General features: G+C 37.8%; 1 protein-coding gene across 1 annotated transcript; it reads right to left on the bottom strand.

The window, feature by feature from the left end:
* Window positions 1-150,001: 150,001 nt before the first annotated feature.
* Antxr2 (ANTXR cell adhesion molecule 2) lies at window positions 150,002-272,846 on the bottom strand. Its single transcript, XM_051198071.1, has 17 exons — window positions 272,286-272,846; window positions 271,542-271,613; window positions 269,483-269,554; window positions 253,582-253,663; window positions 252,887-252,994; window positions 252,678-252,746; window positions 251,766-251,846; window positions 237,864-237,924; window positions 235,536-235,634; window positions 232,984-233,053; window positions 221,697-221,775; window positions 216,836-216,931; window positions 206,164-206,205; window positions 205,443-205,538; window positions 201,750-201,914; window positions 201,442-201,522; window positions 150,002-151,896 (listed from the first exon to the last, which is right to left on the bottom strand). Exons 1-17 carry the CDS (start codon window positions 272,435-272,437, stop codon window positions 151,858-151,860), a joined length of 1,464 nt encoding a protein of 487 aa, XP_051054028.1. The 5' UTR covers window positions 272,438-272,846; the 3' UTR covers window positions 150,002-151,857.
* Between the last annotated feature and the right edge of the window lie 15,512 nt (window positions 272,847-288,358).

The raw sequence follows: 288,358 nt of genomic DNA, 5'->3' as shown, positions 1-288,358 counted from the left end.
AGGGATCTGACTGAACTTTCATCTCTTTCTGTGTCCCCTCTACCCAAAACTCTTCACTTAAGATGGTAAAAAGGTGAATTTATGTCATAATTAAGGAAGTTGAGCACAGACAGCTAAAACATTTTCCTTCTGTGCATTATGTTCCTAGATTCCGTTCTTGTGGGTCTATTTTATAACTTTTGCTCTACCGGAGATTTTGAGAATGTGTCTCATGCTGGCTTCTTTGCTCTCTTTATCTGTCATACTTGAAATACCTCCTCCCCAAAGAAATGTCTCTTCAGTTGCTCTGCACTGAAATACAAACTTCATACAATCATGCACCTATTTAACATACAGTTGGAAAAGTATTTAGCACACAGAAAATAAGAAAATGAAATGATTTTTGCATTCCTGTATCATTTTTGAAATGCCGCTTCACGTATTTGTTCCCTCACCCACTCCTTCTCTCCCCTGACTTTCACTCCTCAGATTGGGGCAAAGAATGGTGGGTAGAAGTAGAAGTGTAGATATGCAATATTGTTTCTGAGAATAAATAAAATACATTCCACAATTCTCTCCCACTTCTACTCACCCTGATGAAATTCTGCACTTTCCAGAGGGCAGTGCAATTTGTTGTGGATGGATTACAAGGTGGCCCTGGTCTTCACAGAGAACAGAGAATGCCATGGAGCAGAAACCATCCTGAAAGAGAACAAGCTAAAGCCACACTTGCCCATGAGCTCTTTGAACTTGCAAATACCACCTAGGAGTACCCGCTATGGCAGCAAAATCAAACACTGCTTGATTGTCAGTTTGAATGAATTTTAGCTGTGACCTACAAGGTTTGACCTCTTTGCTTTGTATTTCAGAATTTCAAGTTGTCCCAGTGAACACAGGGAAACCTTAGGGTTCCACATGAGTGTGGAATGTGCAGTGGCAGATCTGGAAGGTTTCTGAGCCCACTGGCTTAGAGAAGCAGAAACAGAAGCGAGACACTGAGTTTTCAATGTGTCCTGTACTCAGAAATGTGAACAGAGGAAATCACAAAGTGAAAAGAGACACAGCTGAGCCCAGCATATTATTAGAATCAAAGAGAAAAACAGAAGCCAGTATCCATTGCTTATGTGCAGATTTCTTGATACAGTGTAAACTGACCTTATATACATCTTTTTCTTGGGTAGGTTTGTATATTAGAATCTTTACACGTGATGGAGGGTTGCATCTATGGAGAAGTGCCTCTCTGAGGGGCCACTATTAGGCCCATCTGCTAAGGAACTGAAGGGAATAGCATCTGCCCTCCTGGCCTCGCCAGTCCTCTGCATTAATAGAACATAAGAGCTTATGCAATGGCCCTGGATCTGTGGCAGCTGTTTGTTCAATGTTTCATGCTTTTAGTCACATCTGCTCCAAATGAGTGTTAATATTGCAGTGGCATCCACTAAGGATGGGCTCTGTCAGCTTTGCTGAGCATCAGTCTGACCCCTTCAACAATAGGAAAGGCACTTTGTCCCCAAATACATTCACATCTTCCTAACCTGGGGGCTATATAGCCCTATCCTCTTTATCTTCAGCTTTCTTCTCTTGTGTGACCCCTCCCCTAAGAACCCAAGTCAGTGAATCTCAAGGAGAAAATTTTCATTTATTTCTAGCACTCTGTCCACCAGTGTCAGATAACAGTCTATTCATCCCTCGGCCCCTGCATGACATTGAAGCGTATCAACAGTGACAAAAGTATATTGAATAATTATCTTGAAATTAATACATTATCCCAAACTTAAATAAATGTCACCTGATCAATATATCTTGGAATGGAAAGGGAAGAGAATGTGAAGGGCATCGCTTCATTATTCATTAATTTTAGAGTAATGGAGGCAGATGAAATGGTTATCTCAGAGCACTGCTATTATACTCACTGGCATTTTAAATAACTCCCAATCTTTAGCAGTATATATTCCCCTGCTGGAACAGCTTATAGGTGTTAACACTTTGAATCCCAGGCTCTTTAAAGTGGGATGACAATATCCAAAAGCTATTACTCTCATTTCTGTCTTTTAAAAACGTCTTCCCATGTTCTTTGGTAACTGGTTGCTGTGGCATATACATGTCTTCATTCCTAATGAAATAGCCCATTAATGTTGCAGTTTTGTGGATTCTAACTGTTCCATTAATATTATTCCCAAAGATAAAATAAATAACTCAATTATATTTCAGTTCTCTAGTATGCAAATGAGATGTATAGGATAATACCTCCCAGAACTTATATAAACCTACATGAAGAATATTTCAGAGGAGAGAGAGTATATATTATGAGAAAGCCAGTAGTAAATAACTATAGTAGCTGAATTATTACCAGAACACTTTGTTTTATGAGAATATTCAATTAAAAGTGTAAGTTCCCTACTTCATTTTTGTCTTATTTTAAATTCATATTTAGTATATTTCCACATGTTTCTTTTATGTCAGATGCAACATGGCATCCTATTTTAATGAGTAACATTCTTTCTTTACATAAATTTATTTTTGATTTTTAAATAGTTTTCTTTTATTGAAAATATATTTTCCATATAATATGCCCTGATATGGTTCCCCTTCCTCTACTCTTTCCAGTTCCTCCAAGCTTCCCCTCTCATCCAGATCCAACCCCTTTCTGTCTCATTAGAAAGCCATCACGCTTCTGAGGGATAATAATAAAATTAAATATATTAAGATAAAACAAAAGCAAACACATTGGAATAGGACAAACCAAGCAAACATAAGGAAATGAACCCAAGCAAGGGCACAAGAATATAGACACACAGATTCACTTTTTCATATACTCAGGGATCCCACAAAAAAAAAAGGGGAAACTGTAATATATATGAAAAGGACACACGGGCACACACACACACACACACACACACACACACACACGGGGGGGGAGAGACAAACAGAGAGAGAGAGAGAGAGAAAGAGAGAGAGAGAGAGAGAGAGAGAGAGAGAGAGAGAGAGAGAGAGAGAGAGAGAGGGAGAGAGATTTAAAGTAAGAAAAGATAAAACTAAAAAGGAAGAAAAAAATCTCTGACCAGCCATTATGAGACAAGGAACTATCACAAATGCCACTGAGTTTGTTTTCTGTTTTCTGTTGGAAATCTACTATAGAACTTGAAGACTATCCTTAAGAACACTAAAATTTCATTTGCAAGTGTATGTCAATTGGAGATAGTTTCTGAGTTAGGGATGGAAGAATGTGTTCACTATCTGGTATAGACCTATGAAGGCCATATGCAAGCTGTCTCAGTCTCTATTAGCACATATGTGTGTCAGTCCTGTAGTGTTTAGAAGATCTCAGTTGTTTTTGTTTTGTTTTGTTTTGTTGTAATTGTGTGTGTGTGTGTGTGTGTGTGTGTGTGTGTGTGTGTGTGTTTTGGTTTCTCCTGTCCTTTCTTGTTCTTACATACTTTCTGTTATGTCTGAGGTGAGGGAGTTGACAGGGACATCCCATTTAAAGCTGCATGTTCCAAGAGTGCTCACTCTCTGCATATTGACTGGCTGAGAGTCTCTGTTTTTTCCCCTCCCATCCACTATAGGAGGAAGGTTTTTGGATGGTGGCTGAGCAAGGCACTTAGCTATGAGTATAGCAGAAAAAATTAGAAGCCATTTTATTTCTACATGCTATACAGAAATTAGACAAAAATTGCAAAAACTCTGAGAAATATAGGTGTCCCTACATTTTTCCCCTGTGACAAGGTTTCTCTGTGGCTTTGGAGCCTGTCCTGGAACTAACTCTGTAGACCAAGCTGGCCTCGAACTCAGAGAGATCCACCTGCCTCTTCTTCCCAAGTGCCGGGATTAAAGATGTGCACCACCAACTCCCAGCTGGGGTCCCTACTTTTGATTAAATAAGAATTTCATAGAACTCAACCCTGCTAAAATGAAATCCACTGGGGGAGACAGAGAGGGAGGGCATTTCTACTAACTAGTGAATTATTAACAGGTGAAAAAAATCCATAGGAAGCAAACAAACAGGGCAAAACACTGAAAACCACGTGGTAGAGCCTGGGCAGGGTTACACATTTCTCCTTAGCAGCGCTGCCCCACACACTTTGTGCAAGTCTAAAGAGAAACACTTTGTTAATTCAGTAGTTTTGTGTTTTCTGCCTCATGAAGTCTTTGACTTATGCCAGCTCTCTGGTAGACACAACAAGGGAACATTGCCAACAAATTGCCTCAGATCTGTGGCATACCTTCGTAGTTTACAGGCTTGGGTACTTCACACAGAGATGGGCCACCTGTGCTGGGACTCAGGGCAGTCTGTGACCTCAATACCAAGAAAGTAACACAGTTTAAAACCTTAGCTGTCCTATGACCTAAGTGAAGGGAATTCAGGACATTCTTTATAGCAGTTAATAGCATCCATATAAAGGGTTTTTAAGTATAAAAGATCATTCATACATTAGCAAGAGAATAAATGACAACCTGTAATTTAATTTATTGATAATTTGATTGTCCTCAATGATTTTATGTTTTTTAATTATTATGTTTATGTACACACACACACGCATATGCACATATGTTACCACATATATTTGGAGGTGAGAGGATAAATGTTGCAATTCCATTCTCTTCTACTATGGGAAACAGAAATCAAACTCAGACTGTCAGGCTTTCCCAGCAAGCACCATTACCTACTGAGCTATATTGCCTGCCCTGAAAAAATTTTCTTATTGGCCTACTAATCATTATGTTTCAATGCCTAGAAATTTTCCAGGAAAGAAAATCAGGGTGAGAAACAATGGAATTTGGGAACTAGAAAATGATTTGGGTAGCTTAACCAATAGAAATAAAGCAAGGTAATCCATAGACCATAAAAAGGCAGAACCCTGAGTAGTACATGTTGGAGAAAATTTGCAGAACTTTGTAGCTTGTAGAAGTTACCTAATAAAGGATGCTGATGCGTTTAATAACTGGAGAAGAAATGTGAAATCAGATTTTTTTTCTACAAACTGTGCAACTATAGGTGAACTATGAACTTGGATGTGAAAAAGAGTACTTAATGATTAGAAAATAGTGCATGTCATTTGGAGATTAGATCAGTGAAGAATTCATTACATTTAACAGTAATAAATCATAACTTACAAGGTCAAAGACAAACAACCACACAGAAAAGAATAATGTAAACAACAATAAATACATCAATAGGGAGAAATAATGTGTGCTTATTAAACATAAAAATGACACTCAATATCACTAATAGTGAAAAATTTACAAAAGCAAAGTCATATTGAAATGCCATTTCATAATTAGAGATTAACAAAAGTTGAGTAACTTTACAGTCCTAATATTGAAGAAAAAGTGTACCAATGGAAACACTGAGGTGACAAATAACATAAGCAATTTGGGAAATTATTATTCTATAAAACTGAGCTTATACAGATTCTAGAGTCTTACACCTCAACTTTTGAGAATATACAGTAAAGAAACTCATCTACCTACAAGCAATGAATTTCAAGAGTGTGTAGGGTGTTCATGATAATACTGTTGGTAGAATAGTGGCTAGAAGCAAAACATGGTGGACTAGACAGATATATAGCTGTGTGCTCATAATGAAATAGTAGAGAAGGAAATCAAATGGGCCAAAGACTCTCACAATATGCCTGAGTATTCTAACAATAGTGAATTAAAAAAAAAGCAAACACCAGAAGACAACCTGTACAGTTTTATTTCATTTTCATTGACTTCAATTGAAGACTCTAGTAATAGGCAGCTATGTAAGTACTTGCTATGGCTTCAGAAAACTAACTAGAACTGGAGCCTAATTTACTTAGAAAACTATTTAATCTAAAACTTAGTTTTCTCATTTCTAGATGGGAATAATAATAATAACTCAAAATTAATTTAAGGACTAAATGAAATATATCCAAAGTACTTCATCAACTAATGGGCCCTTGGTATTATGATAAAGCAAGAAACAGTTTTCTCCAGCAGTAATCTAACCCTAGTTATACCAACCTGTATAATGGTTGCATTTGAACTGTCATTACAGTAAGTAGTATTGTATGTGTAATTTTTATAAACAGAACAATATATAAAGGAACTTGAAAACATATTCATAGTTAAATTTCCATGACTTTATAAAGGATGTCTGCTTCTAGAAAGTCTTATAATTTCCTTTCCTATTATCCCACACCTTTTCCCCATGTCCAGTGAAGTTTCCATTTGTCTGTAGTCCACTCTTACCATAAGGACATATATTACATAAACTGGGTCTTCCATTAAAATTATTACATTTAACTAGTTCTAGTATCCTAAAGAGAAGTAAATGAGCCCTTTAGTTGATACTCATAAAATTATTCCACATTATAATACAAGATCTAATTTATATGTTTTGCACACGTTTGATTCCTATCAACCATATCTTTGTAGACATTAGAGGAAAGAAATTAATTTGCATGTATATGTCAGAGAAACATTTTCTACAGCCCTTTTGCTGTGTGATCACTTAGAAGTGCTTTCTCTGCTTCAAATAGACATTTCCTTCAAATAGGGTGAGGACTACACTTACCTGTGTTTATGAGAATAAGCATTTAGAATCTAGTTAGGGTTTATGCTGCTTTAGGTAAGTCAGGGTTGGAGGTTTTTCTTCAAGTTGTGTGACTTCTCTAGCGCTGGTAGTTGGTCAGGTTTTCAATACCAGACATTCTTTCCCTCTTGTTGAATAGGTCTTAAGTTCAACTAGAAAAGTTGCTAGTGACCACCAACGTATTCATGCCAGTACCGCACTCTTAGAGTTGCTTGTCATGGTAGTCATTGTGGCTCATAGGGATCATAGCTGGGTAGTACTTTTGGTGGCTTCTCTGCTTTGGAAACTTGCATGGCACCTATCAAAGCTAGTTTTCAGAAAGGAGTCCTTCAAATCAATTCCAGGGTCCTCTAGGACTGAGTCTGAAATGCAGGGTAATAGCAATAGCCAATAGCATTCAATGTGATGAAAGTCTCTTGGAGAATTCTGGCAAGCAACGCTAAAGAGAATTTCTTGTGCATTGGGTTTTTGTTAGATGGTTTTGATTCTTGGGGGAGCATTTTCAGCTCAGATGAAAAAAAAATCACTTAAACTCTATACATGTATTTATATACAGAATTATAGAAACTGTAGAGAGACATTAATTGTAAAATTCCTTATGACCTTTTCAGACATCCTTACTGTTGTTTTACCCTCCACACTTCTGTATTTATCTCCCATGAGCCCTCCATATTAGAGTCCCTCCAATTTTTATCATTTCCCTCTTCAGATCAGTTCTACCCTATTATTTCCCTCCAAGTTGTTTCCTCACATCCTCACCCCCAACAAAGGTTCCTTTTTTATTACTTTCCTGGTTTCTACAGTATTCCAGGCTATGACCTCACTTCTGAAGATGAGAGGCTAGGAGCTTCAGATGAGAAAGCACAGTGTGATAGTTGTGTTTCTCGGTCTGGGTTACTTCACACAATATGAACTTTTCCATTTCCATTCATTTACCTACAGATTTCATTTTTATTTTCAGGTAAATAGGAGACTATTACAGAAAGTCATAATCAATCAAAATGCACAGTTGTTGAGATCACTCACAGAAGGATAGATCATCAATACAACTCTTTCACCTAAGGCTGACTTAGCAGTCCTTACATATGATGGAGTAAAAAGACTATAAGAGCCAAAAGAACAGAGAATTTGCTATGAGATTATATCTTGAAGAATGTCAGAAGCTACACTAATAAAGTCTCACCAACATGGCTGGCTAAACCTGAGCTGAATAAGGGCAAGACAATTGATATGCTCATATTGACGAGAGCCCAGGAGCCAGGTCCTACACAAAGAACTACAGCCAACTAAGGAATACTGGGTCCTGGGAAATATTCTTTCCCAGGGAAGAGAACACGAATTGGTTATCGTATGCCAAATGGTCATCCCTCAAAACTATATATATATATATATATATATATATATATATATATATATATATAATACAGACTAAGCTGCTTATGTTTTTGTACTTGGTGTGTGTGTGGGGGGGAATATCAATTAATGAAAATAGGTCATGAATTTGAAAGAGAGAAAGAAGGGCTTGAAGGGAGAAAAGGGACAGGGGAAATAATATAATTATAAAAAGAATCAAGAGAATAATAGCAAAACATTTCTTTATTTTGGCTGTGGATGCATAGGTGTGTGTGGGGGGGTTGAATCATGAAACTTTGCAATCACTTAACTTATCTTCAGCTCTTACACTAAGAAATTAGAATCAATTCTGCATTATAATAAAAGGACTGAATGGTATTGGACACCATTTTACTTTAGGTGATGTCATTGAGATGTATATGGTAGCACTCAAATACACAGCAGTTCTCAGTCCTAGGAGATGAGGAGGTGATTACACTTGGGCACAACCTGACTCTGACACATGAATGTTCCCAGCAAACCTTTGCAGCCTTTAGAAATCTTCAGTAATGGATATTCAGAGCTGTAATGGAAAAACCATCGTTTGTCAATGCTTCTTATAGTAGAAACAAATTATTTTTGAATTGTACCTCAAATAAGAAGAGATAGATCATTAAATGACACTCAATTAGGCCTGAAGACTGAGAATTACTTACATACATTGTGTCCTGTGAACAGATTTGAGAATAATGAATTATCCATAGTTTAAACTTTCTGCTGCTGATTTTAAACATTTTTTTCAATTTTGGTGAAGAATCAATTGATTAGAATGATGGTAAGTGTAGATTGTGTCTTGCACTGCTTGTATCTAATGAATGAGCATTGATAACTGCATAGCGACATCATATGCTTATCTTTTGTGAGTGCCTTTTAACTATCTTCATCAAATACTATATATACTCTTAAAAATCATTAGTTTTTGAAAGAACACATTGGTTTGTTTTCACTCATTTAATGAAATTTAATTCATTTCCATGATTTCACTGTTAAAAGATGCTACAAACATTGGGTATAAAGTTTCATTAGTATTATTTTGTGTGTTTACTTTTATCACACTTATGCATGTGTTTCCATGTATATGCATACCACTGATAGAGAAAGAGTGTGTGTGGTGGTCACAATCCTGATGGCTTACTGCTATGCCTATGGTGCAGAGCATTTCACAAACCTCATTGTAGTAGTAGATGGGAATTAGTACAGAGTTATTCAACTGGTCAATGTGCAGGGAATAAGAGACTATGAGTTGCTCAACTCTAAATAAGACATGCATATCACACCTCACTGCAGAAGGTTCAGGGGATCACCATGTCAGAGAGGACTGAAGACTAAGAGCTAGAAGTGGTAGATAATATCAAGCAAACAGGTTTACACACAAAATAGGTTAAATCACAAGTTGAGACAGCATGAACAACCATGAAATATTGGCAAATTGAATCCAAGAAAACATCAGAGAATTCATCCACCATGACAAAGTAGGCTTCATCCCAGGGATGCAGGGATGGTTCAACATACAAAAATCCATCAATGTGATACACCACATAAGCAAACTGAAAAAAGAAAAACCACATGATCATCTCCCTAGATACTGAAAACTCCTTTGACAAAATCCAACACCCTTTCATGAAAAAGGTCTTGGAGAGATCAGGGATAACAGGAACATACCTAAACATAATTAAAGCAATAAACAATAAACCAACAGCCAACATGGAACTGAATGGAAAGAAGCTTAAGGCGATTCCTGTAAAATCAGAAACAAGACAAGGCTTCCCATTCTCTCCATATCTCTTCAATATTGTACTTGAAGATCTAGCTAAAGCAGTAAGACAACAAAAGGAGATCAAGGGGATACAAATTGGAAAGGAAGAAGTCAAACTGTCACTATTTGAAGATGATATGATAGTTTACATAAGTGACCCAAAAAGCTCTACCAGGGAACTCCTACAGCTGATAAACACCTTCAGCAAATTAACAGGATACAAGATTAATTAAAAAAATCAATAGTCCACCTATATACAGATGATAAAGGGGCTTAGAAAGAAACCACCCTTTCCCCACCTCAGGCAGGGTTACATTGTGTAGCCATGCATGTCTAGGAACTCACTATGAAGCTCAGATGGTCTCAAACTCAGAGATCTGCCTGTCTCTGCCCTAAGTTACCAAGTGTTGGTATGAAAGGTATGTGCTAGCTTTATAACTTGGCTTTATGTTTTTCTCACTCTGGCAGTTTATGGAGTTAAGTTATAATTCCATTATTTTCTCTTGGCAAATTAAGATATTGAGACTCGGGACTTGCCAGGGAGCAATTCTTCCTCACCCTGTACTAGATGAGACTTCCTGGACCCAAATGTACATCCAGTGTTCCAGTAGAACAGGAGTCACCCCCTATTTTAGGTGATGCCAAAGTCATGCCCCTCCATCAGTCCTCCTCTAGCATCCAAATGAGAAAGTGAAGGAGAACTCCAGTGTCAAGTCTAGGCACCTATGTCATCTCCAGCAACCTGACTCTTTAGATGGGGAGTACGTGGGTTCATCATGTTCTTAAGAGAGTGAAAATGAAAGTGTTCTTACTAACTGGGCCTTTGATGGCATGAATGTGGCAAGGGGACACTGCCTTCATTTTGACATTTTGGTTTGTACAAAATACTTTCTGAATGGTTTATATCTAGTAAACTCAGCTGCTCTTTTTTTGGGGGGTCTATTGGAAAGTGTGAGAATTTTTTTTCATGTCTGGCCCCATTGGCTTTTGAGTATTTCTGGCCTCTTCAGTTTAAAGCCCAAATGTTTTTGTAACACATCTGAACTTGCCTCCTTTTCCCTGTTCTAATGCAGTTTCCTCTACTCCACTCTCCCAGCTGTCAGTGTCTCTGTGCTCATTTTGGATATGCTGCTTAGTATTTCTAGTACTATCTGCAAGAATAAAGAAAGCAGTGTTTATCTTTCTAAATGAGAAAGCCTCCATATTTGTGTTTCACATTGCATTTTCTAAAAAAATTAGAGCCATAAATAAAGCTTGTGTAACAATACTTAACAGTTTTATTTACTAATATATCCTGTGACCTAGTCTTGAAAATTCCTCTAGGAAATTTTATTTTTTTATCCCTCTGGGTAGCTTTCTGTGACTCAAAGTCATAATGGTTTTGGAACAAATTAGCTTCAGTTTGCAATTCATAATAGTTAGAAGCATAAGTTTAGCACCACAAAATGTGAATTTGGTTCCTGGGTTTTCTGCTGGCTAGCTGTGACCTTAGACAAATGATTTAACCTCCCAAAGCCAATTTTCTCAATGTAAAATTGGGGGAACAATAGATGCCATCCCACAGTTCTGCTATAATAATTAAGCAAAAAACATGTGGCAAAATGATCGGGCATATTAAATGTTTCATATGATATGTGCATTATGCTACAAATTTGTTTTCACTTGCATTGAAAATATCCAGGAGTTATAGTTCTTAGCATTTTTGTTTTAATAGATTTCTACTTCATGCCAGTTATCTTCAATCCAATATATGTGGGTGTCTGTACAGACTAGAGCATTAAGGGTCACTTTCACAGCTTGTAAAAAGATGGAACAGAGAAGGTGAAGGTAAATTATTTTTTCCCAGTAGACTATGCCATTAGAAGTTTTGAGTGAAAGAATCATGTGATTCAAGTTAATATCTTTTATAATTATAAAGATCTCCATGGATAAGATATTGAGGACAAACTGTGAAGCATTATGAATAGAAAATGAAATCAAAATGACATGGGGTAATGAAGCCCCTGGTTTAACCTATGGTGATAGCAGCTGTGATGGTGTTTCTGAGTAAAATTTCATAGTCAAAGAAATTGGACACAGTGAGTAAAGTTACAAGATTTTTTCCCAGAATCTACATTCTTTCTTCCAAGACAAACATGAGAAATTAAGTGCATCCTCTGATTCAACCCCTGTTGTATGTAAGCCCCAGAACCCCAGAAATAGAGAGACAAAAGACTGAATGCCAGTTGTGCTTATATTGTTTCTTATGGAATGAGCAGAAAGCTTATGTGCTGAAGGACAACCCAGTTGATGGTTCCCATCATTGAGTGGTCATTGATTCCTGAGCTCTCTGGCTTCCTGAGTGGATTGGTTCATTCACTGAGTCATAAGTCAGATGTGAGAACTCTGAAGACACAAGCCATTTGGAGTGCTCTTCTAAAAGATGTATTTGATTCCTGGATTCATCTTCTGCTGTCTCAGTTTCTGGCTGTCATGAAGTGAGTAGCCTCCTTCGCCATGCTCACTTGATACTATAAAGCACTGCCTTGTCACAGGCTTGTAGAATGGAGTGGTCTTACCATGGACTGAAGTTTCTGCAACAAGGAGACAAGATCAATATTTACACACTTTAAATGTTTCAAGTATTTATTTGTTACAATGGTGAAAAGTTGATGAATACATTATTTTTTCAGTAATTGCATCTTGCTAGTATTGGCTCAGATTTTATTTTAATAATGAAACAGAGAAACAAATACTATACTAATCAGTTTAAAAGCATAGCAGAGGAAATATATTTACAAGTAACATTTTTAAATAAAATAATGTATTTAATTAAAAAAATTTGTATAAGTGGCAACTTTAAGAAATCCAAAATCTGAGAAGTTGTGTTGTGTTTAATTTAAAAGGGACTCTGGGGTTAATCAAAAATTTCATTCATATACTGGGGATGCTTAAAGAAAACTTAGGAGTGGATACAGAAATGAAAGAGAAGGCCAACTGAGATTTCCAAATTTGTGCATGCTCACCATGAGCAACATCCTCAGTGGGGTTTAAAGTAAATTTAAAGATTATTTGACACGATTTGAACTGTTTGCAAGGAAAACTGATTGACATGAGGGAAGACATAAATGTATTAGTCAAATTTTAGGAAAAATAGTTTTGCTTAAATGAGAGATATTTTTAAATGAATGTCATGATTGAATAATCACAGTCAAAAATGCTCTTTCATTTGCCACAATTTATTGAAAGTTTCACTGTGACAATTATTATAACCAAGAATGCAAATGAACTATTTTTAAAAGATCTGGCATTTAGATTCCTCTATCATAAGACTTTCTCAAATATGGGAAGCATATGTTTTTCACATTGACTATATCCTCAAATTTTTTTGGAATTATTCCAAAAATATAATCAAAGATGAGAAGTTGTTTTAAATGATAATAAGAGGGGATGGAGAGATGTCACAGCAATTAAGAGGGTTTATTAGCCTTTCAGAGAACCAAGGTCACTCCCTAGCACCTCCATCATGCAGTCATCTGTACCTCTAGCTCTGGGGGACCTTATGGACTGTGGCCTACTTGTATACATACATACAGATACACTCAAAGGAAAAAGTTAAGAGGCTATTTAAATAATAAAAACAAAGAATTACAGTAAAGAAAATTATATCTGCTTTAAAATGCTATCTTATTTCATATGTTTTTCACTCTTATTTTTGAGTAGTTTTGCAACATACAGTGTATAAGCTTAGTAGATCATATACATAATTCATAAAGTAGTATATAGGATTATGTCCTCAAAATATTGATAAAGTGCATCAAAAATGCAAATGATATTACAACAAAGGTAAAAGAATCACATATGAGGAGAGTTTGGGCATAGTCTAAATATTTTTGCTTTTCATACTTGTCATAAGACATGTAAAATACAAAATGGAGGCAATTTATTTAACTATATTGGTCTTCTTAAGTGGCTGGCAACTTAAAATACTTTTCTACTAGTTAGCATCTAATTGCCACAACTTATTTTCTGATAGAACTAAGATAGAACACTAGCAGAGGAAGGGTTTGGTGATCTTTAAAAATTCCTGTGTTTTCATGTAATTCAGATATATTTAAGATTTAAAATATTTTAAGACAGAGGCTTTCAAAATCTTGCTTAGTTTCAAAGCCATAGCAATACCTAACCCCTATTATATGTATAATCCTACTTATCTATCATGGTAATATGAGGGAGTGACTCCTTTTGGAATAGATATTTTAAACAGATCTATTCAAATATCAATGCAATTATAGAACTCATATCATAAGTTCAAAGCATGTGTTATCTTTTGAAACATATTTTAGGAATGGTGGGTAAATGTGAGTCTCAAGCATGTTTACTTATCTAAGACATTGTATAGCAATTAGCTCAAATTTGAAAGAACAAGAGAAGGCAATTATAGCTGTCTGGTCATTTGGAACACTCATCCATAACTGTCAGCTAATAGAAGAGGTTAGAAACTTTCCTTCCTCAGACCTTCTTATAATTAATATAGTCATGAATATTATACATCACAGACAGAAATCAATAAATCACTGACAAGAAAGGCACTGCTTTAGATCCATATGCAATGTGCTTCTTCCTGATGGTTCAAAAACAGCTGTGTTGCTGTCCTGTGATGGTGTCAGTTCTGCAAACAAGCAAAAGAACCAGCTCAGTGTATCTGCAGGCCCACAGTCAAAATTTAGATGTTTTAAGATGGCAGAATCATTTTTGTTAATTTATTTTGCAATTATGTAGCAGGTTTGTGTGCATGTGTGTGCACATCTACACAACCAGAGGTCAGAGGACAACTTTTGGAGTCCATTCTTCCCTTCTTTCATGTGGACTCATCGTATCCAACACAGGTCTTCAAGTAAGGCTAAAGCACTTGTACTGGCAGAGACATCTTTCAGCCTCCAAATCAGCCTTTTTAAGCAATGTCTGCAGCCTTCACAAAAGAGAACATGAGATATGAGGCACCATCATTTACAGAACTGTGCATCCCCCATGTACCATCTCGTCCTCGCCAGTTGCCTGAGTGTGGAACATCTGTGTTTATTTTGCATGAGGAAGTCGTTCCTAGGCTTTGCCAAAATGAGCTTTGATGTGGGACTCTGGGTTTGTGGATTTTCCGTAGGGTGGTGATAAAACTCAAGTGGCAGGACGTTGTTTTTTTGTATATAATGCATATTGCATGAAGTCATCCATTTTTAATGACAAGTGTGCTATATTTTTAATCTTTATAGCTTTAATGTTTGCAAGAGGTTTTAATAATTGGTGCTGGGATGGCAGTATCTTCCCAGAAATGTTCAGCACAACTGCTGTGGTTCTTTGCCCACAGTTTGCACAGGTTGTAAATTATGAAACTTGATTAGATACACTTGGCAGTACCTCTCATCTTCCGAGGATGCCAATCTGAAGCATCATGGGTACAAAATATTTCTATTCACACTTTTAATATTCACCTAAATAGCCTACATGAAACACCCAGAGGAAAGATGATGCGTTCTTGGGGAAATAAAATTGTTCTTACAAAGAATTTAAGTTTCTCATCCTATTGTTAGATACCGAATTTTCCCTGTGGCAGCTAAGAGGATTCTCTTCAAAGGATCATGTTTTAATATTGCTACAGAGGGTTCCAGAGTTTTAAGCATTACTGATACAAATTCTGTAAAGTTTATTTTTTTTTAAAAAAAATGATGTTGTAATCTGAGTATTCCATTTTAGGGGCTTTGACTTTCAACGTCAGTTTGTTCTTTCTGAAATTATACTTGTGAAAATATACTTGTAGTCTATTAAATGACTATCTTTTCATTCAACTATCAACCTACAAACTCTAAAAGACAGGGCCAAACAGACTAGAAGCACTTACTGCATCTTTTTGGAGACAAGGAAAAGATGTATTTTAGGTGTTATGACATGTTTATAATCTTACCTGTGTGATGTAGGAGAATTCAAAGTTGAGGTCAGGCTTCCTAACTTTGTAAGACCCTGTTTCAACAATAACATTTTAGTATCTGGGGATTCTGAAAAAGCAAAACAGTGATTGCCCATCATGTACCCTGGATTTCATTCTAAGAAGAAGAAAGGCTATTATAGGAACTCTTGCCCTAGGCAAAGAGCAGCAAACATCTACCCCTTCATCATAAGGTCAATAACAAACCTAAGTAACATTACACCAAAGGTCAACTTGGGAGAACCAAAGAGTTTATTGGGATTAATTGCAGAATGTGGACAATGAAATACTTACAGCAGTATGGATGTTCCCTAAGCAACCTCACCAGTGGGAAATCTCACTCCAGTATGAATCACAGCTTCCCTATAGCTGCCACGTGGAGTCCCTATCTCTCAGCTTCATTTAACTTCCCACCATCTGCTAAATTATCACCTCAAGACCTACAGACCATGAGGCAACTTCCAGTTAGTTATATTAATGGTAAGGAGGTACAGGAAGGGATACCCAGAATGTCAGGTAAGGTGCCAATTATCCTCCCAATTCCCTCTTTCTATAAAGGAACATCAACAGTTAACAAGTTCTACCTTTGAGACTGATTGCAAAAGTCACAGCTATTCTGATGAATATTCTGACATGAGCATAGCCTTCTATGACACACACAAACTCACATGCACACATGCATGCACACACACATACAACATGTATATACACATGCACGCAACATGTATATACAACATGTATATACAACATGTATTTACAACATGTACACATGCACACAGCATGTATATACACACACTCACCATACACACATACTCAACACACACACAGGCACATACACAGCATATACATATTCATGTATTCCCACACAAATATTAATGGGCTTGAACTGAGAACAAGGTCTGACATTTCAATAGAGACATGGGAGGCAGTATCTAAATAATTTGGAGAGGAAAATTAATTTAAACTGCATTTTTGCATTCATTTACACAGTTGGAAGAAAGGGAAGTTATTCAAGCACATAATTCTTTAAACAGCTTGTGTGCATCACTTCTTACTCAGCTACTGGGATACTTTCTATATGACCATAATGTAGCCATGTTGGTTGAATATAGAATAAAAGGAGTCTTCTGCTTCCTCCTTCATCCTTAATGGAACTAGGATCTCAAAGTGATATCAAGTTTTCCCTAACTGTGTTTCCTGAAAAAGCAACAACAAAATGCTGCTAATATTTTATAGAGAAAAGAAGCCTATTGAATTTTGGAAAATATAAATTTTCAAGAAGCAATAGGATATTACTCCCAGAAATATAGACTAAGCTTTTTGTCAATATAATTACATAATGAAAATATGTATTTCATTTTATATCAGGATATTTATATTATATTTATGAACTTAGATTTTATAAGATATCTGTGTGAAAGGTGAATTCCTCTTCCTAATGTCTTTGTAGGTATTTTTGCCCAAACAATACAATCTTGAACTTTGAGAAGATTTAAAGACCATTTCTGTAACCATTTTCTTCCTTTTCCTTCTATACACAAAGGAACAAATTAGTAAAATAATTTCATAGCCCTCTACTGAAGTTAAGTAACCCTAATCTAGAAATGGGTCTGTTTCTACCTGTAAGAACAGCTGTTTTCAACCCGGGGGTCACGACCCTTTTAACAGATATTGCATAACAGATATTGTGCATAACATAACACATTAGAATTCATAAGTGTAGCAAAATCATAGTTGTGAAGTAACAACACAATAATGTTATGATTGGGGTCAGCACAGCATGAGGAACTGTACTAAAGGGTTGCAGTGTTAGGAAGATTGATAACCACTGCTCTAGATCTTCTCTGTTATTCTCATTTTAAATGGGAGATCTCAAGGATACAATTTTTTATGTGTTTGTGAGAGGAATCCATTCTCTCACACACAAAAATTTGGAAAAGTGTCGGTAATGATTTGGGAATGGAGGAAGAATTGTAAAGAGAAGTCAAGATAAGCCTTCAAAAGTTCATTCCTAGGACACATTTTAAGAAATGCACACTTCCTGTTAACCATCTGTGATTCAACAATATGGACTGAGACACCAGAAAAAAAAACACTAGGGACATCATCAAGGTTTAAATTGTGAGTGAGTTGCGTTGTCTGGTTATTTCCCCTGTCATTTCAAACTCACAGACCATTGAACAGGCACAAATACAAATGTCAGAAACAAAACGTGAGAATGGGTGAAATGGGGGATGACTTCACTCAGATGGACCCTGAAGAGTGCTATGTGTGAGGCCATGAGAATCAAACAGGGCAGTCATCAGAGTGTCCCTCTTGCATGTCTAGAAAGACAAGTGATGCAATCATAGGAGGAAAATTTCCAAAGAAGGGCCCAATGAGAAGTGAGAGAACTAAATCAATGGTTTTACTGAGGCTATGAAAACTATGAAGAAATTTTTCTCATTTGGTTTGAAGTCCCAATAACTTCACTGGGGTCTCCCTGTCACATTTCTCAAAGTAGAACAAGTTCTGAATTTACCTGTGGTGGACAAACTAAACGTCCATGAGTTATGGTGTGAAAACTACCAAAATCATTAGATATTCTTAAGCAAGGGTCTACTGTTACCACTAAATCAACTGTGTAGCAAACTATAATAATACATTAAAATGTTTGGGGAAACAAATGCAGCAAATCATTCTCATTTGAGAGATAGAAGGTAGAAGTGCAATATGAATGAAACTTTAGGAGGGCTTCTGGTAGGTATTCATCAGACACTGACAGATTGCTAAGACTGATAGTGTAAGAAATGAAATTTTTATCATTTTTATTTAATGTTGTAAAAATAACCACTATTGAGAAGAAAACATAATTATGCCTTTTTCTAGATTCCTTGAAACAACAGTATAATTAGTAGAATTGAAAAGAGTACATAAAATAAATTATACAGGGTAACAAGAGTAAAATGGAAGCCACATTTTAATAAATTTATAAATGAAAGGGAAATGATTCCTGGATTTGGAAAGAATAAATACTAATTCTGAGCATATCAAAAGGAAGAAAATTCCTAATGATTCACGGTAATAAAATAATCTATTAAAACAACAGAAACAAAACAAAATATGCAATGTAATATCTGATGACAATTACTGTGTTTAAGTGATGTTCTATTTGCTGTAATTCATAATATGATTCATAATGAAAAATCTGAGGAAAATACACCTACCACATTCCATACTAGCCAAATTAATTAAAAGTAAAATTTTACAGAAATAACTCCAATCTTTCTGCCCCTCATATGATAATGGAATGAAATTGTCCTCCTCAGGTGTGTGAAAAGACTTTTATTCAAGGTTGGTATTTCCTTCTTGCACTTGACAGCGTCTGACTTTAAGGTTCTGAGCTTCAGTTTTCATCTTCCTTGCTAACGTTTTTAACTCTGAGTTCTCACTCACTCTTTCACAACCACCACCTGTTTTGATGAATGCCTCATTCTTACCATAAGCTACAATTCCTAATTTCATTTAATTGTCTACATGATTTTGTATTTCATTAAGTCTGCTTACATTATTTCCATGGGGTCTGTTAGAGTTGTAAATTTTGTTTGTAGGCAGATGCCACTGTGTGTGTTCCGCAAGTCCCTACGATAGCTCCTGCATTGCCTGTGATCTCTTCATTCTATCACAACACAGTTTTCACAGTACAAGGCATCTGATAGCAAAAGGTCACAGGGCATGGATGTAGATGTATACTAGTTTGATTCCAGAAATCTTAATTGCTAATGTGGATTTAAGGGTTTGGCTTCTTCACAAGTGCAAGTGGAGACAAATACCTCAGAAGTTCTAGGTCATCATCAGCCACAAAACATTTGAAGCCAGGTTGAAATACATGAAACACTGTCTTGAATACAAAACAAAGTAACAGAAAGTTTAGCCACACTCACCATACTAGCCAAGAAGAAAATAGATTAACCAAGAACCAACAAACAGGATCTCAAATTTTTAAAGAAGAATTTTAAATAATACCATGGGAGAGGGACTGAGAGATTATCACTACTGAAAACAACTGTATGCAAAAAAAATTTAGAAAATCAGAAACAGTAAAAACTTAGAAAAACTGAACAAACCAACCAACAGGAAGTAACAAAACTGTGGCCAATAAATGGCTTCTCAACAAATAAAAGCCAAAACCAGGTTTTGCCATGTTGAATTTTACCTGCTTTTAAAAGAAAAACTAAAATGAATTCCTCTTAAACATTTTTAAAGGACTAAAAGTTTCTGACTGGTAGTCCTGTCTAGTGGTGAGGGTGGAGTGTTGAAGTCTTCCACTATAAGTGTGTGAGGTTTTATGTGAGCTTTGAGATTTAGTAGCTTTTTTTTTTAATTATGAAAGCTTAGGCTTATTTCTAACTAGCTCATAATTTAAATTAACCCATATCTTTTAATTTACATTCTTTTACATGACTCGGCTATCTTTATTCTATATTTTTATGAATGTGGGTGCCTTTGTATTTGGGCCATAGATGTTCAGAATTGAGACTTTGTGTTGACAGATTTCTCCTGTGATGAATACAAAATTACCGTCTTCATCTCTTTTGATTAATTTTGGTTTGAAGTCTAACTTGTTAGATTTTAAGATAGCCACACCTGATTGCTCCTTGGGTCCATTTGATTGGAGGATCTTTTCCCGGTCCTTTACCCTGAGGTAATGTCTATCTTTGAAGCTTAGTGGTGTTTCTTGTATGCAGCAAAAGGATGGATTTTGTCTTCATATCCATTCTGTTAGCCTGTGTCTTTTTATAGGTAGTTAAGACCATTAATGTTGAGGGAGAGTAAGGATCATTGATTGTTAATGCTTGTTTTAGATTTGTTGATGGCAGTGATATTGTGAATATATTTGTCCTGCTTTACCTTGGCTTCGGATGAAGTGGGATTGTCTTTTGCCTGTGTCTTTGTGCTCCTAGAAGAGAAAATGGGAAGTATCCTTGAACAAATTGGTATAAGAAACCACTTCCTGAACATAACTCCAGGGGCACAGACACTGAGATTGACATTGAATAAATGGGATCTCCTCAAATTTAGAAGTTTCTGTAAGGCAAAGGATACAGTTGACAAGACTAAACGGCAGCCTACAGACTGGGAAAAGATTTTCACCAATCCTACATCCGACAAAGAGCTGATCTCCAAATATACAAAGAACTCAGGAAACTAGCCAACAAAACACCAAATAGCCCTATTTAAAAAAACTGAAGAGAGAATTCTCAATAGAGGAAATCAAAAAGGCTGTAAGACACTTGAGAAAGTGCTCAACATCCTTAGCTATCAGGCAAATGCAAATCAAAACAACTTTGAGATATCATCTTACTCCTGCCAGAATGGCTAAAATTAGAAACACCAATGACAACTTATGTTGAAGAGGATGTGGAGAAAGGGGAATACTCCTCTACTGCTGGTGGGAGTGCATTTTAGATATCAGTATGGCGGTTCCTCAGGAAAATGGGAATCAGTCTACCACAGGACCCTGCAATCTCCCTCTTAGGCATACACCCAAATGACCCACCTCCATGCAACAAAGACATCTGTTCAACTATGGTCATAGCAGCACTATTTGTAATAGCAAGAACCTGGAAGCAACCTAGATGCCCCTCAACTGAAGAATAGATAAAGAAGATGTGGCACATCTACAGGATGGAATACTACTCTGCATAAAAAAATAAAAAATAAAAAATAAATGGAAAGTTGAAATTCCCAGGAAAGTAGATGAATCTTGAAGAAACCATCCTGAATGAGGTAACCCAGTCACAAAAAAAGGTATGTACTCGCTCACATATGGATTTTAGACCTAGAGCAAAGGTTCACCAGCCTATAGTTCACACTGCCAAAGAAACTAGAATACAAGGTGTATTCTAATAGATTCATATAAGGTCTCTCACAGGAGGGGAAAGGGACAAGTTCTCCAGAGCACATGGGGAGTAGGGCAGCAGTGAGTGGAGAGGGAACTAGGAGAAAGAGAAGGGGACTAAGAAGATTGAGTCACGGGAGGAATAGAAGAGAGAAGAGAGAGAGAGAGAGAGAGAGAGAGAGAGAGAGAGAAAACAGAAAAGAGGGGAGCCATTATAGGATTGAAAAGAAAACTGAACCTAAAGAAATGTCCAGAGACCTACAAGACTGCTGCCAACTAACAATTTGTGCATCTATGGAAAGGCCACCATAAATGCCCTTCCCTGATAATGAGATCGATGACTAACTTATCCACCATCATGGAGCCCTCATCTAGTACCTGTTGGAAACAGAAGCAAACATCCACAACTAAATACTAATTAGAACTGGAATCCAGATGCAGAGAGGGAGGACAAGACCAGGCTGAAGAAACACATAGAGACAGCTGACCTGAACAAAGAGGAGCTAATGGGCCCCCAGACTGATAGCTGGGAATCCAGCATGGGACTGACTCAGATCCCCTGAACTTGTGTCTCAGCTAGATGGCCTGAGCAGTCTAAGGATCCTCATACAGTGGAACCTGGATGTATCCCTGATGCAAAAATGACTTACAGGCATATCCCCCATTTAGGGATACTCCCTTAATCTAGAGACAGGAGAGAAGTCCTAGTCCCTACTCCAAATGACTTGACAGATTTAGATGACCCCTCCTCAATGTTATCACCCTACATGTGGAATGGGGGGGGTGGGAGTGGCCAGTGGTCGGGTGCATTTGAGAGGGGGAAAGAGGAAAAGAGGGAGGGATGGAGGGAAGGAGAGAGGGGGAAGTGAGGGAGAGGTAACTGAGATAAAAATGTAAAATAAAAATTAAAAAAAACAAGAATGACAAAAAATAAATAAATAAAAATAAAGAACTAAAAGAAAGTAAACCCTTCAAAGTTCTCTCCTACAGGAAATTACTATTACACTATAAGAAAACAAAGACACCATCAAAACCCAAAAGCTATAGGCCAAAGCTGCTGATAAATATCAATTCAACAGAATTCCTTCAACCTGAAACCAATGTCGTGTGAAATATTGTGCACAATGAGCAAAGGGAAATTTTTTTCAGGGCTATAAAGATGACTTGGTATGTATGCCAATAAATATATCATATTAGCAAAGTATATGCCCTGGGGAGCAACCTTCAATAAATTGTACTAGGTACATATGCTGAAATGAACCACAACTTAAATTTAAGTCCTCTAACTATGAATCTGCAAAAAAAAATAATAAGAAAGAAAGAAATTTCAGTGTAAAACTCTAGGACAGCATTCTGGTTACATGAGTAAACTTGAAAAGCGTATGGCATTAACAACTTTCTGTACATCAAAGGGAGTAGTCAGAGCAAAGAAACATCACATAAATGTGTGAAAAATAAAAAACTCTCAAAAAACAACAACAACAAAACCTTTTCATTGTTTATCTGTCATATAATTTTCTAAACAAATAACTGAAATGACTCAACTTAACAGCAATATAATCCAAATAACCCAATACTTTTAAAATGATACAATTACAAAAATGTAAATGAAAAGGTGGTGAACATTACTAATGATCGGGGAGATGCAAAATAAAAGGACAGTGAGATATGCATTCTAATAAAATTTAAATGACTTATCAGAAAGATGAAGAAAGAAAAAAAAATACTACTGAGAATACAAACAAGAAAATGCCTTAAGCACTCCCTGTTGTGGGAAGGTATATTTGTACAACTATTCAAGAAAATGATGTGCAATTTAAAGAAAATAACAACAGCAACAATCAAAAGCCCATAGTACTAGTAGCTGGCTTATATCCCAAATGAAATCAGTATGTCAAGGACATAGCAAGTCTCAATAAAGCATTCTTCACAGTTGCTAAGTCAGTTAAACTTTGTTTCTACAGACAGATTAATGAATTTTAAAATGTGATTATGTACACAGTAGAGCAGTTTTCAGGAAAAAGCAGTGAAGTTCTGTCATTTGCAACAACATAGAATCACATTGCATTATGGTAAGTGAAATAACTCAAGTGCAAAAATATAAGTACTCTGTGGTTCTTCTTATGTGAAGAAGTTTTTGTTGTTGTTGTTTGTTTTGTCTCATTATGTTGTGTTTTAAGGTGATCTTATAGTAGTGGAGAATAGAGTATTGTTACAAAAACCTTGGAAAGGTTCATGGGAGAGTGAGATTAGAAAGGGCGGTTACAAACATGAGTATCATGTAAGAGGAATAACTTCTAAGTTCTACAGCACAAAACAATAAATGTACCTGGCAGCAATAATTGAGGATTTCAAAATAGCAAGTATTGAAGATTTTGAGAGTTCTCAATGTGAAAGAATGATGTCTAAGGCATGCCAGTTTACTTGACTATTGCAAACATGTACTGGAATCTCACACTGCCCCTCAAATATATGTGTAATCAACACCAAAAGTATAGATAAATGTACACTATGAAATCAATTAGAAAATTTTCCACCTTAAAAAAATTACAGACCAGGGTAAGTTAAGACAAATGTTAGAGGAAGAACAAAAGAAATTGTGACAATAGAAAAAAAAGCAGGTGAATGGAAATCAAGCTAAGAATGAAGAGATAACCAGAATCTAACAGTAGCATATATGAAAAGATCAGTAACAACAGATTATTCTAACAAAACTAATGAAGACAAAAAATGCAACTCAAAATAACATAAGTAACAATAGTGATATCAGTATAGATTCTACACATATTGCATAAACATCCAAGTATTTTGAACAACATATCCAATAGTTACACAAGCATAAATATTTTTGGGAAAATTTATTATTTATACAGTGATTATACAATATAAACTATAAATTACTTTGAGAAATTAAAGACAAAAATTACAGATGTACATTTAAAATACATTCAGAATTTTGTGAAATTTGTGGTATCTATTTTCTCCACATTGATCCTTAAATTCTATGTAATCCAGATCAAAATCCATCATTTTCATCTACAAATTGATCTGAAATATAAATGGCAATGTGAAGAAACTTGTATAGCAAAGGAATCTTAAACTAGAACAAAGTTGAATTTTTGATTTCAAAAGCTAAAACTCAGAATACTATATTAAAACCAGGCACAGCTACTCATATCCATACTCCCAGAATATGGCATTCTGAGAAAAAAGAGTTGCTATGAGTTTGAGGCCAAAGTGGACTGCATGTAAAGATCTAGACCATCCTGGGCTATAGAATAAGACTACTTCTCAAAAACCAAAACAAATAAAAATATGTCCTGCTGCCATGCAACGATAAAAGCTAACAGAACAAAATCAGCCTCGTTATAGACCTACATATGCACAAGCTCCATTTGTTACACAAATACTAACGTGATCCAACACAGGAAAGATAGCCTTTCAAACAACAATTCAACAATTCAACAATCTTGCATCTAAATTTTACCAAAAGAACTAAAGAACTAGAAATTAATGCGGAAAAATCCTGCTTTGTGTGTTAAGCAAATGTTCTTTGGATTTTGTTTTTCCAAAAAGCAATAGGAACAAAGGAATAAAATGAAATAAATTGGACTTCATCAAAATGAGTAAGTTCTACTTTTTGAAACACATCATCAAGAAAATGAAAATGAACATAGAATATGAAAAATATTGACTAGCACATATCTGAAAAGAGAATTGTATTAGGATTCATAAACTAAAATAATAAAGTTGATTTCTTGATTAAAACATGAACAGGAGACTTGGAGAACTACTTTGTAAAAAGAATTTATACAAATAACCAACAAGCAGATAAAAAGATGTTCAATATTATTAGCCAGAGGTATGCAAACTAGAGCCACAATAAAAACAATTTCATCAGCACCAGAACATCTAAATGAAAATACTAATTGCCAATATTTGTGGAGGGTACTAAGAAACTCAAGCTCAGATTTTGCTGGTAGGAATGTTAAATTTATCAACATTTTAGATTAATAGTTTCCTGATTTCTAACAGGCACACACTTGCCATTTCTCTTCTCAATTCATTTCTGATTTTATTGTCATCCATGAGAATCAAAAATTTATGTTCATATAATGACAGTTTGTTGATTCATTCATCTTTTGACAATCATTTAGTTTTTTCCCCATATCTTAGTCATTACAATTAATCTCTCCATGAGGTGAGAAGATAGAACTATCTAGCAGAGCAATTTTGATTTTTAAGTTTGCAAGGAACTTCTATATTATTATTCACAACTGAAACACCAAAGAACATCTCCAATGGATAGTATTGGAAGGATCTTGTTTTCTCTACACCTCCCCAAGTTGCCCTTTGTGTGTGTGTGTGTGTGTGAGAGAGAGAGAGAGAGAGAGGAGAGAGAGAGAGAAAGAGAGAGAGAGAGACAGAGAGGGAGGGGGAGTAAGAGGGATGGAGAGAGAGAGGAGAGAGGGAGAGAGAGAGAATAGGAACTCACAAAGACATGAGGGGATTTCTCAGTGTGTTTTTTGTTTGTATTTTACATTATTAGTGATGCTAATATTAACCACTTTATAAACTAAACATTCTTCAGACACCATGTCTGCTCAAATCTTTTTTCTCCCATTTGAAGATTGGGTTATTTGGGTTCTTAACCCTGAGTTAAAGCATGTTTATATTAATCCTTTATTAGATATTTTCTTTCAATATGTAGACTACCTTTACATCTTCACTGTTTTCTTCACTGTGAATATCTTAATGCAGTCTCACTTCCTTACACTCACCTGTGCTATGGTATTCATTTAATCATTTCTAAGGTCAATGTCAAAGCATTCATCCTTGCAGTTTCTTCTAGAACTTTTTTGTAATTTCAGATCTTATGTTTACGTCATTTGTGTACTTGGAATTAGTTTGGCTGCATAATGGAAGTTCAGGTTCCAATCTCTTTTTTCTCTTTACTGTGGACATCTAGTTTTTTGTTTTTTCACTTTATTATTTTTTTATTTTACATGTCAATCCCCATTTCCCTCTCCCTCCCTACCTTCTTCTTACCCTCTCTCCCCCCTCACATGCACCCTGACCACCCTCCCCTCCCATCCCCTCACCCCCATTTCACATGTAGGGCTATGCCATCCAGGTGGGGTCATGTAAATCTGTCAAGTCATTTGAAATAGGGACTAGGACTTCTCCCTGTCTCTAGGTTAAAGGCGAATCCCTCCATGGGGGATGTGTTAGCAAGGTCCTTTTGTGCACTAGGAGTACATCCTGGTTCCACTGTCTGAGATCCCTTAGACTGCTCAGACCTTCTAGCTGAGATGCATATTCAGGGGGTCTGAGTCAGACCCATGCTGGATTGCCAGCTAAAAGTCTGGGGGGCCCATTAGCTCCTCCTTGTTCAGATCAGCCATCTCTATGTGTTTCTGCAACCTGGTCTTGTCCTCACTCTCTCTGCATCTGGATTCTAGTTTGACTCAGTGTTTAGTTATGGGTGTTTGCTCTGTTTCCAAGAGGTACTAGATGAGGGCTCCATGAAGGTGGATAAGTTAAATGTTGGTTTCACTATCAGGGAAGGGTATTAATGGCAGCCTTTCCATGGTTGCTCAAATTGTTGGTTGGAGTCAGTCTTGTAGGCCTCTAGACCTTTCTTTAGGTTCAGTTTTCTCTTCTAAACAATAATGGCTCCCTCTTTTCTGTTCTCTCTCTCTCTCTCCCTCTCTCTCTCTTGTCTTCTATTCCTACCTTGATTCAGTATTCCTAGTCCCATGTGCTTTCTTCTCCTCCCCTTCTGTTTCTCCTAATTCTCTCATATATGGATTTTAGACCTAGAGGAAAGGATCACCAGCCTATAATTCACACCACCAGAGGAACTAGGATACAAGGTGTATTCTAAGAGATTCTTATAAGGTCCCTCACAAAAGGGGGAAGGGACAAGTCCCGCAGAGCACATGGGAAGTGGGTGGGGGGCAGTGAATGGAGACATCTAGTTTTTTTTTTAATGCCATATAAATTCTTATACAAACATGAGTACCCAAAACATATTTTATTGTAAATTGAAAAGAGATCCATGCACAAAACAATATTTTGTGCCATGTAGAAATATTAATATATCAATATGTATTTTGAAATATGTAGAAACTGAAACTAATAGCATGAGTTGGTGGGTACTCTATTTTAAGACCAACAAACAGTTTTCCCCAGTTCATATTTGGCTTTTAGGGTCTCTACTGGTTAGGTTTTGTTGACTTGACACAAACTTAGTCATACTTGTGAAGAGGGACCTTCAGTTGATGAATTACCTCATGGTCTTATGACCATGCATGTCAGGTATTGTCTTAATTACTAAGTGATGTATGAGGGCACAAGCTATAATAGGCAGCACTATTCCAAGGAAGTGAGCCATGGCTGTATACTAAAGGCAGCTGAGTAAACTGACAGCAAGTCAGTAGGCATAATTCCTCCATGATCGCCACTTCATTACCTGACTTGCATGAGTTCTTGCTCTGACTTCCCTCAACCATGATAGACTGTGATGTGGAAGTGTAAGCCACATAAACTTTTCCTTGTCTAAGTTGTCTCTGGCTACAATGTTCTATCCCACGAAAACAAAGGCAAACTAGCTCTTTCTGATCATTGGAATCAATAACCCTCAACCTAGTAGCATTGCTCCCCACTTTGGGGTTATAGCTACACCGAACTTCTGTCACTTCAGGGACAGTGGGCCTGATTCTGCTGTCAGGGCGTGGAGCTACTATTGGGTTTGCTCAAAACCATTCCCTCAGATATCTGCAGTGATAACTCTCCTTGTACGTTCTGTCTAGTGTCATCTTTCAAGACACCTCCCCTGAACACCTATTTAAGCATGTACATCATCTTTGGCCTTCCAGTCCCTTTTATCTTGTACCACAGTAGAAGATTTTTAATAGTCTACATAGTTTACCATCTGTTGTCTTTATAGATCACAAGTTCTTCTCTTCCTCTAACCAACTGGGATATAAGTTCAACTAAGACATATCTTTGAGGTCATTGATAAATCCTCAATGCCCAGAAATAGAAGTGTCTGGCATCTAGCAATTAGTATACTCAACACACATTTTTTAATGAATAAAATTCTATCAAGAGATTTAAAATAGTATCCTTGTTACAGAGATGCATTACTGAATATGATAACAAATGATACTTTTTAGAAGTGTACACTGAAGTTTTGAAATAGCCTTCCTCTCATGTAGCCCACACTTTAAAGTTGATTCTTTGGGTTTCTTTGGAAGGTATTGGAACTGACTATTTGAAACCTCTCACTGGATAATGAACTCCAGACTGGATGAACGGGACTTCTGTAATGCCTCAGGACTAGGACTATGATTTTATCTGATAAACTACAGTGATTATCATAATGTGAAGCAAACCCAAATTAAAAACTCAGAACAACTTATAAATATTAGCTAAGGGCATAATTATTATCCATCTTTATGAACAGAAATGCTTAAAAGACACTGATGATTGTATTAAGGGAGACTGGGTGATTTCACTATTCGATCATAAAACAAAAACTAAATGCAATGTTTACAGTCAGAATTATTCTAACCATGCCCTTATGAACCAGAACATAGTTCAGTGATAGAGTGCAGAGGGCTTTGAGTTAAAATAAACAAGGTTAGAATGCCAGCTTGGCCACTTATTAACCAAATGGTCCTAAGAAAATTAAAGGATCTCAGCTGTTGACTTTCATGCATCTAATTCCTTGTCATTAAAGCAGAGATAATGGCAAACTTCAAACATTATTTCAAGGACTAAATGAGAAAATCCAAAAGCCTGGATTGGCACCAAAGCCTGGTACATGGTAAATTTAAATATTTACTCAATGATTTTGAACATCATAGAGACTGTGTCTAGTGAGGCATGGGATTCAACTGATATTCTTAAAGATCTTCCAGAATTACTGGGAGCTAAACCAAACAAATATTGAGAATTTATTGATCAATAAAAATATATATGAATGCCCAATGTTTCCAGGTACTTTGTGAATCTGGGACTGTAACAGTGCTCTGTGCTGATGTTATCATAGACTACACTAAACTTACATTCTACTAGAAACTAATGATATATGTGTACAAACATGTTTAATTTATAGTAATTATGAAACAGAACACTGACTATAAAGGACAAGGCAGGAGACTACTGAAATATGGTAGTAAAAAAGTGACCATTTAGAATACATCTGAGGTGAGACTCACATAAAGTGGGGAAAACAAACCATGTAGTGTTCTACAGAAGAGCATTGCATTCAAATGGACATTTAGAATAAGGTCTTAAAGTGCAATGAACTAGGAAGGGACAGCAAGAAGCTGGCGGGTGTGTTCTTTTTTAATTAGTAAGAACAGAATGACTTTATAGAATGTCTGTGTAAGTTTCTGCAAAGAACGTTCCTCAATATATATAAGCTTTTCTGTGCAATGTGTATGATAGGTCTAAGAAAAAAAAGAAAACACCCGACATCACTTTTGCTTCTGTGGTTTATTGTCCATTACTGCGCTTGCATCATTGTTAATCTCTGGCATTTATTTGTAATAAATTTGGGCTGAAATCTAATAGTACAGTCTGGAATACAACTTTCCTGTTTCTTATGACCAAAAATGGAGCTACAGAACAGAGTGAACTCTCTCTTTGAAGTCATAGTATAAGGTGATGACTATAAGGTGTTGATTACAAATAAATATTTTTCATGTTTCATGTTCTTAAGACAAGTCTCCAAGTCTGTTGTGAATGTTTTACAGTAAGGAAAGTGCTGGAAGGAAAACACAGTTCAGTATTCCTGTGACAATCAGAGCTGAATGAGAATTTTGCTAAATGAGTCTTCTCAGGTTGCTATATATTTATGGTCATTTTTATGGAATATTTAAATATTTTATCACTTTTGTGCACAGTTGAGAATTGAGCAAAATTATTTTATAAAAGAAAATCAAGATTAAGGAAGAATGTGAATATTAGCATAATTTGATATGGTTGTTATTTTATATAATAGTGTTATACAATTATTTAAGACAAAAAATAGTATCAAAATGTAAACAAGCATTAAAATGACAGAAATACTGGCAGCTACAAATGCTGCAAGAAACAATTTTATGCAGACTGACAGATCTATGGGAGCAGATCTAAGAGTCATACATAGAGCCTATCATTCATTCAACAAGCATTTATTGAGTAAGCTAGACAGGAGATGAAAAGCTCCTATCTGTGTAGCCTCGACATAACAGTCCACATATATCATTCCATTTAATAGTGTTATGGTCCTGTGAGATAGATGTTCTTATGAGAAAAGAGATTCAAATGGATCAGCATAAATGTTCTTACTCATAAGAAAACTAGCAAAGTATTCAATAAAAATAACTATTGCCTATTAAAAGCATTAAGTAAACATGCTAGAATTGAAATCAGGTGCCTGATAAACACATTCCCTGATCTTTGCATGAACGCATGTTAAGTAACCTTCTTATTCATCTGTACAAAGTTAATGCAATGGTAGTTTTCATACCATAGCCTTGATCTGTTTTGACTAGAGCTTCTCACCACCATAGGACATGAGAAGGGTGACTTATAACATGTTTAATTCAAGCTGAGAAGTGATATAAATACTGAGGAAGTGACGAATAGAATTTGAAAGAAGTGTGGAGAGTATTAATTTGATAAGAAATCACATGCTAAGAGGGGGGATATCAGAATAAGAGAGAGAAAAAGTAGAAAAAGACAAAAGGCACAAAACCCTACAGGTCATTTTCCTTTGTTGTCTGCATTCTACAAGGAACTTTATTTAGTGCTTGTTATTCGAGACTATAAAGATAGGTCTTGGGCCCAGCCTGATTGTCATAGATGATTCTTGTTGCATGCCTAACATTCATTTCCCCTAAATCTTATAGCATTACATCTAATCAACATTCATTTCAACATCTAACCTACCTTCTTATTTTAACTGGATTCTGTTACTCTGAGAGTACTGTAGTAGAGGGGTCAACAGAAAGACAAAAGCCACATAGACAGACAAGACTAAAAAGGAAATCTTTTGTTTCTCTTTATGCTTTCTTTATAACTTTTCATTTCAAGACTATGGCACCTATTCTTTCTAGCCATGATCAGTAAATCCAATGTATAGTGTGCCTCGTCTCCTTAATCCAGTCACTGATACCTCACAGTCTATGACTAGTCCACCAATTCCTTCATTGTCCTTCTCCATCTCACTGACATAATAATAAGGAATTTCTTATTTTTGTTATGAATTTAGATTTTTATTTTTATTTGTGTGTGTGTGTGTGTGTGTGTGTGTGTGTGTGTGTGTGTGTGTGTGTGTAGTGCCCACAAAGTCCAGATGAGGATGTCAAATCTTCTGGAGTTACAGGTGGTTGTGAGTTGCCCAACATGTGCACTGGGAAACAAACACAGGTCTTATTCAAGAGCAGTACTTGTTAACTGATAAGCCATCTGTCCATCCCAGGCTTCTAGTTTTTGTTCTTTTCTTTCTTCCCTTCCCATTCTAGAAGCCACAATCTCAATAGAAGCAACTGTCTGATGCACAGATTTAATCATGTAATTTATCAAATTTTATAGACCTCCCAGTACCTACAAGATCATTTCCAAACCCTTCCATTTGACTTTCAAAAGATCTCAACAAGCCATGCCTCTATTCACATTTTCTTACTATCCTTAGCAAGTCTCACCCTTAGATCAAATTTACTTTTTTTGTTTAAAATACAAAATGTTTTTGTTTGAACCTTAACTGTGCTAAAACAGAATTGTTGATTCCCATGGTATCTTTCAATGGCCTTTTTTCCTCTCTTGCTGAGATTGTTAATATTTGTCAACTTGACAGGCTCTAGAATCACCTAAATGTAAACATACCTGTGAGAGAATGTCTAGACTAGGGTGCTCATGATATGCACTGAAGTTCTAGAATGACTAAAAAGGAGAAAGTGAGCTGAGCACCAACACCTCCTTCTGCTTCCCAGGGGTAGTTTACATCACCTCCTGTCTCAAGCTTCAGCCATTCTGTCCTTTGCCATGATAGAATTTACCCTCTAACTGTTAGTCAAAAGAAACCCTATTTATGTTGTTTTTGTCAGGCATTTTGTTGTAGAGACATGACAAATGACCAGAAAACACTTTGGTAAGTGTCACTATTTGTAACTTTTATAATGATTCTTGATATCTTTCCTTATCTTACAATATGAAAATATATCACTGTGCCCTACCAACTTTATCCCAAAATACATTCCACAGTGTGACTGCTTCTTTTACTGCTACCATAACTTCCATAGTCTGTCTTTGGCCTGGATTAATTGATTACTACAACTTGCTCCCCAGGAATTAGGACTAAGTTCTCTGTAGAATATAGCATAAAGAAACTCGGGTCTAATTTCTCCCACCTCATCATGATTAGTATCATCACCACGATCTGTCCTGCAGAGCACAAGACGTGACGGACTTGTGATTGCTCCTCAGACATCACTTCCTCTCACTGTCTTTCTTAAGTACAGTTAGCTGCCCATCCGGTCCTATGGCCCTGCCAAGAATGTTCCCAATACAAATACTGTTGTTTTTTCCTCTGATGTCAATTACTTTCTCCATGTTCTCATGCTAATCCTGGGCCTTCAGATCTCAGATTACATGGCATCCTTTAAAGAATCATCCACTGATCACTTCTAAAGCTGCTTTCATGGAGTTAACTCACTTTTTAGTCTTCAAAACAAAAGGCCCATTCTTCATTAAGTTGCTTCCTCTCACTGTTTCCTGCAGAGCACCTATGAAGGTTTGGAACTGTCTACATACATTTATCATCCCCCATTCTATCCCCCTCTCATTGAAAGGTGGGTTTTCTAAAATCAAGAATTCTGTTTACCTTGATTCCCACTACAGTGACCCCCAAATGGAATCTGTTGTAACAAGTACCAAGACATTTGTTGATCTTCTGCTGACCTAGAAGCAGCCTTTGAGACTCAAATCTGTGTCAAAATGAATCCACATCTGTGTCACAGTACATTGTTCCTTCAATACTTACAATTGGCCCTGAGTAATCTTTAAAATTTTATAATGGGGAGATAACTGTACAAGTATTACTAATAAGAGGACTAGGCTATGGATTCTAGCTCTCAGGTTGATTCTAGTACCACATTTGGAACAAAGAAAGCTTCCTTCTTTAGTCCCTTTATGATACAGAATCTGAAATAGGCACAACATATTCCCCCTTTTTTCTCTCTTACTTTCTCCCTAACCTTCTGTTTGATAAAGAATCAATTTTTATGAGATGAACTTATGAGATGGAGAAAGAGGAAGATAGCAGGCATTTCCACAATTGCTTAAAAGATTCTTCCTTTTGAGTTTAAAGATTGTTCTATAGGTTGAAAGAGATCATAGGGCTCTCTGGTCTTGTGTATGAGGTCTCTCTCTCTTCTGTAATATCCAAGTCAAATGCATGTCCAGCCTGTGCTTACACCATCTGGAAAGATAAGATTTACCCCCTTAGCTCTGCCTAGCCATCACAAAACATAAATTTCACACCATGATCATATGAAATCGCAGCACCACTAAAGGCATTTTAGATACTACAATAAACTAATTAAACTCTCTACAGCAAGACTGTTTGAATGAAAACTTCATCAAGTTTCTTGAAATTTCTTTGTCAAGTCCTGTAAACTTGTTTTTATTGATATTTTAAAAATCAATTCATATAACATCAAACCTATAAAAGGTTCATCACAGACCAAATACCTCTCTAACCTTTTAAGCTTTTACAGTAAAAACTGTCTTTTTTATTTATACAAGTTTGGGGAAGATACAAATGTAATCATAACCCCCAAGGCAAAATTTTATGGCAGTTTTGAGAACTCTTCACTATAAAACTGCTCAAACCTACAAGCATAAAAGTTCTCAATAAAATTTGTTTTAGATACTGGCAATAAAACATTCTTTGCGTGATCTTAACTCCAAATTTGGGACCACAGCTGTCCAAATGCCAAAGATATATTTCAAATATCCCAGCCACATATTCACCATTTTTTAAAAATATTTCTCAATTGAAGCACACTATTACATGTTAAATATCATTAACACTTACTGTGCATTAAGCATATATGTTCATGTAAGTAAACATTAAAAATTAGGTAGGCTCATACTAAAGAAATCATCATGTTGTATAAATCACGAATGTACCTTAAGACAACTGTATTCTCTTGTAAAATAATACATGATTCCATCTGAGATTTTTTGTGAGATTTTACATTGACTGTGTTTCGTGATTGAAATTAAAATAATAAATGAGAAAGTGTGCAAGCAAACATATAAATGACTCATCCTGGAAAGTCTTGGGAAAGGTGTATGCCCAGCACTGAGTGCTTTTGCAAAGTTCATTCCCTCCATATTCTTATCAGTAGTCTGGGCAGATGCCACTGTTGGCACCATTGTGTTTCAAGACAATGGGAAGCACTAGATCCAGAGAGTTTAACAGACATGATGCCTTTGAACCTGAGATCATGATTTCAGCTGACTCCATTCATTGCTTGGATACCCATTTCTCCAAAGCACTCCACAGATGCAGCCCAGGTGTCTTCCTAACACATCCTTAACCTTCTACTGTGGAGCTGAAGCTAAGCTCTAGACTAAAAAAAAAAAAAATCCTTTATTCAATCCCTTGCTTATGTGCTGTCACTTTGCCTGATAGAAAGAGGGATTTGGAGAGACACATGCAAAATCTTGGAAGCTTGCTTGTAAATGGAGTTCTTAATTGGTCTAATAATAAAAAACCAGAGGCCAGATGTAGAGGAAAATGCCAAAAGATCAGAGAGAAGGATTAAGTCAAAACCACCTTTACCTCATTAGCTTCCCAGTAGAAAAGAGAGTTCCTCTTTCTTTCTCCTTATATCCCCTCTCTGCCCAGCCATCTTTCCTCCTGTATTTGCCCAGCCATCTCACTTTCTGCTTGTCTATACACATTTCCAGACCTCTATGGTTAGCTAGTGGCAAGCTCCATTCTCAGATCTTCAGACAGGCTTTACTTGTACAAGCAAAATATCACCACACTTTCTATTTTATATTTTAATTGTAGCAAAGTCATTTTCTAATTGCACTAGTTCAGCACGTTCACCTTTTTCAAGGGGATGATTTGTAGATGGAATTCTCTGTCTTGCTTGGCCACATAGTCATTTAGCACCAAATGAACACACAGAGGCTTATACTAATTATATGCTTGACTGATGGCTTAGGCTTCTTATTGGCTATCTATCTATTAATTATTAACCCATTTCTATTAGCCTAAGTATTTCCACATTGTCTTGGCTTACCAGAGAAAGCCTGGAGTAATGATCCTTCTGGCTACATGGTATCTCTCTGGCAGCTTCTTTCATTCTCCTCTCCCAAAGATTCTCCTCAACTGGTAGCCCTGCCTATCTTCCTTCCAGGCTAATGGACAATCAATGTTTTATTCATCAAACAATAAGAGAAACATAAACAGAAGGACATCTCCCATCAGTGATTTTCCTCATTTACACATTGGATTGATTTAATTCCTATTGCCTCCTTGCTGGACCTATAGTATCCCTTACTAAGCTCCTTTCAAATCCATTCAAGGATGCTCTCAATATCACTATAAGTAAGCTCTTTAGCATAATTCATATTCAAGAGAATCCAACCCTGACGCAAGAGTCCTGTACTGGTGACTCAGTAAATAAGAACTGAGAAGAGAGGCCTGTAGGTAAGCAAGCAAGACAGCAGTGGGGACGAGAAGACAAGGCAAGGTCCTATTTCCAGCATTCACTTTCTGGTGTTATGACCCACTTATTTGAGAAGCCACCTTAGACTTAATACTGGCAGTTCAATATCAATAAGAATTTTTGGGACACTAGCACCAGGTTAGGAGTGCCGAGGTATCCAGTCTCATGGACTGAACTACTATTGGATCATTGGCCTTTCTGCCAGGAGACAGCAATTGGGGGTACTTGGAACAAATCCTGTAAATCACTCCAATAAATTATATGTAATCACTTTATCAGTTCTGCTTGAAATGGGACCTTGCCCAGGTGGAGTCTCAAATAAGTGGGTCATAATACCAGAAAGTGAATGCCTTGGGAACAGGATATATGAACTTACCAGTGAGAAGGAGGGTAAGTGGGAAAAAACCAAAAGCATCCTTCTTCCATGGTTACCATTCTGGGAAGCAGACAGCCATAGCTCTGGAACACGAGCTGAGAGCTCACATCTTGATTCATATCCATGAGGCAGAGAGAGTTAACTAGGAATGGTATGGGTTTTTGAAACCGTGAAGACCACCCATTGACTCACCTCCTCCAACAAAGCCACACCTAATCCATCTTAAAAAGTCTCATCAACTGAGGACCAACTGTTCAAACATGTGAGCCTATGGAGGTCATTCTCATTAAAACCACCATACCCAATGCCACAGAGGAGCTGCAGAGAAAAAATATATCTATGAATTTGATCTATAATGGTGTAGTAAAACATATGAATACATAAAATATGTGCATTTTCATTACAAACATTAAAGATGCAGTTTTGTATGGTGGGCAAGTTGGCTGAGCAGGGAAAAGGTTTGATGCTTGAATCCATATGGTGGGCACACTATACAGCTGTAGTATGTCATTTTACTTACTATTGCACAAAGGTATTTTAAGTTAACAGTTTTAAATGCAATGTGATGTTAATTATTTCTGTGAGAAGTTATCTCTCTAGTAGATCTCTCATGGCTATCATATAGTTTTTACTGTATATACTATGTAGACTATAGCAATGTGGGTAAACTATCATATTGTTTATGCACATAGCAAGCATTCTAGCCAACTAAAGCCTTTAAAATACATATATTAATGTTCAACTGCATGGAAATTGGAATCCTTTATCCTACTCCTCTGCTGATCAAAGCTCACCTGAGCTTAGCAATTTCCCATGTGACATTTATCAATAAGAGACCCATTATTTTTTTTAAAAATGCCCAAGTTTTGTTGGATACTATCCATTTATCCATTGAAAGTAGTCCATGGGGATCTAGGGAGGTGACTCAGTGAATAAAAGCTCTGACATGAAAGTGTAGGGACCTGAATTGAAATCCTTAGAACCGATTTAAAAGTCAGATAAATGGGGCAAGCATCCGTGCTCTCTGCATTTCTGTGGGGAAGGAGAATATCGTCAAGCACACGGGTCAGATAGCCTGAATGTGCAGTGGAGATACGACAGAAGAGACCATGTCTCAAGAGAGAAATGAGGGGGAAACCACCAGAGTTTGTCATGTACACAGAGAGAGAGAGAGAGACAGAGAGAGAGAGAGACAGAGACAGAGAGAGAGAGGGAGGAAATCTACAGTTGTTTTTCTAAAAACCAAGTCTGAATTTTTTCCTCAGTTTTGATGAGCTTTGGGTTGTTTTTTTTTTTTTTTAACTATTTAATAGTTTAAAAACAAATGAAACTGAAGTATTACAAAAGAATGCAGAAGTTATTGTGCTCATGTGACTAAAGGACATGTACCATTGAGAAAACAAAAATGCAGTAAGAAACATTGTGACATGTACATATATCAACAAGGCATTGGCAGAGTTTACATCTCTTAAAATTAAAACTAAGTTGAGCAATATGGCTATGAAGCTAAATATAAGTGCATGCCTCTTCCAAAGAAGACCATTAAGATTTTTTCAATATCTTTTTTTATTCATTATCCCATTGCTGTTCAAGAGTAGAAGAAAGCTGAGTTCTGCATCAAGAGTCCCTTGACACCAAACAGTGAAACTGAAGTAAATGTTAATGATATTTCAAACCTTTTCCCCCTTCCTTGTATTATTTTACTATCTAGCCATTTAACATTCATGGAAGTAGGTGAAAATTAATTCTGGTTTTTATATACTTATTTCAGACATACTTAAACTGAAGTAGTTTGATTATTACACAAAGTATAAGGCAGTAAATCACAAGGCTTCTCCGTTTAGTAGAACTGGGCATTCTCAATCTTTTGCCTTTGATTTTATTTGCTGGTCTACAATAGCCTCCATTATGAACAAGGAGATGGTGGATTACTTCAACCTTGGTCCTGAATTCCCATATGGTTGTTCAGGTGAAAGAAGGTAGTCTAATATGCTTAGGAAATACTTTTAGTAACTAGAGGCATTATTTTATTTCATATCAACTGACAAAGTCTGTTTTGAGTTAATATTCACCTTTACCCACAATCACTACAAACAATGGAAAGAGGTGTCCTGAAGATGGGTTCTAAATGAACTATAATTATATAGGTTACCTTTAGGTCTAAAACAAAACAAAGTCTAGACTATTAGTAAACATCAGCAGCTCTTTGAACTAGTAGTTACTAAAACGCAGAAGGCTATCTTCCTTAAGTTATACTGTAGGAACTTAAACCTTCTAATAATAAATTGTAGGTGTATTAACAACCTCTCACATAAAAAAAATGATCTGATACTGACAGGCATATCTTGGATATTGATTTTACAGTGAAGGATATCCATGGTGTAGGTTTAGTAAAGATGCCCAAAGTCAGTCTCATAACCATGAAGGCTGCCGCTGAAGAGCTATTCTCAAGGAATCCTCTTGATTGGTACACATTATATATCATCTAGTTATGTCCAGTTTGTTTTATGTAATGTCAGGATAGTCTGTCATTGCCATTTAAAATGTTATTGATTGATTATTGATTGATTTGTTCATTCTTCTAACAGATATTGATGAATATCTATCACATGCCAGGTACCCAGCATCCTGGAAATAGAATAGAACTATGCCACGGACAAATGTCATATGAGCACCCTGGAAAATCACACCCTTAGTTTTCTGACTCAGACTTTATACAGTGTACATGGGAAAGGGTCCATGAGTCACAAAGGGTTCTTTAACCAAGTGTCTTTTCAGAATAGACCTGAAGTAAGTTGTCATAAGGCATTTGGGAGCAGTAAAGGGAACCTAAAAGATTAGGCTGTTCCTTCCTCCTTGAATGGGTTAGTTAGATCTAATAATATTGGCTATCTTCTTAACCTTTTCAGATACATTCATGGTTGTTCAAACAAACTAAGATATAAAAAGTAAAGCATGAAGGCAAAGGAAAATTTTCCATGTACTGTGGACTTCATTCTATTTAAATGAGCCATTCACATGAGTCTGAATTAAAGCAGATGGTATATAGCAGAGACCTAATAAGATGGATGCTCCTTCTGAGCTACAGTTCTGTGGCTGGGTCTTCATCTCAGTAAAAAAATATTTACTGAAGAATAAAATTAGTTTCTTGTTTAATAGCACCTTATATCTCTATCATTCGGTATTAGAATGTAGGACCTGTAATATAGTCATGTGATCAATCCCATCCAGGTGTCTGCTTACAACTTATCTCATATAAAACTGTTGTATAATTGCTTTTGTGTTTCTCCACTTGTTTTTTCTTGTAAAAGGAAAAAAAAACTGAGTATATTAACAAGCCAGCTGTTAGCACTCCTTTGATATTTCCCCGTGGTCTACTCCATTTGAGAGGGCTAAGTTCTTAATATCAGTTGGATTTGTTAATTATTGGTAAAGAGTGCTTTGTGAGTACAGGATAATGGATTTGTTTTGTGCATTTATTTTCTAATGTGGCAATTTGTTGTGGGTCCTCGTGTCTTTAATAAGTTTATTTAAAACTTCCAAGAAGCCTAATCCAGATTTCCAAGTGTTTTGCCAAATTAATGAAAAAATAATTCTTTAATTTAATTACACAGTGGAAGCAAAGAAAATTCTTAGATCTTGCTTAAAAACTTACTTCCACTTCTGGTGATCTTGAGTCACATTCTCTGTACCCACTATCATGAGGGAAAATGGAAAAGACCATTTCGTTTGTGACATGAAGCAATGTTTTATTCAATTATTCATTTACTCACAATCTACTTGATACCAGATTTTGAGATGGGCTTTGTAGAGATGAAAGCAATGGTAACGATGGGTAAAAATCTCACCCTTGAGACTCCTAAAGAGCTGATGCTTTCAAATAAAGTTCAAGGGCACTTGGTATGGCATTTACTTTTCTATAGGAGACAAAGACAAGCGCTAGTAAATTATGCTATAGACAGCCACCAATGCCCCATCCCCTTCTCCTTGGTGGTAATCCAAGTCTGAGAGAGAGCAATTTATGCCTTTACAGCCTCATCACAAGAGATATCCACAGGAAAAGCAAAAGACATAGCTCTGTATCTTTAGCCTTCAGGCAGAGAGACAATAGGAATAATTTATTTCACTGGAAGCATTTTTAAAGTGAAAAAAAAAGTGCTGTGCTGAATGAGTTGACTTAGAGAACATCTTTGGGATGGGCTTGGTGGTACCTGCTCATGGAAACCTCGGCTTCCCCTACGGGGCTATCTAACAACAGGAAATACTGACAAATCCTGAGTGCAAAGCAACACCGAGGCACTTTTAGAACTCACTAGACCAGAGGTCAGTCTTCTGAGACAACACCAGCATTGCTCATATTTCTCTCTGAGACATGGGGTAACATGGAAGTGCCTCACAACTGGTCTAGCAGACGCCTGCTTTCAAGAGCTGACTCCTAAAAATTGGTTCCCTCTACCCCAAGAACATCCTAAAACTGACCACCTTTCCAACTGAAGATTTACAAGGCAGTGAAGTCCCTCCATTTATCTGCATATATGGGTCCATGGAGAACAACAATGCAGAATGACCCTCCCCTTGGATTCAGTGTGGAGACAAGGTGAAGTGCAGGTAATTCCCCTGAGTCTTAAATGGCCTTCAACAGACATGCCCTGGTGAAGTCAAGTTAAAAGTCGGTAATAAATTAATGAGAATGTGCTTCTCAGTGGCAATCATCCATCCATTCCCTCTCTGGGCACCTTTTAATTATTGCTAATAATGACAGATTTTGGGGGTCACTGGTCTCAGAAATCAAGAAAACTTTCCAGATTTTGAGTTAATAACGTGACACCTTTGCATTCTCCCCATGTGGAATCGGCAGCACTGGCTCCTTCTGGGAGGTCTGGGTAATGAAGGTGCTCAACCAGGCTGAGAAAGAGACCACGCAGGTTTGTTTTTGTTGCTCCAGAAGGAATCCATCTCCTTCAGCTGCTCATCAGTTGCAAATAGGGGTGAAGAGAGCACCATTCCCCACATGCCTCTGTCCTCCTGGGGTGCCTTGATAGCCTGTGAAAGGGATGGGCATTGTTTTCTCCCACCTCCCATTTTGTTGTTCATCCATCTTATGCAGAGTTTAAGTAAAGAAACACTCATCTGTGTGCTGGTGATCATCACAGCTACTGACTCTTCACACATCTTACAGCCTCTCACACACAGCTAAGAAGTTCTCAAGTCTGCTTAGGATTTTGTCAGCATGACATGTGTTGGCAGTGACTTCATTTCTCAAAGAATCATGGAGTGAATGCAGGGGACACATTTCCTCCCTCCCTTCCTCCCCTTGCTGCTGTATGCATGACATATTCCAAATGCAGGAAGTTTTTTCCCCCCGGATTGCCACTGGTAGTGTATCATCACTGTGGAAATTATAATTTTGTATGTCACCAAGTAAATGAATGGCAATCTCCATGGATTAATAATCTCTCATCATTCTTATAGTCAAAAAATTAGCTGAAGTGAAAAGGTCATTGTCAAGAACTGAAGATTGAGTCAGGGGGAATAGACGAAAGGAGAGAGAGAGACAGAGAGAGAGAGAGAGAGAGAGAGAGAGAGAGAGAGAGAGAGATACCATAAAAGAGGGAGCCATTTGAAGGGAAAACTGAACCTGGAGAAATGTCCAGAGACCTACAAGACTGACCCCAACTAACAATTTGAGCAACAGCGGAAAGGCTACCATAAATGCCCTTCCCTGATAATGAAATGGACTACTAGCTTACCCACCATCATGGAGCCCTCATCTAGTAGTTGATGGAAACAGAAGTAAGCACCCATAACTAAACACTGAGCCAAACTGGAATCCAGATGCAGAGAGAGAGAACAAGACTATGCTGCAGAAACACAAGACACGCAGCAGACCTGAACAAGGAGGAGCTAATGGGGCCCCAGACTGATAGCTGGGAAGCCAGCATGGGACTGACTCAGGCCCCCTGTACATGTGTCTCAGCTAGAAGGCCTGAGCAGTCTAAGGGACCTCGGACAGTGGAGCCAGGATATATCCCTGGTGCACAAAAGGACTTTGCGACACATCCCACATGGAGGGATAACTGCCTTAACCTAGAGACAGGACAGAAGTCCTAGTTTCTGCTCCAAATGACTTGATAGATATAGATGACCCCTCCTGGAGGGCATCACCCTACATGTGGAGTGGGAGGGTGGAAGGGGAGGGTTGGACGGGAGCATGAGAGGGTGGGGAAGAGGAAGGGAGAGGGAACTGGGATCGATATGTAAAATAAAAATAAAAAAATAAGTTAATAATAATTTAAAAAAGAACTTCTATATAGAGTTCTGTGACCATTTGTGACAAACTCATACCCATTGATGACCTGGCCCTTCCTTCAGTCACTGGGTCCAAGCGATCACTTCCCACTGCAAGGAAAAGTGAAAAAGTAGATGGGTGTATTTCCCACTGATTTATGAGTAACTTTGTTACTTTCCAATTACTACCTTAAACTAGCCTGTTCCTCTTTTCTTTTGTAAATAAGAAATGATGAATTATGATAAAATGCCCAAAATTAGGAAAAATTACACACACACACACACATGCGCGCGCGCGCGCAAGCACATGCATGCATGTGTGCACACTAAAGCTAAAATGAATCCAGGCTTTTATTGAACATTAACTTTCAAGTTCTTTCACTACTATTATGTGACTTATCACTTAAAAATAATAACATAGTAGTAGTTTCTAAAGAACATTTTGAGTGGAGACGGGTTGCGAGTTTAATGCATTTCAGGATGCATATGCACCAATGTTATTAGTCATGGCTTGCAGCAAAGAAAAGTATTGATCCAAAACAATGTGAAAATTTCCTTAACAGAATGAAAATTACAATGTGTGTAGCCAGCCAATTCTTGATTCAGGAAGCTGTTCCTCAGGGGAAACATGTAACTGAGGAGTTTCAGTTGTTCACAGATTCTGTAAACACTTCTTAGTCTTGAAACTCACCACGGGCTAAGCAAGATTCCATCTCTACTCATGTACACACCTTCTCAGCTTCAATTGGGCTCTAAAGATCTAGCAATTCAAGTTCCTCAAGGTCCTTTGCAAACCAGGAACCTCCCTTGATTTACAATGTTTTCCAAGAAGCTAATGCAGTTGCTATTAGAAAATGCCATCAAATAAGCACACTAAAACTCATAAGCAGCACTGAGTATGAACTAAGCTCAGCAAAGCCTCTTTCATCAAGATATACTGAAAGTCACCCCCCACAGGCAGCAAGGCTAAAGCTTCCATTCTTTCTTCATGGGAGCAGGAGATTGTGTCCTCCAGTTTCTCTGGGGACAGGACAGACACTACTACTTATTTGCATCTTCATCTGTTCCAGATGATTTATGATTTAATTTTGTATGAATTATAAAGCCACAAATTTAAAGACTGTGGGTTAAATGTTAATTTTGAAGCAACCAGTAGAAGGACTGGCTGAGTTAACTGTGTAGGCATTTTCTAAATAAATTTATTTTTATTTTACATGTATTGGTGTTTTTCTAACCTTTCCCAAATCCTTCACATCCATACAATTCCACATTTTTTCTTGTTCTCTCTCATCAGAAAACAAATAGGTATCTAAAAAATCCAAAAAGCAATGTAAGATTTAAAACAAATAAACAAACCAGAATAATACAAAACAAACAGACAGAAAAACAAAGAGCCAAAGAGAAAGTAAAGGAACCCATGCAGACATAGACACACACATTGGCACACACAGAACTCATCTAAAAACATAAAATCAGTAACCCTAACATATTAGCAAAAGACTCGGAGGTTTTATCTTGGCTAGAAGTTTCCATGGGTTCAGAAGGACAGAAAACTCTCCTGTTTTAATTATATGTTTTATCTTCCAAGATATTTATCTCTCAGCCAATAAGTAGAAAACAATCCGTTTTATCCAGGCAGTAGTGCTGCATGACTTTAATTCCAGTATTCTGGAGGTAGAGTACTGGGAGTAAAGTATTAGTTCAAGGCCAGACTGGGCAACAGAGCAAGTTCCAGTACAGCTAGAGATAAACAGAGAGACCTTATCTCAAAAAACAAAATTGTTTAGTTGTAACACTTGGAATTAAGATACAAACCCATGAGAAGATATACTCCATGCCTGACCTTGATTATTAACTTTTATGATTAAATATGGTTTACAAAATGTCTTTCTATATAAACTATGCCTTTTCAGACAGCCCTATCTTTAAAGGATAGTTTGAATTGCTTCCTATAAGTTACAGTTACAGTTAACAAATACAATATTATTGGTTGATATTAACAGTGTTTTGCTTGTCTGCCACTTAGAGGAAGCTCTTCTCCTTGGGTCTAGAGGCTCCAGTCATTGCATATTTCTCTCTAGGATGACTCAAGCTAGCTCAGCACATTAGGTAAGTGGAGACTCAAGCAAGCACCACTAAAAGTTCAAGAGACATCATCAAAATTCTCTGTTTCAGAGCACTGTTGAGTATTATAAAGCTGGCTTGCTTCTTGGCAAATCCAGCAACATTTGTTCATTGTGTCTCTACTCTGTACCACTGGGTCACCCTCACCAGGAGCTTCAGCACATTGATCTGTGTTATTTTCTATCTTTCCTTCATTATTTGTTAGGAAACACCAGTTAGCTGGGCAAAAACACATTAAAGTAGCTGTATACAGATACATTCTTTGTTTCCATTTCTACCAGTTACTATCTTAGTAATCTGAGGAGTCATCCCTTTGAGCCCCCATGCTTCTTTTTCCTTATCCACAAAAGTAAGGTCAGAGGGATGTACTGGATGCACCCAATGTCTCTAGCTTTGAAATTCTAGTCTTTTTTCACATAGAAGACTTTGTTCCTATTCTTTATTATAACTTAGACTGATACTGGACAGACTCCTTATAGTTATTTGCCTTTTGAAATTTATATCACTCCTCCTTTTCCTTTCTCCCTCCATCCCTGCCGATGTACCCCCTTAATCTCTCTCAAATTCATGGCCCCCTTTTCCTTAATTATTATTGTTGTTGTTGTTGATGATGATGATGATGTTACTGTTGGTGGTGGTATATGTGTGTCTGTGCATTCCAAAATACATAAAAACAACCTGGTCACTCCGTGTAATGTATATGCATGTATATGATCTCAGAGCTGACCAATTGTGGTCTTTTCCTGAGGAACACAATTTCTCCCAGTCATCTGAGCTTTTCTCAGTTGTCTGTGGCTCTTTGTCTATAGTTGGGAATTAGTATGTCCATTGGTGTTGGACTGATAAATGCAGAGAACAAGAGATAGTTTGGTATCCAATAGCAATGGACACATCTACTGCACAATACCTGTACTGACCTGCACTGAAGATTCAGGGTCATTGCAGAAGAGGGGGCAGATTGAATAGCCAGAGGATTCACAAGTTTGTGAGTCTCTGAGAAGTGTTAGAGAGGTCAGCATGGCTGTTTGAACAAGGCCTAGACAATGGGTAATTTTTCATTAAGTTTTTTTTTAAGTCATTGATTGTTCAGTTCTAAAGTGATGCCAAAATTCTCCTGAGTTTCACAGTATACTAGTGATATATATATATATATATATATATATATATATATATATATATATATATATATATTCTTTATATGGATTTTCTCAATTGCTTGTCATTGCATTATTACCTTTGTTCTAAAATACAGAAATGAAAACATAATGTTTGGAACCTGTGATCCCTTCCACACCTCATTCTTATTAGTATCTTTCTGGGATATGACCACTGCCCACCATCTTCTTAGCTCATGCTTGACATTCTCTGAGCTTGAGCTGTCTTTCTGTGATTTAGTTGAAATGTCATCTCCTCTACCTTAGATCTTGAGATGCCTTCTTCCTTTCTTCTTCTTTCCATCCTTTCTATATTTCTTACTCTCTTTTTTATTTTGGTTTAGTTTTTCTAGGAAAGTTCTTTCAAAGGTACCATAGGCAGGCTTGGAATTCTCTATGTCACCAGGCTAGCCTTGAACTACAGTCTTTCCATCTGGGATTAAATGTATGTATCCTCAAGTATACAAAGCTAAAACCCTAACTTAACATCTCTTTCCTTTACTGCTTTAACTGACCTAATAAGAAAAGTGCCTTGCTGGGCACCACTGTACCAGTGCCATTGTGTGCCTTCCCTAGTGCATTTCCAGGTTTATTTATTGTAGGAAGATTTGATTGGTTGGTTAATGTCTATGTTGTGTAGAAGCAGAAAGAAACTTTTTTATGTTGTCACTATCCTTTCAAGTCAACTTGTTTAACATCTCTGAGTCTATATGCAAGCTTGGATGAATTCCTCCTTCTTCATTTTTCAAATGTGTGAAAAAGCTTAATGCTGTTTAACACTTTAAAAAAACATTGTCACCCAACGCAAATTTTTCTTTTCTATTTGGGCCTGCCTCAGCCTCAGAGAATAGGATGGGTGGGATTTTGGCAAATGTTTCCTCTTCACATTTTTCTTTCCTCAGTTTTCTTTTCATTCTAAACTGCTGCAGGACCAACCAGTCAGGTCAAGAGACAAGGACTGAATGAATAGAGAAACATTTTGTCTTTCTGGTTTTAATCTGCTCATCCCTGGAGTGTGACAAATGACAAGACATGGGTTGTTTGTGGCATGGAAACCTTTTGTTACTATATTAGAAAGCATTTGTTGTCATCAGCTTGAGATGTCATAACAAAACATCTAATTCATCACACTTATGAAGAATACAGGACAAAGACAAGTGTGTCAATATGGCACCATAAAAGCCCCACTGCTGTGGCCTCATTCAAACCATATGCCCCCATCTTCAAATACCCATTCTATTGGGGTTAGGCCTTCAATATATGATGTAGGAACAGAATTGGTTCAAACCATTGCACTGTCCTTGATTTTAACCATTCACTGAGTATCCCCCGGCATGGGAAATGTCCCTTCCAGTTGTGGACTCCTGGGTATTCTTCAGCCCCTAGTTTCCCTCCCATAGTCTTTTGAGACTAATGTGTCCTTCCAGCCACGGTTGAACTTTAAGACCTACCTTATAACTCCTGAAAACATTGCCCTTCATACCCTCCTTCCATGGTGGAAATCCACCTTCTTAACATTGTAAATCTCTTTGCTCTTCCATTTTCATGTCATTTTCCCACAGGACTCTTCAGGACCAGCATCTCTGTCCATTCTCTCCCATCCCACATCAAGTGTTGCAGTAGTTAGTTTTGCCCTGGTGCCTGGGGTCGGAAATCCCTCTTTAGAGGTGGTTTGCGGATAAATAATACATAGACTACTTTACTGTTCAGAGCTAACTCCTACTATTTTTCTTTAAAATTTTTGAAAAGGATTTATTGTTTTATTTCTGTATGTATGTGTGTTTGGCCATGTGTTTTTCTGTGTGTTAGTTTGTAGGTGTTGGAAAAAAAAAAAAAAAAAAAAAAAAAAAACACCAGAGCCCCAGGAGCTGGAGTACAGATGTTAGTGACCCTGATACAGGTGTTAGAACTCATAGTCCAGTCCTTTGAAAAAGCTCTTCACAAGAACTAAGGTATTTTTTTCCTGATCACTCATGACTAATGTTTTAACTCCTAATCTTCAGTAACATGATCTGAGGGCAAAATGCTATAAAAAAAAAAAATGCACGGTTTAGTCTAGAAACTGCAAAGATTTTGTAGCTCGAATATAATCAGTAGAGAAAGGATTAACCTGCTGAAAACAAACAGATAAACAAGACTGAGATCCCATAATGTCCTAGGTTGGGGTAAAGATATGGCTTCTATTATCAGTGTAGTAGATAGGCACTGGCCGGCTTTAAGTAAGGAGAAGTTTAACAATAACAAAACAGAATTCTCTCATCACCTCTTTCTCTCTTCAGGTCTAGTGTGAACCTGAAGCAGCAAGAAGCAGGAGGAAATTGTCTGATTTGTGATGAAATGCACAATGATATTAAAGTATTTTCAAAATTACTAAAAATGGTTACAAGATGGGATTGGATTTACATTGATTGCTTAACTACAATGGGCCACCATTACATTAGCCTGTAGTGTGAGTGGGTAAAATTTAGAAATAAAGGCCTCCTTTCTTGTGGTTCACCCTTGGGCATGTTATTTGGCCTCTGAATTTTATGCTTTTGTTTTGTTTTGTTAAACAAAGAAAATTATAATGGGATCTATCTACAAAGCTAGTCTAAGCATTAAATTACTTAGCAGACATAGTATGCTGGCACATGTGGCTATAACATGGTAGCACTATAGTAAATATTAACTGTTACATGTAGTTAATTATCTTTACCTGCAGACAGCTTATCCAGATTGAGGTAAACATCAATGACAGATTTATAGATTGAAGATAGTAAGTGTTATAATCATTAAACACTAGAAGAACTTGCTATATGCTAGGTATAGAGCAGATAGTGCCAGCAGTGTGATAACATTTAGCAAAACCTTGACTTTAGGAAAGTCATTGAAACTGCAGAGCCCCAGTAGTGCAATTGAGTGCAGAGAAGCAGACAGAGTCAAGAGTTCTTAGCATGTTCCTCTAAATTTTATGAATTTTAACCTTTCTTTCTCATTTGGCATAATTTTCTTTGAGTCTACACACAGTTGGAATCCACTATAAAAAGGATTAGGATCTCCACCTCAGGTTTGAAGACACTTGAGCTAGAGAGATTTTGAGGGATTTTTTTACATATATATATATATATATATATATATATATATATATATGGTAGATTACAGATACCAAAGATCCAAAATAACTGTTACTGTAAATCTTTCCAAATATCGGCTCAGAAACTGGCTGAAAACTACTCAGGAAAATTCTTCCTTCAGTTGAGTATGCAGTAAAAATTTATTTTGTCTATCATTCATTTGCTAGGTGTCTCTTATGAAACTATGCCATGATCTCCCCAATTTCATTTTAAAATTGATCTACTTTCAAAGCTATTTGAAGCTACATGGTTGCAAGGTTGTTCTTTTCCTTTAATTCTTCGACTGAATGCAAATTTTGATTTGGTTGAAGACATATACAAAGTTTCATTAAATATGTAAAGATCTTAATCAGATTAAAACACTGCACCAAAAAAAAAACTTCTGTTACTCCCACCCATCCATTCTCTCAAATAGCTCAAAGATAAATTTGACCCAAGAAATTAATTTTTAACAGTTTGACAATGCCACTTGGCTATGATGTGACAGGATGGGCACTCAATTGCACAACCTTCTGGAGACCTTGCTTCTAACGACAGACAGCAAAACTGTTGCCCTGATTCTTATTAGCAATGGGATCTTTTACCAAGAGATTTCAGAACAAAAGGTAAGAAAGACAGTTAATTATACCCCAGACCTCACTTGCAGAGTTAATGAATTTTAATGCACATCAATTAATAACTAATTGGGTTTTTTGCCTGACTATAGATGGAGATACTGGATGATGACAAGAGAAGAGACCCTCTTTAAAAGACAATAGCCATTTTCCTGTGGCTCTGTGTCCCACCATTCTTCCTGTATTTAAATCCAAATAAGAAATAAAACATATTGATAGTTTAAAGCTTCTAAAATTCTTTCTTGAATTCAAAATTTACATGTACGTTAGTATTTAAGAGCAGAAAAATTGCTTTAGTAAACAAATAAAAAAGTCTATGGTTTTGCATAGAGTGATGCTGTTTTAATTCACTTTTGCATGGCTTGCAAACAAGGCAGATTGATATTTAAGTTTTTAAAAGTAAATATACATCTGGGATATTGACAGGAAAAGGAACAATAAAACAAAACAAAATAAATAAATAAATAAAAGGGTTCAAGGTCTTGATTTTCTCCCCGGCTCATGAAAGTGAGTTAGGTTAAATAGATTACAGACTATGAATCTTATGAATCCTGTGTGATTCCCTCCAAGCACTTCTAAGGGCCAGAAAGTCTCTACTTAAGAATAACCCTTAACCTGAACATCAAAGAACAGTATTCTGCCCCTTGCCTTTCAGCACAATGCCAATGAGCAATTGGGCATTAGGACAGTGGCTGCAGCAGGTGAGCTCTTCTTTCTCTTCCTAGAAAAGAAAGCAGCTAGAGAAGTGCAAAGCAATACAACCACGGAGCTCCTGAGCAGACTGAGCCGATCCTCTCCACTGAAAACCTAGCATGTAAATAGACAGACCCCCTTGCCCAGACATATTGGGGCATGAGGCAGGGCAGGGGTTCAGCCTGAGGATCTAAACTGAGATCCCATACAGAGGAAGGAGAGAACTGATTCTTATGAGCTGTCTTCTGACCTCCAAAACACACAAATAAGTAAATAATTAAATGATAAATGTAAAAGAAATTAAAAGAACAGATACGCAAGTGTCTAAGCAGAGAATGGATGGTTCAGGATTGTGATAGCGAAATCCACAGAGACAGCTGACCTGAGTTTGTGGGAACTCATAGACTCTGGATAGATAGCTAAAGGAGCCTGCATGTGACTGACCTAGGCCCTCTGAATCTGGGTGACAGTTGTGTAGGTTGGTCTGTTGTGGGGTCCCTAGCACTGGGACCAGGACCTGTTTCTGATTCATGAGCTGGCTTTTAGGAGCCCATTCCCTATCACCATCAGCCTTGACATGAGGGAAGAGCTTGGTCCTCCCTCTGCTTGATGGGCCATGCTTTGTTGATTCCCATGGGAGCCCTTTCCCCATCTAAGTGGAGATGGAGGAGTGGATGGGGAAGGGGGAATGACAGAGGAGGGAGGGGGAGGAAGCAGGAGAAGAGAAGGGAGGGGAAACTGTGTTGGTATGTAAGAAAATCTGGCTGCAGAGGTGGCTCAGAGGTTAAAAGGCCTGGCTGCTGCTCTTCCAAAGGACTTAGGTTTGATTCCCAGCACCCACACGGTGACTCACAACCATCAATGACTCCAGGCCCAGGGCAATCTTATGGCACCTATAGGCACTGCATGCTCAAGGTATACACACATACATGCAGGCAAAACACCTATACACATGCAAAGAATATAAATAAATAAATAAATAAATAAATAAATAAATAAATAAGCAAAACTTTAAAAAGTGTTTGAAGATGTTTTCTATTTTCATAGTGTTCAACAGGAATCATCAGAACCAGGCTGTTATTATACTGGTGTTGAAAATAGCAAACATGAAATTTAAGGAAGCAGAAATTCATGTATTAAAGATCCTGTACATTAAGAAGGGGATTAAATGCAGTAGGGGATGTGAGGGCAGAGTAGAGGAGGAAATAGGAGGGATGACAAACACTAATGGCCTTTTTAAAAGCTATATGGAAATGTACTCCTGTAGAAAGTGCCTAAAATATATACAGATACAAAAGGATTTTACATGGAGTTAGCATATAATGGGAGAGAGAACGCCCAACTAGACACCATACACCAGCAAATAAAACTGAAAAACTAGAGATGGCTTACATCTTTTTGTTAGCCAAAGGAGTTCACTTGACTTCTCTCTCCCTGAAATCTACCATCAATGCTATTAATTACACTCCACAAGCAAATGGATTGCTAGATAAATGATTGATAAATAGGTAGATGATTGATAGATAGATGACTGGTAGATAGATAGATAGATAGATAGATAGATAGATAGATAGATAGATATTTAGATACACACACACAGAAAGACTGGATTTTAAACTTGAAAAGAAAAGTGTGAGCCCATATTTTTGTTTTGTTTTGTTTTCAAAAACAATAATTTAACAAATCTGCCATGGAAAATTATTCCAAGAGAACTCTATATTACAATGAAGAAATTAAAGAATCCTGTAAGTACAAAGCTCAAAGTTACATGCAAAAATACAGATCCTCTTTCGCTATACTGTTCTCTGAAAGCAAGTAGAAGTATAAGAAATCCACAGCAGAGTTCAGCTGCCTAGAATCCTAGGACATCTCTTTACCTTCACAGACACACACAGCTTCTGCCACCAAAGAAAAACTCTTGCCACTTTTGCAATACTGACTCTCATCAATGGAGCTGCCCAGAGTTCATGCCAAGGTACACTGCTCCCCACCACACCTAGAGCTGCCACCACTTGCCCACCTTCAAATGTCCATCACAGTTGCCATTGCATATCTACATACATTTTAGGTGCCAGTGTTGACCCACAATATATTCAGCAAACCTCAGAGTATAGTACCAAGAAGGCCTTTCTCTACTGCAACTTTCACCTGGGACAGACAGGAGACCAGGAAGTCATAGGCAGCGTCCTTACCACCAAGACTAGCTTTGCTAGATGACCTTTGCCTTCTTCACCATCACTGGCCTCAGATGATAGTGTGGCTGTAGCTTCCTAGCCAGGGCATTCATAACCCCATGCCTGTAAAGAGCTTTCTTCCTGAAGGCAGTCTCTGAACCCTGGAAGAGATGTTCACTCATTCAAGCACACAGAAAACAAGGCAAGGCTACAAGAATTCAGGATGCAACCAAAGGGAGACAGCAAACTTCCAGTAACTAAGCCAAAAATAAATCAATTTATTCTTCAAGGAACTAGAAAAAATACCAGTTTATAAAGTAGCAATAAATAAGTAAATATTAGCATTAAAAGTAAATCAGATAAAAATTGGGGGAAAAAGAGTGGAAGAGTATAAACAATCCAAGAATTGGCTATTTGGAAAGACAGACAACAGCAGCAAGATAAACATCTGAAGCTAGAATAGAAAAGTAAACTTTTAACAGCACTTTTTTATACAGAAAAAGAAATATATTCCTAAACTGTGAGTGCAACTGTCAAAGATATTGAAAAGCCAAAATAACCTTGAGTAGAGAGAATGGACATGGCAACAGCATCATGCTTCCAAGTTTAAAAATACATTTTGATCTTTTTTCCCATATATATATGTATATGTATATGTATATGTATATGTATAATTATGTTATTTTTCTTATTTTACATATTGATCCAGTTCCCTCTCCCTCCCATGTCCCCCAAACCTCCTCCCGTCCCATTCTGACCCCACTCCACAGGGAGGGTAATGCCTTCCAGAAGGGATCATCACAATCTGTCATTTGGAGTAGGGTCTAGGCCCTCCCTCCTGCCTCTAAGCTAAGGGAGTATCCTCCTTGGGGAATGTGCTCCCAAAGTCCTTTTATACTGTCAGAGGTCCTTACACTGCCCAGGCCTTCTAACTGAGACCCATGTTCAGGGGGTCTGAATTGGTACAATGCTGGTTTCCCAGCTATCAGTCTGGGGGTTCATGAGCTCCCCCATGTTTAGGTCAGCTGTTTCTGTGGATTTCTATAGCCTGGTGTTGACCCTTTTGCTTATCACTCCTTCCTCTCTACAACTGGATTCCAGGAGTTCTGCTCAGTGTTTAGCTGTGGGTGTCTGCTTCTGTTACATCAGCTACTAGATGAGGGCTCTATGATGGCGTATAAGTTAGTTATCAATCTCATTATCAGGGAAGGGCATTTATGGTAGCCTTTCCACTGTTGCTCAGATTGTTAGTTGGGGTCATTCTCGTAGGTCTCTGGACATTTCTCTAGAATCAGTTTTCTCTTCAAACCTGTAATGCCTCTTCTGTTATGGTATCTCTCTCTCTCTCTCTCTTTTTTTTTTTTGCTCTGGTCTAGTTGTCCCAAACTCAATCTTCCTGGTCCCACATGTTCTCCTCTCCTCCCCTTCTCTTTCTCCTCTCCCCCTCTCCACTCACTGGAGCACCCCATATGCTCAGGAGGTCTTTTTCTTTTCCCCTTCTGTGAGGGACCTTGTCTGAATCTCTTAGGTACCTCCTTGTAGCCTAGTTTCTCTGGCGGTGTGAATTATGGGGTGTAATCATCCTTTGCTCTAGGTCTTAAATCCATATAAGAGTGAGTACATACCATATTCCTCTTTTTGTGACTGGGTTACCTCACTCAGGATGGTTTCGATACTCTGGTTTCTCTTCAGATCTCATAAATCTTTCACCTTTTACATTTCAATCTTTAAAAACTCAAAGCTGCAGAGTAGTAAGGAGACACATAACATAGATCAGGGATGTGAGGTGGCATGGTAGGGGAGAAGGCACACCAGAGGGCCTGAGTTTCAATTACAGCACCATGGAGAAAGCCAGGTATGGTTATATGTGGGACCAGTGAGAGGCCCTGTCTCAGAGAATAAGACACCCAATGTCCTGCTCTTTCTTCCAACACACACACACACACACACACACACACACACACACACACGGGGAGAGAGACCCAGAGAGAGACAGAAAGGTGAAACAGAGATAGGAGAGAGAAGGAGGGAGGAAAAAAATGCCTATTTAAATATATCTAAAAGTGTAGTTCACCCAAAGGAACTCACTCTTTACAATCCCTACTTATTTCTAGGTTATCTCTGAAGAAAGATATAAATAAATATTTTTACATTTGCATGATTTTAGTGATTGCCAACATTTACTCTTACACCAGATATTTTTGAATAGACTTTTTAAACAAGGCCTTGCTTGAGTGATGTTCATTGTCATTTTAAGGTTTTCTTTTATTGGGTTGTGTGCTCGAACACAGACATCCCACCACCTTCTTTTTGCAGTACTTGATGGGACACTGCATGCTGTATTAAAAATGGATGACTTCCCAAAGTGCTGTGTGTCTTCACTTCTTGGCTAGCTTCCCATATGGAGAAATAAGTGCTTATGATTATCTGAGGAAATGTATTTGCATATTACTTTTAAAGCATATAATTATCTCCTATATTTTTGGGAAGCATTTAAGTATAGGCCTACAGCACACTGTATGTTTTCTTCAAAAGGCAAAGTAGCTAAAAATGAACGTGTGGAAAATGTGACAGTCACATCATGCTAGCTGCATTTGTTACTGTGCCATTATATGATTTAAAATCCATGATGAAAAAGGGTGTGCATGGTACTTACCGTGTGTTTCTAATTGGCACAATTTGTTAATACAGTCCTTGATGCCAGGATTTTTAGTTCACATATCTGATTTAATATAATGAAATGGCAGGCTTTTTTTTCCTTGAAATTTTGGAACATCAGAACAAACAGAAAGACTATGCCCATGAATACTAATTAATAGTTATTCTTGCTAAATATAAATTGCCTTCTTCAAAGACAACTATGATAATGATGCTTAAGAATGACTGGATGAAAAATCTGTCTCCAAAGCTAAAGCTGTATCAAGGTTTTCTGGGCTTCTTCACTCCCCAAGTACACAACAACTTTTGCTTTGGCAGTGTGATAGAATGAAGCCTTTGCTTATGTTTCACAAATTTCCACTTACTGGGATCTGTATCCACACTGGGAAGTTGCTTAAGGATGCAGGTAGAAATTTGAGCACAAATTCCAAGACTGTACCCATACCTTCTCCAAAGGTAGTGCTGTCCTTACGTTTGTTAAGGCCTTCCCTCAAACTCACTGATGACAAGAAACACTAGTACAGCATTCATTCTATCCATCCCTCTATCAGAGTTTTTGAGCATATACTTGATGTCAAGGACTCTGTAGGTATTTGGAGAAAATTATTGAGATAGTTCTTGCTTTCAAAATAATGATCCAACAGTGATAATTACATTAATTAGGCCAACAGATTAGGAATAAATGTCATAACTCGGGTTATGAGACAGCTTATGGATACATGAAGTTTGTTATAAGTGCTGTGTAGCAAAATTTGAAAAAAGGACTTTTGGTGTCTCCAGTGTTGGTCTTTTGCTAGGATTAGTTTGGCTCCTTGGGGTGTTTTGTCTTCCATATAAATTTTATAAATGTTTACTTTCTGTTCATGTGATAAATGTCATTGGAATTTCAGTGACAAACACCACAAGGCTGGTACAAAAGCAGAAACATAGGTAAATGTAATACAACTAAAAACCAAGGAATAAAACCACTCAGCTGTGCCTAATGTATTTTCAGCAAATGTGTCGAATGAACTATCCTCTCATATAAATGGTGCTGGAAAATCTCGAAATGCCGAAAGATGAAACTAGATCCCCATCTTACATTCTGTACAAAGAAAATAATAAACTCTATAAGCAAAACCAAAATCTTCTAAATGAGTCAAAGACTTCAATGTAAAAGATGAAATCTGTGTACAACACTTCAGTATATAGACATAGTTAAAGGCTTCTTGACAATTACTCTAATAGCTCAAGAAGTAAAATTGTGTTGATAAATGGAAGCAATTCAAAGAAGTAATAGCCTAGAAAGCAGAAGAAAATCTTTGTTTTCAATAGAGTTGACATGGGGACTAATATCTAGACTATATAAAGAACTCATAGCATTAAATTACAAAATATCAGGCAATCCAATCAGTAAGAGAGCAGTTGAAACAAATCAAGTTTTCAAAAGTTGCATCTACATATGTCCAATTCATATATGAAAAAATCTTCCACAAATAGCCATCAGGAAAATGCAATTTAAAATTGATTTGAGACTCTGTGTTATCCAATTAGGAATAACTTTCAACCAAAAACAAACAACAAAACTGAATGGACACAAGTGTTAGCAAAGGCATGGGGAAAATAGAACTCTAATTCATGGCAGTTGTGTATGTAAAGTTGTACAGCCCCCATTGAAATTTGTAGGTTCCTCAAAAACCAAAAAAGCAAACAAACAAACAAACAAACAAAAAACTAAAATAGAATTACCATGTGGCCTACCTCTACCATCTCTTGGAATATTTTCTAAGAAATATAAGACAGCACACTATTTAAGTACCTGCACATCTGTGTTCCTCGGTTACTTTTCACAATAGCTGATTTGTGGTTACTGGTGCCCTATAACAGCCTATTGGGTAAAGGGAAATATTGTGTGTAGAGAATGGAGCTTAAATTGACCATTTAGAAGAATGAAACTATGTCATTTTCAGGAAAATGAGTATAAGTGGGGGATCTCATAAAACACTTCAGACTATTATTCTTTACATATTGAAAAAAAATGTTTGAACTAGTAGTTCTTAAAAACCCAACATTAGTGCATTACCCAACATTAGTGCATTTGGAATGAAATATGTGTAAGAAAAGGTGTGAAAGCTGTGGTTTCCCAAGAAGCATCCCAAGATACTAAATGTCTGCACAGTTGAATTTGTTTCCATCCATATATTTAAATCGCTAATGCACATAAAGTTTGGGTTGTGTAAATATGATGTCACAGTTCATAATATTCTTTTTCATTTCCAAACTAAAAGCATGAAAGTCCAAAGTATATTTTCAAAACATGAAACAGTTCTAATAGTAAGGTTTTAAACATATTTTTGGTCAGAGAAATTTTTGAAATGTTTTAAAGCCCTAGGAAGTAAAGGGGGAAGAATGAGTCTGTGCCACATCCTCATGAGAATGAAATGTTCTAGGAGATCATAACGGAGCAGAACGCTCACTTGAAGAGAGTAATGAGAGGACAAGCAGTCCACTTTGTAGAGTGCTGGCTGAGCCACAAATAAACTGAAGATCCAAATGGCATGCAGAATCCAGAATAAGCATACTGCCTTTTAACATTCACAGTCCCCAAGAAGCACAAACAGTACTTATCTTGAGAAAAAAGTAACTGATACTAATACAGAAACAAATGTGGCAAACACAGAGTTTAAAATGCAGCAAAGGTCATTTTTATATTTGATTCAACACTAATCACTCAGGCTCAGTAATCATTTTCTCCCCTCTCCATCCCCGGGTTGTTTTGCACCCTGCCTGCTTTTCCTCCTGAGGGTGCTGGGTTTCCAAAGGCATGAATACACAGGGACACAGATTCAGCAGCGTCTTCAGCATTTCTCCTTTTGTACTGATTCTTCATATGTCTGATCCACACTCATCTGTCATTAGACAAGGTTCAGACCCTTCCGTGGACCAATGTGTTCTGAGTCCAGACCTGAATCTTGATGCAAATCAGATCCAATCAATAGTACAGATCAACACAGAAATTTGAGACTTTCCAAAATGAAATTAAAATGATTTATCCCCTCCTTCAATTGTAGTCTAATAAATAATACAACTGTGAATGACCAGAAGAGTGTGATTTTATCAATTTCTCATTGATAATGAAGCAGGATTGTTTTTCTTTCACCTGTATTGCTAATGTCTACTCTTAATGGTCAAATTTGAATCTGAAGCAGATTTATGTTAGTTAAGGTTTTTCTTTCTTTCCTTTGTACATACAATTTTCTCCATCCTGATAACTTTTAAAAAAATAGAAAAATGGGTTCCATTGTAATAGATGCCTAAGGTCTTTCTGATAGTTAAAAGAAAAACACTGTATGAACAGGCTTTTTTACATGGAAGCTCTGAAGACTGTTTTATGATAATTTTATTGATCAATGGTAAAGTTTCATAAAACCATATGCAGTGGGCTAGACCAGTAAGAACAAGATAAAGAAAGACTTCATTAGTTTTAATAGAGTATTGCATGATGCTGATTTTTTTTTCCATCTGGGTATTTATTTAGAGCTTCCCACCTTGCTCCTTCAAACTGCTGCACACTGTAAATAATAAAAGATTAAAACCCCAAACCCGGAAAACTTAGAAAAAAATATTAGAGAATTTTATATGAGATTATAAAAATACTTCAATGATTTACTTTAAGAGACACCTTCATTGCCTCCATGATGGTCCCAGAGCTGGGATGAGCACAAATGCTACACAGAAGCATAGCCAGGGAGGTGATAAAGCTGAACCTCCGCACTCTCTCACTGTTACCCACATGTCTTTATTACATTTGTTGTAAGAAAATGATAGTCTGTGTTCATTTATATATCCGGACTATTATAATCCCTGTTTTCTTTCTCTGGGACACATCTTGTGTTCTAAGGGACTTAATGTCTAGGCAGGAGGTTGGCAATGGATTTTTATGCCTTATGCTAGGATGGAATGAAAGGAGACTCTAATTAAAGGAGCAGCTCCTAAGACATTGACATTTGCCTACATCTTATGTGTCCTTCTGTGCAGGGTCCCTTTATTAAGATGCCATGTCTTCAGTAATTGCATTCTCGCTTCTCATCTTTCCCCCTAATGGCAATGAATACTGAGTGGTTCTTCTGGTGACAAATGTATAAAGTTGGATGTGGCTTTTCTCATAGATAAAATGTTAAGGTATCCTTGCTATAGTCTCCTCCAGAAGACAAGACAAAGATGAGGGCTTATCTTCTATTAGGTCTTGTTGAGACGATGAAATAGAAAATAAAAGTCACAATTACTACTTTTCAGTTTGGAAAATTTGAAACTGGCAGCCAGTAGGCTATATCCCTTTTCTTTTTAAAGGTGTGTTGTTCTTTTGTTTGTTTGGTTGATTGATTTTCTTTTTGAAAGCAGGTTTTGCTCTGCAGCCTAGGTGGATCTTAAACTTGTCATCCTCCTGCCTAGGCCTTCCAAGTACTGGAATTACAGATGCGAATTGCCGTGCCTGGCTTTGAACCTGTTCCTATAAAGACAAGTTGTTCACAAAGTCTTGTATATTATCTCTTTTATTTAACAAACAATTTAACATTTAACAAACAATAAAGAGATGTAATACTGATTCTCTTTCAAGATGTGGACAGTTACTCTCTCATCAGGGATCCACAGGATGCACTGCTGTTTCTGAGTTCTTTGATTTGGGATACTATTCAAGGACACGATGCTTCTGTGAGGGAACAAAGCTCTGTTCCTGGGTCCCTGAGAAATAAAGAGGTGGGATTTGAGTGGTTCTGTAGACTTATATACTCTGCCTTTACCCATCCCAGTCATCTTGGTCTCTCAAAGCCTCAATCTACTCTTCTGCAGACAGGATAATTATAGGATGTACCCCATAAATTTGCATACACAAGGAATAGGATAATAATTTCATATGACTGGTGTTTATTGATCTTGTAAAATTAAGCTTTTTACTTACTAGAATATAAATGAATTTTGTTTTGAAAATAAGCAGAAATATTTAATACTATTTGGAATAAAAACTAGAATAAATGTTTTGAGGACCATTTAGGTTGTCAAAAAATACTGGTGAATTACGGGAAAAAAAATATAAGTATCAGTTCTATGAACCACCTTTGAAAAGGAAGGTGAAAAAATGCATTCTGGGGTGTTGGATACTTTTGTGTTGCTGTGATAAAGCATTGTGACCAAGGCAGTCTATAGAAGAAAGAACTGGCTTTTGTAATACGCAGTACCCCCACACACACACACACATTGGGTTGTATTAGGGATCCAACTCAGACTCTTTTATTGACAGAGCAAGTACTTTACCAGAAACTTCTTTTAGCCCCTGGCTGGTGTTTTTCACATGGAAAGTGTGATGTGGAATTGGGTGGAACAGGTAAGAGGTTGTCGCAGTGATTCACTCAAAGGGTTTGAATCTTGTCTTCATTCAGAGGTTGGGTCTTCACTTAATTCTCCCATTAATTTGTTCTTAAGATGAGTTCATGGAAGTTTTGTGATCTCAGCTTTTTCCTTTAGGTCATCAAGATTGTGAACACTTTTCAGGTATTAAGTTGTACCACCAGAGGGAGTAGAACTCTCCTTCCTTGCTCTGACCACTGAGGCAATTCTAGATCTTTCTTTTTCTCATTTGTGTATATTACATATTTATGTTTTTAAATTTTTCCAAGTCTTTATTCTTTATTAATATGTATATTTCATTTTTCCAGCATTCTTTTATTTATTATTGAAAATAGATCCTTCCCTTATACAAAGCATCCTAACAGTTTCCCTTCCCTCCTCTCTTCCTAGCCATCCCCCCACCTTTCCTTTGCCTCAGATCCACTCCTCCATTTCCTCTTCTGGAAAGAGCAGGTCTCTAAGAGACAGCAGCCAAACAGCACAGAGCATGACACAATAAGACAAGGAGAAAGCCGTCTTACAGAGGCTGGAAAAGGCAACCCAGTAAGATGGAAAGAGTCTCAAAAACACTTGCCACCACTGGTAGGAGTCCCAGGAAAACACCAAGCTAAAAGCCATAACATTTCAGGTAGTTTCCCCTGCTCTGGATTTCCTCATTGCCTCATAATGGCCTCCCCATTCCAGCTGTCTCTCCCTGTACAGTCCCTCCATCCCTACCCCCAACACAGACCTGATCCCTCCCACTCCTGTCCTACCTGCCTAGAGTCCACCCTCAGAATTTATTCTATTTCCCCTTCCTTTTTACTTATCCTCTCTGAGTCTGAGGATTATCGCTTGTGTATCATTTATTTAATAGCCAACATCTACTTATAAGTTAATATAGATCATATTTGTCTTTCTGGGTCTGTATTATCTCTTACATCTGGATCTTTCCTAAATTCAAGACCACAATCAAAATCCCTCCTGTGGGGATAGAAAAATAGTGAATTTGTTATGAGCACTTGCTGAGAGGGGATGCAGTTTGGTTCTCAGCATCCACTTCAGGTGACGACTTACAAGTGCTTGTAACTCCAGCTCCAGCAGATCCAATATCCTCTTTTAACTATGAGGGCACCTGTGCACAGAAGCACATACACACACATGTAAACATGAATAAAAATTAAATAAATATAAAAACATTACAAATTAATGAAATTATCTTCTCCCTGTCTCTCAGTCTTTAGAGAGATGATGCTAAATAGAGCATTGATGATGGAGAAGTTGTCAGCAAGCTTTTTGTTAATGAATTCCAAGGAGCCAGAATCATAGATGCTTAAGTACCTAGCATTGTACCATACCTAGCATTGTATCATATACTTAAAAATATTTCTTTTTGTTGCAGTTATGGGATGAACTATTGAGAGGATAAAATATTAAGCTTGATATTGTTAGATTAACTTATGAAGCTGTTAAATACTGGTCCAACAATCAATAATCAACATGTTACTGATTTTCAGTTGTTATGGATATGCTCATTGCTTTGGATAAATTGACCCAATGCATTTTTAGCATTGGGGTAGACTGGGGGTAGAATTTAGACTCAAATGATCTTTTTCCCTCATTTTCCTCATTCTTCTCTCATACACTGCATCCCAACTGAAGTTTTCCCTCCTTCTCTTCCCTCCCCTCCTTCACCCCAGCCCCCACTCCCAGATCCTCTGCTCCTCCATTTCTCTTCAGAAAAGAGCAGGCCTCCCAATGACACTGACTAAGCATGGCAGAACAAGATGCAACAAGACTAGGCATAAACTCTCATAGCAAGGCTGGAAGGGGCAACCCAGTTAAAGGAAACTGGTCTCACAAGCAGGCAAAAGAATCAGAGTCACCCCCATTCCTACTCTTAGGAATTCCACAAAAACCCTGCACTAAACAACCACAGTTTGCAAGCAGAAGACCTAGTGCAGGCTCAGAACTGCTGTGTCAGTCTCTCTGAGCCTCTATGAGCCCGGCTCAGTTGATTCTGTGTGCAATATTCTTCTGGTGTCCTCAACCCCTCCTGCTACAACAATCCTTTCTACTTTCTTCTAGATTCCTGAGTTCCATCTAATGTTTGGCTGTGGGTCTCTACATCTGCTCCTACCAGCTGCTAGAACAAGCTTGTCTGATAACAATGGGCTAGACTCTGATCTATGACTATAGCAGAATATTATAGGAATCCTTTCATTGTCTTTTTTATTTTTGTCAGTCATGTTTGGTTCTACCCTAGGGTCTCTAAGCTATCCAATTGCAGGATCCTGGTCATCCAGGCAATGCTGGGCATGGCTTCCCTTTCATGGCTTGGCCCTGATATATATATATATATATATATATATATATATATATATATATAATTAAGGATATATAAATATATATAAATATATAAATTTATATATAAATATATATAAATATATAAAAAATAAAATTAAGGATATATATATATCCTTAATTTTATTTGAGATGTGCTTTTACTTATTTCACATTCAAGAAATATATTATTCACAAGACAGCTGTTTTCATTATTTATCGATTAATTGTTTAGTTAAAGACTGAAATTCTAAAAGAGACTTACTTTTAGTCTTGGAAGAAGAATCATTTTGTGAAATAAAGTTACTTAACAGAATTCTCATTTCTCAAACACATCAGTAATTCTGGTTTATACCCACAATTACTATTCAAGGAATTCACAGCTTAAAAAATTGTCCTTGATATTTCATTTTTGTTATTTTTTCATATATTTAAACTCTAGTTTACACATGTAGGCATGATACCGTCTTTTGAAATACATGGCACCTATTGACTAAAAGTGTTTGTCTGTTTATGGGGGTGTTTATCTGTCAGTCAGCCAGCAGTACACTATTTATTGATGACCTGCAGAGTATATTTCCACTTGTGAACATGACTCCTGTAAATTATCAAGTTTTGAAAAACTGATGCTTGCCAATGCCAGCAGATTTACTGCTTCTTGGGACCTAGTCAGCAGCAATGCTGTTGAAACTATATCTTTTAACCTCTACTATGTGAATCACACATTTCTGTGATTCTCATAAGAGCAAATGAATGGATGATTATATTCTTGTTTACAATATTGCTGGTGTTCTAGTAGCAGAATTCCTCCCCTGTCTATGTTTGGGCACTGTGATCATGAACTATTCTCTGGACACCCTCTCATTCTAGATGTTAGAACAAGATGGAATGCAGCCTAGAAACAGCTGTGTCAGTGATGTTTCTCACAGCCATGGCATTGGAATAATTATTAGGAATCTCCAGATTCCACAGTCTCCTGGCAGAACTGTTAGCAGCAACTGATGGAGTCATGTTAGCAGTGAACAGATCTGTGTTGAGAGCTCACTGTGTTCTATTTTCTATGCTATGAGTTTTGAAAAGACTTAAATTCTGTAGGTTTTCACTGCAGCACCACCACAGTCTCGAACCTCTGCTCTACTTGTGTTGACTTAAAGTGTTTCAACAGCTTCTCATTGCCAGGGTAAATAGAAATCCTCCACACACTCTGTGTGTTTCTTCATCTTTAAGGTTTTTCACTATAGTAAACTCTTCACTCAGCACATCTACCTCTCTCTCTCTCTCTCTCTCTCTCTCTCTCTCTCTCTCTTCTCCTCCTCCTCCTCCACGTGATTATAGAGGGTAAGTTAAGTTACCCTATTAGGTAGGCGGTGTAATAGTTTACACAGTATAAGAGCTCAGCAATTGCTGGCAAAAAAAAAATGTAATGGTTTCCATTTATTGCAAAGAGAAATTACCTTGATGAGCAGTGAGGATTATACTTAGCTGTGGGTATAAGGACAAATACTTTGAATGCAGTTAGGGGTTATTTTGGCCTAGTAAAATGGCCATTGTAGGTTCTATTCTAAAATCCCAACTTCACTAGTCTTGGATAGATGGCTATGTTTCTTCTATCAGTCATGATATACTGCTTTTTGAGAAAGTCTGCAAGTGAAAACACATATATGCAAGTAACATTATACAGGCTCAACAGGTTTGGTTTATGTATTTAGGAACATATACACATAGATAGATAGATAGATAGATAGATAGATAGATAGATAGATATGGAGGGAGAGAGGAGAACAATTAAAGAAGATCATGAATTTGAAATAAAACAAAATGGGAGGGCTACATGCAGTGTTTGGAAAGAGGAAAGAAATGGAGAATAACATAATTATGTTATATCTCTAAAAAATTGATTATTTTATAATATTGTGATTATTATTGTGGTTAATAATAAAAACATTTTGAAAAAATGTTGAAAATATATATGTGTGTAACAACATTTAATGTCCACAATTCCTTCTTTAGAATTTTAATAATATCAACAATAACCATTAACACTAATTTATCTAGTATTAAAGATTATGGTAAAATAAAGGCCCTTCATCTCACTCCTCTATTTAACACTCAAGAAAATATTAAAGGGGTGTGAAACTTCCTACTTCAATAAAATATATAAAGATAAAGAAAAACTCCAAAACATAGAAGGGAGGTTCCAAATCCAATATAAATTGTACCAAATTAAAACAGGCTTTTGAGGCCACCTGTAAACAATCCATCTATTACAACATGCAGTCTCATTTTATTTTTATTTTTTGAGGTTTTATTTTAAACCATCCAGAACAGCTCAATCAGTTATTGTCCTAGGACAAAGGATAACATAGGTGGCAACCTATGAGAATACAACAGCAAATGAGTAAAAGAGAGGGAAGGTATTGGGTAGACCAGATAGCCCTAGCAGAAGTTGAGTGTCAGAGTAAAGAAAGAACCTGATTGGTAGCCAGCCTTCACTGCTGGTCAAAATCAATAGTAAGTAAATAGACTCTAAAATTTCCACAATTTACTCATCATTCCCAGTGTGACTACATTTGGAGACATGGCAATCAGGGGGTAACTAGGTTAAATGAGATCATAAGGGTGTGGCCCGAATCTTGGATGGTTGATGTCCTTACAAGAGGAGGACAACAACATTCATTCATAGTGAAGGCTGTGTGAGGACACAAGAATCAGACTAGGTCAAAAGAAAGGCTTCAAGAGGAAATAAGCCTTGAAACCTTGAGAATGGTTGTCCAGCCTTTTAAAGCATGATGAATTAATTCTTGTCATGTGAGTTGCCTAATATGAGGCTTTGCTTTAGGTCAGCACAAGCAAGATACTAAAAACACTAAGTTTGAAATTAGAATAAGAAAATTATATAGCATTTCAGGACTTTCTTCATAGCTATTCAGATCTAATTATAAAAAAGATCCTAAATATGAAGTACAAGATTATGGACTGTATAAAAACCTTTTTGTGAAGCAATACAGCTGTGTTGAAGCTTCTTGTATGTACATTTATTTGACTGACTATGGATAATAAATTCTGTCCACTGTCTAAACAGAATGATCCCAACTCAAAGATGAGTACTAATAAAAAAAAAACAACTCTATTTTAGACCTAAGTATATATCCAGTATATGATTTCCACTTTCATATTATTGTTTTTCCTTATCCAAGAAATGACTAAGAAAAAATGTCTAATTTCTGCTTTCAAAAACCTATCAATGTTTTTTTTTTTTAAAAAAATGAAATAATTTGGGCTGGAGAAACAGTTCAGCCATAAAGAGCTCTATGGCTCTTGCAGGAGACACAGGTTCAGCTCCAAACATTCACAAGTTGGGTCATAAACCATATGTAACTCCAGTTTCAAGATATGTGTTCTGACCTCATTGGTCTCCTTTTGCATGTGGGGCAGAAACATGCACTTAAGCACATATATATATATATACCTAAAATAGATAAATATTTCTGAAATAAAGTAATTGCCATAAAATTCAAATAAATATGTTGTTATTGCCTTTAGTGACAGTTTCCATAAATCAAAGAGCTAAGAGCTCTCCATTATTTTTGAAGTGTCCATGCATATATGAGTATATTCAAATCTATCTCTCTATCTAATGATTCTTATGAAAATTTACAAAAAGTGCATAATTTTCTGTGTAAGTTTTTTAAGTAAATGGAATGAAGAATAATGTCTACAGAAGGCCTTCCTTAAAATCACTCCATCTACATAGGCTCTGTGTACTGCTCATCATGTACCACATTCAAAGGTTGGTATATTTTGGCAGCAAGTGGAGGACTCTACCAAATTTTCAAAAAATACCTTGTGAAGCAATTGAACAACTAGGCAAAAAAAAAAAAAGAAAAGAAAAAAGAAAAAGTAAAGTATCTGCACACCTCTCAAGAAAACATGATTTAAGTCATAGAATAAAAAGACAGAATCAGAATAATGAGAATTTACAAGACTTTCCAAGACAATTATATAATGAGAATAAGAAAACAAAATAAACCTCACATAATATATTCGTGACATTTAACTTTTTATTATCAATTTATTATTCTCAATTTCACAAAACAACATGATAAGGTACAAGCATAGCATATAGCTGTAAAGATCAAACTTCTCTACATTTTTCTTAAGTAAATAATGCTTTCCATAAGCAAATCATGTTTTATTATAACTAAAGACATACATTAATTCTGCTGGGACAGAGTTATGCTGGATTATTGCATAACTAAGAATACATTTTATGGATAAAAATTAAAAATTATAAATCAGAAAAAATTGAAAACAAACTAGAATTTTGAAAAATTGATATAAAATATTTTTAAATAATATTAAGTCAGAGAAAAGTAAAATATTCATGAAAAGATTATTTTAAATGATAAAATTATAAACAGGCAAGAATAGGGGAAGGCTACAAATTACATAGCAACAAAGAGGCATGTCACTGCAAATAATGCCATATTGAATGGGTATAATGAACTACATTTGTATAAAATAATTCAGTGAAAGATAAATTCTCAAAATTCACTCAGATACAAAGAAATAGCCTAACTACACCCATATCTAGTAATGAAAATTAATGTGACTATTAGATTTCCCTACAAAGAAACACCAGATTTTCTGTTGAAGTCTACTAACGGCATAAGAATAAATAAAGGGCATTTAATGTAAAGAATAGAAAAGCAGATTACAGGCATGTGTCACCATGTCAGCTTTTTTCATGAATCCTGAAGATCCAAACTCAGGCCCTCAGGATTGCATGACAAGCTCTCTACCAGCAGGCCATTTCCCCAGACCCACAAGCTATTTTTTCTCTTGGAAGCTAGGTGATAAATAAGTCAAAATCAATTCACTTTATTTTCATACCCATTTCAAACTTTTCATTGTAGAAGAAAAACTATAGAAGGCAATAAAAGAATAAGATAAATTGAAATATGTACCTTAGTTTTGAATATTTGAACATTAACTATTCTAACTTACAGATTAAATATTCTAATTTACAGATTAGCTGTAATATTAATCTGGGGAGTTGACTTTATCCTCACAAACAGATGAACAAAATAGTTTAGACTTGCCAAACTGATTCTAAGGTTTCCAATTAATAACAGCAAATAATATTTCCAAGAAATTTTTGAACAACAAGCAAGGAACACAAGGCTTTTGTATGGGAGAGGATAAAAACACAAGCTTAATGGTAGTTGGAATTGATTCAAGGATAGTTAGATCAGTGAAGCAGAAAATTCCTCCAGAATTGAAGTCAATACAAAGGTCTTGGTAGGTGATAAACATGTAGCTGTTGAGTAACAATGGATGGTTCCCTTGGTGATGCTACAGAAACCAGATAGCCATTATACAAAAGAGAATGAAAGAAAAAAAAAATGAATTCAGACTAGATCCTCATTTTATTCTGCACTCAAAATTCTCTTATTTGACATATATAAGGTTTGAAAAGCAATGGTTATAATATAAAACTAACTTTCCATAAAAGTAGAAGAAACGTTTACCAATAATCTCATGGCAGGAAGACATAATCCAAAGGTATAAATCCAAGTGCATCTCCTATCAAACAAGAGTGACAACAGTAAAAAAAGGATTTTATTATGCTTCATAGTGATTGACATTAGAGAGCAACTAAATATTCTGTCAATTTATTGGCTATCAGCTTGCAGGCATGCGTACACAAGAACTGTACACTGGTGTTCAAAACCCAAGGGAATAACTAAAGTGAAGAATTAATATTGGTGAAGTTATAAGTTGACACAGTTTCTTTGATACACCTCTAATTAAATAAAAACTGAATCCAAAAGAGAATACCAACAACAACACATGAACTTATATGAATGTAAATAATTGTGAAAGTGTTAACATTTTATAATAGGCAATATTGGCATGTGAATATTTTGCACAGAAAGATAGATGGGGACTTTTGTTTTCCAGAAAGAATTTATATGAGGAAGAGGCAAAAAGTACAAACACGTGGTTTAAACTTTTGTTGATATTTATGTATCTGGTGTGTGTGTGTGTGTGTGTGTGTGTGTGTGTGTGTGTGTGTGTACATGATTGCACATGGATGGAGGACAGAGAACAACCGAGTAGTCTGCTCCCTCACTCCACCATGTGGGTTCCAAGAATCAAAGTCATGTTTTCAAGCTTTGTAGACAGAGGACCCACTAAGCCACTGGTAGCCCTACATGGTTTCTCCCTCTCTCTCTCTCTCTCTCTCTCTCTCTCTCTCTCTCTCTCTGTGTGTGTCACACACACACTATATGTGGTTTAACATATATTATATATTGAGTTATATATTGAATAATTTATTTGTATATTGTTAATTATACATAAATTAATATATAACATAATATTTATAAATAAAATACATTAAAGCATTTCCTGTCACTGAATCTCCAACTTCGTTTGGTTATCCCTATTCCATAAACCTGTCATGCTCCTCTGGGTCTTCCCTCCCCAAAACAGCAGCTAGGTCCCCTCCTTCCCAATTTAAAAAAAAAAAAAAACCCTGAGATTTATGTAACTAGAAATAATATATATGAACATCTCCTTTTTGTACTTTTGTTGTGATTATACAAAAAGCATCTCTGATTAACTTCTTAACACACATGATCTCATTTTCAGACTGACTATTCATAAGACAGATCTAAAGATGTTCTATGAAGTAGGTGATCAGTACCTAGAGAAGTGTCCAGGTTTTTGAAACCAAGGGAAGATTGAGATGCTGTCCTCAAACTAAGAACCAACTCCAGGTGTTAAAGTCACACAACTTAACATTCTCTGAAGTCTCATAAGACTGTGAACTAAAGGGGTGGAGCACACCTAGTAAGTAAATTTTGAGTAAGTTTATGGTTAACTAACAATGCCACAACAGTGCCACATTCCTCAAGTCACTGACTATGATTTTATAAGCAGCAAACTTTGGGGAATCAGAAAAAAGTGTATGTGTGATCTCTTTGCAAATTTTCTGTAAGATCAAGTTTAAAACAGGGCAGTTCTAAAGCTGGCATGGAAGAATTACAAAAGTTAATGCACTTCTAGAACTTTATCTTTGGGATTCAATAAAAGAAATCATCAGATACCAGTTTTCACAAGGAATCTCTCATAATTTAGTTAGATTTGTTTTGTTAATTCCAATGTTTTACACAGGAGATAGAACACACTCATGAGTACTTGTTAACAGTTAAAAGGTACTAAAATATAACATTGAGAGGTCCAGCTTGATACATAAAACTGAAGACATTTAAATCTCTGTCCATTAGATGATTCCTGGATTCCTCTTATCAAAAAGGTGACTTACTGTGAAATATGAGGGGGAATAGTATGTAGTTTTAAAACACGACTGTGTAAAAACATATAAGGAAATCCTTGGTGAGAAATAAAAGAAAAATTGACAAAACAATTTCTTTTTGGAGCATTTATCCTACACACATTCTTCTCTGAAGATGCAAACTTGTATCAACTATAATTTCTCCAGTGGAATAACATTGTCTCCCAATATCTATCAAAGACTGTCTCCAGGGTACCACGATTTTTTCATATGTAAATGCTTTAATTATAACAAAGAACTTATATGAATATGCCTTAATTCTTCAAGTCACCTGCTGCTGTGTTTTAATATCCAATACAAGCAAATGCTATGTGTTACAAGCATGTTTTTCTGCCAGTCTGTTCCTACAGTCATGCTAGCCCCAAATAATACACAGAGATGCTATAATAGATATAAAGCTGTTAGTCTGTTACTAGCATTCCTTATTGGTTAGCTCTGTCTTAAATATTAACCCATTTCTATTAATCTAAGTATTTCCACATGGTCTCATCTCACCGGAGAGAAGGCCCAGACCTCTGTTCTTTAAAGTCTCTACATATTGAATCCTCCCTACTACTTCTTTCAGTACTCCTTGTCTTCTAGTCCCGCCTATCTTGCTTTCCTATTGGCCAACAGTGCTTTATTCATTAACCAATACAAGAAACATATTTACAGAAGGACATCTCCCATCATCTCCTCTTTTCTGTCTAAAATAAAAAGAAAGGTTTTAACCTTAACATAGCAAAATATATAACAAAACAGTTATCAAATAAGAACCACAGGTAACAATGTTAAGTCCATTAACATTTAGCAAGATTTAAAGAAAATATTCCATCATCTATCTTATCTTTGTATGTCTAAAGTCTTATATGTAACTTATCTTTAAACCTAACTAAGGAAAACTATAACCTAACTAACTGTCTTCAACTCCTTCAAAGACAACAGAAGGATAGTATATAAACTCTAGAAATGGCAGAGACATCTTGCTACCTGATCAGTAACCTGAAGTTCTTCTGTAATGTTCTATCTTCAGCCTATAGGCCATAATGAGTCTGGCAGACTACTTTTCCATGATGCAGGAAACCTGTACCAATGTCCATCTTGTTTCAGCAGTCACTTTCTTATGGGTCCTGGATGTCCAGTTTACACAGCATAAAGTTGAACAGTCCAGACAAGAGCAGTATCTTGCCCAAATAGCTAGTCTTGCTATATTGGAAGCAAACTCCATAGAGTTTCTTCAATGCCCATCTTCCTTTCTGACACAGGTGGTATTGCCAGGAACAGTTATGTCTCACTGTCAAAAAAAAAAAAAACCCTAAACCATTTTAAATGCCATATTCTGTAGGTCTTTGAAAGGTTTGAAGAATGCCTATTCATCTCAAATACATCTCTGTATATCTAGAAATCCTAACTAACTTAACTATAAGTTTTGACTATTATAGGTAACTATCTATAATCTGTGCTAATTTATACATCACATTTTAAAATGACCTACATAAACACAATCTAAACAAGAGGAGAAATATACATAACATAAAATTGACCTTAAATTTGTATCAATAAATGAAAATCCATTTTAAAACAAAGTATTTATATCTATACCATAATCCCCTTTTTTACCTTTAAAAAGATTGGTTGTGGTCATTAACCATTTATAAACAACCCCATTTAAATGAAAAGAAACACTTATAAACAGTATTTGGGAATTTGGGAGTCGTTCTTTCCAAACTGCTTCCTGCTGGTGGGGGGTGCTGTCATGGGGATCCTAAGAAGATACAGAAATCCTGGCTGTAGTAGTCTGCAAGGATGCCTTGTCCCAGCAGTTTTGAATGTTGGATCACCAGGAACTCTGTTTCAGGGGGTCTGGCTTGATCAAACAATGTTAGTCTGGAAGGAATCCACAGCTTTTTATTTTCTGTGGAAACAAAAATAAAAATCCTTTTCCCCAGTAACCTGTCCTTAGACTTAAATTTTGAAGTCAAAACATTTTTAAAATATATAAATTGGAATAATTCAGCAGCATTTATTTTAACAGTTGTTGCTATTTCCTCAGCAGTCAAACAATTTAAAGACAACACAATACCATACAGTATCCAAAGTTTCTCCGTACTTTCCATCTTTATGTGGCTTTTTTATTATTCTATTTGTTCTACTTCCATTTTTTTTTTTTTTTTGAGTCAGGGTTTCTCTGTGTAACTTTGGCTGCCTTGGAATTCACTTCATAACTTTGGCTGCCCTGGAATTCCTTCTGTACACCAGGTTTACTTTAAATTTACAGAGATCCATTTGCCTCTGCCTCCTGAGTGCTAGAATTAAAGGCATGTCCAGCTACTCTCCCCAGCTGCTCATATACACCAGTCAATTGTTAGCAGCACTACAGCCACAGCTGAGTGGTTTTTTTGCCACCTTTGCTGAGTCAGGTAACCTCCTGTAAAGGAACCCAGCAAATCTTTGCTTGTCTCTAGCAAAACAGAATCCAAATGAGGAAAATTCTGTTGCTAAGAAGCCTTGCTTGTCTCTGTTCTTTGTTTCTAAAATCCTTTTTTATGCTTTTGTTAAGTTTTAAGTGGAAGTTCTTATTAGCCACATTTCTGGCACCATTTTGTTATGAGCAGTTTTTCCTGCTAGCCTGGTCCCACAGCCACACCAGGCCCAAATAACACACAGAGACACTGTATTAGATATACTTCTGTTGGCCTGTTACTAGTGTTTCTTATTGGCTAGCTCTATCTTAAATATTAACCCATTTCTATTAGTCTCATTTTACCAAAGAGAAGGCCCGACCTCTGTTCTCTCAAGTCTCTACATGTTGACTCCTCCTTACTTCCTCCAATCCTCCTTGTCTCCTAGACCCACCTATCTTGCTTTCCTATTGGCCAACAGTGCTTTATTCATTAACCAATATGAGAAACATATTTACAGAATGACATCTCCCATCAGCTATGTGAACAGTTGTACTGTGCCAAATAGGGAATATCAGTAAAGCAGAAAGCTCTGCACATGCTCAATAGAAATGCAACCATCATAAGCCTTGCAACTCGATGGAAGAATGAGGCACAAGATGAATCAGCATGGGAACCCTGTGATGACTGGGAACTACACAAAGCCTTCCCTAACATCACTCCATCTGCATAGGTTCTGTTTGCTGCTCATCATGTACCACATTTAAAGGTCAGAATTTTTTTTGGCATTGGGGAAGGAGACTCTACAAAATTTTCAAAAAATTCTTCTGTGGAGCAATTGTACAACTCAGCAATAAATGAAGAGAATCTACATACACATTTCCACAAGAAAACATTATTTAGTTATAGAATGAAAAACCATGTCAGAATGTGAGAATTTTCCAAAGACTTTCAGGGACAATTTTGATAGTGAGGATAAGGAAGCAAAATAAGGAAGAGATACTTTTTAATCTCATAATATGTTCATGATATTTGAGTTTTTATTATCAATTTACTATTCTTGCCTTTACAAAATAACTCTTTAAGGAAAAATTATTTGGAGATTTGGAAGAAAGTATATTTATTTCAGTGTATAGTATTTCAGCATACCTCAAAATATTTAACTATTTGATATAAGCTACTATTTTCTATGATTAAAATGATCTTAATGGCTTTAGAGTGGTGAAGTGTTTAAATTATATGCACAAGAGCCTAAGTACAGCCCCTGAAATCCATATGACAAATGCAGGCTTGGTAAAATGTATTTGACTTTCTAGTGCTGGGTTGATGGAGACAGGAGGATTCCTGAAACTCTCTAGCTAACCAACCTAGCCTATTTGCCCAGCTCCAAGCCAGGGAGAGGCCCAGTTTCAGAATAAGGTGAACAGAGCCTGAGGAGCAAACCCAGGTGTCCACATGTATGTGCATACACCTACACGCACATAGAAATTTCTGTATGCATATGAAGACACACATACACACTGAACAAGTATCTGACAATAGAGCTGGACAACTCTTGTTGCTGCTAAGGGAGGTCTTTCGGTGTAGATACTCCTCATAAGCAGCCACTTGGAAGAATCCCTGTGTACAGACTAAACACCAAAATAATAGAAGGTTTGGAGACCTCAGTTTCTCAAAAGTTAGTGGTTTGTTTTTTTCCATAAAACACATGAGAAAGGTATTGATTGCTTTGTGATAATTATTCATTTATATGTGCATGAGACTTTTCCAGTATTTTTAGAGATGTCTGAAAGATGGGGAATGTTTATCATTTTGTCGTTGTCGTTGTTGTTGTTTGATAATATTTTAACTTTTTAAATTAAAATATAATTACCTCATTCCCTCCTTTCCTTCCTCTAACCCTTCCCATAAACTATCTCTCTCAAATTGCACTGTTTTAATTCATGTTCTCTTTTTCTTTAATATATATATATATGCATTAATATATATATGTATATATATATGAAGAGAAAAGTATTAATAGTTGTTGCTTCTATCTGTGTCTTTATTTCGATCATTTTGAAAGACTTTTTTCAATTTATAGTATGTGTTCTATGTGTACATAGGTGTATGACAGTGTGTGTGTGCCACATGTGTGCAGGTGTCTATAGAAGCCAAAGGAGGGTCTAATTTCCCCTAGATCTAGAGTTAAAAGTGGTTGTAAACTGTCTACTGTGGTTAGGAGCCAAACTTTGGTTCTCTGAAGAGCAGCAAGTGATCCTAATTGGTGAGTCATCACTCTAGCCCCTATTTTCTTCATTTTTGAATAAGATTATTTTGTTGTTATTAAATCTTTCCTATGATTTCGTGCTCACTAAAAAGTATAAAGCTTGAGTACTATGAGCATTTCATTATGCCTTGGAGATTTCTTTTTGCTCCTGTTAGTTCTAGAAAGGTAGTTTTGAATATTTGCAAGTCACTTCTATGTAAGTGAGAAGGAAGTTACATGACTGAAATGAGGAAAGTAGGAAACCTGCCATACTAACTTTGATGAAGCCAGAAGATCTGTCAAGAAGATGTACTTCTGGAGCAGGGTGGGCCCAGCTTTGATCACAGATCTTTTCTTGAAGGGAAATTTTCTCATCATCTGAATTACCATGTGTCAGCAAGTCCTTGGATGCATCCATCTCAATGCTACATGTTGGAAACACAGCCTGAGTGTAGGATCAATGCAAGTATAACATTTGCCAACTTAAATCTCAGCATTGAACAAACAGATGGAGAAAAAAATTATCAAATGATATAAATGTCACCTTCACTTTCTCAATACATGCAATGCAATGTGTGCCTGCTTGCTGAGGAGAGTTTTTGCTGGACAGATGTATGCTCATATTCAGCCTATTTATTAGAGAACAGTCTCGGCTCTCATTTTCAATTTTAATCACTGTGTCAATTTTCAAAGGGCAGTTCTCATTACATAAACATTTGGAAATTATAAAGCTGAAAGGTCAGGGTGTAGACAAGACAAAAGATAACATGCCACCAGCTGGCACAAACTTCCTTGAGCAAAATATTCATCTAATCAGCCCAACCCTCAGACATCAAGGACTTAGCACATAGGGGTAAATGTTCTCATTTTCTGTTTCTCAGTCTAAGGCATTTTATTTACGAGGCCAGAACTCACACATATCTTTATATTCAAGGATGCTGAAGGAAGGAATTCTGCACAGAAATTTTATGAAAATTAATATGCAAACTCAGCTAACTAAATATTTTTGCCCAGATGTAACATGGTTGCTATTATCTATCCTGCAGTAATTATGGAACAGTTGTTGTCTCACTGCTATCCCATTTAATTTTTACTACAGCTTCATAAAGTGGTATTTTTATCAACAATATACAGAAATAGACATTCGGATTTAGAGAACTATAGAAGTTTTCTGAATTATAACTTTAACACAGGCCTACTTAATGTTAAAACCCTAAGATTCATCTACACAGATCTTTCTCCTCTAATAAGTATTACATAAGTAGAAAAGTTTGTTTGAATTGCATTAAAAAGTATAATATAGCAGTGTAGAAATTCTGAGAAGCTAAAGAACAAACCAGGAGCTACAAATCTCAGACATCAGCTTTTTAGAAAAGGTAAACATGAAACAGAAGTTCCAAAAGAATGATTCACACTCCAGGTTAACATATGAAGAAAAAATTGTTTCCATTTCTTTTATTTAAAATGGAAAGAAAATTAAGTCACTAAATAAAAAACAGAAAATCTGAAATCCCCAAAACTCAAAATATAGCTGTGAGTTATTGTCAAACTGACACTAAATTGTAGATGGGGCTTTTACCATTTTTGCACTTTATTTATTTACTAACTAATTTAATGCATATGGATGTTTTGTCTGCATGTATGCCTATGAACCACATGCCTGTATAGTGCTCACAGAGGTCAGAAGAAGGCCTTGGATCCCCTGGAACTGGATCTACAACAGGTGTAAGGCACCCTGTGGTTACTATAAATCAGACCCTGTTCTTCTGGAAGAGCAACCAGTGCTTTTAACTGCTGAGATATCCCTCCAGATACTTTTCCTTAAAATTGGGAAGCACTGCCTTAAATGGTCTACCCATAGCTAAGAGATTCAAGGACTAGAGCTATATTTGTTACATAAGAAAACTGGTAAGATTCTGATGGAAACTTTGTCTGGACAGTAGGATTCAAAGTGGGAGAGCATTGAGTGACAATTCTCTCTGAGAAGTGCATGGATGGACATCATAATGTCTGAGGAGGCTCTAGAGGGCTGAATGAGAACAAAGAGAAGAACACATGATGGTTGACAACTGGACCAAAACTGTCTTCAATAAGTATGTTGAAGACTAACAACAGCAGCAACAAGTCTTCTGCATCAAGGGTGATAAAGGCCAAGAAGACTGGCTCATTTCAACAGCGCCATTTTCTTCCAAAGGATCCTTTAACAAGCTTCCCTGAAAGTAATAAGGATAGTGGAACCCATTTATAATTTGTATGTGAAATAGAATGGATACTGATGGGAACACTGGTCAACACAGATGAAAGCTGCAAAATGCAAGGCAGCCATTGTTTTATTCCTTAAAACAAAACCAACACAAAATTGAGAGTTAATAACGTTTTCAGACCAGTAAACTTTTAAACCAATTTTACAGGAAAATCAAATATATGGGGAAACTACACTGAAAAAGTAGTGACAACAAAATATAACATCTGCATTTTTAAAAAATGGTAGACAAGGAAAAGAAAATAATACAAAGTGAGGTTTAAAGAGATCATTTAGTAGTCTCACATTGGTGATAGTATCAGTATTGAATTAAGTCTTTGTCATTTAATAATCCTAGAACATATTTTTTTAAAGACATAAAAGTTTCAGTGGCTTCTTGGGAATGACTCATCAAGAGCTCAGAGAGTTGGAACAAAGCGAATCCTTAATAAATTGTGCTACCTTTTTTTTTTTTTTTTTTTTTTTTTTTTTTTTTTACCTTGGGGTTTTTCCAATGATGTCACTTTCCAGTTCTACCAGCATAGAAAATCTAAATACACAAAGATACTATATTCTTGAGAAATCAGTGAAAGTTATTCAGGACTATGCAAGAATTTCAGAAAACATTAGTGTTTAACTCCAAAGTCTTTATTGCTATTAACTAACTAATACAGAACCCTTAAAACAATTCTAGCAGAAACCCAAGTTGCACCTGTTAGCTAGGTGTTCAGAAGTTGTGACAATCCTATCAATTATAAACCATATTATAGCTGTGTGAGTGATTTGGCTGCAATCTCACAAGATTTATCTGACTTCAAGAAAAGAGAAAAATAACTTCTTGTTTCTAACCACTAAATTTCTTCATGTTATCTTGAGTAACCAAATAATTGATATATGAAGTCAACTTCTCTATATATTTAGGATTCCTTATTTTCCTACAAAGTAATAATATCATAAGAGTAAAATATTATATCATAGGAGAGAAGTAATTTCTAATTATTTTATTTGAAGTGTTTTTTGAATGGAAATTTTTACATCAATAAAAATAGAGATGTAATTTTTAAAAATTAATGTTTACATTCTGGTCCTACCTGGGAATGCCAGGAATCCTGTAATTAAATTAAGGACTCCAACGTGGGTAGCAGAAACAGGTAAAGAGCTGAAGAACCCAATACCGGTGTCATTCTGTTTCCAGGAGGAAAGACAGAAATGAAGGTTGAGGCAAGTTAACTTCCCACTACTACTGAAGAACTGTTCTTCAGAGGAAGGTACAGACAGACCATAGAGCAGTCACACTGTATGCCTAACAAAAATATAAGTGTTATGATAAAAACAGTCTATATCAACAATTATGAGTGCTGTTAGAATGATCAGACTCTTGAGAACAGTGACCAATGTTGACATAAACCATTAAAAATGTCAAAACATTATTAAAAATATTCCCATCATGAAATCACCAGTGCTTTATGACTTCTCTAATAAGCAATCTCAAAATCCTACTAAAAACAAAATCAAAATTATTTCAGAATTTTATGAATCTAAGATGTTAGATCAAAATAAGTAAATTTTAAAAATGAATACAGATATTTTATGTAATCATAAATGAGATGTTTCAAATGAAGTACTTCTGTGTATAACTAAATGTCTTACAGTGTTTTTCACTGTGAAAAGTGATGTGTTGGTTAGTTTTATGTCAACCTACATAATCTAGGGTAATTTTGGGAGAGATAACCTCAACTGAGATTGATGACTGATACTAGAATGCTACTCTTGGGCCATTGTCTGGGATGGTAAAAGAAAGCAGTCTGAGCAAGTCAAGAGGAAAAAACCAGTAAGCAGCATTCTTCTATGACTTTTGCTTCAGTACCTACCTCCAGGATCCTGCCTTGAGCTCCTACCCCAACTACTATCAGTGATGGATTATGACTTAAATAAGAGTTGTGAGCTAAAATAAGCTCTTTCAATCTTGAAATTCACAGGCAAATGGATGAAACCAGAAGAGACCATCCTGAGTGAAGTAATCCATTCACAAAAAGGCAAACACGGTATGTACTCACTCATATATGGATTTCAGACATAGAGCAAAGGATCACCAGCCTACAGTTCACACCGCCAGAAAAGACAGGAAACAAGAAGGGACCTAAGAAAGACATACATGGTTCACAGAAGGGGAAAGAGACAAGATCTTCCAAGCAAATTGGGAGCATGGGGAAAGGGGAGAGAAAGTTAGGGGAAAGAGGATGGGAGAGGTGGGCATGAAAGACCAGGAAGATTCAGTCAGGGAAAGAATAGAGGAGAGAAATAAAAGAGATACCAAAATAGAGGGATCCATTACAGGCTTTTTTTTTATGTTTTTATCTAATTTATTATTTTACATGTCGATCCCAGTTCCCTCTCCCCCCTCCCTTTTACCCTCTCTGCCCCCTCACATGCACCCTGACCACCCTCCTCTCCCATCCCCCCACCCCAATTCCACATGTAGGGCTATGCCATCCAGGTAGGGTCAGGTAGATCTGTCAGGTCATTTGAAGTAGGGACTAGGACGTCTCTCCTGCCTCTAGGTTAAGGCAGTATCCCTCCATGGGGGATGTGTCTGCAAGGTCCTTTTGTGCACCAGGGATACATCCTGGTTCCACTGTCTGAGGTCCCTTAGACTGCTCAGTCCTTCTAGCTGAGACCCATGTTCAGGGGGGTCTGAGTCAGTCCCATGCTAGATTCCCAGCTATCAGTCTGGGGGCCGTTAGCTGTCTCTGCAACTGGATTCTGCAACCTGGTGTTGTCCTCTCTCTCTGCAACTGGATTCTAATTTGACTTAGTGTTTAGGTATGGGTGTTTACTTCTGTTTCCAACAGGTATTAGATGAGGGCTCCATGGATAAGTTAGTTGTTGATCTCACTATCCTGGAAGGGCATTTATGGTAGCCTTTCCATGGTTGCTCAAATTGTTAGTTGGCAGCAGTCTTGTGAGTCTCTAGACCTTTCTTTAGGTTCAGTTTTCTCTTCAAACCAATAATGGCTCCCTATTTTATGTTCTCTCTCTGCCTCTGTCTCTGTCTCTGTCTCTCTCTCTCTTTCTCTCTCTCTCTCCTGTCTTCTATTCCTATCCTGACTCAGTCTTCCTAGTCGCACAGTTTTAAGAGAAATCTGGAAATGTACAAAGATCTACAACGATGACCCCCAACTAACAATCTAAGCAATAGTGGAGAGGCTACCTTAAATGCCCTTCCCTGATAATAAGATTGATGACTACCTTATATGTCATCCTAGAGCCTTCATCTAGTAGCTGATGGAAGCAGAAGCAGATACCCACAGCTAAACACTGAGCCGAACTTTTGGAATCCAGTTGCAGAGAGGGAGGAGTGATGAGCAAAGGGGTGAAGACCAGGCTGGGGAAACCCATAGATACTGCTGATCTGAAGAAGAGGGAGCTCATGGACCCCAATCTGATAGCTGGGAAACCATAATACCAACTGAGATTTCATGAATGTGGTGTTAGTTGGAAGGACTGGGCAGGTTATGAGGCACCTGGTAGTAGTAGATCAGTATTTATTCCTAGTATACAAATGGACTTTGGGAGTCCATTCCACATAGAGGGATACTCCCTCAGCCTAGACACATGGGGAAGGATCTGAGCTCTGCTCCAAATGATATGACAGACTTTGAAGACTCCCCATGGAAGGCCTCACCCTTCCTGGTGAGCAGAAAGGGGATGGAGTAGGGGATTGGTGGGGGAAAAGAAGGGGGATGACAGGAACTGGGATTGATAAGTAAAACAAGTTGGTTTCAAACTTAAATTAAAAAAAAATAAATAGAAAATAGAAAAGTAAAATAATCCCTTTCCTCTCCAACTTGCTTTTTGTCATGATGTTTTATCATAGCAGAAAGCCTGAGACATATGACTACCACATGCCAGAAAGAATGAAAGAATAAAATAAACTATTTGAAAGAGAATAACATAAAATTCTAACCAAATTGTGTAGTTTAGAATAAATACAGGCATGTGGGGGGGAGACAGGAACACACAGGCATGCACATACAGGCATGCACACACAGACACACAACACACACACAACACACAAACAACACACACACACACACACACACACACAATAAGATTTGGCTTTCTTGCTGTTTCCTTCATTTTCCCAGGATACTTATATGAAACACAGCTGTGCATCATGAACAGAATTCTGCAACTCACAGCAACAGTTTATCAAATGCTGGGCTTATTGTTCTAGTTTCTCAGAAAGGACCAAAAGACTAAGGATGGCTCATAAAAACTCTAGAGGCTGTGGGCCACACACACACACACACACACAGAGCTCTCTCTTCAGAAAGACAGTTCAGTTTTCTATTTTTAAAAAGAAGCACAGCACAGTTATTCTTTCCTTCCTAATACACTTTGGTCATGTCCAGATCAATTGCATGGAGGTTGTTTACATTTCTCCTTAAAACGTGTAAAACTTTTAATGAAGCCACTGTCAAAGACTCTTCCTTGTGGCTTTTTAATGTCCTCTTACTTAAAGGACAATTTACAAATGACTTGGAGAAAGTCATCTTCCAGTTCTTACTTACTCTCCTAAGTCTCTTTTTATTGCTATGACATTACAGATATTTCCTTCTATTTTAATTTAAATTTTTATTTTTATTTTGCATACCAACCCAGTTCCCCCTTTCTCACCTTCTCCTCCTTTGGGAGTCAATGGATTCTGACATACCAAGTTGAGGCAGCACCAAGACCATGCCCCCTGCTGAACAAGGTATCTTACCATATGGAATGGGTTCCAAAAAGTCATTTCATAAACACAAGGTAAGTCCTGGTACCACTGCCCAGGTCCCTACAAACACATCGAGGCAGAAAACTGTCACACACATTCAGAGTGCCTAGTTGGGTATCACGCAGGTTCCATAGTCATTCCATAGTCAGTAAGCTCCCACTAGCATGGATCAGCTGTCTCTGTGATTTTCCCCATCATGATCTTGACCCTCCTTGTTCATATGACCCCTCCTCCCTCTCTTCAGTTGAACTCCAGGAGTTCAACTCTATGCTTGGCTGCATCTACCTCTATTAGGTACTGGATGTAGGTTCTATGATGACAGGGTAGTCACTAATCTTATTACAGAGGAGGGCCTGTTCAGATACCCTCTCCACTATTGCTGGGAGTCTTAGCTGGGGTCATTCTGATAGATTCTTGGGAATTCCCCTAGCACAGTATTTCTCCCTAAATCCATGATGGCTCCCTCTATCAAGATATCTCTTTCATTGTAGAACCAATTTTTTTTTTAATCCCTAAGAATTTTTCCTCATTTGTACAATGAATAAGGAATGTCAAAAGTTTATGATTTTCATATGCTGGGTAGCTACAAATTTAAGGACTTGAACACAGAATTAGGTGTGATAAGAGTGCATACCTAATATAACAAGGTGTTTAATCTTCAATCCCAAGGAGAAAATTCCACATAATATCCCCCGAGAACCCACAGATAAAATAATCTAGAAGTTGAAAGGAAGTAACTAAGAAATTAGGAAGGTAGTTCCCAAAAGTTGCAGAAGCAAATCCACAGGAATTTATTTAGTCTGTGGCCTGTTTATTCTCTTCAGTGTGTGGTATGTGACACTCAGTAGGTACTAGCTACTGAGTGGTACACTGTTAGAGGTCCTGTCATGACTATATTCCCTACTTAGATTCTGAGAGTACTGAAGTCCATTTGCTGTATCAGTGGCTCTCTGGCTGACAGTCCTCAGCAAAGCCCATGAGCTGTCAGCATAGTTCTCTACCTTATTCAGTCTAAAGACCTGTTTTCCTACTGACTGATTTTTAGAGGTGTTTCTTGCACTCACACACTGTGGCTGGTGCTCACATTTGGACCCTACCAGCTCCTAACCAGAAGCAGACAATGCTTTACTTCAAACTTTCATATTTCAAATCATAGACACCTTGTACTAGTTTACACCCCCAACTTCCCATCCCTCAATGCCATACTTCCTTTTTATTAAATGTAATTGTGCCAAATAATGTGATATAAATATGAGAACAAAATAAAAACAATTGCTTTTCCAAGCATGATGCATAGAAATATTCCCCAGGCTATGAGATTCCAGAGAACACTTGGAACTTTTGCTGAAATGTGTTTTTTTTAAAGAATAGAATAACATTGAAAAGCATTTACTTGATAACTAACCTTTAATAAAAGCCTTTACATTATGGTTTATTAATGGCTATGATATTTGAAGGGAAGCAAAAGAGTAAACTACCAACCAATCCTGCATTCACTTAAACTGTAAGAAACTGCCATTTCTGTATTAATGGAAAACAGTAAAATGTCAACAATCAATATGATTTTATTTCCTGTGTTCAGTGGCATTGTTATAAGACTTTTCAGAAGCATGGCCACATATGTTTTCAGTCCATTCAGAATCTTCATTGTATGGTTTGTGACATGTAATAGACTGAGTTTGGCAGTATTGAGCACAGCTTGACACTGTAGATCATAACCCCACATAGTATACTGCAATTAATGTGCTGTTGAAAATCCATTAGAAACAAAGTTTTATGAATATACAATGACCAAAATTAAGTTCAAGATCAAACAAATAATTAATTCAAGGTGTTTCAGTAGTGGTTGCTTATGTTACCTAATGTGATTTCACTACAGTCTTGATTCTGGACATATCACACACTCTTTGAACACAATGTATGCAATAACACCATGCAACACCAGGCAACACTGCCTGAAACATCTCAGCTCAGATTTTGGATTATTGATGCTATAAACTACAGTGTTTACATTTAAAAAGTTTTCTGTTCAAGATATCTGTTCAACTATGTTCATAGCAGCACTATTTGTAATAGCAAGAACCTGGAAGCAACCCAGATGCCCCTCAATTGAAGAATGGTTAATGAAGATGTGGCACATCTACACAATGGAATACTACTCTGCAGAAAAAAAGTAATGGTATCTTGAAATTCGCAGGCAAGTGGATGGCACTTGAAGAAACCATCCTGAATGAGGTAACCCAGTCACAAAAAGAGGAACACAGTATGTACTCACTCATATATGGATTTTAGACCTAGATCAAATGATCGCCAGCCTATAATTCACACCACCAGAGGAACTAGGATACAAAGTGTATTCTAAGAGATTCATATAAAGTCCCTCACAGAACTGGTAAGGGACAAGTCCCCCAGACCTCAGGTAAAGTGGGGGAGGACACCTAATGGAGAGAGAAGTAGGAGAAAATGAGAGGGAGGAGAGGAAGGCAGGTGCGACCAGGAAGATTGAGCCTGGTTAGGAATAGAAGATAGGAAAGAGGGAGAGAGAGACAGAGAGAGAGAACATAAAAGAGGGAGCCAATATTGGTTTGAAGATAAAATTGAACACAAAGAAAGGTCTAGAGAACTACAAGACTGCTGCCAACTAATAATTTGAGCTTCTGTCAAAAGGCTACCATAAATGCCCTTCCCGGAGAGTGAGATCAACAATTAACTTATCCATGGAGCCCTCAACTAATGCCTGTTGGAAACAGGAGCAAAGACCCATACATAAACACTGAGTCGAAGTATAACCCAGATGCAGATGGAGAAGACAAGACCAGGAGGCAGAAACATACAGAGACAGATTACCTGAACAATGAGGAGCTAATGAGCCATCAGACTGATAGCTTGGAAGCCAGCATGGGACTGACTCAGGCCCCCTTGAATATGGGTCTCAGCCAGAAGGACTGAGCAGTCTAAGAGACCTCAGACAGTGGAGCCAGGATGTATCCCTGGTGCACAAAAGGACTTTGCAAACACATCCCCCATGGAGGGATAACTGCCTTAATCTAGAGATAGGAGAGAAGCCCTAGCCCCTCTTCACATGACCTATCAGATCCACATGACCCCAACTGGATGGCATTCCCCTACATATGGAATTGGTGTGGGGGAATGGGAGGGGAGTGTGGTTAGAGTGCATGTGGGAGGGCAGAGAGGATAAAAGGGAGATTAGGAGGGAGGGGTGGAGGGAGGAAGGGAGGGAGGGAGGGAAGGAGAGGGAACTGGGATCGACATGTAAAATAATAAATTAAATTAAAAAAAATGCTTTGACTCCAAAATTTAAGTTCAAGGACAAGTTACTGGGGAAAAGGATTTCTATTTTTGTTTCCACAGAAAATGAAAAGATATGGATTCCTTCCAGACTAATGTGGTTTGATCAAGCCAGACCACCTGAAACAGAGTACCAGGTGATCCTACATTCAAAACAGCTGGACAAAGCAGCCTTACAGACTACAGCCAGGATTTCTGAATCTTCTTCGAATCCTCCATGACAGCGCCCCTTACCAGCAGGAAGTAGTTTGGAAAGAACAACGCCCAAATTCCCAAATATTGTCTATAAATGTTTGTTTTCATTTAAATGGACTTGGTTATATAAAATAAATAAAAAAATAATTTTAATACTCAAAAAAAAGTTTTCTGTTCTTATAGACACATAATGGTCAAACTAAAGAAAACAAAGTCTTTTGACAATTTCCCTAAAGTTCTTTTTTTTCAGTTTGGAAATAACAAATTATGGCGTTTTTGTTTGTGTTGTCTTAGAATATTTCACTGACTTTAAAAATTGCTAAAAATTGCTTTTGAAATTAGTGACTTGAGTTTCATTTTTTTTTAATCAATTGAATTTTGGGTTGAATTTGTAATAGAATTCCCAACGATTTCTGAAGATACTTTAAAAACTTTGTACCATGTATTTATGCAAAGCATCATTCTGATGATTAAAAATCAAGATATCATTCAAGTTCTACATCCTGTAGTATTAAATATCCAGCCAAAATTTTAAATTTTATGTTAAAGCCAATAACATATACCCATCTCCTTATTGCAAAAAATTTACTTTCATCTTTAATAAATGGCAAAATTATAAGTATGGCAAAGGATTGTTTTAAATTAAACAACTCTATGATTTATTAACAGTAAATGTTTGATTTGTGCACCTATTTGCCTAAGGTCATGTAAGAATTTCTTAGACAAAGAGGTGTTATCGTAGGAAAAGTTTATGAGCCCAAGTTTATATGCATAGAAAGGCACAAGACTCTTGAACAAAGATGGGATGATGTCTGACTTTACCTATACTTGGGAGTGAAGCTGATAATGAATCAAGTTCCTCCTAACAAATATAAAGGAAGCAACACATGTAGCAACTTCATGTATCTAACTCACACTGTTTATAATTCCAGGAAAAAAAAAACAAATGCAGAAGATAAATTTAGAAGAAATTCTCTACTACACAGGCTCTGTGACAAATGGAGTTATAGGCTTGGCAAGCAGCCCCAAGGTTTGCAACATTAGTTGGCATCCTAGTTTGGAAATACCTTTCTTAGATTCTCAGCAACAGTTCACTCATGACAATTTTAGCATCTCCTTTTTTGGTTCTGAAAAAAGTAACATAAGCACATTTGAACATCTCTCTTCTTGTTTCAAGTTTCTTAATCACTGGCTTAGGACATCTCAACTGGAACCCACAGAGAGATTTTCCAGACTGCATAAAAAAAAAAAAAAAAAAAAAAAAAAAAAAAAAAAAAAGCTTCTTCCTTGATGTAATGGATTGCCTTCCTTCCCAGGTGTGCTTTGTCATGGTTTCATTGGTGAGAACCTGTAGACTCCATCATTTCTACCACACTGGTGAGGATTGCTCCAGTAACATTAGAATGAAAGAAGTCCCCAGGTCAATTTTAGCTTTATTGTGTAAAAATGTGTAATAAGAAGACAAACCACACAAAGTATCTTAGAAACAGTGTAAACTAATCCTCATTATACTTGAATCTTGATAGCAATATGTATTTATGTATCTTAGAAACAATGTATCTAATCCACATTATGCTTGAAATGTGATAGCAATGTGTCTTTAAACAGTCAGTAGTCTTTTGAACACTGAGATGAAAGGAGAAGTAAATAGCAAAGCATGATCTTTGTGCTTCTGATTCTTCATTTTCAACGTGGAATACTGTTGCCTCTTAAAACCCACATTGTTTTGTGTTGATTATGGATTGGCGAAAAAGAAAAAATTTCCTCACCTACCCCTGATATTCACAGGTTATATTAAACCCTGATTTAATTAGCCAAAGATAGGAATAATTAAGAGAAGCAAGATGGACTGTGAAACAGATTAATGCAAGTTGGAAACAGATGCACCTTCTCTTGATGTAACTTTTTCTGGGAGTTCCCTTTTAAAAAGGCAGAAACTAACACTTTGCACAAAGTAGGAAGACATCGGATGTGAAAATAGTCTGAGTTCTATTGTCATCACCTTTTGTACACAGGCCTTGCCATCTGCTCTTGGTAGAATTCTGAAGCTCCTATACCTATGCCCTAACCTATAGAACCTGTGGCTATTTTGTTTCCAGGCAAAGGAGAGTTGATGTTCCATGAATTCAACATATAGTATCCTGTAACCCATGAGGGTTCAGGCCCATCACAGGTTCCTTTAGCATGGAAATCCTGAATAGTTGGTGAGAGCTATGAAAGGAAATATCCTTAAGGTTTGAATATGGAGAACATAGTCATGAAGCAGTCAACATTGTGCATACAGAAACTAACATGCAAAGAAGCAGATCTCCCTACGAATACAGGGATGAAACATCTAAGTTTAAGGCTAGTGATTCATTTTCCCAGTGATTTAACTCTTGTTGAACTTCTGATCTATAGCATGTCCAAGATGTTTGCAAGCTCAGATCATACATAATCCCAAAACAAAAAGAAGTTAGCATGAAGTTCCTCCCCTTGGCAAGGAGCTATTGGAATTTATTCTCAGAGAGGAAGAGGGGAGGGAGGGAGAGAGAGAGAGAGAGAGGGAGGGAGGGAGAGAGAGAGAGAGAGAGAGAGAGAGAGAGAGAGAGAGAGAGAGAGAGAGAGAGAATGCTTTCCTTGAGTGTGTGATCCCTGGTAAGTCAACCTTACCCAGTGGGAGGCCACAACAAAACTGAATTTGATGGTTTATTTTTGAAGAGGACTAAAAATTGGGTGGATAAAAAAAGGGGGTGGGTGGTTTTGGAAGTGTTGGGAAAGAGGTGAATATGATAAAAACACATTGTACTAAATTCTCAAGAAACTAACAAAATTAGTTTTGAAAAAACTATTTATATAATGATATCTGCAAAAAGAACAAAAGAATAATTATGTACTCTCTTTCATTTTTATATGGGAACAATAAGATATCAATGGAAACAAGTTTCTGGAAGCCTAGCAGTTGACTTACAGATCTCATATTAAGTGTTGTCATGAAAGTACAACTTAAAACATCTCCAAGTCCCATACGGGAGCTCTTAATACAGTATGAGTTGCTTCTTCATGATCTTGAGACAAAGACAAGTGGTCTGAGATAATCACTCACCTCTGACTAAACCTCTGCAAACACACTGTTCATATCATGGTGACGAATGCACATAAGAAAACTTCTTGGCATTCTGTGCCTGTAAGCGAGTGAGAGATAAAGTCTGAGGCATCTTCTTTTGCAGTAAAGTATATCCAAAATAAAATCTGTCTGGGAACTTCCACATAGGAATATAGTAAGAGATTTGAGGGAAGAAGGTTAATAATTTGTGAACTTCCATTTAATACTATTGAAAATTAAATTTGTGTTATTTATATATCATACTATAGAATTTCCAAAGCCATATATCACTCAGGGAAGGAAAATAATCACAAGATCAAGCATTCCTAAGAAGCATCCTCACCTTCACAGGGGCCTGCACAACTCCAGTTAACCAACCATTAGCAAATGAGTAACTTACGGATTCAAAACAATCCCAGAAAATATGGGCCCTTCCCATATTTCAGTAGGACATTATGAAACAGTTATATAAAATTTAAATAGTTATTAATATGTTAGTAAAGAGTGAGTTTTACATTGTATCTATTGTTGATATAATCAATGGATACCCCACAACCTTAACTGGAAATGCGTAGCAATGCTTATTGTTTACAAAAAGACCCATCATCACCTTAGGGTGAAGTGCAACACTTTCTCAAGGCTAAAGTGGTATTGATTTGTCTTGATCTTCAAGAGTGTGTGTTGATTCCCCCCCATCCACTCCTCAGAGAGGGTGAGGCCTCCCATGGGGAATCTTCAAAGTCTTTCACATCATTTGGGGCAGAAACGAGCCCCTCCTCCCTGTACCTAGGCTGAGATAATATCCCTCCGTATGGAATGGGCTCCCAAAGCTCATTAATTCCCTGGGGATCAATATTATTTCCACTGCCAGAGTTCCCATAGACCACCCAAGTGCCCAACTGACATCCACATTCAGGGGTCCTAGTTTGGTCTTATGCAGGTTTGCCAGCTGACAGACTGGGGTCTGTGGGCTCCCTCTTGTTCAGGTCAGCTGTTTCTGTGGGTTTCCACAGCATGGTCTTGACGCCTTTGCTCATCATTCCTCTCTCTCCCTCCTGGATTTCAGGAATTTGACTCAGTGTTTAGCTGTGAATCTCTGCTTCTGCTTCTGCTTCCATCAGCTACTGGATGAAGGCTCTATGATAGTATTTAAGGTGGAGGTGTGGGAAGATGATGGGAGGGAGATTTTTTTCTAGTTGGTACTTTTTCTTTTTATTCTTTTTCCTTTTAAATGTTTTTAATATTTTTTTCTTATTTTACACATTCATCCCAGTTCCCTCTTCCTCCCATCTGCCCAGGCCTCCCCAAAACCTCCCCCAGTCCCATTCCCCATCGACTCCCAAAGGAGGAATCATCAAAATCTGTCAAGTCATTTGAGGCAGGGCCTAGGCTCTCCCCTCATGTCTCTAGGCTAAGGGAGTATCCATCCATGGGGAATGTGCTCCCAAAGTTCTTTTGTGCACCAGAGATACATCCTGGTTCCACTATCAGAGGTCCCATAGCCTTCTAACTGAGTTCCATGTTCAGGAGGTCTGGGTGGTTCCTATGCTGGTTTCCCAGCAATCATTCTGGGGTCCATAAGCTCCCCCTTGTCAGGTCAGCTATCTCTGTGGGTTTCTCCAGCCTGGTCTTGACCCCTTTTTTCATCACTTATCCCTTTCTGCAACTGGATTCCAGGAGTTCTGCTCAGTGTTTAGCTGTGGGTGTCTGTTTCTGCTTCCATCAGCTACTAGATGACGGCTCTAGGATGTCATATAAGTTAGTTATCAATCTCATTATCAGGGAAAGACATTTAAGGTAGCCTTTTTACTGTTGCTTAGATTGTTAATTGTTGTCATCCTTGTATGTCTCTGGACATTTCTCTAGAGTCAGTTTTCTCTTCAAACCTATAATGGCCCCTCTATTATGGTATCTCTTTTATTTCTCTCCTCTATTCTTTCCTTGACTCAATCTTCTTGATCTGTCATGCCCACCTCTTCCCTCCTCTTCTCCCTAACTCCCTCTCCCCTCCCCCAATGCTCCCAATTTGCTTGGGAGATCTTGTCCTTTTCCCCTTCTCCAAAGGGTCCTCTTTGTTTCCTTGTTTTTCTGGCGATATGAATTGTAGGCAAGTGATCCTTTGCTCTATGTCTAAAATCCATATATGAGTGAGTACATACCATGTTCTTCTTTTTTTTTTGTGACTGTACTCAGGATGGTTTCTTCTAGTTCCACCCATTTACCTGTGAATTTCATGATTTCATTGCCCACCCCCTGCACTGAGTAGTACTCCATTGTTGTAAATGTACATTTTCTTTATCCATCCTTTAGTTGTGGGGCATCTAGGTTCTTTTCAGGTCCTAGCTATTATAAATAATGCTGCTATGAACATAGTTGAACAGATGTCTTTGTTGCATGAATGTGCATCTTTTGGTTATATGCTTAAGAGTGGAATTGCTGGATCCTATGGTAGTCTGATTCCCATTTTCCTGAGGAACTGGCATACTGATCTCCAAAATATTTAAACAAGTTTGCACTCCCACAAGCAGTAGAGGAGTGTTTCCCTTTCTCCATATCTTCTCTAGCATAAAATATCATTGGTATTTTTACTTTAAATAAAAATTAATAAAATATTTCAAAGAAAGATTTAAAGAAAAAGAAAAGTTTAAAGAAACATTTAACATTGAAATGTTAAAAAGAAAATAAAGAGTGTGTGTTTAAAACTGATTCTCTTCCCTTATAGATCTACTGTTCCCACATTCTTTTATGAATTACATTACTATTTTGCCTCCCAAGGTAAGTGTATTTGCTTTTGAGTTCTTTAAACACAGAGTCAAGCTTGCCATTGTGCATTGTGTTTACCAGTATCTCAAGGACCTGTTCCTCACTATAGCAATAATTGCTGGCATGGTCTTAGTTTCATTTGTTTCTGTCATAGCATGGTCTGTTGACTCCAATCCACCTATCAAAAAAAAATGCCATTTTTTTCCAATATCACTTTTTGTATTAAGAATCAATGAACCATTTTTTTTTTCATGGCACGAGGAAATACAGAATAAAAGTACTTCACACTTATGCACAGGGAGCAAAACACTGTCCTGACTCTTATTTTTCAGCTGTATTCTATTTAACATCACCCATGTGTTTTTTTTTTTGTTTAATTGTCCCTTTCACAACTGATAATTACAAATTTGACTGCTAGCTTATCGTGCCTTTTTGCCCTTTCTCATAACAGTCTTGCTCTTTAACATCTTTTATCTTCCAGAAGTTGCTGAAGATTGAGTCAAGTCACATCTATTTCATCTTGGTCCTGATTTCTGCTCCATATTCTTTCTAACTGGAGATTTGTCTTGTGTGTTATATTCTGCTCTAGTTTCCAAGTTCTTTTGGATCAACTTTTCCAAAGAACATCCATGAAGGGAAGTGTGGAATTTTAAGAGAGTAAATACATGCTTCCTCCTTCACCTACTTTAAAGAGCAAGTGTCTTTGCCAATAACAGCAAAGGAGGTTGAGTGTGACTATAAATTGACTGGTCTTTAGAATTACTTTAGGTAGTAAAATCTACTTCCTCTGATATTACTACACTCACTACAATCCTTTTGTGTAATTGATGATTGCATATTATGTCTTCCCTTGTTCTATTTTAGTATATCTGTATCTTTAAATATACAGTTAATATGCATGTCACAATGTATTAGAACTAATTTCAAATTTATAGCAACTTAATTTCCATAAACTGTAGATATTCTGAATGCTCTTCTCTCCTGTTTCATAATACTGGGGAACATAAATCCTCTGTTAAATACTCAGTATTTAATGTTATAATTACATTGTCTATTACATTTATTTGTTTTAAGAAGCCAATAAACAAAGAAAATGACATGAAAAAGCTCTGTTCCAGCAAACATCTTGTCAGTTAGTTCTGAGTCTCTATCTATTTCAGTTGATTTGAGTTAGTACCTGAAATGAAGACCAGTTGAACGGTAGTCACACTCAACCTCCTGTGCTGTTATCGGCAAAGACACCACATTCATATATGGACTATACACATTTCCTTTTATTTTATACATTTCCCTTTTAAAGTGGGCAAAGGAGAAAGTATGCATTTATACACTTAAAATTCCACAATTGCCTTCCTAATTGTTCTTTGGAAGAGCTGATCCAAAGAGCATGTGCTGTTTGTATTCTTGCAAGACATGTCTTCAAACAGCTAAGTATATTGCTCTTTGTTATGTTTCGTGGATTTTCTCTGTTTTCAAATTTGAAAGATAGATTTTCTATGTGAGGACTGGAGTAGATGGTTTGATTGTTTGCTTGTTTTTGTTCATCAGAAACTTTGTTTGTGCTACCTACCACCAGCTTCCAGCATTTCCTCCTGGCTGCCCTTATTTCTGGGAAGAATTTACCTTTCCTTTGCCTAAAGTTCCTCATAAATGCTGAGTCATTTTCTCTTGTTGCTTTGAATACCATCTGCCTTGCTTTTAAGCTCCGAGCACTTTGGCTGCCCTGTGGCTTTGCTCAGCCTCCTTGAAGTTAATTCTGATTCTTAGACTCATAAGCTCATGTTTCCTTATTAACTTGGAAACTTTTTAGAACTGCTTCTTCAAAAATGGTTTTAAATCTTTTGTCTATGTTCTTCAGATTTCATAATTCTGTAAATTTACCTTCCTGACAGATCTAACCTGTGATTTACACAAGCACACTCTCATATGTGTTTCTGGGATCATGTGTATTTATTATTTTCATGGTTCATAACTTTTAATTTGAAGTCACTTTCTAAGTAGGATACTATAGAAAACTTGAATACTGGCCCATCACTTCTAGCGTTTGTTTTTATGACTGCTGTTTACAATTTTTGTGACTTATTAAATTTTTTAGTGGGTTCATCATATTCCTTAGCCCAACCCATTAATTAGGAAACTTTTGATGCTTTTTATCCAAGGATACAGCCTTGAATAACCCACAGCACACTGAGATGACAATACTTTTGGCAGATATCTTTTGCCTCTTTCCCAGGCCACACCCAGTTGTTGGGCTCCAATAATTGTCAGATGATGTTATTTTCAACAATGTGCAAGGCTTATATAATCTGATTTAGGCACCTTTGGAGTACCCTCAGGTCATAATTGGAATATGCTCATTTATACAAGTCAAAAATGGTTCCATTCAGCTCTTGCTTTTTGGCTCTTCCTGACAAATTAGCCAGTCAACAGTTTAGTCTGTATCCTCAGTAAATCTACTAGTTTCCCAATGTTCCCCAATGATTGCTTGTTATCCTGGTCTGTTAGACTTGCATTCTTCCATAGTCCACTATTCAGTGAAGATGCTCTTTTTTATTTAGGATAAACTCAGAGTTCTCTTTCAGAGCCCAATATCGCACCCTGTCCACCACAGAAGACTAAAGCTGGAGGATGACAATAGTATTCACCCCTGAGGGTATCTAATATAAAGGACCTACCTTGGTTTACCTCTCATTCTGGCAGCTCTAAGAGAAGAGTAGTTCTAGTGTTTTCAACAATGGCATACCCAAGAAAGTAGAGTCTTTGTCTTGTGAAGAAGGCTTTGTAGGAAGAATGATCTCTTTCCTCAGTGATACTTAATTCAGTCTTTACACTGGAAGTGGGAGCAACTCAGAAGAGCTAATGCCTGGCCTGACATAGCAATAACAGTCTGAGCTATAGCTGTGAGGCAAAGGAGCCCTGTGTCCTTGGATGAACAAATCAAGAGTAGAGTTTGTATCTACTAAAATGGCAGAGCAAAACAAGGGTAACTCTGGGCCCAGATGCTGTAAAGCTCACTCATCTTGCCAAATTTTAATTGATTTTCTTTAGTGTTATTTTATATGCTGTAGGTCATGGGCTCATTTCCTATGTACTTTCACAGCTTTATTTTGAATAATACTTCTATAAAGTATAGAACATTTTTAAGAAACTATATGTAAACAAGATAGGTATATTTATTAATCCAGGGTAAATCACATTTCACAGTCTAATGTCAGCTAAATACATTGCTCAGATAACATCCATGACAATGTGTTTAAATATGACAGTCAGATGGCATACAGAACAGTCTTCCTCCTTAGACTACTCTGTAGCCTGGCCCAGGAGTCTGATTTTATTGTGCATTGTCTGGAAGATTCAGACACACACTGATATTTGAAAACCACATATCAAAAACATCAAATCTTAATAAATGTACCTTAAGTATTGAATTTATTCCAAAAATGCACAATATTACACAGGGATGAAGCACAGAACCTCTAAAGATGATGTAAGAATTATCAGAGGAAAGGCATAACCAGGGATGAAATGTCTTTTCCCGTATTTAGAGATCATAAGTTAAAAACTTGTAAGAGAACAGCATAATGTAGAGAATGTTTTTAGTTGGCAAAAATAAGTTATAAACCACGTATACAATCAAAACAAAAATGTTTTTTGTATGAGCAGACATACTATCAAGTCCTTAGTCAGCCTTGGCATATGATACGACAGTTTATCAGATATTTCAGTTTTGATAGTATATCCAAAACATGTATGAAAAGCAAAGAAACCAATTTCTTTTGTATTAATGTTAGGTTAAATTGGCAATGACATATTAAAGAATGAGAATTTCATTAAAGGTCATTTCAAACAAAGTGCTACAATTGCTTATTTTTTTACAGATACTAATTGTATTTTCACTCAGCTTTCAGTATTTCAAAATGAAATTGTTCATTTTAGTGCCAAAATATCTTTATAAAAGTTGTTGCAAATTATTTCCAATACCTTTTGCTCAGCAATTTGGCATCAATGTTGTTCAGGCAACAATATTCATATGGTAATAGTTAAATTTGTTTCTCACTAGGGACCTCTCAGCCATTTTTATTTTTTAATTTTCATTTCCGGCCATTACAGACTGAACTCTAGAAAATGCTTTAACTCTTTTGTTGAAATGTGAGTCTCTCTGAATCAGTTAATATCAATTAATGTCACACATACTACCAACTTGTTTTGTACTTGAAGAGTGGACATGTCTCAGGCTTATGTCCCAGGCTCCAATTGGCTAAGCAGCCTTGGTTTTGCATTGCAACACTTCTTTTTCTACCTATGTGGCGTTGGAAGGGAGGTAACATACCAGACCACCACTTTCTCATCTCTGAAATGAAAATAACACTTTGTATTGTTGTTGAAAAAGGAGTTGAGTGTAGGAGTGCATAGATGAGAGCTCCTTGTGTGTGCTAACTGGCTCCAGTTGTTGCTCTCTAACTAACCCAAAACTATAGAAGTGAGCATTTTATGTCAGTTGTATTTATTGAGTTAAGGACTAGGGAGATGACCAGCTCAGGGGTTCAGCTGGCAGGGTGGTGGTGATTGTGTTCTTTCAGATGGGAGGATGGGCTGCTGTTTTCTGTAGCACAGGTACACAGGATGTCAAGAGACTCACCCAAAGCAGACACATGGAGAGGGGTGAAAGAAGAAAAATACCTGGGGAAAAGAAAGTGCTGGCTTGTCTTACAGTGCTTCTTCTATACTCAGGGGCAGCAGAATAAACATCTGTAGCAACCACCGCCCATAAACATCAAGGGCAGTAAGGGCTTCAGACTTCTAAGGATAAAATGTTGTGGTCACTTCACCAATTAAAACAGATAGTGACCAAGTGCAGGAGTAATTTAAAGTGAAAAATGGATTGGGAAATATTTATAGCAGCAAGGAACAGAGGTCATCCAACTCATTCTTTCCTTCCAAGCTTCCAAACTCGGGGGACCATCTTGAAGAGGGCTATGTGATGAATTAGACAGAAACTGAGAAGTGAGAGTATTGAATGTTGAGCAAAGGGGATTCAGCAGCACTGTACTCAATCTCCTAGTTCTTCTCTTGTTCCAGGATGCTGTAGTTCTTTCAGGATTTTGATAGAATTTCCAATGCTGTAGCTTGGCCCTGGAATACACATCCCGTAGTTTCTTCCTGTGTGTTTTGCTTTGCCTTTGCTTTGATATGTCTGCATGGGAAGTCAGCAAAAACCTACAAATAAATCAGAAGTGCAAAAGAGAAAATATCAGTAGGGTTTTCCAACTGATTGTAGACAGACACTCTGGGGCAATCTCTCATTTCCGTTGCTGTGTGCTTACTCAGTTCTGAAACACCTACTATAAGACTTATCTGAGAAAATCACATAGTTGAGCACTCTCTGGTCAACTTAGGAATGCACCCTTGCGTCAGCTTTTTCTATTTCCTGTTCAAATCCCTTCTAGTTCTCCCTTTCCAGTGTCATTTATGTGAAAATTCACACATACTATCTTAGACCTTCCCTTCAGAGTCTGGAATACATGGCCACTGCAACACCTGAAGTCATGGGAAGGAAGGGAGAAGAATTTTCAGAATGTGAAAATTATAATTGTTTTAGGACATTTTGTTTTTGCATGAAGATACTAGAAACTTTCCTTATTTATTACTTAGAGACCTCAACCTACAAACAATACTTGAAGCCTTTAGAAAACTGATGTGGTATTCACTCTCATTACTTCTGACCCTAAGCCTGGAAACTGTCCTAACACATAGGTTTAAAGAATCTAGGACATGATGCAGTCAATTCTGGAAGATTTTCAGCCAGACACTCCCATTTATGTCATTAGAGCACACACACAAAGGCTCAAACACAATGGCTGGCTGGACTTTAGCAGAGGGAAGTCTGCATTTGTGGCACAGAGGCATTGACACATGCTTTTTGTCACATTTCAAAAACACTTTCTCCTAATCTCTGAACATTTCTCAACAAAGTTTGAGCATCCACCCAATTCTTTTTGTAATGTGCCCTACAACAAGAAATAATATGTGTTTGGGGTTCACAGATGTTGTTGACAACTTCCTTTGTGTGACATAGCTCTCTGTTTTTGATAAACACGTTTTCAAACCTCAAAGACCTGTCATGTAGGATTCAATTAGACAAAATATATGAGGCATAATCACTATCAACAAATTTTAAACACTGATATCATCGGAGTTGTTACAATTCAGTTAGTATTAATATGCCTGGAGATTTTTAAGGTTTCAGACAATCTTCCAGAAAAATTCCATGTATGTGTGATTCCTTTACAGAGGAAATGTGTAGCATACAAAGCGTTTAGTACAAATTAGATACTACTCAGAACTATGAAAGTTATTTATGAATAATTTATCCTACCCTTAAATATACACTTATCACTTTATAATTGGAGTATTTGTAGCCACTAGGAGAGTCCTAAAGCTAAATGAATAATAATAATACTGAAAATAATTGTAGCTAGCACTATCAAACACTTTTTATGCCATAAACATTTTTGTTCAATGATTTACATATATTATTCTATTTAATTTCACACAATTGTGAGATAGATTCTGATATTATCTCTGCTTTCTAAGCGTGATTATTCAGTCACTGAGAGATTATAAGCTTCCAAAGTAATGCCCAGCTTGTGAATCACAAAATGAATGTGTTCAGAGAAACATGATACAACAGCAATTGCATTGTATTTCTCTGAGGTGTGTGATAATAATTGAGTCTTCCTAATAAGATAAGATTAAATAAACTAATTTCAGGTCATTGTTAAGGATTTCTCAGTAGTTTCAAGGTGTTATTTTACTGGACTGAGTCATAACGTGAGTAGTGACACCAGACCCTCACATGCATATTTAAATGTTTAAAATGGAATTGTATTTTCTGCAGGAGTTTATGCCTCATTATATCAAGAACAAATGTTTTCAGACTTTGGTGGACATGCTTGTCATTGTCTTACTGGATGCTAAAACAGTATAGAACTGTTGCACTGTTGCAAATATCTCTTGCCTTGTGAAATGCCGGTGCTACTCAAACTTGCATTTTACGGCCATCACTGTGACAAAAGTGCCTCCATAAGTCTTCTCCATAAAGGGAAATTTTCAGAGCTTCTGTAGGATCTTTGGTTATCTTCAGAGATCATCCCTTCCCAACGTTTCCTCTTCACTCACTGTGGTCGGACAAGATGATGCAAGGTTGAGCAATTTTACTGTGTGAGGGGAAGCAGGCCACAGAGGTCATAGAAACCCTGTGTAAGCAGAGCTCTGTCTGGTTTGGGGAAAACATACTGAGCAGTCTCCTCAGCAGGCAGTCGGCCCTTTGGACAAGTAATGACATAAATTATTCCAATAGTTAATGACTTTTGAGATGAGATCACTGCACGTCCCTTAGAATAGCTATGAACCAAGTTTTTACCTACTGACGCCTGCTCCCTGTGGCCATCACTGCTGATATGGAGGTGTCACATCCTGTTGTGATATCCTCAGCCCTCATGGCTTATTGTTCTAAATCTCTTTTTTTAATTTTTATTTAATTTTTTCTCTTATTTTACATATCTATCCCAGTTCCCTTTCCCTCCCATCCTTCCATGCCTCCCACAACTCCCCCACCCCATCCCCCATCCACTCCCCAGGGAGGTTGAGGCCTTCCAGGAGGGATCATCAAAATCTGTCAAGTCATTTTGGGTAGGGTCTAGGCCCTCCCTCATGTCTCTAGGCTAACTGGGTATCCTTTCATGGGGAATGTGCTCCCGAAGCCATTCATGCATCATGGATACATCCTGGTATAGTGAGATACTCACTTTATCTGCACCTGTGGCACTGACCATGCCCATTGGAGGTGGAGTTACTTGGGGGAACTAGGTCTGAGGAGGGTCGCCTGGAGAGCTCTCTTACTTGCAGGACTGGACAGGAGAGCATCGGAGGCATCATTTGGTTCAGGAGGTTATGTTTCCCTGAATAAACATCTATTTGGCCTGCTTGTTTCTCCTGTTCCTTATTAAACCTCAGTATTCTGGTTCCACTGTTAGGGGTCCCATAGACTGCCCAGGCTCCCTGAGACCCACGTTTAGCCCAGGCCCCCTGAGACGCTCGTTCAGGGAATCTGGGTTGGTCCTATGCTGGTTTCCCAGCTATCAGACTGGGGTCCATGAGCTCCCCCTTGTTCAAGTCAGCTGTTTCTGAATCTTATCCCAGACAAAATTAATACCACACTGTTTTGACATCCTGTCCTGTCACCATAGGATCTAGCATGTATTTCACAATAGATCTACCAATTGAGTTTAAAGTTTGGACACCGTCTTAGAAATAGTCTATTAGGCCAAGAAGCAAATCTGGATGAAAGAAATCATTTCAAGCCACATTTTGACACTGGAGCAACTCGAGTTTGTAAAAGGTACTGGTTTTCTCCATGTCTCAGCCAACGTTGCCTTCCCCAAATGCAGCCATGGCATTGTATGTTACTTGTGACCCCCGGAGATTCATGAAAAGCAAAGTTCCTAATGTGTTGCTCATTTTACAATATGGTGCAGTGTCATTTGATCTGCAGCTCAGCCTCTCTGTTGAGTGGTCACTCCCAGCACTCAGTCAAGCAGGTCTGAGTCTTTCCAGCCATCTGTTTTTCTTGGGTCAATCTCAGCACCAATCTTTCCTCCAACATTCCATTTACCACAATGAGAGCAGAAATAAGGGCTAGGGAAAGTAAAGGTATATTGAGAAAAGTAGACTCTATTGCTTCCAAACTCCTGACCTTTATAAAACTATATTTTAATATTGACAATATGGAATGTTTCCGTGTGAGCCAGAAATAGTTAAGATCAGAGAGAAAAATAAAGTATCTACTTCAGTAGCTTAAGCCCAAGAAGAAAGGCATAGAGCCTGGAATCAGAGACAGGGTATCTCTGTGGGCTTGATCTTATTTGTTACTCTCTGGGTCTCAGTTCTATGAATAAAAAAGACTACTACAAAAGTAAACTATGAGGCAGGAGAGATGGATCAGTGGTTAAGAGTACTTGCTGATCTTGCAGAGGACCTAGGTTAAGTTCTAAGTATCTAAATGATGTCCAATGAATGTCTGTAATAGTAGTTTTAAGGGAATTTAACACAAGCACTGACCACGTACATGTGGTATGCTGATTTACATAACACAATTACATAAGATACACATATACATAACACAAGGATCAAGTAATTTAAATTAAATTCTATAATATATGAGTAAGTATGTGAATGTATTTGAGTACTTGCATACACTTCAAAGTTCTAAAACGTGAATAAAAATCAAAGAAATAAAATAAGCATTTAACAACCTGGTGTAAGTAAAATGTGTGTCCTTAAGAATTCTATGACAAATGATACAACCAGTAGTGGGCATCCCCTTTAGCACTATGTAGTCCCTCATCCAAAAGGCATGGAGTACTCCAATGCAATGAATACAAGATTCTATTGTTTGGTTTCTAATCTTTCTAATCTCTTGCCAGCCCTTCACTGTTCCTCTACTCTAAATGTAGAGTGTACTGTTGAGCTCTGACTGTCTTGCCTTTCCTAAATGCCCCTGTCAAATCACATCCCATTACTGTCACATAAGGTATTCTTCTCAACCTGAAAATATTTTTCTACCTTAATCTCCTGAGGAAGCTAAGGCACAACTTCTTTGGGCAGTCCTATCTGTCTTCCCAAGGATATATGATATGCAAATATTTGTATGCATCCAAGTTCATATGCACCAGCTTATTTTTCCTCTTATTCCCTGGGCATCCACAGAGATTCTGAAGAGGAATTGTACCCTTGTGTGGACTTCCATGTACAACAAATATCCAGGCAGTCAAAAGCCCCAGGAATGTTTCAATCATATTTTCTTTGCTTTTCCCCATTTGAAAACAGGTCCTTGGATCTTCGATCATGTTATTAGTAGAATTTGTGATCTTGGTGAATGTATTAACCACTGTTGTAGCTCCAGGGCACAAATAATCATTGTGTTGCAATATTATTTCTGGAATCAAGTGTTACTGTCTCTGTATCCCGAGTCTCTAGTAGCACTGAATACCTGATGGGTGATTAATTGAAGTTGCACTAGAGCATACTCAAGGTATTAAAAATTGTGGTGACAATGATATGTCAGGAACAGTGACATCCATGAGACAGTCATGGCCTTCCTTACCCAGCTGCCAGCAGATAGAGCTTGATTGGTGTGGTTCACAGTTTGCTAATAACTGGTGCTTTTTCTACACACAGGAATTAATTATAGCATAATAGAATTTAATAGCATTTGTTCTTAATTCTCCTCTGATCTGCATTCTGCTGTTTGTTCTCATTTGTTCTGATAAGGTCCATTGTCTCTAATGTTGCTTCACAAAGGGCAAGAAATAAATCAATGGTATTTAGCTTTTCCAGCCATCTGGTCTGGCAAACATCCCAAAATTAATGTTTAAATCTGAGTGCAGTTCATGTATTTTGTCTTGTCTTGAGGAAGATCTCTGGAGACAGGAAACAAGGGATAGGAACTGCCCTTGCAATGCCTAGAGAAGTTTGAGCATTTGGGAGGTATCATTGCTTATATTGTAGATCCCCATTGTATACTACTGTTACTACTCATTCTGAAGTTTCCTGCTTAGGACATGTTATACTTTAGACAGAGAGAGAATTATCACACTTTTCCCATAAAGGCTCAGAGGGTGATTCTTTCAAGCTTTGTAGGTGACCCAGTTTCAACTTCAAAAAAAAAAGAAGAAGAAGAAAGAAAAGGCAGCACAGACAATTACAAAGAACTACTTCTCTCTCTCTCTCTCTCTTTTTTTTTTTTTTTTTTTTTTTTTTTTACAAAACTTAACACTGAGGTAGAGTTTGTTGACCCTTAGAGGAATGATTTTTCAAAAAACCACTAACACACCATTTGATAATTTCCAGGTTCCCATTGTGTGGTTGGAAAATATGGTATCCAGTGATACTTTTGAGGCTCAGTTTTCTAATCTGCAAAGCAACCATGCAAACATCATCCTGAAGGAATAGCTCAATGGCTTGAAAAAACATGTTAGCATGTATACAACTTTTCCTCAAAGGTAGGACTTAATAAGCCATCATCATACCATTCCATCCGAATCCCTCCACCAGAATCCACTTGACTTTGCTAAAAATAACAGTTCATATGTTTTGAGTGTGTGATGTGAGGAGCAAGCACTGTCTGTGTAAGATTATCTTTTTGATTCCTCACACAAATCCTATAAAGACCTTCTTTTCAGAGAGCATATATGAGAAAGCATAAATATATTGTTTCACTTTTTGAAAGCTATGCTACAAACTGGTAAGTTTCACACCCATTTTAAAGTTTGAAGTCATAAAATTAACTTCAAGAGATGTCAAAATGGACAGGTGTAGTAAGTTATCCCATTGCAGTGCAGGAAGAATTGTTCTTTTACAATAGCCTAAAGTTCTGATACAACTAAGAGGGGAAAATCACTTTGCCCCATCTCCTTGGATGTGGGAGCCCTTAGCAGTGGTTTCACCAACAGTGTGGGATGGAAGCAAGGCTGCATGACTCATGGGGCCAGATCAGGTGAAGCTAGTCAGTTTCCACCTGCTTCTTTCAGGACGCCTGCTCTGGGAAAGCTGCTGTTGTGAAGGGAGTTCAGTTATCCAAAGAGGTTGCACCTGAGTGTAGCAGGCAACAGCCCACATGAATGTCCAGCCAACAGCCAGATCATAAATGAGCTATCTTCATAGTTAACTCCATGTAAAGGGGCTGTAGCCTTAGCCCTACTCATTATCTAGCTGGAGCTGCAGAGACAGTCCCAAAACTTCCACACTTCCTTCGAGGAGTGCAAGAAAATGTCATAATGGCACAAAGACTCTGTCCTCTGCCTTCCCATGTTTAATTAGTGGTCAAGAGTCCGTTAGTTCTGTGACATCTTTTCATTGGTGACTCTTTTCACTAGTCTACCTCCACTCAGATTATTTTTCATTTGGACAAATGTGAAAACCTCATTTTTTTTATTCATAACTACTTACTCCCTAACATTTGTTTGGAAAATAAATTATTCTATAACACATATCTTATTCTAAGGGTCCCTTTGTGGAAAGAACACCAGTAGGGGCTTATGTAATTAGGAATAATACACTTTAATCATGGTTTCTTCATAAGATCAGAAAAGCCCTTGTGGTTGGGAAAACATCATGACATAAGAAACCCATGGCCCTTCATCTAATTATACACATGTCTAGAACTTTTGTATTCTGTCTCCAGACTGCTTTTCTTACCCTTCTTTGCTGTTTTGTTTGTTGTTTTTTGTTTTTTGTTTTGTTTTGGGTTTTCCTGCATTGTCAGCTTGTATCTGTGGCAGTGAGGTTAGGGGGGGTAGGGCTTATGGAGAGTCCTACTTAGATAATGAATGTATTTGGACAGTTTGCAGAACAACAACAACAAAAAAATTATCGCAGTTCTCATAAGGTAGATGCTGTTAATAGAAAGCCTAAAGTCCGATGAGAGCAATGAATGAAAGAAAATCAGGTATCTATCTAGCTTGAATCTAATCTTGTCATTCAACTTACTCCCTTGGGTAACCCAGTTCCTTTGGAATTTCTCATTTTATCATATTAGACTGGAAAACCCCTGCCCTGGGCACAAAACTCAGCTGAACTTTTCTAGAAAAAGCACGTCTTTAAAGATATGAGTCCGATTAGCATTCAGGAGCCTTTGGCCTTGTCTTTCCCCACTGTATCCTGAGTCATATTCTGCTATGTTAGAATGTGAAATATACCCAGAGGGGACATGGAACGCAGACTTGTGTGGCTGTTCTAACTGGTCTTGGAAGCTTTGAGATAGAAATTCCAGCAGGCATAGATCACTGAAGTTCCAATATAATCTCCTCTTCCTGGTCCTGCCTCAGTGAGGTCTTTATTATCTGTTCTCATGACAGTATGATGGCCTATCTCTTCTGAAAATTAATCAAAATAATGTCTTCTTCCCTTAAATTGTTTCTCTCAGATATTTTGTCACAGCAGCAAAAGATATACACCCTCTCACATTTCTCAGACACTCCAACCCTTCTCTAACATCACACACAAACATTCACTTGCCCTTAGCTTTCGTTTGCCTGTTGACCTCAATTCCCATTTTACAGGGTATATTAGAATCACGTAAAAACAATCTTCACAGCTTTAACCTCTACCTGCAACCATAGTTGCTCACCCATGCCAAACACTCTTCCTCCTTTCTTGTCCTCTCAACATTTTGTACCAAGGGTCCTCTACTGGGTCTCTTGTACTGGGTCTACGTAGATCGTATCTTTTAAAGACCAGGGCCTTGCAGATCTTTCTCACCACCTTTTCCTCTTTACCAGTTTCTAGTAGCTTGAATGCTTGATGTCATCTGTTCCATTGTAAGCAAAGAATTCTTCCCTTGACATTATCTCTTGTATGCAATTCCACATTCTCTACCATTACCTCTCCATCCCTCTCTTTCCAAGTTGTTTGTAATATTCTAGTCTCTTTCCCAGGAACTCCTCCAGTTTCTTCCTCTTCTACTCTCTGAGAGCACCCTTCATGGTCACCATCAATGCCTATTCTTCTAAATTCAATAACTAGTTCTCAAAGCTAACCTCATTTCACACCCCTCTCCTCAGGGTTTGACAATGTTGAAACCTAGTTTGTTTATTTGTTTGTTTGTTTTTTAACCCAGCTGAGTAGATTTAACTTTCTCCCAATTATCATTCCTTTGCCATTTCCTCTTTAGTTCTTCAACCTCCAACACAATGGAGACCACAGAGCTGAATCCTCAAACTTTTTTCTCCTTACCTCCTTGTTGCATCTGTTTGTGATTTATATGATGCACACAACTCAGTCCCAATAATTGTTCTTGGTGCCACACACATTGTGCTTCTGATAATCTATATTTATTTCTAATTTGTTGTCTCATCAGTATCACAAATTCATTGTATCCTAAAACCTACAAACTGACAGTTTTCCCAATCTCTGGGAATTAGAGCCATTTTCTTCCTGTTCCTTGACTAAAATTTTGGCCACCTTTTACTCCACCCTCAGAGTTATCTCACAGCTTGTATGCTAGTAGAGCCTCTTAGTTCTGTCTTTACAACAATCTAGAGTCTGATTTCTCCCCCGTGTATTCACATCTGCTATTGACTCCATTCCTAACTAGTGTATCTCCTTCTACATTTGCTTACACACTCTCAAGTCTTATTTCAATGCACTTTGAATCTTGAATGTTGCTCATTTATCAGACAAGTAGTGGGAGGTGAAATACTTTTTCCTGATGTAAGGCAGTTGGAGGAACCATTGACTTCATGTCAACCACACGGTTGTCATGGTAATATCCCAACTTTCCACAAAATACTATGTTCCATGCTGTGATGTTTAGTAGGTAAGGTATATTAAATGTCTTGCCTATTTGTGATATTTTTAACTTAGGATAGAATTATCTGGTTATAACCATAGTATACTCAGAAAAACATCTGTATTTCCTGTGAGGTCTTCATAAAACTCCTCCTTTTTAAAAACTGCAACAACAAACTGTCTTGGTGGTGTTTATTTTACATTCCTCCAGAGCACTTAATATCAGAAGCACTTTCCCTCTCTATACTACAGGAAGGCACAGCTTTTGTACTATAGCTACAAAAAGGAATCCTAACAGTGCACACCACTGGCTACCATGACAACAGCTAGAGTAAAAACAGGTGACCCAAGAAGATGTGAGAGAAGGCATGCCCAACACACAGGACAGTTGGTCTACTCATATCCAAAAAGATACCTTTGTTTTCACAACACATCTACTTCATACAGTGCCTCTCAGATCCTCTTTGATGCGATTGTGTGGAAACAGATTTGAAACAGATTCCCATGTCTGTCTCACAAACACTTTTACCCAAGCCATTGATCTTCTATTCATCGTTTCCTTTTCTTTGAATTCATGCTCCCTTTGCTCTGCTTTCAGTACACAAGTGGAAACGTGTTTGACAGTACTGATGTTCCTCTGCGTCCCAGTGTGCCAGTTTGATATGTTTCTGGAAAGGTGACCTTTCCTCTGAAGGGACAAGGACATAAACAATGTTTGTAGTATCTCCACCAATGCTTTTGTTGCTATGTCTTAACGAATGACTTTGCAAACTCTTAATTTAACCACTTAGTTTATGAAAATGCACACAAAATATAGTTTTCACTTTACACATTTGCATGTTTACATGTTTTCAGAAATAAAGAGAAATTGCATGATGTTTGGAAAGAGAATATAAAATAATTTTCACAAGTTACAGATGTCCTGATAACTCATAAGTCCTGAAACTATGTAAGGTCATCTCTAATGAGTGAAAACATTTTTTTATTTCACACTTCCCACATCTTTTTGCTCTGTTTATAAAATTGCTTGAGATATTTTAATATTTAAAAAATAAATGGTAGTTTCATTTAACTATCAAACTGCATAAGTATCTTTTTACATAATCTGACATAGCTAAGTTTACGTTGACTTAAGGGTGCCCAGAATCTGTAAGGTGGTAAGAGAAAGACAATTCTTATAACTCAGAACTTAAAACATAAATTGTTTACTTTGTAATCATTGTAAATAATTCCATCTATCTCTTTCTGTATGACAGAATCTAAGATATGTTTAAGCAACATGTTTTGTTGCTTTTTAAAGAAAGGCTTATTATATGTTTGAAATAAATAGGCAACTATCAAGAAAATGGGTCTCAAGATACAAAGGATAAATCACAATAACTTACTCCTGTGGAAAAGGTTTTATATTTACTAAAAGTAAAAATATGAGGATAGGAAAGTATAGTCCAGTAAATGATTATCTTCCAAAAGGTCACTTTAATGTCAATAATTTAGTCAGTTATGTTATTTCAAGTCACAAGTGTCACTTTTCATTTGTTGTTTACTTACTTGCTTATGTTAAAAGTGCGTCTTGCTACACTGGTGCAGATGGTCTCGAACTTCATGTTCTTCTGTCTCCACCCCCACCCCACCCCCAAGGAGCTGGAATCATACATAGATGGGCTCCACCACACCAGGCAAATTCATTTTATTACAAGTAAAAGCTTGTAGCTATCCAAACATGGATGGAAAAACAGCATCTTTAACTGTGTTGAGCTAAGTAAGAAAAATGTCTCTTAGTATACACCCCACCCAGTTGTCCACATCATTCTGAATCCCAAATGAGAAACATTTCTACAACTGAACTATTTGAATTTTTGTGTCGAAAATTTGGTTTAAGTGTCTAAAGAACTTTATTTAGAGTGAAAGGTGGTTTTCGTTTGTTGAGATGCTATCGTTAAGCTGTTGGTTATCAATGACCTTAATTTAGAAAAAGGAGTGCTGTGTGGATAGGGAAGAAAGAAGAGCTAGTAACTGCCTCGCTACTGCTGCTGTGTTCACAGTGACTCTCAGACATTTAATCCCCTTGGATTTTTTATCTACCAAAACAGCTTGGTCCCATCAGCAAATTGCAGTGGCATATGGTCCAGGTTTACGGGTAATCTGGCACATGATTAAGGCAAGGGAGAGGCCATCCTTGAGCAAATACTGAAAATACCATGAAAAACATATTTGGTAAGGTTTCAAAAGTCAAAGCGATAAAGTTACGATTGCTAAATAGCTCCCCAAACCACCACTTGTGACATTTTTCTAACTACAATTTTCATCAGATACAGAAAGTTACTGTGGAAACTTTGAGGAAAACAAAAAATCCAATGCCTGAAGCATTCAGAAGTGTTTCTGATTCTGAGCCTAGAATCATTAGCTTGTATATTATCTTTAAGAGCCTATATGGGCTGCACACTGGGCCTGAGTTTAGAAAAGGACCAAGCTTCCATCCCTTGCATTCTTATTACAACTCACCATATAGATATTCCACAGAAACAATTTAGACCTTTCAAAGAAAGACATGATGTGACAAGTAATACCATAAAAGATACTATCTTAAATAGCCCTGCCCTTATTTCTCAGAATGAAATAAATATCTAGCTACATACAGGCTTTTAGCCCTACATGAGCAATGACATCATTCTGGGGAGAGTGTAAAGTGTGTCAATGTTAAGAAACTTCACCAAAGATTCAGCTTTAACTGATCTTCAACTAAACTTAGACCTGAGTATTGCTACTGCTGGTTCACAGTCTTACCCCACTATGTTAGGGCAACAGGTGGGTATGCCAGGTGGTTCACAAACAATAGGATAATGATTGAACGCAAACCTTCTGGAGAATCCATCTTACTCAAAATTTGGGAAAGAAAGTCTTTCATCACTTTTTGTTCTGCTAAGTAAGACAGGTAGAAATTGTAGTAAAATAAGAAATCTACACTAGGTCTTTAGGTCAAATTGTGTCGCAGTAACCTAAGAACATGTTTATTCATCCATTGCTTTATTTCACTCATCAGGTATCTCCAAACAGCTAACACGCAAGCATACTGTTTTTATCAGAGCATGTTGATACTTGAAATCTCTCTTTTTTTTCATGCACAGTTTTATAGCTGCTGTCTTAATATGCATCTACTACTCATTAAAGTAGGAAACAGTAGATGTGTGTAAGTCCATCCACTAGGCAGTGAGGAAATTTTTGTTTGAAGATCATGAGTATCAGTTTCCATCTATGTTTAAACAACAATGTAAGTTAGAGGAGTGGTCCATGAGCCTTACTGACATGCTGCTTATTTATAGATTAACCTTTATGACCTGAGGACAGCAGCTAGTATTGGTTATCAAATTGATAGCATCTATAATCACCTAGGAGGAAAAATCCAGACATAATCGTGAGAAATTGTCAAAACTAGACTATGAGACTAGTCTGAGGTGGAAAGAACTATTTTAAACTAGAGCATCAGGATTCTCTGGGCTTGGTCCCTGGTCTGCATAAGAAGGAAAAAGCTAGCTGAATACCACCATTCATCAATCACTCTTTGCTTCTTGACTGTAGATGCAACATGACAAGTTAGCTGCATGCGGCTTCTGGTACCAAGACTTTCTCACTGCAATGGACTATACCTTCCAAATGTGAGCCAAAATAAACACTCCCCCCTTAAGATTTTTTTTGTTTTTCACAACAATGAGACAAAGTACTGCTATGGAATAATCTTTCAGTACACTGTGAAAATGTATTGCTCTTATTGTTAATAAAAAGTTGACTATGTCCTTTGCCTCACAGAAGCTTCTCAGTTTCAGGAGGTCCCATTTATTAATTGTCGATCTCAGTGTCTATGCTCCTGGAGTTATGTTCAGGAAGCGGTCTCCTATACCAATTAGTTCAAGGGTACCTCCCACTTTCTCTTCTAAGAGGTTCGATGTGGCTGGATTTATGTTGAGGTCTTTGATCCATTTGGACTTAAGTTTTGTGCATGGTGACAGATATGGATCTATCTGCAGTCTTCTACACACCAGCATCCAGTTATGCCAGCACCATTTGTTGAAGATGCTTTCCATTGTGAGAGGGTCTAGGCCCTGCTCCAAATGATATGACAGACTTTGAAGATCCCCCATGAAAGGCCTCACCCTCCCTGGGAAGCAGAAATGGGATAGGATGGGGATTAGGGGCAGGGGAGGAGGGGAGGATGAGGAAACTGGGATTGACATGTAAAACAACCTTGTTTCAAACTTAAATAAAAATATTATCATAAAAAAGTTGACTGGCCAATAGCTAGGCAGGATTTTCTGGGTAGAGAGAATGCTGGAAGAAGGGCAGAATCAGAGCAGTTGCCATCCAGATGGAAAGGAAATATGACATGCAGGAGAGGCAAAAGCCATGGGCTTCAGGGTAGCACATAGATTAATAGAAATGGGTTAATTTAAGTTGTAAGAGCTAGTTAGTAACGAGCCTGAGCTATCTGCTGAGCATTTATAATTAATAGTAAGTCTCTAAGTGGTTATTTGTGAATTGGCTAGTGGAACAGAGATGATCTAGGTTCTGACAAAAAAAATCCAAAAAACAAACAAACAAAACTGTGGGCTCTGGGTAATGAACTAAGTAATGGAAGAGGAATATGTAAAACTTTTTATCTCCTTTGACTTAATGTCATTATAGTTTTTGGAGTTACAAAAAAAAAAAAAAACAAAAGAAGAAGAAGCAATTTCACAGGTAGTTTTCTAAATCCAAGTGTCAGAGTCTTAATTCTAGCACACTATTATATTTCTTGTACTCTAGCATGGTTAGGAACAAAGATATTAGTAACCAAGTAATTTTATGTGCATTACATTTCCCCAAATTTGTACTTGTACTTAAATACCTATTATGTGAAAGACAGGCCAAGTTTAACTTTATTGTCTTCTACTTTTCTACCTCACAAAAAAATATTAATTGCATTTAAGAGCATTCCAGAGACTTCCCATACCCACAAACTTTCTCGTTTTTCTCTTGTTTTCTCCTCAGGATGAGTTATAAAATTCCATACTAATCCATCTTTACTATGGCATTCATGTGAGAGGGAAATGTGTTTTATTTCACTTTTAGCAAAGTATTTGTTGTAAAAATTCCAGCTGCGAAAAATCAACCAGTGACTACTTGGCCAGCTGTAGAATCACCATAGCAACATGGCATGGCCATCTCATCATGTCAAGACCTCTGGGCTTTGAGGATGTTGGCTGTATCTAGCAATGCAAAGAGACATAGAGAGCAGGGGTGTGAGGCTTAAGATGGTTCTGGTAAAAAGCTGCATGTCTGTACTGCTAGGAAAATTCTTATAACAAAGTTCTTTGTGCTGGAGGAAATCCTCAAGAAAACTCAAAAAAATAAAAATGTGTTTGATGGATGCAGGTGGGAGGAAGAAAGGAAAGAACTAAGGATAACAAAGGAGTTTCCAACAGTGCATGGATTAGAATCACCACCACCATCTGGCAGGATGGGAGTGGACTTTGATGACTTACATGGAAAGTTATTTAGGTGGAAGAGAGCCATTCTACAGTCTGGAATTTTAAAATGATGAATTTTTTTTTTTAAATATTGAAGCTTGAGAAAACTGTAGGCTGGAGCAGATTCCGTGTGAAAGGTTTCAGAGTGATTTTCCTGACTTTCTTAGGGATCAGTAGAGGCATAGAGCTAAGAAGGCCAAGAGGCCACAAAGACACGAATCGCAGGGTAAACCCAGACAAGGCATAAAACAAACATGTCTGGGTGAGATTAGTGTCATATCTAATAGAGACAAAGCACAAAGGCAATGCTACACCTCTGATGTGTTTGCTGCAGGGATTTTGCTGTTCTTTAAGCTATCTCATCTGTGTTGTTTAACCACCTTGTTTCTAGCCCTTGTGTGACTTGAAATGTACTGACTCTTCCATTCCTACCCCCCATGTCCCCATGGATACCCAATTGTCCTTATTTCCCAAGTGCATGATAATATTCCCTGATTGACCTCTGATTGTTCCTCTGTCAGTCTAAGTGGTACCCCAGCCCCTCCTACCTAAAATACATGGAATGGGAATATAACACCAAACTGGTTTTTCTCTGTATCACAACAAGCTGATAGGTGCCCTGTTGGCCTTTACCATTTCCAGGAAATCCTGATGTGGGCTCCTAAAGAGTTTATCTCTCCCTCTGCAGATTAACCATTTTAACTGCTTTCCCAAAGCTTTTCTTCCACAATCCTATCCTTCACTCTCAGCCAAAGATCCCCATTTCACAATCCAGTGAAAATGTACAATTTCACATGTCCCCTCCCAAACACTCACCATATTTGATTTTTACCCCATCCCATTACCTTAGAAAAGGGGTTCTGTCCTCCTTTCTGGTGGAAAGCAAAGCAGTCATCCCCTAGCTTCTTATCTCTACCTCAAGCTGAATGGGCTGACCAAGCATGAACTCTCACCAAGACTCAAACTGCTACCTCTCCTCAGTGTGGCTGGAGTTCCCTGACACGTTATTTCTGACTTACATACTTCCCTAATGTTTGGATTAAAGGTGTGAACTATAATTCTCTTTTAGACTGATTCACTCTTGTGTGTGTAGATCTGGGTGGCCTTGAACTTACTGAGATCAGTCTATCTCTTATTCCTGAGTTCTAGGATTAAAGGTGTGCCACCACTTCCTAGCTTCAGGCTGGGATTAAAGGTGTGTGTCTGGCTTCTATAGCTTGTGGCTGACTTTGCTTTCTGGACCCTCAGGCAAGCTTTAATAAATCAAAAGTAATATATCAGTACAGATTCTCATCTTTACTCATGACATCTGGAAGTTGTCCATTCATTTACACTCTCTCTCTCTCTTTCTCTCTCTCTCTCTCTCTCTCTCTCTCTCTCTCTCTCTCTCTCTCTCTCTCATGTGTGTGTGTGTGTGTGTGTGTGTGTGAGAGAGAGAGAGAGAGAGAGAGAGTGAATTCCTTCTCCTTTACATAGAACATCCATCCAGTCTCTGCAAGCAAAACGTTCTCTCCCAATTCTCTATTCATTCTTAACTACTTTCCAGTCTCTTCTTTAAAATGTGACAATTGAAAAACTATGTGCATCTAAATAAGAACCTTAATATTTTACTCCAGTGCTTGCCAGCTACAGCCATTACTCCTACCATGGAACTAAACAATCCATGCAAAGATAGGATAGCCAGACATCCCAACTTGCCTGAAACTCCCTCAGATTATATCTGCTTATCTATCATACTCACTACAAGCAACACATTTTATTCTCGAATTTTTTACTATTTTAAATGCTAAATTATACAGTCATCTTTTCTGTTTTCTAATCCTTAATTCCATTCCCAGCACTGTAGCCAATGACCTGAGTTCTTCTCTTGATTGCCTTAGCTCCAGAAGTCCACCTTCATCCTTCACCAGCTATTTCTAGTTTCCCCAACTATTTAAAAGGTTCAGCATCACTACAGGTTTGGTCTTAACCCAGTCCTCTTGGGTAAAGAACTCATGCTGGTGGGTGGTGTCAATTGTTATCATTCCCAGTTGCACATCTCTAGCAGGGAAGACTCCCTTGACTCTTATGGGAAACTGCTTGTGCATTTTACACTGGGATCCTCAAAGTAACACTGTAAATTAAGCCTATCTCAGCTGAGTGCCCCACCCCCAGATCATGTTCTCCCTTGACTACTTCATACAGGGAAATGGCAGTGTCACACTGTAGAACTCAGAGATTCAAACAACTTATTTTCTTGCTTTGTTCCCCTACTCATATCAAATCTGTCCTCTGTTTTTAATTAATTTACACTTTTAAATATTTCTTGAGTTCCTGACACCTGCCTATATCGATCTGACTCCCTTTTTTTGGGGACCATTTTTGTTTTTAACTGTCCTACTCTAACAGCCTTTTACAAGTGGCCTCCCTGTGTGAGTTGTAACCCTGTCTAACCCATGTACCACATTACCATGATCTTCCTATTTCTAGTATTGGTAAATCTACAGTAACTTTAGGCCTGGACCATCATAAGCTCACCTTGGCTTGCCCACCCAGCCCTGGCACCCACACAATTCTCCTATTTAACAAGGAATTCCTGGCCTGAACCAAGTCCCTCCTGCCTCTTATGTTTCTTCCTCTCCATGGAAAGTCCCTCCTAACCCCTTCCTCATCCAAATGCATTGCCCTTGCGCTTCCTGTCAGTGAACCTCTAAGAGGCTTTCATCAGGACTGGTCGCTCTGTGTTGACAGTGCCATTGCATTCACTGCACCATAGATCTCATCATTGGGAGGTACAATTGCTGTTGCCCATCTCCACTGTTAGTCTTTAAACAGTAAGACATATTGCTTCCATCATGCACAAATAGGTATTCTGTAGATTGTTAAGCTAGTTTCTTAATGGATATCAGCCTATTGGAATATTTTAACATAACAGGGAAGATAAAACTTAAGAAAAAGATATTTACTAATATTTTTAAATATTTATAAGTAGTTCACTAAAACTTGTTAGTTTTAAAAAATAAATTTATTTTTCTTGGATTTGATTTAAACATCATATGGAAATGTCAATTACTTGGATATTTTGCTCAGTGGTACCTGGCTTCTATCTCTTGATTTGCCACTCAAAAACCACAGCTCATTTTTCTTTCTTCTTGCTTGATTGTTGTGTTCCACTGTTTGTCAGATATGGCCCTGGTAAGGTTGAGACATTGTATACAGGAATTGTATACCAGTCATTATAAGATTCATTTTCTTATTAACAGCTTGCCTACTTTCTGGAATGTTTCACTCTTCTAACACTTGTTTATGAAATAACTTTAAACTAAATAATATTCTATAAGGTCTCAAAATGCTTATTACATCTCACATTCAAAAGATAAGTAATAATTTCTCTCTTTTTTCATAGCTTATTTGTGAAATAAAATGCTATAAGTTTGTTAAAATAAAAAGAATTAAATGTCTATGGTTAAGGAGTGAAAGACATTTAATACTTTCACCAGTTTATTCTAATTAGAAAGTATGAAGTGGAGAGTATCAAGAAAAGTAGAATTAGGAATCACAGAAGTGATCTGAGGTAAAACTACATAAAATGATGACTTGTGATTATTACCTTGTAGCAACAATAAGCAGCTGAGAAAACATGTCATATTCAAGTTAAAAACTGAGAGGAGCTCAGGAAAACAGAAAAGTTGTTCTTGCCTCCATAGACTAAGACTTCCCAGACTCACTGCATGAAGAATCTAACATTTATCTATCTTCCACAACATTGACCTTGCTGCTCATAACTCTGCATGGTACTATCCTATGAGGGAAGGACTACATATTTTTCAAGTCAGTTTTGAAGATTATATGTGTTCAAAATACCTTAAAGGTTTTCTGACAAGTCTTATGTGTAAGAAATTTCAAATGACTTACTTTAGGTAAGCTAACTACGTACAGTGAGAACTTCAAGGCCATGGGGTATGGGATGATACAAACACAGAGAAGAGTATGGCAGAGATTCATGAGACCTCTCAAACTATAAAGCCACAATGTCATTAATAGCCAGCTGACACCAATGTGGCCTCCAGGGACAAGTACTGACTGTTTTGCTTCAGTATAATAGCATCTCCAACATTAGCCTTGGATAATTGCCAACTTTCATTATGCATCAAATACTATACCACACCCAACCATGAAAAAAGACAGAAATGGGGAATAAATACTATTCTGGAGTATTACCTATTCCTAGAATTCCACACCTTAACTCCTTTCTGATTGATCCTCTCAACATTAAGGTTTGCACATAAAATGACTTATCCAGACACCCACAAACCCTCTCTATCTTTAGAAGTCTTCACCCTAACCCATTGAATGTGAGTCAGCACTTCATTCTCTCATCTCTGACTCTTTCTCTGATGGAGACAAGGCATCAATATTTGACAATGATAGTAGAGCAAATCTTCCCCAAATATGGTCCCAGATATGACTTCATAATGATTCAATGATTCTTATGTTACTTATCCCTTAAATTTCCTTTTCAGTCTTCATAAAATTAATATATAAACAATGTAACACAATCATCTATAGTTGTCCTCATCAACTGTTCAGTCATGAAATTATGGTTATGTCTGCCAACACAACAGACATGATTAGGTCAACATCTCCATTTGTTTTTGTGAAATGTGAGAACATCTGGAAATTCCTAGAACTGCATGGATATTATATCGTAACTTAAAGAAGGCTGTTCCCCAGCTGCCATTCCTAGAAGTTCAAAAGGGAAAAGATTCTGTGCCAGAGCAAAGAAAATGCTAGGATTCAAGTAGTCATGCCCTTCAAAGAAAGCCACCCTTATGTCTGAGTATAGCATCCAGGTTCATCAATTCTAAAGACTCAAATCACCCAGAGACTGTAATCCCTTATATCTGGGAAGCCAGAGAAGGAGTCTGGCAAGTTCAGTAACTACTTGGATTTCAGAATAAATTCAATACCAGTCTGAACAATTTAGGATGGTCCTGTCTCAAATGAAAATTAGAGAGAGGGCTGGGAATGTAAGTCAGTGGTAGAGAAAAATAAAAATAAAAAAGTCTATCTCCCAACTTGATTTATAGATCTCATTCAATCTCAATCAAAATCCTAGCAAAATGTTTTGAAGACAGCAAACTAAAAAAAAAAAAAAAAAAAAAAAAAAAAAAAAAAAAAAAAAAAAAAAAAAAAGAAAAAGAAAGAAAGAAAGGGGAAAAAAGCTCTAGAGCAGTGAAATATATAGAATGCACAGTAAACTGCTGAGACAGTAAAGACACAGGTAATAATCTTATTTTCAAAATGAGCCAAAGACTTTAACAAATGCTTTCTCAAATGAGATGGCACAATGGGATATGTCCCACATAAATTGTCATGAGAAAAATGCAATATTGAAGACAGTAAAATACTATGGCACACCTACTAAAATAGATGAATTACCAAACACTGATGACTCCCAGTGAGGGTGTGGAGTAATAGATGTCCTTCATTGTTGTGGGCTCGAAAATTGACAAACTCTGCTTGGAGGAGAGTTGACAAATTTCTTGCAAAGCTAAACATATATACTTTCTATGTTTTCTGGTAATCAAAGAAGTGAATATGTGCAGACAGAGCTCTGAGCAGAGGTGTCAACAACACCTCTGTTTATAAGACTAAAAACTTAAAAGTCGGCAAACTGCCCTTCAGTTGGTGATGAATAAACTGGTGTATCCTAGCAATGAAATACCTCTTACTCAGTATTAAAAAGAACTCAGGTATGAAAACATGGAGAAACATAAAGAAAACTTAAAAGCCTGCTGCATTTTACTAAGGGAAAGAAACCCAACTAAAGGCTACATGTTACACAATTTGAATTAAAATATATTCTTGATAAGACAAAACAATGGAAATAGTAAGACGTTCCATACTTGCCAGAGGCCACCAGAGCAGGGAATGGAAGGTGGAGCTGATTTTTAGGACAGTGAAAGTTCCTTTGTAGTACTGTCATGATGCCTACAAAACAGTATACACTTGTTGGAAGTCAGAGAATATTTTGGTAAATATGATGTCACTGAAGGTTAACCAGTTGTGATACTTGTGATGCTGTGGTATGGGATGTTATGACTGAGAGAGACAATGCATGTGTTGAGCTGGGGTGCATGTGGAAAAGCTCTGAAACTTACTTATTTTGTTGCAAATTTTTTAAAAATGCTATAAATTATGACCTCTGAATGTTTTTAAAATAGTGAGAGTTCTTGTTGAAAATGTTTCACACACACACACACACACACAGAGAGAGAGAGAGAGAGAGAGAGAGAGAGAGAGAGAGAGAAAGGACAGAATTGTTATGAATCAAGGACCAAAATATAAATTATCAAATTTCTGATTAATAATACATGGTTTATGTCACTAAAATTTTCCTTAATTGAGATCAAGGAAAGCATAACTTATCATTTGATTTTAATTTTTTCAGGATATTATTATAGACCAGACTGGAACCAAAAATTTCTATGCTCCTGCCCAGGTAATCAAGAGCTTTGAGTATTGGCATATAGTACAACAACCAATCATCATTTCACTTTTTAACATATTTTAGTATTGTCTCACTGTTAGTTGAATTTAAGAAGAGAAGGTAAATTCCTCAAAATCAATAAACTGCTTTTCAGAAACTGTTCTAATTCAATGGTGTTTCAAGTTACCTCTTAAAGTTTAAAGTTCTACCTAATAATGGGGACCATACACCAATACTGGGCCTGTGTTAAATCTTCGGAAAGGATGCTCATTCTAAAAGCTGAAGAAGATTTTTCCATTCTCATTTATGAATACACTGGCACCTGTGACTAACAGTTTTCTACAAAGCAAAATTTAGCATAAGGCAGGTCCATATTGAACCCTATCCAAGGGGGTTTAATTACTGAATCACCAAAAAAAAAAAAAAAAATCCTGTTATAAAATGGATTTACCCCAAAGGCAGCCAGATGGCCTTATTCCAATGCATCAGAGAGGACAAAAAAGAAGAAGAAACATGTTGTTCCCTACCCCGGCCCCAAGATATTATTTGTTGTGTTTCTTAGAGGAGTCAGCACCCAGGTAATGGGAAGAGGCTGATGACTGAAAAACATGACACCAGTTTCATGACACTCTCAGAGACCCAGCAGACTTGCTGAGGCCTGAGCAAGCATCGAGGGAAGAAAGTCCTTCTAGACCAAGTTTCTTGTTTCCAAAAATGTTGGTGCTACTTGCCTTTATAAGCAACGGTATCTTAGGAACAGAACATTTAATTGACTGAAATGCACTGTGTGAAACTTAGAATGGAAATTGGGTTCTCCACCTCCACAGTACCTTTATTTTGGTCCATAAAGCTTTGGAAGGACAGCAGAGAATATCAGCTGGCTACTGGTTTTCTCCTGTGCTTTTCATTCAAACCCACCTGGAAACATTCCAGTTCCAGGAAGTTTAGTGGAGGGTTAAGAATGCTGCTAGTGGGACAGGAGAGGTGGGACAGTGGCTGAAATGCTTACTGGTTAAGCAGGGGGACAGGTGGAGCTGATGTGCTAGCCCTGGAACTCACTGGCCAATTAATGATCTCCAGGTTCAATTATCAACCTTGTCTCAAATAAAATAAGGTGGAGAATCATTGAGGGAGACACCCAATGTCAATCTCCAGTTTCTGCATACACATTCGCACATGTCTACAAGAACAGATATGCACACATATTCACTGGAAGACTTACACTTAGTCTCTTTCTCTGTCTTTCTCTGTCTTCTCTCTCTGTCTCTTTGTCTCTGTCTGTCTGCCTCTCTCTCTCTAACACACACACACACACAGAGAGAGAGAGAGAGAGAGAGAGAGAAAGAGAGAGAGAGAGAGAGAGAGAGAGTAAAACTAGAGAGGAGGCACCAGGAAAGACATGACAAGTTAGCAGAGTTTTCACATGTTCTGAGGTGAAAGGAAGGGCAGGGCATGATGTGTTAGCACTGGGAAGTTCGTCAGCCATAAAAGCTTCTTAGTCTTCTCAGTGTCTTCAGTCAATCTGCAGACTGATCCTTTTAAGGCAGGGGTGAGGGTGTCTTACTTAGCCTGTGTCTTAGTTACTGTCTTCTTGCAGTGGCAAAACACCATGACCAAGGCAAATTATAAAAGAAATGATTTAATTTTGAAGATCACTGTTCCAGAGGGTGAAAGTCCAGGGCCATCATGTCAGGAAGCATGGTAGCAGGCAGGATGCTGGACTAGTAGCAGAGAGCTCACATGTTGAAACAATAACAAAGAGGCACAGGTCCTATTAAAATAGCATGGACCTTCTGATAACTCAGTCTACTGCAGTGGACACGCCTTCAACAAGGCCACACCTCCCAGTTCTTCTCAAACAATTCCACCAACCAGGGATTAAATCTTCAAATATGACTTTATGGAGTCTATTCTCTGCTACAAAGAAGGTCACTGATGAATATTTTTGGGGTGAAGAAAATATGAGTAAACAAAACAACAAATCTGCCTGAGTTATGTTTCTATCTATTGAGAAAAACTCAGAATATGTAGGCATTGCACTTCATAGTATAGAAAAGACAAGTTTATTTTCAGGAAAATATATTACAACCCAGAAGTGATCCATGTCTTGACTTTAAAAATCAAGAAAATGAACCAGGCAGTGGTGGCTTACCCCTCTAATCCCAGCACTCAGGAGGCAGATACAGTCAAATTTGTGAGTTCAACGCCAGCCTGGTCTACAAAGTGAGTACCTGGATGGCCAGGGACATACAGAGAAACCCTGTTCATAAAAAGAAGAAATAAAATAAAATAAAATAAATTATAAAAGAAATGGAGAGAGAAAAAAGAAAGAAAATAAAGGAAGAAAGAATGAATGAAGAGAAAGGAAAAAAACAAAGCAGACACAGTGATGCATACCTTTAATCCCAGCACTCAGCACTCAGAAGGCAGAGGGAGATGGATCTCTGTGAGTTGAAGGCCTGCTTGGTCTATATAGTGAGCTCCAGGCCAGGTGGGACTACATAGTGAGTCTCTCTCAACAGATGGAAAACATCCTAGCACATAAGACCTAAGGAAATTTAAATATTACATTGACTGGAAATGGAAAATCAAGGTCATAAAATTTATGTATATTTATATATACCTGAATTCTACATCCCATTATTATATATTTGCCCCAAATGCAAATTTAAAAATTGCTTAAGTGAAACCTAAACACATATATCACATACTGTAATGCATAAAAACCCCTTTTCCTTAGCAGTTTCTAAAGAGTGGCCTCATTGTCATCTATGAGAAACCTAGTTTGAAATACACCATTGAGATGGAAGGAATAACTGGAAATAAATATATTTGGTGGTGTGGATATATATGATCAGGGAAACAAATGTGGCAGTGCCAAGTTTATACTACAATAACTACTAAATGTCAAATAGACACGGATTCTTGAGTAATTTCAGTAGGAATAACACTGAGGGAGCTGCAGCCCACATGCTATGTTGGAAAAAGCATCAACCTTATAAGAAAAAGATTAGGAGGTTACTCAAGGAGCCTTCACCATTGTCATCTTCCCCCCCAAATAGCCCCAGATAGCTGCAGACTAATAATGTGGGAATTACCAGTTTCTCTAAATGCAAACTAACATGGATGAAAATCTACAAGTCTTGCTTGTCATTTTACATAGGAGGATCACAACTGGGTACTTCTATAAGTCTATGAATAAAGCTTCAAGTTCATACATTTTCACAATTCAAAGCTGCAAAATTGTGGGAAAATCACCCTTTTGATCTATCATGTTGTGGAGATTTTAAATCCATAAAATATTAAGACATTGATTAGATACTTGCAAGTGCAGTCTTACTGGGACTCGTGGAACAAAGTTTTCGCTTATGAAAAGAAAAGAATAGAAAATTGGTGGCCATTATCTTAGCTTAATGGTTCCGCAATGTATCTTTGTTACATTTTTTTTTTTTGTATTTCAAATTTTGATATGTGTGCCAGTCAGCTTTTTAATCACTATTAATAATACCATGAGAACACAATGAGGATACAATGATAACAGGTTTACTAGAGGTATAATTTTGGAAGTTAGTCCTTGATTGACTAGGTGTGCTGCTTTGTGGCTAACGAGGAAATGGAAAATCATGACTGCAATGTGTGTTGCAGGAAAATAAGTCATCCAAGCAGAGAACACTGAGAGGAAAAGATTATCTCCTTCAAGAATATCCCTCCAAAAACCCAAATGCCCCTATCTTTTGATGGCTCCACCACCCACCGATAGTTTGGAGCTAAGAACATGGCATGGGGGTCTTTATTGATTTCCCAGCTCAAGATTCCACCAACATTTCCTTAGACAAACCACATTCAACTTTAGACAAACCACAACTTTCTCTGTGCCTCTTTGCCTTCATTTTAAAACAAGAAGTAATAACAGTACACAGTCCATTGTTGTAAAACTATGGTGACTTCAAAGAAGTATTATGCTAATACTTAGAATTGAGATCTTGGTGCATGAAATCAGCAGGCAGAGCATCCTGGGAGCTTGTAGGTGAAAGAGATCATGTTTTTTTATTATTATCATTTAAATTTGAAACAAGCTTGTTTTATATATCAGTCCCAGTTCCTTCTCCCTCCCCTCCTCCCCTGCCACCCACCAACTCCCCATCTCATTCCCTTCCTGCTCTCCAGGGAGGCTGTGGCCTTCCATGAAGAATTTTCAAAGTCTGTCCTATCATTAGGAGCATGGCCTAGACTCTCCCCAACGTGTCTAGGCTGAGAGAGCATCCCTCTATGTGGAATGGGCTTCCAAAGTCCATTTGAATACTAGGGATAAATACTGATCCACTACCAGAGGCCCCATACATTGTCCAGACCCCCTAACTGACACCCATGTCAGGGGGGTCTAGGTTGGTCCTATGTTGGTTTCCCAGCTATTAGTCTGGGGTCCATGAGCTCTCCTTTGTTCAGGTCAGTTGTTTCTGTGGGTTTCTCCAGCCTGGTCTTGACAACTTTAGTCATCACTCCTCCCTCTCTGCAACTGATTCCAAGAGTTCTGCTCAGTGTTTAGCTGTGGGTGTCTGCTTCTGCTTACATCAGCTACTTGATGAAGACTCTAGGATAGCATATGAGGTAATCATCAATCTCATTATCACGGAAGGACATTTAGGGTAGCCTCTCCACTATTGCTTAGATTGTTAGTTGGGATCATCTCAGTAAATCTCTGGACATTTCTCTAGTGCCAGATTTCTCTTTAAATCTTTAATGTCTCCCTCTATTATGGCATCTCTTTGCTTGCTCTCCTCTATTCTTCCCATGACTCAATCTTTCTGCTCCCTCATGTCCTCCTCTCTCCTCCTCTTCTCTCCTTCTCTTTCTCCTGACTCCCTGCCCTCTACCCCCTGCTCCCAATTTGCTCAGGAGACCTTGTCCCTTTCCCCTTCCCTGGGGGACCATGTGTGTCTCTCTTAGGGTCCTCCTTGTTTCTTAGCTTCCCTGGCAGTGTGGATTATAGGCTGGTGATTCTTTGCTCTATGTCTAAAATCCATACATGACTGAGTACATACCACATTCGTCTTTTTGTGACTGGGTTACCTCACTTCGGATGGTTTCTTCTAGTCTATCTATTGCCTGCCAATTTCAATTGTTTTAAAATAAAACAATCCCATTGTTTTATTCCATTGAGTAGTACTCATTGTGTTTTCTTTATCCATTCTTCAGTTGAGGGGCATCTAGGTTCTGGCTATTATGAATAATGATGCTATGAACATAGTTGAACAGATGTCCTTATTGCATGAATATGCATCTTTTGGGTATATGACTAAGAGTGGAATTGCTGGATCTTGAGGCATGCTGATTCCCATTTTCCTGAGGAACCTCCATACTGATTTCCAAAGTGTCTCTACTAGTTTACACTCCAATCAGCAGTAGAGGAGTATGCCCCTTTCTCCATATCCTCTCCAGCATAAACTGTCATTGGTGTTTTTGATTTTAGCCATTCTGACAGGAGTAAGATAGTATCTCAGAGTTGTTTTGATTTGTATTTCCCTGATGGCTAAGGATGTTGAGCACTTTCTTAAGTGTCTTTTGGCCATTCTAGATTCCTCTATTAAGAATTCTCTATTTAGTTCTGTACCCTGCTTTTTAATTGGATTATTTGCTGTTTTTGTAACTAGCTTCTTGAGTTCTTTGTATATTTTGAAGATCAGCCCTCTGTCAGATGTGGGATTGGTAAAGTTCTTTTCCCATTCTGTATGGAGCTGTTCTGTCTTATGGACTGTCTGTTGCCTTACAGAAGCTTCTCAGTTTCAGGAGGTCCCATTTATTAATTGCCAATCTCAGTGTCTGTGCTATTGTGTTTTGTTAAGGAAGCAGTCTCCTGTACCAATTCATTCAAGTGTACCTCCCACTATCTCCTCTAAGAGGTTCAGTGTGGCTGGATTGATGTTGAAGTCTTTGATCCATTCGGACTTAAGTTTTGTGCATGGTGATAGATATGGATCTATCTGCCGTCTTTTACAGGTCAGCATCCAGTTATGCCATCACCATTTGTTGAAGATGCTTTTTCTTTGCCATTGTATAATTTTAGCTTCTTTGTCAAAAGTCAGGTGCTCATGGGTGTGTGGGTTAATATCAGGGTTTTCAATTCAATTCCATTGGCCCATCTATCTATTTTTGTGCCAACACCAAGCTGATTTCAGACTTGAAGTTAGGGATACCGATGCCTCTGGAAGTTCGTTTATTGTACAGGGTAGTTTTGGCTAACCTAGGTCTTTTATTTTTCCATATAAAGTTGAGTGTTAGTCTTTCAAAGTCTGTGAAGAATTGTGCTTTATTTTTGTGGAGATGGCATTGAGTCTATAGACTGCTTTTTGGCAAGTTTGCCAATTTTGCTATGTTTATCCTACCTATCCAAGAGCATGAGAGGTCTTTCCATTTTCTGGTATCTTCTTTACTTTCTTTCTTTAAAGAGTCCAAGATATTTTACATTGTTTGTGGCTATCATAAAGGATGATGCTTCTTTGATTTCTTTCTTAGCCGATTTGTCATCTGTATATAGTGGGAGTATTAATTTTTTTTTTAAATTAATCTTGTATCCTGCCACTTTGCTGAAGGTATTTATCAGCTGTAGGAATTTCCTCGTAGAGTTTTTTAGGTAACTTGTGCAAACAATCATATAATCTCCAAACAGTAAAAGTTTGACTTCTTCCTTCCCGATTTGTATCCCCTTTATCTCCTTTTGTTGTCTTATTGCTTTAGCTAGAACTTCAAGTACAATATTAAAGAGATATGGAGAGAGTTGACAGCCTTGTCTTGTTCCTGATTTTAGAGGAATCACAACCAGTTTCTCCCCCATTTAGTTTGATGTTGTCTGTTGGTTTATTGTGTATTGCTTTTATTATGTTTAGGTATATTTCTGTTATCCCTGATCTCTCCAAGACCTTTATCATAAAGCCATGTTGAATTTTGTCAAAGGCTTTTTCAGCATCTAGTGAGGTGATCATGTGGTTTTTCTTTTTCAGTTTGTTTATGTGGTGGATTACATTGATGGATTTTCATATGTTGAACCATCCCTGCATCCCCAAGATGAAGCCTACTTGCTCATGGTGGATGATTTCTCTGATGTTTTCTTGGAAGCAATTTGCCAGTATTTTATTGAGTATTTTTGCTTCACTATTCATGAGGGATATTGGTCTGTAGTTCTCTTTCATAGTTGTGCCTGTGTGTGGCTTGGGTACCAAGGTACTTGTAGCCTCGTAAAAAAGAGTTTGGCAATGACTCTTCTGCTTCTACTGTGTGGAACAAATTGAAGAGTATTGGCATCAGCTCTTCTTCGAATTTCTGGTAAAATTCTGCACTGAAACCATCTAGCCCTGGGCTTATTTTTGGTTGGGAGAATTTTGAGGACTTCTATATCATTAGGTGTTATAGGTCTATTTAAATTGTTCATCCGCTCTTGATTTAATTTTTTGTATCATCCATTTCCTTTAAATTTTAAAATTTTGTGGAGTTTGGGTTTTCAAAGTATGATCTGAATATTCTCTGGATTTTCTCAGTGTCCATTGTTATGTCCACCTTTTCATTTCTTATTTTGCTAATTTGTATGTCTTCTCTGTGCCTTTTGGATAATTTGGATAAAGGTTTGTCTATCTTGTTGATTTTCTCAAAGAACCAACTCTTTGTTTCATTGATTCTTTGTATTGCTTTCTTTGTTTCTACTTTATTGATTTCAGCCTTCAATTTGATTATTTCCTGGCATTTACTCCACTAGGGTAATTTTGCTTCTTTTTGTTCTAGAGCTTTCAGTTGTGTTGTTAATTCTCTGGTGTGACTATTCTCCAGTTTCTTCATGTGGGTACTTAGTGCTATGAACTTTCCCCTTAGCACTGCTTTCAAAGTGTCCCATAAATTTGGGTATGTTTTGTATTTATTCTCATTGAATTCTAGGAAATCTTTAATTTATTTCTTCCTTGACTCAGGAATGGTGCAATTGCACATTGTCCAGTTTCCATGAGTTTGTAGGGTTTCTGCAATTTGTGCTGTTGTTGAATTCTAACTTTAAACCACGGTGGTCTGATGAGATACAGGAGGTCATTCCAGTGTGTGTGTGTGTGTGTGTGTGTGTCTGTTGAGGTTTGCTATGTTGTTGAATATGTGGTCGATTTTAGGGAAGGGTCTATGCAGAGCTGAGAAAAAGGTATATTCTTTTGTGTTTGAATGGGATGGTCTAGAGATATCTTTTAAACCCAAATGGGCCATAACCTCTGTTAGTTCTTTTGTTTCTTTGTTAACTTTTTGTCTGGTGGTCCTGTGTAGTGGTAAGAGTGGGGTGTTGAAGTCTCGCACTATAAGTGTGTGATGTTTTATGTGAGATTTCTGTTTTAGTAATGTTTCTTTTAGGAATGTGGGTGCCTTTGTATTTGGCGCATAGATGTTCAGCATTGAGACTTTATCCTGATGGATTTTTCCTGTGATGAATATGAAATGACCTTCTTCATCTCTTTTGATTGGTTTTAGTTTGATGTCTAATTTATTAGATATTAGGATAACTATACCAGCTTGTTTCTTGGGTCCATTTCATTGGAAAATCTTTTCCCAACCCTTTACTCTCAGATGGCATCTGTCTTTGAAGTTGAGGTGTATTTTTTTGTATGCAGCAGAAGGATAGAGTCTGTCTTCATATCCATTCTGTTAGCCTGTGTCGTTTTATAGGCAAGTTAAGACCATTAACATAAAGGGAAACTAAGTACCATTGGTTGTTAATTCTTGTTTATTTTGGATTTGTTGGCAGTGGTGGTATTGTGTATATATTTACCCTGATTTTTGTTTTGGCTTCTGGTAAAGTGAGATTATTTATTGCCTATGTTTTTGTGAGTGTAGTTAACTTTCTTGGGCTTGAGTTTTCCTTCCAGAACAACTTTCTGTAGGGCTGGATTTGTGACTATATATTGTTTAAATCTGGTTTTGTCTTGGAATATCTTGTTTTATTCATCTATAATAACTGAGAGTTTTTCTGGTTATAGTACTATGGGTTAGCATCTATGGTCTCTTAGTGTTCCAGGACCTTCTGGCTTTCAGAGTTTCCATGGAGAAGTCAGGTGTAATTCTGATAGTTCTGCCTTTATATGTTTCTTGGTCTTTTCCTTTTGCTGCTCTTAATATTTTTTCTTTTTTTCTGTATGTTTGGTGTTTTGATTATCATGTTGTGAGGGGACTTTTGCAGTCCACTCTATTTGATGTTCTGTAAGCTTCTTGTACTTTCATTGGCATGTCTTTCTTTAGGTTGGGAAAATTTTCTTCTATGATTTTGTTGAATATATTTTCTGCACCTTTGAGTTGGGTTTCTTCCCCTTCTTTGATACCTACTATTTTTAGATTTGGCCTTTTCATGGTGTCCCATATTTCCTGGATATTTTGTGTTAGGGATTTGTTGGATTCAAGATTTTCTTTGGTTGTTGAATCTATTTCTCCTAATGTACCTCCAATGCCTAAGATTCTCTCTTCCATCTCTTGTATTCTGTTGGTTATGCTTGCATCTGTAATTTCTGGTCATTTACCCAGCTTTTCTATTTCCAACATTCCCTCAGACTGTGTTTTCTTTATTGTCTCTATTTTAGCTTTCAAACCTTGTATTGTTTGGATTGTTTCTTGCAATTTTTGCTTTGTCTTTTCTTCCATTTCTTTAAAGGATTTTCTCATTCCCTCTTTTAGGGTCTCTGTCATCTTCATGAAGTTGTTTTCAGGATCATTCTCCTCTGCTTCATCTGTGTTGGGATGTTCAGGTCTTGATGTTGTAGAGTTCCTAGACTCTGGTGGCATCATATTGGTTTTCTGTTGTTGAATGTGCTCTTATATTGTCATCTTCCCTGAGCAGGGGCAGGACTAGCACAGCCATGTCAGCAGACTCTGGATTGCTTGGGTTTCTGGGGGCAACTCAGCCTTCCCTCAGTCTCCAGGCCAGGAAATCCCAAAGAGGGCAAGCAGAAGTCAGGCCTGAGATCATGTTTTATAAAACGAATGTAAATCTACATCAGGAAAAAGGTCCTTAGACTGAATGTGTCTTGGCTCTAGGTCTCTCTAAAAAGACTCTCACTTTTTCAGTTTATTTGATATAAACTTAAAGCTGAAATGTAACCACTGGCCTTCTGCATGTGGTTAACATTAACTAGCAAAATCATAAAATAATTATATCCCCACCCTTCCCAGAGAGACTATAGGTGAAACACCCTCCTCACATAACCAAGCAGAACATATGAGGCCAGCTCTGTTGCCTAGAGGTCATTTTTAAAGTGCAACCACAAACCAACAGGAATGAGCTCCAAAAGTGGACAGTGTCTGCCCCCCTAGCCAAGTTAAATTTCCACAGATTATTGAAGAGACAGGACCAATGATGACTCACATGGGCCAGGTTTGGCAACAATTGCTTTCCCACTGAGCAGGGTTACCACCTTGAACCCGGTTCTTATTCTTAGTGGATTATCTCTCTCTCTTTATTTTTTTCATTTTTTTATTATCATTATTTTTTTTATTTTACATGTCGACCCCAGTTCCCTCTCCCTCTCTCCCTCCCTCTTACCTTCTCTCCCCCCTCACATGCACCCTGACCACTCTCCCCTCCCCTCCCATTCCACATGTAGGGCTATGTCATCCAGGTGGGGTCATGTAAATCTGTCAAGTCGTTTGAAGTACAACTTCTCCTGTCTCTAGGTTAAGGGAGTATGGGGAATGTGTCTGCAAGGTACTTTTGTGCACCAGGAATGCATCCTGGTTCCACTGTCTGAGGTCCCTTAGACTTCTCAGTCCTTCTAGCTGAGACCCATATTCAGGGGGTCTGAATCAGTCCCATGCTGGATTCCCAGCTATCAGTCTGGGAGGCCCATTAGCTCCTCCTTGTTCCGGTCAGCTGTCTCTATGTGTTTTTGCAACCTGGTCTTATCCTCTCTCTCTACATCTGGATTCTAGTTCGACTCAGTGTATAGTTATGGGCGTTTGCTTCTGTTTCCAACAGGTACTAGATGAGGGCTCCATGATGGTGGATAAGTTAGTTGTCAATCTCATTATCAGGGAAGGGCATATATGGTAGCCTTTCCACTGTTGCTCAAATTGTTAGTTGGAGTCAGTCTTGTAGGTCTCTAGACCTTTCTTTAGGTTCAGTTTTCTCTTCAAACCGATAATGGCTCCCTCTTTTATGTTCCTCTCTCTCTCTCTCTCTCTCTCTCTCTCTCTCTCTCTCTCTCTCTTTCTCTCTTTTCTGTCTTCTATTCCCACCCTGACTCAATCTTCCTAATTGCACATGCTTTCCTCTCCTCCCCTTCTCTTTCCTTTAGTTCTCTCTCCATTCACTGCCACCCACTTCTCATGTGCTCAGAAGGACTTGTCCTTTCCCCCTTTTGTGAGGGACCTTATATGAATCTCTTAGAATACACCTTGTATCCTAGTTCCTCTGGTGGTGTGAATTATAGGCTGGTGATCCTTTGCTCTAGGTATAAAATCCATATATAAGCGAGTACATACCATGTTCCTCTATTTGTGACTGGGTTACCTCATTCAGGATGGTTTCTTCAAGTTCCATCCACTTGCCTACAAATTTCAAGATTCCATTATTATTTTCTGCAGAATAGTATTCCATTGTGTAGATGTGCCACATCTTCATTATCCATTCTTCAGTTGAGGGGCATCTAGTACCACCAAGGGGCTAGAGAGTTTTAAATCTGTCCCTTGAATGTGGACTCTATCTTGACTATAATTAGAATCACCTACAATACTGAGGAAGATTTGCAGTGTTCCTGTAGGATTTCCCAGAAGGTCCAACTCAAAAGAAGGAAGGGTTGCATTATTGCATAGTCTGGGGACTCAGAAAATAAGCAAGCAAAGGGGTAATGTGAGTCATACACTGACATTTACCTTTGTCCGACTTCCAGCTCAGAGAGTAAAGCTCTGCTCCTCCACAACTTCCAACCGTCCAGTCATGCTCGTGTCACCCAAGTATCAGTGCATGTCTGTGGCACCCAAGAATCCATTCATGCTCATAGTACCCAACCATCCCTGCATGCTTGTGACACCCAACAATCCATTTATGTTCATGGCACCCAGCCATTCATACATGCTTGTGGCACTGAACCATCCATTCATGCCTGAGACACTCAAGGCGGCATCTATTACAAAGCCAAGTAGTGGACTATGTCTCACAGAACATAAGTATTTTGAGGAAATGTATCTTAAGTACTAAGCCAGTTTTATGTCTGTTTCTTGAAAGGATAAACACCACAAGCATGCAGGGATGGTTTGGTACCATGGACATACTTGGATTGTTGGGTGTCATGGATGTGCATGAATGATTGGGTGCCCTGGTTTAGATGGTGCACACTTACTTTTCTAGTAAATGTGACAAAACACCCAAAAGACTCTTTTTGACTTGTGATTTCAGAGGTCCCTGTGAGTCATAGCATGGAAGTTGTGAAAGAACTGATCTGGAAGCCAGACAAAGGTAAATATCAGTGTATGACTCACTGTACTCCTTTGCTTTCTTCTTTTCTGAGTCCCCAAGCTATGGAATAATGCAACATTAATGTCCCTAAAATCACCAGTTACTTTTTCTTCACATTACTTTCTGCTTTTGGGACTTGGGAACATTATTTTATAACAAATACTAAATATTGCTGTAGTGATTTAACTAACATATTGAGTTATATTAATACAAAACATTGATAGCATCAGTATGGTTCTGTTGACTTGAATTATGTCATCCAGCATTTCTTTAAATGCTTTATTATGCACAGACTCATTATAATTTTAGTGTAAGAAAAATGTAGTCTAAAGGCAGATGGTTTCAAGATGACTTAATAATCAGAGAACCATTTTTTTACCACAATCTGCTTCTATAGCCATTGTAGTATTCAAAGGGTGTTTATCATGCAGATATACCTAAGAAAATGCATAGTATCACAAGCTGCCAGTTAGTTGAAGTAATGAAGATTAAAACCTTAGAGCTTTTCACAAGAGGACTGAGAAAAATTATTATCATTCTCTTTAGTTCAACAAGTCAACTTAATTGACCTTCTTGTTTACAGACTTGGTGTCACCAACAGTGAAATGTATGTACTCAAGGTCTTTTTACAGTTGGTTTTCTAAAAGTTTCACAGATGACTGAAAGAATAATCCGAACTCATCCTAACATGTAACACAAGCTCAGTGCTGGTAAGAATAAAAACACATTCTAAAACTCTAGTCTTTGTCTCCTACTAACAAAATGTTACCATGTTTGCTCTTAACTGAGAATTAAAGTGCTTCCTAAATACACTGTTCTTCATAGAAGACAGAAATAAAGTTTTTTTTTAAAGTGTAACAGGAAATGCTCTACTAACTAGTCAGTAGTGTCAAAAGAAGAGTGAGCCACTAAGAATGGCTTAATGTCAAATAATGCAGCATTATTTGTAATAGCAAAGACTTAGAAGCAACCTAGATGCCCCTCAGCTGAGGAATGGATAAAGAAGATGTGGCACATCTACACAATGGAATACTACTCTGCAGGAAAAAAAAAATGAAATCTTAAAATTTGCAGGCAAGTGGATGGAACTTGAAGAAACCATCCTGAATGAGGTAACCCAGTCACAAATATGAGTACTTGCTCATATATGGATTTTATACCTAGAGCAAAGGATCACCAGCCTATAATTCACACCACCAGAGGAACTAGGATACAAGGTGTATTCTAAAAGATTCATATAAGGTCCCTCGCAAAAGGGGGAAGGGACAAGTCCCCCAAAGCACATGGGATGTGGAGGGGGCAGTGAATGGAGAGAGAACTAGGAGAAAGAGAAGGGGAGGAGAGGAAAGCACCACCATCATGGAGCCCTCATAACACCCATAACTAAACACTGAGTCGAACTAGAATCCAGATGTAGAGAGAGAGGACAAGACCAGGTTGCAAAAACACATAGAGACAGCTGACCGGAACAAGGAGGAGCTAATGGGCCTCCCTGAATATGGGTCTCAGCTATAAGGTCTGAGCCTTCTAAGGGACCTCAGATAGTGGAACCAGGATGTATTCCTGGTGCACAAAAGGACCTTTCGGACACATTCCCCATGGAGGGATAGTCCCTTATCCTAGAGACAGGAGAGAAGTCCTAGCCTTCAAAGGACTTGACAGATTTACATGGCCCCATGAGAGGGGAGGTCAGAGGCATGTGAGGGGGGGGAGAGGGTAAGAGGGAGGGAGAGGGAAGGAGAGGGTACTGGGATCGACATGTAAAATAAAAAAATAAATAATAAATAAAAAAGAATGCTTTAATGTCAAAGTGAATTATCCACTCCATTATAAATTACTATGCATATAAACCAAAGTGAGCTCATAAGAGTGACTGTAACTGTAGTAAGTAGGTGCTTCAAATATCACATTGGGAAGAGACATATATTTACTTTTAGTAACTCTTCAATATGAAATATTTATCTATGCTTTGTGTATTGAAATAACAGGAAGAAATTGTGCAATTAGACTATGTGTTAAGCCAGTAACCCCATTTGTTTCTTGTTTTAAAAAGTTATTTATTTTTTATATACATTAGGGTTTTGCCTGCATGTATGTCTGTGTGAGGATGCCAAGTTCCATGAAAATGCAATTATAGACAATTGTGAGCTGCCATGTGGGTGCTGGGAATTTAACCCAGCTCTTCTAGAAGAGCAATCAGTGTTCTTAACTGCTGAGCCATCTCTCCAGCCCCCTATTTCTTATCATTATTGCTTGCCTGTGTTTTGTTTTGTTTGTTCTCTATGAAATATGGTATCAAGTACCATGATTTCCTGTTAAGGAGAAAATTATTCACTTTAAAATGAGTTAGAAGCAGTCCATCCTTGGAACAAAATAAATCTAAAATATTTTAATTCAATTAACACTTTCAACTCTTGAGTAAATAGACATAGAAATATTATTTTTTCTAATAATGTCTCAAGTTTTATAAATTATGTCTTATAAATTTCCAATAGCATAAATCATTTTTTTTCATCCACTTTAATGTTGGCTAACTTGAGCTCTCAGAAGTTGGAGCTTTAAGCCCTTTACAGAGGACTCCTCCAAGAGGTAAGTGAAACTCAGCCCTCACTTAAGATGTTTTTGATGGCAACACCAGATGGAGCACTCTCGAACTGCTTGTTCTGTCCTCTTGGGCGAATGATTGATTTTGTTAGTAGAAAGACATGAACACAACATAGAGCTTAGCAACTCTCTCCGCTCAACCAGATTTATGAAGCTGGGTCAATATAAATTGTTGTAGAGACCCACAGCCTTGTAATTCACTAGGGAACAATAACTGAAATGAAAACATGGCCTTGATATTGTCTCTGCTCACTCTTATTATTGGCAGATGTATAATTGAATAAAAAACTATCATGCTATGTAATGGGCAGGTAAAGTATGAGTAATTGCCCTCTTTCAACACTGTCTTTAATCTTTAGTGATAGCTGGGACAATGGAAACAAAGATGAGCTTTAAAGGCAAAATTGACTGTCATTGCACTAGAGGTCTCATCAATTTTCTTTGGGTTATTTGTTTATTTATTCTCACCTTTTTAGAAAGAGAATGCTCATATAATGTGTATAGGAAAACCCCACCTTCCAAAAGCACATCATTGAACAGCCCAACAGAATTCAAAAAGGTTTTTGACTTTGAAGTTCATTGTAAAGTTAAATGCAAACAACTATGCACACTATTATCCCTCATGTAGCATATATTATCTAGACAAATCAAATGACCTTCCAGGCCATTAGGCTAATATAACTCATAAGCATAGGACTAAGTTTTTATCATCAGCCCATTGTCATGTATAGGACTCATTCTTTCTACTGCATCTACTTCTTATATTATTGTTAATTTTTTTATGTTTTCAGGCTCCATCACAATTGTTATCAATAAAATCATTACCTATATTTCAAATGGTGTTCATAACTTCTAGTTAGTCGACCCAGCCATCTCCAAAAGGCCAGGCATTCATCAGTGTTCATCAGATGAGCATCCTGGCCTTAACTGACACAAAAAGAATTTTATTTCAGTTGCAGTTATAGGAAAGAGTGAAGGAAATAAAAGAGTCTAAGATAAGACTTTTAACTTAAAGGCAAAGTAAAAATTTTGCAGATGACTGTGGTTCTGTCAATACAGATCGATTTGTAGTAGTTCATGGGAATTTAAGTGTGATGCTCTGCTTACCAAATGGGCTCTGGAAATTGCTTTAATTTTTATTATTATTATATCTTCACAGCCTAAAAGTAAGGTAAAATTGTAGTCGTGCTATCTGCTTGATGGAAAAGCTGAGTATTTAAAAAACAAATTCCTGAGAAAATGCTTTACTTGTCATCTGTAATATGAGTGACAGGAATGAAAAGTGTCATAATTTGAATGTCATCATAGAGATCACTGTTGAAGAGAAGCTGCACCCATGACATCTCAATAATATGGTTGCTAACGCAAGGTCTGAACAATAGCAGTGCCAGTTGCAGTGCCAACATGGACAAGAGAAACCTCACAAGGTCTCATACCTACGTGAAGAGCTGTAGGCAATTAATAAATGTTGAAATTGGGAGGGGAGGGTCAGTTTCCCCATGGGATGGGCCCCTAATTGGTTATCCAACACCAAGGAGCCAGCCCTGAAAACATTACATTTATTACATTTGACTCAGAAAGTTGTGTTTAAATATATTTACATATATATTTTAAAAAATAAAATGAGGTCATGGATTTTTAAATTAGATTTATTTACTTTATTTTATGTCTATTACGTGTTTTTCTTGCATGTATGCCTGTGCACTATATAGATGCCTGGTACCTAAGTGGATGGGAAGAGAGGATTAGTTCCTGGAACTAGAAGTGCAGATGGTTCTGAGTTACAGATGTGAGTGCTGGGAATCAAACCTGGGTCCTCTACAAGAACAAGTTTTTAATCACTAAGCCATCTCTCTAGCCCCCAGGCATTGAATTTGAGAAAAAAAAAATGGGATATGGGGTGATACATGAGGATTTGGAAGGAAAAGAAAGAGGAGGGGATGGCGTAAATGCAGTATTCATGTATGAGATTCTCAAATAAATATATCTTTTAAAATGAATATTTTGATGCTAGGGTGGGTGAAGGAGCTCAGGATGGATGGGCTTAGACTTGTTCCAAAAATCCTTTGATTGGGGAACTTGTGGGGAGAAACCCCCAAGATAAATGTGAACTCCTTGAACTTCTGGCAGAGATCTGCCATTATAGATGGGCTACTGTGTTCAAGGACCCCATTGATGAGCCAGGCTTACTGTAGGCCAATGTGGCCAAGGTTTTGTGGGAGGTTTTGAAGAGAAATTTAATGTGGTAGAATATTATTTTCAGGTGTGTGACTTTTGTTTATTCTGTATTTGTTTGACTCTGTGAAGCTGTGTTACTATGCCTGTCTAAAACACCTGGTGATCCTAATAAAGAGCTGAATGGCCAATAGTGAGGCAGAAGCAAGAGTAGGCAGTCCTGGCTGACAGAGAGAATAAGTAGAAGGAGAAATGAGAAGAGGGAGCCAAGAAAGAGAACAAGGAGAGAGGAGCATCGGAGGCCAGCCACCTAGCAACCCAGAGACCCAGACACTCAGCTACCCAGCTAACCAGTCACCCAGCTATCCAGCCACCCAGCCACCTAGCCACCCAGCCACCCAGCCAGCCACAGAGTAAGAAGTAAAATATACAGAAGAAAGATGAAAGCCCAGAGGGAAAAGGTAGATGGGATAATTTAAGATAAGAAAAGCTGGCTATAAACAAGCCATTCATAACTAAGAATAAGCATCCATGTATGATTCATTTGGGAGCTGGGTAGTGGGTCCCCCAAGAGAGAAAAAATATCATCTCTATAGTTTCATGCCCTGAAGATTTCTGTGCCAGGACAGATGTGCTCTGGTGGGCAGTGAGGAAGTCAGACGTGGAGAGCTGTTATGGGTTCAAGCTTGAGAAAATGAAGAACATAACTCCTTCTGAATGAAGTGTCCCCAGAAACCAAGTGAGGCAAAGAGCATTCCTGTTGGCCTCACCAGATGATGAGAACATACAAACAGTCTAGAAGAAATAGGAAACCCTTCTGTTACAAGCTCTGTACATGGAAATAAAATTATTGCAAAAACATAAAATAATAAAGTCACTATAAGTTTTCATGTGGAGAGAGAGAGAATGCAGTGAATGAAATTTCACAAAGATATGCCTAAGGTTAATAAAATATAGGTCAAGGTGAGAAAACTCAATGGTGATAAGAGTTTAACATATACAAATAAGTATTAACACAGATTATATATATAGATATATATACATAATGTGTATATATACATATATATGTATGTATGTATATATAGTGTGTGTAATGTGGGTTTATACAAGTACATATGTATACAGCTAAGACATAGTGACAATATGAATTAAAATCATAGGCATAATAAAACTATGCCAAATCAGCAGCCCTCAAGCTCCAAGTGTGTTTTCGACTACATTGCATATAATCAGGTACAAACAGATAATTCCATTTATAACTATTTTTGCTAAGTTTTGTATTCTTTCCCATCATTTAATTATCTTTAATTATTATTCATTGACTAAAGCGATGAATATTTAGTAAGAGACAGAATTAATTATTATTTATTGAGAGCTCACCATGTGCCAAAGATTGTTGGCAGAGCATAAAGGGATACAATCTCTCCTTTGAAGAATTCTCCAGATAAAGAGAAAGACAAATGTTCTTGGCCTCTGTAAGGAGGTCACTGATGCTTATGTCACCCTGAGTGACAGGATACCTCTTAGTATGTGTGTGTGGGGAGGAGTATATTTCTGTGTAAGAATGTGTGGGAATATGTGTGAGAGTGTGTGTGTGGTATTTATATGTGTGCGTGTGTGTGTGTTATGTGAGGGTGTTTGTGAGTTATGGGTGGTATGTGTGTGGTGTGTGTGTGTGGTATGTATATGTGTAATGTGTGGAAATGTGAGTGTGTCAGTGTGTGTTTGTGAGTGAGTTATGTGTGTAAGAGTGTGTGGTGTATGTGTGTGGTGTGTGTGTGAGTGAGTATATGTGAGAGTGTGGGGGCATACTTCTGTGTGAGTGATGGTGTGTGTCTGAATATGTGTGAGAGTGTGGGGAATATTTCTATGTGTGTGAGTTGTGTAAGCATATTGTATGTGTGTCAAGTGTATGAATGATTGTAACTGTGTGTGTGCGTGCATGCATGCATGTGTGTGTGTGTGTGTGTGTGTGTGTGTGTGTGTGTTGTCACCTAAATAGCCTGTGACTAACTCCTGACCTGATTTTTTTCACTTGACCATTGATTCATAGACCTTGGGTCTCAAAACAGTGAAATTAAAATAACATTATTAGATCAATGTCTTCATAGAAATAGGCACTATGCCCAAATTGGTTTTGTTTCAAATACAAAATATTCATGAACCCTTAGGAGAAAAGAAAGAAAAGCATATGACAAGAAAATAATACTGACATATAGAGCAGTGGTTCTCAACCTGTGGGTCTTTAGTCTTGTGGGAATCAAATGACCCTTTCACAGGGGTCACATAAGACCATCAGAAAACACAAATATTTGCATACTGATTCATAACAGTAGCAAAATTACAGTTACGAAGTAGCAATGAAAATAATTTTATGGTTGGGGGTGGGTCACCACAATGTGAAGAACTGTATTAAAAGGTCACAATATTAGGAGGATTGAGAATCACTGCTCTAGAACAAGTAGAAAGAAATTGACATATTCTGTGTCTGTACTTTTTTCTTATTAGCTAATATCATAGTGTTGACATGTGTCTGCCCTGGATTTCCTACCTATACAGATCATGCTCATCAGGGTGATATGTGCTATTTCCATGAATATAAGCTATATTTGCTTAATTTTCAAACTTTCACATTCAGTATACTATGGATGGACAGATGAGGGCATCAGATTCTTGGAACTGGAGTTACCAATGGTTGTGGTGTCATGTGGGTAACAGAAATAGAACCTGGTCTTCTGAAAGAACAGCCAGTGTTCTTACTATGAAGCCATTTCTCCATCCCCAAAGATGATTTCTTTCTGAAAGAGCCCCCTGATGTCCCAGCTGTGTGTATCTTACTGAAGACCATTTCATCCTTTTTTTATTCTCTACTCACCAGAACAAAGGGAAAAGGCTCAGTCCTTTTCTTGGCAATGTAGCCATCTGCCTTCTTAGGCTTTTCTTGCCACGATGGGCTCTTACACTGACGTGTTTCCCTCTGTAGTAGCCACCCCACCCAGCCTCAACCTTTAGATACAGTTTTATCCATTTTTAAATGGGGCAACAACTTGTTTGATCTTCTAAATTTTCATTTCTGACATTTCCAACCAAACTACCATCCCATCCTTTGGCCCACAGGCATCTCCCTTCTAGCTACTACTATTTCACTGCACTTGTCTGACAAGTTCTCTTTAAAATTTAAAATTATTACATCCAAGGAACATTTTTCAGTTCTTACCCTCTTGGATTTCTGAAGAATTTGGCAAAGTTGATTCATTCCTTTCAATTTTATTAATGTTGAAGTAATGGGAATACACAAATATGTGTTTCCAATAGCAGCTGAGACAACCATTGCATATCACTCCATTAAACAAGCATAGGCATTTTCCCTGTACTTTTCTGAATGATTATTTAAAAAAGAAATACCACATGCAAGGTCCTATTCTTCTTTGTCTTCAAAATTAACTTACAGTCTGAAATCAAAGGAGATTTCTTGGAAAGCACTTTGGATCTGAAACAGCTTTCTTTGTCCTGTGCCCTTCTGTCTGCCAGGGATCTGCCCCCCCCCCCACCCAGGGATCTGCCCCCCCATAACCGCAAAACTGTCACCAGTTGCTGATTGTAGATGCCCTATCACCCTCTCAGAGCGCTTCCTTCTCTTTCCTAGTGAATTCAACATCCTCATTTCAACTTCTCTCTAATTTTTTTTTTTTTTTTCTGTTCATGGTTTACTATTGGCTGTTGTTGGGAACCAGCAGTCTGCTGACCCCGCCTCCGACGATGGGCGGGACGCTCATGGCCATGTCATCACTACCTCAGGCTTACCTATCTGCCAGGCTTTAACTGGCTACACAGGGGACTCAGTTACACATGTGCAAGCCCCCCTTTTAAAGCAAGCTTGCCACACCTCTCTGGCCCCCTCTCTCTGACCTTCTCTCTCTTGCCTTCTCTCTCTCTCTCTCTCTCTCTCTCTCTCTCTCTCTCTCTCTCTCTCTCCTGCTTTCGGTTGGCCACCAGCTACCCCCTTTCTCTCCCCTCTCTCAATAAACTCTACGTGGGCGCTGAGTCTTGTGTTTGTGTTTCTTAGGCAATAATTTTAGCAAAAAGAACAACAGCTGTTCTTGTGTATAAGAAGAATCATTATTTCATGCTTTCTTTTATTCTACATAAAATGGTATTTTTCATTTCACTTTATTAAAGTGCTATTAAGGTTCAAAAACACATTGGACATGTCCACTGTGGTGAATTTTGAAATGCTATTTTCCTGTAGTAACACCACCAAAAAGAAGCTGTTACACATGTCAACTTCTCCATGAATATTCTTGTCTTCTTTTTGCATATTTTGTTTGGTTTTGTCATAAAGAGGAAATCAGGAATGTAAATAGTTAATTGAATCCAGAACATGAATATGAATAACTCACACAACAAGGCTTGCTTTACGTAAATGGGTGCCCTCATTTGCCAACCAGATTGCAGAGACCAATTTGTCTATAATATCCCATTGTCTGCTGCTTAGATTGGCAAGGAAAGGCCTGGTAATCTGTTTCACATATTTTAAGGTACACAATAGCATACTACTGGTGGATACTCTGTTATCCAGAAGATCTCTGAACTTGTTTATACCATATAACAAAAGCTTTTTATACATTAAAAAAGGATCCACATTGATTCCTCCTCTCTCATGAGTCCCTGGCATTCACCATTCTGTTTTCCAAGGCCTCCATGAACTTGGTTGTTTTAGAGACCTTGTCATTATATGAGTAGTTTATTTCACTTGGCATAATGTTCTCTGTGTTTATATTATTGCAAATGGCAAGAATGCCTTCTTTGAGATTAATACTCTATTGTATACACATACCCATTTTCTTTACACACACATCCATCACACTCTTGAGCTTGCAGGACAAGAGTTGGATAAAGGAATGAAGAGTAAAAAAAGGCTCTGACTTTTCATTCTGGTTTGGAGGCAGAAGACTTATGACCCGGAGATTTGATAGACCTTGTAACTAAAGATGGTCCCAGGTGACAACCAACAAGAATACTGTAGCCCAACAACTTTAGGGAAACAGATTCTCCCCTAGAGCTTTGAATTTGGTTGACAGAACTTGAAGATGACATTTGAGAAGTTTTAAGATACCAGACCTATTTTAGGAAATCATTTTAGCAGCTACAGAAAGCCAGTATTGAGGATTTGTTCTATAAAGTAAGGATTGTATTTTTGTCCTCTTGATTACCATGGATAACCTACCTTTGTTCTGGGTACACAGCCAGTGATAAGTAAGCATCTTTTAACTACGTTAATGAACAAATTCATGAACACCCAAACAGCATTGCATTATATTACCTTTACTTATTAAGGAAATGGTCTCACTGGGTGTTAGAGGAAGAGTATTAGGTTTAGATTCTAGATGGATCAAAAATGCAAGTCAATCCTGGAGAAAGTCTTTGTTTCTTACATTATAGACTATATTTAACTGTATGAATAACAAGATTGGGCTCTTACAATGTAATATTTAATCACCTTTTACTTGATAAAGGAAATTATGAAACAATAGCAGGAAATATATTTCTATAACAATACTGAGTCCAAAATCTAATCTAAGTATGACTGTGGACCTGAGTCCCTTTAATGCAAAATCAACAGAATATGTTAAAACAGTTCAAAAGGAGTTTCATGTGGACAGTATTTATTAAGGACTCCTTTGAAGAGGAAATCTTAACTTCTGTGCTTTATTCAGGAAAAAAAAAAAGGAGAGAAACATGCAGAGGGGGATTTTAAAAAGATTACAAAAGTAGTGAAACAACTTAAATATTGCAGCATGTGTGACCTGGAATACATTATAAAAGTTAGGTGACAAGGCTATAGAAAGCTCGGGCATGATAACACAAGAGAGTTTTATGCTGTAGCAAATACTTGATCACATTTTTTGAGTGGCATCTGTGATCCACTATTTAGAAATTCAACCTCACTGTGACTCTAAGAGGAAGGCAAAGTCCAGTGATTTGCAGCAATAATAAAGTCTACCAGACTGCTCTTCTATAGAATGTTTGTAGTCCTGACTCCAAATTACCCTACTGTATCATGCTTTCTAATTGGTCTTAATAATAAAAATCTGGAGTCAGATATCCTGGGTAAAGGTGTTAATATCAGAGAATTAAAGGAGACAGCCACAAGAGAGACCTCTTATCTCTGTATCCCTAGACCAAAGGGGTGATCCTGTCCCTAGAAATCCTCAGACTGAAAGCAATGAGCTCCTGTCTCCTCCGGTCTTCTATTCGTCTGTCTGCCTAGCCATATCACCCTGTCTCTGCCTATCTAGTGCTGTGATTCAAGGCATGTGACTCCCAAGTGCTGGGATTAAAGGTGTGTGTCACCACCGCCTGGCTCAGTTTCTCTTTTAGACTGGATCAATCTTGTGTACTCCAGAGTGGCCTTGAACTCACAAAGATCTGCCCATGCATCACAGAAAGTAGCCAAAGCCTCCTGTATGAATCCCTTCATCTTAAATTTCCAGAAAGACTATGTGAGTGAGCTAAACATGCATGTCAGGTGTGGATGAAAAGGCATGATATGAATACAGGGCATGTGACAAGGGAGTCTTTCAGAAATCCTCTGCTTTGTATCGCAATGGTGATTGTACTAGTTTATACATTTATAATTGTTCACAGAATTTAACTCACATAGGAGGCACATGTATTCACACACATGTATACATGCACATGTGCACACATACACAAAACCACAAAACTACATAAAACTATAGAAGGTATTTTTTTAATTTTTTATTTTTATGTTTATTTTACATATCAATCCCAGTTCCCTCTTCCTCCCTCCCTTTCTCCCACCCTCTCATGTCCCCCAACCACCCTCCCTTCTCATCCTCCCCACACTCCACGTGTAGGGTGATGCCTTCCAGGAGGGGTCATCTAAATCTGTCAAGTCATTTGGAGTAGGGACTAGGCCTTCTCTCCTGTCTCTAGGTTAAGGGAGTATCCCTCCATGGGGGATGTGCTCCCAAAGTTCTTTTGTGCACCAAGGATACATCCTGGTTCCACTGTCAGTGGTCCCTTAGACTGCCTAGTTACTCCAATGCTGGTTTCCCAGCTATCAGTCTGAGGGCCCATTAGGTCCTCCTTGTTCAGGTCAGCTGTCTCTATGTGTTTCTGTAGCCTTGTCTTGTCTTCCCTCTCGGCATCTGGATTCCATTTCGTATCAGTGTTTAGCTGTGGGTGTTTGCTTCTGTTTCCATCAGCTACTAGATGAGGGCTCTATGATGGCGGATAAGTTAGTCGTCAATCTCATTATCAGGGAAGGGCATTTAAGGTAGCCTTTCCACTGTTGCTCAAATTATTAGTTTTGTAGGTTTCTGGACATTTCTCTAGAGTCAAACCTATAATGGCTCCCTCTTTTATGCTCTCTCTCTCTCTCTCTCTCTCTCTCTCTCTCTCTCTCTCTCTCTCTCTCTCTCTCTCTCTCTCTCCCCTACTCTCGTCTAGTCCTCCCGACTCAATCTTCCTAGTCCTACATGCTTTCCTCTCCTCCCCTCCCCTTCTCTTTCTCCTAGTTCCTTCTCCACTCACTGGAGTGGTATATTTTAAAATAAATTTGATATTGCGACCTTCACAGTGGGCTTCAGTATTTTTAAATTTCTCATTGAGTGTTTAATGGCATGTGATCTGCACATTGCAAAACCACATTTGGTTGTCTGGTAGTTGCTGTTCTTTGTCACATCCTGTTGTTTGTGTTGTTTGATGTTTTCATGTCCTTTGTAATTCTCTATCAGTTCTAGCAACTGACAAGGGCATCACATGCGAGCCACTGTCATTATAGGGAATTTATTCTTATTTTTGTTATAGCTCTGTCACTGTGTGCTTTGTGTGTTTGGAGGTTCAAGGACTTTTGTTGCTTGGTTTTATTTTATTTGTTTTTGCTTTGATCTGAGTGTGCACATGATTAGAGTGTTGTATCTTTTGGAAAGATTGGTATTTTATCACTATCTAATATCTCCTTTCGTCTCTGACAATATTTTTCCCTGACTGTGACTGTATCACATACTGATTTTACTGTGTTTTGATAATCTCTGCTAATTCCTAGCTCAAGAGGACACTGGGAGATAATATATACTTTATCCATTTAAGTGGGCTCTATATCAGGGGGCTTCTGGGTCGAAAGAAGATCACTTGTCCCTTCCTCACTTTGAGCAAACACTATACTACTTTTTCTGGTGACACAGATTTGGTCAGGCTCTTCCTCTTGCATAATCTCATTGAACTGTATTTCCTCTTTGAAAAGTTCTTGATACCTTTTTTTGTTCCATATCTGCCCTCATCTGTCAGTCAGACTGCAGACACCAGCTTATCTGCAGTATCCCATTGTCTTCCTCTGAGACTGGCACAGATAGGCATCTGCTAGTATTAGTGAAGCAGACAAGAACTTTAACTCAAGTCACTTCCTTTCCTCTCTGGCTTTGCTCCCAAGGTTGCTTTTCATCCTGTGTTTTGTGGCAGTGCAGAACTGGCTTCATTCTATCCTAGGTCTCCTTCCTCTTGATGATAAAATGAAACTCGTTGACCTCTCATCCTTTAAACATCCAGCAAGTCCATTTTGTCTCTCAATATGAAGCCCAGTCAACCTCCTGTTTTGCCAGCACTCTACCCCATCAGTGCTCCTGCCATTCTGTAGGTACCATGAAAAACAGTTCTGAGGAGACCAGTAGGCCGGCATTCCCTGGCTTCTCTGAGATATCAATGTTCTTTCTTTCCTTTGTGTGGGTCAGAGAAGCAAGTATGGATGACAAACTAGAATGAGGTAACAACCATCTTTCTTTAGTTTTCCATTGTGAAGGGCTACCTCACAACACATACCTCAAAAATTAAAGCTAAGATTCTGGATTAATTAACCCTTCAGTGCTCTGGGTCTCTTGGCTTTTCATTCAATGCTAACTGCTTCTGAATCATGTCAGACCAACAGTCTTCAAATATTCTACCCACAGTGAGCTCCAGAAGCCTTGCTTTCTCTCAGGAGTCAGGCCAGCCTCTGAGCCGAATCATCTTCATAGCCTTTCTTTTGTTTTGCCTGGAGGATATTAAATTTCTGTGGCTTAACTTTCCTGTAAGTTAAGCAAAAGTAATATTTTGCAACAAATGGAACCATTTAGGCCCATGATTCATCAGTAAGACTTCAATATACACTGAAAATTGTGTAGCAGCAAAATGAGATGCTCTGATTGGCACAGAGTTTATCTAGCTCTGGCCACATAAAACGGGTCCCACAGAGCATTAAATCTCACTTTACATGATCAGGTTTATTTTTTAAATGGACCACTCAGTATTCATGCTATAATAACCATTTTTACTGAGTGTCATCAGAAGATCCTTCCACCTCCTAACCATGTTCTCAAAATACAAATTAACATTTCTACAGGGCTTGGAAAAATTTGCATATTGCACACAGTATGCATCCAGTATATACCATTTGAACAAAAATGAATAATATATGCAGAAGGGCATTTGAAAACTCTCAGGTACTCTGTAGATACAGGCAGTCTTGAGATTCCCAAAGCATATAAAAGTTCACATCATGAATAGTTCACAATATTTTGAAATATAAAAATGTACTTGGAGGAATGGGTATGTATGTATACAAAATTGGAAATATGCAAAAATGACTTCTACTGCATGTATCAAAATTAATTTCTTTTAAATAACTTCAAGTACATGACATAAAATGTTTTTATTTATAGAAAAATCCATCTAGAGAGTTTAACCCCTTCTATTTGCATCATCTTTGACTTTGTCACTCCAGTGAATAACTTTATAATTGCTACTTGAACAATATTTGATATTGATGTGAGATTTGCTTCAATTTAAAATCATTCCTTCCTTAAGAAAACACTTTTAATCATGGATTAATATGGTTAGCAGGTGGGAGAAAGTTATGTTTAAGTCCATATGTCTATTACTGATGTTAGCATTAGAATATCAATGTATTTTTGTTCATAGTCTCTGGTAATATTTAAATACCTTTCTAAACATTTTCCAGAATGACAGCACAAAGTTTTCCAGGAATAGCTTAGTTAACTTACGGTCTTCTGCACAAATGCTTTGGAGAAAACAAAACCCTGACCACATGCTTCTGTCTCCAATGAGATTTTTCATCTGGTAAACATCTTCCAGAAATTTATCTCTTAGCTGCACCATTTGTATGAAGTCTCAAGTAAAATAACAAAAACTATAGCACAGAAGGAGGGGAGAGGGGAAGTGAGGTGCTCTTCCCATTCCAGTCACAGCATATAAAGACAATGAATTTGCACAGGGGAGGCTTTAACATTCAAAACTGATCTTGACTTGTATGTTTCTTACAGTGGCAGATTCAAAGAAAGCACTTACTAAATGGAAGATTCTTGTAAATTTACAGTGGGCTAACTAATGGCCTTCCCAACATTCATATCTTTCTTCTCAGAACCCATGATTGCTACTCTGTCTAGAGATGAGGAACCTACAGACATGTTCATGCCGAATTATATGAGTGGACGCTGGACAGTCATGGTGATCTTCATATGGCAGCAGATCAGAGACAACTGTCGATGACATGAGGCATTTTGGGGACAAACAAAGCTAGAAATTACAGGCAGCAACAGAAACTGAAAGGGGAAAAGCAAGGAATTGCCTTTTCAAAGCTTCTAGAAAGAACTAATCTATTTAAAATTGGAACATTAGCTTACTGAAACCGATTTCAGACTCCTGACATCCAGAACTGGGAGAGAATATATTGGTGTTGTACTGGGACATTGAAGGTATAGAATTTGTTAAACTGGCCACAGGAAAGTGAAATAAACTATCTCTGTTTAATTTAGTTTATATTAAAAGTTCTCAAACCAGAAATTATGAACATATGTGGTTATAACCTTGAAGTGAAATTTATCAAACTAACATTTGAAGTTATGGGAAATATTTTTAAGGAAAACTGCCCCTGTTCATGAGCCCTACTTCAGGAACTTCAGAAATAGACTATATGTACCCTTTAAGAACTTTTGAACACTTCGAATACTTTGAAAATGTTTAAAAACTGGTATAGTGTTTGAAATGCATCTGGTCAGTAGTTGCTGGACAATGTCAGTACACCTAGTTGCTAGTCAACCATGCTGCTGCAACAACTTTCTTATTTAGTGTTGTGCTGTATACTAGTGAATATCCCAAAAAGTACACTGTAGGTCATGATGTAGTGCCTGCTGGATTTTTAAAGTTACTTACATATCTTTCCAATGTTCTGGAATATCCTTCTCCTGAGAGGAATCTCAAGATGTTCATTACAAAACTCCTCAAAATTTCTCCCATAAAACAGTAAAACTTTATTGAAGATTATTACACTTGAACATGTTGTTTAAAATATAATCATTATTTCAGTGTGACAGCCTCATACAAAGTATTTAAAGAAAATGAAGGTCTGTCATTGCTCTGTTTAATTAGCAGAAATTTTTAGACTTGAAAGATGTTTTAAAAAGTAAAAGAATTCAAAAAGAACTTGTGTAATTGTGGTAATTGTCTGATTTTATCAGAATTTCATCAAGTCAAAATTCCATTTATAGGTGTCACCTGCTAAAACTGGACAGCTTTGTTTCACATTTAGAGTTTTTCTTTATCCAGTTACTATTGCAAATCAGATGGTGGAGTCCATCAGCATGCCAGAATATTTAGACTTCTTTCTTATTTAAAGCATGATGCAATGACTCCCTTATCCACAGTTTTGAAAATGCTTAGCCTCTTTGTATCTAAATTGTTTGCCATCACCTTGTCTCTTCCTCTATGAATGCAATGCATTTATTTTTCATGGCTGAATGGCCTAAACTCTGGGATTTCTCTTCTAATATTTCTAAATAAACTGAACATACTCAAATATACATTTTAATTGTGCTTGCAATTTACTGTGTATTATGACTGAACACTTGTAGTTTTGTAAAGATAACATTGGAGATACAAATAACTTTACCATGATAAGGATTAGGAGAAAAAAAGTACTAGGATTTTTTTCTTTGTTTCTTTCATTTGGGGGGTGGGGTAATGGAATTTTTACAGTAGGCATCTACATTAAGACCAGTTGAGTTTGTGCAAGCTTAACTTCCTAAATAAATATACTGCAGCTTCTGAACTGTGTCAAATTACTCAACAAAATAGCCCCTGCTGCCTATGTACTGTGGGCTATACAAGCATAGTTGTTGTTATTTAGTTAATTGAGAATTTTGTTTTGTTTTGTTCAGTGTTGACAGGGTGAAAATTTAAATTTTAAATTTTAATAATGTATTGAACTATCCCACAACTACTTCAGAACAGGTTGGATTTTTGGTTTGTTTTAGGGGGATTTTGGTTTTTTTTTTTTAACTTTTCATATGCACATTTGAGATACTAGGAGATACTGTAAGATTGGAATGAACAGTAATAATACATTTACCAACATCTGATTTTATCAAACACTTACTATAGTACCAGTTTCTCTGACAAATTCTACTACAAAAACAATGGAGTAAGAAATTACTCCATTATGACTTAATTATCAAATCGTAGAGTTCAGTGTCTTTTCTGTGACCAGACTGACAGTTTGTAGAGTTTATACTGCCAAACTTTATAAGAAAGAAAGCAATCATTACAAATTTGAGATAAATATGAAAGCCTCTTATGTCACTATTTTAATCATCAGAACTAGGAGGAGCTTTTCATATTTCAGTTTAGATCCAGTCTATGGCTTGAACAATTGGCTTCTCAAGCCAACCACCCAGCTGGTTAGATTGCCACACAGGACATACCTTACTTACTTCTTAACTGACTAATGAGTAAAACAAACCAAACAGGAACATTTCTTTATAAATGTATATATTATCCTGTGTACTTTCATATTAGAATTTCCTTCTGTTAGAAGTATAAAAATATATTTTAGAAAACAGCACAAGGCCTGCTACATTATGGGTTTTCAATAAATTTATTCCTTCTTTTACCCAATTGGTAGAATAAAATTCTAGTAACTATAGAAATATACTAAAATTAATGTGTTCTTAGAATATGGCCTAGAAATTGACTAGACATAGCAGTAATTTAGTGAGACTTGACTATAGCTACACTGACTACAGATAGCACTCTTTAGCTTCACCTACCTAGTACTTTATATAACAGATGCACTAATTATTCTAAGCTGTGTGTTAGTACTTTATATAACAGATGCACTAATTATTCTAAGCTGTGTGTGTGTGTGTGTGCGTGTGTGTTGTATACATCGTCCATAAATGCATATAGCCACCACTTTGAGAGTAGTCATTAAATTATAATAAAATGTACTTATATGATAGGAATAAAAATCTAATAAAAGTTAATAATAATATGCAAAGGAAGAAATTACAAGGCTTTCTAATCTTATATTTATAACCTTACTATATTTTGTCTTCAGAAATTTCAAACCTAACATCTGGTGAGCCAGTCATTCAGAAATATCTCCATTAACTTGCTCACCACAATACAGATAGTGTTTCAACCTTAAAATAAAGAAATAAATCTATCTCTGAACAATAAATAAGGCAGAGCCACACTCAGATAATGAAGGTCAGTTTGTAGAGCTATTACATATCCAGCAAGGATTTATTTCAAAAAATGAATGGTTTCTTACTTAAATAATTAGAACAAAGTTCACTGGAAATATAAGAGAACCTTCTCAACAATTTTGAATATAAGGTTTTAAACATTATATGCTCTTAACAAAATAGTAATTAACTGTAGATGACAGATGCTGCTCCTTAGTCAATGGAGACTCTCGAGTTTTACTCTGCATCTCATTGGGAAGGAAATAAAATTTTTAAAATAGAATTAACTTGGGGGAAGGCATCAGTGCTGCAACTCTTAGCACCAAATGTTTCTTCTTGGAGCACCAAATGCTTTATGGAAAACATTCCAAGTATCAAAGTTTTCAGATAGATAAATATTTATGGATCAAATCCATAAAGAACAGACATTGTTATGAAATATATATAGATGCCTTCAAAACTTTCTTTCTAGGCAGAGAAGACACATAAGTTAGGAGTCATTTCCCACTTAATTGCTTTTGCAACCTTATGTAACACAAATGGATGATGGACAAGACTCATTTGTTTATACAACGAAGGAGATCTCAACTGACATCATGTCCAGATAAATCACATGGGGGCTATTGCTATGGATGAAAAGTGTCATGTAGAGAGTTTCAATGTCCTTTGCCAAGAAGATTAATTTTAAAAACAAATTCTTCTATTTTCTGGTTTGATTCATGACTAAAGCATAACATTGCTCTGGTTCATAACTTCAAGGGCAATGAAATTCTATCTGTCTTTGAACCTTACAAATGATACTTTTTCAGTCTATGTATAAACGCGTGACTCACCCTCTTCATTTACAGCTCTTTGTTGTATTTTTACTACACATCTCCAGCCAGTGCAACAAATCTCAAGAAAGCTATTTTGCCATTTAAAGGCAGAGGTTTATTTACATTTCTCATGTTATAAATATGCTACATGGTTCTGTAAAAATTTAAAGTGGTTACCAAAGAAACAAAGCCAGAGATCCTGTAGTATTTTTGATGCTCTTAAAATATCACTGATGGGCAGGGCATGCCTGCATCAGAAAGGAAGTTGCCTATTGGATAAAGTAGCTACAAGTCCTGCACTATAGGTAGACACAGAACAAATGTCTATAAGGACTCACTACAGAGAGTTGGGTGTACTTATCAGCCATCTACATTGCATGTGCACAGAGATTGTACCCATAACATCACTGTGAATCAACTGTGAACATACTGGACATTTTGCAATTGAATAGAATTCTATCTTGTTACTAACCAAAGGAGTTATGTATTCAACCCAAGAGAGTAAATTCTATGTTGGCTTAAAGAAACTGATAACAAAGACTCAGGTAAAAAAAATTTATTCATTAATATGTGGAGGTGTGACTTTGGATCCAGCCAGTCAGTGACATAAATAAGCTTGAGCAAAAAACATTCAAGCTAGAAGTGTGTGCACTTGTATATTTGTGTGTGTGCATAAAACTTCTTGGAGCAGTGCCACAAACCTGGACACCGACCAAAAGTATCACTGCAACCCTTTGAAATTTCCAGAGAGAGCACAATGTGGGTAATTATACCAGGATGCTCCAAATCGCTCTTTCCATCTTGTGCACTCACATGCCCGCCAAACATAAAATGTTCGCCTTCTCCCTTCCAAAGTGATGGTTGTTGAACTTATTTTTAGTGTCATTTGATAAGCCTTTGTGCTCACAGAGAGACATCCCACTGACCCGGCCACTGGTCATTGTCTATACCAGTTCCCATCAAAGCAGGCGCGCTTTGTCAGGTTTCCAGGCGAATATCCATTTCGCATCTGAAGTACAGTATCGAAAGTGACTAGATCATCTGAGCTATTTCCTTCAGCTGCCGCCGCCTTCCTCCCCCACCGTGTTTCTGCTCACGCTAACATAATTTGGCATCGTTGATGTGACACGATGGTGATATTTCTAAAAATTTATAGTAAGTATATTGTCAATGCTTCCCGATGGCGCCCCTCCTGATTTTAATTTATAAACTGAAGAAAGGAAGTCTTTTTCTAGGGCTGAATCACAATCAAGGCGCAGTGCTTCTCAATATCCAAGTAGCATGCATACAGTGATAGGTCATTCAATGTCAAAAGGCATAAAAAAGATGAGCAAAGTCTTCACAGGCTGCTGCTTGCTGTTGCCTTTAATTATATTAATTAAACTTTGAAATTTTCATGCAAAGAGAGTTGCTGGCTTGTGACGCTGAAGAGCCCTTGGAGACTTGAAGGAAGGAAAAAAAAAAAAAAAAATAAACCCTGAGCAGAAGCTTGATGGTTACTGCTTCCTTAAATTAAAAGCCAAACAAACACCTTGGTGTGCTTACAGATATTAATGCTATATGTACTGCTAAATCCTAAACACTGAAAAATGGAAATCTACCAGTCTGGGGACAAGGTCTCAAATCATGAGTCCTTACGCTGCACACCAGGTCTTTAGTTGCACACCAGGTCTTTAGTTGGAGGCGGTCTTCCCATTGAATTAACGCTCTATTAATTCTCTTGTCCCGAGTGCATAATGAAAGAAAGGTGTCTTGGAAAACTAAAGGGCAAAATCCTGCTTGCATCCAGTACCTTGAGGCATCTCGTCTACATTTTGTCATGCGTGTGCACTTTCAGTGTAACAGTGACAAGATTTTCTAGTCAGAAATCTCCCGTAAGGCACAAAGTAATAGGGGACTTCGAAGGCCTTTGCTATCTGACATAGCTACAAGGCTTATCTCTTTGGCCTGGAAGGAAAGTTCATGATCTGCGTGTAGTTAAAGATCTTGCCAAATAAAAGCCCACTCATCCTACATCCATGTCAAAAGCACCATTTGCCATTACAGAACCGCTGGTGGGTTTTCAGTCTTTGTTTTGGTCTCATCTTCACAACGTCACTGTGTCTGCTTTGTTCTTTTACACATTCAAATGAGCTCTGCGTAAACCATAGCATACAAATTAGCATTCCTCTGTATCTTCAGTGTCATGATCCATGAGTTATGGCTGAGTTTCATTGCCTCTCATGTAGACGGCAGAGGAAGTGTATGAAAATGTTTGGTGCACAGAAAGCAGAAGGCAGAGAAAACATTTTCTGACAGAGAAGAACTTCTGAAATGCACTGGACTGTCCATTCTGTTGGAAATCGGCTTCAGGAAGATGTGCCCTCTTCATCTCTTCTCGTTCTTTATGCTCTCATTTTATTGATGGGGAACTCGGGAGAAGTTTATACACCGGCCCTGAGGAAAGAAAGAGAGCCACAGTGAAATATCAAGCACTTGTTTCAAAGCCAGGAAACATCTAGTTTCTGTAACATGATGCAGTTAATGATGCCCAAGCTCAGAACAATGTCCACATGAGTCACAAAGTCTTATTATTTTCCTTGATTCAACACATATGGCTCAGGTTTTATTTTACTGGTTTTTTTTTTTTTCTTCTACAGAAAGTTCACTTATTTGATGATATGGTAAAACTGACAAAGAAAAAAAATCATAGAACTAAAACTTTCTTAGTGATGTCCGAAGTGTGGCACCACCATCATAAAAATCAAAGCATCAAAGACAATGACGTATATACCTCTATGATGAAATAAAGAGGAAGGATTTTATTTGTCATTTGTTTATCCTAAACTGTTTACATGAAGAGTTTTGTTTTAATAAGTCACAAAAACTGAGAATAAGGAAACACAAGACTGGACATAGATGCCATCTTTGTGCTGCATTTATTAATGGCTTTTGTAGCTCACAGCCATGTTTTAGATCATGTCCAATGTTGCGATCCATTTCTCACACCAGTATAGACACTATTTTCCCTAAATTGAGACTATTTATTTGAATTATTCATTTTCAATGAGTATTTTCCAGCCCAATTTCTAAACACTTCAATGAAGTTTGTGTGGACATACTGATTCATGGACAATCCAGTAATTATTTGGACTTTCCTTTCCTCCCTTGGTATGATACTGTTGATCTACCACATTAATTGTATCCACTGCTGGTCAAAAGCTAGGCTGCTCTCTTCCAATTTAGGCCAGAGTTATCATACGATTAAAACTTTTCAATTTGCTTATTACATCTACTATCAAAGCTCATCATGCTGGAGCTTCCCCTAATGTGAGCGCTTGTCTGGAATACTTGAAGCATGAGAACATTAAGAAACAAATGAACAAACCTTAAAATATATTGTTGGAGAAGAGAACTTAGAACATAAAAGCTTGATTTTTGTTAATTTTCCTTTCAAACATAACTGCTCAACAAATTTAGAAATTTCTGACATTTTTGAAACCATAAAACTTAAAGACAGAAAAGACGGGGAGTTTCATCAACCTCTACTAAAAGGCAATGGTCCATCGAGAGTTTTGTCTTCTACATAATTTGGAAGCAACAATATTTCTACAAACACCAATTTAATGAGTTTGTGCTTAACATATGAAGTCAGGTGTAAGTTTTAGATAATAATATACATCATATATCATAATTATACTTGCTTATATGAACACATAATTAACTCTGTTTTCTGAATTTTTGACTTAATATTTGTCTAATTATTTTTCTAGATTTAGGCTCATGCTCTACCCATATACTCTTCCAATGCATTGGGCATCACCTATATTGCTTATTTAGGAACTGATATAACTAGCTTGAATTTTATGTTCTACAAATGACTGAGCCATGTTTGAGTGATAACACTTGCCAATAAAAATTAAATTAATGTAATAACATTTCATTACTTTCAAGATGAATTATGAATAAATTTCTTCCTTTTGCTTTGGGGAAGTATATCTCCTTGAATTCTGTAGAAGTATGATTCAGTTTATTCATTGCCCATGGGAAATTATTATCAGTATAATTTGCTAACTACTTAAAGAAACTAAAACCAGGAAGAACAAACAAGAATTTACTACTCACTTTAGGCTACAACCAAGTATTTTAAACTACATTGCCTTATAAAGTCATTGTGAAATTCAATTATTAAGTTGTTGATCTTTCTCATAAACTCAAATCGATTAAGAAAATTAATTCCAAAACAAAATCACTAACAACCAACCTAAACTAACTGTTTTCTAGAATGTAAGAAAGATGTTTCTATGTTGATAACTGGCATCATTTTTATGCAGTCTTTGCAGATCATCATTATTTATCTAATAAAAGCTATAATTTTAGAGAAATAAAACTGCCTTCCTTTTAAAGCATAATGCTTTATGTAACCTTATATTGAACATATTACCTAATTACTGAGTTTCTGTGGCAAGGAAACAACTGAGATGTCATTTAAGTGGTAGTATAAATTATATGGCAAGCAACAACACTTCTATTCTTTAACTGTAATCTAATGTTGGAACTTCAAATATTCACCATGGGATTTTTGTAATAGTGAAACTATAATGTCAATTTATATTTATGCTCCATAATTCAGAAAATAAATTGTAAATCACCTAACTCAATAATATGTGGTCAATAAAATAAGAATCTTTAAAAGGTAAAGGAAAATGGTAAAGAAAAGAGAATGTCAAATTATCATATATGCGTGATCATAACTGTGCAAATATGTGCCTAAAAAGTAAAAGATTAACAGACAGCTCCTCAGCCAACTGTGAGGAGTGGGATTATTCATGACATCTTATTTTTCATTTATACATTTTCTGTACACTTGTATACTTAATCACTTTTAAATAAATATTTATTTTCAAAGAATAAATACAGTGACCAAAATGACTTTCTTTACAATTAAATTTCTTTACAATATTCTTAATTTATGTGTTACTAAAAGTCAGCCCAAACATCTATTCATATTTTGCTTTTGGGAACCACCACTAACTTCTCAGTCAGATATTTTCAACATTTGGTGAACTCATTCTCTTGTCTGGGTTGCATCTGGCATTTAACATCCAGGTGAACCTGTCTGAGTTGCAGGTCTGCTCAGGGTTGCCAGTGTCTGGAATCAGCAGATTGACTAGTAGATCTTAGATTCTCCACTTGGCATTTTCTATGAATGTGTGATCTAGAGTTAGCACTGCAAATCCTACAATCTGGAGTCTTCCTTTATTTTTTATGGTACTAAATTTCAGAAGTCTTGGTAAAAAGGCTGTTCAGGCATCTGACAATGTTGTTACTATATTCAGGCATCTGTACTGGCCTGTCCTTGGGGTTCTGACAGGATATGCCCTCAGCTGCAGCCACTAAGACCATGTGTTCCCTTTTGAAAGGGTCCTGCCCACCTCCCATCCTTCTCTCTTTCCCCCCTCTCTCTCTCTGCTCCTCTTTCTCTTACTTGTATCTCTTGAGGTCAGTCTCCATCCTCTCCCTTCCCTTTTTTACAATCCTTTTCCCCTAATTAAAAACAAAACAAAAAAAACCAAAACAAACAAACAAAAACCCCTCTTCTTGAACTTTGTTGCAAGGTGTCTTTCCCTCTTCAGCCACTTTTCTTAAATTACCACAGTTATAGTTGGCTAAATTTTTAAATATGTTTGTTCATATCTGTGTAAGTACATGACAATACCAAGTATAGTATACTTCTTATGTGTCCAGTGATTCATTACATTTAACCAGATGAAGGAGAATCTGTAATTTTCATACATCAAACTTTCTAGCCTCATTACTAGCTAGGGCACATGTTTCTTCATTCAATTAATAACACAAAATATTCATGGTTTTTGTACATTAGCAAAATAGTTTGAAAACCCTTTCTTTACAGGTAACTACAAAAACTCTTTTTTTGGGGAGAAGGCCCTAGTGAAATATTAGTCATCTATTTCTCTAAATCAATGATGTTTTCTCGCTGTGGTTTATGAAGTAGTGTGGATTCTACAGGTGGCTTCAAAGCTACCAAGATTGGAGTGGAACATGTGACAGTCTCAAACCCAATCTCACCTAAGGAGCTCTGCTGTGTGTTATCTTGAAGAGTGTAAGTCCACACTGTATAAGATTTTGTCTGAACTAAAACTTTAGTTTGATGACTACTAATACAGAAATTTAACCTTACCTTATGTTGAAAGGTGAGTGAACTATCCATATACCTTCATTTTACTTTATACAACTGTTATAACTGTTATAAGTGCCTTCATAGATCTCCAACATTATAATATTATCCCTATAAATTTTCACAATATAAAGAGCCTCTGTAACCATTGGGTATATAGGGAGAAGACTGGGTTTTAGATGATTATGGTTACAATATTGATATTAAAGGCTCAGATCACTTTGAGGCACCAAAAGCTTCAGCTAAGCTCACATGCAACTATATAACTTAGTCTTCTTCTCTTTCTGCCTTGGGAATAGGTGATTTAAAGGAACAAGTGATCATTACAGTGCACCTTCTGATGTAACTGAACCTGATTTTCACCCATAATCATTGCCCTATTACTATACTTCAGAAGCTTTGTGTGTTCTCACCACTTCTTTAGAAGTACTGTGTGGTTATGTAAATATACATTAATGCAATTTTCTTACTTCTTACTTTTCCCAATCAAAAGGAATATTCATATTCACTTTAACCTTCAGATTCTTCCAACAAAGCATCTCTTTGCCCTCTGCCCTGTGCAAATGGCCCTGTCTCATCTACTTTCCCTCTTTATTCTGGAAGCCTTATATACTGTACAGATAATACTATGTAGATACCAAATGATGATTTACATGAACTGAACCTGAATTACACAGAAACAGATAATATGAACTTGAAGTTTAGACATGTGAAATCATGAAGCCATGCTATTCTTCATATGACAGTCCACACAAATTAATCCTCTATGACTCAAGACTGATTTCATTGAGTTCTAGGAAATAGTTTGCATGATATGAATCATCACAATCTGGGAAGATAGCTAAGCTGGTGGCTCAAACTTGCAATTCCAGAATTTGGAGGTAGAAGCAGGAAGATTAGCAGTTCAAGTTCAACCTCAGGTACATGAGTTCTAGGCCAGTCTAGGGTGTATGATTCTCTGCCTCAAAAGTGAATCTGGAAATCTGTTAATATTCCCAACTTGCCCTTTAGAGTGGAGTTCCACATGAAGTTTTAATTATGTTACAGATTTTCACCATAAGAAATGGAATTACTAAGCAAGAATGTACCATGAACAAAATACTGATGGTAACAAGGCTAAACACACAGTCAGCTCTGACAGTTTTAGTTGTACTCAACTGATACTTAGGCAATCATGAAAATCTCCTCAGTGGTGATGTGTTTTATTAACACTTTCCCTGAAACTATTATTAGCAATGCCCTTTCTCTTAGACTTCACTACAAATAAGGGAAGCAAGATACCCAAAAGAAAAATATCAAAAACATGTGTATTTTATAGTGAGCTAAACCAACAGAGGAAAACAAGACAGCAATAGAAACTGGCATGTTCACTACTAGTGAAGTGTGCAGATATGGTTTTGTCACAGTATTTAAAACCTGATTTCACCCCCATTTTTATTGTGGTCAGTAACGGCAGCAATAACCAGAGCAGACGCCATGTTTCCCATCTCTGAAGCATTAAAATTCCACTAGCATCTGCGCTCACATGGCCCTTTACTTGCTATCTGCACAGGATGTATTTCACTGCTGTAACCATTACAGGATTATGCTCACCTCATAAACATCCATTGACAAGCCAACGCAAACAACTGCACTTTACCTGAGACTTTACAAACACGGAGAGCTGATTCATTTTTATCTTAGCTTCTAAAAAGACCTCCCTAAACCTTGACACACAGTGCAATAGTAAACAACATTTCAAATGCTAAATGGTATAAACCCCCAAAATACACAGACACACAGGCACAGAGATTAGTTGAAAAGTCCAGGAAGTCACTATTGCTAGGGAGACCAAAGAACATGGGAGGCTTTTTGGATGTCAATTTCCTGTAGTAATTGATGTACAAAACTCAAGAAAAATATATGTCCCTTTCTCATTTATAGAGAATCTGAACTAGATGGAGATAAGTATAATGCAAACTGAAATAAAATTCTACACATCTTTTCTAGTTGAAGTTCATCCTACAAATTACCCATCTAATATAGACTATAATTAGATACTATTAAAGGAATTGCTGAGTTTGCCTAAAATTTACCTTCAGAAATGTCTCTTCATTTTTGTCATGATACTTACAAAATCTTTTGTAATTCTGTGAATATGAGTGCATACTTTGCAAATATTTCATGTATTGACAGTTTTGAAATTTAAACATATTGTTGGCAATGAATGAAACGTCTAAACCATGGGTCATAATAAGAGATGAAATTACCCTTCTAAGTTATTAATTGCAATACAAAATGAGCAGGTGTGTGTGTGTGTGTGTGTGTGTGTGTGTGTGTATGTGTGTGTATGAGAGAGAGAAAGAGAGAGAGAAATTAGATATAGATATAATTTTGACAGTTTTCTGGAAATCATTATTGGCAAAGTCCTTGCTATGCTTCATAATAAATTATAATGGGAAGTAGATACCCAAAAGACACACTACATATATACATAGTCAAAACAGGTTTCTGTATATTTTACTCTTTGATCAATATTTATTTTATTGGTTATATCATAGGTAGTACAGCAATGCTTTTCCTTCCCCTGATTTTAGTTAGAATACAGATGTGGTTCTGCTTCTTTCTCTGGGTGGTTGGCTGCATTGGTCCGTGAGAATGGAGGGAACAGAAGCAGGGAACAGGGTTAGAACGGCTGTGGGTATGAATGGAGACAGCCTTCTGGGAATCAGCTCACTGCTATTACAGAATATAAGGAATATATAGGACTGGAGAGCCTGGGGACAAACCCTATTTGCATTAAGGGGTGCTCTCTTATCACAAGGCTTCATATGTGGCAGTAGAGTCCTATCAAAATGCCTAGAGCATTTACCTAATTACCATACAGGGCATCAGGGGAAGAGCGTTTGCAGGCAACTATGTCAAGGGTTACCCTTGAGATAAGTCAGGCATCCTGGGTCTAACATCCTCCAGATGAACCTGGGTAGAGAGCAGGAAGCTTTTCTGGGAAGGGAGGGAGTTATCATATTGGCTAGCTTAGAGAAAACTGCCAGGCTATGGTAGACTGCAATCTCTACCAGCCAGCAATGTCTTCCAACAACAGATTATGTCTTAGGTAACATTAATTTAAAAAAAAATCTTTAAAATGATAGAATACAAAAAATTTGGGACACAGAGATAGCACAGTTGGTAAAGTGCTTGCCATATCAGCATAAGGATCTGAGTTAGGCTCTCCAAGACCCATGTATAAAACCTAGGTGTGGTAGTGCATCCTGTAACTCTAGAGATGGGGGAGTGGCATCATGAGAGACAGAAAAGTGGATCCCTAGAGCTCACTAGCCAGTTAGTCTAGTCAAACAATGGGCTACAGCTTCAGTGAGAGACTCTGTCACCAAAACTAAGGTGGACAGTGATGCAGGAAGACACCTGAGATCAACCTTCTGGTCACCATGCATGTTCACAGGTACACAGACAAACATGAACATTCTCATATACAACAAGAGACAGACAAAGAGAGAAAAAAAAGTAATGCAAAACAAACAAAACAAAAGCAAATGAAAGTTTAAAACAGCCCAAATTTTTATCATTAGAAGGAAAATGAGTAAACTTACATACAGACTATAGTAAAATAATGTAATTCAAAGAATGTTATTCTAAAGAAAGCCATTGTAGAAAGATGCCCAGCATTTATTATGATACACACCTTTAATACATATTGATGACATTAGCTTTTATGTTACAAAAAAGAGGATTAATATATGGTTATATTTTTAAAAGAAAAAATAATAATTGCTTCAAAAATAAGTGTTTAGCAAGTGTTTATTGTGTAATACCAAATGGAAACATTTATATATTTTATTTCAGAGGCATGTCTAATAATAGGAAACATCTACAATTAAAACAGTTTCACCGAGTACAAACTTGAACCTATCAAAAGCATAAAACATAGCAGGAATTATGATTCTACAAAGACCCTACCATATGTCAAAATGAATGATCAATGGGAAATAATTGCTTAGTACCTACTAGAATCAATGTGTGATCTACACTTAAAATTTCAAAGAAACCCATGAAATCCCAGGCAGAATCAATGCACAGAAAATCAAGAAATATACCGTAAAATTTCAACATGCAAGAATATATAATAAAAGCATGTATCATGCTTGTTTTCCTTCCCCTCAACCCCTGAAACATGAGAAATGTCACAATGTAACAGCCGACTTTTTCTCAGAAGCAATGGGGGAGCACCTGGCAATGGAACATCCTTGTAAGGAGTAAGGTTTTTCCTCCTGCCGCCAGTCTTGTCCCGCCGCCCTGCCAGCCCCATATAATGCACAGAGACTCTGTATTTGATATTATGCTGTTGGCCAGTTACTTGTTTCTTATCGGCTAGCTCTGTCTTAAGTATTAACCCATTTCTATGTATTTCCACATGGTCTTACCGAGAGCGGAGGAATGGCGGTTCTGTTCTCTCCAGACTCTCCATCCTGACTCCTCCTTACTACTTCCTCTTTCCTCCTTGTCTCCTAGTCCCTCCTATCTTCCTTTCCTATTGGCCAACAGTCTTTATTCATTAACCAGAATGAGAAACATATATACATAATGGCATCTCCCATCACATCCTGACTACTAATGTCTTTAAAAATAACTATTATGTATGTATTTATAGGAAATTAAGTGAAATAAAGACAGTTTGAGGGAACCCAATTTTTGGAAAGGTGAGTGGGAATAGACTTTAACAGACTACGATTACAGTTCGGATGTTTTAGTCTGATATGATCTGCAGACATGCTTCTGTGGTTCAGCTTTTTAAATGCAAGTTAATTAACATCTTGTCTTAATTTGCATTTAAAAGGAGACTGATGTTATTTTTGTGTAAAGTTGCTTTGCTTTTCACAAGAATATCTGTAATCATGGGCTTCTCATGACCAAGTGTCTCTGTTCCCTACATGACAGCATCTCTCCACTCTGGCCTCATGATCCACTCTATTCATCATTCAATCTGCCTTTCCTGTGCTGTTTGGTCTGTTTTCCCAAAAGGACAGCAGTGAAACTACATTCCAGGGTCTTCATGAATGCTGGTTTTCTACAAGAATATTTCTTCCAAGAATAATCAGAGCATTTTTGTTATTTGTCAATAACAAAACTAAATCTCCACCTAATCTGATACTGGTTATTTAACAGAAAAACAAATACTTGAGTTTTACTATGACCATTTAATAAGAAGATTCATGGATAATGACAACTAAAGAATGCTATAGAAATGGATGGGAATCAAAATCTTCCATATGAAGAGAATCTGGGATTACTTTGTGAAAGATTACAAATGACTTTTAAGACTTTAATTTTTAATTAGGTGCATATATATATATATATATGTGTGTGTGTGTGTGTGTGTGTGTGTGTGTGTGTGTGTGTGTGTGTATGTGTGGACCTAAGTGCAGATGCCTCCAAACACTGGAGCTGGAATGACAGGCTATTAGCCCCCTATATGGGTACACAGAACAGAACCCAGGTCATCAGCAAGGTGGTGAGCACCCTAAGTTGCTAAACATTTATCTCTCTGTTCATATTTTTTGAAAAATCTTCTTAAAACTTTAATTAAAAAATTAATTGCAAGCTGGACAGTGGTGGCTTGTGCCTTTAATCCCAGCACTGGGAGGCAGAGGCAGGTAGATTTCTGAGTTGAAGGCCAGCCTAGTCTACCGGGTGAGTTCCAGGATAGCCAGGGCTACACAGAGAAACCCCATCTCAAAAAACCAAACAAAAAATAGTCTAATAGAATATATAAGGATAATTGAACTAAAAGACCACAAATACATTTAATATTTTCATCATACTTGAGAAAAACAAGTTTTAATAACTTCAGTTTATTTTATGTTTAATAATTAGACATCCAAATTCCCAAAATTGGGGTCTAATTTTGAATGAATGCAGACTAATATGACAAAAGAAAAAGATTATATATTTTTAATAACACAGTGATTTACGTTAAATCTTTTCTCCCTATATTTATGGTTTTCTAAACTCTTAGAGCAACAGACAACTAATGGCATTTTTGCTAAGTTGAGATAATGGGGAAGAAAACTCCAAACAATACTTTAAATCCTTCATGTACACCAACTTAAAGCTAATAACAAATGAAGATTATGCTGCTTGTACATGTGGATACAGATTCAAATATGTTTTTAAGATACCCTTTTTTTTTATTGCAAGGAAAGATGAAACACTGTGGCCCAGATGTTATTTCACTAATCAGTGAGTATACAATGACATTTAAAGGATATTTCATGTTCAAGTTTGGAAAGAAACTAAATATGCCTTAATATTACACTTTAATTAGCATAGTTATCACTAACCTACATGGCTTCTGTAAATTATAAAGAGCAAGTTTTAAAATGATTATGGAAATAGTAAGTATATCTGTATACAATCAGTTCCAATAAAGTGAATATGTAAGTGCTCAACCTTTCAAGATTTTATATAAGAATACATGTATATTTATATGACTAGAGATGAAACAATGCTGTTCTAAAACAACGATTGATTCAAACTGAAAATGTAGGAAGTCACCTTTCTATACAAATAATGCTTTTATATTTGCACAGAACTCAAAAATGTAGAAAAATAAAAATAAAAACCAGATTGAAGTCAAGTAACAAAAAGTGATTGGCTTTGACAATACAGCACCCATTTGGTCATGGTGTGATATTTCTATGTAATTCCATGTTACAAAGTCAGACCTTGAGGTTTCAAGTCTATCTGCAAATCAAATATTGGGTAATGTGGTGATGTTGGTGATATATCATAGGATATGTAGATATTCAGGTGGATGGATAGATAGATAGATAGATAGACAATAGAACAGAGGATATACAGATATGAATATAAGGTAAGTGTAGAGAAATACATTCTGATATTCTAAGAAAACATGACATTTTAGTAATAATGTAATTAATTACCTTATTACATTCTCTGAAAATAAGCAAAATACACAATTAAACTTTAAATGACATTATGGTGGGTTTAGCATTATAATAACTCTCCCAATTCATTTTTTTACTATATATGTGTGATAAACTCAACATGTGTGTGTGTTTGTTTGTGTGTGTGTGTGTGTGTGTGTGTGTGTGTGTGTGTTGTACGCATGAGTGTCTTGTTATGTCACTGCCTTACTCCCTTGATACAGGGTTTATCACTAAACCTGGAGCTAGGCTGGTGGCGAGCAAACCCCAGAGACCCACCTTTCCCTGTCCCCAACAGTGCTGAGATTTCAAGGGCAGGTGGCCATGTCCTGCTTTTTACAAGGGCCCTGGAGATATGAATACAATTCTTCATGCTTGCATGGCAATTGCTCTTACAGTCTGAGCCATCTCCCTGCCCCCATTTTTATTTTTTAACTAGTATTTGGTATTTGTTTCAAGACCATTCATCTTGTTTCTTATACTATAAACTCCATGATCTTTTTATTTTGTTTTGGTTTTTGTCTGCATATTTTGTTTTGTTTTCACTACTGTTTTGCAAATATTAATTTTGGGTTCACACTGGCATGCTACTGATAAAATACTAGGTGAATGAATGATTATTAAAATGTAAAATCACAGGCTGGGCATGGTGGTGTACACCTTTAATTCCAGTACTCTGGAGACAGAGGCAGGTGAATCTCCATGAATTCTAGGACAACCTGGTCTACAGAGTGAGTTCCATGAGATCCATGACAGCCAGGACTAACTACATGGGAAAACCCTGTCTCAATTTTTTTTAAAAAAAAGAAAAGAATGAAGGAAAAGGAAGGAAGGAAGGAAGGAAGGAGAAAGAAAGGAAGAAAGAAAGAACGAACCAGGCTTGAAATGCCGACACATATAACAGAATTATTTGTAGGGATATTGAAATTTTCAGTCTAACAACACAGTGATTAGTGAGCTATAAAATAAAATGCATGCAGTGGTTGACTTGCCTAAAGTGATGGTACACAAAACCAGATGCCACTGCCACTAACGGGCTTGTAATTAATAAGCAGCCACTACAGCCCCACCAGCAAGAGTGTTCTGGCTTTCTTTTGTCACATGACTATTTAACTGGCCTAGGTGTCCTATTTCTAGTGCCTAACACAAGGACGGGCATAAGAGAGAAGTGGTTGGACTGGGGATGGCAGTGTTCTAAACTGGGCAACAACAGGCATCATAGAGGGGCTGACCTTGATGTCGGTCCTGAACAGACAGCAGATGGTAGAAGCTGGGTCTGTTTCCTATTGAAAGCCACCAACAGACAGAGACAATAGGAACAATGGTCCAGCTCCATGGCAAGTCTCAAATCAAAATACAACATGTTTGGACAAGTGGGATGTGACCCTTCTGATCAGCTCCACCACATGTTCATAGCAGGAAGTAGAATGTTAGATCGGTGTTATCCAACATAAGCATTTATATCCCTCTATGTTTGTGTCATTTCTTATCAGAGAGGTCAGTATTTGAAAAGAAGTCACATAATTTTCCTACACACAGATAGCATCACCCTTGATGTATATGTTGTGAAAGTCCCAGAGACCAAGCTTCGAATTGGAAAGGCATTTCACATTCAAATCATTAAACATAAAAATGAGAATATAGAATAATTTTTATAGATTTTTTTTCCAAAACAAGTATTTTTAAAAGCTCTCAAAGCTGAAAACATTTCCCAACAAATATATTCTACTGGTTTGGGATTTTAAAGAGAATAAAAAATAGTCTTAACAAATAATAGAACCCAGAGCTGAAGAGATGGGCTAATGGTTAGAGGCACTAGCTACTCTTGAATAGGACTCAGGTTCTATTCTCAACATCTACGGGCTAACTGACAACTACCTGTAACTGATCCAAGAGATCAGATTCCTCCTCTGCATGTCACAGGCTCCCATACATATGGTACACACACACACACACACACACACACACACACACACACACACATACACTCAGGCCAGGTACATGAAGACACACACACACACACACACACACACACACACATACACACATACACACATTAAAAATTAATGATGAAACCCAACTCAGTAAACTAATTTCAATTACCACTCCTTATTTACTTAATGAGGAAAACACTTGTCAATATTTCATTATCAGAGCCATTCTTCTCGGGGCAAAAAACTAAGATAATTAATAATTCTATGGAAGAACAGAACACAGACACTCTTTGAAGTTAGGAGCATAAAGAGGAGAAAGCTGTAACTACAATAAATAATAATTATAATAACAATATAAAATCCAGTGTTCTTTGAATTAAATTTCAAAGCCTTATCATTAGAAGAGTTGGGAAGATAGCACACTTGATGCAGTGCTTCTACAAGCATGAGAATCTGAATTTGAGCCCAAGAATCCACATTAAAACAAAAAGTTGACCTGGCTGTATGCATTTACAATAACAACTCTGGGGAGGGCTACATAGGTGGGTCCTGGCCACCACTCACTGTTCAACTATCCTGGTCTAATTGTTTGTGAGCCCTGGGTTAGTGAGAGACTCTGTCTCATTTTAGGGTTCACATTTCCTGAGGAAAGACACCCCAAGGTTTACTTGTGGCCTCAACAGACATGAAAATGTGTAGATATACAACAGAGAAAGAGACAGAGACAGAGAGAGAACTTTTCCCTTGAAAGTATCCCTTTGATGACTGAAGCAAATAAACAAGAAGCCCTAATTGCTGTGTACAACTACAATGCCACAGAAAATCCTGTACAAACCCAACCACAACAGCCTAGCACAACAGAGGGAAAGGCTGTGTGAAATGACAATGACGTAGTTGTAGCTTTATTTGAATAGCACCCCTAAGGAAATGCTACAGCAAACATTTTAGATTCAAGTGCGGTATGTATGTTTTTTAAATCTTATTCTTCCAGGAACATCAACACTAATCCTTGGAACTTGGAAAACACTCAGGGAACATTATGGTGCTGGCACACCCCAAGAACAGACAATTGTATCAGCGTTTTCCTATAGGCTCTGCTGGCAACACCAATGCACCTGGTGGAAAGGCAGCCAGCTGTTCATCCTATCTGGTGCTATTAAAACCTGTTTTGCAGACATAACTTGTGTTCTCTCTTTCCCATTCCAAATGATGATGACACTGAAGCCTCTGATAATGAAGAAAACATATTTTCTGTGGGGTTTTTTCGGTACTTCAAGTTTTAAATAACATCTTAACATATGCTTAAAACAGAGCATATGGAAATAAGAAAAAGCAAATCTGAATTCCAGGCACAAATATTGGTTAAAAAGATAACATCGTGAAAATCTATTACTTTTATAGTAATCTCAAATCATGCATATCAATAAAACTAAGCAGCAATAGGAGCGTGATAGTTTTCTATAATCTCATCACCTTCCAGGAATTCAAAATGTCTACAGCTAACATCTGTCTTCGGGGATCATGAAATTCATTTTCACAATCAAAAAGACTAGGTCAGACCTTTCTGACTAGGGTCAGTTTTCATTGATCATTATTAAAAATAAATCTTTATAAACCATCCAGTGAGTAACCGCAGCAGCTGCCTTGTAGCATCAGTGCAACTACGTCTACCAGGCTGTTGCATTAGGTAGTGTCTATGAACAGGAGAGCCCCATGGAGCCAAAGTCTGATATATAATTCAGCATCATTCAGCAGTTCTCCAGACAAAGAGAATTTCTAAAGGAGTTGTTTCTGTTACTGCTCTTCACATGTATGGGGAGAGATAATTTATGCCTGAGAGCAAATGGGCTTAGGAAGTATTACCAAACAAAATGTCCTTAAATAAATAGCTTCAGTGTCCCATGATTTGTTTTTTATCTTGGAGGAGTTAAAAATGTTTCAAACAATGGTTGCAGATAATAGTCAAGATCATGGGGTCAACGCTGCTTGCTATACAACTCAAGAAAGCAAGGAATACTTAGAGTGAGAATTTGCACATGACATCTTAAGAATCATGGTTATGTGACATTTAAGGGATTTAATGGATTAACAAGAATTTTCATTTTACCAAAATATAAAAATCCAAACCACTTCTATCCAAAATAATTTATTCTATCATGTTACTAATATGCAGAACTCAATCTCAAGAGGTCTTTGTTCTAATCCCACTGTCTCACAAACTACATGTCAACTACTCATATAGAAGGTTATGACACCAACAAAGTCGGGGAGAGGATTAATTGCCATATTGAAGCAAATGATGAATTTTGACTTTAAATTGAAAAGGCAGAGGAGAATTTATAAAGCCCTGTAAAGACTCGTATACTAAAGTATATATTTCATTGCAAAAATACATCAATTCCATCAAATGAGACAGCTGCACATAACAAGCCTATAGATATTTTTAAATGAACTAAGAAGTCCGATTACATTTCTTATATAGAAAATCTGTTTAAGTTACTATATCTCACCCAACATAATGTCTTTGTATTTGTATTCCTGTCAATCCAAATGTCTGACTGTCGTGGGTACAGAAATATCCAACAGCCAAAATACAGAAGCAACCTGTGTCTACCAATAATTAAAAGAAAGAAATACTTTTGAATGATTGATGCTTTTAAGATGAACACAATTTTAAAGGAAAGAGTGTGTGCTATATACAAAGAAATGCTATTCAGCATTCAGAAAAAATGTTCTGTCACGTACAACATAACTGAATCAGGATGACACTGTAAAAAGTCAAAGAAGCCAAACATGGGAAGAAAAGCACACTATGATCACACATACAGCATATTTTCTTAGAAGTCAAATAAACAGAGTGGTTGAGTGGTGGCGGCCAAGAAGAGAAAGACAGAGGGAAAATGGAAAAGTAGGACAAAGGCTACAAATTTGCAGATCAAAAGGTGTTTCAAGACATACAGTGTAAAGGCTGTAGTTAGTAATATCATATTGCATGTGAAATATGAGCTAAAAGTAGGCTTGGTGCCGTCATCTGTCACATGAAGAATGTTAGCTATGGAAGAGGCTGCATATGTCTATTCGACTTTAGTAATTATTTCATTGTGTATGTGAAAAAATCATTATGTATCTTAAAATATATAAGAAAATGATTACAATAAGAATTACAAATTACTTACAAATAAAAAGTAATGGAGAAATAGAAGCTTTAAAACAACATTATCCTACTACTTTCCCCTTGGGATGGCTATTGTCATTTTTAAAAATGAATAAAAAATGTAACAGTTTGGAGTAGATGTAGAAAACTTAAATCCCTATGCATGGCTAAGAAAATTATGTGGTCTTTCTAGAAAACAGCATGATGGTTCTTCAAAAGAACAGAATAATAACAACCACAGAATTTCAGTATGAGCCAGAAATGGCTTTTTTTTATATAGCCCTAAAAGAGCTGGGAGCAAGGACTCCTGCATCCATGGCAGCATCATTCACAAGAGACAAAGGCAAAAGAGTAAAGTAGGATTTAAACTAGATATGTGAATACAGTGGACTATCCTTTATATCCTGAAAAAGCTAGCCTATTGCCACTTTCCAAAACCAGTATAATTCCCAAATGCATTCTAAATATGTATCTTTTATTCTCAGAGATAAATGTAGTTCTCACCTCTCATCAACAAACTTCCTTTTTTCAACAAATGAAAACTATCACAGACATTCACAACTGGTCAAAATTCAAACAACTGACTGCAGGGTGCCCAGCCCCAAATCATATGTCTATAATGCAAACAACTCCTATACTTCAAGCTCAGGTAATATCAAGGAAGATGGGGGTTGGGAAGATACCAAGAGCTGGAAAACCAAGATGTCTGCTGCTAGTGCCTTCTAGACATGACAGGGATGCTGCTCCCATAAAATCTCAACAATATGATTCCCTAAGAAAGGGCCACATATTGATAAGACTATGTGAGATGCCAACGTGAATAGAAGAAACTTGAGAATTCTCTGTCACTAGATGAAGAACTACAGGCAGTCAATGGTTGTTGAGAGAAGGAGATTGGGTCTTCTATAGGGGTTAGCCTCCTGATGTTTTATCCAAACCCAAGTAATCAGCATTGAACACATAGACATATGAACAACACTAAATGAATTCAACAAGTGTGCGTGTGTGTGTGTGTGTGTGTGTGTGTGTGTGTGTGTGTGTGGCTTGTAACCATAACAGTAAAGATGTCAATAATTTGAGAGAGTGAAGAAGGACATGCTAGGATTTGATAGGAAGAGGGAGGGGAGAAAGGATATAAATATAGTATTATGTATGTATGTACAAGATTCTAAAAAATAAAAGTTTAACTTCAAAAAGAGGAAATAAAATTCTAACATTGTATGCTACAGCATTGTTGTACTTGGAAAGAGTTATGCCAGCTGAAATAACCAGTCACAAAAGTGGGACACTGCATTGTTCCACAAGTGGGTGGAACCTAAAATTGCCACACCCACAAGAACAGATGATAATAGAATAACTACTGGGAATTAGGGAGGTGGCAAAGGACTATTCATTAGTGAGCATGAAACTTTAGTTTGGTTTAATGATAAAACTTCTGGGGATGGATAAAAGAGATGGAGTAAAATAATGTGGATGGACTCTATGATACTGAACTGTACATTTAAAGTGATTAGCATAATAACTATTATGTAATTCATAATTAACATTGTTATAATGTATACAACTTAAGTAACTGCAATGTGATTATAGATTTCAGTGATAAGCTTAAGGTATGGTCATGAAGAAAGGATTCATCATTGCTTTTTAGCTCTTTGGCTAAAATCAAGTAAAGAAAGGATTCATCAGGGGAGGTGGTAAGACAGTATAATGCAAAGTAAAAATATATAAAATTGTCAAAGAATAAAATACAAAAATACATAATAAATTAGGGATATAGTAAAAAGCTTGAGCAAAAGAAACAATTAACCTATAATTAGACTTCAATTCTAAAAATCATCAATAAAACTTTCTTGAAATTAACCTCCCTCAAATGAACTGTTTAAAGATATGATGGACCTCCATTATAAGTTATTACATGGTTGTTTATAGATGGTTGTCTTATTAGTAATGCAGCTGATTCACTTTACTGTTACAAAACTGATAATGATATACAAAAAGTACTGCTTAATACATATTTTTTATTTATTCAAAAAGATATATACCATTTCAAAAGGAATAATATGGTAGAAATATTACTGACTCAATCTCAATAGGATGTTTAGTGGACTTGGAAAACTAAGCTCTGCATAATAGCTGGGAAATCAGTTATTCAAACCAAAGCAATTACCCTAATAGTTGAGTGAGGGGATGGTGAGCTGGTTTTCTACCCATCCTAGGCTCTGAGAATACTCCTGTCATTGCCAACCATCTGGCAAATGAAGATGAATACAACTGGTTTCACTGACTAGGCCATCAGGAAAAAAAAAATCAGTTAAGACTCCAACACTTGCTAGTGAAAAAGTACCGCTATGCTTAGATATTAACGATGTAGCTGCAACCACCAACTTCCACCCTTGTTCCCACACCTACTCCCACTCGCTACCCCCAAGATGGGCCCAAGGTCTTTAAGCAATTCTGCAGCCATGTTTCTCAAGACATTTCCAAATCGACAATATTGCATATCCAAAAAACAATAAAGAGGAATCAATGGTTTACATCCTTTTCAAGTAAAATTTGAGAGCGGGAGGTGTGATATGTTCCTATAATCTCAGCACTTTGAGAGACAACTGCAGGAAACACATGTTTGAGTCTAGCCTGGTCTATGTGTAAGTTCTATGCCAGCCAGTGCTACATAGTGAGACCCAGTCTGATTTTTTCTCTGAGCCTAAAGTACAGCACCAGGTAGCACATAGAACAGTTGTACTCATTAGACGTACTTTTCATTTGGGGTTGAGACTTATCAAGAACACACACATATTCCCTTCTTCCTAAACTGAGCTTTGTGCACAAGCCCCAGGCTTAAGGAGGCTGTAATTGCAGGTACTGACTGTGACTGTGGTCCACAGATCAAGAGTGTCCCCTGAGAGCTGCTGCTTCTCCCCATGAACAACCCTGCACTGCAGGGCTCTCTGAGTCCCTGTCTGTCTGTTCTTTACCTCCTCTGTCTCAGGGATACCACATCTCCCCACTGTGTTGTATCTGTCGCTAGGAGACCTGCATGACCCCAGTCCAGTTCACCATGTCTAATCTGCCCCAAGAATGGAAACCAGATGATCAAGCATCTGAAAATAGGTATAATTTAAAAATAAACAGCGCAAATGAACTGAAACTTTTCGGTATCTATTTTTACCAATGAGAAAACGATTCATCTATTTCCACTCACAGCTTAGGGTATGTTGGAGGTATGAGAACTGTGGCAATACCATATGGCTTAAAATAATAACATCTTGGAGAGAGTCTATGGAATAATTCAGCAATCTGATTTATATGTCGAATATAGAGCTATCGCTTCTTAAATAAAATTGTAAAATTAAGTCTACACTTCAACACATTGATCAAAATAGAACCTGGTTCAAGTATCTCCCATATCTATTCCGCCACACCAAGCTCCACGTTGTGTATATTCACTATCACATAAGAAGCACCCTCATATTCAAATCACACATAATTTTTCACAACGTGAAAATCTAGAAATGTGTGCTTTGTTGTATTTCTTTATTTAGACACTGGGTTGTAACTTCTTTTGTATTTCAGAAGCTAAAAATAAATTATTATTATTTATTATTATTATTATTTAACATTATATTTAATTTTCCAAGAGTCAGTAAGTCAATAGAAATGGCTTTATGCCTCCCTTACAAAATTCCACTTGTGCCAACAGTGAGTAAAATCTCTCTCTTTCTCTCCCACTCTCTCTCACTCACTCGCTCTCACTCTCCTCCTCTTCTCTCTCCCCCTCTCTCTGCTGCTCACTCCCTTTCTTTCTCTTGCTCACTCCCTATCGCTCTTCCCTGCTCGCCTGCCTGCTTGCTCTCTCGCTCTCTCTTCTCTGTTTCCAGATAAATGCCAGTCATTTGGACAGGGCTAACTCACAGAAGGTGCAGCAGGCACAGATGGCACTAATGCATAAATGTAATCTAGCAAAAGAATGCCAACGCCAAGCCAGAAAAGGTTCCAAGTAACAACAGTGCACTTACAGGAAGTCTGTGATTGGCAAGGTTAATGCTGCCGCAGTGAGGGCTCACTGTTTGTTCCCAGAGCAACACTAGAAAGTCTCCAGCAAATGAGCACATTCCACATATTTGCCACAAATGCACTGATTTAGATAAATGATGTATCCTTAGAAATAACAAGGTCCATGCACAAAATACACATTTTGAGCAAAGCCCTTACTGGATTCAAATTCACCATCCTCCTGCCTCAGCTTTCATAGTAGCTGGGGTCACATGCAGGTGTTTGTTAACATGAAAAAATATTAAATAAAAATAATATGATTTGGCTGTTCCCTGAACATATTGAGCTATGCACCTAAATATCTATAAATGTTCCCAGATGTTCAATCCCTATTATTTTACTTATTTTGTTTTCTTCATAGTACTTACCACCAAAAATGTCATTGTTTGCCTATGGATGTGTCAAAGTATGTCTCCCTTGGTTACCTTTGTTAATAGTTTTATTCATGGGACAATACTTCATACTTACTTTGAATATTTACCTACTGTCTGCCTTAGGAGCTAGAGATGAACTCCATAGGAAGAAAAATCCAATATGTATCTTGTTCATTAATTTCCTCCAGTGCTTTGTAATAAACCATTAAGTGAATAAATGTTAAACAAAATAAAGAAACTCACATGCACTCATTTAACCCTACTAGGATACACATTTGAAATTATTGCAAACCAAGGATAAATGGCATTTGAAGGACAGACAGTACAGACTCTTGGCTTCTCTCTCTTTCTCTTTTCACTCCATCCTTCTCTAGGTTTGGGGATTCCCACCAACTATTATTATATGAGAAAATGCAACTATGCCATTAACATTTATACTGTTACATTTTATGTACAAGCACAATGTTAATAGGATTAAATTTGTTCAAGGGTCCTATTCGACCCTCTTCCTGAAGATTGCTACCAAGAAAAGGGAAAGACCCAGGCTAGAACAGTAGGAAGACGGTGACGGAGGGTTCAGGAAGGTAAGAACAGCAGTGTAGAAAGGCTTCCTGGGACAATTAATTAAAATGTCATCATTAACATTAACTGGATAAAAGTGATCTAGTTTCCTTTATAAAACCATAATTACTTTTCATCCTTCCTTGTAAACCTATGAATCTTATCCTCAAAACACCCTGCTTGGAATAAATGTATCCCCCTCAGACATGCAGTGGACAGGTCCTAAGAGGCCATTATGCCTAACTGTGAGGAGAACTGAACACTCCAGTGCCAACAAGTTCCTGTGTGCATACACACAGACAATGCATTTGTATCGTGTATAAGCAGCAGCACAACCTCTGATGTATGCTGTGCACTCTCCAGTACCACAGCAGAAACAGCACCGATTTCTCTATCTTAGTGGTCACATGAGTGGAAGATCTGTTGACACAAGGATCGTGTTGATGGTGGATGCCAGCAATGCTGGCACACAACTATCCTTTTGTAAATAAGGATAGTTTTCCCTTTAAAAGGTGTCTTACAGACTCTCACTTGTGCTCTGAGGTTAGTACCAAGTTCAATAAGGTTACTTGGGCACAAGTACAGTGACAGCCAATCAACAGATGAGCAGGCAGGTAGCATATACAGTGTGTATACACTGAAAGACTTGGATCCACCAGAGACAGCAGCACCACCCTCGATATGACCATGGTACTCAGCAGAGTACACAACTGAATGCTCCTTTCAGACGCTCTCCATTTAATATTTGCAGAATAGAGTGGCCACAAATAGCCAAAATGAACCTTAAATAAGAAGAAACCCTTATTCCTGCTTTTTACATATGAAGAAGCCATTCCTACCTTGAAAAGGTATTCAATATCCAGAATATGGCTGAATGAGTAATCCCAAATGTGCTTAGTTAACGCAACATGGTCGTTATGAATGCCATGTAAACTGGTATAAAAGAAGGTGTGGTATATTTTTATTACAATTAGTAGTTCATGTTAATTGTGATGAAATTTACTGTGAGACTTCAATATATGTGTATGTTGTGCAGTAACAATATAGTTTACAAACAGGACAGAAATTAGTATTTGTGTAACACAGTCTCAAGCAGATTTTTAAAACAGCCTGAGAGAAAAAGATAATACTTTAACTGTTTGCTGACAGGAGATACTTTTTGCCTTGGCCCTTCTGACACCTATAAATTTTTCCTTAAAAATATTTTTTATTTTGTAATAAGAAAAAGTGTTTGCCACATATTATTATACACAGAATCCACACACAAAAGAAAAAACATGAACAATGTTTACATTACTTCCCCCTAACTTGTATTTCTTTTCTGTAGGGGTAATCACAGGGACATTGAGGTGACAGGGCACGCTTGGAGGTCAGAGGACAACTTACAAAAGTCACTTCCCTCCTTGTACCACGTGGTACCAGAGATCAAACACAGACTCTTCGACTTGGCAGCAAGTACCTTTGCCCACTGATCCATCTTACTAGCTTGCCCCACAGCCTTTATGTTTCGATTATAATGTTATGGAATTAAATTTGTAATCTTGTGGCGTTTTTCTCAAATATGAGCTGTGATATAAACTTTATGCATGGAAACAGTAAGAGACTTTGGAAACAATATTGGTGAATGATTGCCTACACTTTTGAATATTACAAGAGTGATCAACGATATATGTTTTTCCTGATTGTAAAAACTGTCTCTCTTTCTCAGCTATTCTTTATTTATACTACGTGGAACACAGTAACACCTGCCTCATAGGGTGACTGGGAGAACTGTGGAAATGAATGAGATGTTCAATGCCAAAGTAGAACAACATAGAGTAAATGTAGTGTGTTATGTTACACTACTGTGTTCATTCAACACACTTGAAACACTTTGATACATACAATTATTTCAAAGTGGATGGCAGAAGTGAAACAGGAAGTTCAAAACCTGAGAAACATCTATTCTCCATTCCCTCATTCCTCTGTCTAAAACAATCCTACTTTCTATGAATTCACCCCCTCAACATTTTAGTAAGACATAAGTGAATAGTGATAAAAGCTGGGATGGATTTGTGGCACATCTCAAGTTACAGTGTGGGGAGATTTAAAAAATTTTATGCTCCTATTATTTTCAAAGAAAAAATAAGAAAGAGATAAAGAAAGAGGGGATGGAAAAGAATAGAGGGGAGCAGCAGAACAGGAGGGAGGGGAAGGAAGGGGAATGGAAGGAGAACAAGGCAAATCTAACAAACTGGAACAAACCACTTTTCTCTCTAGCCTGGCCAGAAGAAAGGGGGTTGAACTGCAGCATATCCCACAGCCAGTCTAACATCTGCATTTCCAGTTTTCTGCAGGATATAATCATGGACAGCCTTCCATAAATTATATACCATTTTATTATTTTCATCTTTGTTAAAAAGATTAAAATGTATTCATAGGTTTGGGGGAGCTTTAACTCTTAAAAATTAGCAAATGGGTGAATAAGCAATAGCAAATGTGAATAAGATTTTCCTCCCACTAACATGCAAACAAATAAATAAAAATTAAAATGATGTTTCCATTCCCTAGCTATTGTAATTAGAGCATCAATGAATATGGCTGAGCAAGTATCTACAGAGTAGGATGTCCAGTCCCTTAGGCAAATGCCAAGGTGTTGTGTAGCTGAGTCATATGGTAGATTTAATTTTACAGTTTAGAGAATTCTCCACACTGTTTCCCCAATGAGTGCACCGGTTTGCAATACCACATTTAGTGAACAAGGATTCCCTTTCCCCACAACCCTCCAGAATATCTTTCCCATCACTTTATTGGTCTTTGCAATTCTGACTGCGGTAAGATGATATCTCAAAGTTGTTTTTATTTGCATTTCCCTAGTTGCTAGGGATAATGAACTGCTGATGAAGTCTCTTTAACTATTTTAATCCTTTACTCTGAAAACTGTTCAGATCCCAGGCCCATTTTTGAATTGACCACTTGTAGGGATTTTTGTTTGTCTGAGTCTTTGTGTTTAGAGTTTTAAATGTAATCTGGCCAAGATCCTCTCAACCTGAGTGTCCTTTGGCTGATGAGTGAATAAAGAAAATGTGGCATGTATGTGCCATGGAATACTGTTCAGCTGCGAGAAATATATTAACTTTGCAGGTAAATGCATACACAGAGAAAAGATCATATTGAGAGAAGGAATTGGCCCAGAAACACAAATATCACATGTCACCCCACATTTGAGTCTTCTAGCTCCAATCTTCAAATGTGAGGGCATAACCAGGAGGATCTGTGGAAACTGAGGAAATAGAAAGAAAGCTCTGTGGGGCGGGCGAACAATGGAGAGAAGAGCAGCTCACACGTGAACTGAAGGGAGAAGTGGAGAAAAGAGAGGGGTTTTAATTAGGGAGAGCTAAATGCAGACGAAGAAGAAAGAGGGTAGAAATAGTAGCAAGGCTGTCTGGGGAAGTCCTAAGAAATCATCTATCTATCTACTATATTTCCATCTATATGTAGTTCCAGTATGGACTGACATTTCTTCATCCTCAAGAGCCATAGACTATTTTTTTAAAAAATCTGGCATGAAAACACCTTCTTTTGAATTGCTGGTAATGATTTGACCAACAGATTCCCAAAACATTACATATCGTTACTATTGCCCTTGGTCACCCCCAGACACTGAAGAGACATCCTTATTGCTGAAGACACCATGCATTCATATACAGGGTTCAGAGGACCCAAGTTAGATCTGGCCTGAAAGCTTCCTCTCTAATGACTAGCTTTCATGATACCAGAAGGCACCAAGCAGGTTTCCAAAAGGTGGAAGCAATCAAGAGTCCTACCTACCTATGATGCCTATGAGCCATGAGGACCAGCATGATATAATAACCCTAAGGGTGAAATATTGGCATACATTGGTGGCAATTAACAGCTCTTTATTTGGACACATGGCCTGCCCAACAGATCTAGCCACCCACCCAGGGCTATGAAATCATGAATCTTGAAGAAGAACTACAAACTCTACTTTAGCAGCTCAATTCCCCAATCACATTCTAAATGTCTATCCTTATACCCACATATACATGTAGTCTTCACCTCCCCTCAAGGAAATGTCTCTATGAAACAGCAGAGATTATTACAGAAAACTGCAACCAAGCAAAATGCATAGTTATGGAGCTCAGCCACAACTAAAAAATCTACAGCACAACTCCTGGCCCTGAGGTTCAGGGATTGTCACAGAAGAGGGGACAGAAAATTGTAAGAAGCAGAGGATCATGAAGTTCACTGTGAGTTATTTCTCCTGGAAATGTCAGTGAAGTTACACTAGTTAAGTGTCACCGACATACTGCCTAAACAATCTGAACAAGGACAATGCCAGTAGACATGCTGAGGTAGAAAGGGGAAAGCTCCTGAGGCCTCAGCCCTAGACAAAGAATTACAGGCAGTTAAGGTATACTGAGAACAAGAAGAATAGTCTTCCCCAGGAAGAGAAAACCAAGTGGTTATCCAGTACCAAATGGTCATCCCTGAAAACATACAAACAATTAATATTATATAGACTGCGTGCTCTCTCTCTTTCTCTCTCTCTCCCCTCCCCCTCTATACCCCCGTGTGTGTGTGTGTGTGTGTGTGTGTGTGTGTGTGTGTGTGTGTGTGTGTGTGTGTGTGTTACAGCAATTAAAGAAAAGGGCATGAATTTGAACAAAGAGCAAAGGTGGCTTCATGGAAGGATTTAAGGAAAGAATGGAAAGGGGAAATGATGTGATTATATTATGACCTCAAAAAATAATAAAGAAAGGGGATAGATCACTTGAGTCACAACAGCAACATTAAGAAAACCCAGGAACCATTCTGTGTTATTATTGGGGGCAGTTACTCATCCTCATCACAGGAAAATCTCAAAAGATGCAGATTTGGCTCTAAGCTGAAACCAATCTTGTATTATCATCCAAAACAAGAGGGAATCAGTCAGAGGCAGTTAGCTCTCTGGAAGACGGCTTGCTATAGCTGGCCATGCTCAGACTCACCCAGCTGGCTTCAAAGCAACTGCACTGAAAGTCTCACGACAGAACATCCATGGAAGCCTGTCTCTTTGGAAGCAACTTTCACATCAGTCACTTGGTCCAGTTTTTCTAACTCTGATTTTTAATTTGAATCTATCCTTATAAAAACATTGCCTTTCTCAAAGAATAGATTTGGTTTGTTATATAACCTAGAAATAAGAAGCTATGGAATGTTCTATGTCATGAAGTAACAATGAGAATGATAACAGTCCATATTGTGCATCGATTATGTACTAAACACTACACCTTTTTAAAAATAATCTAATAGTGCCCAAAATGCATTGGATGTAAATTAAAAACAAGAAATACTATTGTGTTGTCTGACTACTCTCTCGTCTACATATTTATCCTAAATGACTGTATCATGAGTTTGATTATAAACCTTACTAGTAATCATTTAGAGAGACATTGTCACACAAATAGAACACAACCTGAACTTTCTGACTCTAGATGCATTCATCCCTGTTTGAATTCCTGAGGTAGAACCTGCTGGAGGCTGCTGTCCATCCAGAGTACAACACAGAATCCTCTGTAGCAGCGGTTCCCATCCTGTGGGTCATGACCCCTGAGGATGTTGCACATCAAATATCCTTCCTATCAGATATTCACATTACAATTTGGTGCAAGCAAAATTACAGTCATGAAGTAGCATAACTGTAGTACTTGTGAAGTAGAAACTATGTTAAAGGGTCTCAGCATTAGAAAGGTTGAGAATAACTGCTCTAGAGAACACTTTTGTTAGCAGAGTACTGTTGACAAAAAAAAAAAAAAAAAAAAAAAAAAAGGGGGAGAGCACTCTAGAATTCCAGTCTGAAGAATGTATCCAGAAGGCTTCTGAATTTTCAATTTTCAAATCAAACTCTCAGTTACTAACTCTGGCCTTACAGAAAATTTAAATTTAAGTAATACTAAAAAGTAGTATATTACCTTAAGTTCTGCTACTTTGTTATCTGTAGATGCTATTAATATATTGCTTTACATATAGAAAAATTTCTACTGCTGCCCCCATTAAAAACCATTAATCATGAGACCATTTGAAACTGCTGTAATAGGAGTATCATACTCCGGAACCTCACCAATAACAATAATAATAATGATGATGATGACGACGATGTACTGTCACACTGCACTGCCCTGCTTGGAAGTAAGAATGTGAACATGAGATCTTGTACTTAAGTACATCTCTAAATTGTACATCACCTCTAATTTATGGGGGAAGCAAAATATTATTTCAGTCTTCCCAGTCTGAGAAAACTCCTGCCTACACTGTGACCTCTCCAATACAGAAAAGAAGTAAGCCACGGGCTAATGCTGTAGCCCATGTGGTTGTCATGCATGCATTTGTGAGTTAGTATTGCACACATTTGCTGGAGGTTTTAATTTCAATAGTCCATTAATCCTTTAAATACATTAAGCATGTCCACCACTTCTGGCAGACCCTTCTGCCCTTCTCCATTCTCTGGTATAATTCAATGTTTTATCCCTGGAGCCTGAGGAGCAACTGCCAATAGCAGTTGAAGAAACTGAATGGAAAATAACACTCTCCTTAACCAGTGATCTTACAATATTCTATTCCGTGTACTCTAATAATCAGGTATAAATATATCAGAAACATATACGTGCTGATTTAAAGCATGTTTATTTAATCTAGGCTTAATTTCAAACTATTTACCGCAAATAGATTCTTTCACACTAGAGATGCTTAGAGAGGAGCTGAAGTGCCACTGCCTGTCACATTCTTCCACCGAGAGCTGCCCACAGAGGATGACAGTGCAGGCAAATCCGAAGATGTCTTCAAACTGATGGAGACCACTCAGTAGACTAAGTATTCTGCAAACTATGCCCAAGGTAGACACTCCACTTTTAGGAGAATGCATCCCCGGTGCTTCTTTAGATGGTAGCAATGTTTGACTTGACTCTGCAGAAATCCCATGCCTCAAAATCCTTATCACTTCAGCCTCCAAAACTACATGTAAATCAGCATCTATTTTCTATAGGAAGAGAGGTATGGACTGCCAATATGTTATCCCCATAGGCTGACAAGGCTACAATCACTGAGTGAGTGTTTACTCCAAGCCAGGCAATGTTCTCAGAGATTTACCTGTGTTAACTCATTTAGTCCTCAACAAACAGTGAAGCTGGGTGTTTATATAACACAAAATAAAGCTGGGAAATTGATTTTAAGTTTTCTTTCCTGTTAAACACATTGTTCTCTGATCTGAAATCCTCAGTGTAGGTTGGAAAAAATACTTAATTTTTACTATATATCTCAGTGTTCCAGTTGCTCAGATTCCTCTTGTTGTGTTCATCTGGCATCTTCTCCCAGCACATTTAGGCATCCTACCTAATGTGAGATGTGATGAGTGAAGAAATCCCATGCAGTCAAAACTGGCTGGGCTGAACCAACAGCATCTAAGTCAGATTTGTTTTAGCAAACAGGAATACATATGCCATACATTAACATGACTGTTCATTCCATGATTACATACCTTAGATATGTCCACTGCAAATCTTCAAATTATTTTGAAACAGGAAAAGAATAAAAGTGAGAGCATGGTGGAAAATATAGAATGCAAGGTGGAAAGCTGAGAAACAGAGATGCCAAATTTGAAGATAATGAAAAGAAGCTTAATGCAAATTTGCTACTAAAAATATCAAGAATTTATTTAAAACTATCTGAGCTGGAGTCACAGCACTACAACTTTTCCTATTTCATTTAATCTTCCACTAACCCTATGAGATAAGTGATTTTATGTACAACATCTCATTTTAAACATTAAAAAGGAGAAAATATATTTTGGGGAGATGGAGAGTTTGTTCATGGCACAGATGTTGTACAATCAGGTCCAGAACCCAGATACAGCAACACATTGAAACATTTTTTAAACATGGTCATAGACCTGCAAAGAGGCTCTTCCTTGAATATATTAAGTCTGTCCTGTTGAAAATAGAAGGCATTTAGTTTTCTTATATTGTTAATGAAGTATCCAACTTACAAAACAAATAAGTAAATGAAATAGGTCGTGAATGAAAGCAGTCCCCTCTGCATTTGCTTGGTTCCCCCCCCCACACACACACACAATTGGATGTGTGCATTTTTAGGGTGTTTTACCATCACCTGAAAACAGAGAAAGAAATATACCGTTGTGTTTGTATTTTATATTCTAAATTTATTTTTTCTTACTGAAGTACCCATGGAGGTAATACTACAAATTGCTAAGAATCTCTTCTCTCTCTCTCTCTCTCTCTCTCTCTCTCTCTCTCTCTCTCTCTCTCTCTCTCTGTGTGTGTGTGTGTGTGTGTGTGTGTGTGCACGTGCACATCTATGTGTGAAAGCACTATGAACTGCTTGCTTCTGGCCAGAAGCAAGAACAAACCCCACTGTAAGCATGACTTAGAATCTGCACTTCCCAGTGAGACAGGGATGTCCTAAGACACACTGCATAGCCACCTCAGGTTTGTAAGTATTGCATTGGAACTACCTCACTCCTTCAGATTTGAGGCTAACTGAATCATCCACATTTTTCTCCTTTAAAGTAGCTCCTATGAAAAAGGGAAAGGTGTTAAGGTGGTTAAGGTGTTTTTATAAGTAAAATAAGAGACTGGGAAAAATTATACTGCTTTGTAAGTTGTTATCACCTCTTAGAAACAGAATGGATCTGCTCATAAATTCTAGTCCAATGGGACTAACATGGTAGCCAAGTGGGCAGCAAGGTTCCCTTTGTAACAAAGACTTGGTATGATCGACATTTGCACTCTACGTGTTACAAAGACTAAACATTAAGACGTGCTCAATATATACAAAACCAAATGAGAACATTTATTACTATGCCCCCAAATAACATTTTCTAGCCCACAGCCTCCACTCACCCTTTGGCATGGGTGGTGTCAGAAACACTTACTGCACAAGCAGAGATCTGTGTTTCTTTTGCCACAGACAATAAATCTTTAGTGTCTTCTGATACGCTTGGCTCCACTTGCTCTCATGAGGCATGGTATATCTCTCTTGCCACCCTCCCCCCCCACCTAACAAGGTCATTTCTGAGTGATGATACGATGCATGGAGAATGTCCAGGCATGCACAATAACCAGGATCGGCTTTTAAGAACTTTGACTGCAAATATTACAAAACTGGTAAAAAAAGAATCTCTCCCAAGCATAACGCATCCACAAGTTTGATTTTACAAATACAGATATGAGTAAGTCTAAGTTAAATGATTTCTCTCCTATTTTGTTGCTGACTAAAAAAAAAAATACTCTTATAGGAAATAGTTATTTGGATGGGATGGAGGGTTTGGTGGGGGGCATGAGAGAATGGGAGGGAGAGGGAACAGGGATTGATATTTAAATAAGAAAAATATCAAATAATAGCAATTAAAAAGGAAATAGTTATTTGAGAGAAAACATAGAAATCACCTTGTCATTGGAGAGTAATGTAGGAAGTTAAAATAAGAAATTACTGCTTGATGACATTCATTTCTATATTGCAAAACCAAATCTTTTTCTCAATTCATGGGAAAAGGTAGTGGCAGAAAGAATGTGGTAGAGAATTGATTTTGTCCCCATTAGCCTTTCTAAACCAGGTTCCTGAGTGCATGGAGCCCAGATGTTCAAATATGTCCAGTCTGTATAGAAACAGTCTTCTCATGCAGGCCTTATACTAGCCATGTGATATCCTTGAGAAAACCGAGGAGAAACCTTTGAAACACCACCTCTTTTCTGGGGTTCACACGCAAAGCTTTGATTGAAAAGGTCTGTTTGAAAACAAAGGCTCTGAGGAGCTCCAGGCCAATCATCAGTGGATTAGAAAGGCAGCATTTGACAATCACAACACATGCAAAACACATGTTGTTCCAAATTTCAGGCATGACATTTTGTTTCTTAAAGTGTGAAATTAAAACACAAAAATCTAGAAGTACACTTTAGATTTGTTGTCTTGGGCCCTATAAGATGGCTCAAAGGACAAAGATGCTGGCTTCCAAGTCTAAAGACCTAAGTTCAATCCCTAGAGCCCACATGGCTAAAGGAGAGACAGCTCCCAAAAGTTGTTCTTTGCCCTTCATGTACACACTGTGGCACATGGGAACATGGGAGCACACACACACACATACATAAACACACACACACACACACACACACACACACACCGATTAACCCCATGTTTGTTTGCTTATTTGTTTATTTAAATAAGTCTCGTAAAAGGGGGAGGAAAACACATGTCTACAAAAAGGGTCTTAAGCAAAACACAAAAGATAAAAGTCAGAGGTGTCTCAAATCCTGAAGCTGAGACAGAGGAACTACTAAATATATTCAATTTTAAATATACACCATCATAAAAACTCTAGTTTATGATTAAAACCATCAAGATTTCTTCCATTTCCACTTCGGTAAGTCAGTAATGGAGAGAAGTAATGAAGGGAGAGGCGGAGAGATTAGGGGATGAGAGGTTAAAAGAGGGGAGGGGAGGAGGGAGAGATATTTGAACCAAAGCAAAGGTTTGATGTAGGCATTATAAGGTTCTGCGGGCATGATTTATAATCTGGATTCCCTCATTCCCTGAGTCAGCACTATTGCTTCTTTGGCTTCTTCTCTAGCTATCCAGTGCAGACTTTAAATCCACTAGCCCTGCTTTATGTTCAGAAAATATTACACCTTAGTAAATGCCAGGCTATGACTTTAAAACTAAGAAGGATATTCTCGGTAGGTGTGGCATGGTGAAAATTCATCAGTTTGGCTGTGAAATGTATTTTAACATCACAGAAAACATGGGAAGAAAGCAGATACAAATGCACACAAACAGGACGAGAAGCCCAGACCACATGGGCTTGGTGCATCATCCCATGATAGTTACCTATCAGGAATGACTGGGAGCTGTCTAGTAAATAGATAGTGGCAGGTAGTAATTATTCTAATGAACATATGTGTACACTAAACAAAGATGGCTGAGTTACAGTGTCAAATGCAAGTCATTAATGATGAAAAGACCTGGATTCAACTGTAGAGCTGTCACAGTCTGGGTGAGGTTCCTGACCACACTATGACAAGTCTTACAGGGTGTTTCCTGGGAAAAATCCAGTCTAATACAGTTCATTTTAAAAATATGAATAGCAAATGCTGTGCATAGAAACAGGCACAAAATCAGAGTCCTCGATGCCTCCAGACCTTGCTCCTTGGTAGATTATAAGTTATTAAATTCAACAAAAGAAGAGTTTCGATATCCAGGGACTCTGAGTGTAGCCTTCACTGCCTGCTGGCTGTTGGATCATTATTAAACTCCCATGCACATGATTGAAACTGTCTCATGTGGATCCATGGAGAAAGGGAATGCAGGTATAAAATAAATTTTAAATCTCCTTAAGCCAAGTTCTTTCCTGGGAATGTTGGCCAAAGTGAGGATTAAATTGCTTTCTGTTAATAACCTTGTACAATTCTTTAATATTTTGCTGAAAATATGATAATTGATAAATTGTCACCTCCCACTGTTTAAAGTGAAGTGCATAAAATATTTGAAAACATAACATTCTGTCAGTGGTGCCTGAACTTCACTGTTTCCATTAAACTGAAAAAATAAAATAAAATGCTTCTAGTCCTGACTGGGAGGCTGCTCAGTTGGTAAGTGCTTGCTACACAAGCATGTAGACCTGAGTTCTAATCCTACATGTGACTTCATGAGAAGTGGAACAGAGTCATGGTGGTGCACCAGTCACCCCATTGCTGGGGAGACAGACGGGAGGTTCCTCTACTTGATGGACAGCTAATCTTGTTCAATTGGTGAGCTCCAGATTCAATCTAAAAAATGATGTGGAGAGAAATGGGGGAAGAACTTAAGATGGGCCTCTGGCTTCCACATTCATGAGAGCATAAGAAGTGTTGTGGCACACACACACACACACACACACACACACACACACACACACACAATCACACAGCAACATATACAGATAAAGAAAACTTCTATTTCTGAAAAGTTTGTACTTAGCATTCATTATTTTGCTCAGTTTCACTCAAATTCCTTTTAATTAAACAGTAATCCCAAGACTTGACAGTCTTTGATCTCGGAAACAGTCAGAGGAATATAGCCCTGAATTCCTTTCTTATGTCCTCCATACTTCCTGAGCCTTATTCTAATAGTTACTGTGCACAGTACTGACTTTAGAAATCAAATGCCACCCTTTAATTCCAACTTATAAAAACATAATTGCTTCTGAGAGTCTACAGACCCTCAACTCTTAGTCAGAATCCTCTTCAGTGTGTAAAAGCTGAACTGTTCTGAGGGAAGAGAAGCCCATGTCTCCACCAGCTGCACATCTACAGCACTTGGAGGAAAGCAACTATGGAAAAATGGCTGTAGAACATTAAGAGCTCCATAATTCTCCAAACAGAACACTATCTCTTCTTTCTTCTCTCTTGCTGTTCTGTCTTCCCTTTGAGTGTTACTCAAACACTGGAGGTGCTGTGTGTGTTCCACACTTTGCAAATGAAAAAAAAAAAGACGGGAATCAAGACACTATACCAGGCACTCAAGACTCCATTTCAACTTTTCAGATGTGTTTACTATGGCTGGATGTAATTAACTCAGGTTCACAATCCTGCTGGACGCAGAGGCAAGAGGACTTCTGCAAGTTCAACACCAGCCTGAGCTACAATTCAGCACAAGAAGTAGAGCGGGTGTTGGGTTGGGCCCAAGAGAGACAGTGAGTTCACGTAAGCAGCTCTTGGGCCTTATACACTTCCACAGTTCCAGTGTCTAGGCCTGACTTTACGGCCACACTTTCCTTCCACTAAGCATGTCTGATTTTCCTCTTCAAGCTCAAGGCACTGATAGTTGGGTTTCTTGCCCTGTTTTTCATCTGATTTTCCAGGTTTAACTTCACTACCCTTACCCCCCAACCCTAATTGAGTAGTTGAATAAGCTTCCGCTTCCTCCTGCTCTTATCTTCATTTTTATGAAGCCGGACTACAAAATTAGAAGACGCTAATTAAAATCTCTTCTGAGAGACATGGGCTTCCTTCATCCCAAAGTTTAAGAAACCAAGCAATAAGATACTTGTCAGTCATTCACTGGTTGGTCTAATAGACCAGCACATTAGGCCATCTAGTCCTGCACAAGACTTCGAGTTTCCCGTTATCTCCCATAGTTCCAAGGCCCAGGATAACTGAGCCAAGCTTTCCTGTCTTCTACACACGGTTGTTCCCTCAGCTTTCATTTCACCTCATGATCCACTGGTGGAGTGTTTTGCCTTAACACAGAGGCCATCATATCTAGACCATCCATTACTAAATGGGCAATCCTTTTCCCAAACCCTTCCTCTGCCTTGAGCTGATATTTGAATGGATTATTTTTTACTACCCACCTGCCAACTCCTGATCCTCTGAGTAGGTTACAAACATGTTGGTGAATGTATGCTAAATATTTTGGGGTTTCAATCACTGCCCGAAAACAGTGGCTGCTCAACAACAACAAAAAATGGTTAATTTTATTATATTGCTATGCCTCTCATGTCCTAAATCTAATACATGATATAAAGCCATCAATTAATTGGTGGAAAATTACAATTGTGGAGTTGTCACATATGTAATTACATATGAATATAAGTGATATATATATATATGTTTGTATTTGTGCCATTCTTTGCTATATATTATAAATCATTTGTAGCAACTCATGTGTTTATTACTAAAGCAAGTATGAAGCAAAATTACTGTTATCAAAATACACTTTGACTGGCAGTATTATAGTAGATTTCTAGGTCACAACATAGTAAGAAATGTCATTAGAAATTAGACCACATCATGATTGTATAAATAGCTGTATTTTTATTTTATTTGCCAGTTGCCTTTCTTAGTCGAACTAAATTATATCTTTGGGTTTGGGGGGGTAGTTTTACTTTTTGCTGATTGGGTTCTGAAGGTTTTTGTTTGCTTGCTTGCTTTCAATAGACTGTCACTCTGCAGCTAACGCTGGCCTGTAGCCTGCTGTGTAGCCCTCGCCGGCCTCAAACTCATGTCAGTTTCCTTCTCTTACACTCTCAAATGCTGGGATTTCAACTACCAGCCACCATACCCTGTAGGGTTACAGTTTTTCAAGACTTACTAACCTTTTGACTACTCCCCAGTAAAACATATTACACTTCTAATAGATAGGGATTATCCAGTCTTCTTTAAATTTAAAAGGGGGGGAAAAAAACCCTAACTTCTCTTTAGATGTATTAAGTGGCAACTTTTAGCTGCTTTCTCTAATTTTATTGGGAACCATTTTAGCTTACATTTAAGATACAGAGTACATAGTTTTGTTTTTTTCTGTCTTTTTTTTTTTTTAATGTAAAAGGGTTTGTCCATTTGTACACCACTTAAATGCCTGGTGCCCACAGGGGCCAGCAAAGGGTGTCAAAGTCCCTGGAACCGGAGTTACAGAGAGCTGCGGGCTGTGAGCTGTCATGTGTGCTGAGAGAACGGCTCCTCTAAGAGAGTATCCACTACTCTTAACCACTGAGCCTTCTCACCAGCCTCTGCCTTGGTGTGGGAGACACTCACTCTGTAATCAAACAGACTGAACCCACAATGATCCTGCCTCTGCCCCTTTGTTCTGGGATTACAGAGGTGAGCACCATGCCTGACTTTAATGGTTTGCTCATATCTGCCACTAAGCAGACTCTCTGATTACTGCTACTGATAACCAATACTATTATGTTTATTCAAGAAATACCCATAACAACATCCTTGGAGCAGGGAAATCTGCTGTTTTCTATTATTCAGTACAATGGCATTTTTTCCGCAAAATAATAACATCACCAGTATTAGTATTTTGATGCCATGCAGTGAAAGTCTAGTTCTGATAGATTTCCTGTCATAATTTAAGGAAAGCAGCATGCCAAAAGAAAGACACCATGGGACAGGGTTCAAGCAGAGGGATTTTTATTAGAGAAAGGTATCATAAAATGGGGAGGGGGAGACTGGCCTCCAGGGACAGGAGCAGCAGGAGAGAGGAAACAGGGGCAGGGAGAGGGGGACATACAGATAGAGAGAGGGAGAGAGAGGGGGAGGAGGCATATGGGAGGTGGGCAGGGCCCTTTTAAAAGGGAACATAGTGAATGTGCACAGGTGGTGCTCTTAGTGGCTGCAGCTGAGGGTGTATCCTGTCAGAGCCCCAAGGACAGACAGTACAGATGCCAGAATACTAACAGCACCATCACTGGAAGTCATTGACCTCCTATGGTGTATTTAAAACTAAAGTTTTATCTTAATAAAGCTGGCTTTGTATTCTAGTCTTAATGAAGCATTATACATATTTGATCTATGAAGTGCATGGAAGAGTATAGTTAATTAGCATTTTTGTACTCATAAACAACCTAAAATGCACTAATTGATCAAGAGTAAGTAAAGTGTGCCACAAGAAGAAAATCACGAGTAAGCCATTCTCCTTAGAGGTTTGTTGAAACCTGGGGCTATAGGTCAAAGGCTAGATGGGTATTATCTGCCATCCAGTAAGCTGTATGGAGAAAGACCACTTAATAGAAGAAGTGTATTTATCTAATTTAAATCAAAGTGATTGATTTTCATTTAACATGTGTCTAGTATTGTTAGCCTTGCTTGAAAAATCAATTTTAGTATGACCCAACGGGAGAACTGCTTCATGTATCTCTATATATTTCGTGACAGGGACACATTAGTGCTCTTCTGTAGGTGACTATTATATAACAGGAGAGTTTGTAACTTTTTTGTTGTGCCACATGGTAGCAAATTGTAGCTTACCAAAACGACCATGGCAATAATCCAATATCATATATTAAATTCTCCTTTTAGAGGATAAAAATCATAAAGAAATAGAGACGTTATAAAAATAGAACACTAGCAGACAAGTAGCTATATAGATCTCTTAAATCTTCACCCCTTTGCTTCCTTCCATATGCAGCTACTTTCAAGTTAATGTAAAGCATAACAGCCACAGAAAAAAGGCCACTATGGAGCTAGAATCGCGGCTTTGTGACAGTCACTTGAGCAGTTTTCAGTATATTATGAAGAATGCTTGCCAATTTTCAGGCTTACATGTTAGGATAAATTGTTTATGTTCTTTCTTAATCATGGATAGCCTAGGAAATGTCTTATTGTTAAGTACATGTTGCTGTAAAAAAAATGTATTTATTAATAGTAACTTAGAATTTGCCAACATAAATTCTCTTAAAAGCCTTTTTATTTATTTATTTTTTTGATGGGGTGATGGGCAGGGTCCAGAGATACCCCGTGAGGAAAAATGCAAAGGGCCATTCTGCATAAACTTGCCTTTTTTAGAGGAACTCATAACCAAAAGTATTTTGGAAATCTTTTCAGAATCTACACAAATGAAAAAGCCAGACATGAAAAAATACTGTGTTATATTGACATAAATCAATGATAGTGTAGCTACCCCACACCCCTGGGCTCCCATGAAGTAGCCTTTCTGATTGCAAGCTGCATTTACTGTGCCCTCATCCAACAGTCCTCCTGCCTAACTTCCAGTCTTCTTTTCCCACTAGACAAGTCGTTGTGATTCCTGAACACACTAACTGTTGATATCTCTTTTGCCCCTGCGCATTCTCTTCTACAGAGGCATGGAATTGAAAGTGTAGGTGGAGTGAACCGTGAATGAGATTATATCACACAACTGCTGAGGTCCACTTTTGGTTAAATTATTCCTTACCCTGTACCCTGTGAACTTCCTGTGGAATTCATTGACACTCTGATACATCAAATTTCATTAATTGATGAACACAAATTAAAACCCATTCATGGTGAATACATGCATGGCAAAAGCAATTTGTCAATGATGATGATGTAGCTGCCAAAAGAATCAAATTAAAACTAAAAATGTAAAAGCACCTCCATACCTGTATAATTATCCTCATTTTTAGCTGTTTTCCAAAATATAAAATGTACTGCAAAATGATAGCATAGAACCAGATATGGTGGCATCCATTTATAACCCTAGGAAGCTGAGGCAGGGAGATTGCAACAAGTTCAAAGCAAGCCCAGATTATAGAACAAAAAACACTAAAACAACAACAACAACAAAAAAGACAGTGTAGAAGCAGATCATATACATTGAAGTATGCCCAACTACTTCCCAAAATGAGATGTTGAGGAACATGCTAAACTGGGTCTCATTAATTTCTTCTGTAAGATGGAACTGATATGATGCCTAACTCTGAGACAGATAAGGTAAAAATCAGATAACATATTGGAGAAACCAAAGATGTAATAGACACTCATAGGCTGCTGACTGAATTGGGATTCTAAATCCATCCTATGAAGAGAAGGCTATAAATTCCCTCAAGATTTACAACACCTATATTCCCTAAACTAGAAGACACCCAACCACACCTCTACCCAACACACATGCATCCATACACAGATGCACACAAGCAATAGAAATTCTGAAATCTGAGCCTCAATGATCTACCTAAATATTCCCAAGAAGCAAGAAAAGAGTCCTCTAAAAAAAAAAAAAAACCCAAGAAACATCCTGCACAAGGATCTACATCATCCCAGATTCATAAAGCAAAACTGGTGCTCTAAAAAGATCCTTTTCTATTTGCAGACCATCCTTTTACACAAGAATCTGCTGGTCTTAGCATGGTAGAGCTGTTGTACCACAAACTTCATGCAATTCTGTTAGTAATGAAAGACTATAAAAGAGAAGCAAAATCATCAATAGAGTCTAGGCTACACAGAAAAACCTTTTCTCTACTCACCACAATCTGAGAAGCTTCCAAGAGCACAGCCCTAACCTTTGTGTTGTGTTACTACTGACCATTCAAAACTTCCATGGGCTCTTCAGAGCCTATGAATTAAAAACTAAACTGTTGGCATCAGCGGGCTTTTGCCATCTGCAGTGGTTTTGGTGTACAACTTAAGTAAGTGGATTAATGGAGTATTTCATCTCTACATTTTTTCTACATACTATGTAGAGCAAATCATAAAAGGGGAGACAACAATGCAAGGAATAGCACATGCCTCTAAGTTTAATGTGTGCTGTGTCCGCCCCCTCCGCCCCGCCCCGCCCCGCCCCGCAAAGAGTAGAGAGTAAGAAAACCTAACTAAAAATGTGAGATTCTAAATCTGATGATCAATAATATCCAGTCCTGAAGTTTAGGCCACTGCTGTCATCTCAAAGTCTACGGATTTATTTTTTTATCCAAACACATGGAAAACACAGACTATAATCCTGAATACTTATTTCAGAAGTTCTGAGACTTATCTATTTTTAAAAGGTATTTTTCCCCTTGAAGACTTATGAGCCGATTTTGGCAGACAAAAAAATACTCATAAGTAATAGAAATAGTTACAACTTTCCATTGAAAAGCAACGCAGAACACTACCACAGACTTAAGAGGGAAAGGAAGTTAATGGGAAGCACGAAAAGGGAGGGAAAAGAGATTTTAAGAATAGATGGGTCAATCTGTTTACTTCACAGTGATCAGGAATGCAGTCATTGAAAATACGTAATTTGTTGTGTGTTACCTAAACAAACACTTCATGTTCCTCCTTCTTGAGTTTTGTTCAGAGAGATAATATTCACCCGCTTTGTTCCTTCACATGCTTTGTTCTCTCTCCCTTTATTCTGTCCCTCGTTCTAGCTCTGCTTCTCATTCTCCCGTGTCAACTCCACACCTGACATCTCCCCTCCAGTCAAGTATTTTGTATTCAGGGAAACATGAAAGTAACATTATTGCTAAGCTGTATCTGGAGATTTTATATGGATTTATTGCTACTTGTCCATTGTTTTTGTGTGCTCACAGTAGTTGCCAAAGGTGAAGGCCTAAATATTAACACAAGGAAATACTTGAAAGATACAAATGAAAATATTTACATCAGGCACATGCATATGTACATGTGTGCTCACACACACACACACACACACACATACACATACACACACACACACCTCTGCCTCCTAAAATTTTTATCTCATAAAACACGCTTTGATGCCAAAGGATGGTAAATAAAGGGCTTAACATCAGTATTAGTAATTTAGATTTAAAATTCTTGGCAAATAATTAGAATTAATGACAGCAACCATTCCCCTTTCCCCAGTCAGTGAGACACTTGCTTGCTCCTCTGCAAGCCTTTCCCATCATTCCTTCCAGACTCATTTTGGGCTGTGAGAACAGAGGTACAGAAACTTGGATCCTGTTATCTGCAGCTTTTTGCATCAGAGTTAGCAAAATAGACATGAGCAAATTTACAACCAGCAGCTCAGACAGCTGCCTTACTTAGCAGTTAATAGAAAAAGCACTAATCTAGTTAGGATCTAGGGTTAGTTCATAAATCTGGATTCAGAGGACAGCTTGAGCCATCACACATTTTTCCAGACAGTAGGATCGAATTAGATTGTCAGCTTTCTCACTATGAAGAGCCAGTATTTCTGTAAACTAGAACAATGAGACCAGGAACTAACATAAGCTACATGCCAGCCAGCTGGGTGAGTGATTAGGCAACACATGATTGACAAGAACCTACCAATTATGGCGGGGACTAATATGTATCCAGAAGAATGCCAAATGCTAAAAACTTTTCTTGTATCAACTAGGAAGCAAAGATTAAATACATTTTTAGAAAGAAAAAAAGCAGGGGCGGGATGCTACTTTAAGGGGAAAAATGCTCTAATAAAGCGAATTTATAAGTATAACTAACCTTCATCTATGCAGAATTCAGCCTAAAGGGAAATTACTGTGTCATACTTGTGTAACTCAAAAATGCTTAATATAGTTCATTATAAGTTAAAATTGATCACCATGAAAAAAATGACAAATCTTAGCTCCATAAAATAACATTTTATGTATCGCTATTCCCTACCATGCCTTAATAGGGAATTATTCACACTTGTCAAATATTAGAATTGCTTTGTCTTCATGTTCCCAGTAGCTCATTTTCAGGTAACTGTGGGATAGTACAATACAAAATAATGACCATAGTGACACTTAAATTTACAAAGTCAAGTGACATTTCTCTCACACATTCCTAGGATCTAATACATCACTCATTTTTATCAATTACAACAAAATCAGAAGTGACATTTGTTTACAGAATTGTATGCATTGGATCAATCTCATGCATACAACAGCTAGGATATTGTACCCAGACTTAGAACATAAAAAAATCTTGAAGCTCCTTACAAAGCTGTATGAACCACAAAGGCATGTTCATGTCTACTGGGTCTCTCCTTAGATACACCTTAAAGGACAGGGCCAAGGACTGAGGGAATTACACCACTAAAACCTGAAAGCCCCCATGAGTCATATTGTTAAGTCCAGTAACACACAAATCACATGGATACAACCAGACATCCACATGGAAAATCACATAAGCTCCCAGACATGCAGGTGAAGTCAGGATGGAGGGCAGAAATGTCTGAGAAATGTGTTCCTAATGGTGATAACAGATTGTGGGGTTTCTCTGTGCTCACCAGAGAAGGTGACCAGAGAAACAGACCAAGGATTAGGCTTTACGGACACAGCCAGGTTAGGAGCTAAAATAGCTGAAATAGGAGAGACTGCTGGAGAAAAAGCACCTTTTACTCTAGAGTTCTTATCACTATGCTATGTACATAAACATCCAATAATATTGTATGGCAGTACTCCACAGACGTACCAGCTCTGTTAGGCAATTAAGTATAAAGGGGATTTATTTGTGTCTCTGATCCTCCCTTGGGAAGACTCTAACTGTATAGCATAAAATGCATTGAATTCAGAATAAACTGTTAGGAAGTCATTAATACCAAGAAATGTGTTAGCAGAACATGTATTTTAAGGAAATGGCTTTATTTAAAAAGCCTGTTTCAAAACTGTAATTTTTATTTAAAACAAAATATGCTTAGCTATCCACCAAATTATGAATCATAAATTTCACGTAAGTGTACATGTGTGTCTGTGAGATATATGTATATAAGGAGATACATATTTGGCTTTCATTACAGTAGCCAGCTTGCTAAGAAATATCATGTGTACCTAAAGTTTATTTTCCATAAGTATTGATTGAACAGAAGTATATGACATACATCAGAGGGTAAAAATAATTTGAATAAAGTTTGAATAAAGTACCCAATTTCATTGTTTTTGAAAAACCTAAGGAGAAATCAAAATAATTTCACAGAATCCATTAAAAGGGGATAATTATTATCCCAAGGCCATAAAAATGAAAATTGTAAACAAATGGAAGTGTGCTAATGTGTGTATGTGTATTTGCTTTATATTCAGCTTAAAAAGTAAATCATACTTACTTTTCATCTGAAAATCATTGGTTTCAAAATGCTCAATTATTAGACATTGTAATTTTATTCAAAGTAAAAATAGTGGAAATGTAAATGTGAAGGAATTGTATGAGATGAATTACTTATATATTATCTGTATACATTATGAGAGATCCTAGGTTTTATTTGTAAATAAAATATATTTAGCAAAGAACTATAGGCAATTAAGGAGTGGGAGGGAAAAGCACATTGGTATCAAAAGGCAGTTCTAAAACATTCATACCAGTAAAGTTATAGAGGCTAACCAGAGTTATAATTTGTAATATATATGTATAAACATATACATACACAAATGTATGTAACAATTAATGAAAATCAAGGTGATGAACTAGACATATGTGGGAGGGTTTGGATGGAGGGATGGGAAGGAGGGGAAGGTTATTAAAATCTTAAAAATAAAAGAAATACTTGTTAAAATCTTTAGCAAAGTAAAGAAGACCCTATCCCTGACGCATTGTTTCTATAACATGTTTAAGTGATAACACACCCCTTTTGAGAATCACGAACACCTAAGCATGCTGGCACACACTTGTAATCCAGCATTCAGGAGACTGAAGCAGGAGAATTGCTGCAAGTTCAACACTTCTACAGTAACTGCAAGCCAGTCCACAGCTACACAACAAGAATCTGTCTTTGGGAAAGAGAAAATGATGGAGCAATAAAAACTCAAATCAATTTCCTTTACTGAGTTGTGAAAGTTTTTACACTAAACTTGTAAGAGGGCATCCGGTAGACCTTAAGGCACAATCGTAACAGTCTTTTTAAATAACCAGTTATTTCAAAATTTTCTTTCTTTTTAGAGTGTGCATCCTGACCTACAAATTTTAAATTGAATAATAAACACAACGAAAACTGCAATTTTATGTTATAAAATCTGTGAAGTGATTAGAGATGTATTTTCTCCTTTATAATGAAGATTATGTTAAGATTAAATGGGACTAGAGAGATGGATCGGCAGTTAAAAGCACTTTCTGCTCTTGCAGAGGAGCCTGGTCCAGTTCCCAGCATCCACACAGTGGCTCACAACTGCCTGCAACTCTAGTCCCAGGTGATCTAATGAGACTTTCTTCTAGTGTCCACAGGCTCCTGCATGTGACACATGCGCACACACATGCACATTCAAATATACACAAAAATAAATAAATATTATTTTTTAAAGCTTCCATGTAAAATACTCTAAACAGGCAGGAAAATTGTTAAAGCGTAACTGTGAGGTCATCTATCTTCCAGGAGGGATACCTGTGTGGATGTTCCTATACACGCACATGCTGGGGTTATGAAAATGATGTGTTCAGCATTAGTTATGGATGTTGGTCAATATAGGGACAGAGTCACAAGACAGTCTTCAGAAAGACACAGATTCAGACTCATACACCAAATAGAGGACAAAAGTAGCAAGAAGAGATTTCAAATCTGGACTCTCTCTTAGTTAAATAACTCAAGGGGGAAGTTGTTTTCTGTTTTTCCTTAATGTGACACCAATGCATTATTGGTGGTTCATAGTTAATCATTTATGTGTTCAATCCACACAAGGCATATGCACTTTTGGGGAGGGGGATTTATTACTTTTTTAAAACATTCTTATTTTACATGCCAATCCCAGTTCCCTCTCTGTCCCACCTTCCTGCTCCCCCTACCTTCTCCCAAACCCACCTCATTTTATATACTAAAATTTCTAAATTCATATTAATTTATAAATGTTTGATTAAATTTTAATATAATACATATGATCATATGGTCATGATAGCATAATTTGGTAATAGTGTGTATATACAACATGCACAATATTTTGAATTCTGTCCTGAGCTCGTCAAAATAACAATAAGGATGATTAATAATTATAGTACTAAAATAAGATCATGTCTCTGGAAATGATGACAATTTTATTGCTTCTTTTTAAGTATGAATACTTTTAATTTCTTTTTTGATAGATAATTTCATCTAACCCTTCGATAACTATATTAAATAAAGTGGTGCAGGGTAGTGGTGTTTTGTCCTAAACCGAATGCCCTTTGGTATGTTGAAATGCTTGCTATCTATACCTAATTTGTCTGGAATAATTTTCCTGAGCATTAAATTTTATCAAGTGCTACTGTTACTTTTGTTCTTCTTTCTGCTGATATGTATTACACTTTTGCATATGTATATTGAATAATTTTTGTTTATTATCCCTGTGATTGCGTGCTCTTGGTAATGACAATTAAACTTGTGAATGTGCCTGGGGAAAAAAAAAAAGAAAATGATATGTTCAGCCCTGGAAAACTGATGTCAACTTTTGACCTTTTTTAACTTTTTCATTTTTTGTTTTTTGTTTTTGTTTTTATATTGCAATATAATAACATTTCTCCCTTTCCTTTCAAGCCCTTCCATATACCCCCTTCCTTGTTTATTTGTTATTGCATGCATACAAGTATATGCATACACATTCCTACCTATAATCTGCCTAGTCCAAACAATGTTACTTGTATGCATGTTTTCAGGGCTGTTTGGCACAGGACAACCTATTGGTGCTCTCTTCCTTAAGGAAGGCCACCTCTTGCAATTTTTTAAAAGTAATTTTTCACTATGCCTGCCAAAGCTTATACATGAAAGAAATTTAACTAAAAGCAGTGTATTAATGGAAAAAGGAGTGTTTATCCTAATACATAATTTTCTTTATTAATTATTAAAATGTTCACTAAGTGTCTACATACTATTTATAGGTCTTTTAAAAAATTCATCTAGCTTTGTAATTTAAGTAGTTGGATCTTACACATTCTGCATCTCACTTCAAGAAACCAGAATGAATTCACACTCACCTCTTTATCACATCACGAAGAGGTGGTTTTATTTAAGCTTAAGCAATACTCTCTGTGAATGTTAATTTCCAGGGCAAGAGACATTAGTTGATGACTTTTCTAAAAAGCAAATGTGTTCTGTACTACTGAGTACATTTATACAACCACAGTGCAAAGGAATGCCCATCTACATAGACATGCACCCCTGTAGCAGTCGGTGGAATTGCCAAAATAATGGCATATTCCTGCCATGGGTTGTTCTAATGGACATTTTACCAAATAAACATGTGCCAGCCAAAGGTTGTAAGTTGTAGTTAGCTGCAATCATTAACAGTATACATCCAGGCATCGAGAACATTTAAAATATAAAACCATTTAATGAAATGATCAACCTTCTCCAGATACCCACAGAATTCACACAGCAAATGTGGTAGACAACAGAAGGGGTAGGGGGTTGAAGGAAGCCCTGACATGGAGGAGCTGGTCAGTTTAAGAATAGATTGGCTGAACTGCGTCAGAGTCACATGATTTATAAACACAAGGCGGCTCATAGTGACCCTTGGGAGGCTGAAGTCATTGAAGATACAGCGATTCAAGAAGGGTAGACCTGCTTGTTTGAACATGAGACTTCAGAAGCAGGGTTAACAAGGGAGTGGACATAAATCGACATCGATGACTAGGAAACAAGCTGGAGGTGAGCTTCGGTCATTGGCCTCTGTAGTTACAATGCTCTTCAGCATCTTCTAAAGGAGTTTGGGCTCTTGGTAATCTTGATGCATCTCATCTCGTTTTGCAACCAACTTTTAAAACGCTGAGGACTGATGTCTGTTCTGACTGATGTCAGTCCTCTCAAAGAATGCAAAGCACGTCTGGCTTCACCTAAAACTTCTTGTGCACCTACGCTGTAAGCAGCCACTGCCAACCAATGAGGAGGCCAGTGCTCCAGTTTCTCTCCCCAGGACCTGCTCCATAGAGAATTCTTTGCTCAGCAGTACACGTTTGCATAGGCAGCTCTCATCATCTCAAGGAGATGGATGAGCACGCAGCCACTTCACTGGATGGTGGGATAAATCACATGACTGAAATCTTTATTCTCTTACCATAGTCCGGTACTCCTACTTGCCAGGCTAGCATTTTAACCCATCCCATTGCCATTTATACACCTGTGCACAGTTATGACTTTATTGCATCATTTTTGGCAAATATCAAATTGATAAATTTTCTTTCAGCTAAATGTAGGTCATAGAAAGGGGTGTTCTTCCTCTAAGAGAAAAAAAAATGTTTGTTTATTTTAAGGCACTACAGGCATGGAGTCCTGATAAATAAGAAACAAAGTGAAGTGAATTCAATTTCTAAGATTTTTGTTTTACTGGGGGGGGGGGGGGACGACCTCATTCATTTGAAAAAAAGAACCTTAAATTTCACATCCGAAGAGATAAGAAACTGAGTTCAGAACATGGAATAGCAATGAGCAGAAGTCCATGTATTTCAGGCATGTTCTGGGATTCTTCTGTAGCAGCTTCGAGTGGATATCTGCTCACTGGTGAATGAGGAGCCTTTTGAAGGTTAACATAACCTCGAACAACGTCAAGAAGGTCCTCGGGGATTAACTTGGTTTGTGAAACAACTCCAAACTGGTCCTGTGCTTTCTTCTTTCTTTGCCTTTCTGCTTCTCAACTCTCTTTTCATTGGGAAAAAAAGGAGGACGCATGGTAATGCATCATTTATAAATTACCTTGTTATTGAGGAGGAAAACACACGCACACACACAAAACACTGCTTTGAAAACCAAACAAACTCCTGCTGCGGACTCGGGCCTGTTTGATGGGACCCTTCAAAAGAGTCCAGCGCGTAATGGAGGTTGTTTGTGCAGAGACTTAGATCTGTACCTGCTGTCCCCTGTCACTCCCTGGAAACTTGGCGGCAGATGTTGCAGCGGTAAGTTGTCTCTGAAGTAGCTCTCTGTCCTGTCCCCCCACCGTCATGGAGTCAAACTGCATTAGATCTCCTATTTGTGCCTCCGGCAAGTTTGGGAGCACAGCTGTGTCCACCCCGCTCCTACCTTTGGAGTTTCAGGCCTCCAGGCAGCGCGAGCGAGACCAAAACGGTCCTGCCGCTCTCAACTACCTCGGCTGACAATCGGCTGCCATGGCCGCCAGCAGATGTCGGGACAACCTGCTAGCACGCACCTGGCCGCCAAACCCGCGACTCCCAGGACCTGCCGCCCGCATCAAAGATGGTGCTCGCCCGCAGCCTCGCACTGGGAGCCCGCCCACCCCTGTGGCCGCTTTGATAAGGCTCTCACTAACTTCAGCCTAGGCATCAAGGACTTCAGGGCGCGCAGAGCTCAGCCCGGGAGCCCTGCGGCCTCTGAGCCCCAGCACAGCTTTGGCTCCAAATGCGCCTGGAAGGACTAGCTGCCCCACCTGAGGGACTTAGGGCAGCTTCGGTTCCGTGGTTCTGTGGTCGCGAGTTTGTTTATTAGACTGAGCTCTCTGGAGGCGGAATCTGCAGGAAACTGTTCCTACATAAATGACAAGGCTGTTTTCCAAAGCACAAAACAAGCTGCTGGGTAGGCACGGGTTGTGTTCCTTGGAGCCATTAGTCAGACCCTGAGAACCACCACCACTGTGCTTTATTAGCTGTCTTGCAGCTTAAAGCCAGCCTCCTCCTTCACCCTTGGAGGATGCGGATGCGACTCTCTGAAAAGGGATTATTTATGCCCTGACAATGTAAACGAACACCCTCATCTAAATGTTGGCGTTTCTGAGCCTTCCTATTGCCTAAAATGAGCAAACTGTTCTACAATCACATACTCACACTTCTGTACCAACACAAATACTTCACGGAGCACAAACTAAACTAAAGGTTGTATTTGCGTATACGCATGCACACAAAAAAGGTTGATGACCACAGGAGACAAAGGAAAATTGCTAATGACACCAATTCACATGTTGGTAAATTTCAAATTTAAAAGACTTGACCTTAATATCAGATAACATTTGTTCAAATAAGTTATTTGATATCATAGACAAACTGTTCCAATAAGTGTTTAACATGCTTTTCTATGCTGACAACACACTATTTAATAGACTTTCTAATATTTACAGAAATACTTCATTGAAATCAAATTTTTAGAACAAACTGATAATCAGATGAAAATAAAGATCTCATGTACATATATACAGTCCATATTTATAAGAAGTACATATTCATGATTTAGAGTTTAATGTTTAACTCGGTTTAAGCAAGTATTGGTAAATTTTAAGGAAGTAAATTTTGCAAATATCCTTTTTCATAACAGTTAAAAGAGAATACAAAATCTTAGAAAGAGAACGAGAACCCCCCTCCCAAATCTCACTATTCACTCAACACCCAACCCTCAATAAGTAAGATGGGAATTATTAAACCTTCAAACCAATATCTAACCTGATAAAGACCACACTGAGATGAGGTGTGAAAATAATTGTAAACAAAATGAAGCGAAAAGACTAGGGAGTCCAAAAGGAAGACGAGTTACGCGGAGATCCAGAAACAGAACTCAAGCCCACATCTGAATTTAAATTGGGAAACTTCTAAAGGAAGTTTCTACGGAGAATCTGCCAAAGACCAGGTAACAGGAAAGTCTGCATCACAGAGCACATAGCTCTTTCTCCCAGTGGAGCTATCACTGGATACTGACATCTTGTTAGGAGGGGCAGCAGTATTTCTCAAGTCGAATACCCTAACTGGCTGAACTCAGATGTTTCTGAAATGATCCTAAGTTGTTAGACATAAAATTTTAAATTCTTTTAAACTCTAACACCAAGCTAAAATCACCTGATACTAAATACATCTTATCTTGGCTTCGAAACATAAATACTAACTTGATTGATTACCTCGTCGTTTTAAAGAGTAGTATGTCAGACCTAAGTGAAGCCCAAGTCCTCTGAAGCAGAAGTACATGATGTTCACTCCTTTGTAGGACAGAAAGGGCTGCACTCACAACATAGAAGCAACCTAGCATCATGAACAGCACCGGGTCTCTCAACCAAACCTGCCACTATTGCATATGAAGAGGCTTTTAACAATTTCTCTAAAATTGCTACAATTGTAAATTATTAAAAAAAAATTAAAAACATAATAATTATAAACATGTTTCCAAAGCAAGAGCTTTAAAACAGACTCCTTAGTGAAGAAAGGCATACATGCCTTACATCTGTAATTATGTGCCTCTAAATACCACTACCATGGACTTCTTTGGTGCTTCAAGCCTTAAGGACACCTTGACATATTTCAGACACTAGATTATGACAACTACTCAAGGCAATTTATACCAAAAGATAGCATCTCTGAGGTGTTTTCCCTAGACCCCATTGCTACTAATGCCAGAGGAAAGACTTCAGATGCTAATTCCCAGTCTGTTTCTTCCAAAAGAAAGTAACTCAGAACTTTTGTCTTCAAAGTCAAATGCTAAAGCAATGGGCATGCTTATGATTTTAATTAATTATCTGGAAAGGCACTGGTATGGAATTGGCTTGAAAACGCATTGTAAAAACAAAATTTACAAGCACCTGTGTAACAAGAACATGAACATGTCAGCATCAATTCCATCCTGCATGCTAACAGGAAGTTTTAAATCATTTTCATTACTATCTCCCTACTTTCATTATACAGCCCCCATCACCTTTCTCAAGAGATCCCCATACACAAACCTCATCTCCTTCCTGGGGTCTCATCAAGGACACTCGGTCATACTGCTTCAAGATCAAGGCCCAGAGTGCATCCAGACGACCCTAAAGAGATATTAGATTTATAAAATTGTGTAGCTTCAGTTCATCAAGTAGTAAGTTAGTAAATACAAACACTTGAAGGTTCTTATGCTAAGAACATAAGCAGTTGCTAGAACATAAAATGAGTATCTGCTATTTGACCTGCTTTCGTCTTCCTCGGGGACAGGAGAGACTATAAAAGTTACATCATGTTAGGTTTAAGCTATATCATGCAAAATGCAGGCAAGTACCTTAATTGGCGTGTACCATTTTGTCTGAGGGGACTGGTGTGTAGGTTTGGGTCGAGGAGGTCTTGGTGGGATGGGTGTCTCTTCTTCGGGGATCATCACCACAGCATTTTTTGCTTTCTCTAGCCTTGCACCTTCCTCAGTAGATCCTTTATCTCCCCAGCGGACCTTTAAAATGAAGGAGACACTGCTTTCAGACAAAACGTTCCAGAGGAGCAAGCTCTTAGGTGGCCCACAGGCCTTTGAGTCACTAGTCCAGCGTAAGACGATGAATTGGTTTATTCACTTCCTGTTCCTTTTCTTCTGCATTTCAGTGGGTTCTTTCCTACTCATTATTATTTGCCTGTGTGTATATGCATGGGCATATATGTGAATGTCCAGGTGTGTTTGAATTCATATGTGTGTGGAGGTCAAAGGTCAATTTCAGATGCCATTCCTCAGGTGCCCTCATCTTGTGTTTTGAGACAAGGTCTCTCACTGGGACCTGGAACTAGACCATTAGAATAGGTTGGTTTGACCCTAGGACAATTCTGGGATCTTCCTGCCTTTGTTTCCTCATCATGACCCAAATGCAAAATGAGTCTTTGTAAAAATATGCCACTCAAATCTAGTGTAATGGTTTCTCCACCATTTCAAATAAGGAGACAATTTGTGTTATACATAGATAATGCAAAAACCAGTTCAAGATATGCTACAATACACCATTAAGTCATTTCAGCTAAGGAAAAACTTTAAAGCCACTGACCTGGATTGTTAAGCAGGAAGATGGATAATTACTTTTCATATAATCATGCAAGCTTTTTGATAAAGCTACTTTGATAGTTCTACACACACACACACACACACACACACACACACACACACACACACACATATTTTTGGTACAATTTTAGAATAGTTTTCAATTAAAAGTGGACCCTACTGAGTCATTGAAGTAGATTTGTATGTGATCAATGGCTAGAGTGTTCTTTGTGAGGCTGTAAATTTTTTGAAACATATTAAACATTTCAAACTAGATAGTTGGGCTAGAAAGAAAGAAAAGAAAGGAAGGACAGAAGGAAGGAAAGAAGAAGGAAGGGAAGAAGGAAAAGGAGAGGAGGGGAGGGGAGGAGGGGAGAGGAGAGGGAGGGGAAGTGAGAGGAGGGAAGAGGAGAGGAGGGGAGGGAGGGAAAGAGATGAGACCATCTTTTTCAGATTACAGTAGTGTTGGCAAAGATAAGCCAAGAATAAAATCTTTAGATATAACTGATTGAACTTAAAACTCTAAGCTGAAACATCTCAATTTTAGGAAACAAACAAAAGAGACAGATGGTTTAGTAAACACATGGATGTTACAACTCAGAGAAATAATCCCAAGTAAAGTATAAAGTAGATACAATTTAGATAGATTCAGAAAGGGCAGATTTGAACACAAATAGCTCTTTAGTCTGTCCTTCACAGTTGAAACCATAGAGTTCATGATAATTAGACAAATATCACTGGAACTATTCTCAGATTTAAAAAAGTGAAAGGTGGTTGAACTGGAATTCTGATCCAAGGCGGCATTCCTAGGCTCCTAATGACTACGGAGTGGCCCTCAGTCATGGAGGCCTAAGGAGTTTAATAAGTTTGCTGCCTTTGTTTCAAGAAAAAGCTTCCTATTTATCATCAATCTTCACCAAACACAAGTCTCACTTAATCTCGAGAGCTAAGACTGGAAAACACCTTGTAGAAGTTTCCTGCAACTCTACCAAGGAATCAAACGTGTGTGTGTGTGTGTGTGTGTGTGTGTGTGTAAATTTTAACAGTTTGGGTTGATCACATTGAGATGCCCTTAAAAAAAAGGAAGGGAGAAGAACAGAAATAGAAGGCTAAAGAAAATCTTAGTGGAGTTTGTCCCTAGCTTTATTTTATTATGGGGAAATAATGGGTAAGAACAAGCTTCAAAGCTGAATTCTTCCAATTCCATGTGGCTTTCATGATCAACAATGAGTTTCATAACTTATAGAACATATTTGGATAACTCACAGTCTATATAATAATGGAGCAATTTTGGAATTTTTAAAAGTCTGTTTCACGAGAAATTGGCAGGAACACCCGTGTGAAGTTATTAGGAGTTGTAGTAGATCTGTTGTGATAACAGCTGTTATTAAAAGCTCTGCTCCTGCTTTCTGCAAACTCCATTAGAGGACAATTTAAAAGAATATTTAAATTAAAAGAGCGAGTGTTGTAAGATCCAGAGATAAGTGTCCATTGTGCTTTAAACTAACCTCAGCTCTGAAGGCTTGTTCTCCAATTCTGTTGACCTCAGAACTTTTATAATTCATTTTCTCTCTGAAGATTTGCACGTTTGAAGAGACATGTTTATAAAAGCATTGTGGATCATTTCCATCCCTCCAGTTCTAAAGTCACAGTAGTGGAATTTTAATGACACCTAATTCCCATCTCAGTTTTATTGTGTATCTTTCTATACTGAATTTCTTCTTTGTAAATATCTGTGCTTTCTTTGTGATTTTAAGATTCATTATCATCCCATTGACCATCACATCAACAGAATGTTCCAGTAATGTGTCCAAAACTTTTCAAGGTTAATGGACATAGACTCAATGGAGATTGAATCATCCTTTTTTCAAAATTTTTCCTTAGTTAAAAATGATGGGCAGGTGTTGCAAGTTCACATGCTGGAATCCCCGGACTCTTGAAGTTTGAATTACAGGCTCCTGGGAATGTGCATGTGCTTTCTTAAGCATAGAGAGACTGATGCAGTTTGGATATGGAATGCCCTCTAAGGGTCCACGTACTAAAGTCTCGGTCATGGGTGTGCTCTTTTGGAAGGTACGAGCACCTGTAAGAGGTGGGACACAGGGAGAGGTCTAAGAGTTAGACCTTTGCAGGTTGTACTTCTAGGTGGTGATAGCAAAATGTTCTTTCTCCTGATTTGCTCACACCTGCCCATGGTAAGGAGTGTGCTCTCCCAAATGCTCCCTGGAACGATGTTCTGCCTGCACACAGACCCTAAACCAAGAAAGCTTACAAACTATAGGTTAACACTCCAAGCCAAAATAAATTTCTCTTTTATAAGTTGGTTTACTTAGAGTATTTGTAACAAAAACCTGACTGACACATAAACTCATATTCCTTTTTACCCAGGATCCATTCATAGGTTCATGTTGCTGCTTTCTTTAGAAAGAAATCTTAATCTTTGGACTACTAGACTAACAGAAAATGAGTTCAACATAGTAAAGATATGAAGTATTAATAAGGATAGTTGCTAAGTGGTAAGTAAAAGCTATTGATAGTTTTAAATATGCCTCTTCTATATTTTTTATAAAGTCCTATTCATGCTGTTCGATATTTTATGTTTGTCCATCAAATAGTAACTAACTGTTGGGCCTTTTCAAAGAACAGCATTGTTGCAACTGTGAGTGACTGGCATTCTTGGAGTTGATGTTATAACTTTTTCCAAGAGTAGGAGACCCACAACTATTTTTATCCTTAGAGCTCAGAAATCTTATCAATGTAGTCCTTTGACTGATGAAGCCTTTGTTCTTCACCAGCTCAGACATGGCTAACATGATTCTACAGAAATGAGCCTCCAGAGAAGACCCCATACTGACCTAAAAGGGATGGAATTAAAGAAAGCACAATGTCTGCGGCTCAATAATCCCACAAATACACATTTTATATTAACATTCTCTATTTCTTTAGGAAACCAACCTCCATTCTTTTAATTCCTCCTACTCCTCGACCACCATAGTAGGACGCATCCACAGTTGGCCATTTCTTGTTGGGCAAAGGCTCTTCTTCCTCCTCCTATAAAGATAGAGTTTTTAAAAGTAGATTTAATGAGTTTCTTAAAATGTTGTTTGGTCAGAGCTGCATCACACTGAGACTTTTTAAATAATTCTATTTTTAGGAGAAAATGTAAACATTATCCATGGAATATATGGGTGCATTTATAATCACATACATCAATTTCAAGTGTAGTTCTACAAGGGGTAAAATACCTTCCGTTTAGCAAATTCTCCCTATATCAGTCCTAAGTTAACAGAAGTTGCTTATTTTAACTGTGAGTGTTGTGCCTTTAAACCAAGTATATTCATCAATTCAAACTTGAAAAGATTATTCAACTTAGGGCAACACTTCAAAAACTATTTCACGTGTCAATCAATATATATGTAACTTTGAAGTGTGAAATTCATACAAAAGAAGCTCTGACAATGCACAATACCAGTACATTCCTTACTTCATGTTACTAGTATGATGTTAGCTAACAGAGTAATATAATAGCAAATTAGCACTTTGAAGAAAGTAATGGCATCTTTGAACTGACAGCTTGGATATTTTAACAATTTTAGGTGAGTGTCATTGGGACTATTAATATATTATTATAAAATATATTAAATCTCTATGTACTTTCGATTGGACATTCACTTACCTCCTTTGGTGCAGGAGGTGGTGGGGGAGGATCCTTGATAACCTGTCCCAAAATAAAACACAATAAAATGAACAAGTTCCATAGCATAAGAAAAGTAAGAATGTATAAAAAACAGTGGCTACTGTGGCAACTCCAGAGATAAAAGATTAATATTTAAAACAAAACTGTACTCAAATGAGGCTGATTTAAGGTTGTGAACTATATATCCCCTTAATTTAGAAGGGAATACTTTGTATCTTTAGTAACCTACATATCCAATGAAAACATTACTATCAGAATTTCACTCTGTAAGATCAAAGCCAACCCCACCTTTCTTCCCAATGTTCGATTCTAGCAGTTCACTCTTTCCAGACGCAGATTACAAATGCTGGTATAATACATAATGTCTCTTTTTTTTTCTAAATATTCCCTCCAAATCCTTTCCAAGACCAACAGATTCTTTGACATTTTTCTCTGACCTCTCTCCCTCCCCTGACATGAATTTTTGTCTTCCAAAAGCAGATTATAATCTGTGTGATATCTACAGATGCCTCCCTCTTCTTCCCCAACATTGATAGAGTTCTTTATTATTGTTGTATCTAGCTTTTAAAATAAATCCCCTGGCAAGTGTCAATATCCATTTCACATGTGCATTGCCTTCGCTCTGTGTTCCACTTTTTAGCAAAGTGGGAGTGCTACAAAATATGCTTTCAGTGACGTAAGGCAGGAGGGAAACGGGGAAGTTGGGAAGAGAAAAAGTGAAGTGGGTGGGCAGAGGAAAGAAAACAAGGAGGAAAGGGGAAAGGAAGAAGGAAAACGGGAGGGAGAGAGGGAAGAAGGGAGGAACTACAGAAAAAGGAAAGATAAAGAAACAAGAAAGAATTATTTTTTTATTCTGTTCCCATTATCACAACCCAAAGTCAAGGACTTGTGGGTTCTAGTCCTTTAAAGATGTCAAATCTCCCCACCAAGTAGTAGTGGCTCCACTTATGTCTGAACTACTACAATAGAGAAATTCACCATTTCATAGAGCATCATTTGACTGGCAAGGACCTCATCATTTAAAAGTTTTTTTCCCCAAAATGAAGCCAAAACTGCTCTCTCTAATACTTTCCACTCTCCAGCCTTGATCCTGGAATCTGGAAAATGTGAGTGTGTACACACACACACACACACACACACACACACACACACACACACACAAACATACACATTTTTTTCTTCCTGGGTTTGGGGGTTGCAATAAATAGTACATTTCTATTGAGGTTATATTTGAGAGCTAAAGATAGTTTAATAAAATGGCTGAGAGTAACCTGTTTTTTTTTTCTTTAATATATATTCATTAGTCAGTATCCTAACTATAGTTTCCTTAACCCAAAATAACATTTTTAAATATGGTTCAGCAATTAAACTCAACGCCTCCTCTCAGCATTTTAATTGATGGGTTTCAAAAAAAGAGCAAAGGAGGTCAGTAGGGGAAAGTGGTGAGAGTGATAGAGGAGAAATTTGAGGGGAGGGATCAGGAGTGGTAGATTCGATCAGAACATATTATACACATGCATGAAATGCTCAATCAATAAAAAGCCATATACAGAAAGTATCAGTACTAGTTTCCATGCAATTGGTAGTCTAGCACTTCATTTTTCACAAATTTTTACAATTTTTACAAATCCTGCTTGTACAAAAAAAGCTTGTCTAAAGATCAGAGGATGGAGCTTGCCACTAGCCAACCATAGAGGTCGGGAGGTCTGTACAGACAGACAGGAAGTGAGATGGCTGAGCAGAGAGAGGATATAAGCAGGAAGAAACAGGAACTCGCTCTCTTTTCCACTGGGAAGCTAATGCAGTAAAGGTGGCTTTGGCTTGTTCCTTCTCTCTGATCTCAGCGGTTTCCTCTATATCTGACTCCATTTTTTTTTTTTTTTTTTTTTTGTTTGTTTTGTTTTTGTTTTTGTTTTTTGTTTTTTTTTTGTCTTTTTTTTTCTTTTGATTTAGACCAATTAAAAACTCCATTTACAGTTACATGCAATCCTTGTGATAAAAATTAAATAATTAGGTTTTTTCAGTGTTTTTAGCAAGTCTTTATTTTTTTTGAGGGGGGTTGAGGTTCAAGACAGGGTTTCTCTGCATAGCTTTGGAGCCTGTCCTGGAACTCACTTTTTGGACCAGGCTGGCCTCAAACTCACAGAGATCCGGCCACCTCTCCCTCCCCAGCGTTGTGATTAAAGGCATGTGCTACCACCACCTGACCTCCAGTATTTATTTTAACTTGTGTAATTGTGTCAGTATTCTAATATCAGCTTAACCAACCATTTCCCCAGTCAAAATGGACTCAAAGTTCCAATTCTCACAGTCCAAATCAAGAACTCATTGAATTTTATTTTAAGGACTTTGGAATTTACATCTCTCTTATATCTTACATGTGTTCTCTGGAATTCTCTCACTAGAGAAATATAAAAATACATTCTTCTATCATATCAGAGGTCACTTTCATTTCATAGCAAAGATTTCAAATTTACTCTTATAACATGTACATCTTGCACAGATAAATAAAAAATAATATAAACAGAATCACTAGCATTCTCCTTTGTCATACCATCCTGGGTATTACTGCACACTCCTTCCAATAATTCTTCCCTTTTATTTCACATGGACTATCTCTATCAGTACAAATACAGGAAAATTAGGTTTCAGTCTGAGATCCTCTGTAAAGCAGCAGAAATTGGCTCAGTAGTTGAGAGCAATTACTGCTCTTGCAGAAACCCTAGCCTCATTTGCCAGAACTCACCTGGTATCTCACAACCATCCATAACTCTGGTTCCAAAGGAGCCAATTCCCTCTTTTGACTTCTGTGAACTCCTGTATGCATGTGGCATACAAACTTACACTCAGGCATACATACACACACACATACACACACACACACACACACACACACACACACACACACACACACAGGTACGTGTGTGTGTCCACAAATAAAATCAATAAATATATATTTAAAATGTTTATGTAGTCACTTCTGTCAGACTCACACAGGACAAGGAGTACCTTTGTGTGTTTTCATTTTCCTAGAAAGCATATTCTTAGCATGATCTGTAATGTGGAGATATCAAGTCTCTTTGGGGGTACCTCTACACGACCCAGCTGCTCTGTTGTCACTGTCTGATGTCTCAGTGTGGTAAAGCATCCTTTTCTATACAACTCTCCTCCAACATTCTCTCTACCTATATCTAACTCCAATAAGATGGATAATCCTCCTACTTCCTTCAAGTATATGGACCATTAGTATTTTAGATCATGATCAAACTCCAAGCTAGTAAGTAAAATATTGATAAAAATGTGAAAATGGTACAGTAAGAGTTCCATTTTGTAAAATATTGCTAATTTCAATGAAAATGGCCATCAGCTTTCTCTGCCAACCAGTGAATTTAGAAAACTGGTAAATTTAACAGCAACCGGAAAGACATAAGATCATCCCAATTTTCTACATCTATGAAATAAATTGGATTAGTTTTCATTCCTCCACAGCATGAAAAGCCTAATAAGATAATGAAATACATATATCACAATATTTCTGATAGGTCTCTTGTTTCTATGACTTTCCACAATTACATATGGACATGTGTGTGCCTAAGCCCTGTATTCATATCATTCCAGAAAATACTCTTTCAGAGGTTTTTTTTTTAAATAATATGAAATTAACTATGTTCACTTCCTTTTATAAGTTTAAAGAGATTTTGAAGTCTAGAGGTACACGTGGTTAACAATGAAAATAAAGCCTTATCTGCCTCTATCAAATGCTAGTCTACTGAGTTAAGAGACACACTCTCCATCACTACAAACGGTAGGAATCCCTAGGACAGGACCCAGACTTGAGGGTGGGCTGGGTTCTGCTTACTGACAGTAGCTTTCTGTCACTTGTGTTACCGTATGCTGCCCTCTTTTATTTTCATAACCCCATAAGATTACTATGCTGATGTCCATTTTAAGCACAGTAAAAAAAAAAAAAATCCCAACAACCTCTAATTACAACACCTCTCCAAGTACATGCAAAGAGAAAACACAGGATTAAAATCAAATCCATCATTTAGAAGAGTCTACTTCCAAACTCTGAGTTTAATGCCATCACATGAGATAGGTTGAACTGCCAAGGAAAAGTCTTTGGAAGATCATTTGGTTGCCAAGTAATTGTTATTGAGATGGGTGAATGAATGGAATCATAGATAATAGAAAAGTAGAGTTACAGAAAATGTGTGTTTGACAGGGGCTTTATACCATTTCAGAGAAGCAGTGTACATCTGCTGTTATGCCCAACATCACTTACTTAGAAATTTCCTTCTTACATTTAAAAGTATTCCTATACATATTACCATGTGGCCTCATAAGTAACAAAATGGAAAGAAAATAATTTGATACTACTTGTTCCTAAAGCCAATAAATGTGGTGGGGGAGGTCTGTGTGGAAGCATGCCTGCATAGCCAGTAAAATTAGTCTGGGGGGAGAAGGGAATTTAGTGTTGTCAAATGCATTAAAAATAACAGTCATGAGAATCTTGTTCTTATATTAAATAGTGCAAGAGCACATTCACTCCAGAGAAGGCTGCATTCGTGTGCACCATATTTCATGAGAATTTACAGCTTTTAAAAGGCATAATATTGCCTAGTTGCCAGGATTTTTTCCCCACTTAGCATCCTTCAGCTCTGTATTGAAAATTCTGGAAAACACTTTCACCACTTTATGAACCATATGGAGAGTTTGAGTCTTCTCCAATTTTTTTTTTTTTTTTCCGTTTGTTATTATCATCATCGGGGTGGGTGGAGGAATTACATCTCATCAACTTAGCTGCTAGAATGAAGATTTCAGTTTGGAGGAGAGCCGATTTCTTAAAAAAAAATTTGAAAAGAAAGAAAAAAAGAAAGAAAGTTAGCTGCTTCAGGCAACAGTCCTTTTGATCTGCTCATTAACACTTTTCAAATGTTCGAGTGATGTGGGCATTCTTTGCGACAGAAAATGCCAGCACTGAAGCCTGCAGCCAGCTTGATGCAATCATATGTTCTGATATTCAGAAAAAAAAAAAAGGGGGGGGGGGGGAAGAACTGTCAACATTAAACTGCTTTAGATTAAAAAAAAGATACAGTATACAGTATAATGACTGTAGATAAGTAATATTTCAGAAGTAATTTTTGCCAGTAACTAAAGGGACACTGTCTAAGGGATACAAGAAGCCCACAGACAATGGGGAAACACTGTTTAGGGGAATTTTTAAAAATACATGTGGGTCAACCTTCCATTTTCTCTTTTCTCCTTGACAAAACCACAGATCAAAGATGGTGCCTCTCTTCTGGAGTGCATGAACCCTAAGTTCCTTTAGATTTAGACTTGGAAAGTCCTGTTCTGAATCATACAGTTGGACTCAGAAAATACAGTTCAGTTATCTTGTCCTTTTTTTTTTTTTTTTTTTTTTTTTTTTTCTCCCTCCTTTGGAAGTTCACCAGGGTTCTGAGAATCTTATCTTGAACAAACAAACAAGAAGCCAGAAATCTACACAATAAATACAAAGTCAATGGGATGTGGGAAGCACAATGTGAAGGCAAATCCAGACAGGAGTAAATGGTGCTGCTGTCATAGGCCACAAAGAATCTGTTACCCTGTGTCCTAAATGATGTTGTTGGAAATTATCGCCATGGAAGCAATACATCCAAACATCTATCACACTATATTTCAACAAGGCAACCAAACATAAATCATTTTAATTAATGGTGCAAGGAAGGCATATTAAAATTTAAATTACTTCTGTTTTATTGTGCACCCCCCCAAAAAATGGGGCCTCTCTGAAAGTAATTCAATAAAGGTACCAGGAGCCCTCCTCAACAATAAAAATCAAGTGCAATATAGAAGCATTATTACTATGTAAAAGAAACAGCACAGCTGTTGCTGGCAAAGAAAATTATTCTATAGAGCTCTGGTTGGAAGCATCCCCCTCAAAGCTTGCCTTAGAAGCAAACTGGGTTTTTAAAAAAGCAACATTTAAGTTGCTTTCTAATTTAAGATTCACAACATCTTTCTGTATCATACTGAATACACTAAAGACACAATGAACTTCACTGTGCTTCCTTGAGAATGGAGAACTTTGGCTAAGGACACTAGAGTAACATGCAGATTCGTCTTTCCCTATGTCGTCAAGGAAGCTTTGTACCACTCTCCTTGACAGCCAACCAGAAAGCTTATGTTGACCACCTCATGAGCCTTACATCTGTAATTGTGTGGAGTGTCTACCTATCCCAAACAATTTGACTATGTGGCTGTCATTTCTGCTGTCCCATTTAGACAAACAAAACTACCATGAATACCAAAAATACCAAAAATAGCCTCTAAGGTAAACAGTAATGAAAATTATATTTTCTGATAGCTTATTCATAACTCAGTACATAGGGAGCTTTGCTTTAATCCCTTCTGTCTTCCTTCTTTTAGTCAAAGGCAAAAGGGAAGGAGATGTCTATGTCCTTGTTAAAGAAAAACAGTTGTACCTGGAGTTGGTGGCACACGCCTTTAATCCCAGCACTCAGGAGGCAGAGGCAGACAGATCTCTGTGAGTTCCAGGCCAGCCAGGTCTATAGAGCTAGTTCCAGGACAGGTTCCAAAACAATACAGAGAAACCCTGTCTCAAAAGCTCATAAAGGAAAACAATTGCTGTGAGGATGCTCAATGGGCAGCATCAGCCTCAAACAGGAGGCAGGTGATGACTTCCCCTCAGAAGAAATTGCCCTTGGTAGAGCAGTTCACAAACACCACACAACCTACAGCTGACCAATGGTAGGGCCTTCCACTCATCTTGTAAGAGCTCTCTTTTTAGAGTTATTGCTATATAAAGCCCTCCAGGTCACCATTGCTCCTGTTTCTGACTCTGTGTGAAAGTTGGGCACATGGAGGCATCTTGTAATGGCATCTTGCCTTGCCAGGGAACTTGTAGTGCTGGCCATACCCTGTGGGCCAAACCCTGTGGTTTCAGGTGCAAATGTGACCCATTATAAGGTAGAGGAGAGGCTGGTTCATGCTCTTAGGTTACAGAGAGCATGGGAAGGACAGATACCTCATCTTCAGGAGCAGAAAGAGCCACGGTGGTTATTTACTCTTATCTGTGTAAGTTGTTCCCTAATAAATGCCTATTTATCTTCTATCTTGGGTCTGGTGGACTCCTTTAAACCCCGCCTTCAGAATATGCTGTATTTTCAGTCACAGTCACTCTCTCTAAAATTCCTGAAAAGAGTTCCTTACAATGAATGGCAAGAAAGAAAATTATAAATAGCCACAATAAAAGTGTCTCAAGTGGCCACACAGTCTATGGCAGACAACTTTGACTTGACTTTTGTATCTTATGCCTTACTTCAGCAGCCTGGTGAAGCTATAGAACCTTTCTCGTGTTAACTAAGCAAAATTTGAATACATGGGATTTTGAGTACATGAATAATATTGAAGTTAAATTATAAATATATTACATTTATCAAATCTATTAAAAGTCTGTTACAGGAACCGGCATGAGAGCAAGTAATAGACATGTTACTTATAATGTCTTTGAAGTCATGAGGCATGGAAAATGTGTTTCAAAAATACCTGAACCATAAATATGTTATAGAAACTATGTGTCTTTCCACATGGTGGATTACAGATACTCAACTCAGATCATGAGACTTGGTGGCAAGTGGCTTTTAGCCCTGAGCCATCTCTCCTGCTTCCCAAAAAGCAATGACTCTAACCAGTCATTTGAACTTGGGAATATCAGAATGAGCCTAAAAACATAATTATTTTCATATTTTTACAACAAAATAGTCATCAAAAACCTGTAGCTTAAAACAATAGAAACTTGTTTTCAATCACTTCCAGAAGTCAGGAGTCTGAATTCGGTCTCAGGGAGGTTAAAAGTCCATAGTTAGTTAGCTGCTTCCTTCCTCCGGCTGTGGTGGGAACTGTTTTTGCCTTCCCAGCATCTGCTCACACCAGTATTCCTTGTCTTGAGGTGTGTATCACTCCAGTGTGTCCCTATTGCACTGCCTTCTCCCTTCCTGTGGTTCAGTTTCCCTCATAAGAGGTATGGTTATTTGTAGCTGACATCTAAATTATTCTATATGACCTCCCTATCACAAGAGCCTAAATAATCCGATTTTTAAAGACCCTGGAGTCTCTCCAATTACTTCCCATTCTCAGGTGAATAAAAACTTTCTAGAAGACATAGGAGGGAGATCCTTCTGCATGAGGGTCTTGCCAAAACCCAAACTGCCTTCCACACTAGGGCTCAGCCCACCACAAAACACACACACACAAACACACACACACACAAACACACACAAACACACACACACACACACACACACACACACACACACACACACACACCGAAATGCCCTTCAATAATGGATTAATGGCACATTTTCTTTATTATTGAAAACATGTTTGAGATCATAGACTCAGTCAGATTCCCCTGGAAAATGTTCTTCCTATATTGCTATTAGGTACTTAGGGACCTTCATTTACACCTCTAACCCATATTTCTTATTGTAGGAATGTATAATTCCCCACTTCAGAGTACAGTAGCTGCTGCCTTCTACAAGGTTAACACATATCTGCCAAGGGTGAATGAAGAATTTTGCCTGTGCCTTACCCGGGTTTCTCAACCTCCTTTAGAACACATTTGCTACAGTTTACCTAGATGTGACTTCAAGTTCACCTTCAGGACTTGCTGTTTCTCATTGTATGCCTCTAACTATAAAAAGAAAGTGGCTGCCTCTGCTAAACAAGCTTCTGAACTAATGAGAAATCACGCTATTTTTGAAGCTAGGGACTCTTTCTGAAATCCCATAATAACTTGGTGGACTTCTCAATGCCTTGCATAAATAATTCCATGATTTATTATCTCCAAAGCCTCAGGTTAGAATGCAACTGCTCTCACCAGCAGATAGTAGGACCTCCTCTATAATATCCAAGATTATATTCTAAGCCAAATTTCACAATATATAGCAATTACTAAAAACGGTCCATTTCTGTTGTGGTTTTTTTTTTTTTTTATGTATCTTTAAGGGAACAAGCACACACTTTGACACGTATGCACACTGTGACCAATAGTAAATGAAATTATAAACTAATGAAGGGAGGAAACTCGCCACTGTAAAATTTAAATTAAAAATGCAAGGAGCACAAATCACATTAGGGCACCTTTTTGCTTTTTAATTTGAGACTCAAGAATGCCATCCACCCCCAAAATAGCCATATCTAAGATAATCAAGATTCTACCAGGAAACTATTTGAGCATAAACTGCTGTGGCAGGAACTTGATGAGCTCAGCAAAGAGACAGGAAGAGTTTCATCTTTCCTGTTGTCAGAGTTAATGCTGTGCTTTCTCTGTGGGCCAACTACCCTGAGATGAAGGACTGGAAGGCTCTTTCATGACAGCAGGCTGTGGTACAGATAATAAGAAATGTAGATAGAACACAAAGCATGGCCTGACATCTTGAGAAGCTGAAATCAGGTAACAAAGGTGAAGAGGACAGGGCGGGGCAAAGCAGGGTGGGGAGGCAGTCTACTACTATGTCATAACACTCCCATCAGATGGAGAAAGTGTGCTTACATGAGTAACACTCTCACAAGTGATAGGAACACATTGAAAGATTTTTCCAGGATAATCTTTCCTATACACTCCAGATAAAAGGGGATTAAGTAAAATATGCTAATGTATATAAGTTATGCACTATCTCGTAGGAGGCTGAATAATACCTCTATAAGGATGCCTGGGACTTAATTCTCTGGTACTGTGAATAAAATACTTTACATGGTAAAGGGATTATAGAGATGTGATGATTAACAACCCTGAGATGGAAGATGACCCTGTAGTATCCAAATGAGTCCAACTGGGATATATAGGTCTATAACACCGGGCAGCCTTCTCCACCTGGATTTGGTCAAATGATCATGGAAATAAACGACAGAGTGGCACTGGCTCTGAGGATGGATAAAAGAGGTCACACGGCAAGAAATGAGGGTGTCTTCTTTACACTGAAAGTGATGGACTCTGGTCCTGAATTTCAAAAAGGCAGGCATACCCCTCCCCAGGGTGAACCCAGTGAAACCCGCAAAAGCTGTAGTGAAATGACTGTTAGGTAAAATGTGTGGTGCTTTTACAAGTCAAGCAGGTGGTGACTTGTTAGCCCAGCAGCAGGGATCCCCACACCACCAAAGTCTTCCACAGGCTTCCTGCAAACGTGAAAATGGCATGAATGGAGCCTGCTCACCTGTCTCTGTCTCTGAAGGCGTTTAACCGACAGCCTAACTTCTGCATTGGACTCACCTCTAAAATACGTTACAGCTGGAAGATAAAAGAACACAGCTGCCAGACCCATGGTGCTCATGAGGTCAGTAGAAAACAGCACCCTTTATCCAAACTTGAACTTGAGTGGAAATAACAGTCGTCCCAACTGTCTCCAACCTTTCAACATGTTCTTCCCACTCACCTGAGTCCTGAAGTACCTCTGAGGTGAGTTTTACACTAGATAGTGGCATACGTGTAAAATAATTGAAATTCAAGTTGCTAACTAAAGCTATGCTTCTATGGACCACGCAGCATCCATCCACACGCCAGGCCTTACTTTGTAACTCGATGCTTTGAAAACACACGAAGAGCAGAGTTGGAAGTTCTCCTTACCACTTTACAGCAAAGGGGCCAAAACCACCACATCAAAGCGATGCCCAAGAGCAGCAACAACACCAAAATAGCTATGATGGCCGCGATCCCATTAGACTGCAGAGGGAAAAGTAAACAGACAAAGAATAAAGTTTAAGGTCAAATCCCACATGTTATTTATTCTTTTAAGGAAGCAGGGGTGGGGTGGGGGGAAATGAGCACAAAAGGCAAAACCGTGTCAGAAATTATGTTACATTCTTTTAAATTTTATTCATCCCTTTTGATTTCATTTAATGTGCATCAGGTTATGTTAATAAGATGGTCAATACTGCAGCATCTTCCAGCATTCTACAGACTGATTTAAACATGTCTAAAAAGACTGTGAGAAAGAACCACAACTTTTGAGGATTAAACAGAGAATCCCTTAGGGACTTATGTGCTTAAGTGATGAAAATTATGTTGGTTTAAGCTCGATGTCTTCCAGGCAGAATTTCCCCAGGTTTTATGATGTTGCAATTACTTTACATACTCGGGGGGTGGAAAAGATACAAGCCACAGGTGGATAAGCAAACACAACAGCCATTTCTCTGTATGCCTCAATGGAAATGCGGCCTAATGAGTCCTTACTTCTGGTGACTTCTGGTCATGGTTCACTCGTGACCCTGGCAAGACCTTCACTGTAATTGGCAGGCTCTTACACCTTTAGGCACCTGCTCTGGGCTCCCTATAATCCTCACTGCAGAAACCACTGATTCATCCTTTAGGTTCTCATATAATCTAAGGCTAAGTTCTTCCAGCTAGGATTCCATAGCTGCAAAATGGATTAGACAGCAAATTTAGACAGAATTTTGCTACAGTTTAGCTATAGCATTTTTACAGTGGAATTAATTATGAGCTTTGGATAATTTAATTTCATTTTTCTGTCATGAATGTATGTCTCCCAGGAACCCAAAGGCCACTTCCAATCAGTTTACTACTTGTTGTTACTCTTTGCTTAATGTTTACAAACTGTGTACCAAGAAAATGAACTACAAAGCAATTAAGACTCCACATGACACAGATGTCCAAAAGAACATAGACACTTTCACTTTTTCAAAGAGTTTAGAGGAAACTTATGTCTCTGCCAAATCCCAACTTCTCTGGTATCCCCAGGGAAACTTTCAGTTGGTTGTCTTTTGCAGGTTTTGTTTGTTTTAAAAGAGAAAGAACTCAGAAAAGAAAAACAAAGAGAAAGAAATATTCTCTAGAGAATTTTAGACAAACATGTAAGTATTGTCTTCTTCAAGCTAACAGAAGACAATCAGAGTTTGGATCAGGAAACCACAGGAAGTCCATGATCCTTCCTCATAAGTCACACACACAAAAAGGAATCATGCTCACCCACACAGGCACAGTTATAATAAGTACAAAAGCAGACGAAAGGAAACATATAGGGAAAGCATGTTCTAGAAGGACATGGGAAGCTATAGAATACACCAAGAGAATCACATGCATTCTTGTCCTCACCTTAGCTGCAGGGTCTCATGGGGACAATTCCCTCCCCAACTTAGGCCCAGAAACTCACAAAAATACTGTGGGATTGTGCTATACAACTTCAAAAAGAGGTCTACAAACATATGATTCACTCTTTTCTTAGCATTTACACACTGTTTTCACAAAAGACAAAATGCAACTAGAGGCCATGGATCTGCTAAAACTGAGTGGCCAGTTTGTTCTTTCTATGCATGTACAATGAACAAGAAACTCACAAACCTGAGCTGACTATTGGAATTTTTTCCCTCAAAATTAATTGCCTCTATTAGTAAGGCTGACCAAAAAAAAAAGCTGCCCCGCAATGGAAATTCAGTGTGACGACTGACTCCAAAGACTGTCTCCAGAACTTAACACTAGAATACATGGGTTCTGGAGAATTCCCAGTCTCACTTTGCTTTGTCTCAACCAGGCATAATGGAAATAGTATCTGGGGAAGCAATGACTTAAGGCTACCCAACCTTGCTTTGTATGTCTGTCTACAAGAATCCCAGCTTTCCAACTCCCTTTGTTTTTGTTGTCAGAGCTATCACCAGAGCATAGAACAGTCAGTGAGGAAAGGGAAATAATTTCATTGTTCACTGATTTCATAAACAGACTAAGGAGAAGCTACACATGGAAACAGAGACCTAAGAATGGATAGGATAGCGTAGACCTAGAAACCAGAGGAGGAGGAGAATGATACCAGGTCTAATTAATCCTAGTCAAGATCACAAACCAAAAGTTTCTCACTGTTACTCAGAAACATTCTCTTTAAACAGACATCCGGGTAAAAAAAATCCTCATAAATATTCAACACATAAATGCCATTTCTTTCTTGAACTAAATGAATTCATTATATGTGACATAAATCAAAATGTATTTTTCCATCCATATAAACCATACTTGATAAGCCACTTCTATATACTGGACTGTTAAATGGATGCCAGGGCCACATATCAGACACATCCCCTCATAGCCCATGGGTAACACAGATGGAGCCTGAACAAATAATGGCAAATGTGGGGAATGGGGACGAAAACTCAACAGAAGCTTGGGAAACCTGGCAGGTAATCCTTGAGGAAAGGTAAAGGGCGGGGACAGTGTGTAGGCATAACGAAAGTCCTTTCAGAAGCGAGAAGCCACTGTGCTGGAGCATAAAGTCAAAGAGAATGGGTAACACCCAAAGAGACCCAAGAAGCCAAAGGCAAACTCTGAAAAGCTGAGTTCGGGTTCTCTGGCAAAGCTTATGTGGGATTTGCTTTGCTGGAGACTCCTAAAATCCAGGGGTTTCCATAACGCTGACACTGAGGGACCTTTGCCACTCATACACACCTGTCGCTCAATGAGGAACTCCTCATACTTCACCTGAAAACTAGTCATTCTTCTGGCTCCTCAAGGATAAAAGGGGAAAGTATTCTAAATATTTCTAGATATCTTTTAGTCTCACAAATTACAATTAAGCTATTTGACAAAGGGCTGAAACTCTAAAATATACTGAAATTTAACCTCTTCTTAACCACCTCCACCGTCACCCCAAGGGACTGCTTCCTTTCCGTGCTTCTTAGATTATAGACATGCAAACAGAATCGGTGTTGATATTTTAATTTTGTCCATTTGCACACAGTGGCCAGGGAGAGCCTGTTAAGCATTAAGTGTGCAGCACTGTTCAAACTTCTTCCTTTAAGTGGGAAAAAACTCAAGTCTTCACAGAAGCTCACACTACTGGTATCAATGTCCTGCACCCCGTCTACCACTGTTTCTTCTGTGCCAAAATCCCAGTTTTCCCAGCATGTTCCTCTTTGGCATGGTCCACTGACTCTTCTTTAGGGACTGTCCACACTGTCTGGCCCATCTGCACAGGACCTTTTTATAACACGTGGTCTTGAGGACTCATCTTCCACACTTTGGCTCACATGTCACCTTCTCAATGAGAGTCAGGGACCCCTATTTAAGGGTTAGTAGTTCCATCTCCAACTGTTCCCCACATCTGACACACCCAATGCTCTTTTTAAACATTTCATTCTCCAACAACCTCCAGTAACATAACTCTCCTGAGAACTCACCAGGCTCAGATAACATGGCCTTATATATTTAATATCTGTAAGCACCAAGTGAATCGTTCTACCTTAGTGTCTCTGCACATGGCGCTAGTTCCTGGCTATACAGCAGAAATGAAGACCCATTTCCCTGCCTGCAAGGAAGAAAGATTATCTGGTGGGAGGGGGAGGTGAGGAAGGGGAAGAAAGGTACAGGAAGTGTCTTTTCAGTGTACCAAGTAGTGCTAAGCAACTCACTACACAGCACAAATATGTGTAACCTCAATCAACCACATCCTGAGAGACCAGAAAACCAAATATTACAACATCCATGAAGCCTATCAGCTGTGAAAAAAAAAATGCTACCTACAGAACAGAAAGAAATGAAAATTAAAGTTATCCAGACAGTTCAAATGGCTCAAAAGCCCACATGGCTGTTTCCTTTTTCCGACAACATTGTCTTACAATGAGAACCAGATATTTCTGCAGAGACAACATCTTATGTCTCCTGGATTAACAGATAAAAATACATTTAAAACCATGATATAAAGAAATATTAAGCTTGCTATTTTGGTATTTTAGAGGAAAAGAGGATTTTTTTTGTTTTCCCTTTATTTGCTTATACGTGTATATGTGTGTGTGTGCCCATGCACATGCGTGCATGCACACTCATGTGTGTACACATAAAATAATAGCCAAGTACAAAATCTAATTTAGAGCATCCTATTTTCATGTTCAACAATCTAACATCAAAACTTTCTATCGATATGCAAATTAACTACAGTGAAAAAGAAACAGTCTCTATGGAGTTTATGTTTTAAAGCACTGTATTTTAGATGATGCAAATAAATAACTCATTGGAAATATAGTTTCAAACTTAGCTATTACCACGTTCTCAGGATGAGATTTCTTACTTACATTAGAAAGCACAGGCAGCATCTATGTGGATAAAGTGCACCTTTTAAAGTGCACTAATAATTTTAAAATCTGATCAACATCTTAGATATTAAATTCTAACCTTCATAATAAAAAACATTTCCATATTTAATCTCCTAAAAAGAATGCTTTGTTTCTATTCACTTACTTTATGTTGATCTAAAATCTGACTTTGTGGGATTTTATAACTATTAAAATCTAATGTACAGTACTTAGAAATCCTTTAAAAGAGACCAAAGCAGAGATAAAATAAAATAAAATCTCTCTATACAAATGTTTCCTAGCCATATTGTTGCACTTGGTCTGTGGCTTCCTTGTTGTAATAAACAGTATAGAGATTCCCTAGATTATTATCTCATGATATCACTCTTTCTAAAGATAATTAGCTTTCTACTCACACATTCTGTAGCTGTGACAGTTAAAGATCTTGAGACAGCAGACTTCCCATCATTGAAACTGATTGAAACTTCAATAGTTCTACAAAAAGAATGAAGTAGCAATTAAAAGTCAACTAGGAGATGTTAACGACTTAATCTTTACCACAGCTTTTTAAAGCAATCCACACTTTCACAGTTTTACTGCTGAGGTCCAGGAAACTAAATGCTAATTAATTGCTTTGGCAGAAGTATTGAACCTAGGCTTCTACCTGATTTCTAACCCTTTCCATCATACCACTGAGGCAAGAAGAAAGGATGCCATCAAAGTGTTCATGGTGCACCTTCCCTCAACATGATAACTTAACTCCTATCCACACAGAGATAGAGCCTGAGAGAAAGCAAATGGTGCTGAAGTCAAGATCTTATTCATAACTCATATACACTCCTCTTAGCGTATTCTAACATGCCCACTTCAAACAGTTCTTCCTTAAGAAGAAAACAGTTTAGTTAAAACCAGAGAAGAAGGACACTTTTGAATTTAGTTACATTTTGCACTATTTTAAAAGAGAATGCCAAGTGGTCTATTTTTTTAAAGTCAGACCAAATTCCTTATTCTGCAGAACTTGGTGTTTATTTTCTTTTGTTTTCATGACTAAGCAGAACAGATTCCAAAAAAAAAAAAAAAAAAATCTTTCCTAATTCCCAGTTCTCCTACTTTCATATCATATGATAGGGCAGACATGGTTATTTTATTTGGAGCAAAGATTATTTTTATTTATACTAATATATTCTTGTCAGGGTAATCTCACTCACTCTACTTTATGAGGTCAGTAGAAACTGGCTGGAGTTGTTTATAATTCAGGTTAGAGTCCAACAGAAGCATTCACAATTTTAGAACTTAGTGAAGTGAAATAAGAACACAAGATGAAATTCGAAAATTAAGGTCACACTTTCCATAGAAGAAACACATGCTGAGACCTTAGTTACAAAAAAATAACTATTTATCCTCAAGCAACCTTCTAGTATAATATGACCAGTTTTGAGTAAAATTGAAACAAGTCTGTCTGCACAGATGTGAAAATCTACCCAAAGCTTCTTTTTTACACATGGTCTTCATTGAAACAATAAAATGCACATATTGGTAGCAAGATCCAGACAGTACAGTCAATAATAGCACCAATAAACTGAGTTCTTCTTATCAGCCAGAAACATTAATTCATCTCATTTCATTCCCACAGTAATCCGCTAACATTATTTCCATTCTGCAAGTCAAGAAGCTGAACTTTCAGAAGGTACTTCACTAGAAGATTGGACCTTTCTGACTTTGTAATCCAGGAACCTTCACTTCTCTAGTGTATCATTCCCCTATCCTCCACCCATATTTAGGGACATAATTAATTTATCTCATATACATTAGCCTAGGATTATTTATCCAGATTTTTCTATAATCATACTTTTTCATGGTTAACTCCAGCACCATTTTTCTAAAATGAGATATTTATTCTTGAATATGTATATTTATGAATATTTATAATTTTTGGAAAATAATTCCAAAAGTCTTGCAAACATGAGAAACACAGCAGCTTCTGCTTTTGAATTCTGTTGTTCCTTTAGAGAGAGTCTTTAAATTCCTGGTATGGTATGGCATTGTCATGAATCCAATGACTGCCCCCAAGCACAGAGGTAGTCAAAGGCCACCCTCCAGCCTAAATAACGTCAACGAGCTTTGTTTGTCCCAAGACTGCAATGTATATATATTAAATATTTTCCATCACATTTTCTGTCCTTTCTCTTAATTCCATCACATTGCTCACTCCCATCCCTATACAAATCCTACTCCTGGTTAGAATGAGTCTAACAATGGAATCCAGATTCTTGGTTATGAGATCTAATTATGGGCTGAAACACATTAAATAAATGTGTTGTGTACTTAATTCCATACACACATAGGAGGCAGTAAGGCTGTTCATCTTTATTTGTCCAAATGTGAACACAATTGCAAAAGCAGGCATATTTATGACCTGTGTTGGGCTTATGTCAATCTAGTATTAATATTCCATTCCCCAGCCTGTAAAGATATGGAAATTATGCCTATGCCAGAGTTGCTCCAGGAAGAGGAACTTCACAAAATACATAGATGTTCCTCACATTGTGTGAAATTCAAGAACTCTGTGTTTTGTTATAGCCAGAGCCAGTGATTTGTTAGAAGGACTTTTAAACTTGTTGCCAGGGAAACTTCCAGGAACTCACAAGGATGACCCCAGCTAAGACCCTTAGCACTAGTGGAGAGGCCTTCTGTAATCAGATTGGTGACTGCCCTAATTGTCATCATAGAACCTTCATCCAATATCTTATGGAAGCAGATACAGAGATGTACAGCCAAACACTGGGCCGAGCTCCAGGAGTCCAGTTGAACAGAGGGATGTGAGGTTATATGTCAAAGGGAGTCAAGATCATGACAGGGAACTCCACAGAGACAGCTGACCAGAGCTTGTGGGTGCTCACAGACTCTGGATTGACAGCTAGGGAGCTGTCATGGAACTGAACTAGACCCTCTTAATCTGGGTGGCAGCTGTGTAGCTTGGTCTGGGGCCCCAATAGTGAAAGCAGTACCTGTCCCTGACTCAAGAACTGGCAGGCTCTCTGGAACCTACCCCTTGTGATGGGATGCCTTACCCAGCCTTGATTCAAGAGGGAGGAGCTTGGTCCTGCCCCAACTTGACATTCCATGCTGTGATAACTCCCATGGGAGGTCTTACTCCTTCTGAATGGAAACAGAAGAGGAGTGAGTGGGGCGGGGGACAGGGCGGGTAGAATGAAGGTGGAGAGAGGGAATTGGAGGAGAGGAGGGAGGGGAAACTGGTTGGTATGTAAAAAAAAAAATTTTTTTTTTTAAAAAGATACATCTGAACTGAAAACTAAAAGAAAAATAAATAAATACTGAATCTAAAAAAGGACTTTCAGAATATCACTATGCTTATTACAGCCTCTCTAAAAGCTCTCATAGAGTATAGACTACATAACCAGAGTTAGACAGAGTTACCCAAAGAATTTCTATTCTACTGACATAAGAACATGGACAGCTAAATTGCTCAAAATTTCCTCCTAATTTCATGTACACTTGTGTAAAGAAAGTTTGCAGTCTTGTTTCCTGTTATGATATTTCATTAAACCCAACATGGTAGTAATGCTGAATTGAGTTTGTATATCCATATCCATATATGGGTATACTAAAATCATATTCTAAATTGTGTGATGAATGTTTGCTAATATCAATCTCTCGATTCTTTTATTAGTTAAAACAACAGAGACTTTTTAAAATTGCCTAAGATACCACTAATAATTTGCTATAAAAGAAGCAAAGCCAAACTGGGATTTGTTTAATATGACTGCAATAAAAAAAAAAAAAAGTCACAATGTAACTGAATGGAAGATACACAACAATTCACAGTGGAGTGTGACTGGCACCATATGACATAGATGTGAGCATTGGTGCTCATCAGGACCATGGAGGAGGACAGATAATTCATTATTGGAGTGAACAAAATGACAAAAGTTTCCTGAAGGTAGATACCTATGGGACAGACCCTAAAGAATGATAGGGAGCTCAAAAATAAGACCACAAAGAAAAGGAGTCCTTGAAGATTAAAAAGCCTGACAGACTGTGAGAGGCAGAGGACAGGCATTCCATATGCCAGCAAGACAGTGTACAAGAGTGGAGAGGCAGCTTCAAGCTGAAAAGGGTAGGAACAGGGATGGCTGTGAGGTTTCCAGAATACTATCTCCAGAATACTATCTGTGAATAGTCTGAAAAGATAATGAGCATCATAAAAACATGGTGATGATTGTGTTCTAAAAATGTCACTCTTGTCGTTATTTCTAAATGCAAGGCATGCACCTGAAGAATGTATTTCTAGAGTACAAAGACAAGTTACAAAAGTCCTAGTCTGTTTCAGATAAAATCCAAAGGGAAACTGAACTAAAGCAGTGGCAACAAGGACTTAAGAAAATAAAACACTGAGAGATATTAAGTCATAATCAAAAGGTCATGGGCATTCACAGGATATAGGAAGCAAGGTGGACAGAAAGAAGGTGATTTCCATGTTTCTCTGTTACCAGTTGGTGCATGGTCTTGTATAGAGAACACAGGAGAAAGACCAAGCACAAGTACTTTGGAGCCTCCAAGTTTAATGTATCTACAGGAAAGTCAGGAGGGCATTGCAAAGTGAATTATGGAAAATAGAACTACAGGGTTAGGTGAGATCTTGCCTGGAGAGTTGGAAGAGAGAGAGGAAGCATTTGAGAAGATGAGTTCATAGGTCAGGAATCCAACCATGATGAAAATTGACTCAAAGAACAACAGGAACATGGTGTAACATCTGAGGAAAGATTGAAACCATAAAGTCCTGAAAAATCAGAGATGTTCTAGGAGTGGCCATAATGCAGGGGATGCATGAAATGCATGAACCCAAGGCTGAAAATACAACTTGTTTGGCCATAAACAGAACTAGAGTGCTTAGTCCTTCTTCTAGACATCCTAATACTCTGTAGGCACAACCCCTAAAACAGTAAAAAGTAAAAAAAAAAAAAAAAAAAAAAAAAAAAAAAAGTAAAAAGACAAAAGAAACCTTTACAATGTATTACAATACAAAGATTTTTGAAATGTATGTTCATGATTCCTGGCAATTAATAGCTGATAAAGCTAAATTCAAGTACACTGAATTCTTCTATGAGAGAAATGACTAAATTGTGCTCTGACATATTATTGACTAAATAAGATCAATTAGTCTTTATAGTCACAGTGCCTTAATATACCTACAGATACATGAACATTCCAAAATAGGAGGAGGAGGGCTCAGGGCTATATGTCAAAGCCATTCTGATGTGACAAATGTCATACTTCATGAAATGTGGTTAACATTACAATTCCCAGTGACCTACTTGAAATGTGTACATTTGCTCCCAACTTTATATATAAACATATAATTATGTAAAAGATTTCTGTTTTATGAGCCATTAAAGAAAGTTTGGCCATAAACAGAACTAGAGTGCTTAGTCCTTCTACTAGAACTGTTAATGACATTTTCTGGAAGCACTAAACAATTCATCTCCAATTTTCACATACTGAAAATTAAACTGGCAACCACTCAAAAAGTTATTAAAATTATGGTGACTTCAGGTATTTTAAAAGCAAGCACTACTATTTAATACAGAACAAAGTGTTCTTAGGGTTAGCCTTGTGAAGGATAAAGATTTTAAGTTGAAAAGAGAGGTTTCAGAATTGTGAGTGGTTCAAAGAAGGCACAGAGGTAAATTATTGTTTTGTCTACCTGTGTTCTTTGAAGATACTGAAGGAATCTTTAATTTAATACTTTCTTTTTATGATACCATGATATATGTATATAACCAAAACACACACACACACTCACTCACAGCCAACAAGATTGACAGCAGGACAGCTAAAAGGAGAAGGCAGCACATATTCAAAGCTATATGAAAATCATATTTAAGGACACCGTAAATGCCTCAACTCCTTTTTAATAAGTTGGTGAATGTTAGTAAAATAAAAAAAACAATAAAATGATATTGTAAAATAATAACCCCCTACTTTAAATGTTTTCATGATCATAAAGTTGATAATATGAGTTTTATAGGAAAGAATATAAGAAGCTCTATGTGTATACTTAAGAGATATCACATCATTCGTTGTCTTCTACTTGCCAGCATACTCACTAAGTCATTCTAGATTTTGCAAAGATCTTGCTTACAACACAGCGCAATGTGCTTCTCTTCTTGTTTGGTTTACCCTTTCTTTCTCCTTTGTTTGTAGTAATAAGGAGTAAGTCAGATCCTTCCTATGATAGCTCTTCTGGTGCTTGGTGAAGCCAAGTGTCTATCACATGGGAGCCACACCTTTGCCCAGTCTTGGAAGCATTTAATGTTCTCACATTTGGCAGCATCTTATTGGCCAGCCATACATGTGTTCAAAGAGCATTGGTCCTCTTGAAAGACAATGTCTATAACTGTTTCAGATGCTCCGTAAAGAGATTCAGTGCTGAGCAAGTGAATATGACATGCTGATTGGTATAATCAGAACACAGTATGAAAAACATGATGCATGTTTCATGATGGGAAAGGGTTGGAGTGACAAAGTAGGTCTTCAGCTTTAACTTATTTCACTAAGATTACAATGGTTATAATTCAAATAAAGGCAAAACTGACATCCTGGTACCCAGGATTGCAAATAAAATCAAGTCTCATTCCTTATAAGAAAGAATAGATTGGACCAATAATGTTTGTATTGTTTGTATCACCTGCTGCCAACACAAAGGATCTAGGGACTGCACAGATATGGATACACACACACACACACACACAAACACACACACACACACACACGGGTATGTTTTTGCAAAAGAAAGAAAAGCTTCCTAAAAGCAAAAATCAGCCAACTCAGGAAATAAATAAATAAATAAATGGAATTTATTGGATGCCAAACAAAATAAATTGGGCTTACTATTGAAAAATAAGAATGTTCAGGAAAATATTTTTAATTAGTTACCAAGTCCAGCTCTCATTCCAAGTCACCCTCCTCGAATGTCCCAGAGATCATGTTTCAGATTCTTGAAATGACCCACATCCACCATGTCTAACTCCACATACTGTGCCAGTGGCTTCCCACGCTGCCTTTTAAAAGAACTAATGCTATCACTGTCATCTGACTTAGATATTTATTTCATACTTGCCAGAATACTCTGGCCAATGTTTTTGAAAGTGCATTTAACTATACCATATGCCTCCTTAAGTCATCTCCTTTGAGCAAGCTGTACATTGAGGCTCTCGCTCTGTTCCGTTCTGTTTTTCTTTCCTCGCAGTGTGCTTCTGTATGTTTAACCAATTTTTTCTGTTCTTTTTTTTGTCAAATTGCAGGTTTGAGGTCTCAAAAACCCAAAGCAGCTGTATTATTGTCACTGTCTCACAGAACAAGGGTCAGAGAACTAGCTCTGTATTGCAGGCAAGTGTGCTGACCGCATAGCATACCTGCAGTCTGCTACACTGGAACCGAGATCAATCAAAGAACTCTAAGGAGGCCATCCTATTTAAACTCAAAGAAGGCATCTCGCTATAAATGAGCAACTCACTCGAATAAACTAAGTAACCCACCAAAATTTTTGCTGAGACAATGTTCATAAGAATATGAAGTTTCAAAAGGAAAGCATGTCCAAAGGGAAAGCCAGCTACGTCCACTCTTACTTTCTTTCTCCTGTTCTAAGAATTTGTTCATCTTAGGCAAAAATCTATATGAAGTAAATTTAGTAAACACTGATCTCTTTCAAAGAAAGTTGTTCAAAGTCCCGCTCTATGTCTGCTTAGTAGGGTTATTCCTAGATAGGACCTGCACAGGTATTTTTAATTTCTTTGTTCTGAAACTTGTTTATTAATTGGCTATTTGACGGTTTCACATTTACATATAATGCATTCTGATGCATCCCACGTTATCCCCCTACACACCTCAACTCTACAAATCCTTTTCTTACATTCAAATCTTTCTAACTTTTGTTACTGCATAACATCAGTATTTGAATGTAAGACGTTTCAGCTATTCTAATGCAAGTGCTTAGTCCCACCTCCTAGGAAACATCCCCCTTGCCCCTCATTTAAATCAAAATGCACTATCATATTAAAAAAAAATAAAAAGAAACACAAAGATGAGAGAGGAACTAATAGAGCAGACTAATGAGCAGAGGCACGTGTCTGTGGGCCAGCTCTGAGACTGTGCATCTGTCTGACTAGGACTACTTCACTGGTGCATTGTTAATTATTTAGGTGAGAGAACAGGGGGACCCATCACCACATCTGTCACCTTCACACAGTGAAGCCTTCCTCCACTGATGGGCCAGATGTGTTTATTTGAAACACAGACTAACTAGCTATTTAATGGGTTTGAATCCTTAGCCAAAAGGTAATTAGGCAAACATATCAAGCATCAGTCGCCTTACAAGGCTACACTGTTTCAGTTCTGTTGGTTTTCATTCAATCTCAGAAGAGCCAATCACCTACAAAAAGTATCCAAAGAGAAGTCAAGGGAAAGGAAACAGTCTAAATTATATGCAACATACTAAGTAGTGCCAATAATGATGCTCCCAGGCACCCAGGATTGTCACAATAGTCCCTAAAAGTTTGCCTCTGTGGTTAACTAGAAACTGATACCAAAATAAAATGAAATAGTACAAAAGCAATTCTTTAAATGGATCTCCAACCCCAAACATTCTGTAAAATATTAATATCAAAGCTAAATACATGATGGTTTTTCATACCCAATATTTATCATACTGTGTACAACTTTTTAAAAACACATGTATCTGAGACATTTATCTATATGCAGAGTATTAAAGAATGTCACTAGTTGCTATGGTATACTATTGAAAAGGAAAGAGGGGAATACTAGGCCTGGGAGACAGCAGATAAATGAGCTTGCTGCACATTGGATCCCTAAGATCCACATGAACCAAGGAACCCTGTAAGCTGTTCTGTGACTTCCCTATATACCATGGCAGGTGCAAACGACATGCCCGCAAGGCATGCCCACACAAATAGAGGTTAGCAAAAGCAAAAGTAATTGTTTTAAGTTTAACTGATGCCTGTCATACTTTATATGTACTGATAAATTTGCCTGTCATTTCATGATTACATGAGAGAAAAAATTAAATTGGACTCTTTAGTCATTCACTTAAGTTTCATTAATTTCTGACCTTGTCATTGGTATGTGGCCCTAAATAAAATTCTGACCGTTTTCCCCAGACCTGCCCTCCCATCAAAAATCAAATTATGTCTTTTAAGTTTTTATATGTGTTGGTAAACAAAACTATTTAAGAAAATCACCTTTCAACCATCAAATGCTTAGTGAATTTCCATTGTGGTGGGTGGACACTGCGTAAATGCAAGGGCATCTACAAGAAACAAGACTTGAGGGATTCATTTTAGCAAAAAGGAGCAACAATAAACAGCAAAGGTCTGGGAGAAAAATCAAAACGTGAAGGGAATAAGGAGGTCACTTGATCAGAAAGAGTACCTAGGCAGGGTTTTCATTTATTGGACGGTGACATTTGAACAAGTCTTAGGGTGATCAGAAAAACATCATTCCAAGCAGTGGGACCAGTATGTAGGACAGGACTGATGGGCATGTAAGCCAGAGGGTTAGGAGACAGGAAGAAGGGTAGTGTGGCCATAGCTGAGCCGAAAAGCAATGAGGAGATGACATCAGAGGAAGTAAGGGGTTGGTTACTGTAGAACCTTAGGGAAATACTGCCAACTCTCCTTTACCTTCCTGTGGGATGAGGAACATATTCCCAGTAAGTCCATGCTTGATTTTATTTGCATGACCAGAAGTGTGCAATAACTTCTGAATATACTGAACATGGACACTTTCATGAAAGCCAAGTACTCATACTGATTGCAAAATACAAAAATGCAAAATACAAATCTCTTTGATTCCATGGAGGAAAATATATAATCTCCATTGTGTGATGGTGATTTTGATTTGAGATGACAGCTTTTTGGTATTTAATAGTTTTAGTCTCTGTGAAAAGATCAGCATTAAGTATTTCCAACATTTGGGTCAGCATTCTGAACTCCTGCAGCCATTGCTATCAAAGTAAAGAACACCTCAATTTTTTATATTTATTTGCTGCATATTAAAGAGTATGTTACTATTAAAATTATTTGTACATTTGTCACCTCACCATAATGGACAAAGCCACCCAGTGGGTTGATGCTCTTGTCAGACAGGTCATAGTCAGTAGATGCATTGTTCTTGATCAGTTTACCATCCTTAATGAGATAGCCTTGACCAATCTTGTAAATCTTTTTGTTAATCTCTGTTCAGTGATGGTAGCCTTTCTGCCCAGCTTGAGCCCTTATTCATGTTAAGTTCTCTACTTTTAGTGAATATTTATAGACCAATAAAATTAAAAATTTAACATGCAAAAGAAAATTATTTGTACATTGATGATTCAAATAAAAGCCCTTATATTGAACTAAAAATTTCTTTTAAGCAGTTTTCATCCTGGTTTACAGTCACACAAAAAAAAATCATGAGTGTAGAATTAACTGAAATGGGAAGTCAATTAAGGTACAAATTAATAAAAATGTATGCTAAGTAATATGTAACATGGGCCACATTGCACTTGTTTTTATCTTTAATATTGATTAAATTTCACAGAAAATATTGAAAACCTTACTTTGGAACTGTGTGTGTGCATGAGTGGGTACATTCAGTACTTGAAAGTACAAAATAATGGGTGTAGCTCTGGTGATCTGCAGGTTTTAATAATAATTCCCAAACTCATCCATGCAATTTTAGATTATATTTAATCAATGCCCATAAAGAAGTTAAAATAAACATTAACATCTTCAACCTACTGAGATTATAGTTTCAGTCTTAATTTATAATTTAATGTTCACTCTGTGCAGTGTGGAAGGGACTGAGGTCCTTGTGCTCACAGATAAGCACTAGAGAAAACAGGAGTGTTTAAAAAGGCTGTTCCTTCCAAGAAGGATGCACAACCTTTTATCCTCCCAGAAGATTTGGAGCTGGCCCGGTTAATAACCTGATATTGTTTTGCACTATCTGTGTGGCTAAGAATATACCAGATTCTCTCAAAGACCCTTATTGTGAGCTTGTCAATCTATACAACATATATTTATGGAAGGTGTCACATACACTTTATAAAGAGTGTCAATGTAGTCATATCTTAAGGTTTTTTGTGCACATGGGACTGAGTTAATTATCACCAGGAAAGTATTCACCAAATTATGCTGTACTTAAATGTGTCTAAAATAGACTACTCAAAGTCAGACTCCTAAAATTTGAACCAGCCAGAGCTACACAGTCCTGTTGAACTGAGCTGACTGCTTGCCTCTCAAGGATCCATATTCTGCTGGCTGTGGTGGCTGCAGAGACCCACACAGTACAGTAAAAGTTATTCATAATAAATTTAACAATCAGCATGGTTTGGTGGGTGTATGCTTTCAATCTCAGCATTGAAAGTTACAGGCAGACCAGGAGTTTTGATTTGTTTTGGTTGTCATTTATTTTTTAATCAGTGCAGAAAGGTTTTTATTAGGAGTGAGGACACACACAGAGAGAGAGAGAAAGAGAGAGAGAGAGAGAGAGAGAGGATGAGGGGAGGGGAGGGGAGGGGAGGGGAGGGGAGGGGAGGGGAGGGGAGAGAAGGGGAGGAGATCCTCTGCAGAACAGAGCAGTCAAACATCAACATAGCTGTTGAGCTGTTTTTGAAGTACTTACTCTCCAGCTCTGTTCAGAACCGGTGCAGGACAAAGTATGGAATTGTGTTGAATGAGTACTGGCTTTTCACCTAAAACGTAAAATGTCATTTGGTTAATAAAGAGTTGTATATCTCTAACTCAGTCTTATTTTTAAAAAATGCCAAGTATCCCACAGAAAAATTCAGTGGGGAATATGAGAATGGTCAACAGTATTTTTTAAAGTCTAGCTAAAGGGGCAAAATAAAGAAGTCTGAGAAATGAAGAGTTATAAAACCTTGATACAAAGATGTGATAAATTAAAAGTAAGTTAGGTTTTTTTTCTTTTTCTTTTTTTTTTTTTTTTTTAGCTAAGTTAATAGTATACATTGTAGATACAACTTTTTCTCTAGAATGTTTCAAATATCTGAGGCTTTAAAGGATAAATTAGATATTGTTTCTAAGAAACAGAATTTAGAATGGATGTAAAATAGAAGACCAGTGCCTAAGTTGACAAGATAGCTATCTCTATACTATATAAGTGCATCCTAACAAGCTGGGTGCTTAAACATCTTTGGAACTTTAACAGTTTTAACAGTATGTGTGAAAATTCATCTAGCAATGGGACACTGAAAAAATTTACATAAGCAAAAGGATCATCCCAGAATGTGAGTAATGAAAATACAATTCTACCCCCATCAATTTGAAAGTTTTCAATAAAGTGAATCTTACCAATGTGTACATTATAATCAACCCAAATATGCAATCAAAGGGAGTTATATAAGTCTAGCACTTACATACAAATAACTACTGAACAGAAATAAAGTTAGTCTTTCCTGCTCAACTGTGCTATATATTTTGAACATGAACCTATATCCAGTAACTGATGGAAGCAGATGCAGTGACCCACAGTCAAGCACTGGGCTGAGCTCCTGGAGTTCAGTTGAAGAGAGGGAGGAGGGTCATGTGAACAAGGGTGTCAAGAGCATGACGGGGAAAACCACAGAGACAGCTGACCAAAACTAGTGGAAGCTCATAGACTATGGACTGACAGCCGGGTAACCTGCATGGAACCAAAACAGGCCCTCCGAATTTGGGTGACAGTTATGTGACTTGATCTGTTGAGGGAAGGGACCCCTGTCAGTAGCACCAGGACCTATCCCAAGAGTATGAGCTGACTTTTGGAGCCCATTCCCTAGAGTGGGATACTTTGCTCAGCCTTGATACAGGGGAAGGGGCTTTCTTAACACCCCAAGGAAGACCTTACCCCCACGGAGGTGTGTATGGAGAGGGGTGGGAAGGGTGGGAGGTAAGAGACCTGAGAAGGGATGGGAGGGAGAACTTGGGTTGGTATGTAAAATGAAAAATAATTTTTTTAATTTAAAATATTTTTGTTTGGTCAATAAAGGAAATATGTGGAATCTAAAATCAACAACAACTAAAAACAAGTATCATTTTGTCCAAACAAATGTATTCCTGATACACAGAAGAAAAAATAATAACCATATTAACCATGCTGAGTTTCTCAACACTTTAATTCAACAAGCACACAACTTGTTGAGTGTGGCCAAATCTATACTAACCAGAGAGTTCAGTACCATCAGAGAAACAGCAAAGTTACAGCTTAATCTTCCTAAAAAAACAGAGCAGTGTTCATGAATTTTAAAGGCCAAAATACACATTGACTAAGAAGAATGTTATACTTGCAGGCCAACACACTCAAGAAACCAAAACCTACTGATGTGATGACTATCATCCACCTAAATTCTGGTGACCACTGAAGGTCTAAAAGCCAAAAGCACAAAACCAAAACCAAACAATAATAAAAGAAATTCAAGAAAATGAAAAGTTACCTGACATGAAGTATAGAGAAGGGATGGCAAAAACAATATTGGTAAGGCAATAGGTAGTGAAGTAGTTCATACAATTACATTTTAAGGCAAGAGATAAAAAATGTAATCCTGAACAGAGGACAATGTGATCACATGACTGATGTAATTAGTTCAAAACCGAGATGCAGGTGCTTTAACTTTCAACTGTGACTGTCATTAGCTGTTTCACCACAGAAGAGTTTTTTTTACTCACCACAAACCATCTTCTGAACATGGAGGTTCCTTAGGACAGGCTCTAGAGTTTTCTAAGTAGTGAACAAATGCTGTCACTACTAAATAATTATTTCTATTTGTATTATTATGGGGGTTTTAGTTTTTCTCTGATGAAAAACTTTGTCATGGAAGATTTTAATTTAAGGAAGAAAGAATCAAGGAAAGAAAGAAAGGGAGGGAAGGAGGGAGAAAGAGAAATATCCCAGGCTGCAAAGTGACTCAGTGATTAAGAGCACTTGCTGCTCTTCCAGAGGACCTGGGTTTGGATCCCAACACCCACATGACCACTCAAAACCATCTATAACTCCAGTTTGAGATGATCCAATGTCTTCTGGCCTCTGTAGGCATCAGGTACTCACTAGGCACAAATATATGTGCAGGCAAAATACTCATACAGATAAAATAAAATTAAATACTTTTTAAAGAAGAAAATACTCAAGATTGTGCATGGTAAAGACACTTATGAGACATGGCATTTGTAGAAACTCACTCTTTGAATATGTGTTGTTCACAGTGAATGTGCACAGAACACTGCCATCATGACTGTTGGATGTGACCGCTCTTCCACTCAAGACAACCTGAAATTTCTCTAGAGATAAAAAGAAAGGCAATCACTTTAGCCAGTGTTTGACTAAAAACAACCAAAGTATCAAGACGGTTAGAATACATTTCTTCATTCTATCCTTTTGACCAATAATTATGAAGATACAACTCCAACCAAGACAACTTTCTTTAGGTTGTCTAGGTGGGTATAGTGGAGACAACATTCACTGTCACAAAAAGCTGTCATTTGATCTTTATTAAAGTGCTTCCTAATAGTAACCAGGGTATTTTAATTGAAATATATTAATAATTACCTAGCTTATCTCAATTTGCAGAATTCTATTCTTACAGCTTTTCCAAAAAAGAATGTTCTGTTTCCACTCTCAGGCATAAAGTTCAGATAGTAAATAAAGAAAATGTGTCAACCTGTTTCATCTTCTGTTGCATACAAGCTTAAAATCCAACAGAGGTTCAATCATTTGGATTACTGACAGCTGTTGACAGTGACTACAGAAAGTTAATTTACTGTCTCCCTATCTACAATGTAAGAATAGGCACTAAATGTTAGAGAATGAAAGAATATGCCAGAAGAAAAGTTGACAGCACAAATCTCTTGACTGATAGGCTGAGAATTCTTGCTGCTTGACTATAAAAGAATATGTTAGCCATCCCAATGGTGATGGCCTCTTGCCACAAAGACAAAGTGAAGCAAAAGACATGTTAGAGACTCAATCTGATCAAATTACAGTTTAGGAATTAGCCAGGTCCAAGGCAGTGGTAGTTTGGGAACTCCCCCCTCCCACCACATACACACATAGGACCAAACATTCACATCATAGATCTCATGGGAAATTCCTACATTAGTATTCTAAATGTATTGGTTATTTTTGACTGGTTGGGCTGAAGTTCTGAGGGTTTTTTGTTTGTTTGTTTGTCTGTTTGTTTGTTTTTGGGGTTTTTGGTTTGGTTTGGTTTGGTTGTTATTTTTCAGTACATGTATTTATAAAAATATAGCTCAGATTTTTTTTGAAGTTTACAAATCAAGTGTAGTCCACTTGTGATGTCTAAATGGATTTTTATGCTCAGATCCTTTTCATTTTAAATCACACTAATACCATCTCAAACCTCTCCCTACTGACATGGTCCCACACACATACTGTCATCAACTACCAAAATAAAACCTCTTGGCCACTCTCCATTCACTGAGTCAAGGAGGCTTACTTGTAAGTTCTAATAATGTACATGTAAAATCTGAAATGTAATTCAGTGAGAACATGGACACTGATCTCAAATGGGTGAGGATCTAAAGGGCATCGACTAGTACCAAATACCAAATCTGTCTCTGCCTCACTTTCTCCATCTGCAAACTGGGGATTATAAAATTCCCAACGACTGTTGCTATGGTAAACTGTATGTTCACACAGGACTGTGCATGAAGGTGCACGAAGACTGAGCCTAACAAAGAAAAGCTGTTGTTTTAATGAAGTTTCCACTGATTTGTCTTTGTCTTCCCTGGAAAACTAATGATCAATACAGTCAGAAAAGATCCTGCTGCTTTGGAATGTCCTTGTGTACTCTTCCTGCTCAGCATCTCCATGGCCATTTATTAGGGAGCTAGAGTGTGCAGAGAGCAAGAGCCTGTCCAATAACCATGATACTCCGTAGCAAGTACAGGATATATTCTCCTTCTCATCCAGGCCTCAACATGTTTTTCTTTTCTAAGTAAAGTTGTGAAAAAAATGAACTCTGGGTCAATCTTGAAGAAGAAAATAGGCCAGTGAGGAGCAGACTGTCAGGACAAGGACATCAGGGAGCTGAGAACCTGAACCTGCCTTGATGAGCAGTTGACACCTGCTTCCTTCCTGCACTGTGGCCCTAAGTCACTTCCCTATGTGCCTGGAGCTCGGGGATATAATGACACAGCTCTGTGCCTTCCAACACCTGACAACCCAGTAAGACAAAAGGTTCTATATCTTATTTTATTTGCCATAGAAAAGGTCTCAAACTTGAACTAAATATACAGAATAGTCTAAAAGCCTTACATACAATATGCTCATTATTTAAAATAACATTCAAATCTTAAAAATTTGAATTTAAAATAGAAATATTTCAAGGAATTACTTAAAAATTCTTACACACACACAGAAAAAAAAGATGCCAAAAAAGTTAATTTTGCTATTCTCCTTCCAACATGAGTTTTGAATCACATATTTTAGCTAGGAGAAAAAAGAAAAAACAATTTCTTACGTGTTATTTTTAAATTCTCAATACTTACCCCCAACACAGACACTTGAAGGACTCAGTTCCAGGATTTCAGTACATGATTGGGCTAATATCTGAAAACAGATAAATAAATAAATAAAGCTATAAGATTAATTGTAACACATGAATGCTATGTTCAATAAAAGTCTTGAGGTCATCTACCTATTCCAAAAGATGTCAGAGAAAACAATACACCATTACACACAGAGCTATGAAAGTCTTTGGAAACGCATGTTATCTTGGCATAACCTAACATGATACATTATAAAAATCCATATTTGATCAGAGTAAACCTAGATCAACAGAGAAAATATGAACACTGCTTCAAAATGGGGTGTCCATGGGTATGACAAATAGCCAATTTAACTTCCCACTTAAAATTGCTCTTTGTTGTTTTCTGTTTTGAAGTTTAAAGATTGTGCATATACAACAGCTTCTTTACTGGACAATATATTCCTAGTCCATCTCCCAGGGTAATTCCCAAAGGTGCAAATCTCACTTATGTGCATCAAGTGTCGCTCTTGCAGAAAGCAGAGTCCTTGGGAAAGCCAAACATTGTTCTCAAAAATAGTCTGTGTTCAAGCAGAACAGGTCCACTTAACATGCTCTGAATTACAGAGGCCACCACACAAGGCACATGGCTACAAGTGAAAAACAAGGATAAAGAAAGTTGTGCCTCATGGTTACCACAATTCTGGCTCTATTTTTAGAACTTGCATGCACAGCGTTATCGAAGTCAGACAAAGTCCAGATGTCCCAAGAGCAGGAATTCCTCTTCTGATGAAAGTTAAAGACAGATGAGTACAGTGGTTTTCACATCCCCTGCTCATAACTAGACAGGACGGAAGTACTGAGGCAAAAACTACAAACATTTCCTGTCCTTCTCAGTTACAGAGGAAATACAAACACTCGGGATCTGAAATCACCTGTAATATCATGGACCGCTCCCTGCTGAATGTGCACCTGAACAGGGGGCATTATTTGAACTTTTTAAAGTGTTTTCCAAATAAACACAATTTTCCACATACCAATCAGAGTGAATCTTCAGTATCTAGGAAACAAATCCAGTAAGATCTTACATTTGGAAACAAAACAAAAAACTTGTGGCTAACAAAACTGGGACTGATGATAAAAGCTAATATAGCTACATGGAGGGGTGGGATTTCAAGCCAACAACATGTTTAAATATTTCCACACAATTTGGGCAACAAGACAATACAGAAAGCAGGGTAGAAAAGTTTGTGAGTTAAGACTAAACTGAAAACTTTCCAACTAATGAAAACGGGCATGATTGATGTAGTTTAGACTAATGGGAGAATGTTTTTAAACATGAAATTGGCATCACCATGGGACATAATTCAGTTGGATTTGCTTGGCATTATGTCCCTTCTCCCAAACCTGAACCTTCTATTGAGAGTGGAACTTCATGTATAAGAAGATGCTTTTTGAAAAACTTCAACAGATTACATAGCAGAGCCCACTTCATGCTGAACACACTGTTTTATATGTGCATTGCAACCACTGGCTGCTTACTTGGGAAAAAAATTAATCAAAGGTAGCATCAAAAAATGTTTAACCATTAAATCAACAATCACATTAGGGTACAAAAAAGTCAAGGCAGTTGTAGGAAAAAGCACCTAGTCCTTCTACAAATATAGAATTTTAGAAATACAGGGTAATATAATTTGAAACAAAGTTCACCAAAATCACTTCCAAATGAAAAATAGTAAGAAGAGAGGGTGAGTAGATGAGAATGACGAGAATTAGTATAGGTTTAGAAATAAAAATGACCTGTAGATTTGCTTTCCTCGTCTAGAATTTGCATATCCTTAGTTATACTAAGAAGGCAACAACTAGATAAATTAATTGAATTTTTAATTTAAATCATTAACTGATTTACATTGGAATGCAATGGTTTACATGTAATACTTTAAACAGCAAATGCCATTGAACACTATAGTTTGTGTCATCTTCTCTACAAGTAATGACACCAAGTTAGAAGCTCAGGACCTTAAAATGGAGACCTTCCAGGTTAGATGATCACCTACAAGTTGCCTCTGCATGAACAAGTGAAGAAGAATCAGAACAAGAAAAACACCAGCTCTTTTCCAAAGAGAGAAAGAGAAGAAGAGAGCCAGAAATTGCAAGACTATGGGGAGGAAATCTAAAGCGTGTAGACAAAAGCGCAGGAGACTCATGAAGGGTGCCAAGCAAAACACACTGCGAGCAGAGCGGTGCCTGCTGAGGATGGAGGATGGAAAGCAGAAGTTGTCTCCAAAGGGTAAGGCTTGTGGCCCTGGTGAAAAGAAACTTGGGTTACTACCTTCAGCACAGGCCCCCAACCTGTGCACCTGAAAACCTTGCCCAGGCTTAATACATGGGAAAAACGCTTAGTCCTACTGCAATTTGATAGGCCATGTTTTGGGGACACTCGTGGTAGACCCACCCTTTCCTAAACAGAAATGCAAGAGGAGTGGAATGGGGGATGGGAACAGGGGAGGGCTCAGAAAGATAAATACCATACATTCTCTCAGGGGCATACTTAGGGGTGTGTGTAAGTATGAGTGTCTGTGTATATGCTCGTGTGTGTGTGTGTGTGTGTGTGTGTGTGTGTGTGTGTGTGTGCGTGCGCGCGCATCAAGTGTCCTGCTGAGAACTGGATTTTCATTGTTCTTTATCTTAGTTTTTTTCCTTCTTTCTTTGTGAGCCACACAGCCTCTAAGACCCTTTTAATCTACATCTGCTGAGTAAACCATGAAGATGTGAAATTCCAGGAGGCAGAGATCATGAGGAGTCACTATTGGTACACACGTCACCAATTATAAGTCTTGTGTTTATAAGCTTGTGATGCAAAAACTCTATGTTCCTGCATATTATTCCAACTGCTGATCAAGTGCCCTGTTTAAATACCTTTGTTGAAACACCCTCCTATATAAGATTAGTTTAAGTGGCTGCTGTACAATGTATAGCAATAAAACATGGTTTTCTAGTAATATTTAAAAAAATTCAAAGTCCAAATACATCATCTTTTCTGAGCTGTGTGGTATAATAAAACTTCTAAAGGCTTTAAGAACCTAACACTTGGGAGGCAAGGCAGACAGAGCTCTGAGTTCAAGGCCAGCCTGCTCCATAACAGCTTTAACTACACAGAGAAATCCTGTCTCAAACAAACAAAATAAATAAATAAATAAATAAATAAATAAATAAATAAATAAATTGCTCCTGAACTAATCACAATGTCCCTTACAAATAGTAATTGCTGATTTTATGTTGCTTTTAACTAGTTTCTCAAAATTTCAATATATCATTAGCACACTTCAGAAGTCAGAATACTCTGAGGAGCTTGTGAAATTGTAAACACTGATTTTATGAAATTTCTCTATTTGACTAGGGCAAAGGGAAGAACTGGATAAGGTCGTGTAGTCTGCTCTAGGTTAGTTCTGGGTTAGCAGCAAGCCTAGATGAAATGTAGAGAGGTAGCTGTGGCAGCTGCCTGCTGGCCTCCTTGAGGGCACAGATGTTTGGCCTGAGATGAAAGTAGATGTCAACATTGTCCCCTCTCTGCAGCCCAGCTTGAATGTGGTATCAGAATGATGTTTCTCCCTGGGTACTATAGGCACAATACAAATTAATTTGGATTAAATCTCCTCTGCCTCATGCGGTGTCAGATAGCAGACTTTTAAGAAAGAACAGGTTCTTCACTAGCTAACAAGGGCAAACATGCAGAACTGGTACAAAACTAAACGACAATGGAAACCATGTCTAAGTCAAGCCCAAATGAATTTCAGGAATCCCTCTGTCTCTCTGTCTCCGATGAGTGCATTGTGTTGTCTTCATTTGACACTCAGGGCTTTGTAGTTGCTGGTTAGTATTCAAACACAATGACACTGCTGACAAGGAACCATCACTTGCAGAAAACAAAAAAATAGATTTTATGGTGTATTGAATGCATGTCTCATGTATTTGGAGTTTTGTATATTTTGATTGAGATCACACAACTTCCTGAATGGGTCTACATATTAAAGGTGTGTTGTGGTATCTAGCAGGACACAAACAGAGTAAAAGCCATCTCATGAACTGAAAACTACACATGATGTAGTTAATGGGGTTTTTCTGTAATTTAGGACAATATGGGGCTGTTTAGTGAAAATTACTTGGGATACACGCATGATAAAAGTCTAACCTGGAATAAATTACATAAACAATGAAGTCAAAATAGTATTGATAACCTATGGTGTCTTCAAAGCTTATGATATCAGAGCATTAAGATTTGAATATCAAATATCCAATTTGAAAAAAGAAAGTCACAAACTCTCAACTACCAGTTTAAGCCAAGACAGATTTAAAAGTCCATATATTTTTCTTTCTTCCAAATAGCCTATTCCATAAAAATGTAGTAGATAATTTTAAATGAATAGGATTACCATATGTTTAAGCTGCAACCTAATATAAAAAGTGTATGGAACGTTTTGTTATAAATATCACTTGCTTAAGTAAATGTGATTGAAAAGCAAATATAGGGCTGGGCATGTAGTCCAAGGACTTCCCCAATAGCAAACACAGGCATCCTAGCTAAAAGACACGTAAATGAATGCAGTTTCCTAGTTTGCTTTCTGTTGCTGTAATAAAAACTGACCAAAAGTAACTTCTTCAGGAAAAGGTTTATTTCACTATACACCTCACAATCCATCATGAAGGGAAGTCAGGGCAGGAACCTGGATGCCTGAAGATCACAGACCCTGGAGGGATGCTGTTTACTGGCTTCCTTTGCACAGCTAGCTCAGCTTGCTTTCATTTTACCTGGACCTGCACACCTGCCCAGGAGCGGCACCTCCCACGATGGGCGGGCACTCACACATCTATCATTAATCAAGAAAATGCCTTGCAGACTATCAGTTGGCCATTCTGACGGAAGCAGTTCTCAATAAAGGTCCCTCTTCCCAGATGACTCTAGTTTGTACCAAGCTGACATATAACATAATGATGAGCTACTTAAATTAATCAAATCACTTTAAGTCAGACACAATAAAAATTTGTCTGGATTCAAATTTTTCATCAGTAGCACTCATGGGGCAGGGGGCCAAACACAAGATAATAAAAACAAAAGAATAAAATAGCAACATAAAAAACGTAAATTTAGTCCAATACTATCTTTTAAAGAGAGCTTTTAATATAGGGTGTATAACAGAGAAAAAAGATACTAAATTCTATTTGCATGGTTTTCTATGGTGGTATTTTGGGAGATGCTGTTTTGTTTTGTTGCTGTTTTTCTGTTTTGGAATTTGGTCTCCTACAGCACAAGTTCGGCTATAAAGACAAGAATTACCTTGAGATGCTGAGTGTTCTAGACCAACTTCCAAGTTCTGGGAACATAAATATGTACTACCAAACACAGCTTCCTGAGTTAATTTTTACAGTGTGTGCGTGTGTTGATATTTTGATAATGATCTAACAAATGAAGTATGCCTGTTGATCAGAGTGCCAAGCAGCCACACTATTCAGCTCTAGAGGCCAAGAAGTGGAGGCACACACTTAATCCCAGCACTCTGGAGACAGAGGCAAATTGATTTCTGTTTGTTCAAAGCCACCCTGGGCTACATGAAATTGACACAGTCTCAAAGAGAAAGAGAGCTCACACAAAGGGGATCCCAGCACTTGGAGTGACATGCCTTTAATCCCAGCACTAAAGAGGTAGAGACAGGATGGGGTATGGCTGGGCAGACAGAGTAATATAGGGCAGTCTAGGCAGCAGTCTGAGGAGCAGTGCAGTCTGAGGACAGGATCCCCCTCTGGTCTGAGAATTGGATAAAAGTAAGATCTCTAGTGGCTGGCCACTCTGTTTCTCTGGCTCTTCAGCTTTCACCCCCTGACTCCCAGTTTTCATTATTAAAAATCATTAATTTGTGCTACAGATGTATGTACCTGTACACACACATGGGTACTGTCAGGCCAGAAGAGGGCATCAGATCCCCTGGAGCTGGAGTTACCTGCCACAGTGAGCTGCCAACTATGGATGCCAAGAGCCAAATTCTAGTCTCTGAAAGAGCAGCAAGCACTCTTAACCATCTTAACTGAGCCATTTTTCCATGCCTACATGTTTAAATATCACTTCCAAATAATGAAGCTTTTCCTCCAAAATAGATTGTTTCCTTGTATTTAAATTCAATTTACCTACCTCCTCCAACATGTTTATACTTCTATTAAACCTCCTAAATAATTATCTAGATGATTTAGGTAGAGCCCATTGTCAGAGGATTATCACAGATAATTGACTACTATTCTAGCATGTCCTTGACACAGAAAAACCCCTTGTGTCAGTGGCACACAGCATGCCAGCAAATACCAGTAAGGGTAATAAGAGTTTTTAAAAGCAAGTATTTTAATCTTCTGACTCACTGAGCAGAAGAAAGGTATAGGGATGGCTCCCAAATGCAAAAGGTTCAAAATTTGTATCTTGCAAGAAGAAAAAAAAATCACTGAATGGTATTAGTTTTAAAGTCCCAATAACAGAGGTTTGGTATTGAGCAATCTATGTACATATAGCAAGCAGCCACACAGCTGGAACAATGTGATTTCTTTCCCTTATGCCTTTCATGATCCAGATATGAGATTGATGATTTCTCCTTGGTTGCCGAGTAACCCAACCACATATATTTTCTCTAAGAAATAATAATTTAATTAAGTGTGATGTTAGTTACAATCCCATGCTTTGAGTGATTTAAAGCTGTGGAATATTGGCTTAAGATGTGTTACATTTGTTTATACTGTGGAATGTTTGTTTAATGATGCAAAGACGTGTTGCCTTCTTTTATGTTGCATTTGTTTAACTCTGTAAAGCTATGTTACTTTGTCTGTATAGAACACCTGATTGGTTTAACAAAAAGCTGAATAGCCAAAACTAGCCAGGAGAGAGAAATAGGAGAGGCTGGTAGGCAAAGAAAATAAATAAGTAAAGGAGAAAGAGGATATCAGGGACCAGCCACTCAGCAACCCAGCCAGCTATGAAGTAAGAAGTAAATATAGGTATATAGAATAGAGAAAGGTAAAATCCCAGAGGCAAAAGGTAGATGGGATAATTTGAGTTAAGAAAAGCTGGCTAGAAACAAGCCAAGCTAAGGCCAGGCATTCATAAAAAAGAATATGTCTCTGTGTATTTATTTGGGAGCTGAATGGAGGGCTCCCAAAAAGCAAAGAATAAAAATAACCAGCTACATAGAGATGTTTAGCCCATTACTCGGGACAGCATACAACATTCTGACCTGTTTCTCAACATGGGTTCTCCCTCCTCTTACAAATCACCCAGGAAGAAAAGCATGAGTGACAAATTTCTAATTTTTACCTGACAAATCTAGGCTAGAATCACGGTCTTTGACTGTTCTCAGTTGAGAATGATGTACACTCAGAGTTCTGATTCTATTGTGTGGAGTGTGTGGGATCTAGAGATGGGAGCATCAAAATTAGAATTGAAGATACCAGTTGGCCAGGAGGCTAGAAGTTCTTTCTCACTTGGAGTTCATGGAAGGGACAGAGTATTGTGAGAAAACAAACAAACAAACAACCTTGGGAGAGCTGGTGCTATGTAAATGTCCTATAAACTCTCTTGCCCCTGCAGACCCAACACTTTGGTGGGGGGGTGGGGGGGTGGGGGGGGTGGGGGTGGGGGTGGGGGGGTGGGGGGGGGAGCTTTTCCCTCCACTCACTATCCACTCCTGTTCTCTGGCATGCATTTTCTTTCTATTTCTAACCATTCTCCCTAGTACAATTCTTTGCCCCAGTAAAAATGAGCGCAAACGCCAAAGGTCACATGATATGAAGTTCCTCTGCACCTCACAGCTGCAGTTTTATGCCAAAGCATATGTTAGGTCTTCCCACTTCCCCAAGGCAAGGGAAACTCAAGAACAGAGTAGTACTTAGAAATAAAATTTTCTTTTCATTTGTTTTCCTTTCTACAGGTAAACATATAAACTCAGAATCATTCCCAAGTTCTACATGGATGAATCAATAGGCTTTCAACTGACTTGTAGCCCATTTTTCACAGTGGTACATAAATTATTTCCTAGTACCAAGAACTACCCATTTTCATGTTTTATTCACTGAAAGTGTTATCCATATTTGTTCCACCTGATTTTGCACAAATATGGACTTTGAAGTAAAGTGTTTTTCTTTGAGACAATGTTAGAAGAGTCCTATAATTAGTTCTATGTCTCAATAATAAGCCTTAGAAACAATGGCTTGACAAGTTGGCAGGGAGGGGATGGTGGGGCACAAATCCATTCTTGTAACCAGAATACAGGAGAGTGATGAACTGAGTACTTAGTAGTCAGGGAAGTGTTGAACTGAGTAGTCAGTAGGCAGCAGAGTGATGAACTGAGTACTTAGTAGACAGGGGTGTTGAACTGAGTAGTCAGTGAGAATGTCCTTTAAAAGTCAGGATGAAGCTATTAAGTGCACAACAATGGTAGAGCACTTGCTATAAAGCTGGGGGAGGGGGCAGTAAAAATCTCCAGCACCACAACATACACTCATACACATGCACACACACTCATGCACACAAATACACACATGTACACAGGGACACACAAACATAAGCATGCACACACAAACGGACATATGCAAAAAATAATCAAAATTTTTTGGGGGAAAACAAGATGTAATGAAAAAATCACACACTTCGGCACTATAGTTTATACTCCCTAGTGCATCAATCATATATTTTAGCCATTTTCTCTGACTTTCTAGTCAACTCAATCTGCCCTCCAGAACAGATGAGTCTGTGGCCTGCAGGGTGTGGGGGCGGGAGCTTTGTAAGCTTAAGACTCTAAGTTGACCCCCAGAGCCCATATAAAAGCCAGGCTCTATGGCGACAGGTGTTTTAAATCCTGAATATGGTAGGATGTAGGATGGGGGGCAGAAATAATGGATCTCTGGAGTCCAATGACCATGAATCCTAGTTTACTTGAACTTCTAGGCCAATAAGAAACACTTTGTCAAACACAAAGACGTGATCAACAACAACACTCATGCTGTCTTCTGACTTCTACAGGGACATGTTTATTCACACACATGAACAGAAACCATAACAAAAACCTAGCTAGCCCTTACAGGTTAGTGCTAACAAATAGAACATTGGATTTTTTTTTTTTTTTTGATTACCTAATGCCAACAGTTTAGTTTTCTCGCAGAATATCATAAAGCTGTAATTAATAATTCAAAGTGGACTTCATTTCTTTAAGCTATAATTTTAACCTAAGTATTTCTTAAAGAAATGCTGAATGTTTGTATTAGGTATCAAATCATAAGTTTGGTTAATAAAATAATCAATTTAACTTCTCCATTTTCATCTTTAGGTAAAGAGAATTTAGAATAAATGTGTTGTCTGTTTAGAGTGTTTGTGAACAGTCTAAATGTGTATAATTATTATGGTAAGCTGTACTATTTACTGATTCCTCCCCACCCCCAACATCTTCTTTTTCTGTGGATAAAGCCTCTTCTCTGTTGGAAAAAGTGTCCCTATTTCAAATAGCCCTAGTGAGGCTGCTGATCATGACAGCACCCTATTGACCTAAACCTCAGGACATGGGGACAAAGATGAAGATTATTCCAAGAGGCCTAAATGATGTTGACATAATGTCATTACTCAGTTTACTAGGACGAATCTCTGATCCAAGTCCTGTGGTCTGAGTGCTGTCGGTAGTGGTTACTTTCCAATGGGCTTGCTGACCACAGACGACCATTGCAGCCTTCTGCAAGCCTGACCCTCTACCCCTCCTCTATGCAGGAGAGAATAAATAAACAAAGCCGTAGACAACATTCACCAATCTGGGTCCAGCTATCCCTCAGGCAGTTTCCTTTTCTGGATTACCTAGTTTTACAGATTAATATTTTTTTCACTCTTACACTTAAGTGAATTCTTATCAGCTGTGATCCAGCTGGAGTACAGCACGAATACAGGGTGAAATCAAAGTTATGTTGACTCAAAGTTAACTTTGAATGTTCATATACTGTATAACTATCTAGATTAAAAAGGAGTCAGTTTCTCTGTAGGCTGTAAGTTCTGCAATAACTGGGGGTATTTGTGGTTATGCTGCATATGTATTCCTTGGAGGAAATTGCTCTTAGAGCTCAAAAAGGGAATAGGCATGCATTGGCAGAGGCTGATAAATGGAAGCAATTGATGCTCATAGCAAGGTTTAGACTGCTTAGTGTTTTTATGCTTATCCACTGTTTTTTGTTTATCTTGCTTTATTAATTTGGCATTTCTGAAAGAAAGGAGAGAAGGAAGGAAAGAAGGAAGAATGAAGGAAGGAAGGAAAGAAAGAAAGAGGAAAAAGAAAGGAAATAAGGAAGAAAGAAAGAGAAAGAGAAAGGAAGCAAGGAAGGAAGGAAGGAAGGAAGGAAGGAAGGAAGGAAGAAGGAAGGAAGAGCAACCCCTCACTTAAAATTGTCTGTGAATTCCATTACAGTCATGTGGAAGCTCTTCATTCTGAAGTGGTTTTACAATACATGTAATTGTAATTATGTACAGTATCCTAATCACAAGATTATTTTTTTCTTATCTTAATAGCTTGTTTATAATTAAAAAACTAAGGAACCTTGTGACTTTAGATAAAAAGAAAAGGGAGTTTATGTTCTAATCCCTGGTTATCATCCAACTTCTAGCCAACACCCTGAAAACTGACTCCAGGTTTGAATAAATCTTGCAATTTGTTTCTTTTCCCCTTAAGACTACATCTTTAAAATTGCTCAAGTTTTGAGCTTTTTATCAAGCATGATTGTACAAATACAGGTTTCCCCAGCTAAGATGGTCACTAAAGTCACTGTGGGGGACAGTTATTAGGCTCCAACTTCTCCCTTTGCCAAGAGAGAAATGAGTATCTCCTCTTTTTACACCCACTCAGATTTTTTTCAAGTGAAACAACAATGAACACAAGTAGTAACTGTTTACCTCCAGATGCCGATATTCATATTTCCAGCACTTTGGATGAAGTAACTTTTTAAATCTATGTTGTACAGCAATAGAAAGTATCTATTGCTGAATACACTCCACCTTGGGCCATTCCCTTTCTGTTTATGCACCTCTACTTTATGGTAGATCTTTTTTCAAACAAAATTCTCATTAACCACAGTTACCCTGACTGTAGTGTTCTTAAGTTTTGGATCACTGTCATTCTATGAAACTAGCTTTTCCAAGATACTCTTCTTAAAAACAAAACCTGTATAAATCATTCTAAGTAGTGAAACATCCATGCTCTTATTTTGAAAAAATAAAAGCAGGGGAGTTTCCACAGAACATTTTTGTTTTTGCTCTTTCTAGGCTGTTCATCAATCTGTGGGTTTGTTTTATTTTTATCTTTTCTTCAACAGCATTGTGTAATGAATCACTAACCATGAAACACGGTGCACTCACAAGTCAGTCTGACTTTTAGTAGTTCAAATACAGTTTCATTTTCAAATATAAATCTTATAATCATTTCCTCAGGGAACCACAAATAATTCCAATAACTACAATTTCAAAAGATAATCTGAAGTTTAGAAAAAATAGAAATATATGCTTTGTAGTCAAAGTGGTGGGAGAAGTGAGCAAATGAGGTGTACTGACACAGTTTTAAAAATTTCCAGCCGTAACATTTAACTTGTCCTCCAGTTTTCAAAGGGACATCCCTACCAGGATTTTTTTCTCACAGCCAGTTGGATTCCCCTCTCTGCTGACCTCTTCTGTTTTGTCCAGTAGACTTCTGTCTTCTCTGTCTTCTGTCACTCTGCCTTCAGCTAAGTTATCCATATTAGGAGCCAAATGCTAATGTTACGGATGTTACACTTGATTCTCCTTTTTTGCTCCTTTAGTCCCATGATCCAGTGACCTCTTAGGCTTTGGTAACTTTTGCACTATCCAAATTCACTGTTTTATTACCAGTCTATCACAGATAACAGGACAACAGCTCTGGTACCGCCCCTAAGCCTAGGAGTCATTGCAGTGTGAGTAAAGAATTACATAGCTGAAGGTTCAAGCTCACTCTACTGACTTCATTCTGGCCAGGGAAGCCAACCTGCTGAATGCTTCCCCACTTAAGTACTTGACTTAGTTTTATTCTGAACAAGTGAAAAATCTCCTGCCTTAAGGAACTATGATTCTTTGGGTAAATCTTCCCTTTTGATTGCATGGCTCTGAGTAGCACTGGAAAAGGGGGCTCTCTCAAAAGAAATTGTGGCCTTTTTGTGAATGTGGGGTCCTGAAATTTTAGATAACTATTGATATAGCAACTCCAGATCTCATTACCGAGTTTGAGACTGAGTCTTGATCCCATGACCTAAAGATTTGGAAGTAGTGTGTGACCAAACACCTGACATTGATTATCATACCATCTAGAAATCCTTCCTATGACTCACTCACTGAATTCAACCCACATACAATCATATCCTGTTATCCCTAAGACTTTGGCACACACATTGCCGAACATCTTTCCCTATAGATTTCATCACAGATGGATCAATTGCTACATCTTATATGGTTATTGGTCTCTGCTCCTAACTTCCCACCAAATGTTTTCAAGTCCAGCACCCCTGCCCTGGAATGCTCTTAATGATCTAATGAAATACAAGTCATCACTTCCATTCCACTGATGAAATTTAAAACTCAGAGGAATTACATTACAGGATACATTCCAAGTCACATGGTTCCATAGCAGCAGGTTACCTGGTCCTCCTCCTGCCAACCTCAGACTGCCTCCATCCCTTTTGCCATCTTTCACAAGGACAACTATAAGAGATTGTGAACACGTGACTCCATTCTATAAATCTCCCCATCCAATTCTATTGGTTGTTTTTCCTAAACCCTCATGACCATCACTCAGATTCCAGGCTCTAAGATAACCTTCCATTTCATATGTATTGTTATTTACCCTGAACTTAGCCATAAAACTTAACTATTTTCACATGGCAATTCTTCCCTAAAAAAAAAAAAAAAAAATCAAAACTAATAATCTACTAAAATCCTGCAATGATTTAATCTCTGATCTATTCTGCATTTATGTTTGGGATGTCCACTATATGTGACTGAACCAAATTATACGTCTTCCCTAAAAATTCCATTCATTTTGTAAAAACAAAGCCAATAAATCTCACCCTATCTGTCAGAGAGACATGATCTTTATAGAGAACTTTAAAATGCCAGAGCCTAATGCTGGCAGTGAGATACTTCTCCCTTTTATAAATGCCTAAACATTAAGGGAAAAGATTTTGCTTAGAGAATATATACTCCCTCGCAGTCTAGGGTGATGTTTACCAAATACCATAAATACTTAATAGCAACTGTTCCTAGTGCTTCTAGCAAAAAGGCAGTAAAATGAAACATAAACCTCTAAAGCAAGAGCCAGGAACTCGACTCCAAATTTCATTCCTCGCCTTCCCCGCCAGACCCTGCTCAGGAGAGCCCTGAGTCTAACAATCACCAGGGAAGATGCTGCTGAATCCCAAACAGAAATGTTATGTGCTCCAGGGAAACTATTAATCATTTAAATGGGAAGAACAACTGCTGTCAAGTCTTCAGCCTCTGGATCAAGTTGCCTGACTAATCCCCAACCAGGCTTGGAGGAGGCAGCCATCACACATTCCAATCAATTTTTTTTTTTCTTTTACGTTTCGCCTGTAAAGCCTGGAGAAACTCTCGAGGTATGAGATGGTTAACCCCTCACTGAAAGGGTGGAGATGTCGGAGACAGTTTGCGAAAATATCAAACTAGACATCACCAGCCCAGGATTGCAAAGCATGCATGGAAAACGGTGTCAAAGCTCATGGACAAAGAAGCCAGGCTCTTTAGAATTACATCCAATTGGCAGCAACAGACAAAGCTCGCTCTCCTTTCTCTAACTACTGCAGGTAAAGTTGTCAGCCCTGTAGACCCCAGAGGCATACTCACAGAATTGATGATCCCTTTAAGAGCTTGAAATCCACCTTTGACAGGGAAAACTTGGTCCTTAGAATCAGCAATTTTTTCCAGCTTTAGAAAGAAGAGGAAAGCATAAGAGGAGGTTGAAACACACAGCCCTTTATAAGCTTGCATGGAAAACTACTTGAGTTACATTCTTCTGACAAGTTATTGCCTATGACTCATTCACTTTGTGACATACAATTATTTTAATGATTATATATGTATGTGTGTGTGTGCGTGTATACATATATATATACATATATATACATATACATATACATGTATATATATGTATACACGCACATGCACACGGAAGAGTGTTATGTAATTATAAAATACAACTAAAATTTAAGGTCAAGGACTGATAGTGAGGAGACCAATTTCCTTCCAAAGATACTACCATGAATGAACTGAGATCACTGGCTAAAAAGTCAAAGCAATATAGAGGTGGTCTAACTGCTGTAAATGGCAGGAGATTATGAAATTAGCCATTACATAGAAATTAAATGTAAAGTGATTTGTGAGAAAACTTCATGAAAACATAGATTTATCTATGAAAAAAAATCTCAAAGATTTTAGAGAAATGGACTCTTCAAATTCCTGCAAATAAGACTTTCTAGATATAACTGTCTTCATAGTCTTGCCAATTAAAATAAAAGGACATTTACATAGCATTAATCTAAACATTTATCTTCTTTTAAAACCCACATCAAATAAATATTGAAGAAATTCATTTTGAGTTTCATTTTCCATAAGACCTATAAACATTCTGACATTTTAGGAAAACCCAAAACATATATCATTTTATGCAAAATCTTTATAAATCACAACAGAAGAGCTCTTTTAACTATCTTTAAGGCAAGTTAGTGAGTTATAGTTTACGGATCTGGTGCAACTCACTTGAGCTTGTTCAAAATCAAGGACTCCGACACAATAAACACTAGCGCCAAGTGTCCTGGACTTCTTTGCCTATGGAGAAAAAAAACAGGAGATGGAGGGAGAGGGAGAGGGAGGAAGGGAGGAAGGAGAGAGAGAGATTCAAATAAGCTATATGTGCGCACACAGCTAAGTGCAATAGTGGGCTTGAACATCCTCCACTCAGTACTCACCTCATTCTCAGCATAAGATGGTACCAGGCCATCCAGCTTCCCATCTGTCAAGGCAATTATAATGCTGGAGGTTTTCAAGCCTCCTGCATTTTTAATTTGTTCATTTGCCTAAAAATGAAGAATAATTACACAACTAACCATTTAATCTTAACTTTGGAGGGAGGGTGAAGACAGGGATTCTCTGTATGGCCCTGGCTGCCTTGGAACTCATAAACCTCCTCTGCCTCCCCAGTGCTGGGATTAAAGGCATGTGCCACCACCACCCAAGCTATCTTTAACTTTTAGCCAACATAGTCTATAGGGCTGAATTTGTAGATATGACAAAATAAACTATTAAGGATTACAAAATAATACTTGCACATTTATATGTACTAGTTGATAAAACCAGGTACTTGTGCTGGCATTTTTATTTGAAATATGAATGAAATATGAAATATGTGGATATATCACTGATATTTTTATACTTGTGATTGATTATGAGTGATTAACCTAAATATAGCCCCAGAGGGAAAAAGATTTGTTGAGACAAAATACAGACAAACTTTGCCTATCAACAGTGACAATAAGTGGTGTTTTCTTCCAGTCTCATATCTAGGATGGCTAAACCACTGGAAAAATAGACAGAAACATGTAAAGGAATTTTCTTTATATAATATGAAGCCAGTGTCTCCAAATATAAATATAAAATGACTTACAAGCTTTAGTCCTTCATGGATATATGTCTCTCCAACTGGCTTAACAGCTTTTAAATCCTCCAGTCCTTTACCAATTTTATATCTGAAAAAAGAAAAAGGAGACTGAGCAAAGACCATAATAAAGACTTTCTGAATAACTTAAAATCCCCATTAGTGGGGGGGGGGGAATAAAAGGATATGGGTTCTCGGGCAGACCGCTTCTCATACTTTCTACCATGTTAATATGTATGTGATAAGTTTTAACCATGGTAAAGAAACTAAATATATCATAGAATCAAAGTATAGAATATATACTTTGAGCCATGAACAGATGCCTTTGATCACACTTGCTTTATTAGGTGCTAAGTCTAGTGTGCAGAGAGGGAGAACAAGACCAGGCTACAGTGACCCACAGAGACAGCTGACCTGAACAAGGGGGAGCTAATGGATTCCCAGACTGAGAGCTGGGAATCCAGCATTGGACCAACTCAGACCCCCTGAACATGGGTCTCAGTTAGAAGACCTGGGCAGTCTAAGGGACCTCTGACAGTGGAACCAGGCTGTATCCCTGGTGCACAAAAGGACTTTGGGAGCACATTTCCCATGGAGGGCAGGAGGGAGGGCCTAGCCCCTACTACAAATGACTTGACAGATTTTGTTGACCCCTCCTGGATGGCATCACCCTCCCTGTGGAGTGGGGGGTGGGGTGGGATGGGAGGATGGTTGGGGGGCATAGGAGGGAAGGAGAGAGGGAGGGAGAAGGAACTGGGATCTATAAGAAAATAAATAAATAAATAAAAAGTTCAGAGTTCTCCCTCTCATATAAAGCAAAAATGAAGTATCTCATCCTCCCTCACAGATTCTGGATGCTTTCACCCATCTCCCCGAAGGGGACTTTAGCCTTGCTGTCTTACAGACTCTTAGAAACTCTTACAAACTAATATTAAACCTTGCACACAGAAAGTGACATTTCCTGATTCAGTCTTACCAAGTCTTAAGTCTCAGGGCTTCACTTTTAGAGGACCTATTCACACATTCAGACTCCAGAACATTCTCTTGAATATAGTAGAAACTTAATACAAAATTGGTGAGTGATTGGATGAATGGATGTGCGAATGGATGAATGGACAGGTAGGTGAATGAATGGATGGGTAGGTGGATGAATGGATAGGTGGGTGGATGAATGGATGGGTGGGTGGATGAATGGATAGATAAATGGGTAGATGGACAGGAGGCCAATGAACTTTTATTAAGAAAATGTGAGTAAGAAAGAAAAAAAGGAAAGAAACATCTTTTCCATCTTCTCTCCTTCTTCTAAGACTTGGTCTTACTCTGTAGCCCTAGCTGACCTAGAATTGGTTGTGTAGAACATGCTGGCCTCAAACTCACAGAGACACACTGCTTCTGCCACTGGGGGGCTTGGATTAAAGGTGTGCATCAAGTCTGGCACAGTCTTTTCATCATAACTGACTTATTGCACCAGTAGAAACAGTTAATTGGAGTATGTCTACAATGTCACTAAAAGTTATTTCATATGGATGTGTATAAGAAAACCCACATTTTAGAATTTTAAGTAAAAGTATCACAATCTCCTTTTTTTAAAAAGGAAAACTAAGAATCCTGAGATAAAATAATGTTATAAAAACAGTCCAGACTATATTCAATTTTTGAAGGTTTTGTGTGTGTGTGTGTGTGTGTGTGTGTGTGTGTGTGTGTGTGTGTGTGTGTTTGCACGTGCATGTTCAGTGGATTTATTTGTTATGCAGTCCAGGTTGGTCTTGAACTTGGTACCCCTCTGTCTTAATTTCCTGGGTACTGGAATCACAAGTGTGTGTCAACCACACTTAGTTTGAATGATTAATTTTAAAGGTTCAGAAAAGATCTTCATAAAATATTTTTTAATTCTTAGTTTTCAATGAAAGTAAAACATCTTTTTAAAAGTAAATCTGGAACAATCAACAGAATTAATGTCCTTAAAAGAAACAATAAATGATGTTCTCACCACTGCAGATGACAAAGGAGTTAAATTTTTATATATATATATATATATATATATATATATACATATATATATATATATATATATAATCTTAATATCCAAGAGCATTCTGGAGTCTTACAAAGAATTTCATGTGTATGTGCTTGTGTGTGTGTGTGTAACATGTAGATCTAACATAATAAGAAATACACCAGAATGTTTCAATGAGCCATGCACCATGTTTCACACATTTTAAAAGTAATTCATTGATTATATTTTAATAGCATTATGAAACTTTTTTATAGATATCCAATCTCCATTTCATGAATCTTCTAGAAAACACAGCACAACTTTCAAGGTATAAATAAACCTCACTACATGTCCTATTTCAGTAGATTCTTCCAAAGGAGGGCACCTGTCTCCTTTAATACTTGATTTAAAAATCTACCTACTCCTAGCCTTTCACCAAACTCTTAGCTCCTAGTTATGTCTATATTCAAATTTCACTATAAGACATAGCTCCTTGTAACATTTTACTTACCTAATTCAATTGAAACTTTTCACTTCTCAGCAAGACTAGAGATTTGCAATAGACACTATATCTGCTATTGCTGATGTAGTCTCATGCTCTGAACCTGCTGCCTATTACTAAATCAATGCTCAACAAAACTTTCAATCTTCCATAGGAAATAATCATATCTCCACACATGACAGAGCAAATACCATAATGTATAACCTTGTTTTGTGTAAATATTTATGTTTGAGATCTATGGAAACAACTTGAGACTGATTTTGTCTGGCTGCAGATAAATATCAAATACTTGGTATTTCCTCGAAATGAGTGGCAGTGTGTCCTCAAGCATTAATGTTTGCTGTCAAAAAGGAGAGAGACAACTGATGTGCAAGCTTACACAAACAGAATCTGTGTGGTAAAAATAGCCCTCCCATTGGCTCAGACCCACTCACCACTGCATACGAGAGCCAGAAACATAAACAAGCCTGAGTAGCAGGAATGAACCCACCAGTGTAGAATTCAGTATTTTCCAGACACTGCTACTTTATTTAGGATGACAGAGAAGGCATCGAGGTTTTCTATCCCTAAATGTGCCTACCACACGCCTCCTGCTCCATACTACACACGGATTCATCATTTTTTGTCACAAAGACATAGAGGGAAAATATTCCTTGCCCAGAGGCAGTCACATGGGCACACATGAGGCAGGTGTGTGCCACCTGTGACAATAAGTATCCAAACTGCCATGCTCTTCTTAGAGTCAGTTAGGGAAACTTGGAACCCAGACCAAGACAGGGCAAATCTCAAGGGGCTTCCAACAAGTAAAAGTTCTAAGTTCCTCAGTCAACAAATGAGAAGTGGATGGCGCTGTAAATTAAGGACAGAATTCTCCCATCACACTCATGGTGCTGTGACAGAGGACTCTAAAGGAGAGGGTGTAGAAACGAGAAGAAAAGCAAGGGTGAGAAATGGTGGGTCTGCTAAGAGATGCTCAATTTCATGTCATCTCGAAAGTTTGCCACACTGGGCTTGTCTTTAATGCTATGTCTTCAACTACAAGGAAGGGTAATATCGAAACCCGCATCAGTGTTTGTTTGAAGTTGTTGCCAAGGATACCGCTATCACATAAACCCCCCAGGAAGCCCCATAGCTGAAAGGCTGTTGTCACCTTTCAGTATTTGCTAAGCACTTCCTTCTTTCTGCTTTTTACAACTATGTCAACTTCTTATAAATTCCAAATGTCTGTTCCTCTTTTTTCCTATTTTAATTTTTTTGAAAATACATTCTTTTCTCATAATATGTATGTATACATCTTCATTACAGTTTCCCCTCCTTCTACTTTTCCAATTTCCTCCCCACATCCTTTCTCCTCGGGTCCACTGTTTTTCTGTCTCTCATTTAAAAAGAACAGCATTTAGGATCTCCTTTTTATCTTGCCCTGACTGCCAAGAAGTGGACAGCAAATGTCTTAGTCATAAAATTCTGCTAAATTACTATAGCTAGCCACTTGTTTAATCTTCTTTTTTAAGATCGTACCTATGTTTTCATATTTAATTCATGTTATTAAGTCCTAAGAAGCCTCGAGTATGTTTTGGAAAGAGGTAGAATTAAAACAAATAAAACTGTTTATTAAACACATTTTAAAAAAAAAAAAAAATAGGAACCAGAGAACAAAATCCCATGATCAACTAGAGAAAAATGGAGGGAAAAGACAAAGAGAAGAGGAAGGGAGGGGGAGGGGAAGACAGGGGGAAACTACACACTGATTCTTGTCTGAAACAATTGGGGTCTAGCAGTGTCACTCAAATGTCTCTGCTGGGGAGGAAGGGAGGGGAAGGGAAGGGAAGGGAAGGGTGGGAAAGGGTAAGGGTATCTCAGCATAGTATGTTAAGAACCTCTTGCCTTACCTAATTTTAAAACTGCCCTTGTTCTTGGAGAGCTCCTTCCTCTACCAAGTTTACCAGTCAGTTCTACTGAAGGAGTCTGGATTAAACAGGACACTCTCTTAAGCCATAGCTAAACTTTCTGGAATGCCATGGATCAAAGTGACTTTAGGCTGATAGGGACATCAATTAACTTCAAAATAAACCCTGTTTCCTCATGTACAAGGCTTGCTGTATGGAGCCTTTACGGGAATTAACGGTTCACAGTAAATGCACAACAGGACAGTCACATCTCCTGTTAATGTCAGCCATTTCTCTGTTAGTGTAGTTCTGTTCACCTAGTTTACTCTCTTCCCAATTCCAAACAGAGCTCACACAGCAAAGGATCAAAAGAGGAAACAGAGAAAAAAAGAGGAAGCAGAGACAAAAGGGGAAGTAAAAGAAAAATGAGAACAGTTATGTCAAAGCTTTGGCCAGGCCAAGGTAAGATAAGAACTGTGACTAATTTCACAGGTACCACAAAAGCAAATTCAACCAACTGAAGATTGGATTATTTCTTGGACTAGTGTTTTGAGACACGGTCTCAAATCCCAACCTGACATCAAACTCATGATCCTCCTGCCTCATTGATGGGAGATGTCAGTCTGTAAATAATGTTTCTCTTATTGGTTAATGAATAAAGCACTGTTGGCCAATAGGAAAGCAAGATAGGTGGGACTAGGAGAGGTAGAGGATTTTGGGAACATGGGAAGGTCTCGATGTGATCTCAGGAGGAAAGGACTCAAGTCTAGCATTCTCAGTAAGATAAGACCATGTAGAAATACATACATTGGTAATTATGAGTTAGTGTTTAAGACAGAGCTAGCCAATAAGAAATGATAGTAACAGGCCAACCGCTTTACATCTAGTACAGTGTCTCTGTGTTATTTGGGGCTGATGAGGCTGTGGGACCAGTCTGTCAGGAAAGTGCTCTTAACTCCCCATGGTCCTCCAGGTGCTTTAAATCAGTGTCCACCACCATGCCCAGTTCTACAAATCTATCTTTACTGGGCAGGTACAGGCATTTGTTGTTGTCATTAGTCCCTAAACAACTGTAGTTCAGCATAACAATTATTTGCACATGACATATATATGTCAGATACATTCAGTAATGTACAGATGGTTAAAGTATTCAGAAGGATGAGTATGAGATGCAAATACTATAGTTCTATCCAAGTATTTGAGCATGTGTGAGTTTCAGTATGTGACAAAGGAACTGGAAGCAATCACTCCATAGATACTGAGGGCAAGTTGTTATGAATAGCTATCTAATGAAGTGGGATGACCCAAGGGGTTGGAGTAAATCAAAGACGAGTTGAAACCCTGGTTGAGTGGTTCACTGTGTACCTGTAAGCAGTTTCCTGAATCCAGTTCCTATACCAATGAAATATGAACAGCAATGTTTGCCTTGATGTCGATTTTCACTAATTCTAGAGATAATTTTAAGAATGCATAGGGCATCACTCAGCAGCACTGAGCATTCGGGACATCACAAGGGCTTTGACACAGTGTATTAACCAGAGAGATGAGGAAGGAAGAGTGCCCAAAGCACAAGTGGTCACACTTCTCCTTTAGACTGCTGGAGTGCTCTTCCAGAAAACCTGCAAATGGTGACACAGACTGAAGCCCTGGGGACATAATGAGTGAGCTGACAGGTCCTAGAGCCAAGCTGTGTGGCCTCAAAGCCTGTGAACCTGAGATAGTTATCTAACACTTGTAGCCTTCAGCTGCCTCTTATAAGAATTAAGGTAATAGTAATAAAACAGCCCCAGGACCATGTGAAAAGCAAATGAGTCTACAGTGCAATGTGCTTGCTCCATGGGTGTTGAGGGTTACTATTCTTTTGTCATATGGTTCCTGTCAGGGACAGAACAAGGTCATCTGCTAGTCAACCCTTGGTTCTTTCGTCATTCCTGTCTGAACCAAACAACAAACACCAGGACTCAGAGGTCAAACATGAGACCTTGGCCTTCATTGGCAGCTCTTGTGTGGACTGCTTTTATAATTTACAGCAAGCTATTTAGTATCCCTGGTCCTGCATCCTCACCATGAGAAAATAGGTATAAAGTGACATAATGAAGTTGGTTTAAAATTAAAGGCACTATTGCATGTGGAGCAAACATGTTCACAATCACTGACTTCATTCAGTATACTACTCCTTCTATCCACAATAGAGAACTTGAGTATGAATAATCAGTCTAGTTCATCACAGTCTGCATTTCTCACTTAATACCCTCTATTGCCTTTTACTAGTTCCTTGGAACACACAAAGAACAAATTTTAAGCTTTGTATAAATCTACAAACTACAAATACCATGCACAATGTGTTCTATATCGCTCAGAAGATATAAACAACTTCAAAATGAACAGATTTGAAAATGCCTTATTAAACTGCCATAATCACTAGCAAATATGATACTCCACATCTTCACTTACACCAGATACATTATTCATGTGTAAGTCCTTGGGAGCCTGAATTTAACAGCTCTATCCAAACTCTAGAAGGGAAAAGAAAATGTGCCTGTCCATTATAACCCAAGGAAAGAAAGAAACAGCGAAACCATAACGTAACAAAAGGAAAATGCTCTACTGTTCAAGAAAGCTTTACACAAAAGACAAAGAGGAATGAGAGAAGGGTTAGTAACTAATAAGAGAGCAAATGGCATGCACAAAGAGTTATTAGTCAGAAGGGTCCCAGAGGCACAAAACCTGTGTATGTTATTGCTATTGCTCTTAGTTACTCACCTAAGCTAGATGGTAAAATTCTATTGCTGAAGGCACCATTCACTTTGGATGCTCGAGATAGAGAAGCCAACCTGGAACTAACCAGAAAACGCTCTCCTAATGGCTGATTTACATGATGTCATGAGGTGCTGTGCATACAGCAGGAGGAGAAAGACATCAACTGTCTCACCCAGCACTGGCTCTTATGTGCTATAAAACAGCCTACAATACACAAAATGTATCCACTAGTGCAATAGTGACAAGGTGGATATGGATTAATAAACTACTACCTGATTGGCCATGAGGCCTGCTTCATAGGATTTTATATCTAATATTGTAAGCCTTGTCAACAGCTTATGACTGGGGAGATCTTAGGTACTAGGAGAACCAACTATTGATTTGATGAATGGTCATCAGTCAAAGTGCATTCTAAATATCCATGTGTAAATCCACAGAACTGATCTTGACTTTGGTCAGAGATTCTTTTGTCAATGGGTAACGGTTGATGCGAAGACTCATATATAATTGGCCAGAGTACCAAATATAAATAATAGTGATGATGGACCTAGAAAGGTTCATATTGAGTGAGGTTACCCAAACTCAGAAAGACAAATGGTTCATGTTCTCTCTCATCTGCAATTCCAAGTTCCAAATCTGTATAGTTATTACAAAACATGAACTAAATGCAGAAACCAGAAAGGTATAAAGGGACAGTTGGGTGGCTTGGGAGGGAAATTGCACAATACAGGTGACATGAACTGAAAAACAGAATTACTTGGTGAAGGAATTTCAATACAAAAGGAGAAGGGAGGACAAATAACACCAAGATTGCTTCCCCTAGAAGAATTGCATAATCTTATATTCATCTAAAATTATATACAATATGTGAATGTATGTGCATATGTGTATACATAATCTGAAAGAAAGTTAAGTCACTTGGGCTGACAATACTCCTTGTAAGAACCATAGACTAACAGAAGCCCTAGTAACAGGCACCATAAACCTCCTTTTGTGATTCCCAAAAGGATATAGACTATTGATGCAGCCCTTGGTTACCTTTCAGGGGTTGAACATGAACAGCGGTTGATGAAGACCACAAACATTTGGGACACGGGAGCTGGAAATGGTCTGAAAGCTTCTTTTCTGAAATCTAACTTTCATGTTTCTAGAAAAGACTATGCAAGCTGCCTCAGGAGTGAAGAAACTCAACAGTTCCAACCAGCTGCAATAGCTGCAAACCACATAATTTCCAGCAGGACAAGAAATAATGGTGCAATAAGTGGTCCTCACATGCAGGATGCATCCAATAGCTGTCTAAATGGACTTGGGTCCATTCAACATGAGGGAAATCATGCCTGGTACTGGAAATCTTGCCATCTTCCAGGAACCAGTGAGGAAATTGACCTTAAAAAGAAACTACTGCCACCACTTTGCTAGATCAGCATAGTAACTAAGTACATTCTAAACGCATCTGTATGCCCACAGGTAAGTATAGCTCTCAGCCCTCATCCAAGGAGCTGTTGGGGAATGTTGAGAAAAAAAGGGTGGAAAGATTATTAGAGTGACAATACTAAGAAATGTGCTGTGAAACTGTCTCTCCTAGAAAGGTCTGCATAAACAAGACTGGAACTGTAGCAATCTCAATGGACACGTGAACGTGGGAGCAGGAAATTTTTGTGTAGACCAGTCCGATTCTTAAAAACACCCCTTATGGATCTTGGGTGTACTTGCCTACAGCAGCATTCCCAAGGACTTTCATCTCCCACTCTAGTCACCTTTTCCTTGTGGGTTTTCTAATACTGCATTTAAAACTACTCAAAAAAAAAAATTAGTAGTTTAAAGATGTGATCACTTCTCACCATGCTCACATGTGACCATCGAGGAAGCTGGAGTGACTAGATAGGTTGAGATGGATGACCTCAGTCACGGGGTTGGCAAGGTGGAACTAGCGTTAATGCTGGTACTGGCCCTGAACTAAGCTTGGCCTATGCCTGGGTAGGCTGGACTTCAATCCAGCACACTAGTCTTGGGGTCATCACAGTTTTATACAGTGCATGGCTTCCAAGATCATGATGGGAGAAGCTCCCATGCCTTTCTGAGTCCTGAGCCTGGAACTGGAGCTGACCATACGGGTACTTCATACTCAGGTCTGCCTCACACTGTGGTTAGCCAGTACCAGGCCCTGTACAGATTTTAAAGAACGTGAACATGTGGGCATGCTACAATCTATTGTCTTAGGACATGGTAGGCTCTCACTATAATTTATATAAAATCTTGCCTATTGCTTACTTAAAATGTCATTCTACGGCCTACATTCCTGGTACAGAATCTAGACCAATAAATCCAAGAAGTGTCCTGGACCTGAAAATATAAGCTCAGCAAGTCCCCTGTTACTCTGATTTAATCAAAGCTTTCTCCAATTTGGCTGTGTTTTCTAGTACTCTGGCCTTGAAGCTCATCCCGGCTGCATTTTTTTGTATTATCACTTCATTTCCCTTCATTTCCTCACTCACTTCCCTACTGAGCTGCTGCAAATGGCTGGTGCATTTTAACTCCTCTGTGTGTTCAGATTTGTTCCCCAGGCCTGAATAAAAGTACACTTAATTCTCTAAGACAAGTTCATAAGCAAAGTAACTTTTAGTACATCCATCATCAGAAGCTGGTAGCTGTCATGACCAGACCCACCCAGAGAACAAGTACATGGCCAAAGCCGAGTTTTCTAAACAGATTTCCTTAGTAGACCTTTAAAAAGGAAAAACAAAAGAAGAAAAGAAAGAAAAAAAGAACCAAGCCAAGTATGGTCACTTCATCTCTCCAGTTTACTGATTTTTAAGAACAGAGTAATGCAGAAGATGATGTGTTTTCAAACACATTGATTCATTTGAAAATTACACAAGAGAAACACAGGCAACATGAGTCAGCACAGCACACTGAAGAGTTCCTGCTTGGTGTCACGCCAGGGTAAGTCTGCCTGCTGGCCTGAGTCTCTGTAAGCGGGACCACAGGATGAAATTGAGATAACTTTCAACTACAGTTCCACCTTAGCCCTCTTCCTCACCAATCATTAAAGCATAAGGGAAAAGAAAGCAATGAAAATATGCATTTTTCAAGATACATAATTACAGACAGGTGATAGGAACAAAGAAAGAATAGCAAAGAGTCACAAACATTTCGGTTCACCCAGTGTATGCTAAATCCGTAACTGGTCCTTCACAGGCACAGAGCTCAGTCACCTCATCATTGCACTGTGGTGGGAACAGTCAGATCTGTCTATGTAACTATGGACTTGGACTCAAGAAGTTAGGTTAGACCCTAATGTCATCTAGATCCTATGGAGCTCCTATGTCTACTTGGCCCAAGGTCCAATCTTCCAACCAAATGTGTTCTTCATATCAGTGCTGCTTATCAATCCCTCAAATCCATTATGATCCCAGGTGTGTGACCCTTGGCTACGGAAGTCAGTGAGCTTTCTTTAATTCCGCATTTTAAAACCTTCTCTGGGACTGGAGAGATGGCTCAGTGGTTAAGAACACCAGCTGCTCTTCCCGAGGTCCAAGATTCAATAGCCAGCACCCACACAGCAACTCACAACTGTCTGTAACTTTAGTTCCAGGGAATCTGACATGCATGTCATGTATGTAAGCAAAACACCATTGCACATAAAATAAATTTAATTTTGTTTTTATTTTTCAAGATAGGATTTCTCTGTAGTTTTGGAGCCTATCCTGGAACTCACTCAGTAGACCAGGCTGGCCTCGAACTCACAGAGATCTGCCTGCCTCTGTCTCCTTAGTACTGGCATTAAAAGCTTTCTACAGACATATTCTGTTGAATACATGAAGGTCAAAATGATGATGATTCTCCCCATATCCAGTCTCCTGCCCACAACAATACCATTAACAGTTTATCATTTATCTTCCAGGCTTCTAGTCCGTGGGTTTTTGAACACATACATTAAAAAATTCTGTTTTATTTCTCTTTTTACAAAAAAAAATTCATGTTAAGTGTTCTGCAACTTTATTTTTCATATACTATGTCTTATATGTATTTTATATAAGTATTTTTATTTACTCAATTGCATAGGATTCCATCCTATGCATCTATGAGAACTATTAAAATATCATCAATTGATAACAAATAATTATTTGTCAGATTTCATCTGTCTTCACTGGGCCAGTGCAAAAAGTAGAATTTTATATTTGAGACTTTACTTTTAGAGATACTAACAAGTTTTTTTCCGGAAAAACAAAAAGATATACTTAATGATGAGTTATCAACTGTGTGTCAAGAACAACTTCCCCACAAGTAAATATTTAATTCTTTTTTTTTTTTTTAAGGAATTAGGAGAAACTCCTTGAAACAATAGAAATGAGTCCATTGTATAAAGTTAATTAAATGACCTCTACTAGTTCACACGGGAACTATTTTTCCTAAGTCATCTTGTGCTCAAAATCTAAAGACCAGTTGGGGTAGACAAGATTTTCCTAATGAGGCAAATATAGATACTGAAAAGGAAGGTGGGGATATTTACATTTGCTGTGTAGGAACAGGAATTGGGAATGTAGCAGATACAAGTGAGTATTTACATTACATTGGCAAGATTTATATTGCTGACACAACTAAGGTACACTTTATTACAGTGGCTCTGATCCACTAACTGAGGCTCTGGCATCAGAAGAACTCTGTCAGTAAACAAGGATTTGTTGAGCTTCTACCATGTAGAGGTTCTGTTCCAGGGCTGGGTATATGAGCCAAAAAGATGAACCAGGGCCCTGTATTTCCATATACTCTAGGTTCAGGAAGATAAAAATTAATCAATTAGTTAATTAATTATTTTAAAAATAATAGCTTGGCAGTGGTTTTGGAGATACTGAGGAAGGGGAAGGATACATTAGACTGGGAGAGAAGGCAAAGCTTCTCTCAAGTTATATGAGAGATGAGCTTTTATTTGGTTGGTTGGTTGGTTGGTTGGTTGGTTGGTTGGTTGGTTGGTTGGTTTGCAGTTTTGCTTACTCATCCACTTATTCATTTGGTTTTTGTTTTGTTTGTTTGTCTGTTTTGCTTTGTTTTTTGATGTTAGGCTCAAACTCAGGATCATACTCATGAACAATCTACCACTGAGCTACATCCCAGCCCAGGAAAGGAAGATAACAAGACCTCAGAGAAGACCTGGGTTAGAGAAGGAAGAAAGGGCCTAATGTGCAAACAATCTTGGCTCATTCATGAGATGGGAAGAGGACTGTGGTGTTCAAAGGGATGACTGGGGAGGGGATTGGTTGAGAGAACACTGGGAGACTGTTTTAGGCATGAGAATGACATAAGCTATCCAAACATTAAAGAATCATACACTGCTTGGCACTTACTCCTGGGAGTCCTTAGACCAGATAGATGAACCATCTCAAAGTACAGGTAGTACAATACCTTAGAGTTACTCAATAACTTAGAGTTAATGGAGGCTGTGCAGAGAGAGTACTTTAAAGACTACCTAGCACATACTACTTGTTCAGCAAATGTTTTTATTTAAATCATTATTACAGAATGAAATAATGATGGGAAGAATTGGGTAAAATCACTATTCCCAGTTATGTGACATAGTAACTAGTAATACCCTCAAAATTCATTCTGATTCCATATTCTGAGAGGCTACATATTTACATACTGAATATTGTCCCTCCCCTGACCCTCTAATATAGTTTTTGGTTATTTATGTATATAATCATGCCCTGACACACACTCTATCTCTTTCCCACATATATATTACATTACTATCTAAGTGAACTCCAAATCCCACATATAAAGCAGAATGGCAGGTAGGTAGGTAAGTGGGTAAGTGGCCTAGCAGGTGCATGGGAAACTAAAGTCATGGGAACAAAGTAATGCATTTAATGCAATAAAAATTAAGCAATGAGTATATAAAAATATATAACTGAAAATTGTCTGCTATGATTATGATTTGGGAAATTTCCATGACACTGGACATCATACTAAAATCAAACCAAAGACACAGCCATGATGTCAGTATTCACTGCCTTCCCATCTTGCTTTATCTGTTTAGCAACCACTGAGAAATATGAAAAGTACTGAAAACTATCAGTAATACAACCAAAATTGTGAAACTCTGTGTAATTTTATTTTTGCTTAACTATAGTCTTTCAAATCATGTGCTTAGATCTGTTTGTGTGCACGTACGCGCACACACACACACACACACACACACACACACACTTAGGAAAGTTTATAAATAGTGAGTGCTCCAATTTCTAGGTTTCAATAATAAGATCCACATGACTCTTGGAAACAGTTGCCCAATGATCTTCTATCTCAACAAGCAACCTGTTTCTCTAAATTTAAATTTGTGGAGTGAACCTATATCCAAAGACAGAGAATCACAGAAAGTTGATAGCAATTCAATTAACAGAACTAGTAAATTGGCAACTTATAAGAAAGTAACCCCTTTATTGGAGATTATTCTATGACATTTAAGGTTTCCTTCTGCCTGTTGTCTTATTTGGATCTTCACAATAACTCAAAGAAAGCATGGCAGATTGTATATCTGTGTTCTAGAGACAGAAAAACTGACACTGAGTAACGCAGATCTGTGCCACTTTGTATGTACACATGTATGTAGAAGCCAGAGGAAATGGGTGTAATGCCTCTGAAGCAATTCTCTGTTTTTCTTTCTGTTTTTGTTGAGACAGGATCTGTTGTTGGTGAGAAGCTTGCTGATCAGGCTAGACTTGCCTTGCTGTCCAGCAAGCCCAGAGAATGCACTGTCTCTTCCTTCATACTGCTGGTACTGAAGTGTGCACCCACCATAGCCAGCATTTTTTACACAATAGCTAGAGATTGAACTAGGGTCCCTAAGCTTGCATGCATGCATTTTACTGATGGAGCCATCTCCCCGGCTCCAAAGCTCTTATCTCATGAATATAACATGTGGGATCCTTTCTTATATTTGCTACCTTCAGTTCTTAAAACCATCTTATAAAGTAGGAATTACTTTTGTCCTCATTACCACCATCAAGTAGGTAAGAATAAAATGAGTCACACGGAGTTTAGTACTAAGCAACTTATCTTTGTTCACTCAACTAGTAAACTGGAGGGGCAGGATTTGAACTCAAGTAGACTAGTACAGCAACTCTGAACTGTGTCATTTTGTTGGCTCTTGACAGTCCCTTCTACCTATTTCAGTACCTCCTGCATTGGATTTAATCACTGACAAACAAAATATCTTGACCTTAGATAAAAGATTTAAATCCTCTCCACACATGTCTAAACATTATCAAGCTGGGCGACCAGTGACTGTGCTTCATCTTCAGAATGACAGGGGACTCATATGCAAAGTGCCTAGCAGAAACCCTGGCACAACGTATGTAGCTGTCAATTACTGAGTCTTCAACATGTCTGGCACTGTGCTAAGTGCTTTGCCATATACATATACATACATACATATCATAAATATTAAATCTAAGCTCTTCCTTAGCACACCATATCCAAACCTGACTCTTTGGAAATTAAACTGGTTAGTAGAAACATCTCCTTTTCATAAAACCAAAAGTCTTTATACCAATGGACTATAAGGAACTGCAATTGTTGACAATCATGTGTACATATTAACTTACAGGGATGAAGTACAAATGGAGACAGTGAAGTTCTGGGCTGGACTCACAACATGTTTACATGAAAACACCCACCCACACACACCCACACACCCACATCCACCTACACACACACACACACACACACACATGCATGCACACACACTCGTTACAATATATATAATGTTCCAAGCCAAGTCAATGAACTGTAAACAAGTTATCTCCTTGAGCCCTTTTAAATATTATGCTTTTTTATCTTTCAAAGCTGAAACCTTAAGAAATAAGTGTTAATACATATTAACTGAGCTTTACAAAAATAAAAACTATTTCATAATCATTTTTCAAAAATCTACACATCCTTCAAAGCTTGCTTTAAAACTATAAGCCAGAAAGATATGATTCCAAAATGATGTCATCTCATTCATCCATTCAACAATAATCCATAAACAAGGTGTTTACACACGTCATATTAGATGAAATGAGCAAAATTGAAGAATAATATCCCATTTCTGACTATAGAATTCATGGTCTAGTAAGCAATAATAAAGCGAGGAAAAGCAGCCATAATTTAGATATATGAGTGACTAATTCCAAAGTGCCATGTTAAGATCAAACAGCATAGAAATGGCCACAAGAAAGACTATGACATTGGATAGGGAAGCACTGAGGGGTAGCAGTGTGTGTGCGTGTGCATGTGTGTGTGTGTATGTGTGTGTGTGTGTGTGTGTGTGTGTGTGTGTGTGTTTATAAAGTTAAATAAATTAAGCATCACTGAACTTCAGAGAGACCTAGAAATCTGGAATATCCACTCCACTGAACCTAATAAATTACCCAAATATACCCATCTCTCCTCCTTCTAATTCCTCTTGGACTCACATACTGCATCTCACTAAGAAAAATGTGCAGCTGCTCACAGTAAGAGAGGGAGAAAGGTGGGAAATAGTGAATACACAACGAAGACAGGGACATGAGCTCTATTTTGCAAGCAAAATAAATAATATTGATTTTCAGATGATCTACTGTATATTATTCAGAGTGCCTCCCCCTTCTATTACTGCAGGGAACTGAATTGTCTGTGCATTCATTTGGTCCCACTAAGAGGCCTGAATCATCGCATGGCAATATCAATCATGCCTTTATGATTCATCTCTACTAAAAGCCTGCATTGAAATGGTAATGCACTAACCTGTCTCCAGTTAATGGCAAAATAATGGTTGCTTGAGAAGAAAACACAATGAAGGACAATCTCATTTCAGGGCTGCAAAACAAGGAAAGAGACAGTTAAAACATTTTGAAAAGAAATATTGGTACAGTACAGAGGCAGAGCCAGGGAGTCTCATTTAAAATAAGTCTCACTCAACAGTCTAGCTTCCCTTAAATGGGACTCTCTAAGTAAGTCCACTAACTCTGCTGGGTGGCCTTGCTAGCTATCTGAGCTGCATTTCTTTTTATGTATTCAGTGTTTCTCAGTTCTCAGAACACTTCTCCATGACCTCCTGGGGTTTACATCTAGAAAGAGAATAACTGGAAGGATTCTAGGGGGCTGCAAAATTCTTCCTTAGAAAAATGTTCCTTCCTTAGAAAAATGTTCCTTCCTTCGATCTTCTTCAGCTCTTTGCAGGAGGCCACGCCCTTCGGAGTAATTGATATGAATTACTTGGAGCTGAAGAGAAGCCAGTCTGAGTTAAGGGCCAGCCATGATACGAGCTCAAACAAAACTCACCCTCAAGCAAGAGTACTTACAGCATTAAGAAATCACTGTTTTATTTGGCATTTTCAACTTTCCAATTTATATCCTAGACTTCAGGCACTGAAGTCACACAACCATTCCTTTTTCTATAAAAGCGTATGCAAATATTGCTCAAGTCTGAAACTAAAGATATGAAACTAAGGTGCAAGATGAAGGTCATACTTTCAGCATTGTGCTTTTCAGTAGTCATCATTTATTCATTTCCTAAAAGGTCTAATTAGTACCTGAGTGACTAAAATTAAGCTAGAAAACTGTATATGCTATAGAATCCAACTTGCAAACCAGATTCAGTGAAAAGGGGCCTCATTTTCTTCAGATGTTACACTGAAATGGTCCAGTGCCTAATATTAACACTGTATGGCACTTCTGGAACATTCTAGGATCGAATTTAAAATCTATAAACAACTGCCTATTCTACTCCTTTGACAATTATATGTGTGTATGGGGGTGAGGGGTCTTGTTTATTTTTCTCTCCTAGACTGCTTTACCTCAGAACTTGTCCAGGAACCTCTCTTTGGCTCCTGAGGCAGGCGACTGATGATTGAACATGGACAGGCATACATTTTTATAGGAATAGCTTTACTGCTTGCCAATAACCGAAAGCAGGGATTGCCTAGGCCTCTACAGATTGTTTGAAGTTACTTGCAACATGACTTTCAAAATGTTTTGATCATCCAAGCCTGTTTTACAGAAAACATTTGGGCTAACAAGACTGAAGGAGGCAATATTTGATGACACAGCTCTTAGTGGTGTCCTTTCCATTATCCTGATAAACTTGCACTTGTTCTTGGCATTTTTTTTCTTCAAAAAAAAAAAAAAAAAAAGGAGGGGGAACCACAAAAACATAGTTTCCAAGGATTATTTTTAAATTGGGGATGCCACTAATTCCTAGTTACTTCTAAATAAGAGACTAAGCTGGATTTCCTAGCAGCCATGCTTTTTATAGGCGAGCAAAACAGTGTTTGCTACTAAAGCCTCCTGCATATATAGAACAGTCAAATTTTAAACCAGCCACACACCCACACATTGTGTAAATACAACTCATTTTTTTAAGCACACACACCACACATAAGTGCTTTTTCTGTTAGTAGGTTATTAACACATGTTCATTTAAAATTTTCCAACACTTTTTTCTCCTTAAATGTGGACATTTACAGTGCTAAGTGTGTGGAATTGAAAATATAGTATGGATACTATTATAATAAAATTTATTTTTTAATGTGATAAATTATGAGAAAGCATAACTCAAACTCAAAACAGATGAAAATTGGAAAAGGAAAAGACATTAAGAATTGTATTTGAAGATGTTTCCCCACTGCCTGGGCCAAGTTTCTGGGAGCCAGATGAAGCTAACCTTCAAGGGACAACCGAAAGACCCCACAGACCCTGTGGACAAGGGCCACCTCGAGACACTTAAAATTCAAAATTTTGGGAAATCTGGCCCTTTCGTCAGTTTCCCCTCCAATGCCAAGAAGAGTGAAGTGGAGAAACATACCTCACAAATCTTTCTGTAAGCTGGTGGACAAAATTATAAATTTCAATCCAGTTATTTGCCACACTCCCAGACCTGAAAAATGAAGATTAACTGATTAGAAAAACAAAGCATGGGGCTAAACTGCAAACATTTCTTCAGTTCTGTTCCATTAGGCGGGGGGCGGGGTTCTGGCCCCCTCTTCAAGTGAAGTTCATGTTGCCTTCCAAGCAGAAACTTTAGCGTCTGGACAGAATCGAGGAAGCAAGCAAGACCATACTTCTCTAGCGGCAGCTCGCTTGAGAATTGTTTAAAGTGAGACCCAGCTTTTCAAAATAAAAACACAAGCCCTCATTTCTCAGGAAATGCAAACCACATTGAGTATATTAAGGCCTTTTCTTGGCTCCCATGAAAGCACTGTGAGCACGACAAAATTGGCCAAACTTTAGGGAGCTTAAAGGGGGGTAGGGGGAGTATGATAAAGGGACCAAGGAGCCAAAAAAAAGTTCCTGGGGTGATATATATTGCAGGTGACTACACTCTCACTTCCCAGGAGACTCCAGGACTAAGTTAAGCAGTGGAGAGCCAAGTAGCCCCTAGATCCCACCACCCCTCTCCAGCCAAAGAGCTTGCTTTTTGAAAGGAAGCAGCAACAGGGTGCGCTAGGGAGAGTTCCCACTGCCCTTCGCCAGAACCCTAACACCTCTCAACTTCAGTCCCAGCTGACTCAGCGTTGCCCAGACGGGAAACTCTGACCCCTTCACTCACTTGTCCAAGACGAAGTACAGATCAAAGGCTTTTTTGCAAGAGGGCTGCTCCTGGGCGTGCAGCAACGACCCCGGACCGCCCACAGCCAACAGCCACAGGCCAGGGATCAGCCAGCTCCCAGGGCTGCGCACCCGGGACAGACCCGCTACCATCCTGCGGCCGGGCCCGCCAGCTCCCTCTGATTCACTGTGTGTTGGGCTTGGAGCTCGGTGGTCTGGGCTCCTGGCTCTGGCGAACAGAGACACGAAGAGACGGAGTCACCAGGGAATCACCCTGGGGTCAAAGGCTGAGAGGAGCTGGGACGACCGACCCAGCCTCAGCGCCACCCGACAGCTGCCACCGAGAATAACAGAGAGGGAGGTCTTGGGAGGACAAAGGGAGTCTCTGCAGCCGTCACAGCTGCCACCGGAACTCTGGACAAATCCCAGTGGGCGCGCGGTGCAGTCTTCCCCCTCCGGATTCTGGAGAGTTGCTGCAGACAATAAGGCCCGAGGCGACAGCTCGCTGGATAAGTTCCTCCCGGCCTCGGGTCGAGTCTCTAGCGCCTACCAGGAACCGGAGAGCTGACGTCTAGCTGCGGTGGTGAGCTGCAGGACCGACGCCGGGGACCCCAGGATCGCCGCGGGAACTCAGCCGAGTCCTCCCCTTCCGCCTCCTTTCCTCGGACCGCCCAACTCCTTGCAGCACTTTACAACTTTCCTGCTCTAGGCACGCACTTGGCGCCCAGGGGCGATCCTTTACAGCCCAGTATGCTGTGCGCCCTGGAGACCTCAGGACACCCCAGACCAGGGCGCGCAGACCGCTCTGCTCTCGTGAGGCGGTGCGAGCCCAAGGGCGGGGCTCCGGTAGGAAGGTCGCAGTGCCACAGGAGCACACTTGTGGGTTCCTGCTGAGCAGCGGGTGGCTAACGCCTGCCAGATTTCGGAAGAGAGAGAGAGAGAGAGAGTTCGAAAAAAACAAATGTCCTCTAGAAACTAAACATTCCCAACTCTCCAGCAAGGCTGGCCCGGGCGGGTTTCCCCAGCTGTGCTGGAACAACCCTGCATGTGGTTTAGAGACTCGAGACCAGCTGTCTCCTGGGAAGTGATGGCCTTATGCCTCATCTCTCTGCCCTTCACCCACCATACAGGGATGCCTCATCTCTCTGCCCTTCACCCATCATACACGGATGTAGTGACGCACGCTTTAGTGTTTCAGAAAGGGGACTTCCTCTTTTCTTTCTTAAAAGAAAAAAAAACTTATTTTTTTCATCTATTAATTCCTTGAGAATTCCATGCGGTATGTATCCAATGTGAGCTGTCCTTAGGCTCTTGGCACTGGGCTTTTATTTTGCAAGAAAAAACAAGGGGACAGTGATCACTAATATTGGGAAACTACACCTCAAAATATTTTTATCCCACTCTCACTGAGACCCAATTATCAAGAATTTCACATTGAAAATGATGAATAGTTGAGGAGAGAATACGGGCAATTTGTATAATGTTTACAATAATATGTACAATTTTATGTTTATGTATGGATCAAAGAAGAAATTTAATGAAATAATAATAAGACTTCATTTGAGGGTGAGCTCGTCTGCTCTTGCCAAAGTCCTACAGAAGCTGAAGTTTGTGTGAGACTTTCTACTTACTGATTCCGCTCTCTTGCTCTTCTTCCCTCCCCTCTCCTCTCCTCCATATCCAACTATGATAACATTTGTCCCTATATCTCAAAGTAGCTTTTAGAGCTTTCAGTGTTGCTGGTACACAATTACTGACTGATGTGAGGTACCATCTCCTCCTTTACATTTTACCAACTCTTCCAATGCTTTATAACATGAGGCTCCTGTGGTATTTACAGGCAGCTCTTTGGTGTGTTTTGTCTGTCAATTTTTATTTGTGATAATTTTGATTTACAGTCAGATATGTCAATGTCAGCTCTTTGTGGACAGTCACTTTAAGGAATATTTATTGAGTTTTCTGCCAGCCAAGTCAATCCCAAATAACACACAGAAACACTGCCTTAGATATAAAGCTGTTGGCCTGTTACTAGCACTTCTTATTGGCTAGCTCTGTCTTAAATATTAACCCATTTCTATTCATCTAAGTGTCCACCTGTTCTTATCTTACGGGAGAGAGGGTCCAGACCTCTTCTCCAAGCCCCTACATCTTGACTCTCCTCCTACATCTCTCAGAATCCTCCTTGTCTCCTAGTGCCACCTATTTTGCCTTCCTATTGGCCAACAGTGCTTTATTTGTTAACCAATAAGAGAAACATATGTACAGAATTACATCTCCCATCAGTGCCTATGATGTACTAAGGACTATTCAGTTAATGAACAGAATTCTGATATCAAATGCCCATTGTGAGACTTGCAGTTGAGTCTCCATTTTCAATTTTAATTTGAACAAAAGCGAATTACACTTTAAGTGCTTTTACCAGCAAGAACCATACCAGTATATATAACCTAATAAAATCTGATGTGAATCAAATCTGGCAAAAAGTGAAAGTGGTCAGAGAGCAATATTGAGAAATATGGTGTAGGATGGTACCCTTGATGAGGGTAATTTTGTTCCCTTTGCCCCTAGCTTCTTGACTTGTTCCTTGCTCATCTTGTGGACTTTGCAAACTGGTCTAAGGATATGTTTTTCTTTATACACAAATTATAGAAAAATGTCCACTATGCACTCAGCACGTCCCTGATTACAAAGCCAATAGAAGTAACTGATATACTAAACCATGTCATTCATGACTCCATGGTTTGTCTTTGTAGGTGATGAGCTCAGCATAATTCTAGAAGTCTTGCATTTCATTTGTTTGCTCATGTAAGATCTACAGCAAACCAGAAAATGACCTCACCCAGCACAGATCAATAGTCAACCAAATCACTTTCATATAACAAATATTTGTAGACAGGTCTTTGGTTATTAGGGTAACCAGCTGTCCCGATTCATTGCTGGCTGTGGGGAGTCCAAGACATGGGCTAGAGCTAAAACTAGGTCAGTTCCTCCCTGGGAGTGTTCCTGGCAAATGCTGCTGCTGGCCATGCTTTTCACAAGCAATAATGAAGGAGGATGAAAGCCAGAACACACTTGGGAATCTCTCCAGGCCATGTAGGACTGAGACAAGAGCACTACTTCCCTCTTCTTTCCCTATCTAAACTAACTTTTCTTTCCCCTAAGAATGGGAAAAGGGACTCAGAATTTCAGGAACTGGACTGGGGGAAAAGGAAGGGAAGAAAGAAGGAAGAGATAAACATACATACATGTTTGTATGTATGTATGTAGAGAAGGAAACTAATTAGAATGAATTCGTATAATTTAAACTAAAATACTTATAGTCTATCTAATTATTTGAGTTTATGTTGAAGCATTGTGCTTAACAATCCATCCATGTCCTCCTTTGAAACTTATTGTTTGTCTCAAACCAAACTTCAAACTCAATGTTTGAATATATCACCTTATTATAAAAAAGAAAAGTTTAAATAAGCCCTAAAACATTTAACTCCAATTAAGTTCAGATAGAATAATGTGAGTTTATATCTGGTGCTTGTTGGTTTTTATTGAACCTCACTATAGATCACTTCTACTGCCTATAGCTCTCTTATGGACTCATGTTTCATCTTATATTATTATTTATGTACTGATCTTTGTCAACAGATTTTTATTGATACCTACTATGTATGTTGCAACATCCTAAGCAAATGCATGAGTGAAGGGGCGGTTCAATGGCTAAGAGCATACACCCCACTTGCAGAGGACTAGATTTCAGTTCCAAGCACCTATTTCAGGAGGCTTGCAACTTCCTGTAACTCAGCTCCAGGGTATCCAATGTCCTCTTCTGGCATCTGTGAGCAACCTACACATGCACATACCCCCACACAAACACCCATATATGCAAATAATTTAAAAATAAATTAAAATACTACATACCCTGACCTCAAGAAATCTGCATAAAAATTTATTTCTATTTTACTTTTACCAATGAATAATAAGCTAACAAGCAAATAAGTAATGCTAAAGGAAAGCATTTTAAAACAGCTTTTAGGTCTAAAAAAGTCAAAATCTGTATTACTTACTAGTAATGATGGGCATGGTACTAGAGTGATTCATGTACACATCACATGGGAAGTGATTCATTATATGGTATCTAAAGTGATTCAGAGGAGGAAGATAAATCTTTACTACCTACAGATGACAAAGTCTATTATGGCTTTTACCAGGTGTGGTCATAAAAGAACTACATTTCCTCTATGTCTGAACTAGTTCCTGTGAGTGGTGTGGGAAATTGTATTTACCTGTACATTAAATTCTCTGTGTATGACAACAAAGGATTTTAGTCTATATTAGAAGAGGATTCCCAACATCTGCATTTGGAATTAGATGCTTAAACCCCAGGTCCCTAGAAAAAGGCATGAAACCAAGACTGCACACAAGAAGTGAACTGAGACATCCTCTCAAGATCAGAACATATGAGAAGATGGAGGCAGGAATAGTCCCAAGCAGGACATGATTGCAGAGGAAGCCTCAGCCATCATATAGTGTAACCCTGGAGCTGAAACAGCCATTCATAGTTGTTCTAAATTGAAAAAAGAGGTAAGGGCCTAGTTTTTGTGTTCACCAAATGTAGACTGCCCTTCAACTACAGGCATAAACTCCAGCAAGGAAGCATCCTTTGGCTAGGCAGTTAGAAACTCAACTGTGAGCTGTCACAGGCAGCTTCCTAGAGTGAGAGTGTTGCCCCAGTCCTGAAGCATATATCCAGATGGTACAACTACAGCATCCAGAACAGCACAACAAGCCAATGCCCTGACTCTACTTTAATAAAAGTCATCTCATGTGTGAATTCAGTTCTTCATAAACAAGCTCATAGTTACACTGATGTGGTAGACGATAAAGTTGTATCAGTATATCACTTCTACTGTGCTATTCCAGATCAGTTTCTCATTTTTCAGTGGAGTTATTCTAATAGTATTCTATGCTTGTACTTCCTATACTCTTCAATGTGTTTATTTTTCTCAAATATAAAACCAATTGTGAAAACTTCATACCTACTTACTGCCAATGGAATCTCATTTCCAATCAATTCATGACTCAACAACAGCATCACAACTTAACTTTGCATTCTCACCTCCACTAAATATAGTTCCTTATTGACTGCATGCACCAGAAAAAAAAAAAACAAAAAACAAAAAAACAAAAAACTTGACCTTTCCTGCTCCCCTCACAGGCATGATTACATCTTTCAATCTTACCTCATTTTATAATGTTCATTTCCACTAGTCAACACCATCTCTCCTTTTCTTCCATTCCTTTGCTAAATAACATAGTCAAAAGCCACTAGGCCAGGTCAACCAAAGGTTCATGGGGAAGAAGTGTAGCTGTGCAGAGTAGAGTAGAAAGATGTCCCGTGTGCCAAGAGAGGTGCCTTAGAATTAGTATTGAAACCTGTGTATGGTAAAAAAAAAAAAAAAAAGATATCCACCTAAGACATGAATCAAAATATAAGCCTAAAAATGAAGTTGCCTTGGAGTTGAGAGGAACACTAAGTGCCTGAGCCTTGGTTATCTGAAGAAGACCTTCAAGTGAGAAAGCCTGCTTTGCAGTTGGAGCAACTCCAACCCTGCGGAGCAGGATCAAGACAGCAGATTCAGGATCTGAGGAAAGCCTGTACTGTAAGTTTGATGTCATTTGCAACATCTTCATGTGGGAGAAGGTAAAAGGATCTAAAGCACTGCATGCATTGCCTACAACCTTTGTAAAAGGGCCCTGATCTCTCTCAGAAGGGCAAAATCCTCATGCCCCAGTCACCTTCGAAAGGTCTCCTCTCTGGGTAACACTGCCTCGGCATTTAATTTCCAACATATAAATTTTTAAAGGTGCATTTGCATTCAAAGCCAGAGATAAATGGTTTAACAAACTGTGCTACATTCACAGGGTACACTATTATTCAACAATAAAACTAAAGAATTATTGAAACATGGAAGAACTTGGCTCCCTCTCAACCAAAACATGCCGCTGTTTTAAAAACCTAATCTAAAATGGTTATACCCTATACTAGTTAGAGTTCCTATTGCTGTGATAAAACACCATGACCAAAGCAACTTGGGGAGAAAATGATTTATTTGTCTCACACTTCCATATCATTGTTAATCATTGAAGGAAGTCGGGACAAAAATTCAAACAGGGCAGGAACCTGGAGGCAGGAACTGGTGCAAAGACCTTGGAGGGATACCGTTTACTGGCTTGCTCCTCATGGCTTGCTCAACCTGCTTTCTTCTAGCACCCAGTACCACCAGCTCAAGGATGGCCCCATGTACAATGGGCTGGGCCCTCTCCCATCAATCACTAATTAAGAAAATGATCAACCTTCTGAAGCCTCTCTCTCTCTCTCTCTCTCTCTCTCTCTCTCTCTCTCTCTCTCTCTCTCTCTCTCTCTCTCTCTCTCTCTCTCTCTCTGGCTTAATATAGATATGTGGGAGACCACAACAAGAGGCAGGGATATTTGGAAGAATTTAGAGTGGACATGACCCTGAGCAATGTGAGGAAGTGAAGGAAAGGGGGAGAGAGAGGAACCAGGTGCAGCGGCCAGATGGGCCTCCTAGATCCGAGGCAGAGTGTGAAGACGGTGATGGCTTGTGTTTTAAATTCTGTCCAATCCTCAAGCTTTCTGACCCAGCTCTGCCTTTTCCAGGTGATCTGATGGCATATTCGGTAGTGTTTCTTTCATTCCTGCTCCTTGCAGGCGTGAGCCCTTAGCTATATTCTGTGCTCCTCTGCCGTCTCTCTCTGCTGTTGGGTGTGTTCTCAGGTGCTGCAGTAACTCCACCATTCTGTACCTTCCATCTGCTTTTCTCTGGGGGGATGGGGGTCAGCATGATTATATTTTGATGTAACATCACCTTATAAATGTGACATCACCTTATAAATGAAGATAAATGTTAAATTTTGAAAAATTATAATCCCCTGAATAATCTAGTACTGAATGAAAAACTGTTTAAGTGAACAACGGTAAAACATAATTTATTAGATAAAATAAGAGAACATGAGTCCATGCTAGTATAAATAAATATGTTAATATGTATATGAGAAGCAGAATTTATAGAAGTGATCACAAAATATTTATACATGACAAAAAAGAAGTAAATTTACATTCGATAAATCACTCAGATATTTTCTCAATCAAGTTATCAAAGTTAACATCAGTAGCAAGGACACAAAACTAAGTTATGGGACTGAGGAAATGGCCCAGTCAATAAAGTGTGAGGACCTGAATTTGATCACCTGCTGGCACATAAAACACACACCTGTGAGCTCAGTGCTGGGAGGAAGAAACAGAACACCTGAGCGGGCAGTTCCAGTCAGTGTGCTGGAGGTTCAGTGAGACACCCTTTCTCAAAAAAAATAAGATGGATTCAACAGGGTGTGTGTGTATATGTCTGTGTGTGTGAGTATGTGTGTGTGAGTGTGTGTCTGTGTTTGTGAGAGTGTGTGTGTGAATATGTATGTGTGTCTGTGTGTATGGTATGAGTGTGTTTGAGTGTGTTGAGTGTGAATGAGTGTCTCTGTGTGATTGTGTGTGTGTGTGTGTGTGTGTGTGTGTGTGTGCTATCAACTTGAAAGTGAAGGGGCACAAGTGAAGGGTTCAAGAAAGGGTAGACAGCCAGGAGGTGTGGGTGGCTGGTGGCAGAAAAGGGAGGGGGAAAGTGATGTAATTCTATTTCAATTAAAAGCATGTTTAAACAAATAAGATGAAAAAGGAATCGAGGAAGACACTGTCAACATCTGTCATGCACGTGTGTGAGCACACGCATGAACCCACAGACACACACATATACACAAAATAAACTAAACTGTGTGTTTCGTTGTATGTAAAAAAAAAAAAGAATTTTGTACTACTTGGTAATATTGTGTTAGACATATAACCTGAATTTAATCATGAAAAAGCACTACATAACCCCAAATCAATGGACATTATACAACCTCTCTAGGCTGGATTCTTGTAATGTATCCAGAAAAGACTGGTAATTCACTATACATCAAAGACTAAAGAGATGTAGCAGTCATGTGAAACATGTGGTTTTCAAGTGAATCACTGTGCTCTAAAGGACTTTGCTAGAATGATTAGAAAAACTTTGTGCCTATATTGGAGTACACCAGAACTTAAGAAAATGCAACCAAAGTGTGTGGATACAGTGGCTTGTGATGAAAACAACTCACTCTCTTTGTATTTGCAACTCCTTAGCAAAGTTATGATCATATTAAACTTTCTGTGAAAGATGAGACTAAGGAGTAACAATGATGAAATAGAATATTGCAGCCTATGTTTTATCCCAAAACAGGAAATTGTTGTTGCTAGGAAGTTTGGTGGAAATGGAGTGAAATAATTTTCCTAATGAGTATCTAACACTATTAATATTAGTGTTTTTGTACCAATATGAATTTCTCTTTTTGGCAACTAAGAACATGGCTGGTTATAGGCAGCTGGCCTAGCCAATCATTGAGCTCCAGGTACAGTGACAGACCCTGTATCAAAATTTAAGTTGCAAAGCAATTGAAGAAGTCACCTACTGTCGACCTCTGACCTCTACATGCTTAACATTCACAAAATCAGACCACTGCCTACTGACATATATATATATATATATATATATATATATATATATATATGCATACATGTATTTATTATATTTACATCCATTTGACAATGTAACTACAACTAGTTAGTTACAACAGACATTAATGGTATAAAGGAAATCTATGTGAGTGCATAGCTTTTAAACATAAAATTATTTCCTAATTTGAAGATTTTTATGTAATTTTAAAAATAATATATAACTAATATTGCCAAAATACCAATTATTCATTAAGTATACTTCAAATATTCTCTTTTCTCTAAAAAAAATTAAATAAAATTCTTGATTCCTCAATAACACTGATAATTATTTCTTCTTTAATAACATTAATTTCAGCCATAATACTTCTGCTTTATTTTGTATTGTTTTTAGCCACTTAATGTAATAATAACTCCTTACTAATTTCTGAAGGATAAAAGTTGTGATTTACTCTAAGTTGTAATAGGTGTTTTAAAAAGAATTGACTAAGCTGGGTATGATGGTTTGAATGAAAATGGCCCCCATAGGCTCACATGTTTGAACACTTAGTTCTCACTGGATGGAACTGTTTGGGAAGGATTAGGAAATGTGGCCTTGTTGGAGGAAGCATGTCCCTGACTTTAATATAATATTTCAAAAGCCTATGCCATGCTCTCTCTGTCTTTCTCTCTCTCTTTGTGTGTGTGTGTGTGTGTATGTGTGTGTGTGTGTGTGTGTGTGTGTGTGTGTGTGTGTGTTGTACTTGTGAGCCAAATGTAAGCTGGGAGCTACTGCTTTAATACCATGTATACTTACCTGCTGCCATATTTGGAGGTCGTAGGCTCACCTCTGAAACTGTAAGCAATCCCTTAATTAAATACTTTCTTTTATAAGTTGCTTTGCCTCAAGTGTTTTGCCATGGCAAGAGAAAAGTAACTAAGACAAAAGTTGGTACAGCAGTGGGGTTGAAAGACTTAAACTAGCAAAGAAATGAAATGAAGCCCAAATAATTGGTGGAATTTGCTAACCACCAGCCCTGAGATAGCAGTATACAAAGAATTCACACAGCCCCTCCTTTCTGTGAGTTAGCAGGTGGTGAATAGGGTCCTTAAGAAACAAAGAGATAGCTGCACTTCCAGTTTGCTCAGACAATATTAATTAGCAACCATGAGGCCCTGAGGCCTGTTGACTCTAACAGGGAGACCATCTGGTCTCAAAGGGTCATATATTCAATGGACAGAGAGTCACACTCCCTCCCTAAGCTTGTGGGTTTTGCCTTTAAAAACACCTGTGCACAGGGGATGGGGCTTCTCTCTAGCCTGCATGCTGAGGGAGCCCATTTATGCTAACGATTCCTGTTCATTAAAGTCTCTTGTGTGTTTCAGCAACTGGACTGGACATTGCATTCTTGGGGGTACTGACCAAAACTGGGAGACTCCTCATTCTGAGGGTCTTACAGGGTATTGATGTTAGGCCTGGTCGTGCTCCTTTTTGGAGAAATGTAGAAAAGTTGGGGATTAAGAAAGTGGTTGACAGCTAAACACTTTACCACCGAACTCCTGGAATGCAGTTGCAGACAGGGAGGAGTTATGAGCAAAGGGGTCAAGACCAGGCTGGGGAAAACACACAGAAACAGCTGACCTGAACAAGGGGAAGCTCATGGACCCCAGTCTGATAGATGGGAAACCAGCACAGGATGGACTCAGACCCTCTGAATGTGGTTGTTAGTTAGGAGGTCTGGTCAGTCTATGGGACCTCTGGTAGTGGATCAGTATTTATCCCTAGTATATGAATGGACTTTGCGAACCCATTCCACATAGATTGATACTTCTTCAGCCTAGACACATTGGGGAGGACCTAGGCAGACTTTGAAGACTCCCCATGGAAAGCATCACTCTCCCTGGGGAGCAGAAAAGGGATGGGATGGGGGTTGGTGGGGAGGGGGACAGGGGAAGATGGGAGAGGGCAAGAACTGGGATTGACATGTAAAACAATCTTGTTTCAAATTTAAATTTGAAAAAGTATCAAAAGAAAAAGACCAAGAAAGTGGTTAAATGTTGCATTCAGAGCTTAATGCCCATCCTAGTTATGGAAGACAACAGTATGAAGAGCTATGTGTACTATTGAGGTCCAGCTCAAGAGGTTTCAGAGGGGAACAATATTAGTAACTCAGTTAAAGATCATTCTTGTGATATTTTGTCACGTTTTCTTTTCCTAAGATTCTATGTTAGGCCAACTTGAAAAGTTTTGGATTAATTTCATTGGCAGAGAGTATTTCCAGACAGCCTAATAAGTAGGTGTGGTGGTGCAAGCATTTAACTCAGAGCTTGAGAAGAAGAGGCAAGCAGATCTCTGTGAGCAGGTCAGCTTGGTCTACAAAGTGAGTTCCAGTACAGCCATAGCAACACAGTGAGACCCTGTCCCAACAAATAAAGCAAACTCCAACCAAACACCAACCAAAAAATGTTTTGAAAACAAGACAGCCTAGTATGGACTGTGTTACATATGATCACTCTCATTTAGGTCTACAATGAAAGAGTAAGAGAGGAAAAAAAGAAATAGAAAATATACAGTTTAAGGAGAAAAGAACCAGAAAATGTAAAGTTGGAGCAATGGTTTACATTGAAGGAAATAGATAAATAGCAATGGAGTAAAAGGAGTGGTGCCCTCATAGCAAGACACCACCCCGTGAATTCTGCAACTTGTGAAAGGAAAAGGCCCAGTGTATTTCTTCCTCCTAAAAACACCAGCAAATCAAACCCTATGTACATGTAATTCAAGGAGGGGCCATGTTCCAAACCAAGCAGGCTGCAGAACTTAGCAGTTTAAGCTACATGGATATGGCTTTAGAGTTATGGAGAACACAGGAGTCGAAGGGCTGTGGAATTTTCCTCTGAGGTTAAGAAAAGCCACTGAGGCCAGGCATGTTGCAGAAGAAGCTCTGAATAGAGGCCCAGGGAGACTTGTGTAAAGCTGTGAATGCAAAGCTTGAATGTGCTAAAAAGACCCCAAGATTCTGGAAGTTCCAGGGATATACGGTGCTTATTAAGAGCTGAACAGAGAAAGCAGAGCCAGCCAAAGAGAGAAAAGTCTGCTGTAGTCATCAAAGTTGGAAGGGCTTAAGTATGTAAGCTCTTGGACATCATGCACCATGAGGCTTTTGAAGTTGGACTACATGCATCATGATATGGCAGCAAACCTATTGGAGACAGGGAGTGGAATGTGGTGGTTTGAATAAGAATGGCCCCCATAGACTCATACATTTGAATGCTTGACGACCAGGCAGTGGCACTGTTTGAAAAGGGTTAGAAGGACTGGAAGGTGTGACCTTATTTAAGAAAATGTGTTGGAGATGTTCCTTGACATTTCAAGAGCCCACTGATGGGAGATATCATTCTGTATATATATTTCTCTTATTGGTTAATGAATAAAGCACTGTTGGCCTGTAAGGAAGTAAGATAGACAGGACTATGAGACAAGGAGGATTCTGGGAGATGTAGTAGAAAGGAGTCGAAATATAGCACACAAGAGGAGTAAGAGGTCCAGACCTTCTCTCCGGCAAGAGAAGACCATGTGGAAACATTTAGATTGATAAAAATGAGTTAATGTGTAAGACAGAGCTAGTAAATAAGAAGCTCTAGTCATTGGCCAACAGCTTTATATCTAATACAGCAATACAGCATCTCTGTGTGTTATTTTGGGACTGACGTGACTCTGGGATCAGGCTGGTGGGAAAGTGCTGGTAACAAAATGGCATCTGCAACGTGGGTACTAAGAACTTCCACTTAAAACTTGACAAATGCTCAGAAAGGGATTTTAGAAACAAAAGGACAGAGACAAGCAAGGCTTCTTGGTAGCAGCATTTTTCTCAGTTGAGCTCTGTTTTGCTAGAGACAAGCAGAGACTTGTGCTGCTCCTTTAAGGGCAATTTCCTGATTCAGCATAAGTGGCAAAAAAAAAAAAAAAAAAAAAAAAAGGAAAAAAAAGCAGGGCTCTATTAAGAGGCCTTGCCTAACAACTGAATGGTGTGTATGAGAGCTGGCAATGGCAGTGATGACATCTCCAGGCTGGCAGCATTCTGCTGGATGGCAGCGTAGACCAAGGCAGTGAGCACAGCTCTCACTACTGGCAGTAAATGTACTCCTGCCATATTGGAAAGCAATGTTGTTGTTTAGCAATTAAAAGACTCATGGCCAAAATGATAAAGATTTATAGTAAAGACAGATTAAGATAAAGAAAAACCTCTAAAGGTTTATAGTGTGTTTTAAAATTCACATAGGCTTGGGAGAGAAAAAGAAACAAAATAAACTGGTTTTGCTGGGCGTTGGTGGCATGGTGTCAAATGCCACTTTGACTCCAAAATTTAAGTCTAAGGACAAGTTACTGGGGAAAAGAATTTCTATTTTTGTTTCCACAAAGAATAAAAAACTATGGATTCCTTCCAGACCAATGTGGTTTAAGCAAGCCAGACCCCCTAAAACAGAGTACCAGGTGATCCTACAGTCAAAACAACTGGGACAAAGCTGCATTACAGACTACAGCCAAGATTTCTGGGTCTTCTTAAGATCCCCATAACAGCGCCCCCTACCAGCAGGAAACAGTTTAAAAAGAATAACGCCCAAATTCCCAAATAGTGTTTATAAATGTTTGTTTCATTTAAATGGACTTAGTTAGAAATGGTTAATGATCACAACCAATATCTTTTTAAAGGTAAAAAGAAATTATGATATAAATACTTTGTTTTAAAATGGATTTTCACTTATTGATACAATTTAAGGTTAATTTTGTGATATGTATATTTCTCCTCTGGTTTAAGTATTGTGTTTATTGAGCTCAGTTAGAAATGTAATGTATAATATAGTACAGATTATAGATAATTACCTATGATAGTCAAAGCTTAGAGTTTAGTTAGGTTTTTCAAGATACACAGAGATGTATTTAAGATAGATAGGAATTCTTCAAACCTTTCAAAGACTTACAGAATATAGCAATTAAAATGGTTTATGGTTTTTCTTGACAGTGAGACATAAATGCTCCTGGCAACACCACCTGCATCAGAAAGGAAGATGGACATTAAAGAAACACGTTATAGAGTTTGCCTCCAATATGGCAAGACTAGCCATTTGGACAAAATACTACTCTTATCTGGACTGTTTGACTTTGTACTATATAAACTGGACATGCAGGACCCACAAAAAATGATTACTGATTCAAGATGGACATTGCTATAGAGTTCCTGCTTCATGAAAGAGTCTGCTAGACACTATGGCCTATGGGCTAAAGATGAAAGATTACAGAACTTCCAATAACTTGCCAGGCAGTGAGTTGTCTCTGTCATTTCTAGAGTTTATATACTATCCTTCTGTGGTCTTTAATGAAGTTAAAGACAGATAGTTATGGTTATAGTTTTCCTTAGTTAAGCTTAAAGATAAGTTACATATAGGACTTTAACTCACAAAGATAAAATAGATGATGGAATATATTTTTATATCTTACTAAATGTTAATGGACTAAATATTGTTAACTATGATTCTTATTTAATAACTGTTGTGTGATATATTTTACTATTTTAAGGTTAAAACCCTTCTTTTTATTTAGACAGAAAAGAGGAGATGATGGGAGATGCCATTATGTATATATGTTTCTCATACTGTTGGCCAATAGGAAAGCAAGATAGGCAGGACTAGGAGACAAGGAGGAAAGAGGAAGTAGTAAGGAGGAGTCAAGATGGAGAGTCTGGAGAAGGCAGAACCACCAGCCGCCTCTCCCTGGTAAGACCATGTGGAAATACATAGAAATGGGTTAATAATTAAGACAGAGCTAGCCGATAACTAGTAACGGGCCAACAAAATTATATCAAATACAGAGTCTCAGTGTGTTAATTGGGGCTGGCACGGCGGCAGGACAAGACCAGGCAGCGGGCGAAAAACCGTACTCCTTACACACAAACAATCTCTTTTTAAAGGTAAAAAGGGGATTGTGGTATATAAATTAATGCTTTGTTTTGGAATGGATTTTCATTTATTGATACAAATTTAAGGTCAACTTTGTGCTATGTATATTTCTCCTCTTGTTTATTTTGTTTATATATAGTTCATTTTAAAATGTAATGTATAATGAAGTACAAATTATAGTTACTTATAATAATCAAAACTTATAGTTAGGTTTTTAGGGTTTTTATAGACATATAGAGATATGTTTCAAATGGATAGACATTCTTCAAACCTTTCAAATACCTACAGAATATGGCATTTTAAAAAGTTTATGGTTTGAGTACAAGCTGATCCTACATTCCAAACAGCTGGACAAAACAGCCCTGCAGACTACAGCTAGGATATCTGAATCTTCTTCGAATCCCCCAAGACAGCGCCCCTTACCAGCAGGAAGTAGTTTGGAAAGAACGACGCCCAAATTCCCAAATATTGTGTATAAATGTTTGTTTTCATTTAATTGGACTTTGTTATATAAAATTAAATATAAATAAATAAATAAATAAATAAATAAATAAAGTTTATGGTTTTTCTTAACAGTGAGGCACAACTGCTCCTGGCAAGACCACCTGCATCACAAAGGGAGATGGACATTGAAGAAACTCATTATGGAGTTTACTTCCAATATGGCAAGACTAGCCATTTGGGCAAGATACTGCTCTTGCCTAGACTGTTTAACTATATGTTTTATAAAATAGACATGCAGGACCCACAGGAAAAGTGACTGCTGAAACAAGATGGACATTGCTACAGGGTTCCTGCTTCATAGAAGAGTCTGCCAGACATTCTTCAGGACACAGAGAAAAGTGACTGACAAACTGCCAGTACAGGTGAACAGTCTAAAGTTCCCTGCTTTGCTGAGGAGTCTGCCAGACACACTATGCGTGGCCTGTGGGCCAAAGATGGATGCACCAATTTACAGAATAACTTTGGATGACTGTCCAGGTAGTGAGATGATTCTCTCATTTCTAGTGTTTATATATTATCCTTCTATGTTCTTTGATGGAGTTGAAGACAGTTATGGTTATAGTTTTCCTTAGTTAGGATTAAAGATAAGTTACATATAAGACAGACTCACAAAAATAGGATAGATGATAGAATATTTTCTTTAATTCTTGATACTAGCAAACTAAATATTGTAATTATAGTTCTTGCTTAATATACTGTTTTGTTATTTGTAATTTTACTATGTTAAAGTAAAGCCCTCCTTTTTATTTAGATGGGGAATGTTCTTCTGTATACATGTGTATCTTATTGGATGACGAATAAAACACTGACTGGCCAGACAGGAAGTGATGGAGCATGGCAGGTACTGCCATTAGCTAACCATAGAGGTCTGGAGGTCTGTAGAGACAGGCAGGAAGTGATGTAGCTAGGCAGAATCAGAATTAGCATGGACAAACAGGAAATCACTTTCTTCTATGCAGACATGTAGCAGGCAAAGGAGCATTCCTGGCAAGCCAAGATCACATGGAAATACTTAGATTAATAGAAAAATGTGACTAGTTATA

This window comes from Phodopus roborovskii, unplaced genomic scaffold (assembly GCF_943737965.1).
Source record: "Phodopus roborovskii unplaced genomic scaffold, PHOROB, whole genome shotgun sequence".
NCBI classification, from domain to species: Eukaryota; Metazoa; Chordata; class Mammalia; order Rodentia; family Cricetidae; genus Phodopus; species Phodopus roborovskii.
Note: the sequence above shows the minus strand (reverse complement) of the source record. Positions and strands in the feature narration are given on the sequence as shown.

What these genes read in the sequence shown, in the direction of transcription:
- Antxr2 (XM_051198071.1), bottom strand. Translation starts at nt 272,437, where the DNA reads ATGGTAGCGGGTCTGTCCCGGGTGCGCAGCCCTGGGAGCTGGCTGATC. An exon ending in CTGTCACAGCTACAGAATGT is followed by an intron (nt 216,932 to 221,696) that starts GTGAGTAGAAAG and finishes TTCCCTCTGCAG; the next exon opens with TCTAATGGGATCGCGGCCAT. An exon ending in GGCCCCTTTGCTGTAAAGTG is followed by an intron (nt 206,206 to 216,835) that starts GTAAGGAGAACT and finishes ATTTTGGGACAG; the next exon opens with GTTATCAAGGATCCTCCCCC.